The sequence below is a fragment of the Monomorium pharaonis genome, chromosome 6 (genome assembly GCF_013373865.1).
Source record: "Monomorium pharaonis isolate MP-MQ-018 chromosome 6, ASM1337386v2, whole genome shotgun sequence".
Lineage (NCBI taxonomy): Eukaryota > Metazoa > Arthropoda > Insecta > Hymenoptera > Formicidae > Monomorium > Monomorium pharaonis.
In genome coordinates, this window is record NC_050472.1 from 11777951 (window position 1) to 11987252 (window position 209302).

The 209302-nt window shown below is 32.1% G+C and overlaps 3 protein-coding genes across 8 annotated transcripts; 1 reads left to right on the top strand and 2 right to left on the bottom strand.

Annotated features, from left to right (window-relative positions):
- The first annotated feature begins 414 nt into the window (after positions 1–414).
- On the top strand, positions 415–18102 carry LOC105834072 (esterase E4). 5 transcript variants are annotated; one of them, XM_036288891.1, is made up of 9 exons: positions 586–1123; positions 7025–7335; positions 7544–7832; positions 7968–8108; positions 13170–13372; positions 13523–13679; positions 14949–15272; positions 15364–15508; positions 17789–18102. In XM_036288891.1, the coding sequence occupies exons 2-9, from the start codon at positions 7201–7203 to the stop codon at positions 17952–17954; spliced, it is 1560 nt and encodes a 519-aa protein (XP_036144784.1). In that variant the 5' UTR covers positions 586–1123; positions 7025–7200; the 3' UTR covers positions 17955–18102. The 5 variants fall into 5 exon arrangements, with proteins under 5 accessions (XP_012531744.1, XP_012531743.1, XP_036144784.1 ...); XM_036288890.1 differs by having other exon boundaries at positions 588–1123; positions 7968–8153; XM_012676288.3 differs by having other exon boundaries at positions 588–1123; positions 7132–7335; positions 7968–8153.
- A 78-nt stretch (positions 18103–18180) lies between these two features.
- LOC105834071 lies at positions 18181–128384 on the bottom strand. Its single transcript, XM_036289053.1, has 48 exons — positions 127517–128384; positions 125768–125906; positions 119290–119590; positions 117566–117746; positions 110023–110273; positions 109772–109916; positions 109480–109692; positions 109216–109398; positions 105300–105497; positions 105049–105185; positions 98714–99050; positions 85301–85573; positions 75246–85216; positions 72516–73850; positions 72075–72429; positions 71746–71994; positions 64108–64425; positions 61383–61555; positions 61223–61315; positions 59808–59955; positions 59473–59636; positions 58538–58759; positions 58200–58453; positions 57971–58131; positions 57608–57878; positions 57269–57511; positions 51019–51151; positions 46585–46753; positions 46477–46516; positions 46259–46394; positions 46027–46183; positions 43453–43581; positions 32107–32448; positions 31770–31935; positions 31548–31701; positions 30749–30875; positions 30467–30667; positions 30170–30333; positions 29291–30061; positions 22640–22802; positions 21600–21941; positions 21111–21408; positions 20889–21030; positions 20601–20800; positions 20357–20509; positions 20133–20256; positions 19035–19845; positions 18181–18581 (listed from the first exon to the last, which is right to left on the bottom strand). The coding sequence occupies exons 1-48, from the start codon at positions 127527–127529 to the stop codon at positions 18355–18357; spliced, it is 21477 nt and encodes a 7158-aa protein (XP_036144946.1). The 5' UTR covers positions 127530–128384; the 3' UTR covers positions 18181–18354.
- A 30299-nt stretch (positions 128385–158683) lies between these two features.
- LOC105835260 lies at positions 158684–203638 on the bottom strand. 2 transcript variants are annotated; one of them, XM_012678361.3, is made up of 10 exons: positions 203623–203638; positions 203180–203385; positions 201482–201864; positions 201196–201418; positions 195894–196181; positions 195654–195781; positions 195417–195589; positions 194911–195298; positions 194410–194827; positions 158684–161191 (listed from the first exon to the last, which is right to left on the bottom strand). In XM_012678361.3, exons 2-10 carry the CDS (start codon positions 203259–203261, stop codon positions 159039–159041), a joined length of 4236 nt encoding a protein of 1411 aa, XP_012533815.1. In that variant the 5' UTR covers positions 203262–203385; positions 203623–203638; the 3' UTR covers positions 158684–159038. The 2 variants fall into 2 exon arrangements, with proteins under 2 accessions (XP_012533815.1, XP_012533814.1); XM_012678360.3 differs by lacking the exon at positions 203623–203638 and having other exon boundaries at positions 203180–203501.
- Positions 203639–209302: the final 5664 nt, after the last annotated feature.

Here is a 209302-nt window from a genome sequence, read left to right on the forward strand (position 1 = left end):
TGCCATTAGATTGTTATACAGATTTTACTCGATTTCTACTGTAAATCTATTGACAAGTTATATTAGCAGGCCGCGCGGTTTTTGACAAATCTGCCGTCACTTCATGTTAACAGGTTTTGTTTGTGCCGATTATTTTCCAACAACATTAATGTAACAGATTTTGTATCAATTTACAGGTTTTTATTGAACATTAAGCAAAATCTGATTTATCAGATTTAACTGACTGGGTAATAACTATTAAAAAAAGATATTAGAACTTTTGAAACAAAAGACATTAGAAAATGTGCAGGTTTAGACGTCTAGAGATTGCTTGTCAATTTAATTGTGAAAATACGTATTCTAGCTTCATATATAAGAACTGCATTTCAAGATCGACAAAATTGCGGCACATAGTTTATATGAGCTAGAGATAATAAAAATTACAAAAAATTATTACCTGGCATCAAAATCCGCTATAGACTGATATAGACAAACCTATCTTTATCTTTATGTTTAAAAATATCTGAAATGATGCCATAAAGTAAAGCTTCCATTTTCTCTTAGAATAACATTGCACTAAAGCCAATGATATATCAGCCGCGGTCTAATATAATCCTTAATGGCAATACAAGACTATAACGGAAAACATTAGTCACATTGAAAACGCGTTTTATTCATTTGTAAAAATGTTTTGACAAATCTTATGAAATATAATAAAAGAGAAATCAGAACATTGTAACAAAAAAGAAATCAAACACTATCTACTTGTTTCCAAAATCCGTATTTTGATAGTTTGTATTCTATATTAAAACAATTCGGGCGGAGACAAAGAGATAAGGATTAATAGAAAATTATCTAAATAGATGATCAGCTAATAATTGCAACAACTAATAGATAAACTTGGATTCCGAAAAATAAAACAATTTTACTGAGAACTCACCAGTAAGAAAAATAAAATTAAAATTTGCATCGTAATTTTGAAAGAGTGGAAAAAAACATCAATTAAAACCTGGATCACCAATCTCCAAAACCTCTTTCTTCGGAAACCTCTATATAAACTGCGATTCTTGGAGACCCGGACTTCTCTTTTTGGCATTACGTTTTTGCTGACCTCTTCAGTCACGTGTTTGCTTCAGCCAGTTCAGTATGTAAAGTCTGTGTACAATATTTACTCTAAGTTAAACACTGCTTCTGTTAAAATTGTCATATCAATCTTTGAGAACTTTAACTTGTGAATGATTTTCTTAAGTAGTATGGTTTTTTTATTACTCCGATACACCCTTAAAGCCCGATAATGCAACCCTGTTATTTGCATAAAATATGTGTCATACTATTTGCGACAAGCCTTGCCAACAAAAGCTAAGCTGTTTGTGAATACATCTTGTCGCAATTTTGCTGCAAAAGTGTGCTGGGAAAGTTTTACTTTGTTCTTGCTATTAATTTGCAGTTAATTTGTACTTAGTGAGATTTTTTCTGTTTTTCTCTTACGGAAAAAACACTCTAATTTTGAGAGTTTACACTCAAAATTGAGTGTTAATACTCGATTTGGGGAGTTTACTCCCAAATCTTGAGTATTTATACTAAAGATTGAGTGTTTATACTCGAACATTGAGTGTGTACAATCAATGATTGAGTGTTCATACTAAAGTTTGAATTTAAGTACTGAATATTTAGAAGTATACTTTCAACATTTGGATATGACACACAATAAATGAGTGTATACTTCCAACATAAAGTGTGAACACTATAACGTTGGGGATCGACACTCAACATTTATCGGTTGAAGGTATACACTTAATATTGAGTATGCACTCTCAAACATTGGATTAGAAAATATTAAATAAAAACAAAAGCAAAAAAAGCAAGTTTAACCGAGATTAAAATTAATCTGCATTGGTAGAAATGGACATAAAACAAATATCTAAAATAAACATTCAACTAGAGTGTTCAGCTGGTTTTGAGTATTAATTTGAGTATTACTTTAAACTTGGATGTTTGCCATCTAATTGAGTGTTAATTTTAGTGTTATTATTAAATTTAGGATTAACATTAAAATTAACACTCAATTAGATGGCGAACATTCAAGTTAAGAGTAATAACAGTCTAAAAGTAAATTAAAAAGCGAACACTCAAGATTCAGTTTACACTGAATTGAGTGTTTATCCCTTGTCCCAAATTATACTTAACTTGAGTATTTTTTTAAATGTTACTTTTAATGTTTTTTCCGTAAGGGTTGTCATAAATTCATTGTCATGTCGTGTGGCAAGATTTGCTCTGTTACTTGCGTAAATTTTGCATTTTATTGTGCCGGAACAAACCTTGTGGTTTCTCTACGTAATATTTTCTACAAGTTTTTCTCTGTTATTTACAGCATCGTGTGATGAAACTTTGTCGTAAATTTGTTTGAAACTTTTAGAAGACAATTACTTTGCACAAAACTCTCAGAAGACAAAGCAAAAGACAATTACATGTCATAAAATTGTTGTCAAAATTGAAACAATCCTTGCTTTCACAATATGTGATTTTAACAAACCTGGCTTGCTGAGAATATATGATAAATAGTACAGTAAATTCTTAATTTTTGATTCTATTACTGAAGTATTCTTTTCTTTTAAATTCTTATTCTTTTGGAAATCAAGAACAAATGTAATAAGAATGTCTCAAGAAGTTTTATGCACAGTGCTTGTAATTTTTGAGAACTTTATTAAGTATTTATTTGGAATTATATCATACAAATTGATGCATACATTAGGAATTCATGAAAAATATTTAGGAATAGAAAAAAAAATAATTCGGTTATACTTTTATTATATACTGAGCAACAAAATTAGTGCAACAAAAATAATTCTATTAACTTACAGAAAGCTACTGAAAGTTTGAATACGGTATATAATAGAATTATCAAGGCTGTTTAATGTTTACTTTCTATATGTATCTTTTTGTACCTTGTTATGATCTTCAGTCCACTTGCTACCATCGTGCACGCTTGGTATGATTTTTATTAATTTGATGGATGATACTTATCAAACAACATATGTATTACTTGACCATGTCGTAATTTATTGTAATAATAACTTTTTCATTGACATGGACATGTAAGTTTTATCTGGTTTATGTTACATTTATATATGTTTGCGACAGTGTTTTTACTTTTAAAATTTATTTATTGTTTTAACTTACATGAAATATCCCAGGTAGCAAGGTGACGTTAATACGACGTCAATAATTCGTCATTTAAGGTCGCAGACGTCATGTTACCAAATTAAGACGTAATAATAACGTCATTTTTTGACCTATTAATTACGTCAGTCATTTATCCATCCTACAACGTATTTCCGACGTCATATTCTTGACTAATTAATAACGTTAGTTAATTGATCATTTTACAACGTATTAATAAGGTTTTATTAGTGACTAATTACTGACGTTAATTATAATTCTTTGTAATAATTGACGATTTGACCTTAAATGACGAATTATTGAGGTCTAGTGGACGACACTTTGCTACCTATAACTATTAATCATTATTTAAAGATTGGTCAATAAACAACATTATTAAAATTAATACAATATTTTATATAATTAATACTATTAATAGTTTAGAATCATCCCAGACAGCACATAATATTTATGATAAATATTTATTAATATTTATTAATATTTATTTTTTCAAAATATTATATAAATATTTTACACATATTTTATATACACGAAGAAAAAAATCTTTATTTAACCTATTATTAAAATATAGACTAAATATTTTATATAATATTTATGGTAAATAAAAGATAAAGATTTGTATAAGTAATGTTATATAAATATTTATAAATATTTCATAAATATTTTTATAATATTTATGATAAATCTTTATGATTTGTCAAATCTAAGACCACAAAAATATTTATAAAATATTTGGATAAATATTTATAAAATATTTAAATAAATATTATAAATATTTTATAAATATTTTATAAATATTGCGTTTTGTCTGAGGTATAATTTAGCTTTATCAAAAGAACAGAGCAAAAACATATTTTTATAAGTTATTCCACATGTTATTTCGCATATGTAAAAATCAGGAAAAAACCTGTAAATTTATATTTATTTATAAAAATATTAGTTAACTACAAGTTTCATGTTTCCCGCATCTATTGAACTGATCTATAACAAATATGTATTTATGAGCATCAAGTGTTCATGGATCATTACAAAGTGCTAGGTAGCATACGAAGTCAAGCAACGTCGACGGCGGTTCAGAGTTGGATGGGTGACCGCGGAAATTAGGCAATCCCAAATGTGACTATGGTGTGGTGGGTCACGATGCTTGTTGAGAAACAACGTAAATTTTTTTTTACATTATAATTATGTTATTTCGATATTTTCATAATGCAAGTACTGCATATATAGGACATGTACCCGAAATATTTTCTAAAACATCAAAATAACGGTTTTTATTATCTGGGATAGTCATAAAAATGACGTTAAAATGTCGTCTTTATTAGATGTAATCTAAAAACCTATGTTTTGTCATAAAAATAATAATAAAATACCGTCAAATGTACGATACTAGCTTCTTGAAAGTGACGTCAATAATATGAAAATAATGACGTATTTTTGACGTCAATATATGACGTCGTTAAGATGAGACAAATGTACGTCAGTTTTACGACATTTAGACGTCATTTTATCTCGACATTATGACGTCTGGTTCGTCATAAAATGACCAAAAAATGCCGTCAATTAGACGACATCTTGCTACCTGGGATATTTCTATTGCTTCATATTTTGTTGGTCCGAATTTATTAAGCAATTATATCGATCAATTTGCAAATATTGTTAATTGCAACTTGAAGAGAACTCAATTCAAGGACAAGGGTCGAAACATTGTTTCTCCAATAAACGAAATTTCGCCAGAAAGTCGACGCATTAACATTTATCGTTTATTAATATATGTCAATGTCGATAATATATGTCAATGTCAAGGTCAAGATCATTGGTGAGATCTCCCCTATTCTGTATTTTTACCAAAAAAATTGTTTTTTGTGATAAATTTATTTTAGTTTTTTCAATAAAAAAATATTTTTAATATTTTTAAATAATTCTGCTTCAATTGACGGAGACATTTTAAAACATTTTAAGCCATAGTTTATTAAAATTGCTCAACTAAGGCATTGTATAGCAATTTTACAAATATAGATCTTTAAAAAAAAAAATGTATATAAAGTCGAAGAAGTTTTCATAGCACTCACATTTAGTCAGCTATTTCAAGACCATACAATATCAGTAATATTTCTTTTTTTCTTGTTTGTTAATTAATTATTGTTTTATTCAACACGCTAAATAAGTTTCTTCTGAGGCTGCAGTAGATTGTTTCTCTGCATTTCTCAATTTCCTGTTATCTTAATTATGAGCAAAAATTTTTACATTCATATCAATTTTTATTCACATTTTAAAGTAAAGGAGTAAAACCTTCAGTACCCACGTAATATTACTGATATCACTATAATATTATTATAATATTACTGTGATATTACTACAGTATTGTAATATTACTGTGATATACTCTAATATTACGTGTTATGTGAATAAATACACATGCTGTTAGAAATAATAAAATTTCAATTTTGCTAAGCAAAAAATGTGTTTTTGAGAAAACTTCTAGCACTATTGTTTTAATTATAATTTTTTCTGAATCATGCAGGATCTAAATGCTTTGAGAAGGGTTAAAGAATTTTGAAGTATAATAAAGCAAATAAAGAGTGGAATAATAGAGCGGCTAAAACGAGTCGTGCTACTTCTAACACGCAGTGCTTTTATTTGACTTTTGATTGGACGGAGGGCTTGTAACTCTGTCAATTGTGCGAATTTTGATTCAAAAGACTTTTAACTATATGTATATTTTTAAGATTTTAATCTTTAAAAAACTGTAAGAAAAGAAGATTTCTTTGACCTAGAAACTCCCTTAAACGTTAGCAATGTAACTGCTACTATAATTGTTATTAATAAAACGTGATAAAACACTGAGAGAATTTTTTTCAAATTGTTAGAATGTTCAAATATCAAATTACAAAAAAATTGTTATAATGAATCCTTGAAAAATATTTTGGCACTTAATTAATTGTTGATAATTTATAAAGAATTCTTCACAAAAATACAATTTTCTAATTCTGCAAGTACTCTTTATAATAATATTTCTATGATTGTCTATTCACTTATGTATTATCTGGGCATGATTGCGAGCTATATACAGACACGTTGTTATTTGTCTGAGATCTTATCGCATCTCACACTGAACGTGTCGGTAATTCTATTATAAATAATAGTCAGATATACTAATAGATCTATGTTAAATAAAAAAATATATAATTAATCATTAACAACAATGAATAACAACTTATGAAATAATAAGTACTGTCTAGAGTAAAATAACATATATGTCAACAACAAAGATAAATGTTCACAAATCTTATATTCAAGATTATTTATCTTAATTACAATTTAAAAACATTTTACGGTTTTTATTAGTTTGGTGGAATTGAAAGATTGTTTATGACATAAAATAATTTTGAACATAAGATCAAATTATAAACACAGATCTGATCAGACAAACAGACATCAGACAAACAGATATAAGTATCATAATATTAAATTGTGTTTTTAAACTAATTAATTATAAGCTCTAGAATAATTTTTGAATATTAACAATTAAAAATTGCGTACATAAATGGTATATATAAATATAATCCAGCAAGATCGTTAAAAACGTTATTACAATGATATTTATTAGTAACGTTCTCAAATATATAGTTTGTAATATTGTGTAACGTTATTATAAATGTTTTTAGGAAAACAGTTAGAATATTGTATCTTACATTTGCTATAAGTGTTTTATTTAATTAAAAGGGAATATGTTTGTTATGAAACATTAAGCTTAGAATATTAGATTACGGGAAAAATTACTTTAAACGCAAAATATTTTTTTTGGAGGAGTAAAATCCATATAACATCAATGTTTTAAAAGATTAATTTAATGTTTTTTGTTTAGTGGAAAATATTAGAAATATGACACCGATATAAAACGTATAATTTATAGTCTATCATTACGTTATCATCTACGTCGTTATCAAAGTTGAATATAAATGATATACTCAGTCTAAAGATAACACAGTATCTTCAGAAGCTATTACATACATGAAGTAGACAGTTCTTGCTCCAGTCATCATGGATAGACCGATTGTGACCATAAAACAAGGAAAACTGCAAGGAATCGTTGAAGAAAACATCCTCGGATCTTGTTTTCTTTCTTTCAAAGGCATACCTTTTGCTGCTCCACCATTGGGCAACTTGAGATTTAAGGTAACTTATTTATCGAGATCAAATAGTCTCTGATTTATTTTTATTATATATTTTTAAAAATATTTTACACAATTATTCTGTTTACATACAGAGAAAATACTCAGTTCTAATTCTTTTGTAATTATCAAAATATAAAATATTATTTATTTATTATAATATATATACTTATTACAATATTAAATCATATTTCATTGATGTTCAAAATCAGGATCCTGAACCTCCTTCTTCTTGGGAAGGTATTCGAGATGCTTCCAAAAATGCTGGCGATATTTCTGCACAATGGGGATCCCAAATAATTGTTGGTGGCGAAGATTGTCTTTATCTTAATATTTATATACCCTACAATATATATCAAACGACAGGAAATCCAGTTATGGTTTGGATTCATGGTGGAGCCTATCTTGTCGGTTCCGGCAATGACACTCACAAGCGGCCTGATTATTTGATGGCAAAAGATGTCATTTTAGTATCCGTAAACTATAGACTTGGTGCTTTAGGTATGACCTATGCTTCCAAGAAAATATATTTCTTGTGGAAATATTAAAAAAAATTCTTATCGTATATCTACAAAAGATATAAAGTATTTACTTCTATTGTTGACTGACATTCTATATTTTTTATTTTTCTTCAAGGTTTCTTAAATCTTGGTCACGAAGCAGCAAGTGGAAATCAAGGTTTGAAAGATCAAGTTGCTGCATTAAAATGGATTAAAGAAAATATTAAATCTTTTGGCGGAGATCCTAATAACATCACTGTTTTTGGTGTCAGTGCAGGTAGTGGTTGCACACATTTATTAACATTGTCGCCGTTATCTAAAGGTATATAATATATTTTTAACAAATATCCAGTAAGCAAAAAAATATACAACAATATTATAATAATATTCACTAACATTTTTAAATATGTATATATAATTTTTAATGTTGTATACAATATTATTATAAACATACTTTGGCATATATTTGAAGATTTCGGTAATGTTAAAGTAACATACGTATGTTATTTTAACATTAATGTCGTTGTAAATATTAATATTGCATTTACATTTTTTAACATTATATAATAATATTTTTCATAATAATTAATTAAATCAATAATAAAACAATGTTAATATAATATTATATAAACATCGCAATAATGTTAATTGTATGTTAATTGTTACGTAATGCTAATTGTCATTTTATTTACTTTTGTTATTTTATTTATTATTACACGTAACATGTTTTATGTAACAAATTTTTAAAATTATTAGTATGTTTAAAAAAAAATAACATGTATGTTCGTGATTCTTTAAGATTAGGTTTGTAATTGATAAATGATTCTATATACATGAATTATTAACAAATTACTAATATACGTATCAAGAAATTATGTATTTCTGGCAAAAAATTAGGAAACGCTTGCAATTTTCTCATATTATATGAAAGAAATTGAGTATAAAAGTAAAACTTTATATAAAGAATCTCGCACAGTTTTTATGGAAATAAAGTCTCGCTCAAATTGACTAAAACTTTGATATAATTCAAGTTTTGACTCACTGATTAATCGTTTTAGTCACTAGACTAGAAAACCAGAAAGTTTTTGCAAAACACTGTCCCCACTGTTAGAAAGAAGAGGTGGCGAATCAGGATTGAAAAGGGATGCGAGTGTTAGAGCGCACTAGGGACACTTTAAGAGACACTTACAGAACCGATTTAGCCCATTTCCGAATTTTTCCTGGCCGTTTTCTGTCTCAAATTGCTCTGTACCTTCTAAACTGCAACTTTGTAACTTTTGTTTTTGACAAGGAGTTGCTTCGAGGAGCGTAACTTCGAAACTATTGAACCCACAGTAAGGAAACTTTGTAGGGGTCAAGTCGACACTTCGGACTACATCGTATAAAATAGTCAGATTTTTTTGCTCAACTCTTACGAACTTGGCGCTATTTGAAATTTTGTTCCTTTAATTTTGTCCAGTAGTTTATAAATTTTTAATCATTCTCCTTACACACACACACACACACACACACACACAGGCGCGCGCGCGTAGAGAATATATACAAAATACATTTTTGAGAATTTTTATTATTGTGGTCGAATTTTAAACCTTATTCGCAGCTCTAAGAATTAATGTTTTTATAAACCTAGTATTATAAGTACAATACGCGCGTGTACGTATTGTATTTATAATACTAGGTTTATAAAAACATTAATTCTTAGAACTACGAATAAGGTTAAGTTTAAAAAAAAAAAAATTTATTTTATTTCAAAAATTTTATAATTTGTTTTAATCTGCTTAAAACATGTAAATGCTTTTATTTTTATTTCATAAAATTTATGTATAATACGTTTTTTGTTTTAATTATAAGTTACGATTTAATTGAAAAATAAAATATATTTTAGTAAAAAAATATATGAATTATTTAAAAATATATTAATTCTGTTTTTATTTACTATGCTTTGATGTTTCTCTTGTAATTAGTATTAAAAAGTACTTTAAAAACAGAAAATATATGACAGGTCAACTTAGAAATACAAAAGTGAATGTGAATTTTACGAAAAACATATGCCAATTTTTCGACGAATTTTTCTACCCTTGTGAAAAAAACCGAAAAAATCCGCGGAAAAAATGAAAAAAACCAGTTTTTCTCCAAGCCTTTAAAACTACACAAAATACGTGGAAATAACCTAGTCTGGTCCACGCAGAGTACATTTTTGTGGGTAACGTTTAACAAATATTTTAACAAATGTTTTTAAAATATTATAAAAATGTTTGTAAAGTAAAGTTATTAAATAATAATCTAAAAATATTTATAAAATTATATTGCTTAGAAAATTTACAAAGAATTAATATTTTTGAAATGTTGATCAAATGTTTCTTGCTTACTGGGTATATAGTAATTATAAAATAAAAATATATTAGGACGTTGAATAAGTTCTCGCTGTTTTCCACCTGACGGCGTTACTAGAACTACTTGCGCGTAGTTTAAGATGGTGACACATGTATATAGAAGTACAATAAACAACCTTGAAATTCAATGTATGTCATTTCACCAAAGTATAAACAACTTTGTTTTTCATAGTGTTAAACATGTCAAATTTTGTGCCAAAAAAGAGTATTTGCGGGGAATTTTACTTCACTACTTTATTAAAAAAAATCTGCAGCTGAAGCACACAGAATTCTTGTTGAGACTTACGGCTCTGTCGGAAACAACATGCAGAGATTGGTTTAGACGCTTCAAAAATAATGATTTTGATATTGAAGATAAAGAACGTTCTGGCGCACCGAAAAAGTTTGAAGACAAAGAATTGGAGGCATTACTTCATGAAGACTCATGTCAGACGCTAGCTGAACTTGCAGAATCATTAGGAGTTGATCACACAACAGTTTTGAAATGTTTGAAAGCATTAGGAATAATTCAAAAGCAAGGTCATTGGGTGCCGTATCAGTTGAAGCCGAGAGACGTCGAACGGCGTCTTTTTACGTGTGAACAGCTGCTTCAACGGCAGAAAAGGAAAGGATTTTTGCATCGTATCGTGACTGGCGATAAAAAGTGGATACACTACGATAACCCTAAACATAGAAAATCGTGGTGTGAAAAGCCCGGCCATACATCAACATCATCGGCAAAGCCGAATATCCATGGTTCCAAGCTTCTGCTCTGGATTTGGTGGAATCAGCTGGATATAATTTATTATGAGCTGCACAAACTGAATGAAATCATTACGGGAGATCGCTACCGACTACAATTGATGCGTTTGAGTAGGGCATTGAAGGAAAAACGGCCACTATACGAGCAGAGATACAACAAAGTAATTTTGCAGCATGACAACGCTCGGGCACATGTTGCAAAACCGGTGAAAACTTACTTGGAAACGCTTAAATAGGAAGTCCTACCCTACCCGCCATATTCACCGAACATTGCGCCTTCCGACTATCACTTGTTCCAATCGATGGCATATGGCCTGGCTGAGCAGCATTTCCATTCTTATGAAGATGCCAAAAAATGGGTCGACTTTTGGATAGCTTTAAAAGACGTGTCGTTTTTCTGACGTGGAATTCAAATGCTGCCAGAAAGATGAGAAAAAATAGTGGCTAGCGATGGACAATACTTTCAGTGACAGGTTTCCCACACAGCACAAAGCTCCAATTAAGCTCCCAGGGAAGTTCATTTTGCTGAGCTCCCGAGGAGCTTATAAAATTCAACAAAACAAGCTCCCAGGAAGTTCATATTTTTGAGCTTCCGGGGAGCTAATAAAATTCGACAAAACAAGCTTCACAGTTCATTCTACTGTTTTTAACTGTTATATTAACTGGTTAATTTCTTTCTTACGACCGTTGCTGCAACTCTGATGGTTTGTCCGCGTCGCCATGCCCCGACATGCTCCTACTCACTTCAACGCACTCCAATAGGTTAGCGTCGGAATTAACGTATTAGAGTGCGTTGGGATGAATAGGAGCATGTCGGGGCATGTGACACAAACAGACTCAATAGCGTATGTCGGTTCGGCGCGCTTGATTGGTGATTGGTCGCTTGAGTTGCGACAACGTGCGACCGGTGTGACGTGCTTATGTTCTGTGTAAGGGCCGAAGCACAAAACATGGCGTAATGATTAAGACAGTCGTAGTCGTAGACGTAGACAACGCACAAGCTTGTTGCACTACGACTGTCTTAATCATTACGCCATGTTTTGTGCTTCGGTCCTAACTTAGCTGCATCCAGCTGCATCGGATCCTGACATAGGATTTCGGGTGCCATAACTTGAAGAAATTTGTTGAGACACTCGAGACTCACAAGACTGTCGAACTGAAAGCGTGATACTTTGTCCCTGGAGGGACGGCAATCCAAAGAGCAAAGAAGAAGACTGTCGAACTTATAGCGGAGCGGAACTTTAGATAAAAAGGGTACGTAATATTAATTTATCTTACATTTTAATATACAAACATTCTGCCTTAAATGTTCTATAAATACTCTTTTTGTCCTGAGATCTGTTTTTCTCTTAAATATACTCTTAAATGTACATGTTGCCATGCTATTTTTTACAGAAGACAGACTAATCTTGAGAAATGAGGAACGACTGTTGATGAATACGGATCTGTTGTAACCCATAATCGCTGCTTCCAGGGAGCTCGCAATTAGTAGACATACGAGCTCTCGATGAGCTTATATGGAAGCTTTCCAGGAATTACTTTAAAGCTCGCAGGGAGCTTTTAAAACGTGATTTCTGAACTCCCTGAGAGCTTAAATGAAGCTCTCAGGGAGCTCCCAAAAGTGGACATAGAGCTCCCGGGAAGCTTATATAGAAATTTCCCGAGAATTATTTTGAAGCTCGCAGGGAGTTTTTAAAATATAATTTCTGAACTCCTTGCAAGCTTAGATGAAGCTCTCAGGAAGCTTGTATAAAAGCTTCCCGGAAATTACTTTGAAGCTCGCAGGGAGCTCTTAAAACATGATTTTTGAACTTCTTGAGAGCTTAGATGAAGCTATCAGGCAGCTTACATAGAAGCTTCACGGGAATTATTTTGAAGCTTGCAGGGAGTTCTTAAAACACGATTTCTGAACTTCCTGCGAGCTTAAATGAAGCTCTCAGAGAGCTCTCAAAAGCGGATATAGGAGCTCCTGGAGAGCTCCGTGCAAGTTTTTTTGAAGCTTAAATGAAGCTCATTAAAAATTTTGTGAACTTCTCGGAAGCTTTTCAGGAGCTTTCCGTGCTGTGTGGGTTTTTATTGATTTTTTTAAATAACGCATTAATTTTCACGAAAAAACAGTGAGAACTTATTTAACATCCTAATATTTCTTTAAAAAATTAAATATTGATTTATTATTTTCCTCACACATGCATGCATATCTCTAGGTCTTTTCCATAAAGCTATTCTTCAGAGCGGTATAATTACATGTGATTGGGCAATGATAAGAAATCAACCAGAAGTTACTTCTTTTAAACTTGCGTCGATACTTGGTAGTGATTCTAAAGATCCTGAAGAAGTTGTTAAATTTCTTCGAACAATACCCGCCACTAAAATCGTCGAGGCACAATCTAAAGTTCTCACTCCAGAGGTAATGGTCATTTTTCATATACTTCTTCTTTATTTCTCGTTAAAAAAATTCTTAACATACTATTATGTGAAAAGATAAATTTATATTTTGAATAATAAATGTTATGGATAACATTGTTACTTATAATCATTACAAAAAAATATTCCGTAGGAATCGCGCATTCTTAATGTCCCATTTGGACCTACAATCGATGATAAAGCAAAAAGTCCTTTTCTTCCATGTTCCATTTATCAATTATCTAATGATGACAATGATATACCAATTATGGTTGGTTTTACTTCTCACGAATATATCATGTTTTTTAAAGGTATTAGAAATTAATAAAATTAGTAAATTTTTATTTACATATTAAAAAAAAATTGGTAATAGTTATCAAATGTTGAGTGAAAGAATGTCAATTAAATATTCCATTAACATAATCAAAAATATATTTACTAAAAAGTAAAATTATTTTTGATTGTATTACTCGAATGTTTAATTAGCACTATTTTATTCAACATTTGATATAATAGCTATTTCCAAATTTTTCTTTAGTGCTGCACGAAAGGGCTCACTTGCCTACAATCTCAATTGCCTACAGCTTCGTTTGCACACACGAAAATAATTAAGATACAAGGGTAGAATTGTACACACGACAATATTGCGCACAGACACATTGCACACATAACATTATTGCGCACATACACATTGCACACATGACAATTACCACATGAGTTTGCGACTTTCCAGGCACCCCTACCGACGGGTTGGGTGTGGGAGGGGGAGCAAAACCCCTTTGCACCGTGTGTGTGTGTGTGTGTGTGTGTGTGTGTGTGTGTGTGTGTGTGTGTGTGTGTCTACGCTTTGTACTGTTTCACATAAGTTTGCGACTTTCCACGCAAAGCGAGGTCTACCTACTTTTCTTTTTATTTTTGATCTACTTTTATTTTTATTTTCAATATGGTATTATCCCACCAAACACCAAGTTACATGTAACGTACCTGTTAGTTGTAATTTCCCACTCAACAATGTAATTGTAATATAACACGTGTGTTATATTGCAATTATATTATTGAGTGGGAAATTACAACTAACAAGCACGTTACATGTAACTTTGTGTTTGCTGGGATACATCTCGAAAACTAAAGCAATTAGCTCTATATGTGTATGAGCGTATATTAGTATCATGTGTGCAATGTGCATTTGTGCAATAATGTCATGTGTGCAATGTGTATGTGTGCAATGTGTACGAGCGTAATAATATCATGTGTGCAATGTGTATCAGCGCAATATTATCGTGTGTGCAATGTGCATGTGTGCAATCTTACTGTTATATCCTAATTATTTTCGTGTGTGCAAACGAAGCTGTAGGCAATTGAGATTGTAGGCAATTGCGAATGTAGGCAATTGAGCAGCTGTGCTAAATTTGTGTGCAAATGAAGCTGTAGACAATTGGAATTGTAGGCAAGTGGGATCTCCCGTGCTGCACATTATATATTATATTTTATTTTTATATTACATATACACATATTATATATGATTTTTACTATATGGTTTTGTACCCTTTAAAACTTATAAATAATTTATTTGTTAACAGATACCAGTGAGAAAATTTTAAGGAGAATGTATGCGGAACTACCCCGATATATTGAAGCTTTCATAAACTCGCAAAACTCGGAAAAAATAATGGAGTTAACAGAACGAGTTAAACATCAATACTTTCATAATAGACCGTTTACTGAAGAAAGTATCCCGTCTATTATACGATTTCTGAGTGATATACATTTTGATATTCCTATCCAAGAGTTTGTCGATAAACGAAGAAAAAAGAAACAAGCACTCACTTATTTTTATACATTTTCCTATGTCGGCAATCAGATGACCGAGACGAAGCTTATGGGAAATAAATTGACTACAATCGGTATACGAGTAGCGCAATTTATAAAGCTTTTTTGTTTGAAATTTAGTTTATTTATTTACTTTATAATTTTAATATAATTGAAGTTTTTTAGGAGCTTCTCATGCTGATGATATGTCATACCTTTTTTATTTGCCTAAATGTAAAGTTAATGATCCTAAACCGCCGGCAATAGGTACAAACGATCGGAGAATAATAGAAATTCTTACGGAAATGTGGACCAATTTTGCAAAAACAGGGTGCTTATTAGAAGCTATGCGTAATCCAATAATATATTAGGTCATTAAATATAAAATGTCCGATTTTGAATCAAAAGTTTGCGTTATCATCTTAAACAGGAATAGTTAATCAACGTATGTTCTTAACCCTGCTCAAGAAAAAAGATACAACTGTATAAAACATTATTCAAAATCAATGATAATTTATATAGCTGTATCCAGTTCTATCAAGAGCTTTTCGAGCAATGATAGAATTTCTATCATGTTGAATCATGTTTGACCAGTTTTGTAATTCTATCATAATTATTTAATTGTTTATCACGACTATATCATACACAACCTATCAGGTTGCATTCAGGATTTATAATAAAGGAAATTTTGTACTCAGTAATTAATGTTAATATGAAAAACATAATTTACTGATTATCATATTGTATATGAAATTCTACTTTGAAAATTACATTATAGTTTATAGGGACTATGTCATACAAATCCTATTAAGTTCTATCCGTCTCTTACGATAAAGGCGAGTTTGGCCTCAACAATGAAAGTTGATATGAAAAACGTGATATACTGTTCACTATATTATATATAAAAAACCTTATTAATGATTAAATCATTCTTTATTATAAACTACCTCATACAAATCCCATAAAGTTGTACCCGTTTTAGGGGATTTGTATGAGGTAGTTTATAATAAAGAATGATTTAATCATTAATAAGGTTTTTCATATATAATAAAGGGAAGTTCGTGCATGGCAATCAAGTTTAATGTGAAAAATATTATTGACCGTCTATAACATTTTATATAAAAGTCTTTACCAACGATTAAATCATTGTTTATTGCCCAGAATGCTTGACAATCTATCTGGAATATGTGACCGGCAATAAGAAAAACCGCAATCAAATCTCGGATTCAACATCATAGAAATATTTTCTATCAAGTTCTATCTTTTTTCTTGAGCAGGGAAACTATCGACACAGTTTTGCCATTAAGTTTTATACCGGTAGCAAAGAAGTAAAGCAAGTAGCAACAAAATCGCGAAAAATGTTTTCTACAGATTGTTAAGAATTGAATGTTTTTTCTCACAAGAAGTGGTTCAATACCTAAAACAAGTATTTATTGGTGCAAGGTCTAGTGAATACGATGGGTGCCAGAAAGTTTCCAAGTCCAGCTCCTGTAGTTTAAGCAATGTTGTTTGTGCAGCATATAGTCGAGCGTTGTTTTACAAGAGGAGAGATCTGTCTTCACTGACCAATCTCGGTTGTTTAATTGCAAGTTCTCTTATCATTTTGTTCAATTGTTTGCAGAAGGCATTTGTTGTCGACTGTTGTCCAGGTTTCATGGAGTTGTAGTAGATAATATTAATGCTGGGCCACTAAACGAACACTCCTCGTTAAAAAGATGAGATGGAAATCCAGATGGTTATCCACATGTATGTGGATTCCCATATGGTTATCCATATGGAATGCATACAAAACCATCTAAAATCCATGGGAATCCACATACATGTGAATAACCATTTAGATTTTTATCTCATTTTAGATTTTTATCTTGTTTTGGCGTTTTATCTTTATCCAATCATTGTGTCGAACGGTTGCGAAGGGAATCCATTTTTCATCACATGTAACAATACGATGTAGAAATGATTCGCCTTTATCAAAGAAAAGTAAGATTTGAGACGATTTCTTTATTGACGCTTGGTTAATTTATGTGGAACCCATTTATTCAGTTTTTTTTATCTCGCCAATTTATTTCAAATGATCCAATATCGGAATAGCAATGTCAAACTTTGCTACTAATTCACGTGTAATTTGAAATGTATCTGCTTTCACATTTTTTAGTTTATCATTATTCTTATTAGTCTCAGGTCGTCCACGTAGCTGTTAGTTGCTGATTGCTGTATCATTTTCAATATTAAAACTAGAACAGAACTAGAATTTCTCAGATTATCGACGTATTAGTGCGTTTATTAGTTACGTTGTTGCCAAACACTTTATTGATATTCGAGCTGTCTGCGCTGCATAGATTTTATATAAAAAAATAACATGAATTTTTGACTTATCCCTAGTTTTATAAAAATTACTGTAAAAAAATTCAAAAAGTATTGACGAAATAAAACATGGATTTAAAAGAGTAATGATATATCTTCAAAAGAAAAAAGAGGTTTAAAAGTAAAATATAAGAAATATCGAACTTAGTACTTCAAAATTAATATTTAAGAAAATCAGACATTTTATTTTTAATGACTTAATAATTAAAATAGATTATAATAAATAAAATATTTTTTTTGTTTTCAGAAATCCTACACCTGCCTTGAACCAGTATATAACTACTACTTGGCTACCAGCAACACCGGATACCTTTAATTACCTAGACATTGGCGATACTCTTCAACTTTTAACCATTACTGATTCTAGTAATGTATTGCAAGAATCGGAGTTAAAAAAATCTTGCAAATGTTAATATATTGATTAGGGTAAACTTAAAAAATTTCAAGTTTTATTATATTGTCCTACCCTTATGCATTTAATATGTACCTTGCGCGCTTTACACACACACACACACACACGCGCGCGCGCGCGCGCGCAAAATAAAGTATATTTTTTCTTTAGGTCAGTATGAAAGATTTATTTAACATAACTGCTAAAACAATTCAAATTTCTTTTTTAGTATTAGAAATAAAGAAGAATTATGATTTTAATTGCGTTTAATGGGTTGCACATCATACCCTTATACGTATTTAAAATACATTCTTTTTACATTGGTGATTTCTTGCAAACATTATATTTCTATTTTACTTGAAAATGATATAATCTACTTATTTTTATTTATATACTATACAATATATTTTCAAAAGGTATCTTTATTTGTTCCAGAATGCGAAAGCCTTCTGTATTCTTTCATTATTCGATTTTCTTGTAGTTACAGCAGCAGGATATGTATGCTGTGTCATCGAATTTTGCGAATTGCTTGAATTTGATCTTTCACTTTCCCTTTCGAATACTCTAGCAGTACGGCTTACGTTTCCAGTTGAAAATTTATTGCAATTATGTCTGCTTAATATCCTTGTGTCCGTATTCTCGTCGATAACTGCAAAAAATTGTAAGATTTTAATGTTGTTGAATTTTTTGTTAATAATAAATAATTATAAATTATTTACCCTAGTAAACACATTTTTCCAAAAATTTTAAATAATTTTTTATATTTGATAATTTTCAGAATTTTTGTATAAATTTTATAACATGAAAAAATTAATGACTGAATAATAATTTCTGAATAAATTTTATAAAATATAAAAAATATATAAAAATGTAAAAAATGTACTTTTTTTAAAAATATGTATATATAAAAATGCTGTAATATTGTAAGATTCTTATTTTACAATTTTTAAAGGAGATTTAAAAGTATGGTAAAATTAAAAATATTTTTCTAGAGATGTTTATAAATTTAAAATATGAAAGATTTTGAACAATTAGATAAAAAAATCTGAGAAAAATTTATATTAGGATATATACAAATTTAATGACATTTACACACACACACCTTTCCGCACAGGATTAGTTTCACACGAAGCTTCAGTCACGTCACTCTTTGTAACTACCTTGCTATTATTCATAACTTTCGTGTTGGAAGGAAAAATTTTTTTGCTTTGCACTAAGGTTGCTAAGATTTCTGCTGTTGATTTCCGCTGATTGTTTTCTTTTTTCAATGTTTGTTTGCTTTCTCGGTTGTGAGTCTGATTAATTTTGTCTTTAATACTGGATACTACCCCCGGATCATCTATCTGTATCGAAGAATTTATCAAACTCGAACTGCAATCACCTATTACAGAATCGCGTGAGTCACCTCGAAACACCCTACATAATGTGTATGATTTTGAAATCATGCGTCGTTCCGTTTTAGAAGATTTATCATTTACTTCTTTATCGTCTTTTTCATTTTCTTTCAATGCTAAAATCTCTAGATGTGGTGTGACGTTTTGGGGTATTAATTCGGTATGTAAACTAGACATCTCTTTTCTAGTGCTTATCTGCTTCGAAGGATCATTTAAGCTATTTTCTTCTTTCGTTGATGTTTCTTGTATTGTTACATTTACTTTCTTCACAAATGTGGAATGTAAATTTGTCTGCAATTCCGCCTCGGCAGTGTTTTTGTCTGTATTTATTTTAACGTCTTCTGTATCTTTATCGACAATAGTACAGATCGATTTAATTTCATCGGAATATTGTATGTCAGTGTTATTGAATTGTTGTTTGAGTGTAGGTGATGCCTCTGCTGTTGTTGTGGGACTATGTCTATTATGCGCCGAAAGAATTGCCATCCTTCCCAATGCGCGAATAGCATTTCCTGTTTTCTATTAAAATAAATAGCACAATGCATGCACACGGTGAAGATTTAAACGCAGACTAAGGTTATTTGAAAAACAAAGTCTAAACCACAAAAATTATTGGATTAATAAAGAAAAACAAACATTCAACGCAAAAACGTATAACAATTAAATCCTGTTTTGATTTTCCATTTCCAATGAAATATACTGCCCCAAATATTTTTTAATTTAAAAGTTACTTTACATGAAATTTGCGTTGTATTTTTTTTCTCACATTCAGAATAATGATTATTTTTTAACAAAACCATACACACCTGCCATTTCCTTCGTATAATAAATTTCTTTAGCTTTTCTGTCGGCAAGACTACTCTGCTAATAGCCGTAGCACGTTGTATCATCCATGGATGTTCCAAGCACTCTGTAGCCGACATTCGTAATCTGCGCCAAGAAATAGTTACTCAGAGTTCATATGTGACTCTTTAAATGTGTATAATGTGTAACTAGTCCTATAAAATAAAAAAAGAAAATAAAACCATACTCTTTTCGTTTAATAAGTAAGCTGCTAATAAAACTCTTAGCGTCGTTTGAAATGGCATCGAAAGCTTCGTCTTCTAAATCGTAATCTGCTCGTGTGATATTAGCAAAAGTCTCAGCATCGTTGTCTCCCATAAATGGCGACAAGCCAGTTAATCTACGTATTAAAATCAATTAATTAATCGGATATATTATTATATATATATAATTGTATATACAATAATTGGATACAAATAATTAACACCTACAGAACATAACAAATTACACCAACGCTCCACATATCTGATTTAGTGCCGATCGGCTCGTAGTTTATTATTTCTGGTGGAATGAATTCTGGTGTGCCAAAAAGTACTCTGATCGGTGTATCGGACTTTAAAATTTGAGCCAATCCAAAATCAATTAATTTAATTTGATGAGAAGTTCGTGTACGGCACATTATATTTTCTGGCTGTGAGATGACACGAAAATATTATTAATTTAGTTAGCGTATGAAATTATTAATAATTATCAATTAACTATGATCTGCAAAAATGTACTTTCAAATCTAGATGTACGATTTTATTTTGATGCATATACTCGACTCCCTGGCAAATTTGTCTCATAAAGAGAATACTGTCCCTTTCAGTTAAAGTAAAGTCATCGGCCACTACTCTCTCGAATAATTCTCCACCTGAAATGCTAAAAAAGAATTTAATTATGATGTCGTTAATATGAATTCCAATATAATTAATTTAATTGATAATACTGGATGCTCTTACTATTCCATGATCAGCACTGTTTCACGAGGGCTTTCGTAGGCAGCAGCCAATAATAGAAGCTTAGGATGCCTTAACGTGTTCATAATTTTAATTTCCTCGCGGACTTGTTCACGAGCTCTTACTTTAATTGTTTTGACAAACTTGGCAGCAAAATTCATGCCTGTCGATCGTTCGATAACTTTTTTGACTACACCATATCGGCCCTTTCCTAATTCTTCGAGAACGTCGTATTTTTCGTTAAAAAGTTTGCCTTCTTCTGGTACTACTAGACGAGCTTCAAAATTTGGCTTAAATTCATCTTAAAAACAAATTAGGTCGTTTTATAATAATTATAGCTAATTTTTTAGGATAATGTTTTAAATATTTTAAATATTTTCTCAAGAGATAATAGATATTAAAAAGAAATAATAAGATATTGATGTTATAATAAAGAAATAATTTTAAGAATAAAAACCTTTCAAAATAACAAAATAAATTGAAATTAGTCACCTTCCTTTTCCTGAAGCATCGTTTCTTCGGGTTTTGGGATTCTGACGGGATCGGACTCCATGCCAGAGTCACTGAGTCCGTGGATATTTTCAGCTCGGATGCGGAAACAGTAACTCTCACCCGGAATCACGGAATTTTCTTCGGTTATCGTTACCGTGTGGCTTAGCGAATAACAAGATTTGGCGATTACCAACCACGTGCTCTCACCGACGCGTTTTGCTTCCAAAGTATATCCGAGCACGGTGCGACCTCCGTCATAAGGTGGCGATCGCCAAACGATCGTGATTTGACCGTGAGGGCTTAAATTTACACTTGGTTTATCCGTAAGTGGTTCAGGTGGACCTAAATAGAAATAAAAGTATTTCTTTAACGAGAATAACAGTTTGGGCACTACGTTTATCTAGATCACGTCGAAAGTCACTTTTAATAAACTTTTTATGACATATGTCGCTATCTTATCTGCAGTTTTTTTCGTGCGGTTAATTTAAATTTTATTGTGATAATCTGGTGGATTGTCAAACACAGTTGGAGCGATCACGCGTGTTCCGAAGGAATTCGCACGTCATTGCATTACGTCGTCATTAAGCCGCGTCGCAACACATATTTCTTCTCTTGATGCATGCGTTTTCTGATGCTTAAGAATATGACAGTTCAAGGAAAGAGGAAGAGGTGGAACTGATGCCAGTTGAGGAAGCGCGGGAAGGAGGAATAATTGCGCGATATGTTATGTGAGACTGCAGCCTGCCTTGTACACGAGAAGAAGAACTGGACCATACAACACGCACATGGAACAATAGATAATATCTTGTTTGTGAAAATGCAGATAGTCTAATCGTAAAAAAAATATTTCTGTTGAGCATCGCAATTAATTGCGCTGATATTTTCTCCACACAAATAATTAAGTCAAGATTGCACTGACAATGAGTAGCATTGAGTTGTAGTTAATTAGTTTTCAATATTGTAAATATTCGTATGTATAAGGAAGTTTGGTGAGAATATATTAAAGCATATAAAGCAAACAATATAAACAGATAGTTTACCTTCCACAGCTAAGCTAAAGAATCTGCGGTCTTTGCCTAACGGATTTTCTACTGAGACTTCATATTTTCCAGCGTGATCGTATGTCACATTGTCCAATGTCAAGTAAGATACACCGTTCTTGTTGACTATCCCAATTTTCTCGCTCGGTTGTAATTCTCGATTCTTAAATTAAAATTAAATTAAAATATTTTAACGTACATCGCGCATACACAAAATATGTCAGAAATCAATATTTAAAAATTAATACATAATACAAATAAAATTGATTTTCGTCAATTGCGTACGTAGCTGTACGAAAAGCAAATGGCACGATTTATGAATTTCGATTTATTCAAAGTTTACATATCCGTCACAATCTGGTAAAGATTTTATGTGTCATAGTAAGAAATATTATATCGATATAATTCCTAAGGCACACGATAAACGAATGACCATTCGAAAGTATACATTTTTGTGTAGATAGTTGTGTGTTTACTCCAGATAGTGTGATGTAATTCAATCTGCTTAGATTACATATAATTGCATTGCACATAAGTACTTATCAATAAAGTTTATGTACATCACTCTGATAAAAATTTTTCTCAGATACTATATAATTTTTCAGAGCTTCTGTATAAATTTTTTAACATTTTTAGAAATTTTTTCTAATTTTTCTTTAAATAAATTTAAATATTTTTAGAGATAATTAATAAAAATTGAAACAATTTTTATATTAAAAAAACTTTTTCAGACTTTTAAAATAAAACTTAAATATTTTTAAAACTTTGAGAGAAAGAGAAAGAGCAATACAATGTCTAAAATACTTAAATAAGAGTATTTGAATCAATCTGAATTGTTAGACAGAAATATTTGTGCTAGTACAGTATTTAAGCTCTTGAGTGTGCATGACATCTATGCGACACATCAAATTATTTATGGTATCTTTTAGTAAATATTATTAAAATTACACAAAAATACATTTTAAAGGGTTTTAAAATCAAGAATTTTGAATTTTAAAATTTGCTAATACAAATCCATAATAATTCAAACTCAAAAATTACAAACTTGAAACATTTATATTTTATTGTTTAGAACGATTTTTTGTTTCAATAACTAAAGAAAATGGAAATTAGGTTTGAAATTAGGAATATTTTAAATTTGCTTTTAAAAATAGCGTATTTACATTTAGAACAAATAAACAAATAAATAAAATTTTAATATAAAATAAAAAACTCGATTTAACTTGAGACTAATAAATTTTGAATATTTTTTCTGAATAAAATAAAATAAAAATTGATGTGATAACAATTTGAACATATTCTATATATTTTGACAATAAATTTTAAAATCTGATACGAAAAATGTACAAAAAAAATTTTTTGTGAAAAAATAACACATTGCCCAGTATGTATGTATATTGTACATGGTTACACTGTTAGTTGCAAATTGGTTCTTACAACCTGATATAATATATTACAAATACGCAAATTTTTAAACTTGTTTTTTTTTCGAGAATGCTTCAGAATTGCATCGTACAACTTTAACATGAAATAAAGCGAAGCTAAGACTACAACATGTAGAAATAAACTCAGCATAATCAAAAGGAAAACTTTCTAGTGTTTTCCTTGTAAATATAAAAATGACATATTACATATCATTATCTTTTGTTTTGTAAATGTACGACGGCTTTAATGTATGTTAGTATTTACTAACGGTTGCAATTAAATTTGCTATTAATTGCGTAAAATAAAACTCCGCGACCGATAATGCTTGTTCAATCCCATTGCAACAGAAAAATAATTTTTTTACAGCATCAATTATGAAAAAATATAGAAAAATCTACATCTTTTAAGCCTAAGTGAAAAATAAAAAACCACCAAAAAATTGCTTATTGTCGCCAGTAATTAAATCCAAAGAAAAACAACTGTAGTTGACTAACTGGCTAAATTCCTTTATTAAGTTAAATAATTACGACGTTTCGACTATGGGATTTGGTCTTCTCAAGTGATTACAATTTAATTAATTGCGAGACTACAATCGTTAAAAAGTCCGTGATAACGAATTTACAAACAATTCTAAAATTACAAATACGATAAATATAAAAAGAATGCCATAAAAAATAATTTTATTATTTAACTTAATAAAGGAATTTAACCTGTCAGTCGACTACATAGTTGTTTTTTATTGGATCTACAGCTTTTTTAGAAATCTTTATATACGTTTTATGTTGTATAAGAAAGGATGATATATTCATTTTTTGATATAGTTTAAAAAAGGATTTCTAAAAGGTGTTCTAATTTATAAAAAGTTAAGAAAAAATTTTAGGGATATGTGAATTCTAATATACTTTAACAAGGAGAAGCAATGATTTGAGGTCACCGATGTGAAAATGTTTCTGTGTAGTATAACATTAACAGAAGGGTACTTGGAGCAAAAGACTGGGAACGCTCAGCTATTTCCGAGAAGAATCGATTTAAAAAGTATAAGCATTCCTTATATTTCGCTCTGTTAAACCAGTTAGCGAGAAGGCAGCGTAGCCCAGAATTAATCCCACAGCTAACACGCTGCTAACTAAGGTTGAATTCCTGTCCTTCAGAAAATTTTTTATTTTTATTTTTTTAGTTAATTTAATCAACAATTTTTTTTAAATGTATATTTTTGAGAGATAACTTTTTTATTCATAAAACTGGATATAATCTGTATTTAATTAATAATCTTATTATTTTTTAAATTTTGTTCGATGTAAAATAAAATAAATACGTGCAATTACGTCAACTTAAACATAGTTATATAATAATTTAACTTATTTATTTATTTCTTCTGCCATGGCTGAAAAAACAGAGTTGATTTTTCTGGCAAGCTTGTTTGTCAGAAGATTTTGTTCTTCATAAATACATTACTTCGCAGTAAGAAAAGCATTCGTAAACTCTCCATAATAACTATATATAAATTTTGAAAGTATTTACGTGAAAATGAATATGTAAAATGAAAAATTTTTAACGACTACTTCAGCGTTTTGTGTTTAAATTTACAATCTACACACACGCACACACACACACACACACACACATACACCACTCTCTTTCCCTCTGTACAAACTTGACAATCAACCAATCAACATCACGGAAAAGCGATGACAAAATCAATAACACTTTTTTAAAAAGAGGAATCGAAGGTCTTGCACCTTTCCCTTTTTTTATTATAGAAATACAGTATATTTCGCAAAATGCACTAACAAAAATCACTTTTCGTAAACTTCGCGTAAGGACAAACTAGCACTGTTGCTAGCTCATATTAGACTGAGGGCTCACTGGCTTTGTAAAGATCTGGACAGGATCAGACTCGATTTTTGTTAGTATAAGAATACATGTTACAATAGGGAAGTAGTCTGGAAGGGGCCAGAAACCGTTATCTGGTCAGACCATATATAAGTATTATGATCAGGGTGATATAACGAAGTCAAATAAAAAATTGTGCACACCGTACAAAATTATGATAAATGAGAAATATTTTATTACATTATAATTATGTTTAAACAGTGACATTATATTTATTTTTTTTTATATCAATTAAAATGTATAAAATAATTAAAAAAATTTCTGAAAAAATCTTATAAAATTTTAAAAGTACAAAATGTATAAAAAGTTATAAAAAAGTTTACATTATTTTCTACAAATTAATCTTCATATTTATATAAAGTGAGTTCTGATATATTCCAAGACATCTCATTTTATAATTTCTGAAAAAACTTTAAAAATCTGATAACACTTAAAAAAACTTTGTAAAATCTTTATAAAAAATATAAAGGATTCTCAGGAAAAATTTCATTAGGGTTTCGTGAAATAGAACAATGGCTTCTTTTAAGAACAAAATTTGTAAAATATATATTTTAAGTTCTATTGTCGAATTAAAATTTTGAAATAAATTATGATTTTTTTATACAGGGCAAAATGTAACCGGAAGCTATCCTGTAATAGAAAGATAGAAAGGATCAAAATGAACATAAAAGTCCAATATTGTCTTGGGTTAGGTCTTGAGTTAGGTCGTGAGTTAGGTTCACCAATAATCGAGGTATTAATTTTTTAAATTATGCGAATGAGAGCGCACCAAGAGAAGAGCTGAATCCGTTCGAGCCATAACACGGAAGAAAAAATTTATTGTAAATGCATGATAAGCTTTCATTAAATTACTGTTCACAATTACGATAGAAATTAATTAAATTACTTGTCGATTTTATACGTTAATATCTCGATTATTAGTGGACCTAACCCAAGACAATATTGAACTTTTATGTTCAGCTCGATCCCGTCTATGTTTCTATTACGGGATGGCTTCTGGTTACATTTCATCCGGTATAATATTAAAGCATAATATTATACGCGCTTCATGTGTGCTATGTAGTTTTAAATATAAATATAATTCAACACTGAATCTTGATTGAAATAATTTTATATTCTTTTACACTTTAAAGGGATGCTGGAGTCGTCTGATTGAACGCTAATTATTTTCGGATACGCTTGGTTCTTAATTGATTTCATAGAATTGTAAATCTTTCTCCAAAATTAAAGTATAGACAATAACAAACAATGGCTAATTACAATTTCATATAAAAAACGAGAAAAGTTAGAAAATGGTACTTTTGTGCAGTCGTCTCGTGACTTTCATCTGCAGCACTAAGTTTTAAAAATTCTATACGTACAAAATAACTGTTATACACCGTTGTCATTACAGGAAAAAATGATAATGTGCTTTTAGAAATGAGCTAAAAGTTTTGGTATAAGAGAATAATTGTATCTAAAAATTTCATGTATGTTTGAATGCAAATTCGGAAAAAGTCAATAAATAGAATAATATGAAAAAATTTTTTTCCTTTTTGATATAAAATCCAATTCACAGTTTGATATTAATATGTATATTTTAATTCTGGAAAACAATTTTCAAATCTACACAGAAAAAAAAGTAATATAGCCAATAACATGTGATTGCGGGCTGTCAACTACATAAAATACTCAATACAATAATAATTGCTATTAATGGAAGTACAATGTTGATACTGCAATAGCATATATTATTGTATTGAGTATATCTGTAGTTGGCAGCCCGCAATAACATATCTTATTGAATATATTACTTTTTTTTTTAGTGTATAAATAAAATATATACAAAATCTCATTAATGATGTGCACAAATGACTTTACATTATCGAGCCCGATCAAGTTTGAGAGACTATTCAGCATCCCACAAAACTAGTAAATATTCATGTGTACTTTGGATTGAATGGAATCCTTCCAGGATTTAATATTTTATAAATTATTGTATTTTTTTTAACTTAATATCATTACTCTTAGACATTGCTTTCTCACATGCACGTTATGGCACAAAACGATAAGTTGAAGCCGTTCCTGTTAGATATTTTTCTTCTTACATATTCAAGTGCGCTTAATTATTTGGGAATGAATGGAGTACGTCCAAGCCTCCATTGTTAAGAAAAAATTTTTTTTAACGTTGTTGATCTTAGACATTATCTTTTCACTTGTATATTCTGGTAAAGAAAAAAACACTATAAAAATAGTTATTATTCATTAACTATCAAAGGAAAATCGCAAAAGCAGTTGTTATGTATTAAAAATCAAAGAAATCTCTGTATAGTCTAAATTATTCGCGCAAATATAGAAAATTAAAATATGTAAAATAAAATGTTTATACGACTGCTTCTGACAATCGATGCTCGGAAGCACTTTGTTTATTTCAAAGTTTTATATCTATGAAAATGAATATGTAAAATAAAAAACTTCTAACGACTATTTCTGTGTTTTGTATCAAAATCTGCAATCTTTCTCTGCACAAATTGACAATCTTGACAACCAACAACCAATCAGCATCATTGCTGAAAAGTGATGGCAAATCAAGCATAACAAAAGCGATGGCAAAATCAGTAATAAGTTTGGATTTTCAAATAAAATAATTCGACTGTTACAGTAATGCAGTAATAAGTCTTTTTTTAAAACAATGGATTGTGTGAAAACTAATATTTATTTTTTTTTTAATAGGAAGTCACGTGCCAATTATTTTTGTGAGAAAAAATTAAATTAAATATATTTGTTAAACAATTGACGCATATAAGACGCATATTCTCGCGATTCTTTAACTTTATATTTCTTTAAATTATGTACATACTTTTTATATTAATACATATACATCATAAAAATCTTCTACAATATATTCTTCAAACGGTTAAAAGAAGTTGTACATATGATAAAATTGCCGATCATTTTGATTTAAAATATCAATCTAAATTGTTAGACCTGGAAACTTTTACTTGTATACGGTATTGTCGCTATTTCATTTGAATGGCAAGCATTTGCGGCTTAATAATTTGGATAAAATTTGAAATAATTAATAAATTTGGATTTTCAAATAAAATTCGACTGTTACAGTAATGCAAGTTATGTTTACACAATCTTTTCGACGGCTGATGTCAGCCGGTGTCGTTACATTTTTGATAATCACGCACAAAAAAGCAAATAATGTAAAATTTAAACGGCATCCGTGAAATCCGATCCTACGTGATGACCTTAAATTGAAATGAAAATTTTTCTATTGATACTAATGAGTAAAATTTATTAGAAGTAAAAGAAATAAAAAAAGTATTAGAAGTAAAAGAAACTTACCACTCGAAGCCACTTAACTGTCGGCTTGGGACGTCCTTGATAAGTTACTTGGAGTATTGCCTTGCTTCCTTTAAACACGCTAATATCAACTGGTTCTTTTATTATCGCAGCTTTTACTATCTCTTCTATATGTTTCACATCTTTTTTGTTCGGTATAGAGCTAATAATGTTCTGATGGCAGATTTGTTCCGTTCTGTTTGGTGACAATAATTTTATGGAAATATCAGTTGTATCTCCTTTATTTACTGCAAACAATAATCTTTGATCTTTTGAAAATGTCAAATTATTGTCTAAATTTTCTTTAATAACTTTTTGTATCGACAAGTCATTCGCAAATTGTAATTTTTGGACATTAATTGATGTGTTATTAAAAATGCGTTTTCTTATTAAAGGAGAAATATACTTGGATGTATTTGATGTAGTATACCGAGAACACAAGAGTGAAAGAGATTTGGTACGCGTTAGCGTCTTCTCATGATGTCGTCGACATTTTAATGGCTTTATCAACTTTGATAGTTTTGCCATTTTTTTTGATATACGTATAAGATCAGCTTTTGTTAATGACGGTTCGGCTCGTGTTTGAAATTTAATATCTTCAAACTTTGTTACGAAGTCATTAAAATCGTATAACGAATTTTGTAACTGAAGTTTGGTAGTACAACTGATGGATAAATCCTTTCCATTTACGGAAGCTATACATCGAATCTCTCCTGTGTCGCATAATGATACGTCACGTATTCTTAAAATGCTGACATTACCACTTCTTTCAATCTTTAAACATAAGTGATTACAGTTAGAAACAAGTGTGTTTAAAATATGAAAATTTACTTTTTATTTAATAATAAAATGTACATAGATATTTTTTTTCATGTTACGTACTTTACACTTTGCATTTTCCCACGCATCTTTCCCATTAATTGTCCAAATAATTTTTAAAGATTTTTCACACTGTACTCTGGCACAGAAACAAACAGTATTGTTTTTAGCAGCAATAACTGATAGTGGAGTTTTTGTAAATTGCAGCGGTGATTTGCAAACGTAGTCTGTTTTAAAACATTAAGAGACATAAAGTATAACAATAATAAAATAATATATATAATAATAATAATAATAAATTAATGTAATAATTAATATAAAATGTTTTATTTAATTTATTAATAATTTAAAGGTAAAGACCTTGCACAGCAAAAAGGTTACTACAGGAGGCAACACCAAAATTGTTCCGTACGCTGCAGGTATATTCACCGGCGTCTTGTGCATGAACTTTTAATATTCTGAGAGCCACACCTCCATCTTCATATATAATATATTTGTAATAATCGTTGTCGGGTAATTCATGACCATCCTTGGACCAAGTAATTGTGAAAGGAGGTGTACCTGAAATAATAAAAAGATTTTATTTCAAAAGATTTATTTAGCTCAGCTAAACATAAATTTAAAAAATAAATTAAGTTTTACCTGTAATTCCAGTTTGAAATTCGTGACAATGCTTCTCCATGACAATTGACTCTTTCGGCAATAATTGCAAAAATTGCGGTGCTTCCTTGTCTGCGATAGATGAATCGTGAAGATTTAATACTGTTACCTGCGAATAGTTGTCTCTTAAATAACATAGCCACACAAAAAAAGTGATCTGTCCTACTAGACTATTATATGCTTATGTATTTGGACGTGCTGAATCCGGTGTCAGAAGTGTTCCATCACTCACCTTTTTATTTAAATCGAAAAAATGGCCTAAAAGACCTTAAAAATCGTAATAATTTTGCTGCATGAAAATGATGGGGCAATTCTGATACCAAATTTGTATTTAGCGGTTCAAAATATATAAAGATATCATGTTCTGGTCTATGATACAGATTCATATTTTTTAGTGCGACCGTGCAGCATCAAAATGCAGCACCTACAAAAAAATGATTTACATCATGGAACAGACCGTAATATCTTTATGTATTTTGAGCCGCTGAACACAAATTCAGTGTCAAAATTTTCCCATCACTCACCATTTTCCGCGTGCAGAGCAATTCTTGCAATTTTTAAGGTTTTTAGGCTACCTTTTTGATATAAAAAAAAAAAAAAAGGAAATGGTGAGTGATGGGCAATTCTGGCACCGGATTTGTGTTTAGCACGTCAAAATACATAAGGATATAATAGTCTAGTCCGTAGGACAGACTACTTTTTTTGTGTGGCTGTGTAATGGAAGATTTTAAAGAAAATGATGACAAATCGGTAACTTATATTTCTTATAGTTCTTTTTCACCTGACAGCTACTTCTCGTTGATCCAAGAATATTTGTTGCCATACAAGTGTATTCACCTGCATCACTGGCTTTCACTTTTGATATTTCGAGTCTGGCAGTTGTGCCATCGAAATATTTTTTTATTCTAGCAGATCGTTCCAACGGTCGTCCATTTCTATATAAAATTTAAAATGTAATACTTTGTTATAGATTTTTCTAGCAATAAAGTCTAGGTATTTTTACCTATACCACGTTGGTGTCATATTCAGCATTTCATTTATACGGCATTCCAATTGTAGATGACTATTTATTCTACTAATAGTCGGAAGAAGACTTCGCTCGAATGAAGGGTGTGTTTTAGGTGAGGCACTTCTAGTTCTGATAGATCGACTAATGGAATCGTATCGATCTTTTCACAATAAATATGTATTAATTTATAGAATATAAAAAGAATAGAATATAAAATTTGCATTTATAGAATAAAAATATTTGTAAAATAGAAACTATCTTTTATACACTTTTTTATGTGTGTATATATATATATATATATATATATTTATTTATTTATTTATATACATACTTATTACTTCAAGACGAGCACTGGCCTCAATTCGACCAAAATCGTTTTCTGCTATCACTCTGTAGAGAGCGGCATCTTCTTGCATTACATCGATAATTTCAAGTATCTTAATGTCATCTCGCTCTTTAATAGAAATTCTAGTGTTCGGTGTTACAATAGTTCCATTTTTATCCCATCTTATCCAGGGCGCGGGGTGACCGACTATAGCACATTGGAAACGTACTGTTTCGCCTTCTTGAACCAAACGATTATGCGGCACTGCATAAAATTTTGGCGGGCAAACCTTCGACCTCTTTGATGTGTCGCTTCGTGGTAGAACTTGTGATCTGAATTCGCGTTCGTCTAAAAATTTATTTTATTATTTTCATTTTATTATTTTCAACTATTGCTTAATTATTTAATTTTTTTCCTTAGTAAAAATTTTTCGCAGAATTTTTCAAAAATTTAGTGTAATTTTCATAATATTTTTAAGAAGATTTTTCAAATTTTTTTTTATAGATTGAAACATTTTAAAAATAATTTGAAAAAACTAAACATTAAAATAATTTTTTCAGATTGACACATTATCTAAAATATTCAAATATTTAAGGATATTTAAATCAATTTAAACTATTAAATACAAATATTTGTTTTAATATAATATTTAACGTACTATGTTATTCAAATATTTTATTTATTTTGATTTCAAAGCTCAATTTTGGAAGATTATTTTCAAAACTGCCCTATAAAGTTAATCATCGATTATTGTAAAAAATTAATTTTTTAAAATTTATTTGATTGCTCATTTGCATATACAATATACTCACATTTTAAACTTTCATTTGCACATTTCTAGTTATTAACAAAATATTATTAACGGAACAATTTTGAGAAAAAAAAAATTTTACAATATTTTTTTATTTACAAGAGAATACAATTCAGCTAGTCTTAATAAATTTTTGTTTGCAGTTAAAACAAGTCAATTTTTATTTGTTATATTAAAAAGTTGTTAATAAATAAATACTAGAGGGTTACTTATACATAACAAAAGAAAACATTTTTGTTACGCAAATTCTATCCTTCCTTCTCCAATCTAAAAAAATGCATGTAAAGTCGATTGCTCGCATTCTCTCGAAATTTATTGTTGTCGCTTTTCCGCGATGCCGATTGGTTCTCTCGCTGCGCTTACTTCGTGTTGCAAGAGTAGCTCATTGCGATTGAATTTTGACAGCTGTCAAATTTGTATAGATATTATCTATACAATTATAGTTGTAATTTATTTTTAAAAAGTAAAAGTTAAAAGTTAAGCAGCGCGCGCGAAGCGTCTGTGATGTCTAGTCCTATCTTATATAAAAAAAATCCGTGTGTACCGTGAAGGTGCGGGTGCGTTGTATTGTTGCCGCTTTTCCGCGATGCTGATTGGTTTTCTCGTTTGACTTACTTCGTGTTGCGAGAGTTGTAATTTAAAAGTTTAATTTTGACAGTTTAGTTAATATAGACGCATGCGAACCCAGGGCCGATTCTGGATAGTTGGTCGCCCGTGTGCAAACGTGCAATCGTTTACAACAGTCATGGACAAAATTTTTCAAAGTTTTCTACTATAAAAAGTCAATAGTCGATGAAAAAATTATATCAACTTTGAGCCGCCATATTAAATTTATATAGAAAATTTTGAAATTTTGACCCCGGAATCTGAAAGAGCAACTCTTTTTACGTAGAAAAGCATATTTTGTTTTAAGTTTTCATGTGATCTCATCACTTTTCTGAGCCGAAAACCAATCGACTATAAAATGTCCGCTTGGGGAGTAATTGGTTATGGGGCACGCGTTTGCCCTCCGCCAGGACTGGCACTGTGCAAATCGCGCGCTGCGTGCTAGTTCTTCTCTTTTCCTCTTTCAAAATAGCCATGTAACCCTAAAGTTGGCTGCTAATCGCGATTGTATTGTTTTACTGCTTTATTCCGATCGTGATTGGCTGTCTTGCTTGATTCACTCCGTCTGTGAGAGTTTGACAGTTTAGCTGACAGTTTTAATAGTTTAATGGTGTGATTTGACTATGGCAATTTTTTAAATCTTCGATAAATAATTTCTTTAATTAGAAATAGAAAAGAAAGTGAAAAGAAGGAACAAGAAATATTAAGTAATAATATTGTGTATGTTTTATCTTTCTTTCTCTTTTTTTCTTTTTGTCTCTCTCTTGTATTTGATTTTTTAAAATTACACAGATACACAAAAAGAGTTGTCTGCACAGAATACCACTAGGCTATCTATATTTTGGTGTGCTGAACATAAATCCAGTGTTAGAATTGCTCCATCATCCACCATTTTCCGCGTGCAGAAAAATTATTACAATTTTCAAGGTTTTTTAGGCCATTTTTTGATTAAAAAAATTCTGTTCAGACAACTTTTTTGTATGCTTGTGTTATTTGTATACAATATTTATGTTAAAAATGCAATTTTTTTTTAAATAAGCAAATTAAACAATTTTATACATGTAAAATACTATTTTATCATATTATTAATAACTTAATCATTTTTAAATATAAATTATAAAAATAATATGTATACAAGGAATGGAGATCAAAAATTTAATAAAACGTGAATTACACGCTTGTATTGTCTAATTTATAGAAGTATACCATAAGATCAAATTATTGGAAGAGAATTATAAAAATTTTAGAAGGTCAATGATTTAATTTTGAAAAAAAAGCATGTTAATAATTTGTCATTATTTCATTACAATAGTAATTTCATTACAATACTAATTGATTATGGGTTGTCAAATTTGTGCTTTGTGATTTACTTCACTTTGTATAATGTTAAATATAATTTTAATTAAATTGTATAAAAAGCAGAAAGAAAAAGAAAGAGAAAGAAAAAAAACAGAAAAAAAGAAAATTAGAAATTAATTATTAGTAGCAACGAGTTAAATGACGATGATCGTCTTTTTATTTAAAGTCACGTATATTTTACCACAAATCTTTATTCTCAAACTCATGAATATTACGTTGATGTAGTTGACAGATTGAATTTGTTACTCGAATCTGAGCAGGAAGGCGTTCCTAGCACACCGTCTACTCAGGTCGCATCAAGCTCCTCCGCCGATATCCCGGCATTCTTTCATCATGCGCGCCTCCCACGACTTGATCTCCCCAAGTTTGACGGTACTCCGTCAGATTGGCTTTCATTTAAAGATTTATTTCAATCGCTTGTTATTGCACATCCGACATTGTCATCCGTAGAAAAGCTTCAGTATTGGAAAACCAGTCTCACCGGCTCTGCCGCCTCAATATTGAAAAACACAACGCTATCAGCTGAAAATTTTCAGAGATCGTGGGATGCACTAAATTCATTTTATAAAAACAAACGTCTTCTCGTTCACGCAGCATTACATTCGTTATTCTCAATCAAGCGCATGACGAAGGAATCTGCCGTGGAACTAAAAAAATTATATACACAAGTTATGCAAATTTACCGAAACTTCGAGAGTTTACAACGCCCTGTCTCGACATGGGATGATTTTCTCATTTTTATCGTAGTGCAACGTCTCGATTCCGATTCGGTTAAGGCTTGGGAACAACATCTAGGGTTATCCAAGGAGCCGCCTACTTGGCAGCAATTTAGCGACTTTCTCATTTCTCAATTATTATCTCTTCAAGCATTTGAAAATTCTCAATCTGGATTATTCCCACTACAGCCGAATTCAAAAACAGTCAAATCTCATTATCAAGGAAAGTCAACCGAAAATAAAGCAAATGATTCGTTCACCTGCCCTATCTGTTCGTCAAATCATTATGTATTTAAATGTTCACAGTACACTTCGAAATCTGTCCACAAAGAATCGCGCTTATCAACAAGCACAAATTATGTTTTAATTGCTTAGGACTGCATCGAATCTCGGCCTGTCAAATAACAAAGCGCTGTCAGAAATGCGGACGGCGTCATCATATATCAATTTATAGAGAATATGATAAGTCTAGTTCATCTAAACACGACACTACTAAAGGGGCCGCCGAGTCATCGAATAGTTCGGCACCTTCAACTTCCTCTGAAGCTGACACTTCATTCCAGTTGACTAAATAATGACATTCCGTGTGTTCTTCTTGCTACGGCAAGGGTACTGATTACATCACCTACCAAAGAAACCATCGAAGTTCGAGCCTTACTTGATCAAGGATCGGAAATCTCTCTGATTTCAGAACGTATTGTTCAGCAACTCCGACTTCCCCAAAGTCACTCTTCAATTCCTTTGGTAGAAATCGGTGCTCAACGATCCAACAAAACTAAGGGTGTCACAACTATCCAACTAAAAGATCGTTATAATAATTTTAATTTCTCAATTCAAGAATACATTTTACGTAAACTTACTACATCAATTCCTTCTACTCAAATTAACAAATCATTATGGCCGCACCTGAGAGGACTGCAATTGACAGATTCGAATTTTCTTTCCCTCCAATCCATCGATTTAATTTTAGGCGCGGATATATATGGACACATTATTGAAAATAAAGTTATTAAGGGACCCCCACATTAACCCACTGCTCAACTTACAAAACTCGGTTGGATTGTGTCCGGTCCAACAAACGCTAACGTTTCTAGTAACACCCTGCACGGCTACCATGTATCTATCGATGACGAACTTTACAAATTATTATATCGATTTTGGGAACTAGATGCGATTCCTTCCATAAATACTTCATCTTTCTCTTCTGCTGATCAACAGTGCGAAAATAATTTCTTATCCACACACAGTCGAGACGCTCATGGTCGATATATCGTTAGACTACCGTTCAAACGGTCTCCTGAACAGTTAGGCGAATCATGTAATAAAGCCGTCCGATTAAGCACAAACTTATCCAATAAGAGTTTTCAACTAATTCCGTTTACGCCCAATTATATTCAAAATTCATGTCCAAATATGAGAGTCTAGAGCACATGCACATAGTCCCTGAATCTCAACCTGTGTATTACCTTCCTCATCATGGAGTTATGAGAGATCACAGTCTAAATGAGAGACCACCAAACTCTGGGTTGTTTTTAATGGCTTTAGTCGAACTACCTCCGGCGTGTCGTTGAATGATCTTCACATAGGAGCAAAACTCCAAGCAAATATATTCGATGTTCTCGTGTGGTTCAAGCAATTTCATTGCGTCTTCGTTTCTGATATGGAGAAAATGTACAAGCAAATCAAAGTTCATCCGGAAGATTGGAAATTCCAACGTATTTTATGGTTCAATCAAAACAACTGTACATGTCTTCGTACATACGAACTAACTACCGTGACATACGGATTAGCCTGTGCACCCTTTCTAGCACTTCTTTCTAGTACCTTATTTCAACTTATTGAAGACGAAGGTTAAAACTTCCCTCGTGCCATTCCACCGTTGACAAAAGGGCGATATGTCGATGATGTGTTTGGAGGCGCAGATTCCATCGACGATGCTCAACCGATCATTACCCAATTAAATTAACTTTGCATGGCGGATGGTTTCAGTCTCCGAAAGTGGATAAGTAATTATCCTTCCATTCTTAAAGACATTCCAACTGAACATCAAACGAATACTACATCGCTAGAATTCGAAGATAATACAGTTTTTCACACATTGGGATTGTGCTGGCAACCAGCAATTGATGCCTTTCAATTTACCTTGAAACTTCCTGCTACAAAACACATTACGAAACGATCTATCTTATCCATTATTTCAACACTGTTCGATCCCCTAGGTTTGCTTTCTTCAATTACTATCAAAGCTAAGAATTCAAGAACTTATTCAAGAATTATGAGCCATTAAACTCGGTTGGGATGACCATCTTCCTATGATGATAACCAACAAGTAAACCACGTTTCTCAATACTCTTCAAGAAATGACTCATCTCACGTTTCCTCGTTGGCTTGGATGCAAGTCAACGGATGAAATCGAAATTCATGGTTTCTGTGATGCTTCTCAACAAGCAGTTGCTGCTGCTGTATATCTTAGATCTACAGATTCCAAGGGCATAATCTTAACAAATCTTGTAGCTTCAAAAACAAAAGTCGCTCTATTAAAGAAACTTACGATACCCAGGCTCGAACTTTCCGGAGCTGTTCTGTTGGCAAAATTGAGTTCACATATATTGAAGTTGGAAGTATTCCTGTTTATCTGTGGACGGATTCTGCCATTACATACACGGGGATCAATAATCATCCATTGCATTGGAAGGAATTCGTTCACAACCGAGTGTGTTACATTCAGGAAATCTTATTTTCAGCACGTTGGAGATTTGTTCCGGGTAATGAGAATCCGGCTGATCTTGCTACCCGAGGATTGACTCCCATTCAATTATCGGAACATTTAATATGGTGGACAGGACCTCCGTGATTGTCACAAATATCCGCAAAGTGGCCACAGCCACCCAAGGCATTTTCTATTAACGAAAATCTTGAAGAGCGTCTAGCTAAGATTTTCACAATTAGTACCACATCTCCACCACTCTGGGATCTTGTTTATAAATATTCCACAATAACAAAATTGTTCCGCATTACTGCCATTTGTCATCGTGTTCTTGCTAAAATGCGCAAGCATCCACGGTCGTCATTAACAATTTCACTAACCACACAAGAAATAGACAATGCACGAATTTTTTGGGTAAAACACATTCAAAATTCTGCATTTTATCAGGAAAAAAAGACTTCTTTCAAGCGGACAATCATTGCCTAAGTTTCATTCACTTGCTAGACTAACTCCCTTTCTTGACGCTACCGGATTACTACAAATAGGAGGTCGCTTTCAGGTCTCATTATTACCTCCGAACGCAAAACATCCTCTGATTCTTCCGAAGAAATCACCATTAATCTCGTTGATTATTTTAGACTCCCATTTACGAACAATGCATGGAGAAACACAACTTACGCTTAATTATATCCGAAACGATTACTGGATCGTTGGAGGACGGGCTCCTATACGCTCTTTTATTTTGAAGTGTGTAAGATGCACTCGATATCAACAACGTCGAGCTCAACAATTAATGGGACAACTTCCATCTGAAACTCACACCTTCGCGTCCATTCTTACACTCAGACGTTAATTATGCTGGTCCTTTTACTATAAAAACCTGGAAAGGTAAAACCGCCAAAATGTACAAAGCGTACATGGTTCTGTTTGTTTGTTCTTTGACTTCGGCAATCCATCTAGAACTAGTCACTGACTATATCACCGAAGCATTTATTGCAGCATACAAGCGGTTTACCTCTCTCGTCGAGGAATTTGTGCTACGTTGACCAGCGATTGTGGAACGAATTTCACAGGAGCAGATTACGAATTTAAAAAATTATTCTCTTCTTCATCAAAGGAACTAGGCGAATTGGCATCCGTCCTAGCAAACGACGGAACTCAATGGAAATTTCATCCTCCAGCTGCTCCTGACTTCGGAGGAAAGTGGGAGACTGGAGTTAAGTCCGTCAAACATCATCTAAAGCGCGTAGTGGGAGTTACATTGCTCACGTTTGAAGAGATGAATACGCTTTTAACTCAAATCGAGGCAGTACTTAATTCACGGCCCTCTTATGGATGATCCTGATGATCTTCAGGCCTTAACTCCTGGACACTTTCTTGTAGGAAATACACCTTCAGTCATTCCCGAACCATTGTTGGAAACAGTTAAGTCTTCGCGACTTTCTCGATGGCAGTTGATCCGTCAAATGTTAGACAGTTTCTGGTCGCGATGGTCCAGGGAATGTCTGCAGCGCTACTATTTCATTCATAAGTGGAATCGACCCTCTCCATCTCTGTCAAATGGTTCTCTTGTTTTGGTCATTGACGAGCGTTACCTTCCGTCTAAATGGCCTCTAGGACGCATAATTCAAACTCACCCGGGACCTGATGGTCTTGTACGAGTCGTGTCCATTCGGACACAAAAATCAATTCTAAAACGACCAATTGCAAAACTCTGCCCACTACCTATTAACAATGACAGCCTCTGATTTGTTCATTAACGGAAGTTAATGAAGGTGGGCGGAAATGTTCAATACTTAAAGACGCATATGCATAAAAAAATAATTCCATTGTGACAGGTACATTCGTACTTGATGAATACCGAGGACATTGACCGACTCCTCGTCGCGACACGCGGCTGATCTTTCGTTGTTTGACCCGATTCTTCTTGACGACGATAAACACAGACAGTCAGATTTCATTCATTCCTTCTGTGACGAGCATCGGAGTAAGACGCTCATTGAGAACGTATCGCTAATTCAAAAAGCTCTCGAAACGTGCCACGTATTTCGTGCAAATTTGCTGCACATCAAGCAGATGCGTTTGATCGGTCGAGATCACTGCATATCCAGCTCCTGTAGACACTACGGCTTGCAGAAAGATAGAGATTCGTATTCGACTCATGCAGTCACCACGGCGAGCCGAGAGAGAGAGAGAGAGAGAGAGAGAGAGAGAGAGAGAGAGAGAGAGAGAGAGAGAGAGAGAGAGAGAGAGAGAGAGAGAGAGAGAGACATACTCGATCCCAGATACTACGGCCTGCCGAGAGCTAGAGAGAGATAGAAAGAATTCGAGCGTCAAGTACACGGAACCTCTGTAGAGGAAATTTCAGTTAAGTTCTTGAGAGTGTTTTCATCCTGCATCGGAATTAGCACGACGGCTAACCGACAGGACAGAACTCAACTCAGAGGTTTCCATTCAGTTCTACTTCAGATACGTTCTCGTGCTTCCGTCGTTTATCAGACGTATTCTTTTCTTTTCATTCAATTAATGAGAGACATTACAAATTAATGTTACACATTTCACATTCAAAATTTCTATGGAACTTCAATTTGCATATGCGTCAAATTCTATGTAATTACTGTTTATGTAATATCATTTTCGTTTTATAACGACCTTAAGTCCGACAAGAATATTTACGTTTTCTTATAAATTGTTTATGTAAAATCTACTTACTTGCATTGTTATAATTTTAATTGTGTTTGTTATTCAACAATAATGGTTTTCAATCTATATTAATCTTATATTATTATAATTATCAATTATAGATATACTAAAATATTCATTAGTTTTAGTACTTACTCCTCGGTTTTTATGTGACTAACGATATCTTTGTAAGAATTATTTATCTGTTTTGTAATCACAAATAATTTTAACAGACAAAGCTCACTGTGTGATACTCATGTTTATTAATGTTACTAATCGTTTAACTCATTGTTTTTTAATAATTTGTAAAACTACTAACTTAAATAATTTTTATTGTGTAATTTATGTGTGTTCGTCATGTATTCGTTCAGATGGTCTTTACCGAGATTGTCATTGTGTAAATTATATTTTGTCAATGCTTTGAAATCATTAAATTTTGTTCCTTGTTAATTGATTCTTTTTTTCCATTTGCATCCGGCGTGCTTGTTTACTAAACACACTCCATGATTCCAGTGTCATTGAATCACATGTAAAACCGTTTTCTTTGTATGAAAATGTAACAGAAGTAAAAATTATTAAATAAACGACATGAAAGCTTATTATAATTAAAACTGTATTTTCTATATAATCAGTATATTTCACTTCTTCCCTACATTTATTACGCTGCTTTTAAAATAATTTTTGTTGAATTTTTATTTTGTACTGTTGGATTATAAATACACGTTAATTAGTTACATTGCCGTTTGATTACATACTATTACAGCACGTCACATTAGATGATAAACAAATTTATTTTTTATTGAATTATGTTAAATTATTATGATCAGTCACATAACACAAGCCTACATTCACGCGCGTGAAAGGCAGCACACGGACGCTGCGCGCCATCCGCCGCCCGCCGCGCCGCACAAATTAATTAATTTTAGATAGTAGATATAGTATCCTCATTTTTGAAAAATATGTTTTTTTTAGGAAAGTTGACGGGGAATGCGATGAAATTTTTTTGAACTTTACATCTGTTGGTTACGGCTGTGTAAATCAACTTTAAACATTTCATTTCCTTGAAACAATAGTAATTTACAAACGGATATAATCGGAAAAAATTTTCTCAGAAAGGTCATTTCATTAGCTTTAAAATGAAAAAAAAATTGAAGTCTTTACGATGAATAGAACCAAAGATATAATAATTTAAAGATCAGTGCAACCGACACATCGTCAAACTTTTGGACTTGTGTATTTTTTTAAATAAGAAAAAACAAAAAAATCCTGATACACGTGCCCGCTCATTTTATGCTTAGAACTTTTAGAAAAATTTTCAAACAGATAAAAAATGGATCGTTCAATTAGGTGTCCGATTTGTAAAAGAATGACTTATGTGTGAGTGAGTGTATGTGTGTTTATAGGTGTAAAAGTTTCACGCAATTTCAATTTAAATCAGGATTAAATCGATATCGATTTGATGCAAATTCGATTTGAGATTTTGGACTTTGAAAAATTATCTCTAGATTTAGTAACAAATATCATAACTAAAAGCATACATTTCTAAAATATTTCCTCTCAATTGTATAAGCAAATATAGCTCATATAATATAAAATTCAGGTTGAATGCAATAATAAATCAAATGATCAAAGATTGATTCGACATTAATTCGATACAAAAGAGTTCGAAATCGTGGACACGATTGAATTAAAATCGATCTCTAAATAGATGTGATTTTAAATTAACGTTTTGGACATTAATTCGATATTGATTCAAAGATTATTTTTCATTGGATATATTTTTAAAGTGTTCGAGAAAGTACCTTTGATTTGAGAAATAAAGGTATAGATATTAATACTAATAATGTTCTCCTATTGAGAGTTCAAATTAAGATAGGTTATTCAAAATTTATGAAACATTTTTTTTATTGATAAAAGTTTTTCTGATTTTTTAGCTATTATTAGTCATTGTGTAAGTGCAAAATAAGAAATTAAGTAGGTGGTTGCTGTTTACATGTTGCTACCGAAAGATAATATTCTACTTATGTTTGATATTTGGAAACGATTTGGAAACTTGATCCAGTTAGATTTCGCGTTTGGCTAGAAAGCTGTACAAACTTTAGAAGGAGACAGCATGCTTTCATGGTGTATCTTTCTCTGTCTATCAATACTTAGAGTAAGGCAAAAATTCACTATGGCAACGAATCAACGAAGGCTTCTTTTCCCTACTATGTGTTGTTAGACAGAAAGGTGACTACAGAACAGAGGCTCACTCTTTCTGAAGTTTGACCATGCACAACAAAGGAAATAGAAAACGCGAAGTCTATATATTCTACGTCTATGTTTGAAAATAATATTTGATTTAGATTTAGCATACTTAAAAAAAATTACATTATATTATTGTTTAATAAAAATATGCATGAAGAAGGATCCGTAAGTAGAGCCAAAATTCAGTGATTTTACTCATCTTTCTTTGTTTAGATTAGACTTACGTAAAACCGCCGGAGACAAGCTTCTGATTGGTGTCGATCGCGGTGTTGATCTTGGAGTCGATCCTGTTGATAATAGACTCATTGGCTTCAACAAGCTTTGATTCAATATATTTTCTTTTCCCTCAGGGACTGTAACATACACCATTAACTTTTTTTATTATCATATAATATTAATTTAGATTATTTAGGTTTTAGAAAATTTTTAGATCAAGTTCTTCTGTAGACATATGTTATGAAGTGCACAGGATGGTCGAAATGTTTCAGGATGATTGAGTACCTAAGAAAATATGCATTAACTCTTCATTGTCACACAAGGGTTTAGCGGACCTTGCATTTTACTTTGATGAAGTACATCTTTCGTGAAGGTAGAAAATTGTACTTATAGAGCCATTTCTTAAGGGAAGCAAGTCATGTAAATCAAAATTGTTTAGCAATTTTTTTTTCTTGCTTAAATTTATAGGAAATTTTCCGTAGAATATAAAAAAAATAGTAGAAACCGATTTGAGAGTTCCTTCTATGTTATTTTCGTCGAAAAGTGAACGGTCGAATTGGGCGGAGCACTCATGTAGACGAGTCGGAAACTCAGTCTTTCGATCCCTCTGTAATAAATGTTAACCTGGCTGTGTTAGAATAATGTTCGAAAAACAGTAAGATCTGCTCTATAGCCCTGGAATCGCAGATTAGCAAAAAACTGCGGTAAGTTAAAATAAATTACGATTTTTTCACGATTTTGTTACTCGAACTTTAAACGCGTTTTTCTCCAAACTACTTTTTTAAAATTGGCGTGCAAGATAACTCAAAACAAAGGTTCAATTTATGAGGAAAGTATTTATCTAAATGTATGCACAAGGAGAACTCAATCGGATGAATAGTTTTTGAGTTATCTTGCACGCCAATTTTAAAAAAGTAGTTTGGAGAAAAACGCGTTTAAAGTTCGAGTAACAAAATCGTGAAAAAATCGTAATTTATTTTAACTTACCGCAGTTATTTGTTAATCTGCGATTCCAGGGATATAGAGCAGATCTTCCTGTTTTTCGAACATTATTCTAACACAGCCAGGTTAACATTTATTACAGAGGGATCGAAAGACTGAGTTTCCGACTCGTCTACATGAGTGCTCCGCCCAATTCGACCGTTCACTTTTCAACGAAAATAACATAGAAGGAACTCTCAAATCGGTTTCTACTATTTTTTTACATATTCTACGGAAAATTTCCTACAAATTTAAGCAAGAAAAAAAAATTGCTAAAAAATTTTGATTTACATGACTTGCCCCCCTTAGAGATTGAAGTATTCACTTAGCGTTAAAATTATTACGCAGCCAGTGAAAGTGTCAGTTTGCTTTAGGAAACCGTTGAAAGTTATCGAAAAGTTCCATATATCCGCATATAAAATATCTTTTTTGGAACAACGATTCAAAGACTATTTTTTACTTGAAGTAACATATTTTATAACTAATTTGCTAAATTTTTAGTTTTAAATATTAAAAATTAAAAAAGTTATAATTTTTTTAAAATTAAAAATTTCTAAATTTTTTACTTTTAGCTTTTTTTACTATTTAAATTATCAAGTTTACTATATAAAAAATTAGAATACATTCTCTAAACCTTAAAGTATATTATTAAATTTTTGTATTAATATCTCTGATATATTTTGAACTATTTGGCGATGTATAAACAAATCATACAAGATCTGGTAGACTCAGTGTGAGACTAGTGTTACGTAACAAAGATGTGCCAACAAAAAGTTAAAAACGTTTTAGACAAAAGTTACAGGATATAAAATAATTAGTACATTGATTGTGAGAAAGGAATATTGTAAAATCAATTAAATTGCCGACGTTACAGGTGCTACAAACATATGCTGTTGATTCATCTGTAATTGAATTTTTCTTTTAATTTTTAAAAGAAAAGCATGGCGTATTGTGATTTAATTAATAATATAATAGAATTAATAAAATAAATAGAACAGAGTTTCTCCTTTAAAATGCTTTTTTACTCGTTTCGATACGATGATTTTTCGCTGAGATATGCGCATTTGAATAAAAAGGCAGTTTTTCACTTTAAATGCGCATATCTCTTTTCATACTATGAAAAATCATCGTATCGAGACGAGTAAAAAAGCATTTTGAAGGGGAAACTCTGATCTATCGCATGCTTTTTATCCAATTAAGTTGCGTTATTTGCCTCACGCCATGGATCGTCGCAAACTCGGACCAATATTTTTCAATTTCGCATGCTTTCGCTTTGTCATACGCCATTTTGAAAAAAATTATTACGCAAAATTTTAATAAGTCGATTCTTAAAGTAGACATTTGAAGCTTTAATTTCCTTTTTTAGAAACTTTTCTATCTTTATTATTCGCGTAGTTATCGTTGTTGGAAGTTTAGTGATTTTTTAACAAACTTTAGGTGTACCGCTTTTTTTTCGACTGAGTGTATATTTATATATAAATGTTATGAATAAATAAATACAAATGTGCATTTTTTAGTGCTTATTTTACAATGTAAAATTATGTAAAAAAAATATTAAGAGTTATTGCATTTCTTTGTGGACAAAAGTTATATGAAATTACCATCTACAACTAAACAGGCTGATGTATATGCTTTTCCAAGATCGTTGTAAGCCACACACGTATATTCTCCTTCATCCTCAGGATAGATATGTTGAATATTTAATCGTGCCGTTTCACCGTCGAATTCGGCAGCAAAATCGCCCGCCATAATTATAATCTGACAAAAAGTATTTTAAATTATAGCTCATCATTTGTGTGCAATATATTACTAAGCATTTAAAACTTTTATTACTTTGCCTCCACGTTCCCAACGAATCAAAGGTGGATCTGGTGAAGCATAAACTTTACATTCCAAGGAGACGGCATCGCCGTCGCAACACCGTAGATCTCGCAATTCTCTTTTTATAACCGGCAGGGTCAGTACCTTTCTAGAGTTTGACGATTTATTGTATTAATGGTACAAGTTAAATAGAAACGTATGCGCATCATTAAACTTTCGTAATAACTCACCCGTGAGGAGATTTCTTCGTTTGTTCTTCCTTGTCTTGTCCTGAAAAAAAATCGTTGAATTAGATTAGTTAAACGTAAAGTAAATTTGGTTTGCATTTTAGAGTTTACCTTTGGCATAGATCTGCAAAGAAATTACAGCTTTAGTTTCTCCATGGCAGTTACGAGCTATCACGGAATATGTTCCAGTAAAGTCGAGCTTGGCGTAAGGTATTTCCAACCGATATTGTGGCCCTGCGCCTACTAGTCGGAAGTGAGGTGCATCCTTATAATAATCGGGCTGCAAAATGTAAAGTATAAATATGCAAAAATTTCAGAATTTAATTCATTGTAAGTATAGTAAGTAGTGAATTAGTTGTAAGTATCAAAATATAAAGGCTTATATTAATGAAAATTAAACTTGAAATTTTTAACGCGTTTTTTCAAAACAATATTTTTCAAGTTAGCGGAAGTAATAAACCACTTATCTATAAAATTCAGCATACAACAGCATTCAACAAATTACCTCTAATTTTTTTAAAATATAAAGCAATGTTTTCTCCATGAAAAAGATTACAATCACATCAATATCTACGATTTGTTTTGTTTTGTAACAAAAACTATTGAAAAATTGAGGCGCAAAATTTTATTAAAAAAAAAAAATAAAGGTCGCCATTTTGTTAATTTGTATCTGAATTAATTCCTTGTGGTCTATTCTAGAACGACACTCATATTGACCAAGAAAATGTTTTGTTTGATTGTTTCAAATGACTTTTACGATTTCTAAGACTTCCACCATGAGACCATGTTCTGCGTGAAGAGGTTTCGACCGTCTCCGCTCAACTTTTCTTCAGCGATCCCGGCAGATTGCGGCCCCGGTAGCATACGATCGCAAGGGGAGGAGATGAAGATTAAGGGCAAGGACCAATCATATTAAAGAATAAGTGAGTGTTCAGTATAAGATTGGTTCTTGCTCTTAGTTTTCATCCCTTCCCCATACGACCGTATGCTACCGGGATCGCAATCTGCGATCGCTGCTTTTCTTCACAATTAATATACAAAATTGACTTAAAAAATTCCTAAATATACATAAAATATAGTAAACAAAATACAAAAACAAAGAAATGTCTATTTTTTTTATTTTTTCCCTCAAAATTTCCAAAAATTGTTTCTTTTCAGGCTACAAGGTAGAATGGACCCTTAACTGAATCAAATGCTATATCGTGTGTTTATTATTTCTTATTAATGTTTGTTCCGTTCTCGCTTACTTTATGCATGTTTTATTGCTAATCATAACAGCATATATGTTTGATCACGAATACAATTAAATTATCGGGGAAGCATAAAGAAGTAATTTAAACTTTAAGTAATAAAGAAAGAAAATTGAATATTGATATTTCCGCAATAGTGACATTATTTGATTCAGCAGCATTTTATTTTTGAAATTGTATTAAATAACGAAGATGTATTAATTTGGATAATAATTGACAATTAATGGACAATTTGATTTAATGTATTTTTGAACAAGACTACTAATTGTAAGACATAATTGCATTCGCTTGAATGTCTTTTTACTTATGCAAATGTGTATTACGTCTACTATATTGATAGACTTCGGATGTTAATTCTTATGCAAGATTATAAAACAGGGTTAAAACTCAGCACGTGGTGTTGGAAAGGAAGAGAACAGTAAGAAAAGAAAGAAAAAGAGAGAAAGAGAGAGAAATGTGTTTGTCACGGTTCTAGTCCATATAGGGAGCGAAAGTCGAACACATTGCCGCAGTCTGATCTGATTGAAGTACTGCATAGTCATGTATATCACTGTTTTACATTATATATTCTCATAAATTTGATGATGTTTTTTTTGTATTTTAATAGCCTCTAAAAAATAAGTACATGGAAAACGAGGATCTTTTTTGAATGCTGAATTGAAATCTTGACGTAATAAACTCTCTGAGATGTATCTATATTGCATCTATCACATTACGCGATTGGCCTACATTCGTGAGGATTTAAATCCAATTCCACAACTCAGTTTAACGGTGTTTAATTGGATATGTATTATATTTGTAATCTATACATAAAAAAAATTCGCCTCGTTAAATTTTTAATAAATTCTAAAATATAATATTTAAAATATATTAATATAATTTATTTGCACAATTTTAATATTTTTAAAATAGTTCCATAATAGTTCACACAGGAGCAAATTTTATGGGTGTCTGTCTTTAAAATTTATATATGTAAATTGTTTTTACATGTAAGAGCATGCTAAAATCAGGAAAATTGGTATAAACATAATCTGTATTATTATAATGGTCAAATTATATATTTTATACAAAAATCTAAATCTATTTTTTATTGTAAAATCTATGTAAATTGTTGAGTTTGCCACTCAAAGTATAAATAATGGCCATATTGTATGTACGAGTAAAAATTTCCAGATCTAATAAATTAGATTAATTTTTTAAATTGAAGTGATCTGTAACTTTATTGCTTTTTAATATCTACTTTTAAATCGTTTAAAGAATACATTGAAAAGTTTTTATGAGAAATCTCAGGTACACAAGTTATAGAAATACGAAAGATTCGTGAAAATCTGCGTCAACATTTAACAACCTGTATTTAATTTTATTTTTTTCGTAAAAATGGTCGGTAATGGATTTTCAATTAAAATTAATTACTATTTCAAACAATATTATGTAAAAAATTAAAATTTATTTTAGAATTTTTGTTTGGTGATAGAACTACTTTAAATTAATTTAGAATTTTTATTTCGATTTTTTTCTTAGTTCTAGACAAATAATTTATAATAATAGTAAGTTAATTTTCTGATCGATAAATGTTTTAAACATGTAGATAAAATTAAGAAGTAATCTTGATTTTACTTACTTGATTAGCGGATCTTGATGCTAAATGCAATTTTTCGATTAATGTAATATTCTTATTAGCTCATATAAACTACGCGTAGACAATTACGTCAATCTTGAAACATTGTTTCGAGATTCACTGTCAGTACTGAAAATTTAGTTTATGTTTATAGATTTTTAATGACAGTGAATTTCGGAATGTAGCCACAGTTACTAAGTTAAATATTTATGTTCAGAAGCATTTTAAATTTCCCCTTTTATCCGAAAAACTTTAAATAATTTGTTGCGAAAAATAATACCTAAGCTAGGATTTGAATCTCCCATTCTATGAGGGCGTTTTAATCAATTTTACCATCGAGGCATGGTATTACTCTTCGTAACAACCAATATATCTTAAAGAACGTCCTTTTTCAAGCGACGTAATGTGTGTATATACATATTTGTATTTCAAGCCTGACGAAATTATCGGCGCACAGTTTATATGTATGAGCTAAGAATATTAAATTATTATTATTAATAGAAAAATTATATTCAGCATAAAGATTTGCTGCAGACTGAATAAGCAATCTTAACTTTATCTATATGCTTAAACAATTATTTAAATTAATAATTTGATGTTTTACTTACAGTAATGTCATACTTATTACTGCATCCTACATCGAATCGAATACATTTATTTCTATTGAAATGTAGAATAATTAAAATAAATAGAATTTGTGTGCGTTGATTACTAAAAAGATTTTGAGGAGACTAAGGAAATTAAATATAAACAGACTGATTTTATAAGTTGAATCAAAATAATAATTCACGTTTCACATAAGACACAAAATCAATTTCACGTCATATAGTAGTCATAAATGATCAAAACTTAAAACGGTTACTCGTTTGCTAAAGTTACACGACGACTGTTTTGCTGCCTGTACGTTACAGTACCGATTCATCGACGGAGGAAGTCGAGTTGGTCTCGACAAGGGGGGGTATTGTTCTGTGCACATTTTAGGATTATGTAGATATTCTGAAATGACGTGGATGCGAACATTCCTTCGGTTAACGCGCTACTACCGTTTTCTTTATTGGGTTTATATATCGTTAATTGACCATATAAATTCCTTTCTCAAATACGACATATATTGAATCTTATTCCTTCATTCGAATTAAAAATGTAACGCGTGACGCAACACATTGTTACCATATAAGAAACTATCCAATGTCAATGCCATTTCCTTTGGCGTATATTATGTCTTGTCCTCTTATGGCTACAATACGTACAATTCTCTGTTACGTTCTGCCACGTCATTTTTTTGCGGCTACCGTGACCCACATAACATAGTTCAAGTCAGTAATAAGGTGAAATCCACTACAAACGCTTCAAAACATTCTATGATTGGCTAATTCGTAAAATTCTTTGTTCTGATTGGTCACTCAAATGCTTTAAAGCATTTATAGCCTCAAGTAGATCGCATCTTTAATACGTCATTTCACTATTTGATATTGCATAATGTTCGGTTTTTTTTCAATTGTCCGTAATTTTTAATTTAAAAAAAATAATCAAAGTATATTAATAGTTTGTTTTAAGTTCAATTATTTTTATTTTTTTTCAATCAATATCTTAATTATATCATATTAGTTTTAAAAAAAGGCGAAGAATTACAAATCAAATACATTAAAAAATTATAAAAATATTTATATAGTTTACCTTGAGAAAGTCACGCAACCATATTACTTCCGGCTTAGGATCTCCAATTACTTCACAAAGAATAATAACTGTGTCGCCCTCGATCGCTTCAGTTGATAAAGGTTTTTTGACGAAATGAGGTTCCTTCGAATATCTAGAAATAAAACAATTTCATTTCTAAGCAATATTTTCAAGCAACAATTCGACCTTTCGAGACGTTTAAAGTATGTGATATGTATGTTGTAAAAAGTTTTGTTTATATAGTTAAAAAAATAAAAAATATCTAAAATATATTATAATGGCGAAGGATAAATGTAATAAGATAAAATATAATAAATATATTAAGAATAAAATATATTAAGCATACATAGACATTTTAGAGACATATTTTCTTAATTACAACTTTGCACAAAATGTGAATAATTCACACGCAATAAAATTAAAGGCGTAGTATTGTAAGATTTTTCATTTTTGTTTCTACGAGAATCTATTTTGAAACAAGAGAATGTTTTAAAGTCAAGTTCCCAAAATTGGATTTTAAGATGAAAGTAAATAACACATATTTTTCATAGTCAAATTTTCTTTATAATAAAATTTCTATCTAAAAAAATTAATTTAAAAAAATGCTTCAGAAATTTCTTTTGCAGATATATTCATACAACATCAAAAACCGTTTGAAGTATTTCAAAAATATTTTAACTAAAAAGTGAAACATTTCATAAAGGTTTCAAAATATGTCTGCAACATTTCTGAAAAAACATTCTAGAATAACAAAATGTTCGCGATTCTTAAATCTTTAGGGCAGTTTAAGGGATAGCTGCATGATGTATACATGACGTATACATGTACAGTCGGCGTCAATAATGCCTTCCTACATAAAATAAGTCGCATTCGGGACAAGTAACTAGGTGCATTATATTATCAAGCTATTCATGCAACATGACTGTTAGTCTAAAAAAACATTATTTCCAAATCGTATGCATGCACGTTCTCAACAGCTTTAAATGCTTAATTTATGCTAATTTAATATAATATAATCTAAGTTGTATATATTATTAGAAATATAAGTAAATTGAAATAACACAGAGAGAAAGAGAAAAAAATCGAATAATAAATTATATTATTAATATAATCTAGCTCTCCATATATTATATGTGGAAATGGGTGTCTAATTTGGAATTTGTATACAATCTAAGTATTAATCTTACATTTTATTAATTTATACATTTTATTATGTTCTATACTAAATTTATTTTATTAGGCTTGTTTAAGAAACATCGTGCACATATAACTCTCGCTTTTGACGAATTTGTATTTAGCAGATTTTACATAGAAAAGACTATGAATGTATGAAATATGGGTTTTTATTTTTTTAATTAACTAAGCAAATCATATTTTTTCGGTATTCGTATGGTGCGATGTTTAGTTTTCAAAAAATAAAGGAGTTCCAATTTAGGAAATTGTTCCAAATATGAATTCTTTCCTCTTAGTATATATGTATTGTGTATATATATATATATATATATATGTATATACAATACATGTATACACAATATATAAAATATAAATAGACAATACAATATTGTCATATATATAATTATATATAAAATATTTTCGATAAATATTATGAAAATATTTTCTGAGTAATTTAAATGAAACGAAAACGTAGGTTATATAATACCCTCATTTTTTCTATATAAGATTTTTATTTTAGGTGTGTGTGTGTGTGTGTGTGTGTGTGTGTGTGTGTGTGTGTGTGTGTGTGTGTGTGCACATATCTAAAATAAAATTTTAAATTTATATGGATAACATTTTTTCCTGGTGAAAACAATAAAATGTTTCAGTTTACGCTTTACAGAAGTTTCCTTAATGCTCCTATTATTATTCCTTTATATTCGACTTACGTTCCGATTTATATTTTTAGCAGGTTTTTTATTAAACTCAAAAAATAAGCCCTTTTAAATTAAAAAGATGTAAAGTTAAAATATTATAGCAAATATTATTTACTAATATTTAATGTAATACTATAAACTGTACTATTAATTATATAATTTCATTAGAGAATAATATGGTCATGGTCGTTATATAGTCCAATTATATGTACTAGTATAAACCTCTTGCTCTAGTATTATCGTAACCAAACTCAAATAGAATAATAAATCACAACAACGTTAAAGTCATAGAAAAATAAATCGTGATTTTTTTAATACACTCAGAAAATAAAATCAAAATATTAGCAGGTAAATATTACTGCCTTATAAAAATTATAATATTGGGCAATATTAAATTGGCCTATAATTATTAAAGGAGAGGCACTAAATTTAGAACAGTTTCTTGAGTTGGCACCTCTTTATTTCTCGGAAATTAAACATCGCATCGTACAAATACTAATAAAAACACGATCCGCTTAGTTAATTAAAGAAATGAAAACCCATATTTCATATATTCATACTCACTTTTTTCTTTTAAAATTTGCTAAAAGTGAATTCATCAAAAACAAGAGTTTTATTTGCACAATTTTCTCTTGCCAATTGCACAGTTTCAAACAATAGTGAATGTATCATTGACATTACCATAACATTACCATCATTTCATATGTTTGTAGTTTTTCTAAAACTGTTTCTTTTTAATTTTCTCTTTTATATTTATGCAGATTTAAATATAAAATTGTCGTGTGTGCGTAAATTGACACACTCCATGAGACTGGAGATGTAGTAATATCACCTATGACAATTGTTACTATGCTGTGACTGTAGTATAACTAGGCCGTGACAATTATAATAAAGGAGAAGGTGGTAATATGGCCACCCATTTATATTTTATTTAATAACTTCGTTAATAATCAATGCTTTGAGTTGAAATTTTACGATTATATTCATCAAAAGTGTTGCTCATTAGATTTTCAATTCAAAGTTATAAAATATTTATTATATTATATATTATTTATAAAAATGTAACGATATTGCATAATGGGCCGAAAAGAAATAGGGAGGGTAATATGGCTACCACAAAAATAAATTTAAAAAATTGGTTTTGTTTAAAAAAGTCACAGTATTTTGTTAGAAACATATATATTTATATGAAATAAGTAGTTATATCAAAACAGGTGATTTTTATTCACATTTAATGGAAGTTAAATAAAAATAACCTTAAATCTGAAGAACCTTATTCATATAAAAGATTTTCTTAAATTAAGCCTTTAATCTATTGATCGAGGAATTTTGTCGATATGGAGATCTCGAAAAAGTAACCATATTACTAGCACACTTAGATGGCCATATTGATAACATCCTATATCATCGTTTAATTTTGTATAACTCGAAATATATACAGCCGAATAAAGAGTTAAATAATAAAAAAGTACTCAAGTGTACATACATTTAAGTGATAATGCGGTTAAATTTAAAAAGAATGACGAAACACGTATAATTAAATGTTAAAATGTACCTTAAAAAATTTTCGAAATTTTTAAAAGTAAAAATGCTTCATAACAAATGTTGACTGTTGTGTTTTGTCATATTAGCATCATTATATAACAGTAGGTTACTAAACAAATGATATCATAAATAATTACTAGAATTCGTCAACTAATAACGGAGATAATATGGGTGGCAATATTATCCGCACTGACCATATTACCACCTTCTCCTCTATATAACATGAAAATTAAAACATTAATACTTTGATTGTATACGGGTTCCAAATTAGGCGCCCATTTTGTCAGTTGCCCTTTTTGACATGTGTCACGAAAATATTAATTATTAAAAAAATACAAAGCAGCATTATAAAAATTATTATGTCATTTGATAGAAGATTGTTTCTAATTTAAATTAGTGTTTTTAAAAATGTTTTTCTAACCATTATTTAAGAAATGTAGTTCAAAAACAAAGTGGTGTTCCAAATTCGGCGCCTTTTCTTTATTTATTTTAAATATTGAAAGTATAATTAAAAGCAGTACTTTTAATACTAAGAATAAGTATTAATTACTGGCCAATTTAATACTATCCAGTGTTACATTTTTACAAAGGTTTGTTTCATTTTCATTGATATTTGTTGATTATAAAAAAATTTATTGTGACGAAATATATATTTTTATGAAGTATCTTATTTCTGTAAAATATATGTATTTATCCGTAGGAAAAAATTATGCAAAAATTACTGCACCAAAAATTGCATATTTTTGTGCATGAGTTTCTGTTGTTTTTACAGATTTTTGTACAAAGTTTTCGCTTTCAGAATTTTTCTGTACAATATTTTGCAGAATTTTATTTAATATTTTCTGAAATTTTTTGCCTTCAGAAAGAATTACATAAAATTTTGCAAAATTTTTTGCAGAAAAATTCTGAAGGCGAAAACTTTGTACAAAAATCTATAAAAACAGCAGAAACTCATGCACAAAAATATGCAATTTTTTTTGCAATAATTTTTGCATAATTTTTTCCTACTGGTATCGCCTACCCAGGTAGCAAGCCTACGTCATTTTGACGTCCCAAAATGGTCATATCTGGTCATATGTCGTCAAAATGACCATTTTTTTACATGACCTAAAATTGACGTCATGATGTGACGTCATTTCATAGTCATATTTCAGTCACGATCTGACGATTACTTTCCCAGACAGCACGCATCCAAAATCGGGACATAAAGACGTATTTTAGACACGGTCTAAAGCAGTGTCTACAATGAGATTTAAGGCGTAAGGCATAAGCATATTATATAAGCATATTATATTTAACTTTAAGAGAACTTTTTTAAGAAAACATTTAGATATCTTGGCAATGATGTCAAAATGGTAACATTTATCAGAGACGTCTACTAAAAGCGGTCTTTGAGATATCTCATTGAAGAATTTCATTTAAGTTTCTTGAAAATGTTATCCTTTATTATTAACCCACCAAACACCAAGTTACATGTAACGTACCTGTTAGTTGTAATTTCCCACTCAACAATATAATTGTAATATAACACGTGTGTTATATTGCAATTATATTATTGAGTGGGAAATTACAATTAACAAGCACGTTACATGTAACTTTGTGTTTGCTGGGAAGGTTATGGAAAAAGATAAATTTAACAATGAAATTAGTAAGTAAATAAATTAATGCTATTTATTTTTAATATGTTTTGCAAAATTTAATTGCTTTTATAAAAAATAATATAATTGCGTCAGTTTATAACATATAGGTATATGTAGACAATAACAAGTACCCATATCGATGAGTCAAATTGGCGTAGCAGCTAGAGTACAAGGTTCGTAATCCTAAGGTCCCGGGTTCAAACCTACCAGCGGCAAGTAAGAATAAAATACAATAATATAATTTAAATTTAATTAATTAATAAAAATTTGTCTTAAATTTAGTATGTGCTGTTGATAAAAATAATTTTAAAAAAATGTAATTTTTATTTTATTTTATTTTTCTTTAGTTGCAGTTTAAAGATATTCGATTTAAGAAATCTTTTAGATATCAGTTTCATGATATTTTTCTGTTCTCAAAAAACGACGCATTGGTTAACATTCTGACATTATATGTTATCTTTTAAAAGTTTCTTTATGTTATTATTTTCAGAAACAGGATATCTTTTAGAGATCTTTTTGACAACATATTGTTTACGTCATTCCATGACGTCAAAATACGGTACATTTCATGACGTCAGGAATTTGTGACATTCGACCGTCATTTTAACGTCATAAAGGCGTCATTTCGTGACGTCAAGAATAGTCAGTAAATGACTATTTTGGGATGTCAAAATGATGTGAGCTTGCTACCTGGGTATAAATAAATTTACAAGTTTTATTTTATCTTTAGTGTATATGTAATAGATTTTAAAACTTTTCTGTTGCAATATTTAATATAATATAATTTTAGAAATATTTTTTTTACAATATTTTATACAAATTAATATTTATGTTTTGTAGAATTCTTTCATTTGTCATAAAAAATTAAAATCTTTTTGAAAACTTTCTGCAACAATAATATATGGATATATTAAAATGTGTTAATGTAACTATTATATGCATAACAGTAACTTTCTAATGCAATAATGACATGCATATTTAAAATACATCTTTTAGATGCATATTTAAATTGAATATTTTTGGATTTTATTTCAAACATTCCAATAATGTTTATTAAATGTCATTAGGTGGTTATTTATACGTAGAAAATGTTCATGCATGAAGAGCGAGACGCCGTTTGATCATTTATTACGTCAAATTATGTCTTAGGTATGTTAGTGTCTAAAGTTATAATAAAGTTATAATCAAACTCACAGTGTATCTGAACATGTGCTCATAATATTGGATGATTTATCGACGGATGATTGATTCTGAATTGCGGTCGTAACAGTTACCCTGGTGGATATTTCAGTTTGACCGACTACATTCGTTGCGGTGCAACTATAAACACCTGCGTCGCGCATGGTAACATTAGCTAGAGAGAATTGGACAGTACCATCATGGCTCAGTGTCATTATTGATCTTCTACTAGGTCGCAAGCGAATTCCATCGCGATGCCTGTATAAAGAATGTGATCACAAAAAACAAAAAATATATATATTTTGAATAATATTATTATAAAAGTGAGTATCGTTAATTGTAATGATCGCTCACCAAACGATACCAACACTCGGATAAGCTTCAAGTTGTGCTGACAATCGCAGCTCTCCGCCTGAATGAATTGTGTAAGATGTGTTGAAACCACGAAGAAATTCTGGTGCGATATAGGCTCGAATTCCTTTGTCTACTACGAGAGTACACCGACAAGATACTGATCCATTTATATTCCTGGCTGTTACCATATAACATCCAGAATCTTCAAGAGCGGAATGCATTATTTCCAAAGTATGAAAATTCGAGTCATTATCCCAAAAAATATGGCGATCTGAGGTAAAAAACATTTAACGGAATATAGTTAATATTTCATATAGAAAATTTCAGATATTGTCGAATCTTGTCGATGAATGAGTTAATTACCATCTTGAGAAATTTCCATTCCGTCCTTATACCAAGCAATTTCAGGAATGGGATGTCCGATGACCTGACAAGTAAGCCTTACCGGATAAGTTATTTGCACTCGTCTGTCTCGTAATCTCATAGTAAATTGCGGCGGTCTATCTTCCGGTTCGATGCTTAAACTTTTAACAATATTGTATTATGTGTTATTAGCTTAGTTGTATATATTAAGATGGGTATATTTACTTACTTTGTTTTAAGTTTAGCATCGGCCTCGATAATTCTCGGATCAGTAACAACGAGAATTCTAGCGAACGATGACACTTTACCAATATTATTGTTTGCTTCGCAAACATATCTTCCGGAATCGTTCTCTTTAATATTTGTAATCGTCAAAGAACATTTAGAACCATTGTAATATGTCGCAAATCTTGTATCATTGCAGGGATCAATTTCTGTTGTTTCGTGATACCATCGTACTTCCATTTTTGAATCGCCTCGTACCTAAAAAAAGATCATTCAATGTATATATAAAATAAAGAGCATAGTTAAAAAATATAATAGAATATTATGCTTTTGTAAACTTACCTCACATTCCAACTTTACCGGTGTTCCTTCGAGAACCTTCAATTGACCCGGTAGAATTTTTGTAAATTCTGGAAGATCGGTACTTTCAATTATCAACACTGAATTCGTCATCGTAACTGGTTCACCCCATCCGTAACGATTTCGCGGTGTTACGCGAAATTTGTATTCACTGCCTGGTCGCAAATTGAATGCGTCGAATGCATTGATTGGCGTAACACCCAACTGACAAGAGTGATAATTTGATTTAGGAACAGAAGGAATAAATTAAAATATTATTAATGAATTATTACTATTAAGCTAGACATGAAGAAAATAGTATCATGGCTCTCATTTACATTTCGCACAATAACGTAATGTGTTATCAACATTTTAAATTATTATAATTGAATAAAATATTTTTATTAAAACATTGTTTTACCTTTTATTTAGTGTAAATTTAGCCCTTATGTGTTATTAATTGCTAAAATATAGATTAAAAAGTTTACTTACTTTATTATACGTTTACTTCTGAAATTCTCAAAAGTAAACGTATAATTAATTGAGTATTATACATTGGATTATTATTTTTTTTGTATAACGACGGGCCATTAAAAACAAATAATTCCGTAGATAATCACTTTGAAATTCGTTTGTAATAAAGATTTGAGTGGCTATTGTACTCATAAACGTCACAATATCATCTCTTCTACAATGAGAGAAAATAAATACTAAATTTAAATAAATATTTCTTTGAATAGTGCTAATAACATATTTTATAGAAAATCAATAATATTTATTTAAAACAAGTAATAGTTTTCTATAATTTAGGAAATATTACTTGTTTGAAATAAATATTATTTATTTTTTATAAAATATGTTATTAGCACTATTCAAAGAAATATTTATTTGAATCTAGCATCTTCTTTTCTCAGTGTATCATTTTCTTTTTATCTCACCTCTACCCATCGTGCACCTCCATCACTGCCTAACAGCCATGCTTCGACTTTATAAGCGATCACCGGTGCAGGTCCTCTTCTTTCTGCTTTACCCCAACTTAATGATAACCAACCTCTTCCACCATCAATAACAATAGGTTCACTACTGATCGGACCGGGTACGTCTAATAAACATCACATAAGATAATACAAAGTAGAATTACAAATTATAAAATATATTTGTGTTTATATATTTCTATAATTATATATATTTCTAAATATATAATTGTGTTACATTTATCAGAACTGATCTTTAAAAAAATTTATATAAAAGCAATGTTCATTTATTAACTAACCTCGATGTCCATACAAATATTCTAGGAAATCAATGATCAAACAATCCTTGATCCAAGATTGTCTCAAACGCGAAATAGTCATATCTTCATTTTTTTCATTAATTATTCCATGATCATGTGGCATTATTTTTATTTTATTCATTTTTATAAATTTACTAATGCATAAAAATTAAACGTTTTGATGTCACAAGCAAATAAAAGAAAAAAGAATATTTAATATATTATGTAATAAGTATAATAATAATAATAATAAATTTTCAATAATTTACATATTAATAAAAAATTGATTAAATAATGAAAAAAAAATTTTATTTTGTTAAATATTTTTTTAATCACACAATGTAGCACACAATATATTATGACAGAACTGAAAGTTTTAACAACATATATGAAGTGTTTCGCGTTTAGACGACGACTGAATTTTGAATTTGTGGAATTTGTAAGTTCTTGCAAGAAGATAAATAAAGAAGGCAAACTAAAATAACCCGTCTTGAAACGTTCCTGAGTGTAAAAAACTTGGATGTTCTCCTGTTCACGTTTATTTTGTGAGTATGAAACTTCGCGAACGTGCCAATTTTGAAGGTGCCAATTGAGAGCTTAACGTCCAGGATACCACGCACACAAATTATTTATTTCTAAAATGTTACATTTACATGTATTTAAGGATATCTTTGATCAGCATATCAATTTAATGAATAGTCAAACTAATATTGATGCCAGTTTGCGGGACCAACCCGTAGGAAAAAATTATGCAAAAATTACAGTTCAAAAAATTGCATATTTTTGTGCATAAATTTCTGCAATTTTTACAGATTTTTGTACAAAGTTATCGCCTTTAGAATTTTCCTGCAGAATTTTATGTAATGTTTTCTGAAGGCGAAAACTTTGTACAAAAATCTGTAAAAACTGCAGAAATTCATGTACAAAGATATGCAATTTTTGTGCTGTAATTTTTGCATAATTTTTTCCTATGGGTTGATTCTGCAAACTGGGATCAATATTAGTTTGACTATTCATTAAATTAATATGCTGATCAAAGATATCCTTAAATACATGTAAATGTAACATTTTAAAAATGCAGTTTAGAAATGCAGCAATTTTTGCATAATTTTTTCTTACGGGCAGACGTACAATTAGTCTAAACGTACGTTAACTGGCGTTTATCCATTAAAATTTAAGCTAAATATATGATGTTGCAGTTGGTGTGGATTGTCATTCTAATATTATATATTAACATGTTATTGTATAGTATTGATATTTTGTTAAACCTTATACATATTTGTTACGTAGCACTAAGTAACTTTATTTTAATTCACGCAAAAAATGTAACAAAATCTTATAATCTTTCTCCAGTATTTTTTCTCAACCAATATTATACATGTATAAATAATTGCAAAAAGCTACTTACTTTTCACATAGGACATGTCGTTGACATATTCTTCCGTGTCACGATCAGTAACAAAATTCCAATCTGATAATGGAGTCAATGATCTAGCACGTTGCTTTACCTATTTGAATACGTTATTAATAATATGTTTTCTTTACTTCGTTTTTAAATTAATGAGAACCTCTCACCTTGATTGAAAAAAAGCTTCGGTCACAACCATATCTATTTTTAATCAAAATGCAATAGGTACCTTCATCAGAAGGTATAACTCTTTTCAATATTAATCTAACGTAATCATCAATACATTCCTTGTATGATCTTGGTCCATCTGTAATATCTGTTAATCCCTTCATCCATATTACTAAAAATAAAAGGAAAAGTTGACGGAGAATATAGAAGTGTAAACATAAGAGAAAATAAAAAACTAATATTAAGGGAATGCTGGAGATAGGTCTGTTTTACCGATTAAACGCGATTGTTGTTTTAGTCAAAAATCTTTTTGTTGATTACACAGAATTAAAAATCCTTCACCAGAATTAAAATATAGAGAATAACAGAGAGTGGTGCACACAAGTTTATATGAAAAACAAACAAAAATTAAAAAAAGTTTTGTAATCAACTTCTGCAGTCGATTCGTGAAAGCATTTGCTGTGTATAAAAATTTTAGACTTGTACGTACAAAACGTGTCCCACTCATTGCATTACAAAAAAAATCAATTCTGTGCTTTTAGAAATGAGCCTAGACGCTTCAGTACAATAAATTTCTGTCTGTAAAAATCTCGTATGTATGTGTGAGTGCAGATTCGGAAGAAGTCAATAAGTAGAGTCGATAATATGAAACAAATTTTTTTGGTTCCCGATATAAAATCCAATTCACAGATTAATATTAATATGTGTATTTTAATTCAAAAAAAGAATTTCCAAATCTATGAAGAGATATATACGAAATTTCATTAATGATGTGCACAAATAACTTACATTATCGACCCCGATCAAGTTTGAGAGGCAGTCCAGCATCCCCCAAGGGGATCCGGAAGTGACAGAGTTACATTTTTGGGGGGAACTTGGATTTTCGAATTGGCATAACAGAATGCAAAATCCTTTTACAGGATTAAAATACGCACAAAAATGAAAGGAGCAATGTACGGTTTGTTCTGATAAATAAATAAAAATTGTTATTTATTAGTCATCTAACGACAATATTTGCTTTATGCGAAAAATCTAGAGTTTATATGTATAAAATAATCACGTCGCCCCCTAGAAAAAACTCTTAGGAATAATATCGTGCAATTAGAAATAAGATTAGAGACCTAGAAAAAAAGATTCGCATTCCGCAAATTGGAAAGTGAAAAAACAAAAATTTAGGTTATGTACACGTAAAAAGTCGATAAGTAGAGCAATATAAGAAAAATTTTTTTCGTTCTCAATATAAAATTTAATGCATAGATTGATATTAATATGTGTATTTTAATTCTGAAAAAGAATTTCTAAATCTATACAAGAAATACATATAAAATCTCTTAATGATGTGCATGAATGACTCGATCTTATCGACCTCGATCAAATTTCAAAGGATCAAGATCTGTTTATTCGCCCATCTGTATTCGAATTGTATAATTCACATATACGATCTTATACATATGTAATTATTATTAAGTATTAATCTTAATATTAGTTGATATTAGTCTTATTATGAGTATCTATTAAAATTAATTGAGTATTCTCTCCTTTGAAAGGTAAAAAAATCGAATTTTGAAAAATGTGAATCTTTATACGTAAAGTATTTTAATATTTATAATAATTCAACTCAATTTTAGTTGCAATTTGGCCACAATTTTAAATTTGAAATCGCAATATGATCAATTAAATATTTATGACCAAATCTCGACTAAAATCGAATTAGGGTTAGATTAGGTTAACTTAAAAGAATTGAGATAAGGTACATATTTACTTGTTTACAAAAAATAAAATTATTTTCTATTAATTATTATTATTATTATTTACATAAGTTTTTTTTGAAAATATAGATCTTATTTAAACTTATGTGAAACAGAACTGACTTAATGACTACATGTCTTTTCAATCTTTCACGCTAAATAACATTGTTATGTTAGTAGAAAATTGATAGAAATTAATAAAAAAATTTACAAATTCATTTAAAAGTAGAGTTGTGATTCGTAATAATTACCAATATAAATATACATAATTTTTTTGAAAGTACATTATATGTCTTTTTTAACTAAAATTATTATTATGTATCTATTAGGTATGGTTATTAAAAAATTGTAAAATTTTTTTGATAAATAAGAAGAAATTTCTCACAAAGCAATGAAATGTTTTGGTTTTGTAAACCAAACTGTACCTAACAGAACTATTTGATTAATACAAACAAATATTTTATTAGAATCATTGTTATTTATAAAAAACAAAATACAATAAATTACATATTAACAAAAAAATTTATTTATACTGGCTGATTAGTTTTGTCGAGTAATCTTGATTCATAAAATTAAAAAATTTTTCTAGTGTACAATTTCAAAGTAATCTTACTTAGTTCTAGTTCCGATAATAGGCATATTTTTTTTAATAAAAAGTTTTTGTTCTTTTTTGTTTTGATGTTCAGAAGATTACCTTTTTTTCAACCATCTTATGCCTTTTTTACAAGTTGTTAATGATCGAAATATAATGTAAGAGAGAGAAGAAAAGAGAAAGAAAGAGAGAGAGAGAGAGAGAAATATTTTTTAAATTAAAATATTACTAAAACAGTAGTAAAAAAATACGCAAAGATTGACATTAATTGATTTTTGTCTTTTTAAAAAAAATTTTTGAAAGACTTTATTTTGACCTTTTTAAGGAGAATATGTTTTTAATGTGGGAATATAAGAGATTAAGAACTGTTTTGTCGAGTCTTACTTCGTGGCTTAGGAATACCGCTGATTCGGAAAGATATACTGATATCTTCGCCAACAATCACATCGATTGATTTTTTGGAAGGTCTCGAGACGAACATCGCTGGTTTTCCCCCATCAACAATGCCCGATGATATTACACTTGTTGTACTTGTATCTACATGTCCATAAATATTGATCGTCCTGCACATATTTGTATCCTTTTCTATCGCTTCAGGTACAATTGACGTATAAAATCCACCTTCCGTAAAGATTCTTGCTTTTGGTATTATTGGACTTTTTCGATCGTCGCGTGGCCATTTAATTTCTGGAGATGGTACATCTATAATAGATTAAAAATTATTTTGTAATTTAATAAAGGAGAAGGTGATAATATAGCCAGTGCGGATAATATGGTTATCTATATTATCTTTGTTATTAACTGACGAATTCTAATAATCATTTGTGGTATCATTTGTTTAGTAGCCTGATGTTATATAGTGACGCTAATATGACAAAGTGCAACAGTCAACATTTGTTAATATAAACATAAGTCATTTTTACATTCGAGGATTTCAAAAATTTTTTGCCTTAACTGGCCGAATCCTTCCTCGATCTTGCCTTAACTGGCCGGATCTTTTCCGATCTTGCCTTAACTGGCAGGATTCTTTCTCGATCTTGCCTTAGATGACCGGATCTTTCTCCTTTACTTTACGAAATATTTCATATTTTGTATTAAAAAGTATCATAATAAATTTTAAAATATCTCAGGAAACGCTTAACAAAAAGAAGCTTTGTTGTAGTGTTTTGGAAACGTCTCAACAAGAATATAGAATAAAAAATAGGGAGTTCCATTAAAAATTCAAGATAACCTTGTCCTAATTTTGGCGACGCCATGCAAAGTCAAACAGATAGGATCAGTGAATAGACCTTTTTCAACTTTATAACTTTAGTCTAAAACATTTCTTTTTAAAATGCATAGTTTTCGAGATATTTAGAAGTTTCCATACTTTTTCCTCGTCCTGTATACAGGATGAGTAACTTAAAGTGTTAGAGATTTATATCTCGGAAACAAAGCATTTTAGAGAAAAATGTTTCAGACAAAAGTAGTTGTGTTCAAATGGGGACCATCGATTTAACCCCGAATAATCGCTTGAAGGTCACGTTAAGGTCACCTTTAATTTCTTAAATTGCACACTCTACTTTTTATTACATATTCTTGTAGCTTACCTCAAAAGCTTTTCAAAACACTATAATAAAGTGCTTTCGTTAGGTATTTTTTTAGTTATAAGGCTTGAATGTTACAATACATTTAGCTAAAAACGACTGTAAACGCGCTGTGTCACAAAAACATTAATGCAGATGCCTGACGTTTAAACGTTGTGTCAAGGCCATAGTCATCGCGTTATCATTCACATGCTTACTTTCGAGCCGGCCGGCTGTGCAACGACGCACATTACTTTGTACGTTATCGTTATCGGTAAATTTCATTTATTTTGTTAATATTTTTTAATGTTATCAAAATAAATGCTTTCGAAGAGTTCAACATGTTAATAATTTTAGATGAATGGAGGGCTAACTACAGGGCGGTTGAAATTATGTTTAATGAACGCTTTTCAAATTATCCACGAAAATTTTATATGGCATTTTGTCATTAAAAAAAAGATTTCTTTAATATGGTTACGTTCAACATAAAAGGAATAGATAGTCAATGGTTGTTACTGAAGAAACATCAACAGATATCTTTGCTTATGTGCAATTAAATCCACATGTAAGTTTCGGACTAATTTCGAAAGAGAGTGGAATAAGTCAAAGATCTATCATAAAAATTCTACATAAGAATAAATTTCCTTACCACATGTCTTTGCATTAAAACTTGTACGGAAACGACTTTGCAAATTGCGTTAACTTTTGCAATTGGATTCGTCGATAATTTGATCTTCCTTTTTTTTGCATATTATTTGATGTTTTCTGATGAAGCTAGTTTTATGAATACTGGACAGGTTAACAGACATAATATGCATTACTGGTCTGATGTAAACCCTCATTGAATAAGAACTGTTGCGCATCAACACCCATGGTCCGTAAACGTATGGTGTGGAATTGTAAGAGATTGCGTTATAGGTCTTTACTTTTTTTAGGGCCATTTAAATGGCCTAATGTATTCGATTTTTTAAAATGATATTTTTCCACAATTACTCAAAGATATCTCGTTAAATGTCAGAGTAAACATGTGAATGTAGCTTGATGATACATCTCCACACAATGCGATGTATTCCAGATTAATTCTGAATCAAATGTTTGTGACGAACATCACTCGTCTCAGGGCCGACCACCCGTTCCACCAGTAGGGACTTGATGTATTCAGACGCCTTCCCCGAGAGTCTATTTTCCTTCACGGGAAGCCATTTCCACTACGCTGCGTGGGGGTCGTCTCGGTGGGTATATAAGTCGGGAGCGAACAGGACTTGACAGTTCCGGATCCCGTCCTATATCCTACCTGATGGAGAGGTCGTCGTTTCTCTGCTGTCTGATTCTCGCCGGAGCTCGGTATCTTCGCGGACCGCCTCGCCGACGGAGTGGTTCTCGCCTCCCTGCTGCCTGGTTCTTGCAAGTCATCTTGACTTTTCAGGCATCCTGGCGGTGGAGTTCTCGCTCCCTCGCCGCTGGTTCTCGCCTTTGGTCATTTCGTACCTTCGCTGACGGAGGAGTCCTCGTCTCTCTGCCGTTTGGTTCTCGCCAGAGTTCGGCATTCTGACCGCCTCGCTGAAGGAAAGGTTCTCGCCTCTCTGCTGCCCCGTCCTCGTCAGAGTTCGACATCCTGACTTCTTTCTTCGTCGCCTACGGCGTCTCGTGCGGGACGCTGTCGGATCGTCCGTACAACCCGGTTCGCGGATTCGCAATCACGTATGTTGCGTATCGCGCGCTCCGTACTCCGTCACAACCAGACATCGACGTTTAGCAACATGCGCGAATCTTAAACCATTAGGTACCTTTGTAAATATTGTACATACTCGTAGGTTAAGTGCTTTTGAATAAAAAAGGTTCAAACGATTTATAACGGCTAGCGCAAGTTAGTTTCTCCCCCCCTTCTTCCGATTCCTGGAGACCGGCGAGCCTGTCCGCGGCGTTCGGGAAAGGCAAACCGTTACATGTTTCCCGAAAGATGAATAGAACGATGACGTACTATCAATTGGCCGCCTTATTCACTTGATTTGACGCCATTAGATTTCTTCCTCTGGGACTTTATAAAAGATCGAGTGTTGTCAACTGCACCCACAACAGTTAATGATATGAAAGTCAGAATTCGTTGAGCCTGCACTGAAGTGACAGAAATGTTAGGTCGTGTCCAAGAATGTTTTCAAAAACGACATTTACAGTGTATTTTAGTAGAGGGTTATTATTTCGAACATACTATTAAATAGATATTTTTTATTATATCTTTTGCTTATCATACACATATACACATACACAACAAAGAAGGTTTGAAGTCCTAAAATACAACGGAAAGTTGACGAATTGTTGGGTCATTCTCTCTGTGACAAGTACACGATACACACACACACACACACACACACACACGCACGCACGCACGCACGCACGCACGCACGCACGCACGCACGCACGCACACGCACACGCACAAAGAGGTGTAAATCCTACCGTGCAACCCTCACGCGGTACACCTTGGGTAATGCTAATGCCGGCGGTATTGTAACATTCAGGCCTTATAACTCGAAAAATACCTAATAAAAAAACACTTCATTATAATGTTTTGGAAAGCTCTCGAGGTAAGCTACAAAAATAAAAAATAGGGTGTTTTATTTAAGAAATTAAAAGTGACCTTAACGTGACCTTTATGCGATTATTTAAGGTTAAACCGATGGTACCATTTTATGTCCCTCTTTGAACACAACAACTTTTGTCTGAAATATTTTCTTCCAAAATGCTTTGTTTCCGAGATATAAGTCTGTAATACTTTAAATGACTCATTCTGTATATTACAATGATATCATTAAGTTTAACGAAGTTAGCCTTATCGTATTTCGTCCAATGATTACAGCCCTAATCACATCCCAAATAGCACTGGATGTTCCAAGGACGTCCATTTTAAGTCCAATTCAGGTCCTCATGTCCATTATTGGAATTAAAACGGATGTTCTATTCAGAACGCTGGATATCTGATTTATGTCCGCACTTGGATCTTACTTTTATATAATTTATCTTTATTTTTATTATATAATCTAAAAGAAATATTGTAAATTATATATATATTATTTACAATAGTTCTAATTACCATTAATTTATAAATAATAAATTATATTATTTTTAATTTTCAAAAGGTTTATTTTAATTGTTCTACTTTTAGATATAATATGAAATAATATGAAATAATACGTATTATTTTTTTATTTATTATTAACACTATTAATTATTGGTATTTTTTAAAATGTTTGTTATAATACATTATTGTTTCTTTTTCGTTTTTTATCGTTTTGTTTTTTTATTTTCGTTTCTTTTTCTCTTTCTTTTTTATTATCGTTTCTTTTTCTTTTTCGTTTTTTTTTTTCGTTTCTTTTTCCGACCAAAAGAGGGACACAGCAATTGGTTTGGGTCAAGCGCTGTCTTTGTCTAACCAGTAGCATAATGGGCGCTAGACAAAGAAAAAAATTAACCCGGACGATGTCTCCTCTTTGTCTTTCTGTCGGACACTTTTCAAGAGCTTTTTGCAGGAAATGCGCAGTCCATGCTTTATGTCGATAATTTTTAAAAAATGTGGATTAACCCACTATTGTAGCAAGCCCTTTAATTGAAAAAGGCCCAAAAGAAATAATCAAACCATAATAGGTCTAAAATTTGGTTTATTTCGGACTTTCTATGAATATCCGAAATTGTGACAAACGTATATCCCATGGACGTCCATTAAAGGACTTTCTATGAACGTACAAAGTTGTGCCAAACGTATATCCTATGGACGTCCATCGATTGTCCGACGGACCTTATTTGGACTCTTAATGGACGTCCGAATGTCCAGAAGCGGATATCCATTGGACATACAATGGATGTCCTTGTGCTATCTGGGATGAACAACTTCCAAGTATTTTTTTCCTTAACTCTTTGCATCAACGAAAGCTCGGTCAATAATTTTTTTCAGAATTTTAGCATAAATATTTAAAAAAAATACGGTTGTTTAAAAATTGCCATGAGTGGCAAACATTCAGTGTTGAAAAAATAAGTGTGCATGTAAAGGGTTATTAACTCATTATGTACCTGTTTTTAATAGATTTTTTGTTACATCTGCATGGAGAATTTATTACGCGTCCCTTTTTTTGTCAGAATATAACCATTTTTCTGCAGAAATAATTTATATTTCTTACATGTGCGTCGAAAGTGGTTTCTTTCGTGTCTCTTTTTTGTTTCTAAAGTTGTCGATTTCAGCACTTTAACATTATTGCACAATTTTTGTCTTCTAATAAATGACGTGAATCGTGGCAAAAATTTTCTATAAACACGACTTTTTCAGCACGTTCGATCACTTTTCACATCGACGGTTACGTCATAAAAACGTCATAAAATTTAAAAGTAATAATGAACTTACATTTATAGAAATCATTCAAATTGCGAAAAAGACTACAGAAAATCTTTTATCACGAAAATAAAAAAGTATTTAAATATATATAAAAGTAAATATTACCAAATATGATTAAAAAAAAATTTATTACAAAATTATTTAAAAATAAAGTTTTTTTTATTTGTGAGGAGTTTTGCTTTTCGCAAACCCCCATCTTCGCTCTTAAATCTTCTCTTGTTTTCGCTACTTTCTATGCACTTGTAACAAAAAATAACATGTACAACTCGTGTAATTTGGTTCACTCATGCGGGTGAAAGCATTCATAGGCAATAATCATTTTCCCGTAATTTTTACAAAATGTACTATATATTCTAAACAGTTTCTTTCCGCTCCATTTATGATTATTATTGAAAAGCTAAACTAAAAATAAAAAAATCTTCTCTTTACTTTACTATCTTGCATTTAATCTTATTAGAAATTGTAATAAATGTAAATGTAACATTTTATATTTATTTTGCTGCACTTTTGTATTAATATATTTTTTCTTTAACTTATAATGATTTCAGCTTAATAGTTTTGTAATCACTATTTTTAAATCTGTATATTTGTAATTTCTGTTCATAGTTTATTAATGATAAAATAAATTATAATGTTAAATTTGAATATCGTCTTTTGTTTATTTTGATATTAAGACCCCCATCTCTTTCTTGATTGAGATTGTGTCATTAATAAGTTCAGTTTTGAGTTATAAATATTAAGTTTTTTGAGCCGAAATTTGAACTGATAATCATATGACTTTGGAAAAAAAAGGTTAAACTATTGGTACGCTGATCTACATTTCCGAGTTATAAAAATGCGTTCAATTTGTGGCATGTATTTTTATAGTGTATTTACAAGAAAAGTTTTGTTGCATCTTTCCTTGCTTTATCAAAATCCTCCCGTATAATAAAAAATTTAAGGTTGGATGTAATACTATTATTATTTTAGTATTAGAAATTTGGTCTCGGAATATCCAAAATCTGTCATAATGGGTACTAAAGTAGGTTTAGGCTTGCATAATATTAAAACTGTATAGAGGAAAGACACCGAATTTGGAACAGTTTCCTAAATTGGAACCCATTTATTTCTCGGAAACTAAACATCGCACCGTACGAATACCGATAGAAACATGATCCGTTTAGTTAATTAAAGAAATAAAAACCCATATTTCATCTGGAGTGTGCAAGCTTGCGTAATCACATTACCCATTTCAGATAAACTTAGACTAAGTTTCTCTGAAATGGGTAATGTGATTACGCAAGCTTGCACACTCCGGATTATACATTTGTGACTCAAACTGCATTTACAAGGTGTTTTTTTTTAAGTTAGGAGAAAACGAGCCAATTCAGCAATCTGACCTCGGATTCAGACTTAGCGGGTCAAAATACATAAGGATTGACTAGTCTGGTCCGCCGGACCGACCACTTTTTTTTATATGCCTGTGTAATTATTGAAAAACTACAAAACATTGTAACAATATTATAAAAATTACTGCATTATTTGATAGAAGTTACTTTTTAATTTAAATTCGTATTTTCAAAAGTGTTTTTTTAACCATTATTAAAAAAATGTAATCTAAAAACAAAGTGGTGTTCAAAATTCAGCGCTTTTTCTCTAATATCTGTATTAATTTATTATATATATATATATAAATTACATGTCCCTTTTTTAAATTAAAGGGCAAAGACTCTACTTTGAGAATCCCTAGGCAAAAGTTTGATTTGTTAAGTGCGAACCTTTTGTCGCATGGACGCTGGATTAATATTAGCAAGATTTTAACGAGAAACTTGTGAAAAATGATAACAAACTTTTACTTTTTTCAATTAAAAAAACATGTTTGGTTTTTATGCAATACAAAAGGTTCACACTTAACAAATCAAACTTTTGCCTAGGGATTCTTAAAGTAGAGTCTTTGCCCTTTAATTTAAAAAAAAGTACACGTAATTTAGATGTTTTTTCGCAAAGTTGCATCACTTTGAAGATTGCCTAAAAATCGGTCAAAATTTTTGTCTCGTTTTTTTTTGCGCCAGTGTTTATATATATATCTTAATCACCTTTAATATAGACAAAGGAAGATGTTTCTTCGGTGTGTAGCTCATTTATCACGCGACATGTGTATTGTCCATTATCTGTGACATCAGCATCTGATATTTCCAATCGATAGACATCATCACCAAGATAACTCTGTTTGTAACGTTCGCCTTGAAGAATTTTTCCGTCTTTTAGCCAAGAAATTATAGGAACTGGATATGCTTGTACACGACATTCCAAAATCAGCTTACGGTCAAAATATCGATAAGTATCTATGAGAAGTTTATTCATTGAAATAGTGTCACGTAAATTAATAACCAATAAAATTTATATAATAATTGTACACGTATACCTTTAATAGTTTTTATAAAAGTTGGAGGTAAATTCGTGGGTTTATAATCGGAATACACTTTCAAAATAGATTCAGTGGTCGAAATGCCATGCGTATTCTCAGCAACGCATTTATATATTCCAGCGTCTTCAGGAAGCGTATCGTGCAATTCTAAATAAGCCATACCATTTTCGTATCGAATTCTATAGCGATTGTTTGATGCATCCAGGTTTTGATCATCTTTCATCCAGTAGACGCGTGGTTCTGGATTACTAAGAACGGTGCAGGTTAATCTTATTCTCATACCAATTCCTACAACTCTATTTGTCAACCTTGTACAAAACGATGGTTTCTTTGGTTTGTTCCAAAAAAGAGTCTGTAATAATGAATATTTTTTTACATTAGGAGATCTTTCTTTGTTTCTAAAGTGTTAAAAACGGTAAAAAAATGTTAAATAATTACCTCACTTTGACGGAGATTAGTGTAATTAGATGGTTTATAAGTGTTGAAATCGATAAGTGAGACGAAAACCTCTTTTGTATGTCGGAAAGGTTGAATGCACGCATATGGTGCAATAGTGACATCGCTGTCCCCTCTCGAACAGTCTTTGTATTTTAGCAAACGGATTGATCTCGCACGATTCATACGATTGTCTCTTTTTCGGCGCTTTTTGTACAAAGATCCTGTATCGAAATAATATTTATCCATAGAAGGACTATGTAATTTATAATCCCAATCGATGTCGAATTTTTGTTCACTTAATGACATTAAAGAATTATTCCAACTGTATGGTCTGGAAGTTTTAGAAAGTATTGAAATATCAGAATTAAATCGAAAAGTACGTTCTCGAGAATAATATTTATCAAAAAACATTGAAGTTGATCTATTAGACTTGGATGTGACCTCTAACGTATTCCTAAGAAAACGATCAGATTCATTTTCGCGTTTTCTGGACCATTCATTGTCTCTTATTTGTTCTTTTCTTCTCAGTCTATTTCTAAACCTCTCCTCTTCTTGTCTTTTTTGAATTCTTTGTTCTTCTTCCCATAATAATCTAATAGTCTCATCTCTCCGAATTCTCTTTTTCTCACTTCTTTTCTGGTGCCTTTCCTCGTCTACTGTAGATACATAGTCATCTTGCTCTTCAGTTCGTCTTACAATTCTTTTTTTCTCCAAACAGTCTATTTTCATTTGATTCAGTCTTTTATTATTATCTCTCTCCTGATGAATATTTTCCTCTTTTTGTACATAATCTTCTCTTGTATATAACCAATTTTCACTTGTTTGCGACTTTCGCTGTTCCCACTTTTCTTCTTTTTCTAATTTTTTCAATTCTTTAAATTCCGATCTGTTGTCTTTTTGAAGTATTCTTTCATCATTTGGTTTTTCTTGATCTTGCTGTACTTGCAAATGTAAATTTTTATTTTCTTTTAATTCCTGGAATTCCTTATTTAATTTTTCTTCCACCTTATGTTTTATTTCTATTTGATTTTTATTTATTTTTTCATATTCTCTTTTGTTTTCATTTATGTTATCATTTTTTATGTCATTTATACAACTATATGTTTTTTGTATTACTTTTTCTATTTTATTATTTCTTTTTTCTATTGGTTCCTCTTTTATCACTTCCATTTTTTTATCTTCCATTTTACTTCTTTTCTGCGTAGATGTTTCTTTATGCTGTTCTATATTTTTTTTTGCCGTTTCTTGTTTATTTTCTATTACTTTTATTTCTTCAGTCTTATTTGTTTCTTTTTGTTCTTTATGTTCTTCTTTTAATATCTCTTCATCTTTTTGTTTCTCTTGATTTATTATCTTCTCTTTTTTATTAGAATCCTCTTTTTTATTATCCAGATTCTCAATTTTTTCACTTTTGGTTTTTTCATCTCTTTCTTTTATATTTTTTATTACTTCGTCGTTTAATCCTTTTTCTTGTTTACTTATTTCTTCTATTTGAGTTTTTGGTTCTTGTTCTTTTATTTTTTCTTGTAAATGAATTTTATTCTTTTCCAATTCTTTAATTTTCTGATCTTTTGCTATCTCGTTTTCTTCCTTTATTATCTTTTCTATTTCCTCTTTTTGTTCTTGTTCTTGCTTTATTTCTTTTACTTCTATTATTTTTTCTTGTTCTTTTTGTTTCTCTTTTATTTTTTCCTGTGTTGGTTCTTCTTTTGAAATAAATTTTTCTTCTATTTCTTCAGTTTTTTTGCTTTTAATTTCTTTGTCCTTTTTTTTCTTTTTTGTTTCTTGTTTCTCTTGTTCTATATTTTCTATATTTCTTCTTTCCTCTTGTTCTTCTTCTTTATTTAACAGATTATCTTTTTCTTCTTTTTTCTGAATATCTTTATTTTGACTTTGTGTAGCATATTTTTCGTCTTCAATATTTTTTCGTTTTTTCTCTAATTTTTCATCTTCGTTTAGAATTTTTTGCTCTATCTTTTTCCCTATTTCTTTACCTTCTGCTTCATTGTCATAGTTGTCATTTTCTTTTTGTATCGATTCAACTTCTATTTTTATAGATGCCTGTTTTTTTTGTTTTTCTTCATTAGTTTCTTTTTCTTTTACTTGGATTTTTAGTTCTTCCTCTTTAGTTACATTTCTTTTTTTATCTTGTTCTGTTGGTTTTAATTTATTAATATCTTTTATATCTTTTATATCTTTTTCTTCCTCTTTTATTTTGTCAGTTTTTTCTATCCCTTCTTCTGGTTGCTCTTCTATTTCTATGTCTTTTGGTTTATTTATTTCGTTATTTTCTGCTTTTTCTTCAATGCTTTGACATTTTTCAGCTTTCTTATATTTATTTCTCTCTTTTTCCTCTTGTATGACCTCCTGTTTAGTCTTATATTTATTTTCTACTTCTTCATCTTCTACTCCCCCATTTCTTCTATCCTTTTGTTCACTTTTATTTTTTTTTATTTTTTCGATTTCAATAGATTCAACAGATTCTTTAAACTCTTCTATTGTGTTTTTTATATTTTCACTAGTATCCTTTTTTTCTTGCTGATTTTTAATTTCTTTTATTTTTTCAGTTTTATTATTGTTTTCAAAGCTATCAGTTTTTTTCACTTTTTTATGATCCTTTTTATCTTGTTTTATGTCTTCATTTTTCTTAATTTGTTCTGTTTCTTTTTTTATTTGTTCCATTTCTTTACTGTCTTGTTTTTCATGTATTTTTTGCATCTCTTGAATTACGTATTCTTTTTTTTGTTTCTCATTTTTAATTTCCACTTCATCAGTCTTTTCTTTATGTATTAATTCTGTTAATATTTTATTATCATTTTCTTTCTTTTGTTCCATTTCTTTTAGTTTCTTTTTGTCTCCTTTATCGTTCGTGTCATTAATTATTGCAGAATTTGTATCTTTTACTAACTTAGTTTCTCCTGATTCTGTTTTCATTTTTCCATTACCTTTATCATTTTTCTTTACACTTATCTCAATTTCAGATGCTTTTATTTCTTTATTTACAAATGACTTTTCGAGAGCTGTTTTGTATGTATCTATTGTTGAAAGCATTATGTTCATAGATTGGTCATATATAATGGTAATTGCAGTTTGCAGTTTGCAAATTGGTTCTTCAAGAATCATTAATCCATCTAGTACTGTTTCTTCATGCCATAATGTTTTTGTCGTTTCTATTGCTTCTTTTAATTCATTGAGACATGGTATTAAATTTTTTGAAAGAATACCAAAATTGGTATGTTGCGGTTCCGTCAGTGGTTTATCAGCTGATTGCTGTTGAATTACTTCTATAGATTTCTCGAGACTTTGAAGAGTATTAATCATTGAATTAACAGTATTTGGTTTCTCTTGTATCTGTATAATACAATGTTTAATGTTCTCTAAAGATTTTGTTAACATTTCAAGTGCTGCGCATTCAATATAAATTTCAATGGCCGACACCTGTTGGTGTTTTAATTTGTTTTCGATGGACTCGATTGACTTGTTAATATCTGAAATATTATTTATTATTTTCATTGATAATTCTGAAAGCTTTTTGTTTCGTTGTATAGATATAATTGTTTCAAATGCGTTCTGCATAAGTTCTAATGGTCTCTCCAAATTGTTTAGATATACATTTGTCGATGTCTTTGTATTCACGATAGAATATTTTAATTCTGTTAATGGTATATTAAGAATAGCGGATATTGCAGTATCAATTTTCATTATATCTGATTGTTCAAACACTGCTTTGTCAACCATTTCTTTCATAAGTGAAATGCTTTTCTCAAAATTAGAAAGAGACTCAATGAAAGCATCAATATCTTCTTCTTCAACAATATCTAAATTGTATTTATTTCTTAGTAATGTTAAATTTTCTTGTACATTAGTAAGTGGTACTTCAATTATTTTGAGAACTTCAGTTCCGGTAGAGTTATCTTTCATACATAATATCGCTGATTTAATTATTTCTATTCGTTTCGCTAATTTCTCGATAATGGACAACTCTGGAATTAAAGTTCTTGTCTTCTTTTCCATAATTATAGTTCCAGGTTCCATTATATTGTGTTGTCGAATATCAACAATTAATTTCTCTATCTCGTGCAAAGGAGTCGCTAGACATTCCATAATCCAGCTACTGCTTATATCTTCAGGAATAGATTCAACATCTGGCGATATCACTCGTGTTTCTAATACTGATATAGCACGTTGCAGATCAAACAGAGGTTCAGCCAAAACATTTAACATATCATCGTTCTTTAATCTATCTGTTGATGTTTCAATTAACATTTGATCTTGTATTATAGCGACAGAATGACTTAATTCTTCTAGTGGTTCTATCAAAGGACGTAGAATACATTCATTTTTATCATCGATGTCAAATAAATGTTCATTAGCACATTCAATAGCCATTTGTTCTTGAATAATTATTGCAGCTGCATGTTTTAATTCTAATAAAGGTTGTATCATTGTTTCCATAAAAGAAATATCTTCTTTTTCCGATAAAGAATATGTTGTATCGTATGGCGGGATTGTTTTCTGTTCTTCAACTATTAAAGCTAGACATTCTCGTAATTCAGTTAGTGGTTTTGCTAACGCTTTCAGTTTGGAAGTTTCATCTTCCGATATTGACACTGCGATTTCAATTGGAGATTCAATCGCATCTTGATCGATCACCATTGGACGCGTAATTTTTGATGATTCATCAATTACATTTGCCCACGTATTTAAAGAAACATCTTCGGAAATAGTATCTGTCGACTCCATAATTATCTGTTGACGATTGCACGTTGCTAAACATTCTGTCACACTTTGAAGAGTTTCGGCAAAAGTTTCTAATGCTGAAATACTTTGTTGTAGCACGAGTTCATTTAAAAATTCAGGTGCAATTGCAGTTACTTGCTGAATAGATGCGATAGAAGTTTTTAAATCCATTAAAGGCTGCGTAATTGTTTTCAATAAAGCGTTTTCAGTTTCTTCTTCCAATGTAATTTGACTTCCAGCCTCTAATATCACGTGTTCTTGTATAGTAGCAATAGATTTTTGTACTTCTTCGAGAATAGGCTGGAGAGCAAGTTGTTCTAGATTTACAGAAGACGATTCAGTTATTAGGACGTGCTCATTGGGTTCGACAATATATTCCTTTTGCACCGTTGCAATGAGAGATTTTTCAAGTTGCTGCAAAGGACCGACAAGATTGCTTAAAACAGTAATTGGTTTTTTTACTTCCGTAACATCTAAAACTTTAGACTCATGCATTAAAATTTCTTCAATAGTTAAAATTTGCTCCTCTAATATTTGTAGAGGTACAATAATATTTTCAATAAGATGCAAATTTATTTTATTTAATTGTTCTGATTCTGTATTTGTCGTAAAAGCTTCGATAACTCTTGGTTGTTTAACAATAACGGAACAACATTTTTGGAACTCTTCAATAGATTTGGCGAATGCTTGCAGCGCGGACGCATTCTCGATTTCTACAATCTGCTGACCAGCATTCTCTATTGCATTTAATTGTTGTAGAACTACCATCGATGTTCTTAAATCACCAAATGATCTCGCAAAACCTTTCAATGTTATTGCATCATCTGCATTTAGGTTCTCGAGTGAATTATCTTGGATGATCATAATTTGATCTTGAATTATTGCCATGGATTTGTTTAAGTTATCTAATGTCGACTTGATTGACAATCGTTGTAAAGCAAAGACAGTTTCTTGTTGAGATGTAGTTGAGAATGACTGCTGTAACTCTTGCAATGGTTGTATCATACATTTTAAAGTAACAGCTTTTATTGATTTCTTTGTTTCTAATGTTTGAGATACTTGATTTTCAAATTTTAATATTGCGTTTTGCAATTCTTTAATTGAAATAGCTATTGTTTTTAATAAAGAACTTTCATTAATTATTTGTTTTTCTACATCCTGTTTAGCTGCAACTACTAGTTCATTTGCCATTTTTTTTATTGAGTTTGCAAATGATAGTAAAGTTGATATTTTCTCAGCTTCAGTAATTTCATTGGTATTATCAAAAATTTCTGCGACTGTTGTTAACGGAATTTTCAGGTTTTCTAGCGTTTTATTTAACTTTTTAAATATCGGAATGTCTTCATTTAACATTGCTTGACTTTGAACCACAATGATTGAATTTTTTAGTTCTTCTAGTACAGGCTTTAAATTTGCACTTACCGACAAATTTTTATTTTCGCTAAATTCCTTCAAAACTTCCTCCTGCGCAATTGCAATTTGCTGCATGATTAATGATTGTTCTAATTTTCTTAAAGAATCTATCATTGTAACCAACTGAACAGTTTCTTTTTTTTGTTCTGACATTTCTAATAATGTGGCTCTATAATCATTATGATTTTCAATTTGAGAAAGTGTTTCTCGTAAAATATGAATTGGATCAACAATTTTCTGTAAAATTTCTGGGTTCAGCTTTTGATCTTCTTGTTTAATAACTTGCAACGATGGTTCAGTTTGTACTTTTATTTGATTAATAATTGATAAAAATCTTTCTCCAAATTGCACCACTGATTGTGTAAGATTTTGCAAGATCAAGATCTGTTCATCATTCTGACCAACATTCAATAATTCTGCTTTTTGTTGAATAAATTGAATAATTATTGGATCCGATTGAATGCAAGCAATTGACATCCTTAAATCTTCTAATGATTCCATGACAGCTTGTACTGAAAATATCTTCGATGTTTTATTCGAACTGGCTCCAGTTGTAATATTAAGTTGCACTTGCCTTCGAACCGTATCAATTGAGTTTTGTAATTCATTCAAAACATTTACAACAGTTACCTTCAGTAACGTTATTGTTTGCTTAATATTTTTGGTAACATTGGACGGCAATGCAAATTGTAAATTTAGTAACGGTTTCATTAGAGTCGAAAATGCAACCGTTTCCTCAAAAAATTCTGAAATTTCCATTTCTTTGATTTTATCGAATGATTTACACAATGTTTGAAGAGAAGAAATAATCGTTTTTAAAGTTTCAATTTTTGTTTCTTCCTGAATTATACTATTTTCAGATATCTGAGTTGATTCTAACTTTTGTTGATCAACTATTGCTAAACTGTGTTTTTCAACTTCTTCTGAAGGTTTTGGTACGGAATTTATTGCTTCCGTTTTTTCAATAAGTAATTCTTCTATTTGACTAGATTCTAATAAAGATACTTGCTGTGGTGTTTCTGCAGTATCTTGTTTCATTGGTCCATCTATTTCTTTAACAAGTGTTTTACTTAATTCTGCGTCTACGAGTTGTAAATTATCAATGCTTTTTGATTCAATTACGTTCACAAAAGGTGGACAGAATTCTAATGGCAATGTATTATCACATTTTACCTGTTCTTGAGACTCCGTAATGGCTTCTATAAGTTCCTCGGAAGGTTGCGCAATTGTTTTTTCAATATCTTTTGTTTTTTCTTGTATATTTGATATTTCCATTATTTTTTCATTAGTACTATTAACATATTTTGATATTTGTACTTTATTTAAAGATACAATGGTATCATTAATAGATGATATTAAAGCTTTCATGATTGATGATGATTCTCCATCTTTGTCAATGTATTTGTCTTCATTGATTGTCTGACATATAGATACCAATGTATTTTTAAGAGCATCTAAAGGTTTGGAGATAAATAATAAAGATGTCATGATATTTTCTTTTAATTCTGGTTTTATTCCTTCATAAGTCAACAAATTAACTGTATTGATAGCTTGTTCAAAATCAGCAAGAATATTTTTTATGTTGGAAAATTCGTTATCTAACAGTGTAATAGAAGAGGAAGTTATTACAGTCTTAATAGAAGCATTTGTAGCTTGTAAATCATTAAGAATTTGTATTAATGCTGTTAATTCTTGTATTTTCCGTTTATTTTCCTCAGATTCTGAAATCGCAGGTTTTTCTTTAGCAGAATTTATAAATCTAATTAATTCATTTAACGGTTGTGTTAAATTACTAATTACGGAATTAAATTTTGATATCTCAGTTGTCAAGTGTTTTTGTCTCTCGTTTTCTTTTTGATTTTCTTTGCAATTTGTCATATCCATTAGATCATCCTTAATTTGTTCAGAAGAAATTATTGCTTTCAGGTTTTGTAAAACCGGTGTCTGTATTGTAGATATATCTTTAGATTGAACAACTTCTTGAGCTATTGTTTTAGACAATGGTAATTCTGTAATCATTGTTAAGCTCTCAATTTCTTCTTGTGATACCTCTATGATCTCATCAATGACACTTTCTATTTTTGTGATAACCATGCTTGTTTTTTGTTCAACCTCAATTGCCTGAATTACGTCACTTATAGAATTTTTCACGTGATCTAAAACATCTATAACGACAGAAAATGTTTCTACAATCGGTGCTTTTTCAGAAGTGCCTTCTTGGATATGTCTTGTTTTGTGAACCGATAAAGAAGAACTTAGTTCTGAGATAGAGTCGGCTAGTTCTTGAAACTGAACTATCAAATTGTGCGAAATTGCCGAAGGTTTCTTCTGCACATTCTCTTTCAGAATGTTCAATGCTGACAGAAGTTGATTAGTCGGATAAAGAAAACCTTCTACGATTGCTTCTTCATCAATTAATTCACTACTGATTTGACTAAATTGTGTTTGTGCAAAAGAAATTTGTTTTTGTAATGGTTTCAAACATTTGGATACTATTTCATATGTAACTGTGTCAGCGTATTTTTCTAATGTTATTATAGCATCATTTAAGCGTTTCAATGTATTGGTAAGTCGATGTTGAAGAGAAATGTTGGTACTACTAGATCGACGTGAGTAATCGGTTTTTCCAATTTGTTTTTGTACCTGTAGAATCGCGGAATTGAGCAGCGTCAAAGATTCATTAAATAAAGCAATTTCTTCATTATTCGCTATCACTTCGATAGTGTGACAAACCTGTTTTTGTAAATCATCTACTGCTCGCAGAATAACATTTTTCCTCTCGTCTAATAAAGAAGCTTCAGGAACTAAACTTCTTCGACTGCTTTGTACCACTGAAAGACAGCTATGAAATTCTAACAAGGGTTCAACAAGATTTCGTAATTCGAAAATTAATGGTTGTCGTCGGTTTAACATATTTACTTCCTGAATAGTAATCTTAATACTTTCCAAAAAAACAGCGATTGGTTTTCCTAAAATATTCGCAACATCAGTTTCGAGAGTTTCTTCCGCAGCTTTCTCTAAGTCGCTCATGTGATCTAAAATACTTTCTAGAGGTTTTGAGATGTCCCAGAGATATTCCAAAAGTTTTCGTCTTAATGATATTTCTTGAATTACAATGGGAATTTCTGTTTTAATTTCTTTCACCGTATCGAGAAGTAACTTCAAATCCTTTTCTATTTCTTTATTTTTACCAACAAAATCAATTATCTGTTTTATTATATTGTTTTCTATTATATTCAATAATGGAATAAATCGATTCAGTATTATAAGTTCTGAAATGTCATGCTCATCTGATTTGAAAAGTAGATTTCGTACATTTGTTAGCGGTTGCATTAAATTAGTCAACACTAAAACCATCTGATTAAGCTTTTCTTTAAACAAACCAGTTTCTTTATCATAGACGGTCATTGCGCATATTGTAGAAATGGTTCTTCTTAACTCTTCTATAGAATTAGCTAATTTTGATTGAGGAATTGTAACAGTTTGTGTTGTTGATTCTTCGAAATCCTCTAACATATTAGTTATCTCCAATTGAAGTTTTTCTAAATTTTTTGACAAGACCATAATTAATTTGCTTGCAGTCTCCTCTTTTTCTTGCTCTTCTTTTTCGTTTTTTATAGCTTGTACAACATCATAAGTTATGTTTTTGAAATTATTTTTTGTTACAACTTGTTCAGTAAGTAATACAGTAGATTCGGCTTCAATTGAAGAAGTTTCCATAAAAGTATCTGGAATGGTTTCTTGGAAAGCTGTGACAGCTTCTTCTTCTTCTTCTTCTTCTTCTTCTTCTATTTCCACTTTAAGAACTTCAGCATTTTCTTTAAGTTCTTGTTGATAAAGCGTATCTTTGATTGAAAGTGATATTTGATTTCTAATTTGCTCGATAATATCTATTATCGACCGTAAATATTTTTCTTCCGGATGTTCACGAAGAACATCCACAATAATTTGCAGAAGATATTTCATAGGATGATCTAAGTTTCCTAAAATCGAATGATCTTTTAGTACGTGATATGTAGAAATAGCACTTTTTAGCCTCACTAGCGGTTCTCGAAGATCAATTAGTGCTTCTATCAAACTTTCATCACTTGGTAATTCAGAATGTATTGTTTGAGTGCCAATCTGATTAATATCTCTCTTTAATTCTTCGATTGTTGAACTCAGTACAGATTCCATTTCATCTTTATATTCTTTTGTGCTGTCTTCGGATGTAGCGGATAACCAATTTTTAATAGAATCTAAAGAATGGCCTATTTGTTTAGTTAAATTAGATTCTGAAGTACTTTTTTCTTCGGTATTTTCTCTCTCAAATTGTGTAATATTCTCTTCTTGGCATTTTTTCTTTGATATTTCTTTTGCTACAAGAGCTGCATCCTTTTCTATATCTTCTAACAATTCCAACACAGGTACTATTAATTCAGTCGAAGAGTTTTCAATTATATCGTAAACAATTTCTTTTAATATACTAATAGGATTCATCAAATCATTAAAAACTTGCTCTTCCTGTGGTTCGTACTTTTCGATTAATAAATCTTTCTTTAGATTTAATAACGACTCATTTAGTTTGATAATTTCATGAGTTATCTCGTCATTGATTGGATTTTTTAAATTGGCAATAGTAACAGCCGAAGAGCCAATTGTCTGACGTAATGCCTCAATACTTGTAATTAAATGATATGAGGCTATATGCTCTTTTTGCTTTTCTAAAATTGACGACAAAGCAAAATGCACGTTGCTTAAACTTTGATCAATATTTAAATTTTTTAACATATGTTTTTGAATGGTTTTCTTTTCTGATAATTGTTCTACCAATTTTGATAACTGTTTATCAGTATCATTTAATATTTTGAGAATTATTTCTACTCGAGAAATTACTTCGTCATCTTCAGAATTCTTCAATATAGTTATAACGATATTCTTTAATTTCATAATGGCAATATTTATTTCCTTTATTATCAAAAGTTTGTGAAGAGTACATTTCTCTGATGTCAAAATTGATTGAAGATCCAATAAAGGTTCTTGACATTCCATTAAGCTGTTTAGTGTTCTATTCTCTTCCAACGTCATTGCAGCGCGTGCTATGTGAAATACACAATCTCTCAATTTTTTTAAACATGCAAGATCCGACGCTGTCCAAACTTGTGAACTAGATTTACTTATCGTAAGTTTTGTTTGTTCAATATAATCTAATATCCCATTAAATATCGATTGAATATTGATTAATGGATCTATAATTTCTTCAAATATATTGCGAGACCCATCAGAAACTGATTTTATTGAAGACAATTCTTTTGTTTCGCTAGAAATCAGATCGCTGAGTTTTTGTAAAATTATGTGCGTTGGTTCTAAAGATAGTAACCCGAGATTGTCAAGAACGTGTGACAACTGAATAATGAATGGTTCAAGAATGTTACAAATAATTTTTACGTGTTCCGTTGATGTAATTTCATTAATTTCTTTTAATAATGCATGCATAGGTATTTCTAGATTGGCCAAGGTTTCAATGTTTGCATCCATTCCTCTCGAAGCTTCCAATAATTGATATATATCATTAATTTGCTCATAAATATTAGAAAATTGGGGTGTTGTATTGATCATTTCTTTATCAAAAAATTTTAAACAATTGCATAGAGCTGTTCTTGATTCTGAAAGAATATCTTGTGTCGATTCTTGAATTTTTTCTGAAATATGGCTGTTATTAACTTCCTTTACGTTTTTTAGATTACCTAATAATTCTTCTTTGGTAAATAATTTCTTTACCGCTTTGGTATCACTTTTGTCATCCATTTCTGTTTTCTCAACTGATTTTATAAGTTGATGTTCTATCTTTGTATCAATTTTATCTTTTGATCCACTTTTTTTTCTTTGCTCGTAATCGTTAGAGCCAGAATATTCTTCGGGATTATTTTTGTCCTTCTGCTGCTTTCTTTTACGTTGCTTCTTTTTAGGAACACTGATCATTGAATCGAAAGAGGAATCACCAATTCCATCATCTAGACTGGAACCGGTTGATCTTCCTGCGCTTAAACTGCGTTTTCTATTATCTATTGTTCCATGTTCCGATGCCATGTGTTTCTGGATAAGACTTTCTGTGATGGAGAGATGTGCAGAAGATAAAGCATCCGCAAAAGTGTCACTGTCATCCTGCTTTAAAGATGAAAGAGGAGACAACGGGAGCTCATCTTTTTGTGCGCTGTGGAAGCTCTCAGATTCTACTCGTTCACTTTTTTCGCTTTTCGATGACGATATACTCATTGATTTCTTTCGGGGTGGCCTACTAGGAACTTTTTCGTCTTCGTCCGCGTTATAACGAGCTGATCTCTTCAAAGAACCTCGGGAGTCACGTTCAGGTGACGAGAGGACGCGTGTAACGTCGTCCATAATGGAGACATCTTCGAAATCAGCTTCCGTCCGTAAATCATCACCATCTTCCGCGCTAACAAAATAATCAGGAGATACATCGATCACTACAGCTTCCATTAACAAATTACCGGTCGTAGATGTTTCTTTGACAAATCTCATCGGTGGTAGCTCGATCACATTGTGTTCTACACATAAATGTAATCTTTTAGCTTTCAGTTATTCTTAATATTATTTATTTTGCATTAACAGAAATTAAATGAATCTATTACCTGTTACATGTTCAGAAAGTTGATCGGCGTACATTTCAACAATCTGCAGTGCTTCTTCCTCAGTCAGATCAGGCGTTTCATACAAACTAACCGATACTTCCTTACCATCAAAACTAAAAGATACCTCACCTCGTTCGTCTAAAGTAACAGAATGATCTGTTTGAGGTGTATCATACAACTGAGATGTTCGCTCTTCATGTATCGTTGATAATGACAGATTTCTTGCCAATTCGTGATCATTGGAAGAGTGAATTTCTTTTGCATCTTTTTTTTCTAAAATAAAATAAAGTTATAAAGTTTACTTAAAATGCTAGAAACATAATTCGTAAAAAAATTGCTAAGAAAATGTTTTATATTTTTTATATAAACAAATTATTCTAATACACATTCATCAAAATGTTAGCAGAATGGCAACAAATTTGCTTAGAAAATGCTAGCAGACTGAATTTATATGAGTTTTGCTCTCTTTCGTTAACATTCTATGCCAGCAGTTTGGCAGTAATCTAGTAAACCGTGCTGATTCGCTTTAATGTCCGATTGTTTGCAGAAAGTGAGCAGGATCTGTGCGACAATCTGACACGGCAGACTAGGAATAGAAATGGAGTAGTTTCTACTGTTCTTTTTGAAAACATTTTGTGATATTGTGCGTAATGGTATTAAAAATTCTTCAAAATTAACATTTATAAATTTTTTTATTAAAAAAAATTTATAAATGTTAATTTTGAAGATTTTATTTAAAAAATGTTTATTAAAACCAAGGGATTAACTATAAAAATGGGACTTTTTGCATAATAAAGTACACCTTTTATAAATCTCATACAAATTTTATTATACTGGTTTTATTGAAAATTCCCCCTCCCCTCTCACTTTTACTATCGTGTAGTTACCCGTGCATGCATGATTCCGTGGTGATAATATCTCCTTACCCGTTCATCTGAAACATCCGAGACAAAAGTCAAACGGCACCTTAAAGAAGAGTAAATTTCCTTGTCATTGTCGTATCCGATTTTTTAAATTAAAATTTTAAACAAAATGGCGGACTATTAAAGTAGTTAGAGTGTCGATTTTCGGCAAAAAATTTTATTTTTGTTTGTTAAAAAAAATAGAAAGAATTAAAATTTTTAAAATCAGATACGTCAACAATAAGCAAATTTTATAAGCTTTTTAAAAAAAGGCAAATTGATTAATCCGTTTTCAAGTTATCATTGTCACCAACTTTAAAAACATGGTTTTGAGAAAAACACGTTTAAAGTTTTCGAAGGTTACTCTATTGTAAAACTAAATTTATTCAACTTACACGTTATCGTCAATTCCTGGACCATACAAGGAACTCTTCTGCACAAGATTTGCTTCTATTTGTTTATTTTTAGAGAGACAGCGACTTATATGAGCCTCCCGTGTGCTGTGCCCGGTCCGACTACATCGACGAAAGGCTGAGAGTCGCTCTGTGCTACGAATTGGACCGTGTTTCGTCCAATCCCAATTTCCCTTGTTTTCATTATTTATAATAAAGATGTATCTTATCACCGTTGAATAAACAAATAGCAATATAAGTCGTAATTCGTACAACTTCAGAACTGCTGTTTATTATCTTCGACGCTATTCTCCAGATCGTGTTGTTAAAGCTTTTGTTTACATTGTGGATGAATCCGCCGAGGCAACGTTCCAACAAATTATTGTTGGCCAAATTATTATATATAGGGCGGATTGGGTTTAAAACGTTGTCGGGCAAAGTTTTATAACTTTGCTTGTAGTTATGCAAAGTACCATTAGCCTTTGATTTTTGTCAATCGTACCACGAATCGGAGCCTTCGGGACAAAACTGGTGTTGTGGATTTTTCGTAGACGAGCTGTAATGGTGAAAGATGGTTCATATTGCATTTCGCATTTCTTCTACCGAATCAAAATTTCTTTTAATCACAAGACTATAGTAGAGGGTGAGTTTGTCGATCATCTTCGCTGTCAGCTTAATATTTTTACCTCCATACCTTTGTAATTTTTTTTTGCATTGTCAAAGTTGCACGCTTATCCGCTTCTGGACATGACCGATACATTCTTTTTTTCTGCACTTTTTCTCCGTATGGCTTGGATTGAACAATACTTTTATTATATATGTTTTCGAGTCGTCATCACCGATATAGTCGGTATATCTCACATCACACTGTTCCTCTGATTTTTTTAAATATTTCTAAGACGGCATCTACTTCCATTTTTTCCGCTGAACTTTGATTGAAGTGACAATTGTGGCATTTCGTGGTCTTTCTTCCATTCGTCGTACTCTTCAATGCCTTTTTTTTTACTCACATTTTGCATTGTTTGTAGTAGGACGATTTCACGTTGACGTCGACGATTTTTTTTTTAATGCACGCCGATAAGACTGAAAACGCCGAACAAAGAAGAAAATCCGCGCTTTTGCCACGTTCCATCTACCGAAACAGCTGATTCTGTTCTTTTTCTTTTTCAAACCTCATTCGTAACTATTCTTCTTCAACTGCTTTCCGCATAGGCTTCAGCGATCGCCTTAGATGCTGTGTAAATATTCCTTTGTACTTCATTGTACGAACTCTGAGTAACGGAAGGAGGGAAGTCCACTAAATGTGCGTTTACTGGTCGATTCGTGGCCTAAATACTGTATCGCAAAAGCAAATTGATGATTAATTTTATACGCCGAATCAATTTTCGGGCACAAAAGAATTCCAGTTGGTTGACAATCTTAACACAATACTAAGATTTTAAAACTCTTGCGTACTTTCCGTTTGAAAGTTGAACATTATCGCCACATTGTTTGCACTTTACAAACTGTGAAGTTTTAGCAAACACTGAATTGAAGTTCAAAAGTCTGTAATTCAAACTATTGTCTTCAGGCACAAGTATGTCAAGTATGTCGTTGAATCTTTGCAGTTTCTTCGCCGAACTTTCCGGCGGTTTCACTCTCGACTTGCTACTGGACGACATTTTCGCTTGCGCATAAAACTTTTTTTCGAAATTTGTTCTCTTGCTGCGACTTTCAAGAACTTTTACATCTATTCATCGTGATACGTGTTCAAGTAGACTATAAGAAACAATAACCGTTCGTGTCACACAACCGACATCAACTGAATAAATAAATGGTTTAAAAACAGCTGGAACACTGTTTTAGAATGTCATCTATTAGAAATACCTATATTTCAATCTCAAAGATTATATAAGTTTGTAAAAGTTTATAAAAGGTTATATAAGGCTATAAAAGTTATATTGTGAATAGTACAAAAGAAACCGTTATATAAGGATCCGACTTTTCTACTTGTGCGCTGTTTCAGAACAGGCAAGCACACGTTATCGGCAAAATATGTTGTAACTTTTTTACTTATTGAAATTTCAAAAAACGGTTTTAGGACAACATTCTTGAAGGTAACTGTCGAAAAATGCAATAAAAAATCAATTTTGTGAACCCGACAAACGTATATGCCTCTAAGTATATACTGGTGTGATACAATGAAACACGGTAGTGATGAAGCACGGGCAACGTGCGCTCCCCCCTCCTGACGGCAGCTAATGCTTGATCGTACAGGCTGTATTCCGAAAACTGTCATACTAAAAATCTATATTTAATGCTGCGTGTACTATAAATTTTCAGTACTGACAGTAAATTTTGGAACGCAGTTACAGTAGGCCGTATTCGATCAAGCGGTTCGAGTGCTTTTCTCGGCGCGCTCTCATTTGTATGAATTTCAAAATTAATATCTCTATTATTGCGAATATCGCAAAATATATATTTTTATGCAGGGATATGCCGGATATGCGGTATCCAACTTATCCAATCCTTTTGTTACTATTCGACCGGATAACCGGATTGTTAATATCTGGCAAATACCCGGTCAAAAACCTTATATTAAATTTTTAATGTAATTGTGCTACATTAATTGGACATACCTACGTACATATAATCACAAAATACTTCACGTGAATATGTGCATATGTCATTACCATTGCCATCATTACCATTAACGTAGCTATGTTGCTGATTGTATTATGGATTGTAGGTGCGCACTAAAATGTGATTTACATCGTAGGTCTTATTACTTATTAGTTAAAATATTTGAGTGTAATGCCAGAAAAATATTACAAAATATAAATCAGAAAGTAAATCTACTAAGCTTTGTTACTTATGTATTGTATTTTTTTAAAAATTAGTACCAGATATTCGGCAAATATCCGGTATTTGGCCGAATAATTAAGGTATCGGATAGATGGCCGGATATTCAATTTGATACGATTACCCGATATTCGATATCCGATATCCGGTAATTTTATTATCCGGCACATCCTTGCTTTTATGTTTATCTCAATCCCTTCTATCTTCTCTTGAACAATTGAACATCTTAGGAGTACACCCTGTACATAAATGGAATTTATACAACACAATTAAATCATAAAAATATTGGCAAACTAAGCGTTATTTAGAAAAACTTCAATCAATGGATATGAATAATATTGTTGCGAACGTGAGCTTCGCGAGCGTGAGCTTTGCGTGCGTTGTGAGCGCAAGCTTAACGCTAAAAATCAATATATCGATTGCTTCAGTCAGCTGAGTCTGTCGGCCCCGGCGTTGCTTAGTTATGTATAAACAAATGGTTTTGTTGAGAACTTCCTGAGACGTCAACTCGTGCGGACGTGCTCGGAGTTGTTGTAAACGTGTTCGCTGCTTATAATAAAGTTCCTTGTTCGCCAAAAGCGTGTTCTTATTCCGTCGCGTTCGCGAGCGGAAGTGAGTGTGTGTGTGGAAGTGCGAGAGTGCTACGGGGAGCGCAACACTTTTTGGAGGCCCCGGAGGGATCTTCCTTGACAACGGCCATGGCAACGGATGTGATTTCCGACGAGGGACGGCGCGTTCCTTCAAAGAGAAGACGCCCTGAGACTCCCGGGCCCTCTGCGGGAAGTGTCGGAGCGGTTGCGCCGGAGTTTCAAGCTCTGCTAGAGGAGCTTCGTCTTCTGCGCGTGGAGCAGGCGCGCCAACAACAGGAGTTCGCTGAAACGCTTCGGCGACGGGACGAGGAGCTACAGCGCCTGCGAGAGAGCGTGCAACAGCTTCAGGGCGTGCGCGGAGAACGCGAGCAACAGGAGGAAATGCTGCGACAGCTCCAACTTCAGCGAGGAGCTCCGCCACAGCTAAGTCCTTCCAATAACTTCCGCGAATGAAATTTCGTCGGGCACGTTGCTTGGATATAAATTAAAGCCTGATACTTTTGATGGGACGGTTTCTCTTCGAGAATTCCTTTCCCAATTTGATTTAATAGCGCGGGCGAATTCTTGGGGGGATTCCGCGAAAACAGTGGCCCTAGCTTCGTGCTTGAGGGGAAAAGCGCGTTCCATTTTAGAAAATGTGTCGGATTTCGGAAACGTAAATTTTTCAGAGCTGGTTTCGAAATTAGAGTTGCGTTTTGGGGAAGGGCATAATTCCCAGAATTTTTATTCGCTTTTCACAAATCGGAGACAGAGGTTTGGGGAAGATTTTGCTTCTTTCGGGGCGGAACTTGAGAGGCTCGCGCGGCAGGCGTATCCTGAGTGCCCTTTTTTGGTTCGGGACAAAATCGCTTGCGCGCAATTTGTGTCCTCTCTCGCGGACGGTTTTGTAAAAAGAACGCTTCAATTAGAAGGGATAACTTCTTTAAAAATCGCGATTGAAAGGGCTAAGGCGGTAAAAGTTATTCAGGGGGGTAATTTCTTGAACAGGGGGAATTTCGGAAAAAGGGATGCGGGGGAAAAGAATGATAACGGAAAAGGAAATGGCGGGGAAAAGTCAAAGGCCGCGTTTTAAAATTTTATTAAAAAGGAAAATGGTCGAAATGGGGAAAAGGGGAAATTCAATTCTAAAGAATGTTGGTCTTGCGGAAAAGTAGGGCATTTTCGGTTTGAATGCCCTGAAAATGTGGGAAACGCGGTTTAAAATAAAATTACTTTTGTCTGGTTGGTTCTGCTGTTTTTCTTTTTCAGATTAAAACGTTGAATTTGGTGACGCTTGGGTCGGAAATTTTCATCTGAAGCAGGAGAGAAACGAATTGAGTCTTCTGAAGAGGGTACTCCTTTTAAGAAGACCGTCTCGCTCACGGTTTTTGGACGTGGTTTTTCCGTGAGACTTTGGGCAAATGCCGAGACGGGGACTTGGGAGTCCTTCGGGACTAAAGGGGACCACGGAGTCATACCCCCCCCCTTGTCCGAAATACAAGTAAGAAGGGCGCAAGTCACTTGTGAAGAGTGAAGCGTCGTCGATGTGAGAAGAGGAAACGGGCGAGTTCTTCGCTTCGGAAGGTTGGGACTCCGTGCATCGCTCTGGAAGCTGGCCACTTCCAAGATGGGGATGAGCGGAAGTTTCGGCAGGTGGAGGGGAAGAAGGCGTCGCTCGGTAACCTGTGGCTGCGGCTCAGGGTAGAGCAAGAAACGTCTGAAACTAAGTCCAGGAAGTTTTCCTCGAAGAAATCCTCCTTGAATTGTCGGGACGACAATTCTGAAGAAGGGGGGTAGTGTTGCGAACGTGAGCTTCGCGAGCGTGAGCTTTGCGTGCGTTGTGAGCGCAAGCTTAACGCTAAAAATCAATATATCGATTGCTTCAGTCAGCTGAGTCTGTCGGCCCCGGCGTTGTTTAGTTATGTATAAACAAATGGTTTTGTTGAGAACTTCCTGAGACGTCAACTCGTGCGGACGTGCTCGGAGTTGTTGTAAACGTGTTCGCTGCTTATAATAAAGTTCCTTGTTCGCCAAAAGCGTGTTCTTATTCCGTCGCGTTCGCGAGCGGAAGTGAGTGTGTGTGTGGAAGTGCGAGAGTGCTTCGGGGAGCGCAACAATATCAACAAACACGAAGGCTGTCAATCCGTTGTAAGTTTACATCGATGTTCCAAAGATCACGATTTTGATTGGTCAACACCTACCGTACTACGTAGCGAGAAACACACGTAAAAAAGAAATTGCTAAAATGTTTCTCATAAAAAAGACGGCCAATTCTTTAAACTTACAAAAAGACATCGAAAATTTAAATCTAATTTACAACAGAATTATTATACATACATGAATGTTTGTCTTTTACTTGTACCTCGCTATTTTTATTTTTGTCTATCAATCAGTCTGACGGTTACTGCTCACCAGTAAAGACTTACATCACCAATTTCAATTATATTTATTATTATTTCATGACACGAATGTTTAATGTAACAACACGTAAGTTTTTGTCGTTTTCTTTATTACCTATGTTTAATGTAACAACATAAATTTTGACGTTTTTTCTGTATTATATATATATTTTTTATACTTTACTCTTTTCTGTTATACAATTTACAGTTATAATCATGATTTGCTGACACAAGTCACAAATTCATATGTGATTGTACATTACTTGAGAAAGGTCCAAAGCAGGGGCCGAAACGTTGTTACGTTTATTATTTTAATAAAATTTGCCAGTTGTGTCGTCTTGAAAAATATGTAGTCTCAATTATTATAAAAATATGTGACTTATGTTTTCTGGATCAACACTAGAGATCATTTTTTTAAGTATTATGCTTGTTAGCTTCCTTAGTGCAAAAATGCAATCTTGCATTAAGTCAATAAAAGCTACAAAAATAATTTAGAGGTAACCGAATTTTGATTATTAGACTTCAGTTACATAGAAAACCTGAGAAATTTAATATACGAGAAATAGAATTCACGTAGTGACAGTTTTGCAATTATTGTATTCAGTGATATGGTAGCACAAACCATCTTCAATTTTTACCAACACTCTGCCGTCAAATTATGTTGTGCAGATTTTTGCAGCTAATCTGCTATTAAATTTTTTTCAAGTCAGCAGAATCTGTTTAATTTTTATTAATTTGTTGGCATAAAATGTCAACAGGTTCTGTAGATTTCGAGCAATAGTTTGCCAATATTGTCAGACATTACAAGTTACTGTATTAAGTTTGTTACTGATATCAGAAATGTATAGATATAGGCTAGTAACTGGAGCTCAAACTCGGGCATAATTAATAACTAATTCCTTCAAGCAATTTTAACGATTGTTATGGTATATTGGACCAAAAAAGTGGAAAAGCCGCAAAATGCTATTAAATTCAGGGATGCGTTTTTGAGATATAGAGAAAAAGGATAGGTTTTCACTCAATTCAAAATATCTCAAAAACAAAAGCAAGTACAAAAAAATTGCTGCAGAACATTTTTGTAGGAAATCAAATTACCTATCGGATTTGTGTTAAAAAAAAAATTTTTACAATTTTTTAAAATCGTAAAATAAGCAAAAAGCGGTGGCAAAAAATAACGAAAATTTGCAAAAAATTCAAATTTTTACATTTTTGTTTATAACTAATATTTGCCTTAATAGGATCGACTATACGCTTACAGAAACTTAAAGTATACATTATAACAAACAAAATGAGCACACGTTAAAGTATTTTCCATTAATCGTCACCGAGATATCGTTGACGGAAGTTAGGCATTTTTACTTAGTATTTTGCTTTTACGGGTAGATTTGAACAAAAAGTATTTTCTCATATTACATATATCTTGAAAACTACACATTTTATGAAAAAAGTATAACACACTTTTCTTTTGCAAATTAAATTTCCTACCGAATGCATATATGAAAAAAGCAAATGCACGAAAAAATGCCCATAAAATAATAAAAAATGGAAACGAGAAAATTACGATATTTTAACCATAAAAAATTTTAGTTTTTTGGTTACAACTTTCTTTTTAAATTACTACCTACATTGTTTTAATTAAAAAACTTAAAGTATACGTTATAACGAACAAAATGAGCACTCGCGAAAGTATTTACATTAATAGTCATCGAGATATTATTGACGGAAGTTAGGGATTTTTATTCAGTTTTTCGCTTTTGCGATTGGATTTGAACAATAAGTATTTTCTTATATTACATATATCTCTAAAGCTATGCATTTTATGAAAAATGTACCAGACACCTTTTTTGTTGCAAATTCAATTTCCTATTGAGTGCACATATGAAAAAAGCAATTTTATAAAAAATTACCGGTAAAAATAATTAAAATTTTCTCTGCTATTAATCTTTTATAAAAAATGTCGTATTATTTAATATTATATCTATTTTCTCGTCAACTTTTGCAGTAAAATCTTCTTGGACTCATAAACGACTTAAGGGGGCATAGCAGTTTGGCGCTACCAAAAAAGGCATTCTTCATGAATTTTTTTCAGAGCCAAGAGACTAACTATAAAAATGAGACATTTTGCTTAATAAAATATACCTTTCGTAATTCTCGTACAAATTTTATTGTACTAATTTAGTTAAAAAATCCCCCCTTTCACCGTTGTGTACTTACTCGTGCATGCCACGCATGATTCCGCGATAACAATAATATCTCCTTGCCCGTTCATTCGAAATACAAAAACCAAACGGGATCTTAAAGAAGAGTAAATTCCCTTGTTGTTGTCGTATCCAATTTTTAAAATTCAAATTTTAAACAAAATGGTGGACTTTTAAAATAAGAATATCAATTTTCGGCCAAAAATTTTATTTTTGTTTGTAAAAAAAAATTAAAAAAATTCGAATTTAAAAAATTGGATACGACAACGACAAGCAAATTTCATAAGTTTTTAGTTAAAAAAAAAAATAGATCGGTTGATTCGTCTTCAAATTATCATTGTTACCGACTTTAAAAACATGGTTTTGAGATGTTACATCCGGCAGACTCCACGATTTCCCTTCGTCAGAGAAACAAATAACTTACAAAAGAAATTCCGTTTCAACGGTCTCCGAACATTTTTTTTTGCGTCTAGGATTAGTCTGTTAGAAATGTGATGACAAACATGGATGGATGAAACGACCAAGTTGATAATTTCGATTCCTTTTGAATATTGAGTTAACAAATAATAAATTCTGAACGTAGAAATACAAAAAAAGGTTTTACGTTTCCTCACAAAAATGAGCAATAAAGAATTCAAACATTAGGAAAAAATAAATAACCGCTTTCTCCATTTGCAAACCATACCGTAGCACGTCTAGTACGATAAAGAATTATTTATCTTTTAAACCCAAAAGGAAGATAACCTACGCGATAGGTCGGATCCCTTCAAGAAACAGAGAAATTTTCGACTCAACGTATGATTGGTAAAAAAGGAAAAACTATTTCTCCAATAAGAAAACTTAGAATTCACCCACCACATAATCCTGAAAAAGAGTCCTACCAATCAGAATATTTGAACCACCTATATTTGGATCCTCCTTCTGTAAGACTCTGTATATATAAACCAAATCTTGAAAAAGTTTAGCAGTGTTTTTTCACCCCAGTTAGTAGTCAGTGATTAGTAACGGGTAAGAGAGTTAGTTAGTTAGTCAATTAGTTAGTAATCATGTAGAATCAGTGTGCGAATAAACTTTAGCGCCGTTCCATCCGGTCAAGAAAACCCTTCGATTCCGACGAATTTGTTCGAAAACCAGTAATGAGTAAGTCCCACAATCATAATTTCTTTTGTTTTTACGTTACTCATCAGCTCCCTTCTGTTTTAATTCTTTAAGATACGCTCCTATTACTTATAAATAATTCTCTCACACTCACATAAACTTAAGGATTCCGCGTGCGAATCTCGATTCCCCCCACACTTACACGAACCCGAGGCTCCCGTGTGCGAATCTCGAGTTCCCCCACACTTACACGAACTTAGGGATTCCGCGTGCGACTCTCGAGTTTCCCATTCGCCTCCTCATTTTTTTAAATCGTACTCTCCGATCAGTTCCCCAAAACTCGAAGATGTTCCACCCTTACTCTCTCCCGCGCTATTTCTTATGCTCTTACAACTTCCAGCATCTCTGTTTTTTTCACGTAACCATTTAGTAAACCCTTTGATTATTTCTTTGCTCCGCGTTTGCCGTTATATCTATAGAATTAAAAAACAAAAATCTTTGTTTCCCTTTCTCCGCCGACCACATATTTATATAATATTTGTACAACTATGTTCATACTTATTATGCGTTTTAAATTCAATTATACCGTTATTACAAAATTTTCAAATCACGACTTCAGCGTTTATTTATATTCTTATAATTTTTAGGGAAATTTAGAATAAATACTTTGTTATTTCTTTTGTTATATAAATTTCATCATTTATTTTAATTAATAACGACCTCTCCTTATCCCGAACAAAGACTGCACCTGGTTCAATCCCGAGTTAAAGCGATTCAATTTGTTGACTCGAAACTTGGACCGACGGACGTACGATTTGAAACGGGTTATAGCGGGCCTATCGGCATGTTGACCTATATTTTTGAGTCATAAAAAGTGCATTCGACCCGAGGCACCTACCCTCTCTTAATTTGTGTGCCTACGGGAATTCTACGTGTTTGTTACGTTCTTCCCTGCCTTACTTGTTCTCCTTGAAATATCCTTCCTACCAAATAAATGGAGTTAAATCCTATAAGGCTGGAGGTAACAGAGAAAAACGCGTTTAAAATTTTTGAACAATGTTACTCTATTGTAAAATTAAATTTATTCAACTTATCATTGTCAATTCCTGGGCTATACAGAAAACCCTCCTGTTCAAGATCTGTCTCTATTTGTTGATTTTTAGAGAGACGCCAACTTATACGAGCCTCCCGCGTCGCGTGCTGTGCCCGGATGTCAGAAAAGGCAAGCGCACGCCTGTGCACTGCCCGACATAATATATTGTGTAATTTTTTTACTCATTGGAATTTAAAAAAAAAAAAAAAACAGTTTTAGGATAACATTCTTGAAGGTTCAAACTGTCGAAAAATGTAATTAAAAAAATCGATTTTTTGAACCCGACAAACTGCTATGCTCTCTTAAAACCCTTAATGAAACCCGATGAATTTTTTTCATTAAAAATTTATAAATTGTTTTTTATTATTTTTTATTGCAAGAAATTCGTCGGGTTTCAAATCGTTAAGGGTTTTAAATCGTTTATGAGTCCAAGAAAATTTTCCTGTAAAAGTTGACGAGAAAATAGATATAATATTGCATAATACGGCACTTTTTATAGAAGATTAATATAGAGAAAATTTTAATTTACTTATATAAATATTAATAATTTACTTGTAATATCTTAACTTATTTTATATGTATGTAATATTTATAAGTAAGCCAAAATGTCTAATTGATGTATTATTTTTATAGGTAGTTTATTAGGAAATTGCTTTTTTCATATGTGCATTCGATGGGAAATTGAATTTGTAACGAAAAAGGTGTTTGGTACATTTTTCATAAAATGCATAGCTTTCGAGATATGTGTAATATAAAAAAATACTTATCGTTCATATCCAACCGCAAAAGCGAAAAACTGAATAAAAATCCCTAACTTCCGTTAATGATATTTCGGTGACTATTAATGGAAAATACTTTAACGTATGCTCATTTTGTTCGTTATAATGTATACTTTAAGTTTTTGTAAGCGTATAGTCGATCTTATTAAGGCAAATATAGTTATAAACAAAAATGTAAAAGTTGGAATTTTTTGCCACCGTTTTTTGCTTATTTTTTGATTTTAAAAAATTGTAAAAATTTTTTAAAATACATATCCAATAGGAAATTTAATTTCCTACAAAAATGTTCTATAGCAATTTTTTTGTACTTGCTTTTCTTTTCGAGATATTTCGAATTTAGTGAAAACCTACCCTTTTTCTCTACATCTCAAAAACACACTCCTGAATTTAATAGCATTTTGCGGTTTTTCCACTTTTTTTGGTTCAATATACCATAACAATCGATAAAATTGCTTGAAAGAATTAGTTGCTAATTAAACCCTCCAGTTACTGGCATAATATATGTTGCAAATATATAGTATTATAGATTTATCAGAGTGTAATCCAAGTGTAGTGTTTTTTTTTTCAAATTTGGCTAATTGTAAGTAAAAGTATTAAACATAGCATATAAACATTTTATATATTTTATATTTTTTATGATGACATTATAATAACACAAAATTATAAATAGTATAAATATGTTTATTATAATGTCATATTATTATTGTACAGTTTATATATTTTACAAAATAATAATATGTTGCCATTTTGCTATAAATGCTCAACGGCATTAAATTGAAGCAATCTATTTGACGAATTTATTTAGCATTCTGCTGATAAAATATATTTATAAGATAATAGCGTTTTTATGCTCTTTATTAGAGTAATACAATCTTTTAAGCTATGAATTGAATCATAAATTATTAAAGATTGACTGATAAATGACTAACTAAAGTACATTTTCTACTTAAAGCCATATAATTCATTCCTATGGATACTGATCTATTGACTCGAAGAGAAAAATGCTCTTTTATCACTGCAGACCCTATTTTTCACTTTTTGTTACACTTACATGTCACTCGCTTAGAGTGTAATATTTCACTCTATAATATTTAAAAAGGTATACAGATAGAAAGTGCAATGTGTAATACGCAAAAAACTACCTTCAAATCCTAATAAAGATGCGGTACTACTGACTGTTCCCATGCAATTGGTAGCTTCGCATGTATATATTCCTAAGCAGCAAGTGCCATCTTGTCCGGAAATAATTCGATGTATATCACCGGGCTTGAGTTCGACGTTGTCTTTATACCATTTTAAAACTGGCTGTGGGACACCGATAACCTTGCATTCTAAATTTACAGTACCTTCTTCAGATAGAATTGCGCGTAGATTTTCGAGAAATTTCGGTTTTTTGTAATGCTTGGGAATGATTAGCTTTAAAAAGCATGAAGTGACGCTATGGCCAAAATCATTTGCCGCTACACACTTCCATTCGGCCTAAGAAAATACAAAAAATGTTTAGAAACATATTTTTATTATTTATTAATACGTAATAAAGTAATACTAAACACGTGGGTTTATGACATCGGACACAAAGTAATATAAACTTTTATTACAGTAAGGAATTTGCATTAAAAAAATATTACACTTTTTATATTTAAATATAAAGTAAATGGTGTTACGAATCTATTCGTTTCCTTTATTTTTGATTTCCACGATTTATTAAATAGGAAAAATAAAATAAAGAAAAAAAATATTAGAATTTTTAACGTGGAGGGAAAACAATTTTATTAGCTGACTAATGCGTGGCGTCACACTTCACTAACAAGGGACTGGACAGAACTGTCCCTCACCGATTTTAATGAGCTTTAGATATGTTGTAGAACATGAAAAAATATTAAACCCATATTTTTTTTAGCAGTGTATCTCGGTAACGTTTTTATAAATTTGCAAAAAAATTGTATGGGAACCAAAGATCGCCTTCCTATTATTAATGGATATTTTATTGAAGTGTCATATGATGCGCCTGCGCGAGAACAACCAGCCCGTCTATCAACACTGGTATTAAACTTATTCCGTGTCGTCTGCAGAATGTATATATATATATATATATATATATATATATATATATATATATCCGTATAAATGTATTTTCAAACTCATTAAATTAAATTATATAATTATATTATCTTTATTATCAGAGTGTGCTATGTGCATATAGTGTAAATAATATAATTATGCAAATAGTTATTGCAATTTATATTTTGTACTTCTCTCTTAATATTATATATTTTGTTATATTATATTTGCAGTTTTAAATATTAAAATAATATTTTGCTTTATGTTAATCTATATTCTCATTTATAACAATGAAAATGTACGTACGCACATACGTATATATATGCTACTTTTGTTATATATATGCATTTATATCGTGTAATACGTTGAGTATTATGTAATTAAAATTTTATGTTCTAATATAAAAATATACGCAGAAGAGGCAGTTATTGAATATGACGCGACTAAAGAAATAACGCAACTTCTAGCGCGGCGCCTATAGCACGAGATTATCATCTCGTTTTGCCAATAATTGAGAATGGAACCCGTATATTATTATATTTGAATGGATTTGGCTTTTAATGCTCTTTAATTTTTGTCCTTACAAAATTTTTAAAATTTTGAAAAAAGGGGTGGGGGTGGGGTAAATTAAAAAGTTTGAAATTTTTGTAAAATCTAAATATACTATTGTAAAGAGTATAAAATACCATAAAACTTTTGTATAAATCATTTTTTCATAAACTTTATATTTTTAAAGATATTCGCCAAAAACAAAAAAACGCGTTATTTTCGAGGGGTGATTTCAACCCTTAAACGTCGAGATACGCCGCTAAAAAAAATATGGGTGTAATATTTTTTTATGTTCTACAACATATCCAAAGCTCATTAAAATCGGTGAGGGACAGTTCTGTCCGTTTCCTTGTAAGTCATCAGACAGCCGCGTATGCGCTCTGTGCTTCTACTATCAGGCCTGGTCTACAATAGCTGGAGTAAGTCTGGAATAAGAAGTAAAACTGGACGTAAAAGAGTATCCAGTGTAAGAAAGCTGGCATAAGGGCGTAAGCCCTTTAATTATTTAATTATTTTTATTTCGTCTTACTCCTACTCTTGCTTTTCTTAACGCTCGGTCAATAGCAGAAAGAAATTACCTTACTCTTATTTCTTACTCCTTGCTTACTCCATGTATTGTAGACCAGACCTCAGTATGAAGTGAAGTGTGACGTAACATTTTACATTCAGGTGGACTCAGGTCTTTTCGGTATTATTTTCGGTATTTTTAAATTATGCAATATTTTAATATTTATTTTCTCGCTCAATTTGCATTCAAAAGTACCGAAAAAATTACAATAAAAGTTATATATAAACTGTTAAATACAATTTTTCTTGAAAGTTATGCAAATTTTCTATTGTGCGTTGAAAGTGGTTCCCTTTGTATCACTCTTCTATAGGTAAAGTTGCGGATTTTAGCACTTTAACATTTTTATATATTGTAGTTCTTGTCCTATAAATGGCATGAATTGATGGCGTGATGGAAAAGGAGGATCCCAGATGCACACAGTAATATAAATGGACACAGTGCAAAACAGATACAGTAAAAAACAAACACGGTAAGACAAGAATACACTGTCAATCAGACACAAATAAATTTGTGTAAATTCTCCAGAGATCAAAGAAAAAAAGAAGAAGTAATTAACAAATAAGTGCGATAATGTAATCTACATAACTCTATTGAATTGGATAAATGTTAATCATATATACATATGATTAACATTTATCTTTTTACATTAAATTGTTGCAGAAAAAAGCAAAAAGTTATTAGTCGCAAGATTTATTAAGGTTAGAAAAACTCACAAAATATCCTTATAGCATCAATACGTGGAATTAATATGTTTAATTAAAATCTAATCACATATGTATACATATGGTTAATCATGTGTATACATATGGTTGACCATATGGTTGTACACATGTGTGATCAGATTTTAATTAAGCATATTGATTCCACGCATTGATGCAGATATAACCCAGATAGCGAACACAAGTAACTTTACGTTAAATTTTGTCATTCCCTGACTATTATTGACGTCACTAATTGACAACTTAATAACGTTAAAATGACGATCTACTGTCACAGACTATTGACGTCACAATAAAGATGACATTTTAATGTAATTTTTATGACTATTTTGGGCAGTAAGCTGCCGTTACTTTGACGTTTTACAAATTATTTTGGGTACACGTTCTATCCAGCACTTGCATCCACATTACTAAAATCTTTCACCGTAATGATGCACCACACATATCGATCACGACCATGTAAATCACAATTACATCCTATTTATCGCACTGCTTAACTTATGCTATCAGAAAAACGGTCATCCATCCAACTGTGAACCACCGTCGGTATTACTTGACTTTGAAGATTGTATGCAACCTAATACTTCATGATGATCCATAAACACTTGATGCTCATGAATACATATTTGTCATAGATCAGTTCAATAGATGTCAGAAAGATGAAATATGTACTTAATTGAATAATATTTTTATAAATAAATATTATTTTTATACTGATTTTTACATATGCGAAATAACATGTGGAATAACTTATAAAAATATGTTTTTGCTCTATCTTTTTGATAAAGGTTCCACACAGCACACTTTATCCTGAGGATATCCCAAATTGTCCCAGACAGACGAAGGCGATTCCACGGATATCCCAATGAGTAACACTTGGGATATCCTACAAGAATATCTTAGGATACCGTAAAATATCTTAAGATATCATATGATATCTTATTAATATATTTCAATATTTTAAGATATCCTAAGAGAAATATTATAAAATATCATAAGATATTCTATTAATATCTTACGATATTCTATTATATTCAAATAATATTCCATCATATCCTATAGCTTTACTATGGAGCGTAAATCAAGTGTAAAGAGAAAATTATAATGTATTATAATGTAAAGAATTATAACGTAATGAAAGAGTGACAAAAGCGTAAATTAAATCTCTAAGAGGCGTAGATTGAAATGTCAGAACATAAAGAAAGTACACTTATCGAAATAATGTAGCATATTAACAATACTAAAAAATTATAAAAAATAACATTAAAAAATTTTTTTATTTTATTTTATACAAACAGAGCAAAAACAGATTTTTTAATAAGTTGTTCCACATGCTATTTCTCGCGCATATGTATATGAAAAATGGGTAAAAAGCTGTAAAACTTTATATTTATTTATAAAAATATAAGTTATTTATATATATTTCATCCTAACAACATCTATTGTAATGATCTATAACAAATATGTATGCATAAACAGGAAGTATTCATGGATCATCACGAAGCGTTAGGATGTATACGGTCTTCGAAGTCAAGCAACGTCGGCGATGGTTGGCACTTGGATGGGTGATCGTTTTTTCGGGTAGAGAGATTAAACGTGCTTTGACAGGTACGACTGTGGCTTGGCTGAAACACGTATAGTCTTCTTCCTATTACAAAATTACCGCAGAAATAATTAGAACTTTTCATTTTTTGTTGAAAATTGTTTTAATTCTTAGAAACTCTTAAAAATACTTAGAAATATTCAAAAATTTCCTAAATTAATCAGAATTTTTCATTTTTTTAATTTTTCTGAGAATTCTTGCTTGACCAGCAAACGCACCTTCGACGGATTCTCTATCACTCGTGGCTACTCAATGCAGCCAAATTAGCAATGCCTTCAAGGTATTTCTCTCGACAGCCATAGTTGACGTGTATGATTATAAGGGAGAGCTTCACAGTTGTAGAATATTGTTGGATAGCGATTCTCAATTAAACTTTGTTAAAGAGAATTTCTTGAACAAGGTTCGGCTCGATAGTCGTGAGCTACACATGTCAATTTCTGGAGTAGCAAAGGCAACATTTGAAACGAAGAAAATAGTCGATATTACATTTCGATCGCGCGTAAACGCATATATTGGCAATATTAAATACATAGTTCTTCCTAAATCACGCAAAACTTGCCACAAGAATTCTCTTCCGTTTCGGAATTTAAAATTCCATCGAATATAATACTCGCTGATCCCAACTTTAACATCCCAAATAAAATCGACATGCTCATAGGCGCTCAATTGTTTTGGCAGCTTATCTGTGTTGGACAGATCAAGGCGTGTAAAACGCATTCTACTCTGCAAAAAACTAAATTAGGGTCATCAAGGAAAGATCAAATAAATTTATATTACTCAGAAATTTGGTGCAAGTTATTTTTAATCCCGAGGATGTAATACTAGCGTCCGCATACGCACATGACGCGAGCACAATTAAGCCGTGTATCACAAAACATTGGTCGTTATAAGGATATATTACAATATCTCATGAAATTCCTTGGACATCCTTTGGATATTGTTTGAGATATTTACAGGATGTCAAATTTATGGACATTTGTACATTCCTTGGATATCCCTTGGATATCTGAGACGGTCCAGATATCCCAAAATGACATCCCAGGAACATTCCTAGGATAATCCCTAGGATAATCGTGGAATGACGGTGAGAAATAGGACCAAATATTACGTCATAAAGACGTCATTGAATAATGTCAGTATACCGTCATTTAAATGTCATAGTCGCATTTTGATCATATGACGTTATTCGTACCAAAATTTGACGTCAAAATTACTTGTGTTTGTTACTCGGGAAGGATATTCTGTGACAGTTTTTATAACCTTAATAATCTTGCTACTAGTAACTTTTTTGTTTTTTTCTGCAACAATTTAATGTAAAAAAATCTTTGTTTAAAAGATTAATCAAAATTAGATGAAAATAGTTATGATAATATCTGGTCATAACATCAAATTGGTTCACAAACGTCGGAAACGACGATAATAGTTATGATAATATTTGGTCATAATCAAATTGGTCAACGTCAGAATTTATCTCGACACATTTGTCAAAATTATATGTATACCGTTAACCATAATCTATTATTTATAAATTGTGTTTGTTATGTATATTTGATGAACTTTTGATGGTTATAATATGATTGATAAAACTCTGTGGATAACAAACTTGTACAGATAAGAATTATGTCACATAAATATTTTAAATTATTCAAATAAAATGAAATGTAGTTTACATTCCCCTTCTCTCCTTTATTTTATTTAGGTCATAATACAAGGTATATTTACGATATCAAATTGATTCTACTCACTATTGTTTTATTAATATTAACAGTAAAAAATTGAAACAACTAATATGAAAATAATATAATTAATGGCACGCAATACTAATATATACATAAAGACATGTAACAGAAGGATTGCATATAAATCCTCAATCTTACTATTTTTTTATGACTTCCGTGGCATAAAACCCAGCGTGACATAAATACGTTACCGATCTATAAATATGTTACCCTAACATAGTATTTCATAAATACTCACTTGATCAACAAATTCGAGTTTTCGCATTTCAAAGTGGCATGTACCAAGATTCGCTCTTGTTATGTGATATTTGTCAGATTCATCCATGAACGCATCGTCTCTGTACCATGAAAGAGTTGGTTCAGGTGCTATGCTTACTAAAACAGAAAATACATTTATCAATACAATGTAACGATATGTTATAAAATTATTTAAACAATTTAAACAATTACATTTGTTTAAAAAGATTAAAGAAATATATATAAGAATACCTTGTACTGTAAAGCGAAAATCTTCGTTTATTCTTGCTTCACAACTTCTAAGACCTTTTATAAATTTTGGTGGTTGATTAGTGCTCAAAAGCTGAAAACGTTCTTCTTCGTTTAATTGATTCTGTATGTCTTCGATGGTTAATTCAGCTGTACTTTTGGCTTCACCCATGCAGTTTTTCGCGATACAGCAATAAGAACCTAAATAGTTTATAATAAATATATATGCAAGATTAAGAAATATCGCTGTCACCGTTATCATTACTTTTTTTTCAATAATTGTTATTGTTACTTTTTCTATTTGTAATTGTAATAATAATGTTACATTTTTACATCTGTGAAGTTAGATTTCTGGTTACCTCCGCAAGAATTCTTAGTCGTAGTAGGTTGTAGAAAAAATTTAAAGTAATGTAAACAGTGAAAAAAATGAGGTGCCAACTTTATAATGCTTTTTTTTTTTTAATATAATCGGATATGTTTTCAAAGAACAATGTTTAAAAAATGCTATTTTTTGCCCATAAATGGAAATGTAAACAACATAGTTAATCCTATAGATATTAATCTTTTGAATACGAATGGTAGAACGGGGACAAAAACAGTAAGGACAGAAAACCGCCACGTCCTTTTTAATTGTTCTTGGGTCCGTGTGAGAGATTTACAATAGCATGTAATTGCCATATACATATATTTCGAAGTTTTAAAAGTTGAGTAGCATTCGCAAGTTTACATTAGTTATTTAATTTATTTTTGTTCAAAAATATCAGTGATATCATTTTATTGAATTCCACATTCAATATTATAATCATGTTGCAAAGCTAAATTTGATATGTAATGATAAGTCGCGTAACGTCAGGGTGTTGCAGCAACATATAGATCAATATGACGGGTTGCTTATTCCACAACTGTGTAGGCTTTGACGCATTATGTCGCGAGAGTAGTGACAATAAATTTGCACAAGCAGAACATAAAGTCATGGTGAAGTCAAAATGACATCATAATGCGTCGAAGCCTACGCAGTTGTGGATTACCATGCGCGCCTGCACGAATAAGCAACCCGTCATACTGACCTATATGTTGCTGCAACACCCTGTACATAAGGTAAGTAAGTAAAAAGTAGAACTTAAATTTAGAATTTGACAATGTTCCCTACATTTTTAATGAAAACTATTTATCCAACATATTCGGCAGTTTGAAATCTATAGGATTCACTATGTTTTTTACGTTTTATAGACCAAAAATGGTATTCTTTTAACATTGTTCTTTCTGCCTGTGACAAATTTTAAAAACATCTCTGTTGCAACATTTTATGATATTGTACAGAATCTATTTTGAATTATTACAAAAGAAAAAAAGGTAAAAGGTTAAAACTTCTGAAAATTTTCCGCAACAATCATGCTGTGTAGAGATTATAGTTTAAAATGATAAGCTTTTATAATATATTAATTATTAAATTATAAAATAATGTAACTTTAACCTTTCGACTATACTATTATTTTTATTATTTTTTGACTGTAATTAAAAATCTGTCGTGCTGAACGCCATTTCCTTTATTTGAAAAAAATCCGAAAAAGTTATAAAATATCTAACATTATAATTAGTGTTATAATAATTTTGTAGAAAATTATTTATTAAATATATTATTTTTAAGAAATCCCGAATATACGTAAGTAAAAAATTTTCTATAAAAATAGATAATTTTTTTTCTACATAAAAAACAATTTTTTTAAGATTTTCTACTTCAAGTTTAATGTTTAAGAAGAACATAACGTTAACCAATATTTGCAAGAAAATGGAATTATTCAGATAGGTTAAAATGGATTGAATGAACAATTTTTAAGTAAGATAAAAAGATAATAAACTAATCAGAATTAAAATATAAAATAATATACAAATTTAAATATTTTAAATATTTAATAAAATTTTATTACGGATATATAATACACTTCTCGCAAAAATTAAAGGAACAAAAAAATTTTCTAAATTTTTTGCCAATTTTCAACAGGCTGTATTTTAGTGAAAAATGGTCGTACAGGAAATAAAAAAACATAGCTTTTGAAGCTTGAAGACTCTAGTTTTAGAATTTTTTGGTTAAAAATTTTTCTGAGCACCGGTAGCCATGCAATTCTTGGATAAAGCACGAAGAAAAAATTTTCAAAATTTTTTACATTTTTTTTTGCTCTACGGGCATGAAAAAAATTTTTCGAGCTAAACCAATGCATAGGTCGCATAGCCTGTTCATTCAGCTTCAATTTGCTTTTTTTGGAAGTCAGATACGACTATTTGTCTTCGAAATATCGAATTTTGAATGCAAAAGGACCCTTTTTCACTTAACTGCCGATATCTCTGAAACTACTGGTCGCCTAGCGAGCTGACGAGCGGTTTCGTTTTCTGCAGAAAATTTCCTACAAAAATCTGTCATGGTTGATTGAAAAAAAAATTTTGTCCCACCTGAAACGGTAACGTGAAAAAAGAGCAAAAAAATGCCATTTTCCCCTTTTTTGGTAAATCGACTGTGTCTTCGACAATATTGGGGCAAAAGCTTAGGTTAGAAGAAAATTTTACAGTCTAATGTACCCCAAAGACCCCCCTAAATTTTTAGATCGATCGGTTCAGCGGTTTCCCCGGACCGATTGATTGAAATTTTGAAAAAATTAAGGGAACAAGACTTTGTTCCTTAAATTTGACCTAATCTTTTTAAAATTCAATAATTTTATTTTTTTTTACTTTTTACTCAATTTTGAGTTTTTTGAAGATTGAGTAACAAAAAAAAATCCAAAAAATTTTTTTGGAAATTTTCGAAATTTTTGAAAAAATTTTTAAAAATTTTTTTTTGTTACTCAATCTTCAAAAAACTCAAAATTGAGTAAAAAGTAAAAAAAATAAAACTATTGAATTTTAAAAAGATTAGGTCAAATTTAAGGAACAAAGTCTTGTTCCCTTAATTTTTTCAAAATTTCAATCAATCGGTCCGGGGAAACCGCTGAACCGATCGATCTAAAAATTTAGAGGGGTCTTTGGGGTACATTAGACTGTAAAATTTTCTTCTAACCTAAGCTTTTGCCCCAATATTGTTGAAGACACAGTCGATTTACCAAAAAAGGGGAAAATGGAATTTTTTTGCTCTTTTTTCACGTTACCGTTTCAGGTGGGACAAAATTTTTTTTTCAATCAACCATGACAGATTTTGTAGGAAATTTTCTGCAGAAAACGAAACCGCTCGTCAGCTCGCTAGGCGACCAGTAGTTTCAGAGATATCGGCAGTTGAGTGAAAAAGGGTCCTTTTGCATTCAAAATTCGATATCTCGAAGACAAATAGTCGTATCTGACTTCCGAAAAAAGCAAATTGAAGCTGAATGAACAGGCTATGCGACCTATGCATTGGTTTAGCTCGAAAAATTTTTTTCATGCCCGTAGAGCGAAAAAAAAATGTAAAAAATTTTGAAAATTTTTTCTTCGTGCTTTATCCAAGAATTGCATGGCTACCGGTGCTCAAAAAAATTTTTAACCAAAAAATTCTAAAACTAGAGTCTTCAAGCTTCAAAAGCTATGTTTTTTTATTTCCTGTACGACCATTTTTCACTAAAATACAGCCTGTTGAAAATTGGCAAAAAATTTAGAAAATTTTTTTGTTCCTTTAATTTTTGCGAGAAGTGTATTTGAAAATATACATATATAATGTAAAAATATAAAAACATGAAAAATTAATAAAAGTTTGTTTATATTTTGCTTATATTAGACGTTTCAGACCAGTAATTATAGTCAAAGGATTAAAATATAGTATCTTTTATTTTCAGTATTACAAAAAAGTTACAGTCATTATTTAAATAACAATAACGGTAACGTATTGCTTTTGTAAAATAATGTTGTCAATCTTGCTATGCAAAAGCCCAAAACAAGTACGTAAAAAGCGGATACGTACCTAAAGAATTGGTTCCAGTTAATTGATAGACGTCTCCTGGTTTAAGTTCTTGACCATCTTTAAACCATCTCAATAATGGCGTTGGGAAACCTACAACTTTGCATTCGAATGAAACAAGACCTTCTTCCGTCAAAACTGCTTTCAAGTTTTCCATGAAGCGCGGTTTTCTGTAGTTTCTTGGAACTTGTAGAAAGTAAAGAAATATTAATAGAATAATTATATTTTTTGTTATAAATGAACTTTGTCTATTGTTGTAATACGTACTGGACATTGCTACATAACAACTCGTAAATTGCTTCATATTGTTTTCACTGGTAGCGACACATTTCCATTCACCTTCGTCCATGGCTTCTACTTGTTTTACTTCGATTGAGTAGCCTCCAATGCCATCCTCCATTATATGATATTTTTCGTTGGGCTCAACACGACCTTCCTTATTGTACCAGGTGATCGTTTTTGGCCAGGGTGGTATTTGAACTATTATTGAGATGATACGTTTTATATATTTAAATAAAATAAATATTACTAAAGACAGCGAATATAATGTTTAACTTACTGTGGCAAGATAGTACAACGGTGTCTCCGATCCGACAACATTCATCTTGAAGTATTTGTTTAAATATCGGAAGTGGTCCAGATGGTGTCAAAGTATCAGCCGGTTTCAATGAACCTTCTCGGCTTCCCCTTCCAACTACGTGAACCTGAATTAAAATAATGACGTGTCTACGTTGCGTTTAATGAAGTTGAAAAACGTTAGAAAAATTGTTACAATTATTATTGCGCAGTGGTAATAGCAAATGCATTTACTTTTGAAGAGGAATAGGCCGTGCCCATGCAATTGACTGCCTCGCAAGTATAAACACCAAGAGATGTCGGATCATCAGGATTAGCAGTCAAAGCAAAAACATCTCCAGCTTTGATTTCTTTGTTGTCTTTAAACCATTTCAATATCGGCGTAGGTACACCAATTACTTTGCATTCCAATGACACAGTACCTGTCTCAGTGAGCAACGCGCGGAGTTCTTCAACAAATTCTGGTTTTTTGTAAGCCCTCGGAACTAAACATTTATCAAATTTGTAATTCATCTAAAATAATCGGAGCTAACTTCTTGAGTGGTTATGATAAATATATGATTAGTTTTTTAAAAGTTTTTAAGATTATAGATTTGGTATATTTATTTAAAATTTTAAAAGATGAGACTTTCGACCACCCTCCGATTTTGATAAAATTTTATAGGCATGTACTACTTACTAAATGTAGTCAAATGCCATAAAAGCTAATATACGGAAGCAGCTAGTTTTCAAAATATTTAATTATATAGATTTTGTAAACAATTTTTGAAATTTTCGTGTAACAAACTAAAATAAAAACATATTTTACAAAATTGTTTTATTTCATTAATATCATGCAAGAAAATAAACACTAATATAGCAAAATATTAATTAAACATAATCGAAAAGTATTACACTTAACCGACACTTCTTCGCTGTGACCACACACACACACACACACACACACACACACACACACACACACACACACACACACACACACACACACACACACACACACACACACACACCGGGAAGGGGCAAGAAAGGGCCTTCATCCCACATCCTACACCTATCCGGTGGTAGGAACATTCTGAGCAAAAGTGCGCAAAAATATGGTGCGTACTTTGTTGAGAAATAACTATGTCAGTTAAGTCGAAACTAATTGACTGACTGACAATATTTCTTACATTTGTCTGCATGTACATGTCATTGAAAATAAAAATAAACAAGGTATACACATAAGCATCGTGTATGCGGACCCTCCACCATCGAAACTATTTTGATGCTGACGACCGAAAACTTACACCACAGCAACATTATTTTGTTCCTAAAGCAAAAAAGAATAAATCTCGTTTTACGTTAAAAATATCAAAACGAACAAGTTATACACAATACAACGTCATTTCGCTCCTAAAACAAAAAGGAGTAGACCTCACTTTGCGTTGAAAAGTAAAAACTGCATAATTAAAAATTAAATATTTTGAAAACTAACTGTTTCCGTACATTCGCTTTTGTAACATTCGATTACATTTGGTAAATACTACATGCCTATAAAATTTCATCAAGATCGAAAAGGGGTCGGATACGGAAGTTCAGCCGAAAATTCTTTTAAATAATTACAAAGGGATATAATTATGTATCTATTTAAAATTTCTAAATAATATAATAAATATTATTATTTTCACACCTAAAAATAACAAAATTTCTCAATATTATTATTTAAGCGATTATTAACCCTTTGCATACACACTTATTTTTTCAACTTTCGCATACCCATTGGGTGGTTGCCACCCATGGCAATTTTCAAATAACTGTATCTTTTAAAATATTTATATTAAAATTCTGAAAAATTTTATTAATATTTATAGAAAGTATTTACATACTTTTGATATTAAAATTTAAGAAAGTTTATATTAAAAAAAATTATTATATTTTGCGAAAAAAATTATTATATTAAAAAAACTTTTTTTTCAGTTTTTTTCAGTTTTGAGTTTTTTTTTCGTTTATCACGGTACTCAAAAAGTACAGAGCGCTAAATTTTTAGGGGTCAGAAAATTATAGTAACCACCCAGTGTAAATACGTAGGGATAATATTGTAGTATTCTGATTCTATTTAGAAACTGCATTTCAAGACAATAGAGGCATCAATAGTAGTAGTTCGAAGAATTAAAAAATATACTATATATTATTATATAGTATATAAAATTACACAAGTAATATCGTTTGAACATTAAGATCCTGTTTTTTACCTTTTTCTTATTTTAATTAAGCTAGAAACATGTTGTATTATCTTATTTTAATTGTAGTTTTACTGAATCTATTTCAAAATAAAAATTAGTATTTTTATAATAAAATTATAGATGAGAGAAAGATGTTATTATCCATGTTATTATCCACCATTTTATTTTATTTAAATAACTCTGTAAAAATTTGTGTAACACAATTCTTGTTAGCACAAGTTTATTACTTATAGAATTTGATGGGATTTGTTGAATAAATACCAGTATTAAGATTATAACAACTTATATTCTTATAAAGATGTGTATTTTGGTTGTGATACAGTAAAAGAATGAATTAATTGCTAATTATGCACAAAAAAGGTGAGAGTTGTGAGAGCGGGAGCTTGGATAGCCGAACTAATATATGAAATAAAGAAGAGATGGCGCGGAACTAATATCGGTAAAAAAGGGAACTTACAATAACGCGTTATCAAGAAGAAAAAGATTTACTAATACGATTAAATCGCATCAATCTTAACAGAATTCTACCAATCAATAATAAAATTATAATATGAATGGCGTAATCAGTTTATTCTTACAGTAAATTTTTAATAATTTATTTTTAACAATTAAGTGTAAAATTGACTTCTGTAAAGTTCTTTTTATGTCAAAAATTTTTTTTCATGTTTGATCTTGTTTCAGATTGTTTTTGTTTAACTAACTTTGTTGGTTTGATCATAAACTTTAATTATAGATTAATATGCTAAGTGTAAGTAAATGTTTATCCATTCTTAAAAAGGAGATGTTACCGATTTTATTGTTGACAGTTTTCCATGCTGCGCTGATTATATTCGTGATTATGAGAGTACCTATCGTTGCGATTGAACTTTGACAGCTGTCAAATTATGACAATGTTGACAACGTAAATTAATAGCATAATAAATATGTAATATGTATATTTGTCAGTGAGTTAAAAGTTGTAAAAAATAAATATCTTAACTGCCATTTCTTAGAGAAATGTTATATATGACAGCTGGTAAATGACCTGTTTTATTTAAAAAAAGAGATGGTCATTAACTTCGTGAGACTGTCATAGCAGAATTAGCAAACGATAATTTGTATAGATGATTATTTATACAATTATCGTTGTATTTTTTTTTAATAAAAATAAAAAGTTAAATAGCGCGCAAAACGCGTGACTGTGGTGTTTAGTATATTTAAATATTACATAACGATAAGATTGACTATATCTATAGCGGATCTTATTGTTAATGCTAAATAATAGTTTTTGTATAATTTTATTATCTCTAATTTGTATAATATAAACTGTGCGCTGCAATTTGGTCTTGAAATACGGTTCCTAGATAAAGCATAAGTCATAAATTAAATTAAGGAATAATTAATTAAAATAGTGTTCATGCTCAGAGCTCTGTGAAATTAACACCCCGAAATGCGAATTTTTATAAAATGCAGGTAGCATTCGTTTGTCCACGTTTTGTTCACTTAAAATTTTCGTTTGTTTAATATTAAAAAAAAGTTATGAGAAAATTAAAAATTTTGACATCAGCACCCCCATAAACAGTTTTCGTTAATTTCTAAGCGGGATACAATTGTCCACGATTTGTCTACGTTAGTTCATCCACAACATTTTATGTAACATTTTATTTATTTAAGGAAGATAATGTCATTTAGAATTTGATAATATGCAACTAGCAAAATACATCTCTTATATAAAATTTTTTAATGATTTTTTTCTATTGCTATCTTCACTCCCATCGTTTTGAAAAATCTTAGCTACTCCCCAATCAGTAATAAAATGTTTAAAAAATGTTTTTAAAATATTTTAAAATGTTTTGAAAAACATTTTTAAAAACGTTTTCAAAAACGTTAAAAATAATGGAATAAGCGTCTTTTTCTTGGTAAAAAAAACCATTTATTTTAACATTAAAATTAATGTTTTTAAAATGTTGTAAAAACGTTTTTTTAAAGGTTTAAAGAAAATGTTTTTTAAACGTTAAAGAAACGTTTTATTAAAATTTGCTTTGAAAATTTTTGAACATTTCTAAGTATTTTTAAGAGTTTCTAAGAATTAAAAAAAACTTGAACAAAAAATAAAAAATTCTAATTATTTCTATGGTAATTTTGTAAGAGGAAGAAGACTACTATACATGTTTCAGCCAATCCAGAATCGTACCTGTTAAAGTATGTTTAATATCTCTATATCTGAAAAAACGGTCACCCATCCAAGTGTCAACCATTGCCGACGTTGCTTGACTTCGAAGACCGTACGCATTCTAACGCCTCGTGATGATCCATGAACACTTCTTGTTTATGCATACATATTTGTTATAAATCATTACAATAAATGTTGTCAAAAGGATGAAACATGTATAGTTAACTTATATTTTTATAAATAAATATGAAGTTTTACAGTTTTTTTACTCATTTTTACATATGCGCGCAAAATAGCATGTAGAATAACTTATTAAAAAGTCTGTTTTTGCTCTGTTCGTATAAAATTAAAAAAATTTTTTAATGTTATTTTTTATAAATTTTTAGTATTATTAATACACCGCATTGTTTCAATAAGTGTACCTTAAATTCTTTATGTTCTGTTTTAATCTACGTTTCTTAGAGATTTAATTTACGCTTTTGTCGCTCTTTTATTATATTATAATTCACTTTCTTGTTACACTTGATTTACGCTCCATTAATTGTAGAGATGAAAAGTATGATGGAATATTTGGATGTAATAGGATATCATAAGATATTAATAGAATATCTTATATGAAATAAATAACTAATAAAAAATATTAAAAAAACGTTTTCAAAATGTTTACTAAAATTATTTTATAAAATGAATAATTAATAAAAAATACATATTAAAAAAGTATTATATAAACGTTACACAAATGTTTACTGAAACAATCGTTTTAAATAAAGAACTAATAAAAAAAATATTTACAAAATATTAAATAAACGTTTAAAAAATGTTTACTGAAATTATTTTTTGAAGTAAATAATTAATAAAAAATAAATATTTGTAAAACATTAAAGAAACGTTTAAAAAAATATTTAGGAAAATCATTTTCTTAAATAAATAATTAATGAAAAATAAATATTTAAAAAATATTATATGTACGTTACACACATGTTTACTGAAACAATTTTCTCAATTTTCTCAAATAAAAAACTAATAAAAAATAAATATTTACAAAATATTAAATAAACGTTTAAAAAACGTTTACTGAAATTATGTTGTCAAGTAAATAATTAATAAAAAATAAATGTTTATAAAATATTAAAGAAATGTTTAAAAAAATATTTAGTAAAATCATTTTCTCAAATGAATAAATAATGGCAAATAGACATTTAAAAAAAATTTCAAAAAAACGTTTAGAAAATGTTTATTAAAATCATTTTTTCAAATTAATAATTAATAAAAAACATATTTAAAAAATATTTTAAAAACATTTAAAAAATGTTTTTTAGAAATTATTATTTTAAATAAATATTTAATGAAAAAAAAGGTTAAATAAATATTGAGTAAACATTTTTTTCCGAAGTAAGTTTAGGAAATTAATATTTAATGAAAAAAAATATTAAAAAAATATTTTTAAAACATTGTCTGCTGATTGGGTCGCTGAAACGTCAGACGCTTGAGTTTAGGGACAATATTAACTGTAAACCGTATGGGGTTTTGATGCGTGTTTCCCGCGATCTGTTATTATTAAATTTAAATGTATCTATTATTTGGTCTGTTCTTTTTCGATGCACTGCTGCACTGGTGCAGTAAGTTAGAATGAGAAAAAATATATTTATCTTACTTTAACTTGTTGCACCGGTGTAGCAGTGCAGCTAAAAAGAACAGGCCTATTGTTTTATATTACAATATAAGGTGCGATCCACTTGACTCTACAAATACTTTGAAGTATTTGAGTGACTAATCAGAATAAAGAATTTTACCAATCATAGAATATTGCGAAGTGTTCGTAGCATCAAGTTATAGTAAATAAGAATAATTAATTTTATACGTATGTATCTTATTATACAATAAATTGGGTGTACTTCTGAAAACAACATACCTTTGATTTTTTTTTAGCTGTGTATTCTTATATATTTTGGCGCGCTGATTACGAATATGATAGTGAAAATTGGCGCAAATTTAATTTCCGCGCGCGCGCGCGTGTGTGTGTGTGTGTGCGTGTGTGTGGCCACAGCGAAGAAATGTTAGTTAATTTGTGTTGGATGAGTTACATGAAGTTTTGAATATTTAACGCCGTTTTTCTTAAAAATTATTGTTTTTATGGCAAAACTTAAAAAAACAAAATGTATTTCGATGAGATCTACAACTCGTATCTGAAGTATTTTTTGAAATTCCATTATTTATGGAAATAAATGGAAAAACCGTGATTTTTATTGTTTTTTATGATTTCCGCCATGAAAATCAAATTTGCGCCAATTTTCATTATTATATTCGTAATCAGCGCGCCAAAATATGTAAGAGTACACAGTTACAAAAAAATCGGAGATATGTCGTTTTCGAAATAAGTTTATTCAATAAATTATGTACATACATTTTAATACACACTCACAAACATTTAACATATTCGTTTCATTTCACTGTAATTTTTAATTTTATAATATAGTAATAAAAATAATGACAGTAAATAAATTGCGGGTAACACGCGTCGAAGCTCCACAAGATTTACAGCTAATATCGTCTCTAAACTCAAGCGTCTGAGCATCTCACGTTTCAGCGATGAGCCAAGATTTTTCAAAACGATGGGAGTGAAGATCGCAATAGAAAAAGTCATAAAAAAATTTTATGTAAGAGATGTATTTTGCTAGTTGCATATTATTAAATTCTAAGTGACATTGTCTTCCTTAAATAAATAAAATGTTACATAAAATGTTGTAGATGAACTAACATGGGCAAATTGTGGACAACCGTAATCCCCCTTAGAAATTAACGAAAACTGTTTATGGGTATGCTAATGTCAAATTTTTTAATTTTGTCATAATTCTTTTTGAAGGGTGGAATGAAAATTTTGTGTGGACAAACGTGGACAAATTGTAGACAAACAAATGCCACCTGTATTTTATAAAAACTTGCATTTCAGGGTGCTTCACAGAGCTGATGCTCAGAAGCATATAAGATTCTTCTTTCCGAAGAAACTGTAAATAATTTATTGCAAAAAATAACTTTAATCAGAATCTTTTTACATTCCGTGCAGGAATCCTATTAATTCGATTAAGATATGAATATTAGCATATTTAACTAAATATATAATTTAATTTGATCCGACTTAATTCCTTTTTTCAGGCGTAAGTAAATTGTTCATGGTATTATATCTCTAAGTTGGTTGAGTTTTTGACCTATGTTTATTAAAGCTTTTTATTAAATGTACTATCTATTATACAAATGTTGGATCTCTTTTCAAACACCTTTTATATAAATTATCTAAATCCATACACAAAAATATCCTACATATTTTAAATCCTCACTTTGCATTTAAAAATCCCACACATAAAAATTTAAAAGCATTGAATAAATTATGCAAATGATTGATTACCAATGACAGTAAGAGTGGATGTACACGAGGATCTTCCGCTATGATTCTCCGCCATGCAGGTCCAACATCCTTGATCTTCGACTGTAACGGGGGCAACGTCAACACAATGAAAATTTCCTTCATGAACAAGAGAAAACCTAGGTTCATCGTAAATAGGTAAGTCATCTTTATACCAAGTTATCTGAAATTAATACATTTAATTTAACTATCGAATAAGAAAAGAACTATCACTTAATCAATCTTTTGATATCATCTTATTGCGCACACACACACACACACACACACACACACACACACACACACACACACACACACACACACACACACACACACACACACACACACACACACACACACACACACACACACACACACACACACACACACACACACACACAATAAATGGAAAAAATTGCTGCAGTGTTGTAAAAATATTTTCTTTTTGAAAAAAAAAAATAATATGAATTTAAGTTCAATCATCAGAACGTTCTATTGATGTCTTTAGGTTTAGAAGGTTTGTGCGATTGTCGTACTTTTTACGATAAGCAATATTCGATTAGAATATTCTCATGACATATATGATTACTATAACCAAACAATTATTACTTCCTTTTTAATGTGGTGTAATGGAACAAATAATATGAAAAATTTATAGGATATAGTTGCACGGTTCAGCTTTGAGAGTTGTTTTATTGTAATAATATAAGGAATAGAGAGCAAAAATATTATTATCAGTAAAGAATTTCTACAAAGTAAAATGTGTTTTATATTTTGATGCTTTTGCATATTATTTATATCCTGATTAACGAAATATCTGTAATGTGTCAGATTAGTAGCAATTGTGTTAAACACATTTAATTCTTGAATTTTTAATTAAGAGAGTTTGTCAATATATATCAAATCTAGTCAAATTTGTTGCAAGCAGATTATGTCAAGTGTTTACTAACCGTTGTTAGCAACAAGACAGAATTTAATATTAAAAAATAATTAAATTGCACATAATTTAATATCAAAAGATGTTGACAAATTGTTATTAAAAATATGATAAAGCTTGGTATGTCAATAATTGATAGGAATAATAGTAAAATTTGTGATTTCTATTCAGTCTTTGCTGGCAATTTCCTATTGGATTCTGTAAGCAGGTAGATTTTTATATAGTAACATCTATATATACTATGTAGTAACACCTATAGTACAGCTCTATTTCCTAAGATGCCCTTATTTTAAACATTGTGCTGTCTCGGTAGGCTATTTTCTACGCAACGAAGGAGGCATACGAAGAAATGTTGGAATATATATCTCCTGCCATAATATGCGGGCATGTGTAATAATAGTATTAATACGACGCACAAGAACTCGTAACCAGCTTCCTTTACTTTTCATCTTTTGCTGCGAGTTTAGGTCATGCACCTCACTGTATCTATCTTAGTTAGGTTGTCGTCTAGTACTAGGATAGAAGGCCAAGAAAAGTCTGATAATAAATCACTGCTAGTATTATCAGTTTTATCTTCCGGGTTGATCGTAATAGTTGACTGTATTATTCGTTTATATGTTAAGGCAGGACATTTCTTATGTCATGTTGGGAATGTAAGTAGGTTATCAAATATATAATTTTTTCTCTTGTTAATAAATCATCTAATTAAATAATTATTTTTATATATGTGCAAACAAGTGATTCTCTGTTAATATTCTTTGCATAGTTGTCGTTATATATAAAATCATACCTTCAAAGTGGATGAACTTCGAATTTCTACGAGAAATCTGGTTCGAGTGCCAACCTTTACTGCAAGATCACTCAATCTTCTCAAGAAGACAGGAGGATCACCCTCTTCGTAACTTCGTTCGCTGATGCTCATGTGAATTTTTTTTAAAGCACTTTTATCGTTTTCTTGTCCGAGTCTTGTTGCTATGAGAGAATAATAACCCGTATCATTTTTACGCGACTGTTTCAAGGCCAGTTGAACAATATTGCCTTGCATCGATAATTGATAACGATCTGGCGAAATTGGTAATCCATCTCGTATTCTGAAAATTTAATAAATTATATAATATTAATTTATCATAAACATTACAAATTAAATCTTAGAATAAGATTAAATAATAAAGAAAAATTGTTATAATTTTTATTAACTCATTCACACCAAAACAGATGCATTTTTAACATAATTTTCAACGACTTTATTTGCAATGTTAAAGGTTTATAAAAAATTTTGAAAGTTTTATTTTTTATGTGAAATTTTACGCTCTTTCAGAATTTATCATCAAAAATTATGTAAAATAAAGACCAAAAAAAGATTATAACGACTTTTATGTAGAAAAAATGCAAAAAAATCGCAAAAACTTTTCTTAAAATTTTCTTTTCACATCAAAGTAATATGAAACTCGAACTCTTTTCGCAACCATTGGTGCACAAAATAATTGTACGTTAAGGATATATTTTTCATATTTCTCAAAATTGTCATTTTCATTGAAAAATGACGGCTAAATCGAAAAAAATTTATGAATTGTATTTTTCCACAATAATTTATAAATTTTGAAAAATGGGCTAATTCATTTCAATTCGGGTATCTGCGAGTTTGGAGGTCGCCAATTATAAATCTTAACTTAAAATCAAAATAAAAAAATTTACAAAAATGAATCCAACATGGCCACCAAAGTTTTTGAAAAGAAGGGCTCATTCATTTGAATTTGGATATTTAAAAGTTTTAGTGATTGCCGATTACGAAGTCAAAAATTGTAAATTGATATACAAAGCAAATTCGCAGATTTTACAAATCTACTTTGAAAAAAAAAAAAAAAAAAAACAAATATCCAAATATCCCCAAGATTCAAATACAAATCGAATTAAAAATAAATTCGACTATTTTTAAAACCTTTTTTGCCATATTGAGTCTGCCATTTTTTATTTCGATTTCAAATTTGTCAGCAATCTCAAAACCTCCCAAATACTCAAATTGAAATAAATTGCCCTCCCAGATAGCACAAAGAGTTCAAAAAGAATTCATAATCGATGACATATAATTGAGTTCTTTTTGACCTCTCTGTGCTATCTAGGCTATTATTTATTAATTTCGTCCACCATATTAAATCCGTCATTTTTACTTTGAAAAATTTTCCAATTTCGATTCCAGATTCGTAATCAGCAATCCCAAAAACATACGAAATTCTATAAAAAACGCATAAAAATGTATGCTTTAAAAAATTAATAGTCAACATTATCTACTATTTTAAATTTATTGCTTTTATAAATTTATGTTCATTAATATATACCAATAAATAAATTCATAAACTGATAATAGATCGTGCATAAAATAATTTTTGAGAAAGCATCATGGAGAAATTTAGGAAAAATGTAGAAAAATCGATGATTTTTGAACCTTTTTGGTCGCCATATTAAATCCACTGTATAAAAAATTGTGTATCTGATTGAAAATAAATTGTAAATATCAATCCCATTATTTTAATATAAATAAGCTATTAGTTATCCAAAATTTATGAATTATTGTGGAAAAAATACAATTCGTAAATTTTTGCGATTTAGCCGTCATTTTTCAATGAAAACGACAATTTTGACATATTTGAAAAATATACTTTTAAAGTACAACTATTTTGTGCACCGATGGTTACAAAAAGAGTTGGACTTTCGTACTATTTCAATGTAAAAAAAATATTTATTAAAAAAGTTTTTGCGATTTTTTCGCATTTTTCTACTTAAAAGTTGTCATAACTTTTTTGGACTTTATTTTATACAAATTTTAACGATAGATTCTGAAAAATCGTAAAATTTTACGTAAAAAATGATACTTTTCAAATTTTTTATAGAGCTTTAACACTGCAAATAAAGTCACTGAAAATTATGTTAAAAATGCATCCGCTTGGGTGTTAATGGGTTAGGAATGTTATCAAGAATGTCTGCTTATATTGTTGTATTTGTATATCTACATGTTTTTATATCTATTTTATATTTACATTTACATAAAAATATATTACATTTTGGTCTGGCATATTTCGATCAACAGAATGATCTAGAGTTTTGGCATTGCTCTACTGCCCTATTTTTATCATCTTTTTCGCAATGACGAACTCACTTAGAACCAAGAAAAAAATCGTTTAAATTTAATAAGCATTATCTTAGATTTTTTTTCTTATAAAAACATTTATATTATTTAAAGAATGATAGAAACTCCCCCCCTCTCCTCTACACATACGTACATATATATAATTTTAAAATTATCACATGTATATCAGGGTATCACAACTTGATACAACCGCCTCATGTACGCATAAACACATACGATTTATAATACCTATTTAAATATTATATAATATTATGTTTATAAAATAATAACTAATAAATAAAAATAATTATATTAAAAAATAATAATTAATATTACTTAATCGTAGTTCATACATACACAATGCTTATGATATGATACTATAGAATATGAATGATGCGATTGAAAAAAGTTTGGTATTAATAATAAAATTTCAATGAAATAATTTCAATTAAATGTTTGATTTAATATTACTAAATATTTGATCATATTAAGCGAACATTTAAATAAAATTATTTTACCAAAGCTTTACTAATATTATCTAAATTATCACCAAACTTTTTTTAATACATAGTTATGAAGAAATATAATTGTAGAAATATTAAATCAAGAGCTTTTTTATTCTCCTACCGGTATTCCGATTCATCGGAAGAAGATCCAGCAATAATGTTCTTTTTACCATTAGTGCATTTACAACAATCACTTCCCATGATAAATTGAAATAAAAAAAGCAATTTCTTGTTTTATGTCAGATTGCACCGATGAGGTAACTGCCATAAGTTGCCCACATTCTTTTACAAATACACAAAATTCCGGCTCGGAACAAGATCTATTTTTAAAGATTCTTCAATATTATTTTATCTCTTTAGTGTTCAAGAGCATCAATAATGACTTGTCATATAATTTTGGAGGTATTGCGCGTATGTGTCGCGTATAATCTTCAATTATGGTACTGCAAGCGACAAAATTAGCGGGATATATATTGGTCAATCGAATTCTTACAACGTAATGGTGCTCTATATATTGTTTCATTGAGGCATCGGTACATGTCTCAAATCTATCAAGGATCAATAATATCTCAGTTTTATTTTAGATAATTAAATTGCATTAGACAATAGTAAAAACTTTTTTTAATAATGTAATTTAATTTTTTTTCCAAATTATATTATTTTTAAGTTATATTATCTCTATTTTGAAGTTTACACCATGGATTCACAAACCTCTTAAAAGAGATTCTTTTATTCAAAGATAGAATTTATAATAGTGAAGTAGATTTTTTCATATTTTTATTGATAATGAAATTATTCTGAATAAAACTCAATTATTCATATTTAACATTTAAAAGAAATGCGTAAAGGAATAACAAGCTTCAACTTAGAGTTTCAACAACTCGGATTCAATTAAGTCCACAATCACCTTTTTAACGTCGATAGGTAAGAGACGCGTACCGATACACTTAAATCGAATAATTAAGAACCCTTTCTTAGGGATCCGACGGTAGTCGCGACGTTCTCTCAGCGTCAGACTAATAGCAAAACGCGAACGTCAAACTGTCCCCTCCCAATTTTCCACCTCCATCAATGCGTTTGTTGAAATAGTTACAAGGAACTCTAAGCAACGGGCTATCTCATATAGAAACTAGCAAGAGCCAACCGTGGAATAGCTAGTTTGGGCAGAAGCATCTTTTCGTGTAAATTTTGAACATAATTGAAATTAAAGTAATATTCGTACGATGAGAGTTATTCGCAAAAAACCACAATTTTTTAAATTTATTTATTATACTATATTACTATACTACTATATAATACTATGATGTTATTAGTAGAAAAGAGATTTTGATAAATTTACATTTTTTTATATTAGAAAGTTGATGAAATTTAATATCTACGTATTATGTTTTAGAAAGTCTATAAAAATAGTAATCACACATAAAAACATATTTTGTCGGTTTTACGACAAAAATATATATTTCAGTGATTTAAATATTTTAGCACTAAAAGCACATTTTAACGATTTTTAAACAATAATACATTTTTTAAAGATTTATATTTTAGCAATGTAAATACTGATTATAAATTTCTTGAATGTGTTAAAATTATAAACTTAAAAATTAAAAGTTCTAATTTGTTTTAAAAAATCTAAAAAAATTTTCTATAAATGTTAAAATTAAAAAAGGTCTGAAGAGTTCTAAAACAGAATTTTATCAGAATTTTTACTAAAATAATAAATCTTTTAAAAATGTATTATTACCATGAGTTTTAATAAAATTGTTTTTTAGAATTTTTTAGTTTTTTAGAATTTAGATTTTCTGTTCAATTTTGTAACATTTATAAAAAATTTCTCAAATTGTTTAAAACAAATTAGAATTTTCAATTTTTACCTTTTGACTCTAAAATTTTGACACATTAAACTTTTATAATCGGTATTTACATTGCTAAAATATGAATTTATCTAAATAAGTGATTAGAATTTTCAGACGTTTGTTTTAAATTAGACATGTTTAATTATTCAAAAATTTTACAGCATTATTTAAAGCTTTCGACTTACAAACCGAGAATAACTATTGATGTAATAACAAATCGTAGTATTACTGATTATGGTCTACCAGATTTCATTTGCGATTAATTAAGACTGGAATTTTTCTCATATACTTAATTTTAATTGTTTAATCCTTTGAAAATGATTTGAAGATAAGTTGAGACGCGTCTGGACACTCAATTAGATCAAGAATATTTGGATTTGTATGGAGTTATTGTTTTAATTTAGCAATTAAATAAGAAGTTATAATACAATAAATAATAATTAGACGATAATCGATTAATCGCATTTGACTTGTGAATCTCATTTTTGTTATTATCTTTGTTTAAAAATTTTATAAATCTTATACTTATTGATACAAATTAGAACATTCTTTAAAAATATTGTAATTAAAAAAAATCTGAATATATTTTAAAAATTTTTCTAGAGCTCAGTTTCGAAGGCTTCTCTTCAAACATTATTTTATTATCATTTATTAAAATCTTGTATTTGAAAAATGTCATAATGCTGCGTTTTTTATTCTATCAAGTATGATTTTTAATTATATACAAGAAATGGAAATCCGCTGCAACGATCTGTCAGTATTGCTTATTTGAATTCATTACAATTTTAGAAAAAGGAAATAAAATTTCTTTTTTCAAGATTCTCTTTTTTATAATTTCTAAAAAAATACTAAATACAATTTTTCAAAATGTAAAGCATTTTTTTCACAAATCTTTATAAATTTAAAATATTTCTGAGAAATTCTTAAAAAAACCAGGGAGTACTTTGAGTTAAGAAGTATGCAAGATATGGTTTACGAATTATAAACTCGTTGAATATTATAATGCATGTTACGAAATAATTGTATAAATGCACTACGAAATAATCTCGAATGTGTATTTAATTGCATTTTACTTTCATGAGTTGTTTTATATGGAGTACATTATGTTAATAAGAAACAGAGGAAATGTAATGGTTTCATAGTCTCTAATCTTAAGGGCTTAGTTGCACATTTTGGATCGATTTCAGTCGATGCCTATTGTCGACATCTATGTATGAATAGAAATATAATTGATAATAATAATTAAAATATTTGAATTAATCATAATTATAATATTTAATTTTCACTCTTATTCAAGATGTAAGACTAGATGAAACCACATGGTGCATTTTAGAATTAAGAGAACAATTTAACTGAAAAATCAGTTTTTAATATATATCAGATAAACTATTATATATTATATATTATATAGTGTTTTACTCACTTTTTTTGGCAAATATTTATAATTAATATTTAAATTAAAAACTTTCAAAGTACAAATACGTTGCTCACATTCCTAGTAAAATAATGATCCATGCAGGAACATTGAGTGAGGCTACATGCAGCAAGTATAATTTAGTTCTCTGAAATTAAGTGCGCGACAGCTGAAAATAACTTGCGTTTGATCCTTGGCACGTCCCAAGGTTCTATGTAAAATTAAGGCCACTGTATGAACGATAACGCGAAAACACAAACACGCGCAACAGAACGCATTATTTTCAGATTAAAATATTACAGTGGCAGAAACAAGTATACATGTAATACTGTTATCATTTTATCCCATAAAATATTGTCTATTATACTTACAGTTCGAATCGCAAGTCATCGTACTTTTCGGATAAAGTCAATTTCAGTTCGATGATGATATCTTCACCTATATGTCCTTGCACTGATACAATCTGATCTTTCTCGATCCATTCTACGGGTCCTTTATTTAACGTATAATCTGCACATAATTGTACAAATTAATTACGCTTTAGCATTTTTATAATGTAAAAAAAATTATTATTAATTTGTCAAAGCCTTTGGTTAACAAGCATTCTTTATATCCGATAATGAAAGAAAATTTCTGTTAAAAAGCTATCTGCTATTTCGAGACTCATGTGCTTTGAAAAATGGTTACATGAATGGTAGTAATAGTATATGCGTACAAAACAGCATAAATTTAGATGAGTTATGCAAAAACAAAATAAAGCAAAAATATTTAAGAAAATTAATTGAAAAGTCGAGATTTATTGAAATCTCAAAGATCACATTTTCTTTTAAGAAGTTGTTTTTTTATAAATTTTACAATGCAAACTACGTAACATATTTTGATTACATTCACATACAACCATATTATATCATTAAAACAAATAAAAATTTCATATTTTTCTAACAACAATTTTGGCAAATAATACTGTTAATTTTTATATCAAATTGATTTTATGAGGATATTAAAATAGAAATTATGAACTTATTAAATACTTTAATAAAATTAAATATCTTTGAAATCACTTCAATTATATGTTTTTATTTTAAATTATGGTTGATATAAAACAGAATTTTATAAAATGCCACAACATAGACTTTGTATGGGTATCCCAAAACATACTGGTCAACGCTCGTAAAAAGGTAGAAGGGATCGAGATGAACATTAAAAAAGTCCAATATTGTCTTGGATTAGGTCTTGAGTTAGGTCGTGGGTTAGGTCCACCAATAGTCGAGATATTAACGTATGGAATCGGCAAATAATTTAATTAATTTTTATCGTAATTGTAAACAGTAAATTAATGAAAGCTTATCATACATTCACAATAGAATTTTTTCCCGTGTTATGACTCGAGCGGATCGAGCTCTTCTCGTAAGCGCGCTCTTATTCGCATAATTTGAAAAATTAATACCTCCATTATTGGTGGACCTAACCCAAGACTTAACTCAAGATCTAACTCAAGACAATATTGGACTTTTATGTTCATCTCGATCCCTTCGAGCGTTGACCAGTATGTTTTGGGACATCCTGTATACATATGTATATATGTATTTATAACAAGATTGTATTTGTAAGATTGATAGCTACAAAGCGATGTCATTTGATAATTATAATAATTTTATAAATAAATATATATGTTTAGTAATAAATTTGGTTAATTTTTTTTCCAAATGTAATACATAATAATTCGGTAAATTTGTCTTTTTAATTGTTTTTTTATATATTTAACATTAATTTCTCTATAATAATTTTAAATTAAATTATTATATATTATTTGTATTTTATCTATACATTGATATCAATGGCATAATTTATATCTTTTCCTTTTTCCGATTGTAATTATGATTGTAATTATAAAATATATATTTTATTTATATTATTTTATATAACTATGATTAGGACTTATTAGTATTTTTTATCGTAAATTTGTATAAAGCATAAAGTACAAATATATTAAAAAATTTGACCTCTTTTGTCATGTTGTCGAAGAACCGGCTGCACCAATTTCGGTTTGTCATTGTTGGCTACGCCGGCTATACCGGCAAACACGTTATAACAATTCAATCAATTCAGTTGAATCTTACCTGTTAAAGTCATCTTGTTAGCTGTTACGTAGAACGATCTTTCGCTTTCCGTACATTGACATTACTTGCGGAGGTCTGAGATGCGTACGCGTGTATTACTCAAGAAGACCTGCACCGTCTTCCGCCACTACCGTCATCAACTTGTTTCTGTCTTGACCCTATATTAATACAGCACACCTAATGCTACGAAGTCTGACGGTAGGAGGCCCTGCTCCGTTCTAAAATCGTCTCAACGCCACACTCTCAGCTTCGTCGTTTTAACGAAAGAAGCACATGCGCCGTTTGAAATATTCGTATCTTCTTTCTTCTTTTTCGTTGAATCGCTTTCTCTTTGTATAAACGCTGTTAGTAAAGTTTACAACTTTTATTTTCATAATTTTTTTTCTCGCTTTCTATCTCGTTTTATATCTCATATGTAAATATTTAATATTTAATAATTAAGTAAACTAAATTAAATCCAAACAGCATATATTAATTAAGCTGACATCAAACTGACATCAATTTAAGGTCAAGTAAGATAAAGTCATTTTGGCGACAATAAGTCCCTTAATGTTGAAAAACAAAACTAATTTTAATGTCATTTGAGTGTCAAAATAACATTACGTTGACCCTTTTATAAGAATTTATTTGTACAAATTGCACAGCTGCGTAATCATATGCATAAAAAAATTGTCCAATTTCAATTTATAATATAATAAAGCCTTCTTTGTAATAGAAATACTATTGGATTATTTTCTTTATGCATATAATTTTTAGTAGAGTGTCCTTAGATTTTGACTACGGAAAAATTCCCAACAGAGTAAACTATTCTTTAATATATCCGAAAATTAAAAAAGTGGTCTACTTTTTAAATAGTGAGTTCTTTTTTTATTTTACAAAATAAATGAAATATTGAGATTTTTGGCAAATGACTTTTTAATTAAACATTTTTTTAAATCAATGCTGTCAATCGAAAGAGCAGAAAATATCACATAAAAAATGTTTATAAAGTTTTTTTTCAAAACCATAATTAGAAGAGCTAAAATTTTTTGAAAATCTTGCCATTTAGTTAGTGACCTAGAGTAGCGGTAAGTACGGAAAGCCTGCGTGAGTTCGTGCGCTCGGCACAAATACGTCCCTAGTAACCGTTCAATTAAAAAAATATTTTTAAAAACGATTGATTTTGATAAAACATACTTCAAATTAGAAGTTTAATGTAATTCTAATGCAAATATAATATTTCGAATATTAATAATCAAAATGTAATATTTTATTATATGAAATTCCCGATCTAATCCAGTATTTCTTTTGCCATTTTTATAAATTTATTTAAATTACTGTAAAACTATAATATATTATTTTTGTTATAATACTTTATGAGATCTGCAAGTTAAAAAAAAATTACAAAAATTTACTTTCCAAAATACAAAACTTCAAATAAAGTTTGTAATTAAAAAAAAATCGCGTTTCTTTCATAAGTTCTTCAACTTGTTTTGGAATATTGAAGATTAAGATAAATCATAAAATACCTTTGTAGGTATGCTTTTTAAAGCTTAGAATGTGTACTTTATGATGGTACTATAATATTTTAGTAAAAATTAATATTAGTTATATACGTTAATAATGCATAAAAAATTTTTTACTCGGTACAAAGACAAATAAGTGTTATTATAAACTATAATTAATAAAATAAAATTTTTTGCAATTCGAACGCATAGGGGTTGTAAATAGAAATCTACTTTTGTAAAATATACCTTAGTTAGATTTTTTGGTAAATATACCAATTAGGGGAGCCCGCCCCGATAACCTTGGCCTTGACATATGTTATCAAGGTCGTTAAAAAGTTATTAACAAAAAAAGTTTCATAATTACGACATATAATTATTCAGTATAGGAGTATATCATATGAGTTTACAACTTTCCACGTGTAGCGAGGTTCATCCCCCCCCCTGCTTACAGAGCGAAACAACGTTCACGCTTGTACTTTACCACAAGGGTTTGCGACATTAGATTTGAAATTATGCGATCAGATCGCAATACTGGATCAGATCGCAGGGGGAAAGGCTCCGCGGAGCCCCTTCTCCCCACCCACGCGTTTTCTAAGAATAACCCAACCAATTTTATGTCGCTATTTGGATAATGCGAAAACATTAGAAACGAACAACGTGAATTTTTTGTAGAGATGTATATGTTAATTGTATTTTGGTAAAACAGTGACTTTCACGCGTTGTAAGTAGGAGGAAGATGTTGGTGGACCTCGCTTGGCGTAGAAAGTCAAAAACCTATATGGTACAGTACATAAATACTTTATTCAATAACATTATTATTAATGGGATAAATTTTGCTCATTATTTAAAAAAATGCGTCAATTCTTTTTTTGAAAGCATAAGTCCTAGAAAACGTGTGGGCGGGGGAGGGGCTCCCCTCTCCCTGCACCCCGTCCCCGGATTTTTTCCTAACCTAACCTCTAACCCAAACATTTTAAATTCGCTACTTGGCCATAATTTCAAATCTAATGTCGCAAACATTGTGGTAAAGTACAAGCGTGAACGTCGTTTCGCTCTGTAAGCAGGGGGGGAGGGTGAACAAGGAAGGGTAATACATAATTTCCATGTAATTTTTGCCATACAATCACATGGCGCTATTAGTTTTTCTTAAAAAGTCAATTTTTATAATTTATTTAAACAAATTTTGTTATAAATAATTTTAACAAAAATTTTTACGCCTGAAATGTTCTTTTAACTTAAAGTGAAGGTTCCAATAGTTACTATTTTGATCCTGCCATCCTATAAATCATCGATAATAAATGTTTATAAATGTCTATGAATGTGTGTAAAAAATTATGCAGTATGTTTGTTGTTATACTTATTTAAACTATAATTACCTTATATAATTACAAAAAATATTGTATTTTACAATTAAAAAAAACATGATTTTTATACTTGCGACTGCCATTCTGTATTCGTCATTTTGAATTTTGGAAAAATAATATCAAATTCGTTTTTAGCGATCCCAAAGATAAAGATACATATTTTCAGCGTTGAATTTTAATACCTTCTCAAAATATTGAAATATATACGTTTTAAAAATTGTTGAAATATTATAAAAAAACACACTTTTTCCAAAATTCGTCAACAATTTTTAAAAGCCGCATATTTTTAAGAGTTAAACTTTGATTCTAATATCTATTAGAAGATAATCCAAAAGATTTTGCTTAAATTTATGTTGTTTCTAATCATTCGGCAGAAATTGATGTTTTCTGTTTAAAGGCACTCCATTATATATAGCAATACAAACATACATTTTTTAAGGCAGTTTTAACTCAAAATAAAATATTTGAATTACCTAGAAAGACCAAAGATGTCAAAAAGATATCAAAATAATGCCATAATGTAACCAATTTTTACTTCGTCAAAATAATGTTAAAGTATATTGATGTGATAATACATATATTGATGTCTTCATATTCGTCATGATATAACTTTAACTATCCTTTAATGAAGAGCAACCAGTTATGGACTAGATGCAGGATTATGGAATTCATGATATTTCGTGTACTTTCTGTTGACTTTTAGAGATAACCGTCTAAATTATTTCTTACATATTCTTTAGTAGTACAGGGAAATTAGACTCAGAAACCACTGTTTCGAGAAAAAATTGTAAGAGGCATTTTTATTGCAGATTCTTATTCGGAAAAATTATACAAACATATTAAACAAAAATTCAACTCGGAAAAAGTTGGGAATCATTGAAAAAAAGGCAAATTTTAGCATTTTTAATTTTTTTCTCCTTAAAAAATAAACCAATTGGAACGTTCGACGGCTCATTTAATAGATATTTTTAATACTTATAAGCTTATATTTTTTGTTTTTTGTTAACAGTAATAAATTTTTTTTAATTACCAAAAAACGAAAATTTTCATCTTTTATTGTTTACACAATGATTCCCAACTTTTTCCGAGTTAAATTTTTGTTTAATATGTTCGCATGATTTTTCCAAGTAAAAATTTGCAATAAAAGTGCTTCTTACAATTTTTTCTCGAAAGTCTAATTTTCCTGTACTATAGAGATTATAACATGGCCACTGGTCATTACTGTTTATTGTTTTCATAAAAGTTGCATTTCAATATTGCAGGTAGTAGAAAGTTTTATAAGTGTGTATTCTTTATGTCATTTTAAAAAATATGTCGGATATTAATTTTTTAACTCGAAGAGTTTGAATATGGGTTCCAAATAACGTAATTAAATTTAATATTCGACGTAATGTGTACCTACATTTGACTTGTAATGTTATACTGCTTTCGTTAAGAGTTATGGATCGAGTCTAAAGCCTTCGGCACACGATACAATTTTTCATGCTAGATTGCATACGAAGCATCTTAATACGTGTCTTGATTGGCTCAGATGATTATGTCACCAATCGTAAGCCAATGAGGATACGTAGTAAGACGCCTCGTATACGATCTAGCATAAAAAATCGTATCGTGGGCCGAAGGCTTAAGTCTCATAATCTCCTCGCACGTAATTTGGTTGTACTTTTACGGTACTTATTAGCTAATATTGTTTATTACAATATTTTAGAATATTTTTATAATACACAAAATCGCAAGGGCCAAAGATTCTTTTACCTATATTTTTGATACTTTATGTGATATTATGTATCAGATACCGATACTTTTGTAATACTAATGTACAAGATCCGTCAAAGAAATAATTTTCTTTAATAAAAATGATTTAAGAAATATTTATTGGCAGTATTCTATATCCCTCATCTCTTACAAGTTCCAAAATCATAATTTTATTTTCCTTTTTAGTAAATTTTTAATTATATTTGTTGATTATATTTCTGAGAAACTTCTGTTTATAACATGATTGGTAGAACTCTATCGGTAACAAACATGTATAACAAATATTATATCACATAAATATTTACTAAATTATTTAAATAAAACGAAATGGTGACTTACAATCGCTTTTACTTCTCTACGTATTACAGAACTTTTATATAAAAAATTAACATGCATCATTACTGTGTGTATCTTAATAAATGTATAAATCTAAATATAGATAATTTTAAAATAACATATAATTTACGTAATAATATATGTGTTTGAGACTAGAACAGTTCTGATTTTAATGAAACTTGGTATAAATGTAAAGGGGGTAAATACATGAATTTAGAAATTTATCGTAGCTGCCCATAAACGGTTTAATGGGGTGAAACCACCCTTCAAAGATTGAGAGATTTTTCGTTTTCTCGATATATCTCGTAAACTAAACAAAATATTAAAAAATATTTTATACAAAAGTTTTACAATAAAAGTACTTCTATCTAACTACAGTAATTAAATTTAAAAAAATTTTTTTTTCAAAATTTTATTAATGTAGTTAAATAGAGATATTGTTACCATAAAACTTTTGTATAAAACATTTTTTAATATCTCCAATACTTTTTGAGATATATCGGAAAAAGCAAAAATCTACTCTACACTATGCACTGAAAAAAGCATGAGAGAATGCGATAGCATCGCGACGGAGAGCGTTAAAAAATATTTTAAAGAAATTTTTTATTAAGGTTTATTTATGATATTAAATATAATATGAGATACTAAAAATATAATAAAATAAAGTAATATAAATTAATAATATTTTGTATAATATAATAATATGTAATAATATAATATAATAATGTTGCACGTGAATGCATGCTGATGTGAGTGAGAGAGAAAGAGTAAATAATATTAATATAATGTAGTAATATAATAATATAATATAATATAAAATATTTATATCCAGACTTCTTGGTCCGGATCCATTAGCGGTGACATGCCAAAGAGTCGATTCCTGATAGGAGTATGATTTCCATCCCTAAAATGTCTGCGGTGATGTACTTTTAGCATGCTCTGGAAGGACTTTGGATATATTGTATAATATTCTGGAAAAATTATTTCGTCCTTCCGTCTTACGATTTATACATAGAGTTTGTCTATAATGCATAAAAAAACATTTAAATTATTACAAACATTACTAATAAACATTTTAATTATCTGAATAAAAATAAGAAATTTGTTACTTACAAACAATTCTTATATTTCGTAGTGTTTACAATTATGGCATTCTTCAAAAAAAGATACATGCAGAAATATTTCATGCACCAGGAGCAACATATTACAGCAGGTTCACCACATATGGAACAACATGGAATTTCCAGGCGTATTTAAGAAGATTATGGAATCGTAGAGAGGACGGCTGTATATGTGTTAACGAGAGTTAAATTGTAATTTAATGATATTATTTCTTAAATGTAAATTAATATCATAATTTAACAATGTAACTCGATCACTAAATGTCCTCACAAAGTTTTTCCATATTCTAAATTCATACACGTCAAGGGATTGAATCATTCCTGTGGTTTTTTTGGTATTGTTAAAATCCGCACATCTTTATCTTTAGATGGCATAAATTCTTGTAGACTAGCGGGACAATGACCGCTTCAAAAATCTAATAATAATACACTAAAGCTTCCAGTTGAAGGTAGAAATACATTTTTAAACCAAGATTGAAAGTAGTGTGTAGTTAATTTTCCTGATTTTGATAAACTCTATGTATAAATCGTAATACGGAAAGAACGAAATACGAAATACGAAATAACGTTTCCAGAATATTATACAATATATCCAAAGTCCTTCCAGAGCATGCTGAAAGTACACCACCGCAGACATTTTAGGGATGGAAATCATACTCCTATCAGGAATCGACTCTTTGGCATGTCACCGCTAATGGATCCGGACCAAGAAGTCTGGATATAAATATTTTATATTATATTATATTATTATATTACTACATTATATTAATATTATTTACTCTTTCTCTCTCATTCACATCAGCATGCATTCACGTGCGACATTATTATATTATATTATTACATATTATTATATTATACAAAATATTAATTTATATTACTTTATTTTATTATATTTTTAGTATCTTATATTATATTTAATATCATAAATAAACCTTAATAAAAAATTTCTTTAAAATATTTTTTAACGCTCTCCGTCGCGGTGCTATCGCATTCTCTCATGCTTTTTTCAGTGCATAATGTAGAGCAGATTTCTGCTTTTTCCGATATATCTCGAAAAGTATTGGAGATATCAAAAAATGTTTTATACAAAAGTTTTATGGTAACAATATCTCTATCTAACTACATTAAAAAAATTTTGAAAAAAAAATTTTTTTTCAAAAATTAAAAAGAAATTGTTTAAAAAAAATTTTTTTTTTAATTTAATTACTGTAGTTAGATAAAAGTACTTTTATTGTAAAACTTTTATATAAAATATTTTTTAATATTTTGTTTAGTTTACGAAATATATCGAGAAAACGAAAAACGTCTTAATCTTTGAAGGGTGGTTTCACCCCTTTAAACCGTTTATGGGCAGCTACGATAAATTTCTAAATTCATGTATTTACCCCCTCTACATTTATGCCAAGTTTCATTAAAATCAGAATTTTCGAGTTCGCGAGGTTTCCTTGTTAGTCGCACAGTGCTGTCACTAGCTCATCACGCGCGCTTTTTTCGTTTTCTCGCGTCGTGGTAACTATGCAAACACGCCCAAAAAAGGGCATGTCAAAATCGATGCCCAAATAAGTCTCGAAATCAGTTCTCTTGCCGCCCCTCTTGCTCCTCCGCGATCGCGATTGTTCTAAGACAAAAAAGCATAATCAGTCTCTCGCAACGCGGCACCGACATTAGATCGTCCCGCAGATCTCTCGCGTCATCCACCGATCCTAGCTGCGGGGATTCACTTCTGTTCCATCCCTAATTCGGCAACTTATGTCAATTAATTCTTAAGTTTGAGTATTCGTGTGAATGTGTGAGTGCATCACGTCAATGCGCGGGTGGCCGTATCTTTCCCGCGAACGTCCTCTGCCTCGTGCACAAGATCTCCGTCGGATCGCGCGCAAGATTTCCGGATTCGCGAGAGTTTCGATCTAGAGACTCTTCAAGATTTCCGCGTCGATTACAGGCAGCGTAATATCGAGACGTGTCAAGATCTCTGTAAGATTGTAAAAGATACGGTTCGCCCCTCGCTCCGAACGACCGTTTTTAAATAAATAACTAAAGTGTGAGTGATACCATCGCCTCTTCTTTCTTTTCTCCACCACTTACGTTCCCCCCGTGAACCAACTGCATTCCTCACCACTCGCTTCGCGTCTCAATCGGGACGGATCCCAGCATTCTCCGTGCGATCGCGTATCATCTTACGCATGCGCAAACAATATGCAACATAATAATGTAACGTGAAGTAATGAAATATGTAATATTCTGGTTTGTTGACAAAATAGATATACATAATTTATTAAGAGTAAAGAATTAACATTTATTATGAATAAGACAGATATTATAAATAAAACAATAACCAATTTTGGTTATTTTACATATTGAGAATGTTACAAAAAAGTTTGTAATTTAATATATGATACCATTTTGTTTTTATGTATAGCATATTCACATAGAAATAAAACCTCTAATAGACGTCCATTAGACGTCTGCCATGGAAGTTTGAACTTCTAGTGGACGTCTATTAGATGTCCAATATAGAGCCATTAGAAATCCACAGTTCCGCATTGCGTACGTCTATTAGACGTCATCAGCGAGATCTATTAGACATTGTGTGGATTATTAATAGAGGCTTCATGGAGCCTCGATAGATGATTGATGAAATAAAAATTTAAAATAAAAATTTCATTTTTAAAAAATTATTTTTATCAACAGTACATATTAAATTTAGGACAAATTTTTATGAATTAATAAAATTTAAATTATATCATTTTATTTTATTCTTACTTGTTGTTGGTAGGTTTTAAATCCGGGACCTTAGGATGACGAACCTTGTACTCTATCTGCTGCGCCAATTTGATTCATCGATATGGGTTCTTGTTATTGTCTACATATACCTATATGTTATAAACTGACGCAATTATATTATTTTTATAAAAGTAATTAAATTTTGCAAAACATATTAAAAATAAATAGCATTAATTTATTTACTTATTAATTTCATTGTTAAATTTATCTTTTTACATAACCTTAATAATTTGATGGAAATTGCGATCTATTTAGCATTAATACTTTGAAGCGTTCAAATGATTAATTAGACGGTTAACTATATATATCATATATTCTAAGAAAATCTGAATAGTACATTTATTATCTTGTTTTTGTTCAGTACATGATGAATTTAGATTTTGTGCATTTTTTGTGCGCAGTAATTATAGATAAACCATTATTTTTGAAAACATTATCTTTATGATAATTTTTTTAAATATCAAATAGATCTCTCATTCAGAATGTTATAGTGTCTGATTTCTGAGTCACCTATGACGCGCATGGACGGCTCAAAAATCGGACAGCATTATGATATCTTTTATGAGATATTAAGCTGATATCATTTAGCTGATGTCATAATGTTAATTGACCGTGGAGTGAGGAATTCTGGATCGGCTAATGACAAGTTCTTGAGATGTGGCCACTTTTGAGGTTCCGCTTCGAACGATGGTAAGATGGTAGTCAACGTGTGGAGGACGTGGGCTTAAATGTAGACAGTTGCATTCGAGCGTGTAGAACGTAGTGTAAGCGACATTATTTCTCTTGTCTGTAGATTCCTTGCCATCAATTCCAGAAACAATTATGGTTGAACGTTGGCGAGGAACGTTGAGCTGGCGGGTGAGATTTTCAATGACAAAGGTAAGTTCTGAGCCTGAATCAATGAGTAAGCGTACTGTTAGATGAGCTGACCTGTGCCAAGGCTGTGGCGAGCAATGTTGAGTAAGATGACAGTGTCGATGAGTCGATTGTGTGACGATTGCACCGGGTCTTCACTTGGGAGGCTGAGATAATAAACTGACTGCCTGTTGAGCGGTGTTAGCCTCGTGCAGCATTGTATGGTGTCGCTGCGAGCATTTCTTGCACTCCATTCTGCTTTTACAAAATCGAACATTGTGACGTCCAAAACAATTAGAACAGAGGTGTTTGTCAACGGCAAGCTTCTGCCGATCTGCTGGTGAGAGATCTCTGAATTTGGAGCATGTGACCACATAGTGCTGACCTTGACAGCAATCACACGGGTACACCGTGGAAGCATTGTCGGCCGCCGTCTTGCTTTGAGCTGCCTGATGAGCCGTGGCCTTTGTTTTCCTCAATGTCGATGAGGAGCTCGTGTTGAGTGAAGTAAACGATGCTTCAATGTTCTCAAGAGCACATGTACAAGCGGTCAAGAATGTCAAAAGCTGTTCGAAGCATGGATACGATTCTTCTGCGCCGATTTTGGTCTCCCATTGTTCGCGCGTGACCCGGTCGGATTGCTTGACCACGTGATGGACCATGATGGCGTCCCCCAGATTATTGGACATCGCCAGGGACTCGAGTGCCTTGAGCGATTCCTGTACCGTGCTAATGAGCTTGTTGAGCGACGCGGCCTTCCTCTGGACTCGAGCTGTCAAAAATTTGATCCAGATACGAAGCAATGAGCAGACGTTTGTTCTCGTACCTGTCTTTGAGCATCTCCCACGACGGTTTGAATGAATCATTCGCTATAGGAAATCCAGCGATGATCTTAGCCGGTGCTCTTTCCAGAGACACACGGAGATAATGCAACTTCTCTACGAGGGTGAGACGTCCATCCTCCATGATAATGCTACCGAACAAGTCTTAAAATGCCGGCCATTCTGAGTAAGTCCCTGAGAATTTCGGAAGCGCGATATCGGGCAAGCGTGGTCTTGGTTTGCTGTACTCCCAGCGAGAAACGATAATGAATTCAACATCAATTCGACATCGAATCGACATCAAAATGGTGATTTCGACGTCGATTCGATGTACTATTTCTCACTGGGTTGGACGTCGATGCGGTGGTCGGTTGAACGGGCGTGACGTTGAGTGAGTGCCGAAGCCGACTGATGGTGCGTTGGGTAGTCAGATAAAGCATGGACTCTTCGACATGCGTATTTTTTACAAAGTATTCGTGATTCACCAGTGCCGACGACCACGATACCTCGAAATATGCGTGCTCCTTCGTAAAGGCCTTATGAATCTTCTCAATGTGAGTGAGGAGCTGAGCGAGCTCGTCAAAAGACGTTTCTTCCGGAGTTGCCGGGATCGTTTCAGGGATCCTTTTAAGGGCAGTGATGCGGTTCTATTGAATCTGCACCTTTAGTGTCAGTTCGGTTGACAGCTAAACGGGAGACGCATGTCGAGATAATGTCCGTTCGTCTTGAGGCACGTCCAGCAGTGGAGTCGTTAGGCGATTGCCTTTGCCCGGTTTCTGAGATTCCGCCATAACGCAGGAAAATGAGAGCACGTAGCGGCAACAATGAGATGGCAGCGGATGTAAACACTGAGAAGTTGAGTGGCCTTGAGTCACGAATGCAAAGCGTGATCACAATGAGACACTGAAGTTTGTCGCACGTTCCACTATCCGGCTCGAAGGACCAAAAATGTTCGCGACTCGGCGAAGAGTTCGTTGGTTAGCCCGATGAATGGTAAGCAGGGTGAGAAGACGTTCGTGGAACAAGTGTTAAATAAAATGCACTGCAATTACGTGTCACGTGGACTCATCGTGATGTCCGAGTCGTACTGTATATTTATCACAAATATTGGTTGATACACATTACATGCATTTACTGTTTAATGAGCACAAGAATTGAGTATGATAAGAGTAATTAAGTCTTGGTCACTCACTTGGTAGTAATTATATTAATCTGTTACCGATGGTGACAATGATGCCCGTGAGCCGGTATCACGCGGCGCTGGCGTGCGCGTAGCGTGGTGAGCGTGAGTCTCTCTTTGGTGATGTACCTGAGCGATAATTATGAGTCTCTCTTAATTACAAAATGAGTCCTTTCGTCTCTGAAGTAGGTAATTGAAGATCCCACGAATAGATTTGAGCACAAAACTACGTTGAAACGATCGCACAAAATACAACGTGAACCGCCACCATAGAGCATAAGTACCGAAGTCATGTGCTAGCGCGCATGCCGCGGCGCTCCGTGATCTACGCGGACAATAATCGATAGCTGCTGCCATCTGATGCGACAGCGTGAGCTCAGTATTCACTGAATCTTGAACAAGACTGAATTTATATATATAATTTAAGATTTTAATTTCAATGATAGCTACTAAAAATTTGAAATTGCAAGGTTCAAAAAATTCGCTACAAAAAAGCGGAAGCACACGAAGCAATTGTGTAGAATCAGTCGCGATGAACGTTTCAGGAAAAAATAAACATTTGCGAGCGCCTGCTCGTTCGCTTAGGCACGTCCGTGCGTGCGTACGTACATACACACACGTCAGTAGAAGGATTTGTTTACTTTGCCGCGTTTGCTTAAACCAGTGCTCGAAACACTGTAAACAATGTCTCCACTTTTAACACACAAAATTGAAAATAATGTGTGATTAAAACACACTTCTGTATTGAAACAAGTTCTTTTGACACACTTTTCAAAACATGTCAGAACATGCCCAGGTTTATGTGTTAAAAGTGGACACATTGTTTACAGTGTTCCGAGCATTGGTTTAAGCGAACGCGCCGAAGTAAACAAATCCTCCTACTGGCGTGTGTGTATACGTACGCACGCACGGACGTGCCTAAGCGAACGAACAGGCGCTCCCGGATGTTTGTTTTTTCCTGAAACGTTCATCGCGATTGATTCTACATAATTGCTTCCTGTGCCTCTGCTTTTTGGTAGCGAATTTTTTCAACCTTGCAATTTCAAATTTTTAGTAGCTATTATTAAAATTAAAATCTTAAATTATACATATAAATTCAGTCTCTTGTTCCGTTTAAAAAAATGTTGCTTTTTTACCTGAAGCACAATAAACATTACCGTTTCTCCATTAAATTTGGTAAATTATGGCTACAATTACTTCTGAAGTCGCTGCTCAAGTTGTGGCATTAATTGAAGATGGGAGAAATCGCAGATACGTTTCTCGATCATTGAATTTATCTGTATCATCGGTGCAACGTTCTTACAATAGATACCTTGAAACCAATTCTTTCCAGCAAAGACCCGGTTCGGGACGTCCCCGTGTGACCGATGAACACAATGATTGATTCATTGTTTTAAACTCGTTAAGAAATCGTCATCAAACAACTGTCCACATTCGAAACAACTTACGGGATATCCGCCACATTAATGTGTGCATTGATATTGTTCAAAAACGATTAAGGGAAAATGGGCTTTATGCAAGAAGACCTGTAACTGTACCTTCGATGACGCGTCGTACTCGTGCACTTTGGCTCGATTTTGCAGTGAATCATGTAGATTGGACGTACGCAGATTGGAATAACGTTCTCTTTAGCGATGAGTCTCGTTTTTACTGTTTTCTCCTGATGGACGAGAACGGGTTTATCGTCGAGTTGGAGAACAATTTTCAGATTGTACAGTGAGTAAACGACACAGCTACAACGGAGGTTCTGTTATGGTTTGGGCAGAAATATCTGCCAACGCAGATGCAGATTTACATTTTTTTAATGGAAATATGAACGTAGATGTATATGTAGAAGATGTACCCTACGTTATATCGTATGCGTCCTTCATTGGAGAGCGTTTCATGTTCATGCAAGATAATGCACGACTACACGTAGCAAGAAGAGTGCTAAATTTCTGCAATAAAACTGGCATTAATTTATTCGAATGGCCACCTATGAGTCCGGACTTAAATCCAATCGAGCATCTTTGGGACAATCTCGCCAGAAGAGTATGCAATTACGTACCTGCACTCCATTCATTATCAAAACTTCAAAGAGTTTTTGAGAATAAGTGGATGAACATTACGCAAGCTGAAATTCAAACTCTTATAAGGAGTATGCCTCGTTGCATGGAGGAGGTGCAAGAGATAATGCAATATTATCTCGCCGTCTCTCCCCCCCCCCTCTCTCTCTCTCTCTCTCTCTTTCTCTCTCTCTCACGCACGCACGCACGCACGCGCGCGCACACACACACACACACACACACGCGCGCGCGCGCGCGCACCCACACCCAAGAAAGGTTTGGAGTCGCAAAATACCGTGGAACTGACGAGCTACGGGGTTCTTATCCTTGAGGTAAACACTCCTCCCCTCCACACACAAAACGGCAATTTTCAGAGCCCCATGATGTGCAAATTTCGATCGCGCAACCTTCCTGTGGTGCACATTGGGTAACGTTACTGCCGACGGTAAAACTTTTTAATAAGAAGTAGTCAGATGAAAGTCCTCCATTTTTATTATATATCGTGGTTTCTGGAGCTGATCCATGATAGCCCAATGAACTTTTTCTACGTGGTAAATCGAATATCAAAATTCCCTAATGAGGAAGCTTCGTTCACGTATATGATCGTTCACGTACTCAGATTTGCTTGTGTTAATGTGAGTCTGGAGTAGTAAAATTGCGTGGTTCGTCAGCTACGCAACATACATGCACATATAGGTCGAACGTTCACAATTCGAGAACGGTTTCGAGCTTTAAAATAAAGACTAACCATAGTTGTTAGCGAAGCCCGGAATTTTTATTCTTGCAGTAGTTAACATTGGGCATTGATAAAAATTCAAAATTGAATATCTCAGCACCTAGTACGGCTAGCAGGGTTTTCCAAGAAGCATTTTCAAGATTTAGACTGCCACTTAAAATAATTTTATGTCACAGTTATGTGTGATACGTTTTTTTAAAATGGCGGATGGTGAAGCGAAAACACGCAAAATTAAAAAATATTTGCGACGATCCATGGCAAGAAGCAAGTGTCGCAAATTAATGGGATAAAAAGTATGCGATATCTCGCTGAGATATGCGCATTTGAATAAAAAGGCAGTTTTTTTACTTTAAATGCGCATATCTCAGCGAAAAATTATCATATCAAGACGAGTAAAAAAAGCATTTTGAAGGAGAGACTCTATTCTATCGTATGCTTTTTATCCAATTAAGTTGCGATACTTGCCTCGCGCCATGGATTGTCGCAAACTCGGACTAATATTTTTCAATTTCGCACGTTCTTTCTCGCTTTGTCATACGCCATTTTGAAAAAAATTATTACGCAAAATTTTAATAAATCGATTCTTAAAGTAGACTTGAAGCTTTAATTTTTTTTTTAGAAACCTTCCTATTTTTTATTACTCGCGTAGTTATCGTCATTGGAAGTTTAGTGGTTTTTTGACAAATTTTGGGTGTACAGCTTTGTTTTCGAGTGAGTGTTATATGTACGTTTGCGTCATTGTCCGTGTGCAGCTTCTCGACGGTGACGGTTGGCGTTGTTATCTCTATTGTTTCTCCAGTCATATTCATTACACTGACCGGAAGTATTGTCTTTGGGACTGTCCCGATTGCGCACATAAGCGATTGGACACAGTAGTATTTCCCGATTGGACACAGACCCGATTGGACACAGACCCGATTGGACACGAACCCGATTGGACACGAACCCGATTGCACACCGACCCGATTGTCGTAGCGGCAATGTTACGTGAAGACGTGGAAGCCTCCGCTGCCGAAAAACAAATCGGTCGCCGGACGGGGGCGGGGAGTGTGACGTGACCGCGCATTTCTCACTGAGTTAGGACGACATGGGCCCGCCGAACCTCCCTGCATAAGGGAGATCCTAATGGCGGGCCCCGAGTAGGGCCCTCCTCACTCTCCTCCTCTTTAGGGAGTTTGATACGAGGGAGGGCATCGGTGCGGTGGCCGGGAGGCGGTGGACTACCTCGTGTGATCCCGCCTCCCAGCCTATAACACCGGCAGACGACTACACTAAGGTTTTTAGTGGGTATTGGGGAGTTCTTTCAGATTCCCGGAGTCCCACATATCCTCTGCTGATTCCCCGTCGGCAGAGGAATGCGTAAATGCATTTTTCCCTAGCCTAAAAAAGAAAAAAGGTCATCGCTGAGATCAGGTTGCGCGTTGCTCCGCTGCATCGGGTATCTGCTTCGTCCGGATGGCGTCTTCAACTGTGTCTGATGTCTTCACACCTCGCTGCCTGTCTTGTCTGCAGAATTGATCAGGATGTTACCAAAGTTCCGTAGAGTGATTTTTTTAGGCGAATCCCACCGCTGCTACCATTTGTTGTGCCGCTCCATGCATGTTGGTCCATCCTGCGCCCGGGGCCTTCGCACCGCTGGTCTCTTGTTGTTGAAGGCACTTTGCTTGTTTGAAAGTGTGTTCTCAGGGTTCAATAAGGCACTCACGATTTAGGTAGTATGTACACTTTATTTCACCAAACCACTTTACGCAACAGATTACGTTTACAGTTAACAATTACGCGACCGCATTACTTGACAGATCAATTTTGACTGACCCTATCTTGTTTCCGATCGCTTCTCTTTTATCCCAACTTTCTAGGTTAGCGAGCATTCTTCAGATCAGCGTTCCTGATACTCGGCAAAGCTGCTGCGTCTGAATTCTGCTTATCCTATTCTAATTAGGTCGGTGTGCTTATTTTTAATTGTCGCGATTTTATTATTTGGTTACATATTACAGTTCGCCGAATGCTTATCCGCGGCCTACATTATTCGGTTACGAGGTCGGATTAGTCGGATTAATCCAACTCGTAACAGCATGCTTTAGATTGGTATCATCTCACTTGAATAAAATTAGCAAATTCACGTTATCGCGTATAAGATGTTTTGATATCTTTACATGCGTCTGACAGTGATAGAAGCAGTCAGCATTCACATGTCGCCCCAAAGTAATCTCTTATCGTATCTTGCTTATTACACGCCACGTCATCAAAGATAAAAATGGAATTAGGAAGCGTTTCACTTGGATGAATGACATCACAGTTATTGGAGAATGCAAAATAATCAACTTCTTCAATTGGTGTCAATAAATTTTCTAAGTATTGATATTTCGGTTGTTGTAATGATTTTGAGTACACATACACATTCTCAAAACGTACTCCATGTAGACTTTCCAACAAGTTTATTAATACGTTTGTCTTGCCACAATTTGACGGACCGAAAATTATACCGCGTATAGAATTCGGCAACATATCTCCATGCCTCCGTATCTTTTTTTCAACATTACCTTGTCATCGAAATTTGTTACTTTAATCGCTAGTGAAAGTTGTACAAACCGCATATTTTCTTTCTCTATGTTTTGATAAAAACTGATAAAAATTATATTAAGAGCCGTCTTTATAGAAACGCGCCGAGTAAAATTGCTCAGTATGTAAAATGTTTCATATATTGTCACATCCCTTCGACATACTCAATTTGAGTGCTGAGCAGTTAGAATTCATGTCAAAACCTATTCTGCTACGCGTGTGTAGCAACTATATCGAACACGTGTGGAACAGGGTTCCGGAACATATAAAGGCTGATCCGGAGGTTTAAAGCTATCGTCGTTTCTACGAACATTACAATTAATCGTGGCAGCAGACGCACATCGACGGCCCAGCACCGTTGATAAAAAATTGTCGCGAATGCCAGTGATAGGCTTATTAAATGGTGCGATAAATGCACTTCCTTTTGAACTGCATATACCAGGATAGCAATTTTATAGTCCAGGTACTCGGCTGAAAAAGCGATTGGCCAGAGGCGATCGAGGTATTAATACGTTGGAGGCAGCGTGCCGCGAATACGACGTTGCCTACTCCTAGACAAAAAAAAACGTCAAAAAGACGTTAAAAATGCCAAAAAAATGCAACTATCAACATACAATTGTTAGAGCTAGCAAAACGTATGCGCATTCCATACTTTAAAGAAATTTTTATGCATTACAACATTACTAATGGCAGGAGCATATCGAAACAAGAGCGGTATTTTAAATTTAAATAATGCTGAAGGATCAGGTACACACTGGGTGGGGTACGCAAAGAGAGGAAATTACGCTATATATTTTGATAGTTTCAGCAATCTTAGACCGCCGAAAGAACTGGTGCAACAGTTGGATGTAACGCGGATCGAGTACAATCACATGCCTTATCAACGTTACGATCAAAGCAACTGCGGTCAACTATGTCTGTGTTTTTTCCAAACAGTTAATAATCAATTTAAAGGCTAACATTGTAGAATTTAACCCTTTAACGCTCAAATGCACAAGATTTTTTTGTAAACTTTGACGACGTAGACTCTGTATAAAACGGACAAACTTTTTATTAAAGAGTACTTTTCTAAGAGGTTTTGAGTGTGCTCTTTCAAATGCCGCCGCGAAATATTGAGAAAAATGTCAAGAACATCGAGTTTCTGAGGTTTCTTTCAAAAAAGGCACGATTTTTTGGGAGTAAAACTTTTTTTTAAATTTGATTTTCTTTATTGTAACGGGTTTGGATTAGGATCGGAACTACATCAAGCGTGCACTTTTTATTTGTACTTGAAGATTATGCAGCGCAAAAATTTTTTTCTAATATGGCGGATCGAATATGACCGCTTAAATGTCAGAAATTTCGGAAGTTCGCATTTTTTACGATTTTTCTATTTAAACAATTGTAATTCAATTTACTAATGCTCATTAATCACTTAGAAACGTTTGACCATATTAGTTTGTACCTTAAAAAGTCAAATCTAATATGGCGGTTTTAATATGGCGGCTGAGATTGACGGAAACACCGAAAAAAGTGATTTTATTCGTAGTGTTTTGTATATTTTCGCGTACTAATGTGACTGGAGAGTACAAAAGCAATTATGTACACTATGTGCGAGTGTGTGTGTACATACATCCAATTCAGAAAATTATTATAATTGAAAACTAATGACATTACTGACTTCTAAATCGTCCTTCTCATCCACCTTCACGCGGTGAGAATCGATAACTCTGACATGAAAGATCATTGGCAAAGTACAATTTAGAAGTCAGTAACATCATTAGTTTTAACTTATAATTATTTCCTGAATTGGATGTATGTACACACACATTCGTATACAGTTGCTTTTGTACTCCCCAGTTACATTAATAAATGGAAATATACAAAAAACTACAAATTATCCCAGTAAACACAGAATATAGACGCAACATTACACAGAAGTAACATGTGAGATAACAGATGTTACCTTACAATCATGTTAATGCAATCTAGATTGTTATCCGAGTACAATCAAACGGTTTTATATTAATTTTTACATTTTTTTGTTATTTACTCGCAATATTGAAATAATAGTAACATAACAATACTTATATAATGGATTTTATATTGAAGTTATATTGATATTATATAATATTTTATATAATATTCGTATTGAACAATACAGATCTATTATATTTATATTATACTTAAATTACGCGAGAAAGCTTTCGGCAGTGCCATTTCGTGACGCGTTATACATATCCGCTGCCGCTGTTCCGGCAGAATGAGTCTGATGGTGCCGGTGTACTCGAGCGGTGCTGACTTGTTGAGTGTGATTAACGCGGCGGTGTGACGATTCTGAGTTTCAGCGCAATCCAGACCATCCACCGAGCCCAAGGAAGTCTTATCGCTGTGTCTTGCTGTATGAGACACAAGATCTAATTTATCCGAGGCAATCCTTTTTATTTTTCCATTAAATATTGTACTAAATTTACAATTTGGCAGTATATTGTACAGCTATATTTCGTAATTATTTTCAATAATATGTAATTAATCATTCCAGATATTTAGTTTGCAAGATTGAGGTTAGTCTGCAAATTCATAGCAAATTTAATAGAACCATTAATCTCAATATGAGATTACAGTCATATAATTAAAATATAATTGTTGCATAACATTTACGTTTTATCTCAGTTACATTTTATATTTATATAACTATAACATTGTATGAGGGGAAATTACAATTAACACAGACGTTACATGTAACGCACATATTATATTGCGTGTTATTTCCCGTTTTATTGTGCCAATATTGATGTTATGTAACTGTGTTTGCTGGGATACTACTTTTTTCAATGTTTCCGCTAATCCTCCAAGCCACCTTCCAAAGCAACCATATTGGAAGCGCCATATTGGATTTCACTTTTTAAAATACAAACTAATATGGTCAAACGTTTCTAAGTGATTAATAAGCATTAGTAAATCGAATTATGATTGTTTGAATAAAAAAAATCGTAAAAATTTAATTCCAAAATTTCTGATATTAGGCGGCCATATTCGATACGCCATGTTAAAAAAAAACTTTGCGCTGCATAATTTTCAAGTACAACTGAAAAGTGCACGCTTTATGCAATTCTAATCCAAACGATACTAATCCAAACCCGTTACAATAAAGAAAATGCACTTAAAAAAAATTTTATTTGAAAAAAATCGTGCCTTTTTTTTAAAAAAAAGCTCAGAAACTCGATGTTCTTGACATTTATTTTTATTTTTTCGCGGCAGCATTTAAAAGAGCACAATTTAAAACCCTCTAGAAAAGTATTATTTGATAAGTTTGTCCGTTTTATACAAAATCTACGCCGTCAAAGTTTACGAAAAAATCTTATGCATTTAAACGTTAAAGGGTTAACTCAGTATTCATTTCAACATGTCACTGACGTTTATGCTAACCAGTAAGAGTAGCATCCTTGCAGTAAGCTATTTTCCAGTTGTAGATTTGAGCGATGGCGATTACGAGCTCGGCCTCACAGATTTTGAAACATATTATACCATACATAACGTAAATTCGTCGAATAACAAATTTTATTACGACAAGGAAATTACGATTCCCAAAGGATCGTACAAATTGCGTGATATACAATAGATAGATATTTGAAACGAGTAATTTTACAATCGCATCCCGATGTTGTGGGAAAGAGGACGTTTCACAAAGAAGATGAAGAGAGCGAGTATCCGCTGGTGATTCGCCTCAACAATAATACAATGAAGAACGAGATCATGTGTGCTTATCGGATTTCATTAAACCTAATAACATTGGATTGCTGTTGGAATTTTCATCGCGTTGTATTCTTGAATCGCGATTGTGGCATAAATCGGATTCACCTATAAATATTATAAACGTAAACATTATTCGCATAGAATGTAACGTGACCGCAGAAGCATATAGCAACGACAAATGTGTACATACAATACACGAATTTTCACCGAAGGTGAACCACCAGGTATAAGATGTCGGAAATACCAACACATATCATTTACCTTCCAATTGCCGCACAGAGCATTACTGATTTGATGATTCACATTGTGGATCAGGACGGTCAATTACTCGATTTTCGCGGAGAGATTACACGTACAAAGACGATAACCTGAGATGCTGTTGAATGAGCAGGTGCAAGACACGATTTTTACGCTAACCAAGAATATTCGGCCGTATGACACAATTTTTACACCAGTTAAAAATATTCGATCGTCTGATAAAAAGAAACTCACCGTATCACACGTTGAATTTTTTTAAATCATTGGGATTTATCGTACGAAATATATTTAAGATGTCTAACATCTTGAACATTGGAGGCGAGCCAATCTTTGACGATAGCATCAAGATTGAGACTTACATGTACAATCCGTACGCTAGCACCACGTTTGGATACAGTGATGAAATAAGGATACACATACAACAGCAGGATTTATACACGTTGCCATGTGAAAGTCTTCTCTACGTCGAAGAGAGATTGGTGATGAAAGATGATAAAGACAAGGACAAGGATGAGACAAATCTCGAAAATAATTGCGTGGCGTTCATGTTTGATAAAATTTGATAGGAACTCAATAGTGTGAAAATTGATCGCAACAGAAACGTTGGAATAACCAGCACCCTCAAGAACTATGTATCCTTATCATATGACAAAGCAGTAATTATGCAGAATACAGGATGGTGATTTTTGTATAACCTACTGGAAGGATATTTTAACTTTTGCGTATTGCTTAGTGTATTATTGGGCTTTTGCGAGGATTACAAACGTGTGATTGTTAACGCTCGACACGAATTGATTTTGATATGAGCGCGCAACGATAACAATTCTATCGTTGGAAATTCTACGGCTCAACTGGAAATTGAATTATGCAAAGTACAGTGGCGAATGCCACATTTTATATTAAATGAGGTCAACAAATTATCTTTGCTGCGAGCTTTGGAAAGTGGACAATGTCTAATTGTAAGTATGAGTTTTCGTTCCTGAGATCTGTACGAGTATCCCCTGCTGCAGAGTACGACAAAACATTCATAGGCTGTTATAACTGCAATTATACTCGAAAAACTTTGTTATCTTTGCACTTCGTTATATTTGCACTGCAAACTGGTCGATAAAATATCATGTCTCAAGATGCTAGAATCTTTGACGATTGTAATTTGACCAACGTAAAACTTTATCTAAACTCTGAATTTTATTCATACGACGATTTGAATTTAGACTTTCGTAAATTCAGGTATGCCATTTTGTACGATATGTATCTGTTATGGTCAAACCCCGTTGCGCGGGCGTTCCCAGGATTGACTGGTCAATGCGCGGAATAACCAAGCGTTTGGTCAAAGCCCGAAATAGTTTTGTATTTTGGCCTTTGACTAATATGTTTTTAGTCCATCCTAGGAGTGGCTAACATGGCTGGTCAAAGCTAGAAACTGAAAAAATTACTTCGGACTTTGACTAGTCAATCCTAGGTGTGGCTTAATCCAGACTTTAAAAAATAAAGCCAAGATTTTTTAATAATATTTTTATTGTTAACATAAAGTAGATTTTACTTAAAATAGACAAACCTTTAATAAAATATTTAGAACACAAAATATATTCTCTTTTAAGAACATAAAGTGTACTCTCAAAAATGCGCGAATTCTAAATGTCTATATGTATTTTTATGAGCATCTTGTTTAACGTGGAAAGTCGCAAACCCATGTGGTGCAGTGAGTGCTTTGCACACACACACATGCACGCACGCACGCACGCACGCACGCACGCACGCATGGATTGTCCATATACATTGCAAGCAAAGTAAAATCCACATAGGTTAACGACTTGGGTGAATGCGGGAAGGGGGGCCGAAGGCCCTCCCCTTGCACCGCCCCCCCGTTTGTGTGTGTGTGTGTGTGTGTGTGTGTGTGTGTGTGTGTGTGTGTGTGTGTGTGCAAAGCATTCACTGCACCACATGGGTTTGCGACTTTCCACGCTAAACGAGATGCTCATAAAAATACATACAGACATTTGAAATTCGCGCATTTTTTGCATAGCTTGTGCTAGACAGCAACGCATTCGTGAATCGTTCACAAATAGCAGACAGATTAGAACACCTGCAAGGCGCATAGCGGGCTTAGATGGCGTTATTGTAATTATACCTAAGATTTACTGGTCAATGCGCGAAACAACCAAGCGTTTTGGTCAAAGTCTGAAGTAATTTCTTCAGTTTCTAGCTTTGACCAGCCATGTTAGTCACTCCTAGGATAGACTAAAAACATATCAGTCAAAGGCTTAAATACAAAACTATTTCGGGCTTTGACCAAAACGCTTGGTTATTCCGCGCATTGAGCAGTCAATCCTAGGAACGCCCGCGGGGTTTAACCATAACATATCGACGTTTTGGTAAATCTTATTATGGACGTGAGTGTGAAACATTACTCAATGTAATCACATTCCTGGAAAAACGAACATTTTTGATCACTGACTGTTCGCGATAATATGAATCCGTCAAGAGCTACCGTCGATGTGCACACAGAATTTGATTGTAAAGAAAATGTTCCCGCAAATTAGTATTCGATAGTCCGCTTATTGTCTCATTTTACATGATCGTGTAATTGAATATTGCCCGTTGTCCAACGTAGTGCGCAAAATCATGTAACATCAAACTGATAAAAACTGAGACATTTGGCGTTAAAGTACAGTCTTGAAAAGTTACTCATCATAATCATATCGACATTTGTAGATCTGCAAGGATTCATTGTTGGTAAAAAGTTTGTCGTAAAGGAAGTGGCGGTACTGAGAAAAGGAGCTGTTCTTACGCATTACATTTTTACGAGCCCCATACCATGGTATGTTTTTACAAAATTCGACAAGTCTTGTGCTTCTTGGTTGCTTATCATCATGGATTGTGATGGAAGGACGGGATGATACTGCACAGCATGGCGAAACGTCTGATTACATCTGCTGTGTATAATATGGAAGAGGATGACAGCAATATTATCGTATACATTAAGGGACATCAGAAATGAAAATGGTTGACGGACATACTCGATACCGATGAGATATATATCAAGACATTGGATGCGGATTACGAAGACATTGAATCTTTAAATAATCTAAATGTTAGTAATACTATACGATGTGAAAAACATGTTAAGAATTGTGCATTACAAAACGTATTTAAAATATTTAACTGGTGGTCGCAACACCGGAATAATTGCGAAGTTTTTTCAAAATAAAGAAAAAATATAATACGCAATAAAAATGTTTTCATTTCTATCCTTTCTCTGTAGCTATATAACAATATAAGATATAAGATGTATGAAGTGGAATATGATATGTTTAATATGCTCTTCGACTAAGATGTTGACCGAGACAGCTCATATAAGACGATCTCGTTGATAAATCATGTATGTTTTAGTTGTTAGACAATTATGATTAGCACAGATAAAAAATTCCACGAAGCTAACATAACTTTTTCAATTCATTTCTCAAGTGATAGTTCGATAGCTGTATGATGCAGTTTGATAACGGTTCGATAGCTGTATGATGCAGTTTGATAGTGGTTCAATAGCTGTTCGATGTTGTTTGATAGCGGTTCGATAGCTGTACAATGCAGTTTGATAATGTATGATAGATGTATGAAGTGGTTTGATATAATATGTTTAAGGGGATACTGGAGATGGGTCTGTTTTACCGATTAAACGCGATTATTGTTTTAGTCAAATATCTTTTTGTTGATTACACAGAATTAAAAATCCTTCTCCAAAATTAAAATATAGACCATAACAGAGGGTGGTGCACACAAGTTGGTTTATATGAAAAACGAACAAAAATAAAAAATTTACAGTTGATCGACTCCTGCGGTCGACTCGTGAAAACATTTGCTGCGTATAAAAGTTTTAGACTTTGTACGTACAAAACAAGCATGCCCCATTGCATTACAAAAAATATCAATTCTGTGCTTTTAGAAATGAGCCTAGATGTTTCAGTATAATAAATTTTGTCTTTGAAAATCGTATGTGTGAGTGTGGATTCGGAAGAAGTCGACAAGTAGAATAATATAAAAAAAAATTTTTTGGTTCTCAATATAAAATCCAATTCACAGATTAATATAAATATGTGTATTTTAATTCTGGAAAAAAATTTTCAAATCTATAAAAGAAATATATACAAAATCTCATTAATGATGTGCACGAATGACTTACATTATCGACCCTGATCAAGTTGAGAGGCAGTCCCCTTAATGCTCTTTTGTTTCAACCGACACGTTAACCGAGACAGCATTATAAAGCTTTAAAATAAGAACGCGCGCAGATAAAAAAATTCCACAAAGCTGACACGACCTTTTCAAATTCATTTCTCAAGTAAGAGTAACGCATATTTTCAATATATTGCTTCTCAACGACAGAGTTAGATTGTGTCAATCGCTATACGTGTATACATCACACAGGCACACACAAAAAAAAGTGATTGGTCCGGCGGACTAGATTAGTCAATCCTTATGTATTTTGACCCGCTGAATCCGAATCCAAGATCAGAATTGCTGAATTGGCTCATTTTTTCCTAACCTCAAAAAAGATTTTTTTTTTAATGTTGGTCCGGCGAACCAGACTAGTCTATCCTTATGTATTTTAACCCGCTAAATCCAAATCCAAGGTCAGAATTGCTGAATTGACTTATTTTTTACTAACCTTAAAAAATTTTTTTTTTAAATTTTGGTCCGGCGGACCAAACTGGTCTATTTTTATGTATTTTGACCCGCTGAATCCAAATTCAAGGTCAGAATTGTTGAATTGGCTCATTTTTTTCTAACCTCAAAGAAACACCTTGTAAAAACGGTTTGGGTTACAAATATATAATCCAGAGCGTGCAGGCTTGCGTAAGTACGTTACACGGGGAAAATTTAATACGTATGACAAGTCAGCTTCTGTGAATGTATAGCGTAGAAAATTTACTCTTTTTTTATATTTTATCTAATTCTTTTATTTTCAAGGGTTCTGTGCAATGACTTTCTCTTACGTTTCTTTTCTTTCACGAAGACATCTCGTTTGAAGCGTACAGCAGAAATCAGCCATCATGTTCACATTCCATTTGCCTTGATATCGATTCTCCATCTCCTTGATATCCTGATGAAATCTTTCTTCCTGTTCTTCACTATAATCACCTAGATTTTCTGGAAAGTAGTCGATACGAGAATCCAAGAAATGCAACTTAAGATTTATTAAGCAATCTAATTTTCTATAGTTTTCCATCATTTCCGCCATCCTTTGTCTGTAATCTTGACTTTTGTGGTTTTCTAGAAAATTTTCTGTGACACTTTTATTGTGACTCAGCCATGTTGCTCTTTCGTCTTTATTCATTTTGATGAATTGTCGTCTCTCAACATTTTACGTATTTGAAGTCCATCGAAAATTTCTTCTTGCAATTTTGCATCAAACATGTTGGAAATTTTTTTTTGTAAATACTGGTAGCATTCACATTTTTTATTCAAAGCTTTTACTCATTGTTTCACAAGTCCTAATTTGATATGAAGAAGTGGAAGAAGAACTTTTAAAGGCTTAACTAACGGTTCATTTATGATGTTTTTAGACCCAGATTGCAAAGACGTCCTTGTCGGCCATTCTTTTCTTATGTAATGGTTCGTTTAATCTCTACTATCCCATTCACGTAAGAAGCACGGATTTTTTGTTTAACCTGATTGTTGACCCAATAATATGGTGAGAATTTTTAGATCCCTACAAATTTGCCATCTACGTTCTGTGTATTTAATATTTTCAAGAACTGTTTTCAAGTTTGTGTACTTTTCTTTTATTACTATCGAGTGCGCTACAGGAATGGAGGCATATACATTAGACTGTAGTTACAGACTTGTAACATCCAGGTTTCAGTTTGTACATTAATCCAAATCTTCGAGAATAAATGAGTTGTATATAATAGAAAAAGGGAGTGAATTTTCTATGCTATTTATTCACAGAAGCTCAGACTTGTCATACATATTAAATTTTCCCCGGATAACCCAGACAGCATCAGATATCGTGCGAATATTCTACTCTCATACGGAATGTACTGTGATCGTACCGAATACGTAAAACATTCATATAACGTCTCAGTAGAAGGTCATTTTGGTATATCCTCAAGATAAACTTAGAATATAACGACTGAACTTCGCAACTCCTACTGAATGTACTGAGATTATATCTAATATACTCAAAACGTCCGTAAAATATCCTATGATATATCTCATGTATATCTATCACATATTTCCAAAATATCCGCCTAATATCGAAAGTGAATCATGTCAACGCTATCTGTGATCTGTAACGTTACGCATTTTCGTCTGCCGTGTGACGCAGACACGTGGTAAAGTGTAGGGTGTGAACGTGCGAACATGAACTCACGGACAACGTGGTTTTCTCAGGAATTACGCCCAGATAACTCTGGTATGCACATAAGATATAATATAGTAACGTAAACTATAATAATATATATATATGTTCGAGTTCTCGATCGCGACGCGATCGTCCCGAAAGAAATACCGGAACTCGCTCACGAGTTGAGCGTGCGCCGTGGATAGCACGGATATTTGTATCCGCTGAAGGAACGAGGAGAGGAGCGAAGTGATTTCAAACTGCGATTTAATCATCAACGATATCAATTATTTATTTTGACTCAATACGGGACTGCGATCGATGTCTCGTGTCGCGCAAAAACAATTGGAAATCTTCTATTCCGTCTCTCTCTAACGCCGCCTGGATCGCGGATCGGAGATCTTGATTAGGCTCGTATCTGAGACTCTCGCGGCAGCGGAAATCTTGTTCGCGATCGAGGCGGAGATCTTGCACGCGAGGCGGTGGACGGTCGCGAGCGCTCCACGATCGTCGACGCATCCAAATAATACAAATACAGTTAACGTGCCGTAACTACGGGAATTGTCGCTCGGCGACGGGAACAAAAAGATTTGGCGTTGTGTTGACGCTCTCGGCGGCGCGGAACGATATCTCGAGGCAGCGGGCCGGCGTCGAAAGGAGCTCGAATGGTTTCTCTGTTATCCCGACGGGATAACGCAGCGAAATTATTCGTCGCGCACTTGCACTTGTCCGAACGGCACGTGAGCGAGAACGCGAAGCGGGAAACCAATTTCCCGAGCGAGATACGCGACGATAGAAAAGAAGAGCCGACGGCTCTCAAACTTGAGACTATGTCAAATCCCGTCGTTACGATAGGGATCCCGTCGTTTCGACGGAGATCGGCAGATTTAGACTGACTAAACATGCGATGTACCACACCATCCCTTGCTCTCGCTCAGGATATCGCTCACTCGCCACGTTCCAAGCGCTTGCTGGCCACGTGAGGTCCAGGATCTCGATGCGTGATGGTGCGCAAACCGATCTCACGCCGCGAGCGAGAGTTGTTGAGATCGACGATTTGTTTGAATCTCAAACAATATATATATATATATTATTTAGGTTATAACCTACAATTATTTGAGTATAATTTCCCAAAGCATCCCAGCGTATTCAACAGATATTACACTTCATTTCTCGCGACAGCTTCCTGATGTGCGAAATGATTAATTTCTTTTCTTCTTTCTTCTTGCTAATTCTGTATGTTTAATTCCTTGTTCCTTATTCCTCTCATTATGCATGAGCCCATATAATGCGAACATACTGTAGACATATTGTGAATATACTGAAGATATACTTTAGACATACGTATAACATTCTTGAGATATATTCGGTATATTTTCACAAACTGCCAGCGAAATTCTATGGGATAAGGCAACGCGGACATAGTACATTATGAGTATATACTCGGCATATCACAGACGTAACTCCAATATTATACGAATATTGCAATATACTTTCGCAATATCCTACTATCGTTCTTATAATCTACGTGTGCTGTCTGGGAATGTGGTTACGCAAGCCTGCATACTCTGGATTATACATTTGTGACCCAAACTGCTTTTACAAAGTTTTTGAGATTAGGAAAGATGTGCTAATTCAGTAATTCTGAATTTGGATTCAGCGGGTCAAAATATATAAAGATAAACTAGTCTTGTCGGCCGGACTAAGGTTTTAAAAAACATTTTTTTGAGGTTAGGAAAAAATGAGCCAATTCAGCAATTCTGACATTGAATTTGGATTCAGTGAGTCAAAATACGTAAGAAGAGACTAGTATGGTCCGCCGGACTAACATTTAAAAAAAATTTCTTTTTAAGGTTAGAAAAAAATGAATCAATTCAGCAATTCTGACTTTGGATTTGAATTTAGCGGGTCAAAATACATAAGGATAGACTAGTCTGGTCCGCCGGACCAACATTAAAAAAAAATTTTTTTGAGGTTAGGAAAAAATGAGCTAATTCGCTAATTTTGATTTTGAATTTAAATTTAGCGGGTCAAAATACATAAGGATTGACTAGTCTAGTTCGCCGGACCAACCACTTTTTTTGTGCGCCTGTGTTATTGAAGATAATACATTATTGAATATTATACGTGAAGATACAAACTATACGAGTTGAATACCCTGTCGACGGTGCAAGTAGTACAAGTTTCATGTGCAGTAAAGTGTAAAAATTAAATAATTATAATAATTTTGTTTTTATGTTTTTAGTACGTGTACGTAGGTAAGTTGCGGCAGCAGCGCGTTTCTTTCAGAAACGTAGAAAATGTCCTAATACCCAGTACTTCTGTAACAGCCATCCCTCTAAGGATGGGGTTAGTGTCCGTGCGCGGACCTATAAATCAACAAATAAGTTTTTAATTATATTTTATGTATTTTTTATATAATTATTTATATAAAATGTATTTAAATATATTTTATATATTCAAAGTATTAATATATATTCAAGGTTTTATTTACGACATTTATTTTTTTAGTAATAAATTTATTGAGAAGATATCGGCATTTACGGTTTTAATAATATAAGAGAGAAATTTTGGACACGATACTTTAGAAATATCCTTAGAGCGCAAAATGACGATGTAATTAATTGTGTATATGGCCAATTCGGAATGCCCGATGTGTGGGACCTGCTTATTTGGGATGCCGTTAATAGATCCGGATCAGGAGTTCTGAATATAATTATATAAAAATTTATCATATTTTATATAATAAGAATTTATTATATTTTATATTATAAAAAGTTATCATATTTTATTGTATATACTATTTTAAAAATATAATAAGAGTAAATCAAATTATATAATCAAAATATTTTACCATGTTATATTCTTTTACTCCCACACATTCCGTCATATATTCTCGCTCCCATCACACTCACGCTCACGCTCTCCGTCGCGGTGCTATTCATGCATTCTCTCATGCTCTTGCTCATTCTCTCTTACACTCTCATGCTCTTTCACACTCACAGGCGGTGGCGGCGACAGGTGGACTCCGGAGCGCGAGCACCGCGGTGATGGCTGTGGCAGCGGCGGCGGCGGGCGCGGACCTCGATTCCTCTTCTCCCGCTTCCGGGGACGGTCACGGACCCCGAAACATGACTGCGAAACGCGATTCTTCCCTTCCATCTCGACACTGTGAGACTCCCGATCCGCGTGACGTCATGCTTCCGCGCACCTACAAGTTCCCCCTGCACACCCTCTCCCCCCTCAAAGCTCCGTAGTTAAAACCGATGTATAACTAACTACTAGAATTGAATTTTAATTCTTAATTAAATAAAATTTAATTGAAAATTAAATAAAAATTCTGAATTAAATTTTGTTGTAAATAATTATAAAAATTAAATTTTAATTCTGAAATAAAATTTAACTGAGAATTAAATTATATTTTTCAATTAAATTTTGTTATAAATGATATTTGAATTTTAATTCTGAATTAAATTTTGTTGAAATTGAAATTGAAATTTTAATTCTCCATTAAATTTTGTTCTAATTAAAAATTAAATTTTAATTCTAAATTAAATGAAATTTAATTTAGAGTTAACTTTGAATTCTTTAGTTTTATTGTAATTATTTGAAAGATTTAATTAATTATTTGCAACTTTGGAGTAAGGTTTCTTAGTTCATGTAAATAACGATTTAGTTTTTAAAATAACGAACATTTGCGACTCATCTAGCTTCATATATAGGTATTATAACAAAGCGAGTGGGAGAGGGAGAAAGTAAATTTATTATTTGTTTACCACTTAAAATTCTATTTTTTAATTTTTATTGTGGCTATAATTTTATAAATTTATTTTTTAAAATATGAAATGTAAAATGTTCTTATTTTTTATTTCTATTAATATTTTTGACGTATTGAATCGAATCATTTTCATGTATAAATAATATATAGTAATTGTTTAGGAATTTGTTTCTGATTAAAAATTTGGTTTTAATTCCTGTCACATTATAGCTAAAATTTTTTTCTCTACATTTATTATTAAAAATCGATTTGCGATCCATCAATGAATAACCCATATTTTGAGAATTTCTGATTTACAATATTTTAATTAATAAGTGGGATGTATGAAATATATATATGACAACTTAGTTGACACTGGTCAATTAGTATTTTTTGATAGACCACCTCCAACGACGTGGTATCCATCCGTGTATTTCTTCCTGTACTCTTCGATATAGGAGAAGCACGATGAACGGGACTGCTAAAGTTTCCTTTTTAAAGAAATAAATATACATTGCAGCTATTAGCAATGTCAGATCGGTTATATAGCTCACCGTCGATCTGACTGTTCTTTTAGCTTCTAGAGCTAACTGTTTTCCATTTATTTGATCAGGAATACTTTCTCTGGCGTTTTCTGTGGTTATTTCGATTTCTCTTCTCATTGTTCGATATTTGCTACTCTCAAGTGCTTTTTGTAATTTTTCAACCTTTAATTCTACTGGCACCGTCGCTCTAAATTTTTCTCTAGAACTTGATCTAGATGAGGAGCGCGAGGAAGGTCTAGAAGATATTTTAGATATATGAGAGCCTTGTTCATTTAAATCATTTTTTGTTAAAGATCGACTTTGTCTTTCCTGAGAAGGTGTGCGATTCCGAGTTTTCGAAGATGATCTCGAAGCACGTCCTAATCTTTCATTTCTTCTTGTAGCTGGAGATTGGTCCCTGGAATTTGGTCTACTTCTGCACTTCTCCTTTGCAATCATTGTGTCTCTCGCTGGAGTTGTACCTCTGGAATCAACGCTTTCTCTCCTGGAACTCGGTATTTCATTATTTTTCTTTTGTTTGTCGATTTCATTTTTATTTTTAACTTTTAATTTTATTGTTTTTTCCTGCTCTTGCGTATCTGTTAATTTTGGAGCAAGTTTTTCTTGTACTCGATACTTCTGATCTTGATCTTCAGAAATGGAAGACCTACGAGAACTAGCTGCACTGCCATGTCGTGAATGACTTGCGTATTCTCGAACTATTTCAGTGTATTGATTTACAACAGCCATTCTAGCTTCTATTTCTGTCTCTTCTTCAGGTGTTATGGAACGCAGTTTTGCTTGCATTCTTCGATTTTTTGCTGCTTCTGCCGCAGATATAATACTATCCGTATCCGATTCCGACATCGTAGAAGTCTTTAGAGCTTCGGACAGGGAGATTCGGTTAGAGAAATTCGAAATTTTGTCATTAATATTCATATTCGTTTTCTCTAGATCTTCTTGTTGATACAATTGTGATAATGTTTTTCTAATTGGTGTTTCTGGAGAAATCGATCTGTCAAAATTGTGCTCTTCAAAATTAATTTCTTCTTTAGGTTTTTTAAGAATTGATTTAGGCATTACATTATTGGATGAGACAAAAGTAGCCATTCTGACAGGTGGAGGAGAAGTTTCAAATATTGGTAATCTATCGTATGAAATCTGTGGGAATTCTTGCTCGACGTGTGGAACTGATTTTCCTCTAGGATGATACGTATCTTCTTCATCAATAATTTGTCTCGCCAGGATCCTTGATTTTAATAATTTCAAATCCTCGCTATCTGCACTACTGATTTCTTCTGATGATTCTTCAGAAGTTTCAATACTATTTTCCTCCTCTTCTGTTTTTGTTTGAGCAATCGGTTGAGATTCTACTTTATTCACCATAATAGATGGTATATTCAGCTTTTCGCTTTCTTCATTATTTGCTTGTATCGATTTCTCTCCTTGTATCTTTTCTAGGATTGGTACATTTGTTTCATGCCATCTACGCAGACGTTCTACGGATTCAACTTTATTGTTCTGTTCCCAAGGATCTATCATTATCGTTTCAGAGGGAAGATTTGGATCTGATCTGGCTTCAACATCTGGTAACAAAACTGGCGAAAGAAGTTTTAACGTTTTCGAGGATATATCCGTTTGTCCTTCACTTGCTCTTCGACGATTTATTTTGGCCTGCCAAGAAGCCATTAAATTGTGCGTAGTAATACCGGAATTAGATAGGTGTCTTTGAAATGATGGTTTCTGAATAGATTCGATATCTAACATTAATTCGATTTGTCTTTCAGATTGCATTTTTTGTTTATCAATTTCAGATGCCTCTTCAGCAGCAACAGCGCGGTAAAAGCGTTCCATAGCTCGTTCATGAAGAAGTTCGGTAGAGCTAACCGCTTCTCGCATTACTTCCACTATTTGATGCTGCGTACTAAATAATTCTGGAAGAGATAATGACATCGGCGGTGGTATAAGATCATTATCATCTTCTATTAGCTTGATCACATTCTGTTTGGTACCTGAAATAGTAATTAAATAATAAAATTAGCTTACATACACAATTCTTACTTTTATTTAAAGGGATGTTGGAGTCATGGTCAAACTAATCGGGGTCATTAATGTAAAGTCATTTGTGCACCATTAACAAGATTTTCTATGTATTTTTTTGAAAATCTTTTTTGAGAATTAAAATACACGTAATAATAGCCTTTTTTATTTCCAATAATGATTTTTTTCACGGAATACATGAATTGGTTCAGAACTAATAATTAATTTCATCTAACAGGAAAAAAAGAAAAAAGCCTATGTTTACAAAAATTTTACAGTATATTCTATATTTAATGACATTTTCTTGATTCTTCAGAATCTTTGTTTCTCTACTTCTTTCCCTGATTTTTTTTATTGTCTGTTGTCTTCTCTGCTTCCTTTCTTTTTGCTGAAACTAGTCTCATCCATAAAATATTTTTTTCTTTATTTAACACGGTTTCCTCCTCTGTTAGATCAGTCTTTGTTTCGCATTTTTCCTTGATATGTTGCCAGGTCTTTTTCTTTTATCCGCAGATACTGCATATTTTCTTTTCTTCTGGTAGTCAATATTTTTTTCCTTTCTACACGTTACATCATTTAAATCTCGTTATCATCCTTGCTTTGTTTCTACCTCCTTTTATTTCCAAGTATTTTGGTCTTTCTTTTAGCTATTTTTGGTAGTCTTTTGCAGATTCTGACTCCTTTATTCTTATTCTTCTCTCTTCTTCCTTCTTTTTCCTGTACCTCCTTCGCCAGATTCTTATCGAGTCTTTTTCCTTATCTTCCCTTGCTTCACTTTCCCATTTATGCGTTTTCCCTTTTGCATACAATTCTTTCATAGCTTACTCCACTTTGTATCTTCTCTTTTTTCCATTTCTTTTCTGTATTTTTTAAGTAATTTGTTTTCTGTATCCCTCCTAATTTTTTCCTGGTATTTTAGAACTTTGACACCTGCTTCTATGCTAATCTGTTCAATTTTGACCTCTTCTAAAATTACATACTTCGACGTGCATCTCTCCAAGCCTAGTCCATCTAATGTATCTTGCTTGTAGTGTTTCCAATTTTTCTCTTTCTTCCCATCCTCAAACTTTCACTCCATACATAAAAATACTTTTGACTAGGATGTTTAACATCATCATTTTTCTTTCCCAATCTCCTTCAAATTGTCTTTCCCCTATTCCCCATATATCTGCGCCGTTATTCCTGCTGCCCTTTTCGTCATCTCTTGCATCACCCCGTTGTTTTTCTTGAACATGTATCCTAGATATTTAAATTCCTCCACCTTTTCTATGTTTTTGTCCCTCCATCTCCATTTTCTGTTTTCCTTTTCCCTATTCTTCCTGCTAAAAATTAAAATTTTGGATTTTCCTACATTCAGTATCATTTTTTAAAAAATATATCTGCAAACTGATTAGCATCCTTCTCAGCCCTTTTTCTTCTGTTGCCTAATATGGCCAGGTCATCTGCATATGCCAAAGTGTACATTTTGGTCCCTCCTATGTTTACCCCTCCATTATTTCTTTTCTTTAGAAAGCCTTCTACATCTGCCATGACTATAAAAAAGAGCAGCAGGCTAAGTGGACACCCCTGTCTCAATCCTTTTCCTGTCCAAAATTTTCTTGTATACCTATTACTTACTTTAATTCTATAAGCAGTTTCTTGGTAGATGTTTCCTATTACCCTAATTAGCCTCTAATTTATCTTACAATTTCTCATCTCTTCTGCCGCAATTTCTGTCTATTTACTTTGTTGAACACTGCTTTTAAATCCGCGAAGGAGACACATAGTTTTCTTTTTTTTTATGGATCTCTTTTTCTGCTACTGTTTTCAAAATGTAGATGTTGTCTATTCCACTTGTTTTCTTTCTAAAACCAGCTTGGGTTTCTGGTAGTATCTTTAAACTTTTTGTTTCTTTTTTTAGTCTTTTTTCTTTTATTATTACCATTATACACTACTAAAAAAAAAAAATAGGGAACACTTTTTGTATACCGAAAATTTAGGCTATATTCAAACTGCTGCAATTCAGCGAAAAATCATCGTAGAAACAAAATCTAAAAAACGTTTTAAAGCTTGAAACTTCTTCTTTCAAATGCTTCTGGCGATTTTAGTTATCTTTTTTTTACCAACGTGGCACAAGGATGAAGCTTGACCCGTTAAAATAAAAATTTTTTATGCGAATTTGCTGCGCTGCATCCCGCGTGAAAAAAATCATAGAGCATTTTTGTTATTTGCATCTTAGAGCGGGAACTTTCCCCTTTAATTTGAGTGGTTGTTCATTGCTGTACGTTTTTTTTGACCAAGTTATTGAGATTTTAATAAAAAATGGTCATTTTGACTTTCATCGCTTGTTACTCGTAAACAAATCAACGTGCAGCGCTCAGCAAAAAAGCATTGGAAAGCTGAAAGTTTGCCTTTTTGAATGCTGTTATCAATTTTTTTACGGATTTACTTTTTCTAACAACAAATTGTGTTCAAAGATTACGTAAAAAATCGCATATTTTACGGTTTTTATTTAGTTTAAGGTACTGTTGTGAAGAAAGATCCAATCACATTGCTAAAGCAAAGTTTTATAGTACAATTACTCCCCAGTAATAAACACTAACGTTCATGAAATGTAACATTTGTATTCCACGTGTTTATAATTTTTGAAATTGCTGAAATTATTTAAAACGTTTTTTCAACAATTTTTCTACACACTTTTGACCAAATTACAAAGTTAACCTTACATTTCTTTTTAAATGACGCTTACCGACGGCATTAGCGTTATCCAATGTGCACCATGTGGAAGATGCCGGTCGAATTGTGCACATCGCGTGCGCGTTCTCGTGCGCAAGTGCCAAGTCTTACCCTTAGACATTGTTAGATACGTCTTCAATTTGCGCGCAATCGCATAAATTGGACCGCGAGAAAATGGAAAAATGTGTACTTTTCTGATGAATCGCGTTTCTGTCTTTACAGCAATGACGCTCGTACACTTACTTGGCGTCGATGAAATGAACTATGATCGACGCTGCGTTATGCTAGTACAAGCCCATAACGGTGGTTCTGTGATTGTGTGTATTTCAAAGCAGAACAAACTGAATTAGTGATCCTGCCACTTCCTGTAATTACAAGTGTTCGATACATAAATGAAATTCGTGGATCTTACAAATTGCCTTTACGTTTATCGCATACGAATTTTGTGTTTATGCAGGACTTGTCTTCATGCGGCAAATGTAACTAGACGCTTTCTCGATCTTGTCTAACAGTAGTTACTCGACCATGACCACTGCCTTCATGTCTCGTATAACGTCCTGTCTTTTGATATCGTGACCAAACTCTACTCACTACAGAGATAGACAACATGATGCGCTACGTGACGCATGCGAAAACCTTCTTCGAGAAGTGCGATTATTTGTGCAACTTCTGTTGCAGGCAAATGTCTACACGGCATTTTGAAAATTTCGTATACGAGCTCAATACACTACGAGAGTCGTCTTTGTACTAAACATTTATTTTAAAGTCTCTTTGTACGTAAACATTACTTGTAAACATTACGGTATGTATGTGAGTAGGTGCGTACTCGTAATGTTTACATGTAATGTTTATGTATAGAACAAACTTTAAAACAAATGTTTAACACACAGACGATTCTTGTAGAGTATTGAGCTTGTATACGAAATTTTCAAAATGCCGCGTAGACATTTGAACGCATTTAAAACAACATAAAACGACATTTAAGAAGTCGCAAGGAACAGCCGCGAGCGCGTGACAAACCGCGGGATCCTTACTTTTGCTGTAAAACACATACACACATACGCACATGCGCGCGCGTGCGCGATGTGCACAATTCGACCGGCATCTTCCACATGGTGCACATTGGACAACGCTAATGCCGGCGGTAAGCGTCATTTAAAAAGAAATGTAAGGTTGACTTGGTCAAACTTGGTCAAAAGGGTGTAGAAAAATTGTTGAAAAAACATTTTAAGCAGTTTCAGCAATTTCAAGAATGATAAACACGTGGAATACAAATGTTACATTTCATGAACGTTAGTGTTTATTACTGGGGAGTAATCGTACTATAAAACTTCGCTTTAGCGATGTGATTGAATCGTTCTTCACAACAGTACCTTAAACTAAATGAAAACCGTAAAATATGCGATTTTTTACGTAATCTTTGAACACAATTTGTTGTTAGAAAAAGTAAATCCGTGAAAAAATTGATAACAGCATTCAAAAGTGCAAACTTTCAGCTTTTCAACGCTTTTTTGCTGAGCGCTGTACGTTGATTTGTTCACGAGTAACAAGCGATGAAAATCAAAATGACCATTTTTTATTAAAATCTCAATAACTCGGTCAAAAAAAACGTACAGCAATAAACAACCACTCAAATTAAAGGGGAAAGTTCCCGCTCTAAGATGCAAATAACAAAAATGCTCTATGATTTTTTTCACGCGAGATGCAGCACAGCAAATTTGCATAAAAAATTTTTATTTTAACGGGTCAAGCTTCATCATTGTGCGATGGTAAAAAAAAAAAACTAAAATCGCCAAAAAACATTTCAAAGAAGAAGTTTCAAGCTTTAAAACGCTTTTTGGATTTTGTTTCTACGATGATTTGTCGTTGAGTTGCAGCAGTTTGAAAATAACCTAAATTTTTAGTATACAAAAAGTGTTCTTTATTTTTTTTTTAGTAGTATATTATATTCCGTGTTCAGAAGTGTTATACTTCAGTAGTTTTTGCTTTCTTTCTGTGTCCCTTCTTGAAAATTGGAAATATCCGACCCCTTTTCCACTCATTTGGTAACTCTTTCCTATTGCAAATTTTCTGAATTATGCTCCTTAGTTTTTCTTTCGTCTTTTCATCTGCATTTGTCCAAGCTTTGTTTTTTATTTCATCTTTCCCTACTGCTTTATTTTTCTTTATAGCCTTCTCCATTTCTTCTTTGATGATTATAAGTTCTCCCATTACCGTTACCTCTCGTCGCTCCGTCCTTTTCCTTCTTATATTTCGATGCCGGGTTCAGCTGTTGCGCTATTACCTTACGCGCGGATTCCTTTCCCCCTTCTTCTCCCTCTTCTACTTCCTCTCGTTCCCTCTTCTTTCTGTAGAAGTTACAGATCGACCCGACACTTTCCGCTCTCCTTCTCCGCAGTCTCTCGGCGTTCGTAGGCCTTCCTCTCTTACTTGTCTCCCTCTCTGTTCTCTTTCATCCGGTTAGTCTATCTACTTTCTGCTGTTTGCCTCTTAGCTGCACCTTCTTCGCTCGTTTTTATCTTTCTGCTTTCTGCTGGGTCCTCCGCTTCTTTCTCTTCTTCTTCATAAGTGCCGCTTTCAACCTTTTCCACGTCTTTCATGCACCTGGCTATCCCTAACCTCTAAATTTCACCTCTTTCTCTCTTCATTTTTGCTCTCTTTGTTTGTCTCCTTCCTAAAATTTTAGTTCTTCTAACACTTCTTAACCCTTTGATTTCCGCCTTGTAACATATTTTCCTTCTCAAACTCTGTACTCTCTTTATTCTATCTCTTGTTTCTAGAGCATTTATCTTAGTCTTGCTTCTTACACCAAGTCACGCTTACCAACCAGCACGTATTAATATTAATCTAAATACAATTTAATATTAAGCAAAATATTTTTTATGGTACTGTACACGGAAAAAAAGTTGAATCAACAAAATCAGTATAATTGTAATTGATTTTAATAATTCAATGACATTATTAATTAAATTGATACTTGATCTTTGCTTTATTAATTAAAATCTTTTTTTTAATAGCATAAAACGTTTGAAAAATATCGTTGTGTCAATTGTATAGTGGATAAAGCTGCAAAAAGCGCAAACCTCCTATTGCGCTGAAATTTTAACCAAAGCTCCCTTGATTGGAGAAAAAAAGTCCCTAAAAGAATTTTTGACGACAAAGCCTCATTTGTCCCCCAACCCTCACTTTTGACAGTTTTTATTAAATATCTCCAAAAATATTGACTTTAAAGGAAAAAGTTTGAAACAAAAAATAAAGCTCTTAAAAAGTTTCAAACAAAAAATGTTATATACATTTTTTACGTAAACCTATTATTTTGGCTATCATGAAGAAAAAAAGTATTTTTTAAATCAAAATTTTAAAAGTTTTTATTATGTATCTCGGAAAAGATTAGCGTAAAAAATAGGTATAGAGAATGCGTGGTATAAAGAACAAACACACACACACGCACGGAGGGGGTGCAAAGGGGGCCTTCAACCCCTCTCCCGTACCCACCCCGTTGATAGGGTGCCCTGGGCAGAAGTGCGCAAAATTCAAATAAGTACGTATAAAATATAATGAAAATCTCGTTTCGCGTGGAAATTCGCAAAGGATTGTGCAGAGAACACGTGGGTGGGGGAGGGGCGGGGACCCTCTCCCCGTATTTTTTCCTAACTATAACCCACCAATTTTAAGTCGTTATTTGGCTATGGATATCCAACTGACCAAGTTACAATGTCAGATTTGAAATTACGACCACGTAGCGACTTAAAATTGATGGGTTAGAGTTAGGAAAAAATGCAGGGAGGGAATACACAGGAGAAGGGGCGGAATCCCAAATAACAGCCAAAATAATAAGTTTACGTAAAAAATGTATATGACTTTCTTTATAGTTTTTTATGAGCTTCATTTTCTGTTTGAAACTTTTTTTCTCTAAAATCAATATTTTCGGAGATATTTAGTAAGAACTGTAAAAACTTTGAAGGAGATTGGGGGGCAAACGAGACATTGTCGCCAAAAATCCTTTTAGGGACTTTCTTCACCCTTTCTTCAAGGGTGCGCTTCGGTTAAAATTTCAGCGCGATCGGAGGTTTGCACTTTTTGGAACTGTTCTCTGTATATTTACTCGAACTTCCTTGGCTGAGTGAGTTAGACGTGTGCAGTTTGTCAGTAGTTTTTGGTGAGGTTAAGATGTGAAAGAAGGTGATAAGGAGAGTAGGATAGCAGGGTGCCACTAATAGGGAGTGAGTGGAGTGTGTGAGTAGTAAAGGCAGAGTTGGGAAAAGTGTGCAAGAAAGAAATAGCATATTAATTAGATAAATCGGTGGACAACAAAGTAGAGACAAACAGTAGGTAAATTTAAGACGGACGAGCGTGATAGTAGGAAGCGGCAACGCCACCAGGAAGTTTAGCGGGAAGGTAGAGGATTAAGACGAGTTTAGAAGAGGCGATAGTCATAGTACAGATTATGGAGAGAGGGAGAAATGATAGTTGTACTTTGATAGAAGATGGTAGGGAAAGTAAGAGAGTAGCAAGATCACCCGCAGGAGAGGAGGGGGATGAGTTTAACAGAAAGTTGAGGGTCTGGAAAGTCGAGATTTTGGAGAGTTTAAAGATAGTTTAAACTGAAATAAAACAGGAGTTGGCGGAGATTGTAGAAAACAGGGGAAATGGATGAAAGAGGAAACAGAGGTTTTAAAAAATAAAATTAAGGATTTCAAGAAGAGGGAAAATAGATAGGAAGAAGAAATAAAGGATTTAGTGGACGCACAGGAGGAGTTAAAGAAAAGGATACAGAAGATGGACATTGGAGGAGATAGAGTACTAGAAGGGAGGGTCAGAGAGATGGAGAAGAAGATGGAGATGAAAGGTAGAGAAGAGAGAAGGAGGAATATAATAATTAAGAGGATAACGGTGAAGGAGAGAAAAAGAAAAAAAGCGGTAGAAGGGGTGTTTAAAGATATTGGAGGGGATGTAACGGTGAAGGGGGTAAAAAGAATAAGAGAAGTGCATAGGAAAGGAAGGGAGAATATGGGTAAGATGAAGAGCAGAGGAAAGAGGTGTGAAGTAAAGAAAAACCTGAGAGGGAGGGAAAAAAATTTAGAAGATTGAACATGGAAAGAAAAGAAAATGAGGTGGAGCTTGGAGAGGATAGCAAGAGCAGAAGAAGAGAAAGGAAATAGGGTATGGTTAGGTTAGGTTAGGTTATCGTAGGATCAGGGTAGGACAGAGTTGGTGGAGGTGGGACAAAGAGATAGAGGTACTTAAAAATGGAAAAGGAGGTGAAAGTGGAGGAGTCGGAGGAAGAGAGGGGAGGAAGAATGTGAGGGGGAGAATAAGAGAGGGGAGGTTGGAAAAGAAGAAGAGAGTGCGAATCATTTTCTGGAACGTGGCACTATGAAGGTTGGAGGGAGAGAGGCTGGAAGAATAGAGGGAAGAATTTCTAAATAGGGTGTGGAAGGGGGAAGAGTGGCCAGAGAAGTGGAAGGAAGGTGTAGTTGTGGCTATAATAAAGAAAGGCAGTGCTCGGAAAAACACATTTCGGGCCGATTTTTGAGACACCGCCTGCTATACCCCCACTACCGTTTTAGGCTCGACGGTCCTATGACAAATATGCCTGGATTCATCCGCGTGATTAAAAATTTTTTTGCACTGTGAATAATTTTTATTTTTACTGATAATTAAAGTTAATTAATATAAAAATTAATATTTTAAAAACCGCATCAGCAATAGTACCTTTTAAGTAATGTAGAAAACTATTAACAAAATTGCAATTTTTACATTATATTATTGCTAAATATATTGTGACGTTGCAGTTTCGCAGCGGCGTCGCAGCATCCCTCCGCCGTCACAAGGCCCAAGCTCGCGCTAGTAAGAACGGCCGGGCGGTGCAGGGAGCATATCACGATCCTCGGCGGGCCACATTGGCGATATCATTTGCGAATTCTAATTACATTTTTTTTGTATTTTGCGTATCGGATGTTTCACTCGGCGAATACACCGCACAGGACTAGGAATTCAGCCTTGACGGAGCAGCGAAAAACGGAGGACAGGGCCGAGGCATAGGACGATTACCGCGGGACCCTCAGCGGGAGCCGCGAGGCAAGCGGCACGGCAGAAAACTGGACGAGGCGTCACCGCAAGAAGGCCGACGAGGCCTGCAAGGGAGAAGGAACAAGGGCCCCGCGATCGAAGGACACCTCGCGAAATTGGATTGCGTACGTCATTGAGGGCGAGCGCGTAACGCGTAGCCCTTATTGGCTGACGCCACGCGCAGCCAAGTAGCGCACCCCTGCGTGGGGAACACATCGACTTGCGATCGAGCGCCTCGCGTTTTTGATCGCTCTCCGGCACCAGCTGTTTGAGATAGCGTATTGGCAGCCCGTCCTCGAGTTCCTGGCGTGACGAGCGAAGGACGAACGTCCCGAGGTGGAGCGAGAGCCTTGGAGAGGACTCAGAGGGTCATGGAAGCCGGTGAGCTTGCCCGTAACGCGTGTATAATCTTGTAAAGCCACTCGCGAGTTGGCGAATTGCGCTAGCGTTCTGGGAGCGAGCTCTTTAGTGTAGTACAGTGCGCAAGGGCGTACTTCTTACAAGGGAACGGACAGAACTGTCCCTCACCAATTTTAATGAGCTCTGGATATGTTGTAGAACATAAAAAAATATTAGACCCATATTTTTTTTAGCTGCGTATTTCGACGTTTAGGGGTTGAAATCACCCCTCGAAAATAACGCATTTTTTCGTTTTTTGTTAATATCTTTGAAAATATAAGGTTTATGAAAAAATGTTCTATACAAAAGTTTTATGGCATTTTATACTTTTTACAATAGTGTATTTATATTTTTTTCAAATTTCAAACTTTCTAATTTACCCTACCTCACCTCTTTTTTCGACATTTTGAAAATTTTGTAAGGACAAAAATTAAAGAGCATTAAAAGCCGAATCCATATATAATAACATATATAATAACATATAGGTTTCATTATTCTCAATTATTGGCAAAACGAGATAGTAATCTCGCGCTATAGGCGCCGCGCTAGAAGTAGTGTTGCGTTATTTCTTTAGTCGCGTCACACTCAATAACTGCCTCTTTTGCGTATATTTTTATATTAGAACATAAAAATGGATTAATCTTAATTATATAATACGCAACGTATTACACGATATAAAGTATAAATGCATATACAGGGTCATTTAGAATAACTTTAGGTCCGTAAAAGGACGTATTCCTTTTACGGACCTACACGTTTATATACACGCACGCATATACACACTTTCTCTCTCTCTCTGTCTTTCTCTTTTTTACACAAATATGGCCGCGCCCGCGTTACGCTCGTGGCGCGCCGCTCCTGCCTGCCTTGTGTACTCGACCCGTAATTCGATAACTACATATTTTGGCTTATAATTCAAAAATTACGCTTCCAATCAAATTTTGGTAAAAAAAAAATCGTCTTAGAATTGTGTCAGAAATACGTCATTTTACGGACCTAAAGTTGTTCTGAATGACCCTGTATATAACAAAAGTGGCATATATATACATATGTGCCTACGTACATTTTCACTGTTACAAATGCAAATATAAATTAATATAAAGCAAAATATTTTCAAACATTTAAAACTGCAAATACAATATAACAAAATATATAATATCAAGAGAAAAATATAAAATATAAACTGCAATAACTATTTGCATAATTATATTATTTACATTATATGCACGTAGCACGCTCTGGTAATCAAGATAATATAAGTATATAATTTAATTTAATTTGAAGTTTGAAAATACATTTATACGGATGTATATATACATTTTGCACTCGACACGGGCAAATAGCTTTAATATCAGTGTTGATAGAGGGATCGGTTGTTCTCGTGCAAGCGCATCACGTGTTTGTCACATTAAAAAGTTTGAAATTTATAAAAAATATAAATATACTATTGTAAAGAGTATAAAATGCCATAAAACTTTTGTATAAAACATTTTTTCATAAACCTTATATTTTCAAAGATATTCGCAAAAAAACGAAAAAATGCGTTATGTTTGAGGGGTGGTTTTAACCCCTAAACGTCGAGATACGCAGCTAAAAAAAATATGGGTCTAATATGTTTTTATATTTACAACATATCCAAAGCTCATTAAAATCGGTGAGGGACAGTTCTGTCCGTTCCCTTGTTAGTGTTAGAACGAGCGATCGACTCCCATGCGCAGCGAGTCGTCAAGGACTTGTGGAGGCTAAGATTCGCGTATCGTAAAGTAAAGCGCGGTCGCCGAGGATCGTGGCCCCGGATCGTAGCGGGAGGAGCTTTTATTCGCAGGAGAAGACCAGTACCGCGACCGCCATCCCATTGCACGCGCGAGGTGCATGTTAGCCGGATCGTGTTGTGTGCGCCGAGAATTCGTGTCGCGGTGCCTGCGATTGTGCGTGGGGCTCCGGTTCCTACAAAATTTAGTGTCATTATAATCCCTGTCGATTACATTTCGTGGAGGTCGCGTCGTCTTTTTATTGTAATTTCGCGTTCTCGCGTCTTGACGTTGTCTTTAGGCTTCGCGTCTTTGTCTAACTGAATGTTAATTTCGTGCCTTTTCCTATTGTAATTATTTTGTTCGCGCTTTCTAGCTAATTCGGTTATTTTCGCGTTAATTTCTATTTTCAAGCATTTCTATTATTCTCTCGCGAGTTCCGTCATTTGCGCACCAAGCGAAACACTTCTGTTATATTTTAATTTCCTTTCATTATCACTTATTTTTTGTTAATTTCCCTCTTCAGAATAAACGTGCTGTTAAATCGTTTTACAAAGAGCGTATGTGATTTCTTGTATCATTTTATGTGTCGTCTCGTGTAGTCTCGAACGTTCGCCTGTGGCATACCGCCCCTCTACCGGAAATTGGAGTGGCCGGCTAACTACTCCGCGCGGGCGTGAAGAGGGATCTTGGTGTTACTTTCGCGTTTGGATTTGACGCGACGAAAGTGCGCGTCTGGCGCCCTCTCTCTCCTTTCGTACCGTTTATGATTCGCGTCGCGATTCCGCCCGGCGCAAGGAGAGCGCAATATATATACATGTATTCATACAATAATATTTATAAATGTAAACATAATATCAATAACTTTAATTATCAATAAAAATAACAATTGTTTACAGCGCAAATTTTTAATCACGCAGATGGGTCCAGGTATATTTGTCAAAAGGCGCTCCTTAAACACAGCGTCACGCGCGTGATCGGCGGCTCGGTCGTCGAGCCTACAACAGTAATGGGAGTATAGCAGGCGGTTTCTCAGAAATCGGCCCGAAATGTGCAACTAATTCTGAGCACTGAAGAAAGCGAATGGAAAAAACGTAAAAGATTATAGGGGAATAACTTTGATGTCTTCACTTTATAAAGTGTATGCGATGATCCTAGTGGAGATGTTGAAAGAAGACATTGAAAAAAAAGGATAATTCTAGATAATCAAGCAGATTTTAGGAATAATAGATGTACAACGGATAACATTTTTGTATTAAATTATCTTGTAAATAGATGTATAAGTAGGAAGGGAGGGAAATTGGTGGCGTTATTTGTGGGAGCGTTCCAGATGCGCACAGTAATAAACGGACACAGCAGGCTGAGTGAAACGGACACAGTAACAAACGGACACAGACCAAATGCGCACAGAGCGAAACGGACACAGTAACAAACGGACACAGACCAAATGCGCACAGAGCGAAACGGACACAGTGCGAAACGGACACAGACCAAATGCGCACGGACCAAATGCACACGGACCAAATGCGCACACTGCACATGCGCACACTGCACGTGCGCACGGACCAAATGCAATTCATGTACATTGCAAGCAGAGTAAAGTCCACATAGGTTAGCGACTTGGACGGGGTGGGTGCGGGAGGGGGGCCTAAGGCCCCCCTTGCACCCCCGTGTGTGTGTGCGTGCAAAGCATTCACTGCATCACATGGGTTTGCGACTTTCCGTGTATGCATTTGGTCCGTGCGTATGTGCAGTGTGCGCATTTGGTTTGTGTCCGTTTCGCACTGTGTCCGTTTCGCTCTGTGCGCATTTGGTCTGTGTCCGTTTGTTACTGTGTCCGTTGCGCACTGTGTCCGTTTGTTACTGTGTCCGTTTCGCACTGTGTCCGTTTATTACTGTGTCCGTTTGGTCTGTGTCCGTTTCACTCAGCTTGCTGTGTCCGTTTATTACTGTGCGCATCTGGGACTCACTCTTATTTGTAGACTTGAAGGTGGTTTTTGACACGATTGATAAAGGGATTTTGATAAAAACGATGAAAAAGAAGGGGGAGTTTAGGACTGGGAGAAGAGTAAAACAGAGATGTCCGTTAAGTCCGTTACTTTTTAACGTCTTAATAACAGACTTGGAGGAGGCAATGGGAAGAATCAAATGAGAGAGGGAGGGTAGAAGGAGGAAAGGTGTGTATGCTTGTATACGCGGACCATAATTTAATAGCGGAGGAGGAGAATCAGATAAGAAGTATAATAGATAGACTGGAAACGTACTTAGATGAAAAGAACTTGATGCTAAACGCGGGGAAATTAAAAATAATAAGATTTAGAAAAGGAGGAGGTAGAGAAAGTAGAAAACGTTGGTGGTGGAAAGGGAGGAGAATAGAAGAAGTAGAGAAGTACAGCTATCTGCGATATGTTATGCAAACAAACGGGGGACAAGAGGCATAGATAAGGAATAGCGTAAGGAGGGCGGTGGTCAGGTTTGAAGAATTGGGAAGAAAAGGTATAGAAAGGACTGAGGGAGGAGATTGTAGTTGTTTGACATGTTAGCTTGGACGGTTATGAATTATGGAGTTGAAATATGGGGTTGGAAAGAGAGAGATAGAATGGAGAGGCTATGAAGGAAAAGTATTTAAGATTGGTACTAGGATTAGAATGGAGTACGACAGGATATATGGTGAAAGAAGAGATACAGAGGGATAAATTGAGAGGTAGAGCAGGAAGAAAGGCGTGGGCATATGAAAAGGAATTGGATGAGGGGAGGGGTAGTGGGTTGGCAAGACAATTCTTAGAGAAGAATAATAGGTAGGACTGGAAAGGTAGATGGGAGATGGGAAAAAGAAAAGAGGAATTTTTTTAAACATAGAAGGTGGAAATTGAAGGAAATAGATGAGCAGGGAAGGAAAGAGGATTTTGAGACTATTTTTAGTAAGGATAGACAAATACAGAAAGAGGAAAAATGGGAGAGAATTAGAGAGTCGGAATATAACAGGTGGTATAGATGTGCGAAAGAGGAAGGGGTGCCACGATATTTAAAAAAAGGATGGAGAGAAAGTAGGTGAAATAGAGTCATGAGGTTTAGGCTAGGTAATGGGACGAGAAAGAATAGATATATTGGAAGAACGAAAAAAAGAAAATGTGTAGACTATGTGAAGGAAAGATAGAGACCTGAGAGCATGTGTGGAAGGAGTGTAGAGATTGGGAAAAAGATAATGATAATTGGCAGGAGTAGTAGTAATGATTTTAGGGGCGGAAGGAAAGAGAGGAAGTTGGCTGTGGGAATTGGAGAGGGAGAGGGAAGAGGGACGATAGGGAACGCGAAGGACGTGGAGGGATAGGAGAATACATGTAATAATTAAATCAGAGGCAGAAAAAACAATCCACAAAGCGGCGGTGTGTGTGTGTGTGTGTGTGTGTGTGTGTGTGTGTGTGTGTGTGTGTGTGTGTGTGTGTGTAGCGTGGCGGGGTGTGGAGGTAGTAGTGATTGCCGAAGCACCCGCACGTTTAGTTATAAGTTAGTGGTAAGTTGGTTAAGCTGTATAGAGATTGTTTCCCTGAAAAAAATTTCCCTGAGGGGAAAGCAATAAAGAATTTATACGTAATTGTATATATACTCCTCTTAAATAAAGTACATACTTTAATTAAATATAAAATTAATAATTATGAGTTTATGTACGTGAATAAATACTCTTTAACAAAAATTTTTGTTGCACAAAACAAAATATAATGTTAAATCGATAACGTTTAAGTTAATAGTTTAATTAGAATTAATTTTGTTAATTTAACAAAAATAGAGGAGAAGGTTGTAATATGACCAATGCGGATAATATGATTACCCATATTATCTCCGTTATTTACTGACAAATTTTAATAATTATTTATGGTATCATTTATTTAGTAACCTGGTGTTATATAGTGACACTGATATGACAAAGCGCAACAGTCAACATTTTTTATAAGAAATTTTCACATTCGAGAATTTTGAAAATTTTTAAAGTACATTTTAATACTTAATGACATATACTTTCTTATTCTTTTTAAATTAAAACGCATTATTACTCAAATGTATATACACTTGACTATTTTTTTGTCCTTTAACTCTTTGTTCGGCTGTACATATCTCGAGTTACACAAAATTGAAAAATAATATAGGATTTTGCTAATGTAGTCGTCTAAGTGTTAGTAATATGGTCACTTTCGAGATCTTAATATCAAGATAATTCCTCCGATAAATCAATTGTCGCTGTGGTGTTAATATCATCCACGTGACAGTATACATAGAGTATGTCTTGCAACAGATAGAAGAGGTTATGTGTAAATGTATGTATTTTGCAATATTTTATTTTTTCCTGCAATTATAGTACTATACTATTGTGATAAAAAAATAAGGTGAATTTTTCATTTAAACTTCGCGGGTACAATAAAATCATGAAATTATTTTTTTTGTGGGTTGGTAGTACTGTCTTTGACATCTATGCAGAGTTTTATGTCAATATATTCAATTGCTGCAGAGCTACACGTGTTTCTGTAAACATACAAAGGTGAGTTTTTCGATTTTTACTATGTCCGATTTTGTTGAGTAAAGAATTTGCATTAAATTTTGTTTGCGGAATGAATATTCTGCCGCGGAAACGTTAAGGATGTTGCAGATGATCTTTGGTGATAAGGCTATGTCGCAAAAAAATGTTTACAAGTGGTACAAAGAAGACTTGGAAAGAAGGCCGAGAACAAGTTCAAGACAAATAGCGCCTCGGACGACAATCAACATCTACCAATGAAAGTCACGTCAAGGAAATCAAAGATTTGGTGCTCGAAAATCGTCAATTGACAATTAGAGACCTTGCTGATGCTGCTGGCATTTCATTTGGATCAACTCAAACCATTTTAAAAGATGTTTTGTGCCTCAAACGCGTCAAATCTTGATTGGTTCCAAAAATACTCAATTTTTTGGAAAAAAACGTCGCTTTAACATCTGTAAAATAATGATTTCTGACTACCAGGACGTCCAGGACTACCAGGATGAAATGCATCATTACGGGAGATGAGACTTGGATCTATGCATACAACCCGGAAACAACCGACCAATCGAACGAATATTGTGTAAAAGGTGAACCAAGACCGATAAAACCGCGCCAAAGTTGCTCAAAAATCAAAATCATGTTGACAGTTTTCTTCGATTATCGCGGTGTTGTGTATCATGAATTTCTTCCGCCAGGCCAAACTGTTAACAAGGAATATTATTTGAGTGTTATGCGTCGTTTGCGTAAAGCTAATTCCTCAAGAGGCCAGAATTATGGGTAGACAATTCTTGGTTTTTGCATCACGGTTAATGCACCGTCCCACTGCATTGCTTCTTCGAGAACATTTCGCCAAAAACTCGATTGGATCCACAACTACCGTATTCGCCTAATTTAGCACCGTGCGACTTCTGGCTGTTCAACAAACTCAAAAGACCGCTCCGGGGATACTGTTTCGACTCGATTGAGGAGATAAAAGCCGAATCGAAGAAAATATTGAAGGCCATCCCGGAAAGACTTTTCTGACTGTTTCGAGGATTGAAAAAAACGTTGGCATAAGTGCATTGTGTCGGACGGGGAGTACTTTGAAGGCGATAAAATTGATTTGGAAGAATCAGTAAAAATTTTTCATTTTATAAACAAATTCACCTTATTTTTTTATCACAGTAGTATATTTTGGGTGTGTTCTACTTAACGTTTGCAACGCTCGCGAGCATCCTTGTTATTAATCAGGTATTAAATAATTCGTTCTCTTAATTTAAAGTTATACTGTTTCAGTATTAGGTGTACAAATAAGTTTCTGCCGTTTGACTAAAGTTGGCGCCACCAGTTATGGTTAAAATTGTCACATGTAAAACGCCATTATCGTAATTTTGGACATCTATCAACAACATAACCTTGAAATATTAGTAAATTTTTATCAGTATAATATATTCTTTTGCCAGAAAGGTCGAGTTTTGAGCCGAATAAGCGTCATTTGGGGGAACTTCTGATTTACTTCTTCCATTTGAAGAAATTTGCAGCTGAGGCGCATCGATTGCTTGTACATACATATGGTAAGGCTGCCTTAACCCTTTAACGCTCAAATGCACAAGATTTTTTCATAAACTTTGACGACGGTTACTCTATATAAAACGGACAAAATTTTTACCAAAGTGTACTTTTCTAAGGGGTTTTGAGTGTGCTCTTTCGAATGCCGTCGCGAAAACTTGAGAAGAATGTCAAAAACATCGAGTTTCTGAGCTTTTTTTCAAAAAACGGCACGATTTTTTTGGTGTAAAGTTTTTTTTAATTGGATTTTCTTTATCGTAACGGGTTTGAATTAGGATCGGAAATGCATAAAGCGTGCAGAAGATTATACAGCGCAAAAATTTTTTCTAACATGGCGGATCGGATATGGCCGCTTAATGTCAGAAATTTTGGAAATTCCCGTTTTATACGATTTTTTCTATTCAAATAATTGTAATTCAATTTACTGATGCTCATTAATCATTTAGAATCCTTTGACTATATTAGTTTGTATCTTAAAAAGTGAAATCCAATATGGCGGTTTTAATGTGGCGGCTAGGATTGGCGGAAATACCGAAAAAACTAGTATAATTCATAGTTTTTTGTATATTTTTGCGTACTAATGTAACTGGAGAATACAAAAGCAACTATGTACACTGTGTGCGAGTGTGTGTACATACACCCAATTCAGGAAATAATTATAAGTGAAAACTAATGACATTACTGACTTCTAAATTGTCCTTTACCAATAACTTCCATGTCAGAGTTACCGATTCTTACCGTGTGGAGGTGGACAATTATTAAGAATATTTTTTTGTTTTTTATATTTTATTAATTCGTTTATAATTTTTTGTATTTTTATTTTTTAGCTACAAAAATTTTTTTTCTTTGTAATTGAATCTAATGATTATTCTCGAAACATGTCTTACAAAAATATAAGTTGAAATGTTTACAAAATTTATTTGTTCTTTATGTTTTTTTGTTGAACAGTATTTTTTTGAGCTAACTAATTTGGTTTTGTGTTTTTTCATGACTATAATTACGTGGTATATAATAAATAAAGTAAGATACCACAACCAAAACGTTAGCTATCCATATTTTACATCCAACATTTAGTAATCACACGCAATGTTTAGCTACGACAAGCCAGCGATGTCAGTTCAAATCTTGCGCCAGCAGGTTGCGCAAACGGTAGGAGATTTGCTGTCTCTTTCCGTTTCCACAAGGCAATTTATATTTTGTAAATCATATTTCGAGAGTAGTCATTAGATTTAATTACAAAGAAAAAAAAAATTTTAACAAAAAATTAACAATATGAAAAATTATAAAAAAATAAATAAAATACAAAAAACAAAAAAAGATTCTCAATAATCGTCCACTTCCATGCGATGAGAATCGATAACTCTGACATGGAAGTTATTAGCAAAGGACAATTTAGAAGTCAGTGATATCATCAGTTTTCACTTATAATTATTTCCTGAATTGGATGTATGTACACACACATTTGCACACAGTTGCTTTCGTATTTCCCAGTTACATTAGTACATAGAAATATACAAATTATACTACTTTTTTCGGTATTTCCGCCAATTCTAGCCACCATATTGGAAGCGCCATATTGGATTTCACTTTTTAAAATATAAACTAATATGATCAAACGTTTCTAAGTGATTAATAAGCATTAGTAAATCGAATTACGATTGTGTGAATATAAAGAAATGTAAAAATTTAAGATTTTCAAAATTTCTGACATTTAGGCGGCCATATTCGATACGCCATGTAAAAAAAATTTTTGCGCTGCAAAATTTCCTCAAGTACAACTAAACTAAAGTACAACAGTCCTCAAGTACAACTAAAAAGTGCACGCTATATGCAGTTTCGATTCTAATCCAAACCCGTTACGATAAAAAAAATCCACTTTAAAAAAAATTTTACTTGAAAAAATAGTGCTTTTTTTGAAAAAAAGGTCAGAAACTCGATATTCTTGACATTTTTTTCAATTTTTCGCGGCGGCATTCGAAAGAACACACTCAAAACTCTTTAGAAAAGTACTATTTGATATAAAGTTTGTCCCTTTTATACAAAGTCTATGCCGTCAAAGTTTACGAAAAATCTTGTCCATTTGAGCGTTAAAGGGTTAAGGCAGCCTTACCATATGCATGTACAAGCAATCGATGCGCCTCAGCTGCAGATTTCTTCAAATGGAAGAAGTAAATCAGAAGTTCCCCAAATGACGCTTATTCGGCTTAAAACTCAACCTTTTTGGCAAAAAAATATATTATACTGATAAAAATTTACTAATATTTCAAGGTTATGTTGTTGATTGATGGCCAAAATTACGATAATGGCGTTTTACATGTGAAAATTTTAACCATAACTAGTGGCGCCAACTTTAGTCAAACGGCGGAAACTTATTTGTACACCTAATACTGAAACAGTATAACTTTAAATTAAGAGAACGAATTATTTAATACCTGATTAATAACAAGGATGCTCGCGAGCGTTGCAAACGTTAAGTAGAACACACCCAAAATATACTACTGTGATAAAAAAATAAGGTGAATTTGTTTATAAAATGAAAAATCTTTACTTATTCTTTCAAATCAATTTTATCGCCTTCAAAGTACTCCCTGTCCGACACAATGCACTTATGCCAACGTTTTTTTCAATCCTCGAAACAGTTAGAAAAGTCTTTTTCCGGGATGGCCTTCAATACTTTCTTCGATTCAGGTTTCATCTCCTCAATCAAGTCGAAACGGTATCCCCGGAGCGGTCTTTTGAGTTTGTTGAACAGCCAGAAGTCGCACGGTGCTAAATTAGGCAAATACGGTAGTTGTGGATCCAATACGGATCGAGTTTTTGGCGAAACGTTCTCGAAGAAACAATGCAGTGGGACGATGCATTAACCGTGATGCAAAAACCAAGAATTTTCTACCCATAATTCTGGCCTCTTGAGGCGAATAGCTTCACGAAAACGACGCATATACGCAACACTCAAATAATATTCTTTGTTAACAGTTTGGCCTGGCGGATGAAATTCATAATACACAACACCGCGATAATCGAAGAAAATTGTCAACATCATTTTGATTTTTGAGCAACTTTGGCGCGGTTTTATCGGTCTTGGTTCACCTTTTACACAATATTCGTTCGATTGGTCGGTTGTTTCCGGGTCGTATGCATAGATCCAAGTCTCATCTCCCGTAATGATGCGTTTCATCCTGGTAGTCCTGGACGTCCTGGTAGTCAGAAATCATTATTTTACAGATGTTAAAGCGGCGTTTTTTTTTTCCAAAAAATTGAGTATTTTTGGAACCAATCGAGATTTGACGCGTTTGAGGCACAAAACATCTTTTAAAATGGTTTGAGTTGATCCAAATGACGTACCCGCAGCATCAGCAAGGTCTCTAATTGTCAATTGACGATTTTCGAGCACCAAATCTTTGATTTCCTTGACGTGACTTTCATTGGTAGATGTTGATGGTCGTCCGGGGCGCTGTTTATTTTGAACTCGTTCTCGACCTTCTTTCAAGTCTTTGTACCACTTGTAAATATTTTTTTGCGACATAGCCTTATCACCAAAGGCCTTCTGCAACATCCTCAACGTTTCCGCGGCAGAATATTCATTCCGGAAAAAAAATTTAATGCAAATTTTTTGTTCAACATATTCAGACATAGTAAAAATCGAAAAACTCACTTTTGTATGTTTACAAAAACACGTGTAGCTCTGCAACAATTAAATATATTGACATGAAACTCTGCATAGATGTCAAAAATAGTACTACCAACCCACAAAAAAATAATTTCATTATTTTATAGTATCCGCAAAGTTTAAATGAAAAATTCACTTTATTTTTTTTATCACAGTAGTATACTAACCAGACACTACAGACGCGCGCTTCGCGCACGCTATTTAACTTTTCATTTTTTACTTTTTGAGAATAAGCCACAGCGATAGTTGTATAGATAACCATCTATACAAATTTGACAGGTGTCAAAATTTAATCGCAGTGACAATTACTCTCACAACACAAAGTAAGCGCAGCGAAAACCAATCAACATCGCGAAAAACAGGCTTCATTACATGCGTTTTTTAAGATAGGACACCTATTTTAAGCCTTGGCAGAATATTTCATAACAAAATTGTTTTGGAAAAAGGGCATGTTCCGGTCAACAAGAAATGACTGACACATACACGCACGCGCGCGCGCATACCCTCAAAATATATCATTGTGATATTAAAACATTTACAAAAAAAGGTTACGCAAGTGTCACAGTTAAATTAATGTTATAGTGAGATAATTAAAAGATATGCGACATTATGATTATACATATATTATGTACGTATTTTGTGGTGATCAAGTATATGTTACAGTTGTGTTAACGCCAAAAAAATTTTGCTATAGTAATTAAAGTTTCAAAAAATTTAAATTATTCTATCTAAATGCACAATTTATATGTATATTTAAAGATTTATTTATCCGTTAAAAAAATAATAAAATTATCTTAATATGTAATTAATTTAATTAACTGGTTCATACTTTTATATTATATAAATTAATCTCAAGTTTTTAAATCATTATTCAATTATTTCAATATTTATTAATTGCTAATTACATTATTTATTGATAGCTATGTTCAAGAGAAAAAGCAGTTTTGCAACTGTTGTAAGATTTTTCAATACAACTGGTTTTTGCTCTTGGTTTTTATCTAGATGTATCTAACGTATCTAAATGTATCTATAAACCAATCGTATAAAAGAATTTCACAACAGTTGCAAAGCTGCTTTTTTTGTTGAACACTATCAATATTAGCTTTTTTGTTAATAAATTTCATAAAAATATATAAAATGATATTATTAATGACGAAATATAATGTTGATATAATTATAAACATATACTAGCAGAAACATAAAAAAAATAAATATGTTTCACATACCGAAATTCTAAAATTACATTATGATTAATTTCGACTGCTCTGGCAAAAGCGTCAGGTATCCCCGGCCTCTTAGTAAGATCAATTTATTTGGCATTTAATCATAAATAAAATAATACAACACGTATATTTAAATATAATACGTAAATTAACTATTTACTACTAAGATTTATTTACTTTTCTTAATTTAAATGAATAACTAAAATATAAACTAAATATGAGTAACTGAAAAATTTCTGATTTTTAAGGTTATTCTTCGTATTTTTTACTTTTCTTATTCTTTCTTGATTTCTTTGTACCTTCCTTTTCTGCTTTCTATTCCTTATTTCTTATTTTTCTTCAATACTTTAGCTTCCCCGGGAAAAAGTACTTCTTATATGCTCTTATATGCTCATATAAGAAGTAATTTTATACGCTCATGTATGGATTTTGTCCGCAAAAACTCATATATGGTCATATATGTGATTATCTAATCATATTCAAGTATATATATTTAAATAAGTTTATATTTGGAGGTATAGTATTGTGATCTGAACATATATAATTCCATAAGGTTGTATGTAATTATATAAAATTTTATTTTTATTTTCTCAATTTTTGGAAGCTTTTCTTAAGTTGTAGAGACTCACGAACTCTCTTCGTACAACAAAAAAAATATATACTTCACTTTGCTGCTAGTGAAGTGCTAAGTAGAAGACCGTGGTTATTCTTCTTTTATAAGCCTTTTGGAGTAAATTTTCTCATGAGAAAGAGAAGCGCCGCGCCTTCGCCTAGTGACGATTTTGCGAACTACTCGCGGCTGTATATATTTAAATAAGTTTATATTTTGAGATATAGTATTGTGATCTGATCATATATAACTTTATATGACCATATAAGTTTGTATTTGATTATATATTTTCAGTTAAAATTATAATACTTGTTAAACAATATTTGTTTATAAGAACAATATATAATATTTATTAAATATATATGTAATATACATATATATGTATATATACATATGTTTGTAAAAAAGAAAATTAAACTAATTTAAATTAAAATTAAAATAATTATTGACGGATTTGTTTATAATTATTAAGATACTAGCTATGCCCTGCCACGCGTTGCTGTGGTTCTCTATTTTTACGCTACGTTTTTTTCAAATTTTCTTTGCTTTCATTGTTTAACTTTCAAGAGCCTTGCTTTACTGTTGCTCTTTTTATTTTATTTTTGAATAAGCATTTATCTATTTTTAATAAATCTAATATTCATTTATTTACGTACTTCTAACTTTTTTTTCTAAAAGCTGCCATGGATTTAGAAATCTATTCAAAAGACTGTTTTAAATAAGTTCCTTTTTTTCAATAACAGCCATCTTTGTTTTTCTTATTACCTTAATTTAAACACAATAAAAACATTCTTCGCCTCTCCCGGTCTCTCACCGTCTCTCCCGGTCTCTCCCCGTCTCTACCCGTCACTCCTGGTCTTTCCCCGTCTCTCCCGGTCTCTCCCCGTCTCTCCCGGTCTCTCCCCGTCTCTACCCGTCTCTCCCGGTCTCTTCCCGTCTCTACTCGTCTCTACCGGTCTCTTTCCGTCTCTCCCAAAAAAGGCACAGAAGAAGGAATAACTAGCGATATATTAAAAACGGTGTCTTGTGTCATTGGAGAGGAATATTGTGATATAATAAATAAGTCATTGAGTGAGGGTTGTTTTTTGAAAGAGTGGAAAACATCCATGATAATTCCAATACCAAAAATAGAGAAACCTAAGAGGGCAAGTGATTATAGGCCTATTAATATATTACTAATATATGAAAAAGTATTAGAGATAATAGTTAAAAAGCAAATTGAGGTCTACCTAGAAAGTAATAATATCATAACAGAACATCAGTCGGGCTTCAGAAAAAATTATTCGTGTGAAACAGCAATTCAAACAGTTATAGATGAATGGAAATTGATTATTAGTGAAAGACAAATAGTAGGAGTTATTTTTGTAGATCTTAAACGAGCTTTCGAGACAATTAATAGAGAAAGATTACTAGAGAAATTATACCAGTATGGTATTACAGGAACAGTTCTAGAATGGTTTAGGTTGTACTTAAAAGATAGAATGCAACAAGTTCAATTTAACGATAGATGGTCTAAGATAATGACTACGGAATACGGAGTGCCACAGGGTTCGGTATTGAGCCCATTGTTGTTTATAATATATATGAATGATATTGTTAACGTTTGCTCGGATATGTGTAATATAAAAATGTTTGCGGACGATACCTTAATATATGTAACATGTGAGAGTAGTGCGGAAGTAGAGAGGAAATTGAATATTGCATTTAACGTAGTGGAGGAATGGATGAATATTAATAAACTGAAGATGAATTCGGGGAAAACAAAATATATGTTAGTTAGAGGGATAAGAAAAGAATTGAGAGGCAATACTACTGTGAGATGTTTGGATGGAAATGAGATTGAGCGTGTAGAAATAATAAAGTACTTGGGTATAATTATTGATGATAGACTTAAATTTAGCGGTCACTATGATTACATCTAAAGAAAATAGGGAAGAAAATAAGTTTTTTAAATAGAATAGGAAACTTTATTTCGGCGTACACTAGATGTACGATATACAAAACAATTGTAGCACCTCACTTTGAGTATTGTGCGACGCTACTATTAGATATGGGAGATACACAGTTAAGTAGGCTCCAAAAAGCGCAAAATAGAGCTATGAGAGTCATATTGCAATGTGACAGACGTACCAAAGTTAAATGTATGCACCAAGCGTTGCAATTTATGACCATAAGACAAAGGCTGTATTACAACACGTGCATATTTTTTAAAATTTTAAATAATATGATGCCGGAGCAATTTAGTAATAGACTTAGAATAGTAGAGGGAGAACGCGAAACTAGGCAGACAGGGGATATTGTTATTGAATTTCGAAAAACAAGAAGCGCGCAAAAAAGTTTATTTTATGAGGGTGTGTTAATGTATAACGCATTACCACCCGAAGTTAAACATTGTAATCGTTTAGAAATGTTTAAACGAATGCTAAAAGAGTTTGTTTTTAATGATGTAGCATAAAATTGTATATATATATATATTGAAAATAGCTGAGAAAGCTAATAAAAGATCAATCAATCAATCAATCCCGGTCTCTCCCCGTCTCTCCCGGTCTCTCCCCGTCTCTTCCGGTCTCTTCCCGTCTCTCACGGTCTTTATCCGTCTCTCCCGGTCTCTTCCCGGTTTCTCCCCGTCTTTCCCGGTCTCTCCCCGTCTCTCCCGGTCTCTCCCCGTTTCTCTGTGTCTCTCCCGGTCTCTCCCCGTCTCTCCCGGTCTCTCCCCGTCTCTCCCGGTCTCTCCCCGTCTCTCCCGGTCTCTCCCCGTTTCTCTCCGTCTCTCCCGGTCTCTCCCCGTCTCTCCCCTTCGTCTCAATGTGTCAAAATTTTAATAATATTAATGAAAAACTATTTTTTACACTTAAATTATGGCCATCATTTTTGAAACACCGGTATATCCAAAATCAATAATTAATAACATATCTTTTTTTATTAGAAATTAGTGTTTAATTTTTACTTATTTAAAATCCTAAAATTTCTGAAAGAACCTGTATATTCAAAAACTTACTCTCTTTCCTATACAGTTTTTAAACCATACACACTCACTACACACACACACACTCTCCTAATAATTAATTTCCCTTTATCACTCTTAATCATTTTCTCTCACTCTCTCTCTCTCTCTCTCTCTCTCTCTCTCTCTCTCTCTCTCTCTCTCTCTCTCTTTCTCTCTTACTATACAAATAAACTACTAACGACTATGCAAAGTCTAGGTATGAAGCAGTATGTGGATAAACCAACGAGAGTTACCGAAAATAGTAAAACAATTATAGATCTAGTTTTTGCGAATAAAGATATAAATGTAGAAGTCAAGTACGAACTTAAGATAACGGATCATGCGTGGATAAAAGTTGTGATAAATACGAACAAGATTGTAAATAAATATAAAGAATTCAGTGGCAGGGATTATAGTAGATATAATGCGGATGAGTTTATTAAGCTAGTGGAGAGTAATTTAGAAAAAGGATATGATTTAGATATTAATGAGTTAGATATTAATGTAAAGGCAAAGAATTTAATTAATAGTATTGTAGATGTGCTAGACATCTCTGCACCTAAGAAAATTTTTAGAATACCAAAAATATGGGAAGGAAAAAAATGGTATTCAAAGGAAATAGAAGAGCTAGCGACTAGAAGAGATGAGGCTTATAGAAAAGCACTGTACGATAGCACGGAACAAAACTGGCAACAATTTAAAATAGAAAGAAATGCAGTAGTTAGTTTAATTAGAACAAAGAAAAAAGAATATTATGAAAACATGATTGATCATAATAGTAACAATCCCACAACTATGTGGAAATCATTAAAAGAAATTATTAGAGGAGGACCAATAGACGCGAAATTTGTAGGAAAAATAGATTTTGAAATATTAGACAATAATATAGAGTGTGATATAGCTGATAAATTTAACTTATATTATATACAAAGTATTAAAGATATAATAAAATCTGTAGATAAGAATTATACAACGAGCACAAATAAGAGAACTATTTATTGTATTGAAAAGAAGGGAGAGCTAGAAAAATTTGAATCAATTACGACAGAACAAGTAAGAAAAATCATTAGGGAATTACCAAAAAAGAAAGGTACAGAAGAAGGAATAACTAGCGATATATTAAAAACGGTATTTTGTGTCATAGAAGAGGAATATTGTGATATAATAAATAAGTCATTGAGTGAGGGTTGTTTCTTGAAAGAGTGGAAAACATCCACGATAATTCCAATACCAAAAGTAGAGAAACCTAAGAGGGCAAGTGATTATAGGCCTATTAATATATTACCAATATATGAAAAAGTATTAGAGATAATAGTTAAAAAGCAAATTGAGGTCTACCTAGAAAATAATAACATTATAACGGAATATCAGTCGGGCTTTAGGAAAAATTATTCGTGTGAAACAGCAATTCAAACAGTTATAGATGAATGGAAATTGATTATTAGTGAGAGACAAATAGTAGGAGTTATTTTTGTAGATCTTAAACGGGCTTTCGAAACAATTGATAGAGGAAGATTATTAGAGAAATTATACCAGTATGGTATTACAGGAACAGTTCTAGAATGGTTTAAGTCGTACTTAAAAGATAGAATGCAACAAGTTCAATTTAATGATAGATGGTCTAAGATACTGATTACGGAATACGGAGTGCCACAGGGTTCGGTATTGGGCCCATTGTTGTTTATAATATATATGAATGATATTGTTAACGTTTGCTCGGAGGTGTGTAATATAAAAATGTTTGCGGACGATACCTTGATATATGTAACAGGTGAGAGTAGTGCGGAGGTAGAGAGGAAATTGAATATTGCATTTAACGTAGTGGAGGAATGGATGAATATTAATAAACTGAAGATGAATGCGGAGAAAACAAAATATATGTTAGTTAGAGGTATAAGGAAAGAATTGAGAGGCAATACTATTGTGAGATGTTTGGATGGAAATGAGATTGAGCGCGTAGAAATAATAAAGTATTTGGGCATAATTATTGATGATAGACTTAGATTCAGCGGTCACTGTGATTACATGCTAAAGAAAATAGGGAAGAAAATAAGTTTTTTAAATAGAATAGGTAACTTTATCTCGGCTTACACTAGATGTACGATATACAAGACAATCATAGCGCCTCACTTTGAGTATTGTGCGACGCTACTAATAGATATGGGAGATACACAGTTAAGTAGGCTCCAAATAGCGCAAAATAGAGCTATGAGAGTCATATTGCAATGTGACAGACGTACCAAAGTTAAATGTATGCACCAAGCGTTGCAATTTATGACCATAAGACAAAGGCTGTATTACAATATGTGCATGTTTATTTTTAAGATCTTAAATAATATGATGCCGGAGCAATTTAGTAATAGACTTAGAATAGTAGAGGGAGAACGCGAAACTAGGCAGACAGGGGATATTGTTATTGAATTTCGAAAAACAAGAAGCGCGCAAAAAAGTTTATTTTATGAGGGTGTGTTAATGTACAACGCATTACCATCCGAAGTTAAACATTGTAATCGTTTAGAAATGTTTAAACGTATGCTAAAAGAGTTTGTTTTTAATGATGTAGCATAAAATTGTATATATATGTATTGAAAATAGCTAAGAAAGCTAATAAAAGATCAATCAATCAATCTCTCTCACTTTCATATTTAATTAAAACACACACACAGTCACACACTCACACATTCTCTTTAAATATCATTTTAAAAATATTGTTTAAAATTAACAAAATTAAATTATGACCATCAAACACACTCACACACACATTTTTTAAACACATAGTATTTCCAAAATTAAACCACATAAAAACAACCACATAAACACTCCCGATTATGAATACAATGTTGTTTCAAAATTTCCAAAAAATATAATTTTAAAAATATTGTTTTAAATTTAAAAAATTTAATTATGACCATCATTTTTGAAACACGGTATTTCATAAATCAGACACCATAAAAACACTCCCGGTTACGAATACAACGTTGTGTCAAAATTACAAAAAAATATCATTTAAAAAATATTGTTTAAAATTAACAAAATAATATTATGACCATCACACATTTTTGTAACACACGGTATTTAAAAAATCAGACCCCATAAAAACACTCACGTATACGAATACAACGTTGTCAAAATTACAAAAAAATATCATTAAAAAAATATTGTTTAAAATTAAATTATGGCCATTATTTTTTAAACGCACGTATTTCCATAATCAGACCCCTTAAGAACACTCCCGGTTATGAATGCAACGTTGTGTCAAAATTTCAAAGCAATCGGTGAATAACTTACGGAGATCTTAGATGAGTAACAAACATTTTACATTTTTATTTATATAGATAAACGATTCTTAAACATTAAATGTTGCATAGTAAAAATATATAATAAATTATTTATTTCTGTAACATTTTAATTTTATTATTTAAAAACCTAAAGTTTAAAAAATTGTAATCTATTGTATATATAATCATCATATATATACAATCATATATAAACATATATACTTGGATCTATTCATAAGTACGGACCACTTATGGATAGATCTAAGTATATATGTTCATATATGATTATATTTGATTATATAAATGCTTTCGCATGACCATATATGATAATATACAAAAACGTTAGACCATATATGGCTAAATAAGACCATACTTAAACACAATTTACAAAAATGATTTAATCACATGTTCTCATATATGGCCGTACAAAATCGTTTATAATTGCACTTTTATTTCTTATATGACGATATATGAACATATATAAACATATATTTGTTAATATGAACAAATAAGAGGTATTTTTTTTCCCGGGTCATTCTCTGCAATTTTTTATGCTGTTTTCTAGTTTTTTATTTTTTTGAGTCTCATAAACAAATAAAAATTTTTTTACTTCTAAAATGTTCTTTTAACCTAAAGTGAAGGTTCCAATAGTTTTTTGTTATCCTTCCGTTGGTCTAGCCATGGGCAGTAATGGATTAATATATAAATTACATATTTTCGTGATTTACAAAAAACCAGACGTGTTGAAGCAAAACGGGCAACAGATTCAGCAACTCGAGATCTATATAAAGGATCTCCTCTGATTCTTGTAAGGGAAAAAAATTTTGTGATCTGTGTTATTGATAGCAAAGAAGTCGAAAGTTCTGAAATCTATGATATTGAAGTTGTACAAGAAAATACCGAATAGTTATAACAATAAATGTTTATAAATGTGTATAAAAAATTTTACAGTATATTTATTGTTATATTTATTTAAACTATAATTACTTTATACGATTACGAAAAATATTTTACAATTCAATTACCAAGAAAACATGATTTTTAAAATAAAATATAAAATAATATTAAATTTGTTTTTAGCAATCCCAAAAACGTAAAGATATACATTTTCAGCGCTGAATTTTAATAACTTCTCGAGATATTGAAATATTTACGTAAAATTATGAAAAAACACTTTTTTCAAAATTTTTCAACAATTCTTAAAAAGCGCACTTTTAAGATATAAATATAATTTGATTCTAATATCAATTAGAAAATAATCCAAAAGGTTCCGTTTAAATTTATGCTGTACTTAATTATTCCGAAATAATTTTGATGTTTTCTGTTTAAAGGCACTTCATTAATGCCCCAATAACCATTTCTGAAGAAGCAAATGTTGGTAACAGATTTTATTTGTTGAAAGGCAGCAGATGTGAGATAAACTTTGGCATTGAAAATAGCCAAAATTCATCAATGTTAGTTAACAGATTACTTAACAAAATAATGATGAACAGCAAGCAGATTCGTCAAGAACATTGGCGAAAGATTGACAAACACCAAAGTAGCTTTATTTAATGCAAATTGTCATCTAACTGTCTCCATAAATGCAATAGTATAGGAATGATTTTATCAAACACATCAAATTGGCGGTCAATAGCACCCGGGAAAAAAAGTTTATATCTAATTATGTATAATTATATCATATTATACAATATAATTACATATAATAAGATCAATTTATATATTAATTTATATATAATTGTATCAAAATATTTATAATCCTATATTGAATTATACAACATTTTATTAAAATTACTTTTCGAATAAATAAATATGTATAATTATATCAAGATATTTATAAACCCATATTGAATTATACAACATTATATTAGAATTCTCTTTTGATTAAATAATTATATATAATTATATCAAAATATTAATTTATAATTCCATATCATATTTTCATTTTTACATATATAATCCATTTTTATATAAAAAAATTTTATATAATTAATCTTTTTTATATAATAAATGCAATCACAATTATGGTAAATGTAATTAAATTCCTAACATTCTATATTATATAAATTTAAAAAGTATGTAGTTCGCGGATTGTCGCTAGGCGCCTTTCTCCTAATGCAATTTACACTCTAAAGGCTATATAAGCAGACCACCCACGGTGACAGAAACCGGATCAGCCTATATGCTATCGTAGTGAGCTTTCGGGACATATGTACTTTTTATTACGTCTTAAAGACACATCTTAGCTGTCATAGCTAAATTTTCGGTAACGAATCTTTTTTAAGAAAATTTATTAAATCCGAAAAAACTTTTTTTTCTGCCCGGAAAAAAATGTATATATCTAATTATATATAATTTTGTATAACTTTGTAGATCTAATTAGATCAGGTCAAAATCCATACATAATTAGATCTACAAAGTTATACAAAATTATATATAATTAGATATATACTTTTTTTTCCGGGCACGCAGGTATGTCGAACATGTTGACGACAGATTGACGCCAAAAATGCAGCAGATTAATACATTCAGTAGTTGGCAATAAAAAGCACGCAAATGTACTAAACGTAAATCAAAATTTGTAATTTATTGTTCCACTTTTTCGTTTGATTTGCGCATCTATATATATATATATAAATGTCACATCTTTAAGAAAGAAAGAGCAGGAGAGAGTACTCTCTGATTACCAGAGAACTCTTACTGATACTATTTGCAAAATAAATATAAATACCATAAATAATTAATATAAATTCCATTGAATACCACGTACACACATTTAAAAAAAATTGACGTATTTGTGATATAATAAGATATCTAGTGTTAGATTTTTAAATAATAATTTAGAAATTTTATTTTTGAGTTTTTTAAGAATATATTTTATAAAAGTTTTTTAAAAAATGTCAAAATGCACATTCTTATGAATAAAAGAGGCTCGCGCCAATAAAGCGCGGAAGGAAATAAGATTTCGCCATCGACAGATATTACTATACTAAAATATGTCAGCCTGTAAAAGAGATTGAAATTAAGTAAAAATAAAAATAATTTTTTTTCATTTATACAGAGAAAAATTTCTTTAAATTTAATAAACCGTTTTGTTCGACTATTCCAAAGCATGTATTTCTTTGTTTCTAATAAATTTTATTAAATCTTAAGAAATCTGTTGAAAATTTATTAAAACCAAAGAAATATATGCTTTAAAATAGTCGAACAAAACTGTTTATTAAATCTAAAGAAATCTTTCTCTTTGTGCACATTGAAAAGAAAAAGACACTGTGTTGTCAATTTGCCGTTGTTTTGGCAAACAGATCTGCTTTAAGGTTGTCGTCAATTTGTTGTAGATTTTGCACACAGATTTGGTGTAAATTTGTTATTGATCTGTAATTGACAAACATGCTGTTTTGTTGCTTTAATCTAATGTTTCACTGTTAATGGAAAATCTATTGTAATATTGCAATCAATTTTATGTTAGAATATGATATTAAGTTTTGATTGTAATTGGAGCGCACTCAAAGACACGGTAGGCTCTGGATTTGACAATCTTACTTCGCAGAAAATTGTTTCCCTATTGTTGTTAGCAATTTGACATCAAATAATTAGCTGGTATATATATATATATATATATATATATATATATATATCTTTTTTAATTTATAAAGAGTTTTAAAAAATGCTTTAAATTTTTTCTAGATTTTATAAGATTTCTTAGAAATTACAGAATAAAAAATTCTTAAAGTTGTATTATAATACATTTATAAGAGACCTCTAGAAGAAATATAGACCTTCTTGTAATATTTTTTTCATAAGTTCTAAGAGAAGTCCTTTCTTTGTAATGAAATCGAAAAAGCAATACGCGGCACAGCCGATAAATGACTGCAACAGAATTTTATTTCTTGCAATTAAAAACCACTGGATAGAAAAGAATTCAACATTATGACATTATTTTTAATTACGTAGATTTTAACGAAATTGTAATAAAGTAATATTTTAAAAATAAATCCCGAAATTAAACTCTAAAGTCAATACAAATGAAGTATTTTTACAGTATGTTAAATACTAACATATAAGATACATATGTCTAGTAGCTAAAATTGATTTAAATATACTTATTTGAGTATTTTGTGTATTTTATTTATTTAAAATATTTAAATTTTTTAAATAATATTGAAATCAGAAGAATTTGAAAAATATTAAGATTTTATTAAAAATATCTAAAAATATTAAAAATTTTTTTTAAATATGAAAACTGTACTCAGTTAGATATTTAAACTTTCTGAAAAATGGTCATATACAATTTGTTTAAGAAATGAAAAAAAAATTGAAAATTTATAAAAATGTTAAAAAGTTTATACAAAAATCTTTAAAAATTTGGATAAATTGTAAAATTCTGAAAAAGATTTTACTAAGGATGTTCTTATTTGTACTTACTTATGCTGTTTTTGATTTGATTTTTTGCAGAATTCTCTATGTCGATTTCGTCTTTCTCTTGTGTTTCATCTTCGGGATATAGAACTAGCATAAATTCTGTACTGCCGTGCAATGCGTGTTCGTCATCCTCTTGTAATCTTTGTGATTGTGAATTATTCGATGGTAATAATATAAATTCGTTTACGGTAGTCTGTTTTTTCTGAGCTAAATTCGAAGATGGTAAAAAATAATTGTTTGCTGTAGTACTCTCTTCTTTTCGGAATTTTTGAATTTTCGGCTCGCAAAGTGGAGAGAGACTTCTTTCTCTCGTTATAAAATGTGATGTAGTATTTTGTTCGATAATTGAAGAAGAGACTGGTACAGTTGCTGTCACAGTTGTTTTTGATGTCATTGTTATTTCTTCCTTTATAATATTTTGCTACATTTCAGAAAATAACATATGTATTCTTATTTTATTCTAGCATCTAATTATAGCATTACTTATATTTGATTATTTTTTACCTTGTCTTTCCCATTTGCCGCAATTTTTAATTGATTCGTGTGGTTTCCAAGAATAATTTGTTGCTTCATGGAATTGTGCTCTTTTGATCTAGCTGGAGGAATTGGAGGTTGTTCTTTTTCCACAGTATCTGGTGCAAATGTCACTCTACTATCTGTTCTGGATGATTTATCTAATGTAGAAATTGGCATTGCGAGTCGTTGCATTGAAGTTGATCGTTCATCGCGTTTAAAGTGATGGTTTTCGTTGTCTCGTATTTTAGCTTCTTCTCTCGTTAAACTTCTAGTTCTTTGCGCTGGCATATTGAAACTCACTTCTTGTTTATCGCCACGAGATCTGCGAATCTCTCGATTACTTTGTGACTTTTCAGTCAAAGATGGTGTTACAACCCTACAATGTAAAATTGTGGATATATTGTTACACAAACAAATGTGTGTTAAATTTATTATATATATATATATATATATATATATATATATATATATATTTATCGTTAATATAAAAATACCTTCTCTTAGTATCTGGAATAAAGATAACATCGCTTTCTTCACTAGGATCGCTGACTCCGTAAGGATTCTCAGCCTTCACGCGAAATTTGTATTCGGAACCTTCAATTAATTCTGTTAATGTCACTGTGGTACGTCTGCTCGTAGTTGCTTTAAGCCAGACTTCCCAACCAATCTAAAATAATCGTTGCCATATTTCTGAGAATTTATACAAATAGCAAATAGTTTCAATTACATACTCTGTAGTATTCAACAATATAAGTTCCGATTTTACATCCTCCATCATCTTCTGGTTCTTTCCACGATAACGTTACCGATCTACCTAGCGTCATTGCAACAGCTATTTTGCCAGGAGCAGCTGGTCTATCTGGTTGATAAAATTATATTAACTCAAATAACTCAAAAAATAATAAAATGTCAAACTTACAATATAATTAAAAGTCGAAAGACAACTTTCTACATTGATACGATATTATTACCTGTCACAGTAACTAGGAAAGATGCAGTATTTTCGCCCAATTTATTTGCTGCTTTAATAGTATATTCTCCTCGATCACTTCGTTTCGCATCTGGTATTTTTAGAACCGATTCACCGTCCATTTCTTCAAATACATGTCTAACATCTTTAGATATTAGTTCTCCATCGTGAAACCAAGTGACAGTAGGCGTTGGTTTACCTGCTAAGGATACTTTTAATCTAATGGTCTCGTCTTGTTCGAAAAGTAAACCATCCTCATATTGACGCGGCAGTCGTATTCGTGGAGGTGCTAAATACATAAGTAATTCAATAGTTTATTAATATACTGAGTAACAAAATTAGCGCAACAAGAATTTATATCGAAATTTCACTCAAATTTAAATAACTTCGCGAAAACTTCCCACACAGAACATAATATGTATTACATATCTAATGGATATCCTCGACGGATATTAGGGATATCCATGAATATATAAGAAACATCCATGAGACGTGCTATAAATATCTAGATGTCCGCAATATGAGATCTAGTAAACATCTATAGGATATATAAATCATCAATATCCAATCGACATCCATAGCAGAATCTAGTGGATATTTGTGTAGATATCCACTGCATATTGATTTATATATTTAATGGATATTTACTAGATTGCATACTGTGGACATTTGGATATTTATAGCATATCTAATGAATATTTCCTATATATTTGTATAAGTATTCAGTGAATATCTCATAGATATTTATGTAGATATCCAGCACCTTAGATATTCTCCGAATATTTTCAAAATGTTCCCATTATTCTAAAAATATATTACATAGATATTTGTATTTTTCCCAGAATATTCATAGAATGTCATAAAAATTATCAAAAGTGGATAAAGGCCCGTCGAGCATGCTCTAAGAGGACCTGTAGTTACCACAGAAACACCCTCGTCGCTGGGGGAGTCTAATTTTAGACTTGCTTTCTTGCACTGCGGGTGATCCTTATATAGCGTGGTTGTTGCATCTTATTTCCGAGTTGCACGGCCGCTCTATCGGCGACGCCGCGCACTATTCGGCTGGCAAGTGCACTGCGGCCGACGCAGCACATTTTTTATCGTATGTACATATAATGTTTATCCAAATATTTAGGGAGCGTTTGATGATTCTATGAACATCCTTCTCCCATTGCAGAATATACGGCAGTTTTGCCGCATACAAATGAAATATCTCAAGAATATTTAAGATTAGCTGGAGGATATGTGGATAGTACGTGAATATCTAATGGATATCTTTAGTAGCTGTTTGGTGAACGTGAATATGTGGATAGTACGTGAATATCTAATGGATATCTTTGGTAGTTGTTTGGTGGACGTGGATATGTAGACAACGCGTGAATATCTAATAAATATCCTTGGTAGCTGTTTGGTGGATGTGGATATGTGGACAACGCATGGATATCTAATGAATAGCTGTTTGGTGGACATGGATATGTAAATAATGTGTGTATATCCATTAGATATCCCCGCTAGTTATTCAGAAGATATAGATCGACGTTTAAAACATCTATTAGATGTCTACTAATTATCCATAGTAGATATGGACATCATATAGATATGTAGATATTTATTAGATATTTAGATATTTGTTAGATCATTAGATATTTGTTCTGTGTGGGTTATCGTATTGGAAAGTTTTTTTTCGTTTTAAAGCTTAAAGTCTCTACTTTAAAAAGTATTTGTCAGATTTTGATCCTCTTTTTTTCCCTTTTCGGGATCTTTTCAAAAATAAGAACGTGTTTGGTATTTAAAAATTTTCATACTTTGACGCGCTCCACGGAGTGCAACGAATTTTTCTCGTAAACTTTAGAAAAATTATCATATATAAACTTTTTCCTAAAAATTGCGAAAAAATAAAGTTGACGAATTGAAAAAAAAATTAAAAGCAATGGCGCTAAGTATGGTCATTCATTTTTGGAACATTAGTCTGGTAAGATTAGCTGAAAAAAAAGCCAAAATTTAAACTAATTGTAAGTTGTACTTTCTCTTCACCAAAATGTTCGAAAGATAATTAAAAATAAAATGTGTGTGTTTGAGACTCGCAACTAGTTTTGGAAAGTTATTTAAAAAAGGCATAAAGGTGCGAAAAACAGATTTTTTCATGTGCAACAAAACGTAAACATTTTACAAAAAAAAGATTCAAATAAAAAATGCTGGTTTGGAAAAGACTACAAAATGAGCTGCAACAAATTAAAATCAGTTCAGTTGCAAAAAAATTAAAACCGTCGAAACAGGCGTTTTTTCACTTATTTATTATTCATAAAGATATGGCTTTAAAAATGTGGTACGATATGCCTCTTGTGATGTTAAAAAAATGTGTAAAATTTTAGCCTGAAATCTTTATTGTTTTTGCAAGAAGCTATTTATTTATTATAAACTCGACTTTCTACGCGTAGCAAGGTCTACCCACACTCTTCTCTCCCCCTGTTTACAAAGCGAAACGACGTCCACGCAATAAATTAATAAATTTTCTTATTTCAAAGCATGCAAAATTGCATGCTTTATTTTAATAATACGACACATAAATACGACACATCATAATCATTCAGTATAGGAGTACATGGGTTTGCGACTTTCTACGCGTAACGAAATCCACCCACTCCTCTTCTGCTTACAGAGCTACATTGTGGTCAAATAGCGACTTTAAAATGTTTAGGTTAGGTTAGGTTAGGAAAAAATACGGAGAGGAGTGCAGAGGAAGGGGCTCCGCCACAATTTCAAATCTGAAGTCGAAAACTTTTGTGATAAAGTACAAGCGTGGACATCGTTTTGCTCTGTAAGCGGGGGAGGGATGAGTAGATCTCGCTACGCGTGCAAAGTCGCAAACCTATGTAATGTACTCTTATACTGAATAATTATGTGTCGTATTCATGGAACTTTTTTTGTTAATAACTTTTTAACAAGTCACGAGCGATGGCTAAAATTTTTTGAAGGTCACTCAGGAGGATGACCTTGATAACATATGTCAAGGTCAAGGTCATCGGAGCTGCCTCCCCTAAGCTGAATAATTATCAAGATATGTTTTTTTCTTGCTAACAAATGGAATAACTCTTTTAATTTTTATCATAGAGAAATAAAAACTAGCCAAATACTGGCCAGAAATAAAAACGACCCAAAAACTAATCAATATTTTTTATTTTTATACAAATTTTAAGAAAAGAATATTTACTCTATCTGAATTTACAACCAAAATAACTTTTTTTTTATTAAAATGCATTTTAGCTCTAATTGTTAACATTAAAAGCTGAAATTTATAAGTCTAGAAGAGTTGAATTTACTGTCTTTAAATTTTCAAATAAATATCTTTAAAAGTTTCGTTTATACAATGTTATAAAGTTGCAACATACAAGCAACGGCGATGGAGTGGAGGAAGTGACGCTTGATGCGGCCCACTGCCCACGCACGTGTGTAATATTAAATTTGCGCCTTCAAATTGCTGAAACTTACAATATCTCAGCAATAAATTAATGTATAGCGATGATTTTTTAAAATCTGGGGTAGCTTGTCGAGCTCTTTATAAATAACACAACCATTTTTTTCTAAAACCGCATATATAGCTTCCAATTTTTAATTTTTTGATTTTTAATATTTTATTTGTGCTATATATTATTAATAAATGATGTTTTAATGTAAAATACATTATGCGATCAACAAATAAATGTCGCATTAAGCACGTCTTTATTATTTAAACTTTAAAATAATGCACTTTTTAAGTTTTTTTATTACTTCTAATACTTCTGATATGGAAAATTGAAACAAAGACTTCCGTGAATGTCGTTTGCTCAATAATAAATATTGAACGAAAATTAGTTGCAATAAAACTCTCAAACCAACCTAATGGAAGAGTTCACACATATGTATTGACATTACTTTATATATAATATGTAATAATAATTAATGTTTTATTTAAATGTTAAAAAAAATTTTTTTAATATACATATAAAGAATTAAAATTCTTTGACATTAATCGAAATAATATGTCTTGAAGAGTTTTCAATTTATTTACGTCCTCACTGAGAGAAATGTCCAATGGTTTTAATTGGAAATAACCGTTTTAGTCCTTTCGCAATCATTTTGTAATTGGCAAATTCAACAGATACAAAACGATCAATATTTTTATCCGCTAAAATGCAATTTCCGATAAAATTTAAATAGAAAATGCAGTGCCATAGGCACCCGTTAAAATTTTGTAGAATATACTTAGTAGGACAACTTAGTAGGACATTACATTTGAACGGATAAAAAGAAAGTATTTTGTCCGATAAAATAATATCCGATAAGGTATATCAGATCTGGCCCAAATTAAATGCACTTGATCAGATTATTTGTTAAAAAAGTAAGAAACGAATATTTTATTTTGGATATTCCTGTGTGGAAATTTGACCAAATTCCTGTGTGGTCTATAAACTAGTTTAGTTCTAGCATTTGGCCAGTTTTTCCAACTATTTTTCTTAGCCAAGTGCTAGAAAGAATTTTGCTCGCGTGTATTTGGTAGGTACCGTAGATACATTTTGTACTGGTCATACTGACCGCAGCAGTCGCGAATAGTTTGCAAGATTGCTGCTAGGCGAGGGTGTAGCACTTCTTCTCGTGAAAAGATTTACACTTAAAAGTCTATAAAAGAAGACCACTCACGACTTATTTAGCTGCCCTAGCAGCAAAGTGTAGCACATATTATTTTTATTACTCGAAGAGATCTCCGTAACTTTTAAAGAGCTTCCGAGAATTGATAAAAACAATTAATATAAAAATAAAATTTTAAGCCTCGATCCTTGGTCTTATGCAATGGCTAGGAAGTAGCGAGAAATTTAGTCATATGCAAGGCGAAATTTCCACACGGGTTTCCGATAAATTGTGAACGGATATTTTATCCATTTAATGTAATCGGAAATATACTTTTGTTTACTTTTCCAATGAACAATCCGATTCTTTTTATCGGAAAAAGCCTAGAAATTTTTCTTAGTGTATATCTCTTTTAAAAATCTTTATAAAATATATATAAATTTTAATATATTCTAAGAATTTTCTATTCAGTAATTAAAAAAATGTACAAAATCTAAAAAATGTGAGTACATATGAAAGAGTCTACATTTCTTTTATAAAAGTCTTTATATGTATAAATTTTCATATAAATTCAAAGATTTCTTTTTCTAAAAAACTAAAAAAAAATAATTTTCAAAAATTTAATGTATTTTTTCATAAACTTTTATTTAAAATATAAAAAATTCTCAGAAATATTCTTACTTGGAATTTTTACTAACCTTCCAGAATTAATTTAGCTCTTGTAGCAACATGACCTGCTCGATTCGTGGCGGTACATTTTATTTCACCCTCATCATTAAGAATAGTCTGATGAATCAGAAGAGTACTCTTACCATTATCGGTAACAATTTTGGTGCGTCTACTACTAAAGATCTCAAAACCGTCTTTAAACCACGAGATTTTTGGCAATGGTGTACCAGAAAATTGTACAATAAACTCGGCCTATATTGAAAAAATTACAAATGTATAAAGTTTTATGTGATTTTGCGTGTAATATATACGTACTTGTTCGTTCTCGAGCGCAATCTTATCTTTAAGCTCTAGATCGAAGTGTGGAGCGCAAGCAACGGTGGCCCTTTGTAAGGTAACTGTGAGTGGTTCGGAAATCTCGCTTGGCTGTGAAAGTCCGAGTGCATTTTGTGCTCTGACTCGAAATTGATAACGCCATCCTGGTTCGAGACCACTCAATGTTAGTTCTGGAAAAGCGCAAAGACCGGAGGTGCTTCGTACCCAATGAGAAGAGCCCAGCCTTCGGTGCTCAACCAAGTATCCGACGATCGCCGAGCCACCGTTACTTGATGATCTCTCCCATCGTATTGCCACAATATCTGGCTGCGTTTCATTCATCCCCGATATTAAAATAGGTTTTCCTGGTGGAGCCGGAAGACCTTATAACAAATTTCATTAGCTTTTATGTATAAAAAATATAAGGATGTAAGAAATATACACATAAGAAGAATCGAAATATTTTATTGCGAGATTAAAAACCGTTGTGAAATGTTACTGCAACATTGTAGTAAAATGTTTGCCTTTAGAAATATCACGGTATATATTATTGCAGTAATATTATTATACGTCTCGATATTTTAAATAATATTCTAGGTGTTATTATATTTACAAATTTGATACGTAATTTTGACGAATATTGTGTATATGTCATTAAATTAATTATCACAATGAAAGTTTTACAATAAAACAATGAAAAATTTAATTTTATTTGTCAAATTTCATTTACTTTTATTTTTGAACTCAAATTTGGGGACTCACCTATTTAAGGAATTATTTAATTAAAATATAAATAAAAAATCTCATAATGTTGCGCCATTTATTTTATACTGTGTATATTTTTTAATTTCAAAAAGTAAAATTTTACTGTGTCCATTTGATAGCGATAGTACATATTCCTTAGAAATGAAATCTAGCGGACATTAGTTTTTACAATATTTTTAAAACATTAATTGCTATAGCATTGCAAACAAAAACTTCAGAACTGCAATATGTGCAACGTTTGCAGTAATGTGGCAATAATATGTGCTGTACATGTATTGAAATTTATCAAAAACTCATAATTAATCTACATTGTGATGAACATGCATTTTTTATTCCTTCCATATTCATTTGTATTTCTTTTCATTTAGAAATAGAGAAAAACAAGTGACACAATAGAAATCAAGAAACATATTTGTTAGAACTATACTCATATATGTATATAGAACAGATGATTTTCAACATCAGTACGTAAGTACCGATCCCAAAATAAAATACGTGGCGTTTGATATAGTACTGCACCGGCGCATCACCCGCAGATTGAATATTTGAGATGATTCCGTATAATGCTTATTAATTGTATTTTATTTTAAAAATAGCCATAACGCTATAGTTACATATACATAATTAACGGACAAAAGTAAATTAAAAAACAATTTAAAGCATTTTTAAACTAGAATAAGAAATTTAATTTTATATGCTATCTCTCACTATTAAAATTATCTTTGATAAATATTAAAATATTTAATAAGAATTAAAAATAATTTTTATAATTAAAAAAATTTTTAAGTCTACGTAATTAACAGAATTAGCCGTGTGAAGAAGAATAGATATCAATTTACATTATAGTTTTAATTCTTAACTTTTAAGAGTGTTTTAAATTAAAAAATTATTAAGTATTATAAAATTAATTGATGAAACAATGAATTAATTTACCTGGAACATCCCAACGCGTTTTTTTCAAGCTGGTGCCAACGGAGATATTCCTAGAATAATCTTTTGTAGTGGCGTTGCCCATTATTGTGTTTCTTCTTCCTCCTCTTTTTCGTCGAGGTTGGCTCGACGATTACTCTGTTTTTGGCCAGTTTTTCGACTGTTACCACATTCCAAAATGTCAAAAATGTCACATATTACAATACTATCTGAAGAATGATGAAAGACCAAAATGATACTGATGATCTTTGATGATGTCTCACTTAAGTGAAAGAGGAGTAAGAAGAGAGAGAGAGAGAGAAGAGAGAGAGAGAGAGAGAGAGAGAGAGAGAGAGAGAGAGAGAGAGAGAGAGAGAGAGAGAGAGAGAGAGAGAGAGAGAGAGAGAGAGAGAGAGATGGACAGAAAGAGGAAAAGAAAGGATTGCCAAGAAGAGGGAGAGAAATACAGCAAATAGGCTTGATATAGCACGAGGCTCGATGGAGCACTGGTGAACTTTCCCGTGATTGACGACTGTAGCGACGCCACGTCTTCAGCCTTTCTCGATGTCTATCTTTGTCTCACTGGTGTTTCTACTCTATGCATATTTCTATCGATATGTTTTCAAAATAATTAAAAAAAATGTGGAGGAAAAGGTGGTAATATGGTTTGCAGATAATATGACCACTCATATTATCCCTGTTATTAGTTGACGAATTCTAGTAATTATTTACGGTATCATTTGTTCAAAACCTGCCGTTATATAGTGACGCTAATATGACAAAACAGTCAATATTTGTTATAGAACATTTTAAAAATTTTGAAATTTTTTTAAGCTACATTAATTTTAACATTTAATTACACGTACTTCCTAATTATTTTTAAATTTAAACTTCTATCTTGTTACATAACTCTTTATTCGGCTGTAGAAGAGAAGGTGTAACCCATTTACATTTTATACAATAATTTTGTTGATAATCAATATTTCAAATTGAAACTTAACGATTATATTCACCGAAGTATTGTCATTAGATTTTAGATTCAAAGTTAGGAAATATTTACTATACGTATTATCTATAAAAATGTAGCAACATTGCATAATGGGTCGAAGAGAAACAGGGACGGTATGTGGCCATCTTAAAAATAAATGTAAAAAATTGGTTTTGTTTAAAAAAGTCACAATATTTTGTTACAAAATTATATATTTGTATAAAAAAGTTATTAGGTTAGAAAAAACTGTAGCATAATTGTGAATAGAGATAAAGGTAGACAGACTTACTTAATAAAGATAGACTTTTATATGTAACATACGTTCCTTCTATCGCGATAATAATTTATATGTCAAGGATTATTGGTTAACAGTAGAGCAACAATCGAATTATCAAAGATTTTTTTTTAGAGATGATCGGAAGTGACCATATTACCAGCACGCTTAAGTAGCTATATTAACAAAATCCTAGGTCATTGTTAAACTTTGTATACCTCAAAGTGTGTACAGCCGATTAAAAAGTTAAATAATAAAAAAATATTTAATTTTACATACATTTGTATAATAATACATTTAAGTTTAAAAAGAATAAGAAAATATGTGTAATTAAATGTTAAAATGTACCTTAAAAAGTTTTGAAATGCTCGAAACTAAAAATGTTTTATAATAAACATTGGTTATTGTGTTTTGTCAAATTAATGTCACTTCATAACAGCAGGCTACTGAAGAAATAATTTCATAAATAATTACTAGAATACATCAGTTAATAATGGAAATAATACAAGTGGCCATAATATTACTTTTTCTTCTACATATTTCAAGTTATACAAAATTAAACGTTAATATTATAGAAGTTTGCTAATATGGTTATCTAAGCGCGCTGGTAATATGGTCACTTTCGAGATTTTCATCTTGAAAAAATTTCTTGATAAATTGATTGTTGCTATACTGTTAACCTATATATAATTCATGTATGCCTGCGACAAAAAAAAGAGCTTACGGTTAAATGTATGTATTATGCAATATTTTATTTTTTTCTATAATTGTGCAACAATATATTTCGAATACGTTCCACTTAACGCTTTTAACGCTCGCGAGCATTATTTATCCTTGTTTAATATTTGATAAACAACAAAAATCCCAGCAAACACAAAGTTACATGTAACGTGCTTGTTAGTTGTAATTTCCCACTCAATAATATAATTGTAATATAACACACGTGTTATTACAATTTAGCCCTGATGATGCAAACTGCAATGTTTGCGAAATGTCGGCGCAACGCTGTACCAAGACGCGGCATGTGTCCGGAAGTCCTTTCTATTGGAAGCATATCCAAGGGATGTACAAATGTCCATCGATTTGACATGTAGATATTTCAAACGATGTCCTGAGGATGTCCAAAGAATTTGCTGGGATATCGTAATATATCTTGTTGAAAAAATTTGTCAGAATTTTTTAGATTTTTTTCAGAATTTCTGATAAATGTTCAATTTTTTATAAGAATTGGAACATTTTTCAGAAGAATTTAAAAAATAAAAAATTCTCATTAATTTAGAAAATTTTTGAATATTTCTAAGTATTTTTAAGAGTTTCTGAGAATTGAGACTTGAACAAAAAATATAAAATCCTAATTATTTCTACGGTAATTTTGTAAAAGGAGAAGACTATACAGATTTCAGTCAAGCCACAGTCGTACTTGTTAAAGCATGTTTAATCTCTGTACCCGAAAAAACGGTCACCTATTCAAGTGTCAACCATCGCCGATGTTGCTTGACTTCGAAATCGTACGCATACTAACGCTTCGTGATGATCCATAAACACTTCTTGTTTACCCTGTTGAAAAGATGAGATGGAAATCCAGATGGTTATCCACATGTATGTGGATACTCGTGGATTTTAAATGGTTTTATATGGATTCCATATGGTTATTTATATGGAATCCATACAAAACCATCTAAAATCCATGTGATTCCTAATTCCATGGGAATCCACATACATGTAGATAACCATCTGGATTTCCATCTCATTTTTTTCAACGGGGTATGCATACATATTTGTTATAGATCATTACAATAGATGTTGTCAGAAGGATGAAACATATATAGTTAATTTATTACTTTTTATAAATAAATATAAAGTTTTACAGTTTTTTTACTTATTTTTACATATGCGCGCAAAATAGCATGTGGAATAACTTATTAAAAAATTTGTTTTTACTCTGCTCGCATAAAATAAAAAAATTTTTAATGTCATTTTTTATAATTTTTTAGTATTGTTAATATGCCATATTGTTTCGATAAGTGTACTTTCTTTATGTTCTGATGTTTCAATCTACGCTTTTTAGAGATTTAATTTACGCTTTTGTCACTCTTTTATTACATTATAATTCACTTTCTCTTTACATTTGATTCATGCTCCATGCATAGTAGAGCTAAAAGATATGATGAAATATTATTTAAATATAATAGGATATTGTAAAATATTAATAGAATATCTTATAATATCTTATAATATTTTAAGATATCCTCTTAGGATATCGAAATATATTAATACGATATCATATGATACCTTAAAATATTTTACGATATCCTAAAATGTTCTTGTAAGATATCCCGGGTACTACTCATTGGGATATCTGTGGGATCGCCTTCGTCTGTCTGGGACAATTTAGGATATCCTCAGGCTAAAGTGTGCTGTATGGGTAAGCTATTATTGGAAAATTGAATACTTAATTTTTTAAATCCTATATTTGATTATATTCACAATAATCTGTTTAATTACAATAATTAATAATTTTGTCAAAGAAGTGCGCTTGGGTAACGCGGTGCAGACGTTCTATATATATATTTGTACAGTGCAATATTTGTTCAGCACCGTGCCATTTAGCAGTACTCGTTAAGGGGATACTAAACTGCTCTGTTTTATCATTAATTTTCGGACACCGAAATCTTTTTATTGATTGCATGGAATTGAAAATCCTTCTTCAAAATTAAAATACAGATAATAACGCGGTGCGCTGCGATCAATTTCACACGAAAAACGAAAGAAAGTTAGAAAAATATAGTTTTGTTATTGACTTCTGTAGTCGACTTGTGAAAACATTGGCTGCGTATAAAAATTTTAGACTTTGTACGTATAAAATAAGCATGGGGCGCACTTGGCATTTCAGCAAAGAACAATACTGTGCTTTTAGAATGAGCCTAGGAACCTTAGAAAAAAAGTTTTCGGTGTTTAAAAGGATCCTATCTGTTTTATCGTCAGAATTGTACTATTTGTTCCAATGTACAACTTTTTATTGCATTTACAGAATTAAAAATTCTCCACAATTAATTCTGGAAAAGGATTTCTAAATCTATAAAAGAAAAGCGATACACTTAAAATTTCGGAAAATTTTACGAAATTTTAAATAATCATAACTTAGTAAATAATAAAGATAAAAATTTTTCTCAAAAAAGAAAATAAAGCTTGAAGTGTCCACTTTAAGAATATTTTAATAGCAATTATGCGTGGCTATTTTTTTCAGAATGGCGGATGACAAAGTTAGAGGATGCAAAATTGATAAATAAAGATCTGAATTTCCGGCGATGCATGGCGTGAATCAGGTGTCACAGCCCAATGGAACAAAATGCAAATAAAAATATAGAGAATTAGCTTTAAAATGCATTTTTATAGAGTTCGATGCGATCATTTTTCGCTGAGTAATTAAAATTTGAATTAAAAAACAGCTTTTCTCTTTAAACTTGCATAACTCAGCGAAAAATTATCGTATCAAGCTCCGTAAAAAAGCATTTTAAAGATAATACTCTATACTTTTAGAGGATTTTCGTCCCATTGAGCTATGACACCTACTTTACGCCACGCGTTGTCGCAAGCTCGAATACTTATTTATTAACTTTGCTTGCACTTTCCTTGTCATCCATCATTTTGAAAAATTTTTGCCTACAATGTCGATACAAATTTCGAAAAGTATGGTTTCAAATCTTTTAAACCGTTTTTGAAATTTTGTGTTAGGGCAATTAGGTACCGAGATGTTCAATTTTGAATGTGTAACAAGGTCGATTTATTAAGGCTTAAGGGGCTCGGAGGCGTTGCGATTCGTTTAGTTCTTTCATAACTTCAACAGCCAGATTTATTGTTCTCTACATTAATAATTTGCATTATTTTGGGAATTAAAAATTCATTATATTCAAAATGTATCAATTTAAAGGCCAGGAAAGTAAAGACAAAATTCGATTCAAGCTCTTCATTCTTCTCAATCAGTATTACGAAATAAAGATACGATTTACGTTTTAAGACGGAAATCATTAGCTCAAATTATTGTTGCAATTTTCCCCAATATGATCCGCATAGATTTTGACGGGAATGGTTCACTTGGACACAGTACAATTGGACACAGTGCAAATGGACGCAGTGCAAATGGACACAAAATAATGTACACGTTTCAAATGGACACGGTTCATTTCGACACAGGAATTTTGGACACAGTAATGTTGTATACATGGAAAATAAATTCCAGATAAATTACAATTTGGACACGATAAACATGTACACCGTGCAATTGGACACGTAAAATTTGTACACCGCAAAGTTGTACACCGTTTATTTAGACACGTAAAAGTTGTACACCGCAAAATTGTACACCGCAAACTTGTACATCGCAAACTTTTACACCACAAAGTTGTACACCGTGTATATTGTATTGGAAATCTGCAAACACATATAAACTTTATTTTGTTTGCAAGGTACAACATTGGTTAGCGACTTCGACTTCCGAAGGCCCCTCTTGCAACCTCCCCCCCCCGCGCGCGCGCGTGTGTGTGTGTGTGTGTGTGCAAACTGTTCTCTGCACCACATGGGTTTGCGACTTTCCATGCAAAACTTTGGTGTACAACTTTGCGGTGTACAATTGTGCGGGGTACAAGTTGGCGGGGTATAAGTTTGCGGGGTACAAGTTTGCGGTGTACAAGTTTGCGGTGTACAACTTTGCGGCGTACATCTTTGCGGTGTACAACTTTTACGTGTCTAAATAAACGGTGTACAACTTTACAGTGTATAACTTGGCGGTGTACAACTTTGCGGTGTACAAATTTTACGTGTTTAATTGCACGGTGTACATTATTATCGTGTCCAAATTGTAATTTGTCTAGAATTTATTTTTCAT

Bases quoted from the DNA above. Each gene is read 5' to 3' on its own strand.
- LOC105834072 (XM_036288890.1), top strand. From the start codon at position 7,201: ATGGATAGACCGATTGTGACCATAAAACAAGGAAAACTGCAAGGAATC. The intron at 15,273-15,363 runs GTATACGAGTAG...GAAGTTTTTTAG, and splicing joins AAATAAATTGACTACAATCG to GAGCTTCTCATGCTGATGAT. The intron at 15,509-17,788 runs GTGCTTATTAGA...TTTTGTTTTCAG, and splicing joins ACCAATTTTGCAAAAACAGG to AAATCCTACACCTGCCTTGA.
- LOC105834071 (XM_036289053.1), bottom strand. The intron at 64,426-71,745 runs GTGATTAAGATA...AATCTATTATAG, and splicing joins TTCCTTTGTCTATATTAAAG to ATGTACCATCTCCAGAAATT. The intron at 46,754-51,018 runs GTAAACTATATA...TACATTTTGCAG, and splicing joins GGTTGCGTGACTTTCTCAAG to CCCGATTATTATAAGGATGC.
- LOC105835260 (XM_012678361.3), bottom strand. From the start codon at position 203,261: ATGGGCAACGCCACTACAAAAGATTATTCTAGGAATATCTCCGTTGGC. The intron at 201,419-201,481 runs GTACGTATATAT...TTTTCAATATAG, and splicing joins TTGCGCTCGAGAACGAACAA to GCCGAGTTTATTGTACAATT. The intron at 196,182-201,195 runs GTTAGTAAAAAT...TTATGTATTTAG, and splicing joins AGCTAAATTAATTCTGGAAG to CACCTCCACGAATACGACTG.